The sequence below is a fragment of the Musa acuminata genome, chromosome BXJ1-8, assembly GCF_036884655.1.
Source record: "Musa acuminata AAA Group cultivar baxijiao chromosome BXJ1-8, Cavendish_Baxijiao_AAA, whole genome shotgun sequence".
Lineage (NCBI taxonomy): Eukaryota > Viridiplantae > Streptophyta > Magnoliopsida > Zingiberales > Musaceae > Musa > Musa acuminata.
The window spans coordinates 11,002,085-11,279,152 of record NC_088334.1 but is presented as its reverse complement, the minus strand read 5'-3'; the positions used below and the strand labels follow the sequence as shown (position 1 = coordinate 11,279,152).

At 38.7% G+C, this 277,068-nt stretch overlaps 28 protein-coding genes, 2 long non-coding RNA genes and 1 pseudogene across 58 annotated transcripts; 12 read left to right on the top strand and 19 right to left on the bottom strand.

The window, feature by feature from the left end:
- Positions 1–1,648: 1,648 nt before the first annotated feature.
- Positions 1,649–7,404, bottom strand: LOC135587519 (tobamovirus multiplication protein 3-like). The gene is made up of 11 exons (XM_065079042.1): positions 7,058–7,404; positions 6,629–6,719; positions 6,470–6,522; positions 6,290–6,382; positions 6,137–6,208; positions 5,522–5,594; positions 5,391–5,436; positions 3,728–3,791; positions 3,593–3,646; positions 3,404–3,481; positions 1,649–2,053 (listed from the first exon to the last, which is right to left on the bottom strand). Exons 1-11 carry the CDS (start codon positions 7,202–7,204, stop codon positions 1,961–1,963), a joined length of 864 nt encoding a protein of 287 aa, XP_064935114.1. The 5' UTR covers positions 7,205–7,404; the 3' UTR covers positions 1,649–1,960.
- A 5,997-nt stretch (positions 7,405–13,401) lies between these two features.
- LOC135587516 (uncharacterized) lies at positions 13,402–17,631 on the bottom strand. 2 transcript variants are annotated; one of them, XM_065079036.1, is made up of 6 exons: positions 17,473–17,631; positions 16,576–16,633; positions 15,998–16,096; positions 15,764–15,857; positions 15,123–15,300; positions 13,402–13,771 (listed from the first exon to the last, which is right to left on the bottom strand). In XM_065079036.1, exons 3-6 carry the CDS (start codon positions 16,079–16,081, stop codon positions 13,708–13,710), a joined length of 420 nt encoding a protein of 139 aa, XP_064935108.1. In that variant the 5' UTR covers positions 16,082–16,096; positions 16,576–16,633; positions 17,473–17,631; the 3' UTR covers positions 13,402–13,707. The 2 variants fall into 2 exon arrangements, with proteins under 2 accessions (XP_064935108.1, XP_064935109.1); XM_065079037.1 differs by lacking the exon at positions 16,576–16,633 and having other exon boundaries at positions 13,570–13,771; positions 17,473–17,613.
- A 1,338-nt stretch (positions 17,632–18,969) lies between these two features.
- Positions 18,970–22,798, bottom strand: LOC103994469 (RAN GTPase-activating protein 2-like). The gene is made up of 2 exons (XM_009414808.3): positions 22,663–22,798; positions 18,970–20,843 (listed from the first exon to the last, which is right to left on the bottom strand). The coding sequence occupies exon 2, from the start codon at positions 20,825–20,827 to the stop codon at positions 19,190–19,192; it is 1,638 nt and encodes a 545-aa protein (XP_009413083.2). The 5' UTR covers positions 20,828–20,843; positions 22,663–22,798; the 3' UTR covers positions 18,970–19,189.
- Positions 22,799–57,254: 34,456 nt separating this feature from the next.
- Positions 57,255–61,910, bottom strand: LOC135587513 (uncharacterized). Its single transcript, XM_065079025.1, has 6 exons — positions 60,589–61,910; positions 59,176–59,231; positions 58,871–59,104; positions 58,361–58,649; positions 58,077–58,273; positions 57,255–57,700 (listed from the first exon to the last, which is right to left on the bottom strand). The coding sequence occupies exons 1-6, from the start codon at positions 61,597–61,599 to the stop codon at positions 57,547–57,549; spliced, it is 1,941 nt and encodes a 646-aa protein (XP_064935097.1). The 5' UTR covers positions 61,600–61,910; the 3' UTR covers positions 57,255–57,546.
- Positions 61,911–62,472: 562 nt separating this feature from the next.
- Positions 62,473–65,099, bottom strand: LOC135587514 (uncharacterized). 3 transcript variants are annotated; one of them, XM_065079034.1, is made up of 4 exons: positions 64,245–65,099; positions 63,967–64,141; positions 63,321–63,831; positions 62,473–62,959 (listed from the first exon to the last, which is right to left on the bottom strand). In XM_065079034.1, exons 3-4 carry the CDS (start codon positions 63,801–63,803, stop codon positions 62,537–62,539), a joined length of 906 nt encoding a protein of 301 aa, XP_064935106.1. In that variant the 5' UTR covers positions 63,804–63,831; positions 63,967–64,141; positions 64,245–65,099; the 3' UTR covers positions 62,473–62,536. The 3 variants fall into 3 exon arrangements, with proteins under 3 accessions (XP_064935106.1, XP_064935105.1, XP_064935107.1); XM_065079033.1 differs by having other exon boundaries at positions 64,456–65,099; XM_065079035.1 differs by having other exon boundaries at positions 63,321–63,835; positions 63,967–65,099.
- On the top strand, positions 64,821–65,775 carry LOC135587515 (uncharacterized). Its single transcript, XR_010475894.1, has 2 exons — positions 64,821–64,952; positions 65,094–65,775. It is a non-coding gene; the product is annotated as an uncharacterized LOC135587515 (long non-coding RNA).
- Positions 65,776–66,520: 745 nt separating this feature from the next.
- Positions 66,521–75,490, bottom strand: LOC103994473 (uncharacterized). Of its 10 annotated transcripts, XM_065079030.1 has the most exons (11): positions 75,040–75,490; positions 74,816–74,902; positions 74,669–74,731; positions 74,126–74,572; positions 73,442–73,541; positions 71,241–71,309; positions 70,752–70,869; positions 69,927–70,018; positions 68,435–68,496; positions 68,216–68,312; positions 66,521–66,919 (listed from the first exon to the last, which is right to left on the bottom strand). In XM_065079030.1, the coding sequence occupies exons 4-11, from the start codon at positions 74,464–74,466 to the stop codon at positions 66,869–66,871; spliced, it is 930 nt and encodes a 309-aa protein (XP_064935102.1). In that variant the 5' UTR covers positions 74,467–74,572; positions 74,669–74,731; positions 74,816–74,902; positions 75,040–75,490; the 3' UTR covers positions 66,521–66,868. The 10 variants fall into 10 exon arrangements, 8 of the variants coding, with proteins under 8 accessions (XP_064935102.1, XP_064935099.1, XP_064935100.1 ...); XM_065079027.1 differs by having other exon boundaries at positions 74,126–74,731; positions 74,816–74,891; XM_065079028.1 differs by lacking the exon at positions 74,816–74,902 and having other exon boundaries at positions 74,126–74,488; positions 74,567–74,731.
- A 6,422-nt stretch (positions 75,491–81,912) lies between these two features.
- LOC103994475 (protein RETICULATA-RELATED 1, chloroplastic) lies at positions 81,913–88,789 on the bottom strand. The gene is made up of 8 exons (XM_009414820.3): positions 88,253–88,789; positions 88,067–88,165; positions 87,722–87,948; positions 86,809–86,878; positions 86,569–86,648; positions 84,969–85,033; positions 83,185–83,379; positions 81,913–82,327 (listed from the first exon to the last, which is right to left on the bottom strand). Exons 1-7 carry the CDS (start codon positions 88,733–88,735, stop codon positions 83,186–83,188), a joined length of 1,218 nt encoding a protein of 405 aa, XP_009413095.2. The 5' UTR covers positions 88,736–88,789; the 3' UTR covers positions 81,913–82,327; position 83,185.
- A 1,393-nt stretch (positions 88,790–90,182) lies between these two features.
- Positions 90,183–91,531, bottom strand: LOC135589004 (two-component response regulator ORR5-like). The gene is made up of 5 exons (XM_065081327.1): positions 90,966–91,531; positions 90,848–90,894; positions 90,703–90,783; positions 90,550–90,620; positions 90,183–90,475 (listed from the first exon to the last, which is right to left on the bottom strand). The coding sequence occupies exons 1-5, from the start codon at positions 91,099–91,101 to the stop codon at positions 90,388–90,390; spliced, it is 423 nt and encodes a 140-aa protein (XP_064937399.1). The 5' UTR covers positions 91,102–91,531; the 3' UTR covers positions 90,183–90,387.
- A 489-nt stretch (positions 91,532–92,020) lies between these two features.
- Positions 92,021–99,578, bottom strand: LOC135587511 (cytokinin dehydrogenase 3-like). Of its 2 annotated transcripts, XM_065079022.1 has the most exons (7): positions 98,613–99,578; positions 98,396–98,523; positions 98,054–98,314; positions 97,714–97,974; positions 97,275–97,616; positions 92,968–92,997; positions 92,021–92,820 (listed from the first exon to the last, which is right to left on the bottom strand). In XM_065079022.1, the coding sequence occupies exons 1-6, from the start codon at positions 99,190–99,192 to the stop codon at positions 92,983–92,985; spliced, it is 1,587 nt and encodes a 528-aa protein (XP_064935094.1). In that variant the 5' UTR covers positions 99,193–99,578; the 3' UTR covers positions 92,021–92,820; positions 92,968–92,982. The 2 variants fall into 2 exon arrangements, with proteins under 2 accessions (XP_064935094.1, XP_064935095.1); XM_065079023.1 differs by lacking the exons at positions 92,021–92,820; positions 92,968–92,997 and having other exon boundaries at positions 96,583–97,618.
- LOC135587512 (uncharacterized) lies at positions 95,848–96,596 on the bottom strand. The gene has a single exon (XM_065079024.1). The coding sequence runs from the start codon at positions 96,530–96,532 to the stop codon at positions 95,993–95,995; it is 540 nt and encodes a 179-aa protein (XP_064935096.1). The 5' UTR covers positions 96,533–96,596; the 3' UTR covers positions 95,848–95,992.
- A 5,535-nt stretch (positions 99,579–105,113) lies between the features above and the next one.
- LOC135587510 (uncharacterized) lies at positions 105,114–113,032 on the top strand. Of its 8 annotated transcripts, none has more exons than XM_065079017.1 (13): positions 105,114–105,320; positions 107,417–107,572; positions 107,653–107,733; positions 107,817–107,912; positions 108,079–108,162; positions 108,244–108,313; positions 108,411–108,493; positions 109,849–109,928; positions 110,082–110,180; positions 111,648–111,744; positions 112,354–112,443; positions 112,536–112,617; positions 112,807–113,032. In XM_065079017.1, exons 1-12 carry the CDS (start codon positions 105,141–105,143, stop codon positions 112,572–112,574), a joined length of 1,155 nt encoding a protein of 384 aa, XP_064935089.1. In that variant the 5' UTR covers positions 105,114–105,140; the 3' UTR covers positions 112,575–112,617; positions 112,807–113,032. The 8 variants fall into 8 exon arrangements, with proteins under 8 accessions (XP_064935089.1, XP_064935088.1, XP_064935087.1 ...); XM_065079016.1 differs by having other exon boundaries at positions 112,711–113,032; XM_065079015.1 differs by having other exon boundaries at positions 112,687–113,032.
- A 6,547-nt stretch (positions 113,033–119,579) lies between these two features.
- On the top strand, positions 119,580–140,184 carry LOC103994478 (uncharacterized). Of its 2 annotated transcripts, XM_009414824.3 has the most exons (7): positions 119,594–119,876; positions 119,957–120,037; positions 138,290–138,419; positions 138,496–138,645; positions 138,747–139,427; positions 139,503–139,708; positions 139,787–140,184. In XM_009414824.3, the coding sequence occupies exons 5-7, from the start codon at positions 139,338–139,340 to the stop codon at positions 140,040–140,042; spliced, it is 552 nt and encodes a 183-aa protein (XP_009413099.2). In that variant the 5' UTR covers positions 119,594–119,876; positions 119,957–120,037; positions 138,290–138,419; positions 138,496–138,645; positions 138,747–139,337; the 3' UTR covers positions 140,043–140,184. The 2 variants fall into 2 exon arrangements, with proteins under 2 accessions (XP_064935085.1, XP_009413099.2); XM_065079013.1 differs by lacking the exons at positions 138,290–138,419; positions 138,496–138,645; positions 138,747–139,427; positions 139,503–139,708; positions 139,787–140,184 and adding an exon at positions 120,543–137,234 and having other exon boundaries at positions 119,580–119,876.
- A 1,049-nt stretch (positions 140,185–141,233) lies between these two features.
- LOC135587509 (delta(24)-sterol reductase-like) lies at positions 141,234–143,754 on the bottom strand. 2 transcript variants are annotated; one of them, XM_065079011.1, is made up of 3 exons: positions 143,410–143,754; positions 141,915–143,168; positions 141,234–141,825 (listed from the first exon to the last, which is right to left on the bottom strand). In XM_065079011.1, exons 2-3 carry the CDS (start codon positions 143,151–143,153, stop codon positions 141,373–141,375), a joined length of 1,692 nt encoding a protein of 563 aa, XP_064935083.1. In that variant the 5' UTR covers positions 143,154–143,168; positions 143,410–143,754; the 3' UTR covers positions 141,234–141,372. The 2 variants fall into 2 exon arrangements, with proteins under 2 accessions (XP_064935083.1, XP_064935084.1); XM_065079012.1 differs by having other exon boundaries at positions 141,915–143,163; positions 143,410–143,753.
- Positions 143,755–167,423: 23,669 nt separating this feature from the next.
- On the top strand, positions 167,424–167,965 carry LOC135589003 (uncharacterized). Its single transcript, XR_010476561.1, has 3 exons — positions 167,424–167,456; positions 167,497–167,559; positions 167,631–167,965. It is a non-coding gene; the product is annotated as an uncharacterized LOC135589003 (long non-coding RNA).
- Positions 167,966–172,368: 4,403 nt separating this feature from the next.
- On the top strand, positions 172,369–172,984 carry LOC135586205 (pollen-specific protein C13-like). The gene is made up of 2 exons (XM_065081326.1): positions 172,369–172,549; positions 172,621–172,984. The coding sequence occupies exons 1-2, from the start codon at positions 172,396–172,398 to the stop codon at positions 172,947–172,949; spliced, it is 483 nt and encodes a 160-aa protein (XP_064937398.1). The 5' UTR covers positions 172,369–172,395; the 3' UTR covers positions 172,950–172,984.
- A 9,772-nt stretch (positions 172,985–182,756) lies between these two features.
- On the bottom strand, positions 182,757–185,151 carry LOC135680279 (alpha-galactosidase 1-like; annotated as a pseudogene).
- Positions 185,152–206,581: 21,430 nt separating this feature from the next.
- On the top strand, positions 206,582–211,847 carry LOC103994480 (pyruvate kinase, cytosolic isozyme). Its single transcript, XM_009414826.3, has 4 exons — positions 206,582–206,711; positions 206,828–207,128; positions 209,744–210,205; positions 210,913–211,847. The coding sequence occupies exons 2-4, from the start codon at positions 206,871–206,873 to the stop codon at positions 211,723–211,725; spliced, it is 1,533 nt and encodes a 510-aa protein (XP_009413101.1). The 5' UTR covers positions 206,582–206,711; positions 206,828–206,870; the 3' UTR covers positions 211,726–211,847.
- A 453-nt stretch (positions 211,848–212,300) lies between these two features.
- LOC103994481 (uncharacterized) lies at positions 212,301–214,590 on the bottom strand. Of its 2 annotated transcripts, none has more exons than XM_065079010.1 (6): positions 214,395–214,462; positions 214,226–214,296; positions 213,293–213,435; positions 213,111–213,217; positions 212,923–213,003; positions 212,301–212,849 (listed from the first exon to the last, which is right to left on the bottom strand). In XM_065079010.1, exons 3-6 carry the CDS (start codon positions 213,431–213,433, stop codon positions 212,522–212,524), a joined length of 657 nt encoding a protein of 218 aa, XP_064935082.1. In that variant the 5' UTR covers positions 213,434–213,435; positions 214,226–214,296; positions 214,395–214,462; the 3' UTR covers positions 212,301–212,521. The 2 variants fall into 2 exon arrangements, with proteins under 2 accessions (XP_064935082.1, XP_009413103.2); XM_009414828.3 differs by having other exon boundaries at positions 212,406–212,849; positions 212,923–213,005; positions 213,293–213,341; positions 214,395–214,590.
- Positions 214,591–214,811: 221 nt separating this feature from the next.
- Positions 214,812–222,008, top strand: LOC135587505 (uncharacterized). 2 transcript variants are annotated; one of them, XM_065079003.1, is made up of 10 exons: positions 214,812–215,303; positions 217,635–217,869; positions 218,308–218,352; positions 218,463–218,632; positions 219,170–219,312; positions 219,396–219,570; positions 219,656–220,256; positions 221,155–221,267; positions 221,339–221,582; positions 221,654–222,008. In XM_065079003.1, the coding sequence occupies exons 1-10, from the start codon at positions 215,137–215,139 to the stop codon at positions 221,903–221,905; spliced, it is 2,145 nt and encodes a 714-aa protein (XP_064935075.1). In that variant the 5' UTR covers positions 214,812–215,136; the 3' UTR covers positions 221,906–222,008. The 2 variants fall into 2 exon arrangements, with proteins under 2 accessions (XP_064935075.1, XP_064935074.1); XM_065079002.1 differs by having other exon boundaries at positions 218,308–218,394.
- Positions 221,988–225,869, bottom strand: LOC103994483 (uncharacterized). Its single transcript, XM_009414833.3, has 5 exons — positions 225,706–225,869; positions 225,511–225,564; positions 222,809–222,928; positions 222,383–222,558; positions 221,988–222,252 (listed from the first exon to the last, which is right to left on the bottom strand). Exons 1-4 carry the CDS (start codon positions 225,769–225,771, stop codon positions 222,427–222,429), a joined length of 372 nt encoding a protein of 123 aa, XP_009413108.2. The 5' UTR covers positions 225,772–225,869; the 3' UTR covers positions 221,988–222,252; positions 222,383–222,426.
- Positions 225,870–227,932: 2,063 nt separating this feature from the next.
- Positions 227,933–230,725, bottom strand: LOC135587508 (uncharacterized). The gene is made up of 2 exons (XM_065079008.1): positions 230,208–230,725; positions 227,933–229,138 (listed from the first exon to the last, which is right to left on the bottom strand). The coding sequence occupies exons 1-2, from the start codon at positions 230,578–230,580 to the stop codon at positions 228,234–228,236; spliced, it is 1,278 nt and encodes a 425-aa protein (XP_064935080.1). The 5' UTR covers positions 230,581–230,725; the 3' UTR covers positions 227,933–228,233.
- A 155-nt stretch (positions 230,726–230,880) lies between these two features.
- Positions 230,881–232,552, top strand: LOC103994485 (uncharacterized). Of its 2 annotated transcripts, none has more exons than XM_018830153.2 (3): positions 230,881–231,572; positions 231,794–231,894; positions 232,039–232,552. In XM_018830153.2, exons 1-3 carry the CDS (start codon positions 231,475–231,477, stop codon positions 232,527–232,529), a joined length of 690 nt encoding a protein of 229 aa, XP_018685698.2. In that variant the 5' UTR covers positions 230,881–231,474; the 3' UTR covers positions 232,530–232,552. The 2 variants fall into 2 exon arrangements, with proteins under 2 accessions (XP_018685698.2, XP_064935081.1); XM_065079009.1 differs by having other exon boundaries at positions 232,094–232,230.
- A 138-nt stretch (positions 232,553–232,690) lies between these two features.
- On the bottom strand, positions 232,691–235,117 carry LOC135587506 (delta(24)-sterol reductase-like). Of its 4 annotated transcripts, none has more exons than XM_065079005.1 (3): positions 234,876–235,117; positions 233,381–234,634; positions 232,691–233,291 (listed from the first exon to the last, which is right to left on the bottom strand). In XM_065079005.1, exons 2-3 carry the CDS (start codon positions 234,617–234,619, stop codon positions 232,839–232,841), a joined length of 1,692 nt encoding a protein of 563 aa, XP_064935077.1. In that variant the 5' UTR covers positions 234,620–234,634; positions 234,876–235,117; the 3' UTR covers positions 232,691–232,838. The 4 variants fall into 4 exon arrangements, with proteins under 4 accessions (XP_064935077.1, XP_064935078.1, XP_064935076.1 ...); XM_065079006.1 differs by having other exon boundaries at positions 233,381–234,629; positions 234,876–235,116; XM_065079004.1 differs by having other exon boundaries at positions 234,747–234,878.
- Positions 235,118–235,775: 658 nt separating this feature from the next.
- Positions 235,776–239,263, top strand: LOC135587504 (pentatricopeptide repeat-containing protein At5g06540-like). Its single transcript, XM_065079001.1, has 3 exons — positions 235,776–235,856; positions 238,036–238,387; positions 238,461–239,263. The coding sequence occupies exons 2-3, from the start codon at positions 238,119–238,121 to the stop codon at positions 238,609–238,611; spliced, it is 420 nt and encodes a 139-aa protein (XP_064935073.1). The 5' UTR covers positions 235,776–235,856; positions 238,036–238,118; the 3' UTR covers positions 238,612–239,263.
- On the bottom strand, positions 238,851–243,003 carry LOC103994490 (bifunctional nitrilase/nitrile hydratase NIT4A). Its single transcript, XM_009414840.3, has 5 exons — positions 242,670–243,003; positions 241,625–241,804; positions 241,094–241,387; positions 239,698–239,979; positions 238,851–239,189 (listed from the first exon to the last, which is right to left on the bottom strand). Exons 1-5 carry the CDS (start codon positions 242,986–242,988, stop codon positions 239,041–239,043), a joined length of 1,224 nt encoding a protein of 407 aa, XP_009413115.2. The 5' UTR covers positions 242,989–243,003; the 3' UTR covers positions 238,851–239,040.
- A 3,789-nt stretch (positions 243,004–246,792) lies between these two features.
- Positions 246,793–247,813, top strand: LOC135680278 (uncharacterized). The gene is made up of 2 exons (XM_065194159.1): positions 246,793–247,431; positions 247,475–247,813. The coding sequence occupies exons 1-2, from the start codon at positions 246,793–246,795 to the stop codon at positions 247,811–247,813; spliced, it is 978 nt and encodes a 325-aa protein (XP_065050231.1).
- A 1,320-nt stretch (positions 247,814–249,133) lies between these two features.
- Positions 249,134–250,477, top strand: LOC135680277 (uncharacterized). Its single transcript, XM_065194158.1, has one exon. It carries the CDS (start codon positions 249,134–249,136, stop codon positions 250,475–250,477), a length of 1,344 nt encoding a protein of 447 aa, XP_065050230.1.
- A 6,975-nt stretch (positions 250,478–257,452) lies between these two features.
- LOC135587502 (pentatricopeptide repeat-containing protein At2g22410, mitochondrial-like) lies at positions 257,453–259,961 on the top strand. Its single transcript, XM_065078997.1, has 2 exons — positions 257,453–259,076; positions 259,150–259,961. Exons 1-2 carry the CDS (start codon positions 257,596–257,598, stop codon positions 259,298–259,300), a joined length of 1,632 nt encoding a protein of 543 aa, XP_064935069.1. The 5' UTR covers positions 257,453–257,595; the 3' UTR covers positions 259,301–259,961.
- Positions 259,549–263,700, bottom strand: LOC135587503 (bifunctional nitrilase/nitrile hydratase NIT4A-like). The gene is made up of 5 exons (XM_065078999.1): positions 263,366–263,700; positions 262,321–262,500; positions 261,790–262,083; positions 260,396–260,677; positions 259,549–259,887 (listed from the first exon to the last, which is right to left on the bottom strand). The coding sequence occupies exons 1-5, from the start codon at positions 263,502–263,504 to the stop codon at positions 259,739–259,741; spliced, it is 1,044 nt and encodes a 347-aa protein (XP_064935071.1). The 5' UTR covers positions 263,505–263,700; the 3' UTR covers positions 259,549–259,738.
- Positions 263,701–264,217: 517 nt separating this feature from the next.
- Positions 264,218–276,637, bottom strand: LOC103994491 (proteasome subunit alpha type-2-A). Its single transcript, XM_065079000.1, has 11 exons — positions 276,452–276,637; positions 276,263–276,339; positions 274,602–274,666; positions 271,589–271,635; positions 269,958–270,033; positions 267,757–267,824; positions 267,216–267,285; positions 266,955–267,040; positions 265,753–265,815; positions 265,607–265,672; positions 264,218–264,590 (listed from the first exon to the last, which is right to left on the bottom strand). Exons 1-11 carry the CDS (start codon positions 276,490–276,492, stop codon positions 264,542–264,544), a joined length of 708 nt encoding a protein of 235 aa, XP_064935072.1. The 5' UTR covers positions 276,493–276,637; the 3' UTR covers positions 264,218–264,541.
- Positions 276,638–277,068: the final 431 nt, after the last annotated feature.

Below are 277,068 nucleotides of genomic sequence, written 5' to 3'. Positions count from 1 at the left end.
TACAGTTTTTATGTTCCGAAAACACCCCTAACCTTCGCGAAAATAACGAACAGGGCGACGACGCGCGCGGGCCCGGTCGATCCACGAATTATTGCGCTACCAATCACCGGACCGGTCAGGACCGGGGAGCAGCGAGTCAAGGTCCGTGCACGCCCGCTTCCCGTCACTCAGGTACGGTTACCGTACCCCCTACCTAAACAAGGAAGAAACGACCAGAGGAAAGCGGGGGAACGGTCGTACATTTTACTTCGCACATCGTTCCCATCGGAGTCGAATTAGATTCCTAGAGATGAGATGTGATGTATCACAAGAGGGTGACAGAAGTTGATAATGTTAAGATACCTTTGAAGCATTTACACAAACGCTTGGCGGGTCATTCTTTCGGTCAATTCAACTCTCTTGTTATCGACAAAAGAAGCGTCAGCGGAAGGACATCAAACGTCTTCAAGCTGTGGCAGATACATGTAAAAGATGAGTTACTCTCGCTCTCCACATCTTCACAAAACAGAAAATCATCGCATACCTTCTCCGGCATGCAATTTCAATCTGTTGTTGGCTTTGATCGAGGAGCAAAGCTATCATTTCGCCAGCTAATGGGAAAGCTTAGTCGGCAAGACATCTCCATGAAAACTTCGTCCTGTTGGCAAACTTGCCTCTTTCATCCACCTGCTGCACCGTGAGAACCACACAGGCCTTTCATTAAATGCTGGCTTTGGAGCGCAGGGGTTGGGCACGACAGCTTTTCGCAGATGGGAAGCAGACATAAAAGGAGTGCAGTTTGACTTGATGGAGCTTCAGATGCTTAAAAGGAAATCGCCATCATGTCACTCATTGACCGAACGACAACCAGACATGTCCTTTCGCTTCGTATCGGAAGTGGAATTAGTGTTTGGCCAGGTAGTCTTTTCTGTGGCAGGAGCCCAACTCATCTGCAGGATCCAGAAATCATTTCTCATTGATCATCAACCCAACTAAATGGAAGATGGGTCACTTTTTGGACCATAATGACACAACTCTGTTGAAGAATGAATGCTAATCTGCATGAGGAAATGTAAACAAACATAAGTATCGGATGCTTTTATGGATAGTGATGTGTAGCTAACAAAATGAACACACAACAGAGATAAAACTTGCCAAGTATTCATTACCATAATCTAAGCTGACAATGACCAAAGTTCTTATTGCCATAATCTAAGCATAATAAAAGCAGGAAACAGCAAGTCAAGGACATTTGTACCAAAACACCAGTCCTTCTGAGAGCTCCTTATTCTATATATATATATTCCAGTAATCAAAAGTAACTAACCTTCAACACCTTGTGAACAAGGACTGGTGGTTGTTGAGAGAGAGAGAGAGAGAGAGAGGTCTAAAAGATGATACCTTGTAGCTGCCTTCTCATCAAAGGAGCTCTCAGAATTCTCCACTGTGACATCTCAACATTTCCACCCAGAGGTATGCACCATTTCATGGATACAGTTGATCTTTCTTCCTCTTGGTCTTTGTTTACAATTATTCAGCCATAATGCATCCTTAAACAGCTCGACAAATTGGTACATAGTAGTATTCAGTATAGCAGTCCAGAGCTGATTGTGAATTCAGCACACCAGTATATATATATATATTCCAGGCAAAACGTAAACGTAGACTGTGAGCAAACATTGCATGAGATTTCAAGCATCTATGTGTGATTGATTCACTGACACAAACCAAAAACCACACCCCCCCAAACCTTAATCTGCAATTAATTTCACAAAGAGGAATATCAACTGAACTGGCATGCCACAATTTACATATCTACAGTCTCCACATGTACATAACACTCACTCCAGAAACCAGTCTCTCCACCACCATCCAACAACATTATGGCATCTTTACATCCTTCATTCTTTTTCTCCTTGAGGGAGGATACACTTGGCGATCCTATGATCTGGACTCTTCGACTAAACAACCAAAACCCTGACTAATGAATGGGATGATATTGAGTGATTCCACGTCTTGGAGGTAGCTTCCTTAGGATAAAAAGAACGAGAGATGAGGGTATAATTTCCACTAGCTGCACATCAAATAGAGGAGTCAAACACATGAATAAAGTACATAGAAAGTTCAAGCAACCCGTTGTGAATGCATGTCTCAAAAATAAAAGGATGAAAAACTAGAATGTAACCACAAAACAAACTTCAGTACAAAACTTTAAAGCTTTAATTGGTTCATGCAGGTTTTCAACAACTGAAATTTGAGGAACTGACTATTTTATTTTTAAAAATATATAGTTTATTCACTTGCAGGTTAGCCGGGTTTCACATAGCCCATTTGTTCAACTAGTGACAGACACTCCAACCAAGTTAATTTTAGCCCTTTTGTTAAACAAGCAGCCTAATCCCATCAAGCCTTGGGTCTTGTCAACTATTTTACGACTATAGTTATGTGCTTGCCACCTTTGTAAGAATTCAAATCTTGGTGCAGAAGTAATTTACATAATGGTTCGGAGCCAAGTAGGCAATAAAGACCCCGAGACCAACGAACCTCAACTCAAGTGGTTTAAGTGCCACTTTTTGTACTGCAGTGAACAATATATTATGAGGCTAAACCAAGGTGAGTAGACCATAATTTTTTTCCCTTAATATTTTCATAAATCAATGTACTAAACCTTAGGTGGATGAAGTGCGATGTCTCAAGTAGAAAGTTGGCAAATATAAAATCAGACTAAACCAAGGAGGATACACCATATTTTCATAAAATTATACAAAAAATATATTTGTTAACAAATAGAATAGTGTCGGTTATATAGGAGGAATAACAAACTGTGTGGGGCATTCTTGTGGTTAACAACAGTTCACTAATGAATAAGCACCTTTAATTCTCTACTTCGTCAGAGAATAATAAATAGTTTGAGCCTCCTTTTATTATCTAGAAACTTCTAGAACTGCAGGCTTAATAAAGTTATAGAGCATAGATCCATGTACAACTATGATTTTCATGATTATCCAGTCCTAGTTCTGGTTTTCAGTCATACCTTGCTTTTGTTGGCTATTATCATTTTTTCCCAGTTTTAGAACTTATTAGATGAGTTCTATAAAGCTCAATCACTACTCGAATGGTCAAAAGCATGAAACAGATATGTCTAAGACTTGCCAACATGAGTGATATGTTAATCTTCAACACAATAAGAAACAGTCAGTTGGATATTTAATCATATCATTATGAAGAAATGAACAGAAGGTCGATGTGACTTCTGTTCAACGGATGAAGTGTCTCAGCTTAAACCAGAGCTTTAAAATAATTTAGAAAAATAAACACTGATACGACACCTGTAAATGTAAAACAATAATCAGAATGTTACCAACCAAAGCTCATTATTTGTAGAGCCTACTTCTATAACTGCAACAAAAAGACAAGTTCATACCAGGTAGTAAAGGAAGTTCAAAATAGGATGGTTGAGAACATCAAGGTCTGCAGCTTTGTCAAATGCATTAAAGCACATCTGTGAATCAGAAAATAATTTAATGCAAACCATTATTCAAAAATCGCTTGATTCGTCGAATGGGTTAGGAACAGAGAATAGCAGTAACTGCACTACAGGAATCAAACTTACCATTATGCATCTCACTAAAAAGCAGGAGAAACATATAGTTGCTACATAACCAACCTACAAAAGCAATAAGTCAGCCAGAAGAAACTACAGACACCAAAGAGCTCTACCGTTCAATATAGACAATTTTAGATATACCTCCTGTAACTTTTTCCGTCTCCCTCTTGATTCAACAGGGAAGCGTTGCAACATCAGAAAAAGCCTATAAGTATCAACAAATAAAACTAGTTAAAAGCTGTAACCGAGTAGAAATATAAAAATGTGGAACACATGTGGTCAAATCAAACCATCAAAAGGCTAGTAGTTATAGACCCTAAGAAGCATGCTAAATTGTCAGTCATCCAAAGAGGACAGAATCCTCCTTCCTAAATGGTAAATGTGCATTAAAAAAGAATGGGTAATCCCACAGTTCGCATAAAAAAAGTCAAATTCTAGTATCTGCATTAAAATCTCATTAGACTGGTATGTACCATCTATAAGGTCTGATATGCTTTGATAGAACAATAAATAACCAAAAAATCACTTAACCCCACTGAGAGGTGCAGTTGATGCATTGGTATATCAGCTATGGTGCTCAGACAAATCAATTCACCCATCATACCCATGTCAACATGACATGACATGTGTGCCAGTGTCCGATATGCAGAACAATCAGAGAAAGTCAACCACAAAACAACTAGACTTAAAGTCCAGACTCAATTGACTGTGGTCAGTTTAAACAGAACCAGGCATATCACCAGCCATTGCTGCCATGGGAAGGCATGCTGCCCACTGTTTCTCACCAATGCAGTGCATGCAATCACCCATCATTGCTGCTGATGCTACAAGAAAGATATGGAAGGAGATAAAGCAAAGTCAGTCAAGGATTCCACGAGTCCTTAGGTTCAGTAGAAGTTTGTTGGCATCCTCGACTGTCCTGTTAATATAAAAAAAGTAAAATGTAAAACAGATGAGAGGGAGGGAAAGGAAAAAGGAGAAGAGAAGAGAAGAGAAAAAGAGAGAAGAAAGAATAAAAAGTGACGAGGAGAAAAATAAGAGACGAAAAATCATCATTATTGTAAACTGATTTAATTTTCTTAAATTTATTTCAGGCTTTATGATAATCTTAAGAATAACTAAATACATCTTTTACAAATACAAAGTTTCTTTAAGTATATTTACATGTTTAGATAATTATATGTCACCTAGTGTCATCGTACATGAATTTTATATTTGACCGCTTCTCAACCGTAACAGAATCATGTCAAAACACTAAAATTCATATTGCAACCAGCAATGATAACCGGGTTCACAGAACATAGCGTACGTATATTATGTCAAACGAGTATATTATAGTCAAATTACCATGGTATTTGAAATTATGACACAAATGCAAGGATCCATATAACTCAATTTTAGTACTATGATAGCCAGCTTCAACAGTTCTTTGGACTACATGGTTCAGACATCCAAAGCACATCCTGTAAGCTCATCGGCAGAAATGGATAGACAGTGCTCGTCTTATCTGGACTGCATCTGCAGCCAATCATTATCGCCAATAGCTTGAGAGCATACTGAGGAACTTGAAACATTCAGCAACAACAAAACTAGAAGTAACCAGTTCGCTTCTCATATTATAAAGAAGACAATAATAAAAGCTAATCATAAGCAACATACTTTAGGTTAAAGTTACACAAGTCACCAACCAGAACTCATTCATAATCCAACACGAGTATTGGCAGTGACAGAATTACAGAATGATGCTGAAAGACATTCAGACCAAATGGATGATATGATGAAGTACATGACTAAAAGCTATTACCTCCCTCCATAAAGGAGAAACCCAAGGGCAGCAAAGAATGAGACACCTGTTAATACAAATTTGCTCAGTTTTCCGCTAGCATAAGCTGCATTAACCAAAAAGATAAACCAACCCAGGTATTTAAACTGTACCTGCAAAAAACAACTTCGACAATACAAGCACAGGCTGAATGGGCTTCCACCAGAAAAGCAACCACAAAGCTATCTGTAAGAATTTTTGGTTAGGTAAGTGAAGAATTACATGTCAGACCAATTGTACAGGATTGTCTTCTTATCCAAAGAATGATGCACAGAAAAGGACATTGAAAAGACTTGTGAACTGTATAAGGTGAAAATCCCGACAAAATAAGCAGAGACAAGCCAAAGAGAAGGAACAAATGTAATAAGAAAAAGTAACTTCAGTTTACTAATAACCAGAGTTAAAAAAACAAAAAAAAAAAGGAGAAATCTAGCAGAGTTTGAATGAAGTTAATGAAGGCACGATAATCTTTCCCACTAGGTTTATCTCTCATCTTTCCATTATTCTCTCATCATTTGCTTAATAGGGAGCTTAGGAGAGAGCTTGTGGCTAACCAATTCTATAAAACATGATCTAAGAGTAGAAGAATATCTAAAATACAAAACCATGATGGCTATTTTATTCGTCCCAACTTCTATTTGTAATTCTCTTTCAACCACAGATCTACTATAATACAAGAAAAAGAGGCAGACAAGATCACCTAATCCAGGGTGCAATATCAAAATTACCTGTATGGAATAGATGACAGAGTTAATTGCATAAAAAGTTGGCCGGAGTCTATCAGTCGATACTGCACGTGCCTGTGACATTTTTATGCAGTAAAAATAAACTGATAAGCATCAGAACCATTTGAATAAGCGAGGAAAACCCTCCCAACAAACCTGATAATATATCTCAGCCCAGAAGAGCACCAAAAGTGCATAAGTTGTGAAGAACGCAAGGCTGGGAAAATCAAGAAGAACATGTTGAAGCACCTGAAAGGGAGCAACAGTGCGCTAATTGCTACAGAAGCCTGAAGCTGTACGCTCAAAACCAGCAAAAGAATGAAGTCAAACAAAAACCTCGGGCCTTATGCGTTGGACACTCCTGCGAAATGTAAAGACAGCTGATCTCACTGCAATCGAACACCAAAGCAACATGAGCAGAAGATCATAATGCGCGAAGGCTCCACTGGTGCTACCAGATGCGTGGAAATCAAATGGAGAGGGATCCGTGCATACCACCATTTACCAAGAAATTCAAGAAATGGAAGACCTTTTGCGTCGTCCAACCGTACTCTGGAACCCTACATTCGATCCTAATCAGTTGAATCTGCAAAGTTTGATCTTTTAGTCCAGTTTTCACAACTCCAACCATCTACTCTGTAAATCATAAAGAAATCAATACTTCTTCCCCCCAAAAAAGATGTAAGATTTCAAACCTTTTTCCCACCAAAAAAACCCTCAAATATTCGAACAATTTTAAGAAAACCTAATAACCTCAGAAACAAGAAAACAATCTTTTTCCCTTTCCTTGCGTCTTTTGAAACACAAAACTTTCTAGTCGAAAGAAACACCAGGGCGCGGCAATGAGATCAACGACAGAATCCAAAAAAAAAGGAAGGAATTAGACGGGGGGAGAGAGAGAGAGAGAAACGGTTGGAAGATTACGAGGGCGACGGCAGCGACGAGGCCATAGAGCAAGGCGAGGATATGGAAGATCCAGTCCTGCCACAGGGCAGAGTTGTTAACCTCGTCCCACCAGTTGGAGGCGCTGCTGACCACGACTGCCGTCACCTTCGGCACGGATGGGGCCATCGGACTCGTTCCTCGGGTCTCACCCAGGGATAGGGTTCAGAACGCCGCGAATCAAGGGTGAGGGGTCAATGGATCGGCAGCGCCCGGGGTCCGGAGATGAGAGACCGGGAGGATCTCGAAGGCGGAGCGAGATGGTAGAGACGATGCGGGCAATCTAAGAAGGACGGGAAACCGAAAGGGGAAACCGCCGAATGCTCCCAAATTAATCTCGAGACAGCGGACCCAAATTACAGGACGGGTCTACCCGCACGCATACCTCTATATCGAACGTTGTGGAGCCCACAAAGAACATCCAACCATTAGAAGGGGGGTATCAATCGAGCAACGATCCGACACCCAACGATTATGGATTCTTGGCACGTGTTGTTGCAAGGCAGGAACAGCTTGGCTTCGGTGGCCTCCGCTCCACGCTTGGAATCGCGTGCGGGCTAAAGAAATCGGAGGTCGGCATGTTACAGGTCGGGTCGTTCGGTCCATCCGACCCGTTTAAATCGGGTTCGGGTATCTCGAACAAACACAAGCAGAGAGAGACGGGAGGAGACCAAAGTAGGAGAATGCCATTCATGAAACATATATTAATTCTCCGACTTGGCATTCCATCAAGCATCATTATTCATGAACTTAGTTAGCTATTTGATCCAAAATTCTATCCACTGTCACTGTAGCAATTTTTTTTTCTGACACTGATGTTGAGATCAAATCTCAGATCTGCAAACATGCTGCAGAAGATTTCTAACTATAGAACGCCACTTCTAAGATGCCACTTTTAAGACACCACGATATATGGGATCTATTGGGTCCAGTGCTTTTGGACAATTAGGTCATTTGAATTTAAATCATTAATTAAAAGATAAAAAAAAAGGGCAGCGACCGATAGGGTGCAGCGAGAGCGCACGCAGTGAATGCTGCCGGTGCAGAACGAGAGGAAACCAGAAAGAGGAGATAAAAAAATTAGGATTTTGAGTTTTATGCTCGATGGATTAAGTTTTATCAATTTTGATCTAAATTTTATGCAGAAAATCTTTGCAACAAGCTCTATAATCCTAATGGTGTTGATATGAAGTTTACTTTCTCTAAGGTAATTTCCTGTTATACCTATTTTGTGAGACCTAAAATTCTTTTACGATGAAATCTATGTGATGAAGATATGTTATTCTTGAGCTAAGATATATGATCTTAATATTATTATAATTCTTTTGTTATTTTAGAGAAGACTTATCGTAAACCTATCATCATTACTATTGATAGTGAAAGTTTGAGGTGGACTATAGTTACATAATTTTTCCCGCATTGAGTTTTTCATGTTAAAAATTTGGTCTCACTGTGTGATTCATTTATTGCTCTACTATTTATGCGGTTGATATTTACATTTTGATATCAAGTTGGTAGAGGAACCCATTTTGATACACAAAGAGGGAAAAAAATTATTTCACTTTAACATGTTTTTTCTAACAAGTGATATCAAAGCAATAGATTATTTGGTACTAGTTTTTCTTGTGTGATTGAAATGGAGCAGTCAGATGGTATGATTAAATTACACTCATCAAATTATTCCACTTAGAAGCGTATTATGGAAGATTTACTCTATTGTAAAGATTTGTATAAGCCTATCAAGGTTAAAGATAAACATTCTACTATGGACGATGAAGAATGAGAAGTTCAACATAGAAAAGCTATTGCTAATATTAGAAGATGGATGAATATAAACTTGCATGAGCATATTTCTGATGAAATCAAAATTGATGTTGTTTGGCAAAGGTTAGAAAATCTCTTTGCAAAAAAGATAATGGGAAATAGAATTTCTCTCCTCAGAAGGCTTGTAAATTTGAAGTATAAAGATGGTGATAATATTATTGAGCACATAAACCTATTTCAGAATCTTGCAAATAAGCTAGTTGCTATGAAAATGAATATAGATGATGAGATGCAAGAATTATTATTTCTCAGCTCTTTACCAAAAAGTTAAGAAACGTATGTGGTGACAATTTGTAACTCCATGCCTAAGGGGACTCTAACTATAGATATAGTTAAAAAAAATTTGCTAAATAAAGATGTCAAAAGGAAAGAATAGGGTGAATCTTCTTCTGGGGCATTTGTTACTAAATAACAAAAAAGGCAAGGAAGAAGTCATAGTAGAAATCCACATGGTTATAGAGGAAGATCCAAGTCTAGAAGAGATATCAAATGTTTCCACTATAATAGGTCAGGTCACATGAATAAAGAGTGTAGGTTTTGAAAACGAGAACAGAATGAAAGGAAGAAAAATGAAAAAGAGACAAATACGCTAAAGATGATATCATTATTGTTTGTGATGACGGTTGTGTCAGTCTTGTAGCTCATGATAGTAATTGAGTGATTGACTCTGGTACTTCATTTTATGTCACTTTTCATGATAATTTCTTCATATCTTACACTATTGGTGATTTTGGTAATGTTAGAATGGGAAACAGTGGTACGTCGAAGATTATGGGTATTGGAGACATTTACTTGAAGACCAATATTGTGAGCAAATTGATACTCAAAGATGTTAGGCATATTTCAGATATTCGTCTTAACTTGATATCTACTAGCAAATTTGATTATAGCAAACTTGATGATGAGAGATTTATATATTATTTTAGTGAAAGTAAATGGAAACTCACTAAAGGTTCTCTAATTGTAGCAAGAAGAAAGAAGTTTAACTCTTTTTATGTCATGGAAGCTAAGCTACACAAAGGAGAGATTAATGCAATTCAGAAATGTGAAAGTATAGAAGTTTGACACAAGAGACTTGGTCATATTAGCGAAAAAGGACTTCAAACTCTTGCTAGAAAGCAATTCTTACTAGAGTTGCAAGGTACATCTCTTGAATCTTATGATCATTACTTAGCTGAAAAAACACATAGAGTTGATTTCATATATATCCATAATATAGAAAATCAGATGTTATTGATTTAGTTCATACTGATGTTTGTACTATGCAAATTAGAACGCTTGGAGATGCTCTTTATTTTGTTACTTTTATTTATGATCATTCTAGAAAAAATTGAGCTTTTGCTTTGAAATCTAAAGAATAGGTACTCAATGTTTTCAAAGAGTTTCATGTCAGTGTTGAAAGAAAAACTAGCAGAAAGCTAAAGTGTGTTCGATAAGATAATGGTAGCGAATACATGGGTTCTTTTGAGAATTATTGCAGGTTTCATGGTATTAGAATTAAGAAAATAGTTTCCAAAACTCCTTAGCAGAATAGTGTGGCAAAAAGGATGAATAGAACCATTGAAGAAATGATTAAGTGTATGCTTTCCCATACCAAGTTACCTAAGTCATTTTGAGGGGAGGTTATGAGAACTATAGTTGACCTGATAAATCTTTCTCCATCGGTTCCTCTGAAAGGTGATGTTTTAGAGAGAGTATGGAAAGGAAAATATATATCTTATAATCATTTGAGAGTCTTTGGGTGTAAAGCATTTGTTCATATTCCCAAAGATGAAAGGTTCAAGCTTGATAATAAAGCAAAAACATATATCTTCTTAGGATATGATCATGAAGAGTTTGGGTAGATTATGAGATCCAGTGAACAAGAAGATTATTAGAAGCAGAGATGTTATATTTCTTGAAGACCAATTGTTTGATGATGGTGATAATGTTGATAAGCCAAAAACTTTTGTTTATATTCCTTGGAGTTTGAGTCCAGTTCCTTCACTTGTAGTTCATGATGATCATGGGGAATATAAATAAGAAGATTATGGTAAGAATGTCAGTGATGAGACTCCTACAATTGATGATGTTGAACCAACTAAATAAGCACCTCTACCACTAGTTGAGATTTCATTGAGAAGATCCACTAGAGAGCGACAACCATCTATTAGATATCCTCCACATGAGTATGTTATGCTTATTGACGGGGGAGAGTTAGAAACTTACCAAGAAGCTATTCTATATAAGTATAAGAATGAGTGGGTTAAAGCCATGCAAGAAGAGATGAGATCTTTGCTTAAGAATCACACCTATAACTTGGTATAAAAAGAAGAAAGCTCTCAAGAATAAGTGGGTTTACAAATTGAAGATTGAAAATAATAGCTCACAACAAAGATATAAGGCATGACTAGTTGTGAAAAGATTCAATCAGAAGAAATATATTGACTTTGAAGAAATATTTTCTCCTATGGTGAAAATGTCCTCTATCCGTGTTGTTCTTGGTTTAGCTACCCGCTTAAATTTAGAAGTTAAGCAATTTGATGTGAAAACAACATTTCTTCATGGTGACTTAGAAGAAGAAATTTACATGGTGCAACTAGAAGATTTCAAAGTTAAGGGAAAAGAAAATTTGATGTGCAAGCTTAGGAAAAGCTTATATGGACTCAAAGAGGCACCTAGACAGTGGTATAAGAAGTTTAATTCTTTTATGATAAGCCAAGGGTATAATAGAACCATATCTGATCATTGTGTATTTATGAAGAAATTTTTAGATGATGATTTTATTATTCTACTATTATATGTTGATGATATGCCGATTGTTGGTCATGATGCTGGTAAAATTGAAAAGCTTAAAAGAGAGTTAAGTAAGTCTTTTGCCATAAAAACTTAGGATCAGTGAAACAAATACTTGGCATGAAAAATTTTTGTGAAAGGAAGAAAAGAAAGATTTGACTATCTTAGGAGACCTACATTGAAAAGGTTTTTGAAAGATTCAACATGAGTAAAGCTAAAGCAATTTGTTCTCCACTTGTAGGTCATTTCAAGCTTAGTTCGAAATAATGTCCTACAAGTGAAAAAGAAAAAGAAGAAATATCTAGAGTGTCTTATTCATCTGCAGTAGGTAGTTTGATGTATGTTATAGTTTATATTAGGTCAGATATAGCTCATGTAGTTAAAGTTGTTAGTCGATTTATCTCTAATTCTGGTATGGAACATTGGACAATAGTGAAATGAATATTAAGATATCTAAGAGGTACTTCCAGGTTGTGTTTATGTTTTGGCAGTGATGAACATGTGTTATATAGTAGGTGATACTAATTCCAAGAAGTCCACTTCGGGTTCTTGATGACATTTGCAGGGGAGCAGTCTCTTGGCAGTCTAAGTTACAGCATTGTGTTGCTCTATTAACCATGAAGCCTGCAAGGAAGCTTTATGGGTGAAAAAATTTCTTCAGGAATTGAGCTTGAAACATGAAGCATATACTGTTTACTGTGATAGTCAGAGCGTCATTCACCTCTCCAAGAATTCAATATATCATTCTAAATCCAAGCATATTGATGTGAGATGGCACTAGATTCGTGATATACTTGAGATAAAAGAATTACACTTGGAAGAGGTGCGTACCAATGAGAATGAATCAGATATGTTGATAAAGTCTTTGCCTAAGGAAAAACTTGAAGTATGAAGGCGAAGAGCGGGCTTAATATAGCCCATCATATGAGTTGGAGGGGAAGAATTGTTGGGTCCAACCCATATGTGGGCAGACAATTAGGTCTTTTGAGCTCAAATCATTAATTAAAAGGCAAAAGAAGAGGGCAGCGAGCTTGCGTAGCAAGTGGTGATGGCGTACAACGAGAGGAAAGAAGAGAGAGAGAGAGAGAGGAGATAGAAAAATTAGGATTTTGAGTTTTCTACTCGACAATTAAGGGTTAAGCTTTGTCAGTTTTGGCCCAAATTTTATGCAGAGAATCCTTACAGCAAGCTCTACAATATTAACGGTGTTGATATGAAATTTACCCTCTCTGAGGTACTTCTCTACTATACCCATTTTGTAAGACATCAAATTTTCTTATGATTAGATTCATCTATGTGATTAATATATGTTATTCTTGAGCCAAGATATATAATCTTGATATTATTGTGATCCTCTTGTTATTTTAGAGAAGACTTATTGTAAACCTGTTATCATTATTATTGATAGTGGAAGTTTTAGGTGGACTATGGTCCGTAGTTTTTCTTGCATTGGGTTTTTCACGTTAAAAATTTGGTCTCAGTGTATGATTCATTTATTGCTTAACTGTTTATGCTGCTCTAGTTGATATTCATATTTTGATATCAAGTTGGTACTTTGATGAAAAACTCATTTTGATACACAAAGAGAGAAAAAATTATTCCACTTTTACATGTTTTTCCTATTAGGATCTCCACAACTGCTAAGATACTGCTGACAAATTTCCAAGATAGTGAAGAAAAAAAACGGTTAAATTCCTCATAGACTCACAAAAAGGAAGATAAAGAAGTCAAAGGCATGAAGTTCTGCACAACAATTATTTGCTTCAAATTGCAAGATCTCAAAGCTGATATTTAGAAAAGAAAGCTAAACTAAAAACAGCCAGGCAGAGCTTTGCAGATTATAATGCCTCCACAACCACCTGCTCATCGATCACATACCCAGAAATCGGGTTTTATATGCGGTATTGTTGTGCTTCTCGTTTTCTGGATCCTCCACTCGTAGTATCTACGAGGGTTCTTTCCACCAAAAAAAAAGAAAGAAAAAGAAAATAATCAAAGCTGACCTTATCGGCCAACCAAATTTTAGGAAGTAATTAAGCTCCTCTCAGGTAGATAGCAAGTGTGAAATATATGAGAATGATTGTACCCATGCTAGACCTGTGAACAATACGCAAGCATTAGTCATGTTCATTATCCTAAGATGATGCTTTCAGCTCTCAAAAAATTAAGCTAGGATGAACAACAAGCATCAATCGATCAAGTTTTTAACGTGACAAAGAGTCAGAAGTACAAAAACACTTTTTTTTTCTCATGTGGGTGGACTCGACATGTCTGGTAGATGTTACAATCAACTTTTTTTTTTTTGTGCCTCATAGCAGTTATAATTTGATTTGAACTCAGCAGTTAGTTCGAGATCTCTGCAAGCATACAAGAGCTAATAAGAACAGAGGATCAATGAAAGAACCAACCATCAGGACAACCCTCCTCCGTTAGGACATATGTTATGAGAGAAAAAATAGATTTCAACTGAAAAGGAAATGCAACCATATTCTAGTATCGATTCAATTTCCAAAACAAAGGGGCAGAGTATCAATTTGCACTCATATACTTTCCTAATTTTGCCCTTCTATGAAAAATAGATGCAATGACAGAATACTGAAATGACCAAACAGGGAATATGCAGATGTCAAATATAGAATAAATATGATATGATTTGGTAATAAGACTATGAAGAAATATCTTTTATGCATGCAAAGAGTATCCTTAGCCGACATGCTTTTGAGGCATCGGTGTTCCACATATCATCAAAAGCATTTTGCATATGGTCTGCACCCCAAGATCTAATTTATGTTAAACTCCGGGCCAACCGGATAGCTCCGTGTTGAGAGAAGCTCTACAAGCTTAATGGCAGTTATGAATATGTCATGAAATACCAAGTTAATATCACCTTTCCTTGACCCGTGTTTGTTTGGCTTAACTGTAGAAAGCTCTGATGCTAATGAATAGGCAACGATCATATAATAATTTCTAATCTCTTACAAGTGCAGGAAGTTCTCAATCAGCAAGAGACAATTAAATATTAGCCATAAAGGACTAATTATACTCTTTCCTTTCTCCATCCTTTATTACACTTTCGCTTATTTCAGATCAAAATTTTTCTAGTTCTAAAAACCCAAAAATTGTTGGCCATGATACTGCAGGCAAGTCACAGTAAAACTATAGCCACATTTTAAGTGCAATTGCAGAGGTAGGCTAAAATGCAGATTCCAGACTAGAGAAACTTCCACAACTAGAGAAGCTTCCACTATCTTCACCAGTCATAAAACTTCCAACTGCGGCAGTATATGCTCAATTATGGAACAAATAACTAGCCATTAATCATGATGATGGGAATTGGAAAGAATTAAAAATCGAAGGAATGTACACGTTGAATTAGTGATGGTCTTGTGACAACTCCAAATTGACCAATTATTATCTTAGTGAAACAAGATTATTACATAACACTTACATTGATGCAAAGAGGAGAAGTATCTTTTTTGGGTTGATGGCTGTGAAGCGATTTAACTTCCTAGTCCTTCCATCTCCAGCATCTGAGAGATTAGAGACATTTGCCACAGCTGGAAGTCCTACATGAGACTTGTTGGTAATCGGTTGTTGCTTCAACTGTTCGGATTGGGAATAGAGTACTGTACGGGAGGAAATCAACAAGATCAGATCCAGGACACCATCACTCGATGTGGCAATGCATATTATCGGCTACTGTGACTACATACCAGACATGCATAAAACAAGAAGCAAATTCAAGATCAAATGCTGAAGTAAACTAAATCAGCAACTTTGGCAGACAAGATGGCATGTTCGGCACGAACTAACAATGATACAGTCAAGGTCAACTGATGCATTTCAAGATTGTCAGCAAGGTTTTAGAAGGGCTAAATTCTAGGATGCACTTGAATTTTATGACAGTGTATAATTTCTGTATCTTATAAAGTAGATGAAATACCATATGCAACACAAAAGCAAAAAAAAGAAGAGGGAGAAAGGAAGCTAAATCATCATATGGCTACACATTTATCCTAACAGCATGTGCAATATCTCCTGATCAATTACTCTCTAAAAGCAGCTTTTTCAGTCATACGCATCTTATACCTTTAACCACAAGCTTTTTGGTGGCCTCATCTGCCTCTTGCTCCTCACCATTTCGCCTGTCCATTCTGCATGAACCTTTACGAGATAGAGCTTTCTGTTTCGAAGATAAGAACCAAACATCAGATATCAAGATAACCAACAAAGGCGCTATAAAATCCTAACTATTACAGGGATGTCAAAAAATTGCTTCCACAGTAATTTGGAATTGTCAGACAAATCATATAGATGACTCACTGTCACTTTTGGACTTCCAGAGCAATTGTCTGATGGTTGAGTTAGGCTCTCAATATCTACAACCACATTTCCCACTTTATCCATAACTGTAGTTCGGCTCTGCAATTCATTAGACCGTAAAATCTTAAGAAAGATACAAACTTATAGTTAAGAAATATGACCCTTAACAATACTGAAATGACAAACTGGTGGGAACCATGATCGACAAGGATTTTTATTTTGCAAGTAACCCCTGTCAGATAAGACTCACTATTGGCTGGATCCTGCAAGAATCAATGACCCGGAAATATGTATCACATATCAGAGTAATGCTACTGTATCCTAAATCCTTTGTTCGAGTCCTCTATGAATATACCATAGTTCAGAACATATACATCACACCAAGTCCGATCAGTTTTCCTTCTCTGCTTACCTACCAACAGCATTTAACTCTAAATTACCTTCTTTCCACTTTAGCCACAAAATGGACCTAAACACCGGCTTCTCAATGCCAAATTCAACTGACTCAAAATTATGCTAAAAATGTATTTCTTTCCTATAATTTAGAATAATTGGGAAGCTGAAGCATTAAGACATACAGAGAGACACTTCACTCATCTCCATTGGGACTTGTCCTGTTTCAGCTAATACTAGTATCTGCAAACATGCATCCAGAGAGTAAATGCTCAATCAAATAGGTCTCTAAAACTATCAAAAATTAAATAGACTAATCAAAAATAATAATTACTCATGATTCTAATGCGTGGAGTATTTCTCACAGTACAGCTATAGACAAAACTAGTCTAGAAAGAGCAGGATCAAAGGGCTCAATAACGAATATAAGTAGCGAATTGTTCTTTTCTCTAAGGAATCAAGTCATGTATCTAAAAATTAACATAATATTCGGCAAAGAAAGAAATCTGCAATTACATTAAAATTTTACAATATCGTCGCAGAACTTTATTATTACTCTCATACAGTGTGTACGGCCGCAAATTCTCCAACCTCGATCTTTTTTTTTTTGTGTCAAAAGCCTACTTCAAAAACAATTTTTTATTCGATTCTTCGAAAACTAAAGCATCTCCCAAAAAGGAAAAAGGAAGAAACAAAAACGGAAGTTGTAGAAACTCATGCGTTTAATATATTTCGACAAGAGAAGGAAAAGGAAGCGAAGCGAATGTTACAATGTGTAGAGAAAGCTAAAAGAAGCATTTGCAGTAGCCTCAAAAATAGACCAAAATATCACGAAAGTAGTTCTAACTGTTCCAAGATGGAAATTTTATTAGGCAGAGGGACAAACAAATCCTGAAATTTCTTTCAAGATCAATGATGGAAGAGATCAAGAGACGACAGGAGGAAATAGAAGGGTACGTCTACAAACAGAAATGTTCGAGCCATTCTCCTACTAGTGTCAGAGGCGAGAAAAAAAAGCACACAAATTTCGGAACAAGATGCGAAAAAAGGGAGAGAGAGAGAGAGAGAAGGAAGAGTCTAACCGTTGGGGAGTGTTCCCCCTCTTTCTCTAAGAAGACTATAGCTTGTTTACGTTTCCCGATGCTCTCGTTTGGCTATAGACCTGCAAACATTTGGAAGAGACAGAGAGAGCTAACTCTGTGGATGACCAACCAGTGTCTAGCGTGTCAGCTCTCTCTCTCTCTCTCTCTCTCTCTCTCTGTGTGGATGACCAACCAGTGTTGGTGATGCTGTAAATGTTAGGGACGCTTGGCAATGGCAAGGGGCCAAAATCCCACACAATAATGCCCGAGAAGAAGAAGAGAGAAGGTAATCTTTTTACTCATCCGGAGTGAAAAGTAAAGCCAAGAAGAGCCGTCGACATGTTAGAACAATGATTCTCTCGTCCAAATGTTCCGCGATCCAATCGAGAGCAGGAAAACTATTCCTGAAAGCACTATATCTCTAAATTTCATCATCCCCACTGATCAACTACTATCTTGGTAGGAGGGAATCTGGAGTTCCTAATCTGTTTCTTTGGCCAATTTTGCCTCACCTCGTGAGTATTATTGTACGATCTCACGGGCGTCACTCGACAACAAAGATTAGTGAAACGAAACTCCATCAGCCTCGTCTGCCTATGTTTCATCCTCTTCGATTAGCTTCATAAATCTGAATAGAGTTTTGGCGTCCCGTGGGTCGTGTAATGCTGGCCACCAGCTGCATTCATGTACTACAGTAGAGTTGGGGGAAGTCTATTTCTCGATCCAATTGGATACTGCATCATTTACCCTTGGATACTGTTTCCTAATGGCTCCAACTCAATGATTCCAGATCGGATATAAATCCCTAACGCTCGATCCAATGTCTCTTTGAAAAAGGTGGGGTGTTTTTATTGGTGCTGTTTATTTATCGTCACAGACTGTGATGGACGGCCCAGAAACCCACAACGCACGATTAGTAAGTAGATTGTCGTGATTCTCGCGTACAACGTGATCCCGACAAAATCCACCGGGTGGAAATCCAGCGGTCGGTCGGTCTGCTGGATCCACGAACCCGCCGGTCAAAGTTTTCTCCAGAGGTATGTCGTTCCCCCTGGACACTGCAACCAGCCACAGTTTTGTACAAGTCATCCACCGAGTATAAGGACGATCTAAGGTAACTAAATCATACAGATAAAGATGTATCCCTACAAATTAATTTCCAGTATAAACAATTCTCGTAAATAAACATAATCAAATAAACCCTCGCCCTTTCACGTCTGGCTGTCATGGGTGACCAGACCGTCCCCAAATTCACGTGCACCGCATAAGTGTTGGACCCATCAATAGATCCTGACGTCGCCGTCCAAGGCGGATCACGTGGTCAACGATGGACCAACATCACAAATAAAGTGGATCATAGTTTGAAGAAGCTATCAGTTTTCTCAAACAACCTAATCAGAATTTGAAGAAGGCTAACACGGATCAACCACAATGTGTTCAAATTAGCTCATCTTAAGTCTTAGGAAAAGCACTGCACGGATAACAATGGGGGGGATCGACTACATGAAACATGACATAAATCATTAAGCCAGTGCAGTACAGACCATCAACTTCGGCAGTTAATACAAGACATGGAGAAGTCGAGCCAATGTTACCTGCATCGTCTACCTCGTACGAGGGAAGGTTGCTGAGCTCTAACAACAGGCCTTGCTCAAGAGGTAACATCAACAGTTAACAAGAGTGTATTTTGCACCTCATGCATCATACAGTTCGTCTCCTAGTCCTGCTCAACTTTGAGATGCTGAAGTCCTGACTCCAATTCACCTTCTTCCTCTTCGGTAGCACCTTCTCTCTCTCCTTCGTCTTCGTCCTCTTCACCTTCCCTTTCGACATCATTCTCATCCAATGGTCCAAGCACGTCCACAGAATTCTTGCCATTCTTTAGTATTTCCTTCACCTCATCGATGCCTTCATCGGAAATGGCATTGCCATTAATGTTTAGCAGCTTGAAATCAGGCTTGTTTGACACTGTCTGAGCCAAGCATCTTGCTCCTACCCTCTGTATCAGGTTGGTGCTCAGATCAAGTTCTCTGAGCTGTGTATGACCCTCTTCCAATGCTTTGCCAATGAGAACAGCACCCTGATCCTTCAGCTCATTCTCAGACAAGATCAGCATCCTGAGTGACTTCTTGATGGCAACACACCCTGCCAGTGCAGGGGCAGCTTTTGCTGTGATATCATTTCCAGTAATGTCCAAGCCTTCTAGAGAAGGAGCAGATTGTTTCAGGGCATTAGCGATGGCAATGGCCCCCTCATCTTCTAGATTTAGGTAGCTAAGGTAGATTTCTTTAACGTGAACAAGCTTTTCAAGTGTCTGGCTCAGGGCTATCCCAGCATCAACACCAAATATATTATCACGGAGATCAATCCTCTTCAAACGAGTGCAGCTCTCCAATGCCTTGGCCAACTCAATTCCACCCACAGAGCCCACCCTGGTCGATGAGCATCTGAAGTCCTCCAGCAGAGGAGAACGTTTGAGGACCTCAGAAATAGCAATAGCACCCTCATCTCCTGTCATATTGTTATGGAAATGCAGGATCTTAAGCTTGTCAGTCGATGGAATTAACTCACACACAGCTTTGGCAGCCTCCTCAGATATTCCATCATTCATTAAGTAAAGCTCCTCTAAGCTCTTCTGTGATCTTAAAAGTGCCTCGAATGCCCGGACACCCTTCTCACCTAGGGCATTGTCGGACAGGTTCAGATATCTGAGAACACTGCCTTCCAAGGCTGATGAAAATATCCTCATCACTTCAAGAGCTTCTTCCTCTGGTCTTCCTGCGATAAAATCTGATAGATTTACTTCAGCCAGCTGCTCCTTGAGAGAGGCCAGAATAGGCCCTGCAACATGAGCTGCATCGATACCGAAGCTTCTGTTGCTGAGGCATATCTTTCTGAATGAGTTTCCTTGCTCAGTTAGTGGGCTAAGAAGTTTTCTGGCCTCCTCAGCATCAATAAATGCCCTAGTACCCCCTGAAATATCAAACACAACTTCAGCAGATTTAACAGGTCTATCAACCGCTGCCATTTCACCATCTTTGGGTTTAGGGCCTTTTTTAAGCACTTCCAACATCAGCTTGCTGGTTTGTTTAGCATAGAATTGAACTGCAGAACTTCCAACACCATCAGGCTCTTTTTCAAAATGTTTACTGGCAGCAACAAAGCATTCATCCTCGATTCGCTTAGCATTCTCATGAGCCTCTTCTTTGCTCAACAGGCCGTACTTCCTGGAGAAGATCGATTCCGAGGAGAGATTCTGGGTCATATTTTCCACAAGCATCGTTCTTGTGCTTGAACTGGGCGGCCATAATTTGATCGTGAATGGATGAGGATCAAATTCTTGAGAACCATCCATATCGAAATCCGAACTTCTGTTTTACAACATGTGAAAAGAAGTGGCAAAATGGCAGATGTTTATGTCTATGAAAAAGATGTTCGATTGATAGGATGTAAAAAGGAACATTCCAGCATGAATCATCAGAACAGAAAAAGTGAATCAAAGCCAAAAAGACAAGCAACAAAGTGTCCTACACAGATAAGACAAGTAACACAAGCAACAAAGCACAGAAAGCATAGAGTTCCCATTTGAGACCATATGAACAAAACCAAACACTGCACTTGGGCATATACAAGAACGAAGGTATGCATAGTGCCACAGAATCCAAAGAGGTCTAGAATGCTGATAAATCTTCATAAATGGTACTTGTAACTACAGGTTTTGTCCACTAGATATGCTATGGCAAAAATCTTTGTTTTCTCCACAAAGATATCAGATTGTTTAAAACAAATTGAAATATGCAAAAGTAAGGAACAAAATGCTTTTTCCTAATAATTTTGACCAAAAGAAATTTAAGCCCTAGAAGTGCCCTTCATGTAGACCAAAAAGAAAAGAAATACAACAATAACAATAATAAAACCATAACGTCCCAAATGGTCTTTTACTGCCATTGAACTATGTGGAAAATCGTATCATTGATTAAATTAAAATTTCTAAATCTTTATTTTGTGTTTCTAGAAGCATCCATTTACGTCTCGTTCTATCTCTTCTCTTATCAAACCAATAGTAGTAATTGTTTCAATTCTGCTGACTACAACATCTACAAGTCTCCTTGATACATGTTTATAACATTTTAAACGATTATCTTTCATTTTTATATTATATCAAGTCTATATATAATTTTTCATTAATGAAAATATTTCTTTTATTATCATTTTTAGTAACTCCACAAATTCACAAAAAAAAAAGAAGAGATTGAACCGGTAAAACCTTTTCACAATCCCGGTACCGCTACAGTGCTACAATATTATACTGTATTATTATGATGTATCGCTCGGTCCGTCTTGCTACAGTAATATAGTGATATATTGTAATACTGTTATAGTATGAAAAAAATATAAAAATACTCGGTACATTAGAGTGTACCGTTCGATCCGCCCTGATGTATTATTCAGTACACTGGTACCATACCGTATCGAGCCCGAGTCAAAATGCTGGTACGATACGGTAAGACGAACCTTGCTACTAACTATTTCCTTTACAAAGTTAAATCCTCCCAGCGTATTCATCTCTACGTTGTCCACCAGAAGTGAACATGTCATGGATTACACTATTAAAGACCTAAAACAGCCAAATTAAGTAGAAAGTCGGCTTCTTTGCACTCCAGCAGTCGACTAATGAAAACCCACAACCCATCTATCAATACAACCATGGTAACATTGATGTTGCTCGAGAAGAGATGGATGTCGTTCTATGAAGTTCATTACTTTCACCATGTATTGGTAGATCAGTGACGCAGACTCGACAACCCTATAAAGCTTGTTTTAACAATAAACGGGGATTAAAAAGTTCATTACTTTCACCATCTATGTGCGGTGATGAGAAAAGAAAGGAACCCTTCACATGAACCAGAAAAACAGAACAAGGTCGCCGATGCAAGAATCAAGCTTCACCCATAAGTTCAAACAAAAGCAGATCATAAAAAAACCATCCAATCCAAAGGATAGCAACGGCAAACAATATTCCTAAAGCTTCCTTCTGGTCCTAATCAACGATAAGAACATGCACTGCTTATCTTTACATACAATAACCAGATACGCATCAAAGCATCCTCCGAAGAGCAGACAACGTCGATTCAAGAAACCCTACGAAGCGAAAGATCCACAAGAGACGAGGGCCACGAAGAGGCGTACCAGGGTTCAGATGCAACGCCACCGGAGAGAGAGAAAGAGAAATGAAATGGGGTTAAAATAGAGGGAAGAGGAAATATTGAAGCCCTAACCCTTGCACCCTACTAGAAAAGAAGAGGTAAACGTGGGAAAGAAAGAGCCGACCCGGCCCCCATTTTGGAATCTGGACGTTAAATGAACCGTATTCCGAACCGGGTTTATTGCTTTAACGGATGCGGAAACGGAGGATCTGGTCCACTGATCCTCCATCAATGCATTGGACCGGTCCAATTAGGCCGTTGTGATTTGCGATCCGAACCGACGGCTCTTTTTGCCCGGGAGTCGTTCTTTTGAAATGGTTTTGAATTCTGGTGTATCCATTTTGCCTCCAAGAAAGGGGTGCGGATTCAGTTTACGATGCACAGCACGCAACAGTGCGTTCCAACGATCAACGTGCAGGATACAGTGGGACCCACGATGAGTTTATGATCTAATGCTCAGGGAATGGCTGGTTTGAGTGACTCGAGTTCCGCCTGGTTCACTGAACGTACTGCAAATTAACTTGTGATCTTTAGTTCTCTAAACGTCAAAATTGAGTCTTTAGATTTTCTCCACAATCACACATTTTCATGTCACAATATTCGTTTAGACGAGTAGATGTTTGGGAGGAGACTTTATAATAGTTAAAGAGTTTTGTGCATGTTATAGTCAATGCTGAACTTAACCTAAAATGATAAAATTAAATTAATCTTTATTCGTTTTTCAAGTATAATCGCATATATATATAGGAGGGAAAGAAAGTTCAAATAGTCGAAATAGAATTTTATATAAATAAAATATTCATGTCTCATATCTCTTATTTTGTTTCTAATAGATAATTTTTCCTTGTTTTATTGCTTACGACTTTCTCTAAATAAAATAGTCGAAAAAAATCCCTCCCCAACTGTGTTTCATTGCATACGACTTTCTTAAGAAAAAAAAAGAGAAGAAAGTATGGGAATTTTGACTACTCAATTGATTCAACCACTATACTACTTATACTATACTACTTATACGAGCATTTTAGAATTAGAATTCGTGAATATTTTTTTTCTCTTGATCTCTATATCTATAGATCATTTATATTATATCTTCTATTTTTATTATATCATTTTATGCCTAATTTATTATAAATTTTTTATCAAGTCATTGATATGGATAATATCCAAATACCAAATACGTTCTCTATATGATCCATGTAAATAAAAAGAAGTTATTTTGGGGAAGATCAAAGAAAGAACTTGCTCTTCTTCCTTAAAGAATTCTTCTAATAATCCTAAACTTAATCTTTGCAAAAAAAACTACGTACTTTTATGTTTACAAGCCAAAGTTTTAGCACACGAAAGTCGAAATATATACTTCATTTGATATAAACTCTATTTTTTTAAGAATCCTGAGAAAGATTTCTATATATCCGACCAAATCGATTAATAATATCACAATATGAGAAATCGATCTAAATCGGCTTACTAATAGGATGCCCGAATACAATACAAAATTTAGCTTTAGACGATGATCAGCAAGAGGAATAATTGGGACTATGGTATCCAATTTCTTAGTAAAAATATCTATTATAAATGAATTCTCTAGCATTTGATTCCTTACCATGAAGAATTTATTAGTACACTTAGAAAGATAATCCAAAAAATAGAAATAATAGTTTGATAATTAGTTTATATGGATCATGTATGGTTGAGACAAAAAATAATAATAATATTGTCAGAAATTTAGAAAGTGGCATTTTCATTTCTTCATAGTACCCCCTTGAACCCATAATCGCTTTTCCTTGATATCAAACATAGTGCATAAAAGGATCCTTGAAGACCAATAAAGTCTTTTGAAAAAAAAATTTGACACACTACAAGATGTCTATTTTTTCATAAAAATGTTTGTTTAAGAAAGTATTAGGATCGAAAATGGTACTAAGAGGGAGGGGTGAATTAGTGCTTTCATAAAATTGCATCGATTTAAAAACTTCATTCGCTCAAACCCGTATTGAAAATATATTTAACTTAAAATGCAAGTAAGAGTAGTAAACAATTAAATTAATTAGTAATGGCAATGAAAAGTAGAACAAAAATACATACTAAATTTATAGTAGTTCGGTCGTCACAACCTATGTCCACTCCTGATTCCTCTTCTGTCGAGGCTATTGACATTCACTAACGATCTTCGTTCAATGAACGAAAATCAACTACCTTCTTTATAATTCTTTTTTATTTTTAGAAGCTCAAGAGAGAACCTTTACACCTCTCTTTTTTATACTAAGAGCTCACTCCTCCCTTAGAAAGACTTATCTATAAACACTAGGAGAAAGAGACTCTACACTTAAAAAGAGATTATAACTCTTTTTTCATAAGGATTCTTTACCCATTTTCACTCTTTTTCTACTTACCCTAGTAGGAAGTAATGAAGTATTTATAGACCCCAAATGACTTTAAAAAATAGAGCTAAAATTTAAAACCCTAGAATTTTAAGGTACTAGCGATATCACTGTCTATGTTAGGTAGTACCACCGTCTGTAACATTGACACTAGGTGGTACTACCGTCTAACATAGTCTATGAGACTATGTTAGGGCGGTATCACTGCCTAACATTGGCGATACAAATAGGAAAATTTAGGGGGCGACATCACATGCGCAACGGAAGAACATAAATCAAAATCTCTAAATTTTTCAAAAATATGTTTGTCGTCATACGAAGATTGGTGCGCAAAATCTACGAAACTTAAAACTATATATATTAAAGATTATGTTACATAGGAAGATTATATATCCTTAAATCCTATAGATCTCTAGGAGAGGATGAATAAGGTCCAAGTGTCCTCATCTCTAGCGGTGATCCATACAATAGGACTGCGACGATGCTCCTCAAAACTCTAGGCATACTATCTGAGGAGAAGGGGAGGTAAATAGGAGATGACAACCTAAAGAGGCTATAGCCTATGAATCATTGGTTTCCTCCTATTTATAGAGATCCCCTATCAACATAACATGAATGGATCCTACCTTATTCGGTATTGGATCTCCATCCAACTACCCAAAACTTTTAGATTAGTGAATCTTTATCCAATAATTTCTTATTAGCTCTTATTGGATCTTACACATAGGATTCAATAATTCATGGGCTTATTGGATATCCAATAAGATAGGAGCTCCGATGGATATCTCATATCTAAACCTCTACTCATCGTAACGCCTACCATATATGTGTGACCCTCTAGGCCCAATATCGAGCTGGCTCTAAGTCATACATGTCAAAACTCCTTTTGATTCGGTGAATTATTATCTCCATAATAATTCATTCGACTCATCGAAAGCAGACGTACTAGGCCACTATGTCGTAGTCCCCAAACGATACAGGAGAATTCAATCCATTGGACCTGCTTATACTCAATTACCATATACTTATAGTCCATCATCTATCTAATATCCCAGAGATTGTATACCGAGCATGGTACTGTCAAACCCATACGGTTTCTACTCGAATCTCACTCTAATCAGATCCTCTCGGAGAACTCTTTCTCTCTCAATCCGAATGACCCTGGCCATGGATTTGTCTGAGCAAGAACACGTGGGATATTTATCTCATGACATCGAGAGTAGATGATCCTCTATCGACACTCAATAATCTCCGTAAGGTTGACTACTACTCTCGATAACCAACTATGCTATATCTGAAACCTCTAAACTTAAAAGTCCAGTATCAAAAAGTGGAGTACTCATACAGAACATCCTTAGTATCTCAAGTCTAAGGACCAGATACACCATTGGGACTACGGAATCACTGTCTGACAATAAGGCATCATCAACCATCCAGCATTCTGTAAGCGGATCAATTAGTGAACTCATTCTCCAATGAGCACCTGTACTGTATCTCTAGTGTCCCAACATGAATAGCTATGAGACCAACTGCATTTATCATATGGATGGGTATACAACACACCAGTCTATCCGGTTATCTCAATGTCCCTCTCGAGTAACTTATGACCGAGATTATTTAGGATCTGTGTTTAAAAGCGAATCGATCTTATTATCGTGATCTCATCATAATCTAATTCTCATTGTACAGATCCATGGACATCACAATATATTCAAACAATATGCAATATAAAGTGATAAAATATCAAATAATAATAATAAGTAAAAACACTACATGTCAAGTCACATGTGTCATTACTCATATTATTGGCTTGTAGAGCACATATGACTAGCAATCTCCCACTTGACCTAAAGCCAATTACCTTTGTGTCTGATCTCTATCAGACTCCTATGACACTCAAAGATAATCTAAGACAATGGCTTTGTTAGTGGATATGCAATATTATCTTCGGATGGAATTCTTTCTACTACTACATCTCCTCGGGCCACGATCTCTCTAATGAGCTAGAACCTCCTCAGAACACTTCTGATGAGACTTGGGTTCCTTCGCTTGAGCAATCACACCGTTGTTATCACAATATAAGGGAATCAGCTCCTCGTTGCCCGGCACGACTCCTAGATTTGTGATGAACTTCTTTATCTTGACTCCCGCTTTCAATACCTCTACTGCAGTAATGTACTCCGCCTCTGTAGTAAAATCGATAGTAGTATCTTCCTTGGAACTCTTTTAGCATACTGCTCCTCCATTCAGGGTGTACACATACCTTGAATTTGACTTTCTATCATCGACATCGAATTAGAAACTCGAGTCCGTGTAGCCTTAAACCCTAAGGCTACTACCTCTATAAACCCATAAAAGATCCTCAATTAGTCTCAAATACTTAAGGATATACTTTACTGCTTTCTAGTGCTTAAAGCTTCGATCCGCCTGATACTTGCACGTGACACTCAGAGCATGTGTTATATCAGGCCTAGTACATAGTATGACATACATGATAGATCCTATCATTGAGGCATAGGATATCCTATCCATGTTCGCCCTTTATTCAAAGTCTTTAGGGACATTCTCTTACAAAGCGATATCTCATGTCTCATCGGTATGAGACATCTCTTGGAATTTTTCATGTCAAACATTTTGACAATGGTATCTATGTACCTGGACTGGGACAAGCCAAGCATCCTTTTGGATCTATCTTTATAGATCTGAATCCCTAATATATAGGATGTTTCTCCTAAGTCTTTCATGGAGAAGTGTCTAGATAATCAAGTCTTTGTTAGGAACGAGTCGGCATTAGGGGGGGGGGGTGAATTAGTGCAGTGGTAAAAATTACATCGGTTTGAAATCTCTCGTTCGATTAAAGCCGATTTCGGAAAGATACTTAAAATTAAAAGCATACGGAGGAGCAGAATAGATGTAAAGTAAGTTTGTAGTAAAGGTAAATTGCACAAATAGAAATGTAAACTGAGTTTATAGAGGTTCGGTCGTCGTGACCTACATCCACTCCGTCGATTCCTCTTCCGTCGAGGCCACTAGCATCCACTCCATCGATTCCTCTTCTGTCGAGGCCACTGGCATCCACTATCGGTCTTCCTTCAATAGGCGAAGACCAACCACCTTTTACACCCATCTTCTTCTTTTCATAGGTTTAGGAGACAACCTTTACAAGCACTCACTCCTCCTAAATAAAATTCTAAACTTAGACTAGAGGAGGGGATCTCTTAAGTGATTATAATAGTATTTCCCCCTTTTAAGCTCTCCGTGCTTATGTAAGTTAACCAGGGATGAGAGGGGTATTTATAGGCCTCAAGTTGACTCAAACTTGGAGCTTAAAAATGTCTCATCCCGGGTTTCCCGGGTCTTGGCGGTACCACCACTTTTGTTGGGCGGTACCACCGCCTGTAGTATTGTCACTAGGCGGTACCACCGCCCAGTCAATTAATACTAAGCCAATCAGATGTTGTTCAGCACATCATTGGTTCATCGATGCCTCATACGATTGTTCAGCGCATCGCCCTCTCTTGCGGCTTATTATTCAATCGGCCAGTTGACCTCCGCAACTTTGATTTTCTGGGTGCAATATCCGCTCTTCTTGGCCTGATGCCCGAACTCATGGCCCGAAGCCTTCTGTCAATACGCCGACCGATCCTTCGGCTTGATGTCCAATCTTCTAACATGTTTTTCTTCGGCCCAACATGATTCTTCCTGCTTTAATTGTCTCTTCCTGATTGAAACATCCTGCATCACTCAAAATGCAGATTAAATCATAAACACTATCAATTAGTTTCATCATCAAAATTCGAGATTCAACAATCTCCCTTTTTTTTATGATGATAACCAATTGATGACGGAGTTTAAACAAACTCCCCCTATCAATATGCCATATTGATAGAACTCTCGGATTCAAAAATCCAAGCAACATGTTATTATAAACTTATGCACAATATCATACTTCTCCCCCTTTGTCATCAACAAAAAAGAGAAGTGCAACTATCAAGTTGTTAGACATAAGCTTTACAACATTGCATAATAAACATAATCTCAAGTTTTATCATCATTACAGTTTATAAGCTAGCAAATTTAGCAAGTGTTACATCATATTAGAACATGCAAGCTAGCAGATTTTATATCACTTTACAACATGTATAATCACCAAATCATCATTAACTTTAAAGATGTGCAAGATTATAAATTTTGCAAGTTTGCATTTTTGCTTCTCTTTTGATATGAGCAAGCTAGCATATTTTTGCATTTTCTTGAATTGTGCAAGCTAGCAAATATTTCTCTTTTAAGATGTGCACACTAGCAAACCTTTCTCCCCGTTTGTCATTCGCAAAATGAGGGGAATAATAAAGCAATGGTATAATTTATTTCCCTTTATATCAATTTTCAAATTATAACAAAGATAAAGTGTCATTCTTATTACAATATATCATAATTGAGATAAACCTTGAATTCAAATTGAATTCAAGTCAAAGCAATTTTAATCATGATTCACATCATATGTAATACATCATATCATAATAAAATCATAAGTATTTCATGTATCATTCCAAATCATAAATATTTCACATTATGATAGTATCAAATATCGAGAAATCAAGATGATGATTCATATAAGAAATACCATAAGTTATAATCAAGAGAAAAATCATAATTTATTTTCAACTAATTCAACTTGTCAAATCACCAAAGTCACTTTTAAGAGATTCATAAAAATGATCAAATAGATTCATTAAAATCAATAGAGAAAAAAAAAATTCAGGAAAAATGTTTTCCTCTTTTTATTTGTTTCAATTTAAGTGATTTGATTTCCTACAAGCATGCCTAATAAAAACATGCATCAACGTTGTTTAAAACTGAAAGTGTAAGATTTATTACGATAAAGATCAATAAGGCATAAATCACAAAAATCATCATGCATCATTTCTAAATCTCATGCATAGTATATATCAAAACTTTTAATATTTTTATTACATAATTACATCATTATGCATCATTAAATCATCGAAATTGATTTCATTAAACATGAAGCATTTTTAATCATATTCGAAAATCGTCAATTTAGATACACATTCATGTTTCTTAAACACATACATAAGGTTAATCTTATTAGCTCTACAAGCATTATATTAACATTTTATTCATTTATCATAAAACATGTAATTTTTATTATCATTTTCTCAAAATAAAATAAAGCATGATATAACCTTTTTATAATTTTTATTTTTTATTTTTACTAACTAATTTAAAAATAACTCATGAAAAGCATAAGTAATTTTGAAATAAGGCAAAGGGGTTTTGGTTACCTTATTGTCGAAAGTCGTTGAGGCATAGTTTGCCACCTCGCCTTTGTTGGTTAGCTCATCGTCTTCGGATACACTCGTTTCATCCCAAGTCACTCTGAGTGCTTTCTTCTTCTTTGGCACCTTCTTTTTAAGTTTATTTTTATTTTTTAATTCTTATTTAATGAATTTTTTAAGTTTTATAATGAGAAGTTCAAGTTCATCATCACTTGAGCTTTCGCTCGAGTGGTCTTCATTTGTTCTAAGTGTCAAATCCTTCATGTTCTTTAGAATATTGTTTTCATGTTCGTTTTATGTTAGATTGGTCATTTCGTAGGTCATCAAAGACCCGATAAGTTCTTCGATCGAAAAAGTATTCAAATCTTTGGCCTCTTGAATGGTCATTACTTTAGGATCCCAAGTTTTAGAAAGAGATCGTAAAATTTTGTTCACAAGTTCAAGGTTATAAAAGCATTTGCCAAGAGCTTTTAAACCATTGACAACATCCGTAAAACAAGTACATGTCAACAACGATTTTGCTTGGCTTCATTCGAAAAAATTTAAAATCATGCATTAAAAGATTTATCTTAAAATCTTTTACTCTACTAGTGCTTTCGTGTGTGATTTTGAGAGTGTGCCATATATCGAAATCCGTTTCATAAGTAGAAACCCGATTAAACTTAGTTTTATCCAAAGCACAAAATAGAGCGTTCATAGCTCTAGCATTTAAGGAAAAAGTTTTCTTCTCCGAATCATTCCATTCTTTCATTGGAGTATAAGACTTTTGAAAACCACTTTCGATAATATTCCATAAATTCAAATCCAAAGAAAGCAAGAAAACTCTCATTCGAGTTTTCCAATATGTGTAGTCCGTCCCACTAAACATGGGAGGACAAATAAGAGAGTGACCCTCTTGAAAGCCGAAAAGAACCATTTCTCTTGGGTGTTAAACCAGATGAGAAATAATGAGGCTCTGATACCAACTGTTAGGAACGAGTTGACACTAAGAGGGGGGGTGGTGGGGGTGAATTAATGCAGCAGTAAAAATTACGTTAATTCGAAATCTCTCGTTCGATTAAAGCCAATTTCGGAAAGATACTTAAAATTAAAAACGTATGGAAGAACGTAGTGGATGTAAAGCAAGTAAGTTTACAATAAAGGTAAATTGCACAAATAGAAATGCAAATCGAGTTTATAGTGGTTCGGTCGTCGTGACTTACATTCACTCTGCTGATTCCTCTTCCGTCGAGGCCACTGGCATCCACTATTGGTCTTCCTTCAATAGGCAAAGACCAACCACATTTTACACCCCTCTTCTTATTTCATCGGTTTAGGAGACAACCTTTACAAGCACTCATTCCTCCTAAACAGAATTCTAAACTTAGACAAGAGGAGGGGATCTCTCAAGCGATTGCAACAACGTTTTCCCACTTTTAAGCTCTCTGTGCTTGTGTAAGTTAACCAAGGATGAGAGGGATATTTATAGGCCTCAAGTTGATTCAAACTTCGAGCCTAAAAATATCTCATCCTAGGTTTCCTAGGTCCTAGCAGTACCACCGCTTACAGCACTGCCATTGGGCGGTACTATCGCCTGATATTGCCATTGGGCGGTACCACCTCCTGACATAGTCTCGAAGACTATGCCACGATGGTGTCATCTGTTGGGTCAATGTTTGGGCCTTTCATTAGGCCCAACACAGTCCATACATGGGCCTAACCGGCCCCTAATTGAGTTGACCCAATTCTAATCTCAATTATGTGCTAACTACGAAATCTAAGGCAATTACTAAACTAAACAAGTATGTAAGTCTAGGTTTCTTCCGGCGAGCTTCTGACGATCTTCGGGCGAACTTTCAACGATCTCTTGGCAATGTTCCAGCGGACTCCTAGCAAGTTCCGGGACTTCACGACGATCTTCTTGGTGAGTTCCGATGAGCTTCTTTGGCAAGCTCCTAGACTTCTCGGTTAATTCCGACAAAACTTCCGACGAACTCTCGAACTCCCAACGAAATCGCGTCCTTGACTACGAGACTTTATTTTGTTTTATGCCTTGCTATTGTAGTTAATCCTGCACACATAAAACCTACTTCGATCTAGATAATTAATACTAAGTTAATCAGATGTTGTCCGGCACGTCATTGGTCCATCGACGCCTCGTCCGATTGTTCGGCGCATCGTCCTCTCTTGCGGCCTATTGCCCAATCGGCTAGTTGACCACTGCAACTCCGATTTCCTTAGCATTATATCCGCTCTTCTTGGCCTGATGCCCGAACTCATGGCTTGAAGCCTTCTGTCGATACGTCGATCGATCCTTCAGCTCGACGTCCAATCTTCTGACATGTTTTTCTCTGGCCTAATATGATTCTTCCTGCTTTAATTGTCTCTCCCTGATCGAAGCGTCCTGTGTTACTCAAAACACAGATTAAATCATAAATACTATCAATTGGTTTCATCATCAAAATTTGAGATTCAATAGTCTTTACCATGGATAGAATTCCTATATCATTCCTAATTATTAGGATGTCACTCACATATAATACTAAGAAGATGATAGCGCTCCCACTTATCTTTCTGTACACACAAGGCTCATCTTCATTCTTAACAAAGTCATAAGATCTAATTGCCTCATCAAATCTTATGTTCCAACTTCGGAAAGCTTGCTTTAATCCATAAATGGATCTAAGCAAACTATACACCTTATTTGGGCAGTCCTTGGACACGTATCCCTCATGTTATATCATATATACCTCCTCCTCGAGGTTGCCATTAAGGAACGCGGTTTTCACGTTCATTTGTCATATCTCATAATCATAGTGTATTGTAATAGTCAATAGAATTCAAATGAATTTTAGCATGGTTATAAGTGAGAATGTTTCGTCATAGTCAACATATTGCCTTTGATGATACGAGAATCGATCCCTAACTATAACGATGGAAGGCCATGTGGGTCAATCTAATTGTCTCACATTTACCGACTTAATATTATCGACAGAGGGGATTTTGATTTGGTCTCCTAATATGACATGTCATGCACATATATATTTAATATATATATATATATATATATTATATAAGTAGGTGTACAAGCAATCACACCAGATAATCATGGACCATAACCTAATGTGATTAGGCATGAGCTAGTGGGCCTAATCACTTACATCAAGATCTATATATGCAATAGTGCATCTCCTTGCCTTGTGATCGCCCATCTCGTCCTCGTCGGTTCTGTCGACATCTCGATGCATTTCCATGCATCGCGATCGTCCGTCTCGACCTCGTGGGTCCTACTATCGCTTCCACACTCCTACTATGCCTCGTCTATAATTACAACTTGATCATGGGCATACAGGCCCGATAATAAACAAGAAATAAAATGGAGGCTTGCATGCCCTAATAATAATAATAACAAGTACACACATTATCACACGGTCCATGATCATCCGTCCACATATCATACATCATATGTACACATTATCATCAAGTAAGACTACTAGATAATAATAAAAATAATAATAAATTAAACTTTTTAATTAATTACATATCACATGAGTAATCACACCAGATGATTATAGACCATAGCCTAATGTGATCAGAAGCGAGCTAGTGGGCTCAATCACTCACATCAAGATCTATGTGTGTAGCGGAGCATCTTCATGCCTTGTGATCGTCCATCTCATCCTCGTCGGTTCCATCAGCATCTCGGTGCATCTCCATACATCGCGATCATCCGTCTCGACCTAATGGGTCCCGCTATCGCTTCCACGCTCCCGTTAGCATCTCCTCGTGTGATTACAACTTAATCAAAGGCACGCAGACCCGACAATAAATGAGAAATAAAGTAGTGGCTCGTAGGCCCCAATAATAATAATAATAATCATAAGATACACATATCACATGATCCATGTTCATCCGTCCATTTTAATTAATTAATATTTAATTAAATATTTTAATTAATTATTATTTTCTGAAATTAGGAACATGTACGTAATTTTTTGAATTCTGAGGGGTATTTTTAGTAATTACTTATACCCCTTCCCTACTTTTGTTGTGTTGTGGTCGCTGCCACCTTGCCGGCATCGCTGCCTCCGCGTGCGGGGAAATCTGGGGGGCGACATCATATGTGCAGTGGAAGAACAGAAAACAAAATCCCCAATTCCCAAAGATATGTTCGTCATCGTGCGAAGATTAGTGCACAAAAATCTGCGAAACTTAAAACTACATATAGAATTGATTGTGTTACCTAGGGAGATCGTATATCCTTGAATCTCTGCAGATCTCTAGGAGAGGGTGAAGGAGGTCAAGTGCCCTCCTCTTTAGCGGTGATCCATACAGTAGGGCTACGATGACGCTCCTCAAAACTCTAGGTCTACTTTAAGGTGGAGAGGGGGAGGAGAATAGGAGAGGCAAACAAAGGCTAGATCTAGCCAATGAACTAATAAATCCTTCATATTTATAGAGGTCCCCTATCAACTTAACCATAATGGATCCTCCCCTATTGGGTATTGGATCTCCATCTAACTACCCAAGCCTCTTAGATGTAGATCTCTATCCAATAATCGCTCATATGCTTTTATTGGATCTCGTCCATGGGATCCAATAATTCAGGGGCTTATTGGATATTCAATAAGATAGGGACTCCGACGGATATCTCATATCTGAATCTCTACTCATCGCAATGCCTACCATATGTTTGTGACCCTATAGGCCCAATATCGAGTTGGCCGTGAGTCATTCCTATTAGAACTCCTTCTGGATCAGTAGATTATATTCGTCATAATAATTCACGCAACTCATCAATTGTAGACTTACTAGGCCACTACGCCGTAGTCCCCAGATGATACAAGGGAATCCAATCCATTGGACATGTCTGTCCTCAGTTACCATATACCTATATTCCCTCATCCATCTAATATCCTAAAGACTGTATACCAAGCATGGTGCTATGAGACTCCTACGGTTTCTACTCGAGTCTTGCTCTAATCGGATTCTCTTAGTGAACTCTTTTTCTCTCAATCCGAATAACCCTAACTAGGGATTTGTCTGAGCAAGAACACATTGGACATTCCTCTCATGACACTAAGAGTGGATGATTTTCTATCGACCCTCAATAGCCCTCGTAAGGTTGACTACCACTTCCGAAGACCTATTGTGCTAGATCTAGGACATCCAAACCTATAAATTCGATATCAAAGAGTGGAGCAATCATACAGGACATCATTAGTGTCTCAAGTCTAAGGACCAGATATACCACTAGGACCACGGAATCACTATCTGACAATAAGGCATCATTAACCATCCAACATTCCGTAAGCGGGTCAATCAGTGAACTCGTTCCCCAATGAGCCCCTGTATTGTATCCCTAGTGTCCCTAAATGTGTAGCTATGAGACTAGCTACATCCATCATATAGACGAGTATATAACATACCAGTCTATCCGGTTATCTCGATGTCCCTCTCGAGTAACCTATGACCAGGATTATTTAGGATCTATGTTTAAAAGCGAATCGGTCTCATTATCGTGATCTCATCATGATCCGATTCCCATTGCATAGATCTAAGGACATCACAATATATATATATATATATATATATATATATATATATATATATATATATATATATATATATATATATTGTAACAAGCAATATTAAGTGATCCTCATCAGACCCTTGTGACGCTCAAACACAATTTGAGACAACAGCTTTGTCAGTAGATCTACAATGTTATCCTCGGATAGAACTCTTTCCAATACTACATCTCCTTAGGTCACGATCTCTCGATAAGTTGGAATCTCCTCAGAACACTTCTGATGAGACCTAAGCAACATGATTGCCTCATCAAATCTTATGTTCCAACTTCGGGAAGCTTGCTATAGTCCATAAATGGATCTAAGCAACTTGCACACCTTATCTGGGCAGTCCTTGGACACGAATCCCTCGGCTTGTATCATATACACCTCCTCCTCGATGTTCCCATTGAGGAATACGGTTTTCACATCCATCTGCCAGATCTCATAATCATAGTGTGCTACAATAGCCAATATAATTCAGATATATTTTAGCATTGCTACGGCTGAGAAGGTTTCGTCATAGTTAACACTTTGCCTTTGACGATACCCCTTAGCCACTAGTCTTGCTTTATAGGTCTCTACCTTTCTATCTACTCCAATCTTTTTCTTAAAGATCTACTTGCAATCGATGGATACAATACTCTCGGGAACATCAATTAGGTTCCAAACCTTATTAGAGTACATGGAATCCATCTCAGAATTCATGGCTTCTTGCCACTTCCTGGAGTCAATACTCATAATAGCCTCCTTATAGGTTTGAGGATCAACATCCTCAACATCATATCCTTTAATATGTCCCACATATCACTAAGGAGGATGGGATACTCTGTCGGACCTACGTAAAGTTGGAACTTGTGTATTAGGTACCTGAATAAACTCGGGCTATATAGTGGTGCTTGAGCTAGGTTCTCCAACCTCACTCAACTCTATCATGCTCTCACTTTCTCCGCCAAGAATGTGTTCCTTCTCAAGGAATATCGCTCTCTTGGCTACAAAGATCTTTTGGTCCTCGAGATGATAGAAACAATACCCACGAGTTTCCTTGGGGTATCCCACAAACTTGCACCGCTCCGTCCTTTATTTCAACTTATTAGGATTATGTCTTCTAACGTGCGTAGGGCAACCCTAAATCTTAAAAACCTTAAGAGCGGGCTTCTTCTCTTTCTATATCTCATATGGTATAAACACTACCGACTTAGTTGGAACTCTGTTCAGAAGGTAAGCTACGGTCTCTAGGGCATATGCCCAGAATGAGATGGGTAGGTTAGCGAAACTCATCGTAAACCGTACCATATCTAACAACGTATGATTCCTCCTTTCAGACACATCATTAAGCTAAGGTGTATAAGTAGGTGTCCATTGGGATAAAATCCCATGGTCCTTGAGGAACTGGGTTAACTCTATACTTAAGTACTCACCTCCTCGATCTGATCGAAGAGTCTTGATACTCTTTTCAATCTGGTTCTCCACTTCATTCTTATACTCTCTGAATTTCTCAAAGGCCTCAGACTTGTACTTCATTAAGTACATATGTCCATACCTTGAGAAATCATCAGTAAAGGTAATGAAGTAGGAGTAACCACCAATGACATGAGTTGACATGGGTCCACATACATCACTATGTATAAGTTCCAACAGCTCAGTGGCTCTTTCTCCAGTTCCACTAAATGGAGAATTGGTCAATTTTTTACGAAGGCAAGACTCGCAAGTTGTATATGACTCATAGTCGAATGAATCTAGATATCCATCCTTTAGCAACTTTTGAATCCTTCCCTCATGGATGTGACCTAGCCTACAATGCCATAGATATGCACTATTTACCTCATCTCGTTTCCTCTTAGACACACTTACATTCATGATATGTTGAGTAGTATCTAGCATAAATAAACCATTACGCAATGTTCCTTTCGTGATGATCTCATCATCTAATAATATTGAACAATTATTATTCTCAAAAACTAATTTATATCCACTAACTGTCAAACATAAAATGGAGATAATGTTTTTGATAATAGAAGGAACAAAATAACATGCATCTAATGTAATACTAGTTCCATCAGGCAGATGTACGGTGACCTCACCAACAGCTACTGTAGTAACTTTTGCTCCATTGCCCATCTTGAGATCCATCTCGCTTCTCGCTAATCTCCTAGGCCTTGCCAGAACCTGCAACGAATTATAAATATGATAAGCACTACTGGTATCCAATACCCATGTGTTATCATAAGAGTCTAACAAATGAAAATTGATCATGAATGCCCATCTTTGCCATAGTGGAAGCACTGGCCTTTATCCTTTGCCGGATCTTTCTTAGCAATATTTGCTTTACCTGGTTTGCCCTTGCCCTTCTTAAGGGACTTTTCTGCTTTCCTTTTCTTTCTGATCTCACTAGTGTAGAGAACTGGCTTCTCTTTTTTTATAGTACTTTCTATCTCCCTCAAGCTTGTTTATATTAAATTCATTATAAAATGTGAAAATGAATCTAGTAGAGACTAAAGCACAATGTCTACGCACAAGTTATTCTCTAGGACCATTCCTAGACCTGTAAGTTTCTCTATCTACTCAATCATCTTTAGGACATGGTTCTGAACCGGTGTCACCTCAGTCATGCTACCACGGAAGAGACTCTTGGATATCTCATATCGCTGAGTTTTTCCCTGTTCCTCAAATAGTTTACAGAGTAGGAGAATGAATCTGGCACCCATCTTTTCATGTTGTCTCTGTAACTCAGGAGTCATGGAGCCCAACATGTAACACTGAACAAGAGTGGAGTCATTAATATACTTCATGTAGCAAGCAATCTCATCCTCGCTTGTCCCTTCTTCGGGTGTAGGCATCATTATATCGAGGATGTATGCGATTTTCTCCGTCGTGAGAACAATTCTCAAGTTGCGGAGCTAATCCGTATAATTTGGATCTGTGAGGTGGTTGACATCAAGTATGCCACGTAAGGGATTTGAAAGCGACATTTTCTAAAAATAAAGATGTAGTAGAAATAAATAACATGCAGATTTTACAGAAAATAAATAATCAAGATATAAACTTCTATCTTAATATGCTCCCACTATTTTACTAGCAAGTCACGCGACACCCTCAGCACATGAAATAGAAGTCTCCTACAGACTTCTAGTGGGGATTAGGATCCAATCAGCATCTTAGTGTAACTTCGAGGGACTCGACTAATCACACTAAGCCCGAAAGGTAGGCAACTCTTACCGATCACAACTCCTTGTGATTCTCGTCCTGTTCGGCTTTCGAATCACCATGGTCTCGAGGGACTTGACCAACAATGATGTTCGGTTAAATCAACACCATCGTTACAAGATGAGTCTAATTCGATGATATACCCTCGAGGGACTCCACCAAGCATATCATATCCTTAGGTCACCGGTGACATCCTTATGTCATAGGCAAGATAGCGAATCACGATATAAGTGAGCCCTGAGGGACTCGACTAACTCAACATATACCGAAAATTAGTCCCTACCTATAACGATGGAAGGCTACATAGGTTAATCTAATTGCCTAACGTTTACCGACTTAATATTATCAATAGAGGGGTTTCTATAATTTGATCTCCTAATATGACATGTCACACATATGCATATTTAATATATATCTACATCGCATGCAAATATATATATACATACATACATATATATATATATGTATGTATGTATATATACATGTATATATATATATATATATATATATATATACATACATATATATATATATATATATGTATATGTATATGTATATATGTATATATATAGTAGGTGTAAAAGCAATCACACCAAATGATCATGGACCGTAGCCTAATGTGATCAAGCCCGAGCCAGTGGGCCTAATCACTCTCATCAAAATTTATGTGTGTAGTGGTGCATCTCCATGATCTGTGATCATCCATCTCGTCCTCGTCGGCATCTCGACGCATCTCCATGCATCGTGATCATCCATCTCATGGGTCCCGCTATCGCTTCCACGCTCTCCCTACGTCTCCTCGTGTGATTACAACTTAATTATAGATACGCAGGCCCAACAATAAATGAGAAACAAAAAAATGGAGGCTCACAGGTCCCAATAATAATAATCATAAGTACACACATCACATGATCCATGATCATCCGTCCACATATCATACATCACATGTATAAATCATCATCAGTTAGGACTACTAGATAATAATAAAAATAATAATTAATTAAATCTTTTAATTAATTAATATTTTTTGAATTTAGGGATATATAGGGAATTTTCTGACTTCTGAGGGGTATTATCATAATTTGGATAAAAAAATAGAATTGAAATTTCTCAAATTCATAGGAGCAAAACTATTTTTTTCCCAAAACCCTAAAACACCCCATGCCCTACTGGCTGCAGCCGTCGCCACCCTGCCGGGAGCAGCCCTATGCCCGCGGGCGGTGCCTCCCTATTGTTGGGCGCACCCGCGAGCAGGAGTTGTGCCGACAGGCGGTGCTCGCGGGTGCCGCCGCCTGCGGCTGCAACTGCACGTAGCAAAAGTTGCTACGCATAGGTGGCCTGCTTATGGGTGCCACCCTTATGGACGCCGCTGTAGGCGACCTGCTTGCATGAAGATGACAGCAAGGCTTCCCTCTTCGAGCGCAGCAAGGGTAGCAATAGTTGCTACCCTTCCTCACCTATTGCGTCAACAATTTAACGTTAAAAGCATTCTCTAAAACACAACACATGTAGTTCAAAACCAATCTATTGCATGAACAACCTAGCTCTGATACCACGTGCGAGGAAATCTAGGGGGCGACATCACATACGCAACGAAAGAACAAAAAACAAAATCCCCAATTCCTAAAGATATGTTCGTTGTCATGCGAAGATTGGTACGCAAAAATCCGTGAAACTTAAAACTATGTATAAAATAAATTATTTTACCTACAGAGATCGTATATCCCTGAATCCCTATAGATCTCTAGGAGAGGGTGAAGGAGGTCAAGCGCCTCCTCTCTAGCGGTAATCCATACAGCAAGGCCGCGATTATGCTCCTCAAAACTCCAAGCCTGCTTTGAGGTGGAGAGGGCGAGGAGAATAGGAGATGAAAGCAAAGGCTAGATTTAGCCAATGAACCACTGAATCCCTCCTATTTATAAAGGTCTCATATCAAGTTAACCCTAATGGATCCTCCCCTATTGGGTATTGGATCTCCATCCAACTATCCAAACCTCTTAGATTAGTGAATCTCTATCCAATAATATATTATGGGCTTTTATTGAATCTCATCCATGAGATCTAATAATTCATGGGCTTATTGGATATCCAATAAGATAGGGGCTCTAGCGGATATCTCATATTTGAACTTCTACTCATCGCAACGCCTACCATATGTGTGTGACCTTCTAGGCCCAATATCAAACTGGCCATGAGTCATACTTGTTAGAACTCCTTCTGGCTCAGTGAATTATTATCACCATAATAATTTAAGCGACTTATCGATTACGGATGTACTAGGCCACTACACCATAGTCCCCAAATGATACAGGGGAATCCAATCCATTAGACATGTTTGTCCTTAGTTACCTTGTACCTATAGTCCCTCATCCATATAATATCCCAAAGATCGTATACCGGGCATGGTGCTGACAGACTCATATAGTTTCTACTCGAGTCTTGCTCTAATCGGATTCTTCCAAAGAAATCTTTCTCTCTCAATCCGAATGACCCTGGCTAGGGATTTGTTTGAGCAAGAACACATGAGACATTCCTCTCATGACAATGAGAATGGATGATTCTCTATCGACACTCAATAGCTTTTGTAAGGTTGACTACCACTCCCGAAGACCGGTTGTGCTAGATTTGGGGCATCCAAACCTATAAGTCTGGTATCAAAGAGTGGAGCAGTTATATAGGACATCATTGGTGTCTCAAGTCTAAGGATCAGATACACCACTGGGACCACGGAATCGCTGTTTGACAATAAGGCATCATCAACCATCCAGCATTCCGTAAGCGGATCAATCAGTGAACTCATTCCCCAATAAGCACCTATATTATATCCCTAGTGTCCCCACATGAGCAGCTATGAGACCAGCTGCATCCATCATATAGACAGGTATACAATATACAAATATATCCGGTTATCTCGATGTCCCTCTCGAGTAACCTATGACTGGGATTATTTAAGATATGTGTTTAAAGGTGAATAAGTCTCATTATCGTGATCTCATCACGATCCAATTTCATCCTTTTGGCGAATCACCTCCCACCATAAAGGGTGGCTATCGGCAGGGTGGTGGCACCCGCAGCAAGCTGGGAGAAGAGAGGGCTTAGGATTTTTTAGCAAAAGATAGTTTTGTCCCTCGAAATTTTAGAAATTCTAGATTCTATCCTTTTATCCAAATTATGAAAATACCCCTTAGAATTCAAAAAATTTCTTATATATCCCTGATTTCAAAAAATATTAATTAATTAAAAAATTTAATTGATTATTATTTTAATTTTACCTAGTAGTTCTACATGATGATGATTTATACATGTGATATATGATGTGTAGATGGATGATCATAAATTGTGTGATGTGTGTACTTGTGATTATTATTATTGGGGCCTACGAGCCTTCATTTTATTTCTTGTTTATTGTCGGGCCTACATGCCTATGATTAAGTTGTAATCACACGAGAAGGCGCAGCAGGAGCATGGAAACGATAGCGGGCCCGCGAGACGGATGATCACGATGCATGAAGATGCGTCGAGATGTCGATGGAACCGATGAGGATGAGATCGACGAATCACAGGGCATGGAGATGCACCGTTGCACATATAGATCTTGATGTAAGTGATTAGGCCCATTAGCTTGGGCCTGATCACATTAGGCTGTGGTCCATGATCATCTGGTGTGATTGCTTATACACATACTATATATATATATATATATATATATATATATATATATATATATATATATATATATATATATATATATATATATATATATGTATGTATGTATATGTATATGTATATGTATATGTATATACATATACATATATATATATGTATATATATGTATATATATATAAATATTTTCTTACGATGTAGATATATATTAAATATGTATATGTGTGACATGTCATATTATGAAACTAAATCATAGAAACCCCTCTCACGCTAATATTAAGTCGGTAAACGTTAGGCAATTAGATTGACCAACGTGGCCTTCCATTGTTATAGGTAGGGACCGATTCCCAGTGTAGGTTGAGTTGGTCGAGTCCCTCGAGGCTCACCTACATCGCGATTCGCTATCTTGCCTATGACATAGAGATATTACTGGTGGCCTAAGGACATGGTATGTTTGATCGAGTCCCTCGAGAGTATATCATCGAATTAGACTCATCTTGTAAGGATGGTGTTGACTTAACTAAGCATCATGGTTGGTCGAGTCCCTCGAGACCATCGTGATTAGGAGGTCGAACAGGACGAGAATTATAAGGAGTTATGATCGACAATAGTTGCCTATCTTTTAAGTTTAGTGTGATTGGTCAAGTCCCTCGAATTTACACTAAGACACTGATTGGATCCTGATCCCTACTAGAAGTCTGCCAAAGACTTCCATTTCATATGCTAAGGGTGCCTCGTGACTCGCCTATAAAATAGTGGGAGCATATTAAGATAGAAGTCTATATCTTGATTATTTATTTTTATAAAATCTGTATGTTATTTATTTCTACTACATCTTTATTTTCAGAAAATATCTCTTTCAAATCCCTTACATGGCATACTTGATGTCAATTGCCTCACTAAACCAAATTATACGGATTGGCTCCGTAACTTGAGAATTGTTCTCATGCGAAGAAAATCGCGTACGTCCTTGATATAGTGATGCATACGCCCGAGGAATGGGCAAGCGAGGATGAGATCGCTCACTATGCAAAGTGAATTGATAACTCCACTCTTGCTCAGAGTTACTTGTTGGGCTCTATGACTCCTCAGTTACAAAGACAACATGAAAAGATGGATGCTAGATCCATACTACTACATGTATGCAAACTGTTTCAGGAATAGGGAAGGACTCAATGATATGAGATATCCAAGAGCCTCTTCCAAGCTAGGATGACTGAGGGGACACTGGTTTAGAACCATGTCCTAAAAATAGAGTGGATAGAGAAACTCATAGGTCTAGGAATGGTCCTAGAGGATAACTTGTTTGTGGATATTGTGCTTCAATCTCTACTAGATTTCTTTTTCATATTTCATAATGAATTTTAATTTGAACAAGCTTGAGGTGACTCTCCTAGAGCTCCTCAATATGTTGAGAGAGGTAGAGAGCACTATCAAAAAGTAGAAGCTAGTTCTCTACACTAGTGAGACCAGAAAGAAAAGGAAAGCAGAAAAGTCCCTTAAGAAGGGCAAGGGCAAGAGCAGACTAGGTAAAACAATGGTTGCTAAGAAAGACTCGGCAAAGGACAAAGGCCAGTGCTTCCACTGTGGCAAAGATGGGCACTGGAAGAGGAACTACAAAGAGTACCTTGCAGAGAAGGCGAAATAGAAGCTTGGAGAAGCTTCAAGTACATTCATGATCAGTCTCCATTTGTCAAACTCTTATGATAATACATGGGTATTGGATACCGGTAGTGCTTATCATATATGTAATTCGTTGTAGGTTTTGACAAGGCCTAGGAGATTGGCGAGAGGCAATATGGACCTCAAGATGGGCAATGGAGCAAAAGTTGCTACAGTAGCAAAAGTTATTACATCTGCCTGGTGGAGCTATTATTGCATTATATGCATATTATTTTGTTCTTCTATTATCAAAAATATTATCTCCATTTCATATTTGACAGTTAGTGGATATAAATTAATTTTTGAGAATAATGGTTGTTCAATATTATTAGATAATGAGATTATCACGAAAAAAGGAACATTGCATAATGGTTTGTTTATGCTAGACACTACTCTACATATCATTAATTTAAGTGTGTTTAAGATAAAACAAAATGAGGTGAGCAATGTATACTTGTGGCATTATAGGCTAGGTCACATTTATGAGGGAATGATTCAAAAATTGCTAAAAGATGGATATATATAGATCCATTCGACTATGAGTCATATGCAACTTACGAGCCTTGCCTTCGTGGAAAAATGACCAACTCTCCATTTAGTGGAACTGGAGAGAGAGCCACTGAGCTATTGGAACTCATACATAGTGATATATGTGGACCCATGTCAACTCATACCATTAGTGGTTACTCCTACTTCATTACCTTTACTAATGATTTCTCAAGGTATGGACATATGTACTTAATGAAGTAAAAGTCCGAGGCCTTTGAGAAATTCAGAGTATAAGAATAAAGTAGAGAACCAGATTGGAAAGAGTATCAAGACTCTTCGATCAGATTGAGGAGGTTAGTACTTAAGTACAAAGTTTACCCAGTTCCTCAAGGACTATGAAATTTTATCCCAATGGACACCTCCTTATATACCTCAGCTCAATGGTGTGTTTGAAAGGAGGAATCGTACGTTGTTAGATATGGTACAGTCCATGATGAGTTTTGCTGGCCTACCCATCTCATTCTGGGGATATGCCCTAGAGACCGCAGCTTACCTTCTGAACATAGTTCCAACTAAGTCAGTAGTATCTACATCATATGAGATATGGAAAGGGAAGAAGCCCGATCTTAATGTTATTAAGATTTAGGGTTGCCCTATCTACATTAAAAGACACAACCACGATAAGTTGGAATCAAGGACGGAGTGGTGCAAGTTCATAGGATACCCCAAGGAAACTTGTGGGTATTATTTCTATCATCTCGAGGACCAAAAGGTCTTTGTAGCCAAGAGAGCGATGTTCCTTGAGAAGAAACACATTCTTGGCGGAGATAGTGGGAGCAAGATAGAGTTGAGCGAGGTTGGAGAACCTAGCTCAAGCACCACTCTATAGCCTGAGTCTGTTTAGGTACCTAATACACAAGTTCCAACTTTACGTAGGTCCAACAGAGTATCCTATTCTCCTGAGAGATATGTAGGATATTTTAGATGAGAGGATGTTGAGGATATTGATTCTCAAACCTACGAGGAGGCTACTATGAGTATAGACTCCAGGAAGTGGCAAGAAGCCATGAATTCTGAGATGGATTCTATGTACTCCAACAAGGTTTGGAACCTAGTTGATGTGCCCGAGGGTATTGTACCCATCGGTTGTAAGTTGATCTTTAAGAAAAAGATTGGAGTAGATGGAAAAGTAGAGACCTATAAAGCAAGGCTAGTGGCTAAGGGGTATCGTCAAAGGCAAAGTATTGACTATGATGAAACCTTCTCACTTGTAGCAATGCTAAAATCCATCCGAATTATATTGGCTATTGCAACACACTATGATTATGAAATCTGGCATATGGATGTGAAAACTGTATTCCTCAATAGGAACCTCGAGGAGAAGGTGTATATGATACAACCTAAGGGATTTATGTCTAAAAACTGCCCAGATAAGGTGTACAGGTTGCTTAGATCCATTTATAGACTAAAAACAAGCTTCTTGAAGTTGGAACATAAGATTTGATGAGGCAATTAGATTTTATGACTTCGTTAAGAACGAAGATGAGCCTTGTGTGTATATGAAGGTAAGTGGGAGCGCTATCAACTTTTTGGTGTTATATGTGGATGATATCCTGATCATTGGGAATGATGTAGGAATGCTATCCATAGTAAAGGCTTGGTTATCTAGACACTTCTCCATGAAGGACTTAGGGAAAGCATCCTATAACTTGGGATTCGGATTTATAAAGATAGATTCAAGAGGATGCTTGGCTTGTCCCAGTCTAGGTATATAAAAACCATTGTCAAAAGGTTTAGCATGAAAAATTCCAAGAGATGTCTCATACTGATGAGACATGGGATATCGCTTTCTAGGAGTATGTCCTCAAAGACTCTTGAAGAAAGGGCGAACATGGATAGGATACCCTATACCTCAACAATAGGGTCTATCATGTATGTCATGCTATGTACCAGGCTTGATATAGCGCATGCTTTGAGTGTCACGAGTAGGTATCAGGTGGATCCAAGCTTGAAACAATGGAAAGCAGTAAAGTGTATCCTTAAGTGCTTGAGAAGAACTAAGGATCTTTTACTAGTATATAGAGATAGTAGCCTCAGGATTAAAGGCTACACGGACTCAAGTTTTTAATCTGATGTCGATGATAGCAAGTCGAATTCGGGGTATGTGTGCACCTTGAATGGAGGAGCAGTATGCTGGAAAAGTTCCAAGCAAGACATTGCTGCTGACTTGGCCATAGAGGCGGAGTACATTGCTACAATAGAGGCAGCAAAGAAGGGAGTCTGGATGAAGAAGTTCATCACAGATCTAGGAGTCATGCCAAGTAGTGAGGAGTCAATTTCCTTATATTACGATAATAACGGGGTGATTGCTCAAGTGAAGGAACCCAGCTCTCATAAAAAATCTAAGCATGTTCTGAGGAGGTTCCACCTGATCAGTGAGATCGTGACCCGAGGAGATGTATCAGTGGAAAGAATTTTATTCGAAGATAATATTGCAGATCCACTAACAAAGTCATTGTCTCAAATTGTCTTTGAGCGTCATAGGGGTCTGATGGGGATCGGATACAAAAGTGATTGACTTTAGGTCAAGTTGAAGATTGCTAGTCATAGGTGCCTAACAAGCTAATCACGTGAGTGATGACACGTGTGTCTTGACACACAATCTTTTTGCTTATTATATTTTGATATTTATCACTTTATATTGACTATTGCATATATATACATGTATACATTGTGATGTCCTTGGATCTGTGCAATGAAAATCAGATCGTGATGAGACCATGATAATGAGATTGATTCACCTTTAAACATAAATCCTAAATAATCCCGGTCATAGGTTACTCAAGTGAGACATCGAGATAACCGGACAGACTAGTATATTGTATACCCATCTATATGATGGATGCATCTGGTCTCATAGTTGATCATGTGGGGACACTAGGGATACAATACAGGTGCTCATTAGAGAATGAGTTCACTGATTGATTCGCTTATGAAATATTGGATGGTTGATAATACCTTATTGTTAGACAATGATTTCGTAGTCTCAGTGGTATATCTGGTCCTTAGACTTGAGACACCAAGAATGTCTTGTATGAGTGCTCCATTCTTTGATATCAGACTTATAGGTTTGGATATCCTAGATCTAGTACAACCGGTCATCGAGAGTGTCAGTCAACCTTACGAGGACTATTAAGTGTCGATAGAGGATCAACCACTCTCTTTGTAATGAGAGGAATATCTCATGTGTTCTTGCTCAAACAAATCCCTGGCCATGGTCATTCGGATTGAGAGAGAAAGAGTTCTCTTGGAGAATCCAATCAGAGCAAGACTCAAGTAGAAATCGTATGGATTTGACAACACCATACCCGATATACGGTCTTTGAGATATTAGATGGATGAGGAACTATAGGTACATTAGTAACTGAGGAAAGATAGGTCCAATGGATTTGATTCCCCTGTATCGTCTAGGGACTACAACGTAGTGGCCTAGTACGTCCGTAGTCGATGAGTCGAGTGAATTATTATGGAGTTAATAATTCATTGAGCCAGAAGGAGTTCTGACGAGTATGACTCATGGTCAGCTCGATAATGGGCCTAGAAGGTCACACATATATGGTAGGCGTTGCGATGAGTAGAAGTTTAGATATGAGATATCCGCCGGAGTCCCTATCTTATTGGATATCCAATAAGCCCTTGAATTATTGGATCCCATGGACGAGATCCAATAAAAGCCCATGATAGATTATTGGATAGAGATCCACTAATCTAAGAGACTTGGATAGTTGGATGATGATCCAATACCCAATAGAGGAGGATCCATTAGGGTTAAGTTAATAGGGGACCTCTATAAATATGAGGGATTCAGTAGTTCATATGCTAGAGCCTTTGTTTGCCTCTCCTATTCTCCTCCCACTCTCCACCTCAGATCAGGCCTGGAGTTTGGAGGAGCGTCGTGGCAGCCCTGCTATGTGGATCACCGCTAGAGAGGAGGGTGCTTGACCTCCTTCACCCTCTCCTAGAGATATACGAGGATTCAGGGATATACGATCTCCCTAGGTAACACAACTTGTTCTATACGTAGTTTTAAGTTTTATGGATTTTTGCGCACTAATCTTCGCATGACGACGAACATCTCTTTAGGAATAGGGAATTTTGTATTTGTTCTTCCGTTGCACATGTGATATCCTCCCCCCCCCCCCAAAGATTTTCCAACAACTACATCCATCATATGGATAAGTATACAGTACACCAGTCTGTCCAGTTATCTCGAAGTCCCTCTTGAGTAACCTATGACCGAGATTATTTAGAATCTATGTTTAAAGGCAAATCAGTCTTATTATCATGATTTCATCACGATTTGATTCATATTGCACAAATCCATGGACATCATAATATATTCAAGCAACATGCAATATAAAGTGATAAAATATCAAATAATAATAATAAGCAAAAAGACTACGTGTCAAGTCACATGTGCCATCACTCACGTGATTGGCTTGCAGGACACATATGATTAGCAATACCATCATCGGGTCTTTCGAAAAAAGTATATTTCGTACTTTTCTAGCTTATAAGCGGTTCTACTACCTATAGCATTGACACTGGGTGATACCACTGCTTGACACAATTTGAAGACTATGTCCGGGTGGTATCATTACCTGACATTAGCGATACCACCGTCGGGTCTTCCGAAAGAAGTACCTTTCGTACTTTTCTAGCTTACAAGTGGTTCCACCGCCTATTTTGATAGTGCCATCGCCTATCCCATCTATGGGTCACTGAATGGGCCTCATAATTAGCCCAACTCAATCTCAAATCAAGCCCAATGGGCCCTTAATTGATTTGACATGATTACACCCAAAACCAACTTAATTACGACCTAACCTACTTTGATCAAGACACGATCGATTACAAACATGAATTGTATCTTGTCTGATATGTCATTGGTTCATCCAACGCTTCATTCGAACTCTCAGCGTATTGTCCTCTCCTTCAGTATATTGCCCGATCATCAGCATATTGAACTCCCGCAACATCCAATCTTCTTAGTACAATATCCGATCCTTTTGGCCCGATACCTGAACTCATGGTATGATGTCCTTCTACCGGCACATCGACTAGTCCTCCGACCTAACATCCAATCTCCTATCATGATGCTCTTTGACCTAACATCTGATTCTCTTACTTCGATCAAATTATCTTTCCATGATTGGAGTTAGTCCTGTGTCACTCAAATGGTAATTAGATCATAATTTTATCAATTGATTTCATCATCAAAATTCGAGACAACAAACTCTCCCTTTTTTATAATGACAACTAATTAATGATAGAGTTTAACTAAACTCCCTATATCTATATGCCATATTGAGAGAAACGTTGAATTCAAGTCGAAATGATTTCAATCATGAATCATAGTGATCATATGCAACATAATATATCAACATAATTATTACTTGTATCATAAGTTGAAGTATTGCATGCATAACTCCAAATCATCATGCATATTTTTAAAATATAAAATCATTATTAGTTTGGGCATAACATGTATGATACCAAAATATTAATATTTTTAAATCATCATTATTTCTCCCTCTTTCTCATCAACAAAAAGAAGAAAAGTGCAAGTAGCAAGTTTTTTTAGATGTGTAAGTTAGCAATTTTTGTGCAAGCTGGTAATTCTTGTTTCTCTTTAGAGATATGCAAGTTAGCAAGTTTTACTTCTCTTTTGAGATGTGAAAGCTAACATTTTTTGTTTCTCTTGAGATATGCAACCTAGCAATTCTTGCTTCTCTTTTGAGATATACAAGTTTAGTAATTTTTACTTCTTGAAGTGTGTAAGCTAGCAATTTTTTCTCCCCCTTTGTCACTATTAGAAAGAAGGGAATAATATAATATTGTAATTCTTTTTCCTTTACGTCAATTTTCAAATCATGACAAATATTAATAATAAAGATAATTTTATATCAAGAGTGATCAATTTGATGATGGGGTATAGATATCGTAAACACAAAGGAGTTATATGAAATAAATGAATCTTAAGTTATGAATATCGAGAGATCAAGACTTATTTTGATAAGTCTTCTCTTTAATAAAACAAAAGAATCATATGAGAACAAATAATAGAAGATCTTGATTCATAAAAAAAATCTCAAATTATAATTTTGAGAAATCAAAAGAAAAATCATGATTCATTTAGATAATTCTCCTCTTTAGTAAATAACAAAAAGAAACATGGGAGATCAAATAGTAAAAGATCTCGATTCATACATAAGAAATCTCAAGTCATCAATATCATGATTTGGATAAAACTCATTCAAATTCAAATCATCAAAATCACTTTCATAGTTCAAGAGATTCATAAAAAATAACATAAATAGATTCATTAATCTCTTATTGAAAACTCGATAGGAAAGAGAAATTTTCAAGAAAAATGCATTCTCTTTTTAGTTTCAATTTATGTGATTAATTTCATATAAGCATGCCATAGTCTTTTATACCAAATCCATGCATCATCATTTAAAATCGAAAAACGAGTTTCATTGTGACAAAGATCAATAGTATAACACATTAAAAAAAAATATCTTTAATCAAAATATTTGATTTGTTATAAATAATTCCTACGCCAATAATTTTTTTTATTATTATTATTTCAACTAGTGAGCTTTATGAAGTGTATAGGATCTCCGGTCATATAACTTGAGCATCCACTATCAAGATTTTATCTTTTGCTCCTAGCTTTCGATTATAGAGATGTCTACAAGAAAGGTGAGTTTGCTCTAGGTATTTAACTTTTGGTCCTTTATGATTATTATATATATCTATTTTATCGATTAGCATTATGTCATTTATGGTTCCTTTAGGAACCTAAACTAATTTACGTGAGTCATATTTTTTAAATAAATATTTATAAGTAAAAGGATATGTCTACCACAAAAATTACACTTAACCTTAGAGGCAACATGCAATGTGGGTCCTTTAACAAAAGTAGTTGTCTTTTATTGAGCACAAAGTTGATTCGTTCTTTTCTATGTATATGACCTCTATTAGCAAGGATCATATTTAATAATTTGCTATCAATATTAAATTTTTCTAAAGTTTGTTGTAATAACATATTTTCCTTTTTATATGAATTTAACTCTTCACATTTAGTTCAAGGTATTAACATGCAATTATCATGCTCATTTTTTATTTTTTAAATTTAATAAAGAGAGAATCATGATCCTTTTTTAGCAATTTATATTTTTTATCAACTAACTTAAATTCATTATACAAATCATTGTATGCATCAAGTAATTCATTGTAAGGTAAATACATTTCAGATGAGTTGCATACCTCGTCGTCGAAAGCCACCAAAGTATAATTCGCTACCTCACCTTCATTGGTTTGCTCTTTGTCTTTCGATACACTTGATTCGTCCTAAGTCGTCTTGAATGTTTTTTTCTTCTTTTGATGTGCTAGCATCTTCTTCTTTAGTTGTGGACATTCGCTTTTGAAATGCCTCAGCCTTTTACATTCATAACAAGTTATTGTATCATTTTTAAGTTTATTTTTGTACTTAGTTTCTTTATTTATGAATTTTTTAAATTTTCTTGTGAGAAGTTCAAAGTCATCATCGTCACTTTGAGCTTTTGCTGGAGTGATCTTCTTTTATTCTAAGTGTCATATCCTTCTTGTTCTTTGGAAGGTTGTTCTTATGTTCACCATGTATCATACAAGTCATTTCATAGGTCATTAATGACCCTATGAGCAATTCAAGTCATTTGCTTCTTGAATAGCAGTTACTTTTGGATCCCAATTTTTAGGAAGAGATTATAAAATTTTATTAACAAGTTCAAGATTAGTTAAACTTTTACCAAGTGCTTTCAAACCATTGACAATATCCGTAAAATAGGTGTACATGTCACCAATGGTTTTGCTTGGTTTCATTCGAAACAATTCAAAACTATGGATCAAAAGATTGATCTTAGATTCTTGAACTCTACTTGTACCTTCATGAGTAATTTCAAGTATGTGCCAAATGTCATGTGCAGTTTCATATATCGAAATATGATTAAACTTAATTTTGTCTAAAGCACAAAACAAAGCATTCATAGCTTTAGTATTTAATAAAAATATTTTTTTAAAAAATTATTTATTCATTCATAGGTTTAGAGAGTATTTAAAAACTAAGTTCGATTACATTCCATAAATTAAAATATACAGAAAGCAAAAAAACTCTCATTTGTGTTTTTCAATATGTATAGTTTATCTCATTGAACATAGGAGGATGAGTGATTGAGTAACCCTCTAGATTGTCAGCAAAAGATATTTAATCTCTCTCGGGTGTTAAACCAATTAAGAAAAACTTGACTTTGATACTAATAATTAGAACAAAAAATGACACTAAGAGGGTGGAGGATAAATTAGTGCTTTCGTAAAATTACGTCGATTTAAAAACTTCATTCGATCAAAACCGTATTGGAAATATGTTTAACTTAAAATGTAAGTGAGAGTAGTAGACAATTGAATCAATAAGTAATGACAATGAAAATCAGAACAAAAATGCACATCGAATTTATAGTGGTTCGATTATCGTGACCTACGTTCACTCCCGATTCCTCTTTCGTCGAGGCCACCGATGTTTACTAACAATCTTTTTTCAATAGGTGAAGATCAAATACTCTTTTTACAACTCTTTCTCCTTTTCATAAGCTTAGAAGAGAGTCCTTACACCTCTCTCTTTTACATTAAATGCTCACTCCTCCCTCAGAAAGATCTCTAAACAGTAGGAGGAAGAGACTCTACACTTCAGGAGAGATTACAACTCTTTTTTCAGAATGATTCTTTTTCTTGCTTACCCAAGTAGGAATTAGTGGGATATTTATATATCTCAAATGATTTCAAAAAATGGAGTCAAAATTTAAATCTCCGAGATTTCTGGGTACTAGCGGTACCAGCGCCTAAGATTGACGGTACCATTACCGTATCTTTTGGAAGAAGTACATTTCATGCCTTTTTAATTTACAAGCAATTCCACCACTTGTTCTGGTAGTACCATCGCCTGATACATATATGGGTCACTAAATGGGTCTCCCAATAAGCCTAACTCAACCCTATATCAGGCCCAATGGGCCCTAATTGAATTGGGATGGTTACACTCAAATCCAACTTAATTATGACCTAACCTATTTCGATTAAGACAACCGATTAAAAACATGAATATTATGTTGTTTGACATATCATTGGTTCATCTGGTGCTTTGTTCGAACCTTCGGTTCATCATCCTCTCATTCAATGTATTGCTCGATCATCGACATGTTGACCTTCTGTAACATCCAATCTTCTTGGCGTAATGTCCGATCCTTCTAGTCCGATGCCTAAACTCATGACATAATATTCTTCTATTGGCACGTCGACCAGTCCTCTGGCTCAACGTCCAATCTTCTGATATGATGTTCTCCGGCCCAACGTCTGATTCTCCTTCTTCAATCGATTTATCTTTTTATGATTGAAGTTAGTCTTGCATCATTCAAACGCTGATTAGATCATTACTTAATCAATTAATTTTATTATTAAAATCTGAGATTCAAAAGATGTTAATCGTAAATAAGAAGATTGTTTACGAAAAAAACCTAATACAAATTCACATTCAAATATATAAGAATTATATAAAAACTAAAATAGTCTCTTTTAAAAAAAAACATAAATAAATTTTTTTTGGAATAATGAGACTATTCCAATTATAATATTCGTAGAGAAAGAAAAATAATAAATGCAAAGGGGAAACATCCAGGGGATCCAGGATCAAAAGGATTTGGACTAGGATTTCTATATGGATGGGATGAGGTATTAGTATATCTGATAGATAATTTAAATGTAATAAATTATCCTTAAAAAAGGAAATATTGATTGAATAGATTGTAAATTATGAGAGTTTGGTATTTTTTTTTTCTTCAAGCGAAGATACTAATTGCAGCAAGAATGAAAAAAAAAGGAAAAAAATAATTGTTATGCCCAAGGAATCGATTTTGGTAAGAATCATTAACTAAATAAATCAAATAATTTTATTGATACATTTGAATAATTAAACGTTTCAAAAAACACTGAACTACATTTATTGCCATAACCCAAAAAATTCACCGGTTCATAAAAAATAAACTATTTAAATATATTCCTAAAAAAAAGATTGTTGTCGAGATCTATCTTTTTCTAAATATCCTTGTAATTCATCCATTTACATTTCTGCTTAGAGTAGGTAGGGGTAGGAGGCATTTCTTGGGTTATTAAATAATACATAGTGTAAAATGGTCAAAATAGGATATTTCGTATTCTATTATGTATATAGAATATAATAATAATAATAAAATATATCCTGAAAAGGAAATAGGGAGTCCAATCAATAAATGTTTTTATTCTTTTTTTTTCTATCTAATTGGTTTATCTTCGTTGTTTATATTCGTTATAATTACAAGAGGATAACAAACCCTTTATTTTTGCAACCCAATCGCTCTTTTAACTTCGGAATTTATACTCTTTATCAGTATATTGTTTCTTCTACACATCCATTTCTAATCCATAATAAAGAATAGTTAGGATTCATTAAAAAAAAAAGAAAAAGAATTAATGGTCCACTCACAGGAGAACTTACCCTTTCCCACATTAATCTATTTTTAACATCTAATTAGATCGGATAATCGTTCAATTCAAATTAAGAACATAAGCTAGTTGCTTTTTGTTTTAACAGAATTAGAACCATAGTAGGCTCTATCCATTTATTCACCATACCCAACTATAAATGTGAATTTGTTCTATCCCCTTCCCTTCCAAATTTTTTTATATTATTTTTGGAACGGTCCAGTAAGGATAAACTCAAAGTTCCATTTTTATTTTAATTTATATTTTTTTGATAAAATAAGAATTTTTTTATTATGATATGCTATTTTTTCTATTCATTACCTTTGAGAATCAATAGTGGTCTTATAGACTCTACTAATAATCTAGACGAATTTATTGCTTCATCCAAATGTGTAAAATATCATAGTCACACTTAAAAGTCTAGTACTCTACTGTTGAGTTAGCAATCCAAATAAAATAAAAAAAATAAGATATTAGATACGATCAAATTTTAAAATTAATTAAATTGTACTGCATGACCCCCATCAAAATATTGAACTAACAACAAATAAAAGAAAGATTTTATGATCAATTATACAAAATAAATAAAAATATACGAATCATATTTAAAAACACCATATTCTTAAAAGAGATGTTAAAATTGTGACAGACCTGTCGTTTTTTATCAATTTTTTTAATTATTTTTGTTAAGTTAAATTCTAAAATACTAAACCCAATAATGCAAACCTATTATTTGAGTAAAAGTTTAGTAAAAACCCAATATGGGGCCTCGATAAAGAGATTTATTTATCTATGATCAATTATATTTGTTCGAAACACCATTGTCAATATGAATTGTTGAGAAAACAAATAACAAATAAAGTAAATAAAATAAGGATTTGTGTTGGGTTGGCACAACATAAATAATAAATTTTGATGGAAAAAATAAGGAAAAGATAAAGAAAAAATCTTGGGTTTATTCAATCAATAGAGGTACAATTGGTGGATTCCTATAACAAGAAAAAAGTAAATTTATGTATGAATAGAGCGAGAAAAAGGAAAATTTTAGGAAAAACATTGTAAGTAAAAAATTATACAAAGATAGATTTTATATTAATCATCTCCCCCTTTTTATTAATTTTATTGTTCTTTTCTTTTAATTAACTCGTTTTTTTTTAATTCTACCTTATTTAAAATATCATAAACAGTTTGTATAGGTTGAGCGTCCTTTTTAAGGAAATATAGAATAGCATAAAAACTCACTTTTCTAAAATCTCTTCCTTCTCTTCGGGATCGAACATCAATTGCAACGATTTGATAGGTGGCTCATTAGGATAGACGTAGGAGGTTTTTCTCCTTATGCGGCTTGAGAAAAAAATTATTTTAATTTCAATATATCTTTCTGTATATAATATCAAATAGTAAACACAAAATTAGACCAAAAAATTATTATCTATTTTTGTCTGTTCATATAAAAGACCAAAAAATCTACTTTGCACAGTGTCAATTTTGTAACCATCAATTTAGCAAGGAAAAATCTCTTTACTTGTTATACACAGATGTAGCATATATATAGATAGTAATAGATCCTTTATCACTCACATAAGCATCGACTTTGATCCCACCATAAGTTCCTTGTCATCTTTTTACGGTATTATTTGGCATAAGAATCCCATAAGTTGGGTATCAGAACACAGATGCTACAGTAATCCAACAAATAGACGCATGTGTAGAACACCACATTGCATTCTTACAAGCACTACTACAGCTTTCATGAGCATGAGTGACACAGTGCTGGTGGCCTGTACGATCAAACACTCCAACACTACCAGTACAACTATTGGTAATTATGAGTGAGATTCATGGTTCTACATACAACATGTGTATATAACTATAGTCTGCGACCTACATATTTCAATCTCGTGTCTATCTGCCATATGCTTGGTCTTTTAGAAAACCTTCAAAAAATATTATTAGTACCTTCTCACGTCAGAAAGTGGAGTTGGGGCGTTGAGACTCTTCAGTAGTTTGGAGACCAGTCGAAGTTTTGGTAGGATATGTTGATATGACCTCCGTCATTCAGAAGATGAGTCAAAAGCCCAGCTTTAGTTGCATCGAGGTAGCTCAATATCCAGTTAAGGATATCTTTTTCTTCTCCAAAATCAGCATCGTACCTGTATCATAAACCTTGAGCGAGTCAATGAAACGTCACCTAATCATTTGAAGTTCAGTCTCCGAAGCATACAGGTAGGACTTTAGACAGCAAAAGTTACTCTTTTGGTGGACTAATGTCATATGTTACTTCGAGGGTCCATATAATTTGATGGATTTCCCTAAGGAGAATTAAGTTTACCATATACAAGCATTACTAAAATGATAAAACTGGAGAACTATGGGCACCTAATGGTCCATAAAAATGATCAGATTTGTTCTACTTAATCTCAAGGTAGTAGTCATATTATTATACTGGAAAGAGGCCTTGCTAGTTTATAGCTAACAATAAACTGCAACAATCTTAGCCATATTCCACTAAGATTAAAGAAGACTCACCATTTAATAATCCTGGTGAGATAGACAACTCTCCTCTCAAGATCCACTTCGATCCCGCCACGAAGGAAAAACTCTCTTGCAGCGTGCCTGAGTTCTACTTCAACCCCTTCGGTAGAGAAGAACCACACTGTTGGACTCGAACGGGTTCCATTGCATAGACCAAAATGGATCAAAGGGTTCACCTTTGTGGAAGCCAACTAAAAATATTACAATAGACTAGATTTTAGCTGGCATCACCAGGAAACAAATATGCATGGAGAGAGGCGGGATTGCCAAGCAAGTACCTCTAATCGCTTGTCACCAGCACTGAAAGGCTTGACCAAGGAGTAAGGCTGCCTTCTGTTGGAACGGAGGATGCCATTCTTTATGGAGGAAAGCGAAAAAGGATAGCCTCCAACTATATACTGGAAGTCGGTGTAGAAAGCCCTCCTGTCGATCACTCCAGGTTGGCCGATTCTGATAATGGCATGAATGACCATTGCATTGTATAAATTCAGGAAGAAGGCCAACTTCTCATCAGCTGACAGGCCAAAAATGTCGACCCGTTGAAGATCTTGGACCAGGTTAACATATCTGCTCAATATTCCAAAAAATAAAGGAAACATGTCATATATATAACTGTAGTTAAATCTTTGATGCTAAACTAAGTTTAGTGTAAGTATAATCTAAGGTAGATCACGCAGGATGAATAGACCACTCAACTCTAATACACTGGTTCATTGCAATATCAGATAACAGAGACCTGATTACACCCTATGTTTGATCTGTAACAGCTAAACCAAGTGTCAACGTACCTACGGAACTCCTCGCTGGCACCGATACGGCCATAGTCCAGATGACGCCTATCATCGGATGCATAGGCTTCAAGTATTGCAGTCATTAGCTTAGTTAGCCTCTGGCCGACAATGGTAGCTGGTTTGGGTTCATTGTCATTTGTTGATCCTCTAAAGTTGAAACATTTTGGAATTACTGGTTCATGCTCAAGAAAATGGTAGAAATGGTTGTTCCCGTCTTCAAAGTCATTCTCCCTGCATTAATTAATTCATCAGTCTACTGCAAAGAGCCAAAGGATCTCAGAGTGATACGGTGTAGGATTTACCGAAATACATGATGTATGAAGTGCTTCCTGGCGAGCTCTTTACCAATTTCCACAGCCTAAAGCAAGTCAAAATGCAGACAAGTTTGGTACACAATGATGATAAGAGTAGATCATAGAACAAAGATCTATAAACAGACATAATGTTCTCATGTTGACTGTAGCATACAAATGCTCCAAAGAACATCTAAAAAGAGGATCTCCATATCAAAAAACTAAACACCAGCGTAGATTATATTTCTTGAAAAAGGACATTAGTAATGTATCAAATAGATCAAGTGGTGATACTATAAAATTATAAAATTATTTCTATAAAATTAGATCAAGTGGGACATCTATCAAATCAAGCTATGAAATTAGTTCGTGTTTCTTTAATCCACTGACCAATTCTGGTTAAAAAACATGAATACCATTCTTTTTTCAGCGTCACAAGAATAAGGAGATTTAGCTGTCTCCAAAAATTAAAAGTCAAACCCAGGATTAGAAAAAGCAATAATTGGTCGATAAATCATTCTTCTGGACTGCCATATTAACTTAGCAGGAAATTACGTTAGTTCTACGTATGAGGGCAGAAATCAAATGAGATAAAAAAGATAAGATGACTCTAATGCATGCATCATGCATGGGCATTTGCATTAAGATGAGGACGAAACGTCATTTGTGCTGTAAGGCAAGATTGATTTAGTCAAAAGCTACTCAAGATGGATGACGCACAATCCGAGCAAAAGATGATATTTTCCTCTTTTTTTCTCTTCCTGACGGATGGACTTCAAATCTTAACAACTAGTCCTTCTAATTCTATGACAAACTCGTGAAAATTACTTCCATCAAATTAATCTTATAATCTCCTTCATCAGTCCTAATTCATCAAAAAAAGAATCTTAAAAGCAGAAGAAACAGACTGAATAACTACATCTACAGCTACTATTGAGCAATCTTTGAATTCGCTCGCAAGATGTTAACCCCTCGGAAGGTCAGAAGGACCCAAAAACCGCCCTGCGGACAACAGGACAAGAAACCGGTTAAGCTCGTTCTCGACGACCCCACCCGAACCCACCATGTGAATAGTGCACGAAAAATAAAGACATCTAACGGCCCCGATTTGCCCGTCGATTCAATGCGGTGGAAAAACGTTTTTTTTAAGCACCCAAAGAAAACGTCCACTCGTGCCTCGTAACCGAATCACGCTCCTCTCCCATTTCCGCCCACCCGCGCCTCACGTGTCCGGACACGGTGCCGTCATTCCCGCCGTCCGATGCGTACCGTGGGACCAACCTCCTAACGGACTCCTCCCGTGTTTCCCCCGGCCCCAACTCACCCATGTGACCGTCTCGGGACAGAATTCGTCATCTTTGGCCGTTGAATCCTCATCGAATGGACGAGAGAGTGCATCGATCACGGAGGGAGAGGCGTTACCTTCTTGCGGCCGCAGTCGAGGTGGTTGATGATGGCCTCCACCATGTCGGTCCCGGAGAAGCAGTTCCTGACAAGCTTCATCCTGGTGATCCGGTCCTGGATCGGGAGGCGGTGACGCAGAACCCGCGCCATCGCCACCATCACGTCCGGCCGCTCCCCGCGCAACTCTTCCTCGTCGTCGAAACCGTACGCCGGCACCCGCGGCGCCGCATCCGGACACCGCACCCCGGCCATATCCCGCAGCCGCCGTTCGAACTCCCCGCTGTTACGCAGCGAGTTGAGCGCCACCAGCCCCCCAAGCAGCTTCTCGTTGAAGAAGATCGCTGGCAGGGCTGAGCTCCCCGTCCGCTCCACCAGCTCCCGCTGTCGCTCCGGGAACACGTCCACGTTGATCTCCACGTACGGGAGGCCCTGCTCACGAAAGAATGATCGGACGGCGCCGCAGTCGCGGCAGCCGGAGCGCGAGAAGAAGCTGACCCGGCCCTTGATCTCGCCGCCCTCCGGCTCGGCCTCCGCCCGCTCGTTCTCGCCCTTGAGCCGTACGATCACCTTGAGTCCCGAGAGGCGGAACTCGGTTACGGACCCGTTGGGCCCGCAGTCGCCGTCGCCGGATGGGGGCACCTTGAGGGAGGAGATTCGCTTCGCGATGGCGGCGGAGAAAACGCTGCCCCGGTTGTGGAGGTACTTCCCGATCGCGGAGACGTCTACGGCAGCGGCGGTGGAGTTGAGGGAGACGGAGCGTTCGATGGGGCGGCGCTCTTCATCCGGCCCAGTGGACCGCGCCTTGGTGAGACCCGGCGGCGCCTGCGGCTGCGGCAAGTGCGACGGCGGACCTACGAGCCGCTCCTCCTTCCGGTACGCACTACTACTATCCCCTTCGATCCGATCTTCGCCGGAAGCCTCCTTCGGGTCCTCCACCGCCGGCCCATGATCCCCTGCGGCTGGTTCTCGGGGGCGATCCACGGGATGGGTATGTGGATAGGAGGAGAGAGAGGCGTCCTCTTCTCCCATGATTGGGTTCGGAGAGATGGCTTCAGAGAAGAATTAGGTTTGCTTGGCCTCGTTCGTGTCGGTATCGAAGGAGAGCGAGGTCGAGAGGTTTATAGCCGAGAGAGAGGAGGAAGTGGGGGGGCGGGGGATCGGGCAGGGCCCAAATAGAGAAGGTCAAAAGTCCAACTTTTCTAAACATTTCTTACTCGGCCTTCTCATGAATCCTTCAAAGGGTCTGACCACGTGCCGAGCACCTGATATGGACGAATTCGTAGAATGACAACGTTCGCCGTCACGTGACAGTTGTGCCTAAGCTCTCCTGTGATTCGAGGACAGGGTGGGCCCAGGGTAGCCGCAACGAAGACGATGGCGTCGAGGCCTGCAGTTGGTTCCCCAAATCCCTTGTCGGTGTCGGGCGAGATTTCGCGGGGCTTTCACTGACGTGGTTGAAGGGCTGAATTTAATTATCAGAGGTGAACGGGGGGGCCAGGATTCGTCGTAGCACAGCGAGCCGAATCTCCGTCGTGTCTAATAGGGAAAGTGTAGAGCCACGTGGCCGTCGATTCCGCCGTGCCGCAAGCCGTGACTTGGGATGGGTCTTCATCAGCCAACCGCGTGGGTCACCCCGCCCGCTGCAACCCTAGTCATGATGTCATGCTAAAAGACACGGCTATCATGGCTTCAGCGTGCACTCTGCCCTTCTTCTTCTTCTTCTTCTTCTTCTTCTTTAGCACGCAGATCTGTGGAGCTGAACAATGAGCAAGCATGCCGCCCTCGACTACACCAGTATTATTTAATGATAGGTTATATTGAACGGTATCGATCGATACGTCACTTGTTATCTTAGCATTAAATGTTCAGACCTTGTCAAAGAGCATAACACAAAGGACCAGATGAAAGAAAGGTTGGTTGACGTGATCAATGTATTGACAAGGTACCATGAATGAAAGAAGTTCACCTAGTCAAGTAACATGGCCACCTTATCCTTCAAGCTGCTCTTCCTTTTAGTCAGCAGCACCTCTTCTTTCCAGATTGCCTTGCTCGTGGTGGATGGCTCACTAGGTTTATGGGTCAAGTTCATAGTTTCTGTAGCCACTGTTCTGTTCTCATGCTCTTCGGATGTAGGTTTCTTGAGGAGAGGACCCAGAAGGAGATCCAACATATCTTGAGCAGCATCTCCTGTTCGCGGAGTAGCTTGGGGAAAATTGGGGCCTGAAGTCTTTGTGCATCTTGATAATGCTAGGCTGGGGCAGGCAGTTTGGCCAGGACCTGCTCCTCCGATGACCACAGAGGAATCTGAAGAGCATGGAGGATCCATTTCTGATCTGGGTTCCTTTGCAGTCGATCTTCCGTGTTGCTTCTGCCGGTCAGCATTTACATACTGCAATAAGATGACAGAGAAGTAATGAGCACACAAATGTTATACGATTCCAGCTAAGAACATGACAACAAAAAATAGAGAATAATTTTGAAGTATAACAAAAAAAATATGGTAGAATTCAGAAAGCAAGAGCCAAATGATACTAATACCACGCATGGTTTGTGCAGTGTGCAAGACAACAATAACACTAAAGACCCCCAACTCGAATTCTGGGATTCCAACAGGTGGTAACTCGGGATGTCGACATAGCTACTAAAAGGATTCAATGCGGCAACCGGCATTCCGCAGCTCACAAACAGATACAAACTATACAATGATGCATCAGTGCTTACAGGAAATAACTAAACATTATGACAATTACCTCTTCCGCAATCCGCACCAGGTCTTCAACCGTGAGCTCGATTTCGCTCTCGCTACTCGCTGGAGAGCAAGGAACCACACTGGTTTTGGACCTTTTTTTAGACTTCCTGCTTTCGATCTTTACGGAATTAGCCGCATTATTGACTGTTGTTTCGCCTTGCTCAGTTTCTTCTGTTGTAGGTTTTGTCTCGCCTATTCCATTGCTACTCAAGGAACTGTCCTGGCCGACATTTCTTCTACTTGCTTTTCTCTTTCTTTGTCTAGCAATGGTCCTTCGAGTCGCTTCAAACTCATCCAAATGGTCGACAGGCTGAGCTGGCTTTCTTTTCTGCGTTCTGGCGGTGGACCTTGGCTCGGAACCAGCATCTTGCAATCCATCTCCTGCCCCATAATTCCTTTTCTCACCGGAGTAGCTTGCCCTCGCCATCCAAATGGGCAAACGTCTTCTCTTTCCGGCATCAGTGTCATCGACTACTTCAGTCATATGCTTTCTTCCAAGTCAAATATCAACACTGCCTAAGACCAACAAGGTAGAGAAAAGGCAGTTAAATTCGCATGCTGGATCGAATCTAAGCAATCGTTTATCCAAATTGGAAGTGTAAGACATCAATTAGCGAGATAGTACAGAACACGTTTATTCAACTTACATCAGGAGATGATCATTTACTGAGATTTTATTGCTCGACCAACTTCAACCAGAGATCTCATGGTCAGATCCTTTTTCTGGAGCCATAGACTGGCTGGCACAAAAGAAGCTATGACTCGTGAGTACCCTTCCCTTTGACGGTCTCCTTGCTTCTGAGAGTACTACCTTCATTCACTCTGCCATGATTGATACCAAGTTGGCAGCGCAATCACCGAAGAGCTCGAAAGCACAGATCCAAGAAAATAACATCGAAAGATCAAACAAGAAAAGCTATTTTACTTCGTCGAGATGGGTCTCGAAAGTAGCACAGTTACCACATGAAATCGCAGAGGACGACCCTAGGAACCGGGTGTCATCCGAAGCCGTAGAGGGAGGTCCAAAGGAACCCAGAACGATAAACCCTAACCCTGATTCCAGATTCCAAGAGCGGCGAAAAGGAAGAAAAATCACGAAATCTCAAGAAAGGTGGAAACGTTTGTCCTAAATTTACCTGGAAATCAGTTCGCTTCTCAAGAATCGAGCCGCAGGAAACAGACGACGAGTCGAAAGCAGAAGGGGGAAAAAGCAAGCGAAAGGTTGTCGTCCTATTGCGGGGGCAGAGATCGAGCCCATTTTTATTGGGCTCGAGCCCATCTTGCATCGGGCTGGGAACCGGATCGAGCGTCGTGTCCTCTTCCTCTTCCACATCTGCGAAGGTCCGTCTCCTCTTTCTTTCTCCGCGTCCTCTGCAGCAGCTACTAGATACAATCCCCAGCGCACTGGTTCACCGTGGCATCAAGATGACGAGACACGTCGCTCCTTACGCTGTTCATCCAAAAGAAAAAGGTCTTTTGTTGCTTTGCAGAGCAGAGGCTTGGAGCGGCCAAAGCATAGATCGTGCGTCACTATACGCACAGCTTCATACGATCACCAGGAGTTGGGTAGCCCCGACATCAGATATAGAGTGAGAGACACATGTACGCTGGCTACAAGAACACGACAAGCCAGGTAGGGCCAACATCTTCCTCTCCTTGTGCTCTGATCTATGTTTCCATGATTGGTTTCAGGTCAGGATTTCTACTGCAAATCTGACTCTTTCTTGCGTTATTGTCTGTGCTTGTGATGCTGAAATCTATTCCTCCATTAAAGGGGCAACCTTGTCCTGTTCTGCAAAAAGCATAGCCACCTCCTAGTATTCCCATCTCGTTCTTCCTTCTCTTAACCTCAAACCCCAACCCACTCCTCAATGTGCAGCTCTTGTGTTACCACTTTCTAGTTTGATCGTGCCCAGCAAACAACTCAATTCTTCTCTTCATCGTCTCTGCGACAGTAGGTGACATCCTCCTTGCTATAAGAGTCTGTGTGTGTGCAGCATTTGGTACGATGAGTGGTCCGTTGCCATGGTGATGCAGTGAGTGACCGCTCGCATTGTGTCTTCATCCTGCGGTGTGCATGAGCAGGCAAGGAGGAAGAGCAGTCGATGGAAGGCATGCAAAGGAAGGGATGTGTGCACAGGATCAGGAAGTGCGCGGTCGATCTGCTGTCGATGGAGGACGATCTGATCGATGCCGAGGAGAAGGATGGGTGGGAGCTGACGGGCAGCGAGCTTCGCCTCAAGTCCACATTCTTGTACTGTGATCTCCACCAGGTGATCGCCAGTGCCGGAGAAGAGCGCAAGAAGGCTCTCACCCTCCTCGCCAACAAGCTCTTCTACCGCCTGGAACAGGAAACTCCTCTTCACCTTTTCTCTCTGTGACAACCCCTGCTACTTTGTTGTTAGTGTCTGGAGGAAGAAGACGAAAGTGGTCGGTGTGTGTGTACAGGTTTCTCATCTGATCTCTTTTCCTGTTTCTGCAAATGGCAGCTGGATGAAGCTCTCAAGAGCAGAAGCACCTCTTGGACACACGTCTGCTACCGCGACGCAACCCATGTGTTGCAGGAACTGATGGCAGCTCTCATGCCCCTTCCTTTGAACGAGCATCTTGAGTTCCTTCTTAAAAAGAAGTGAAGCTGCTCTCCATCATTCACATGGTCACTGTGAAGAAGAGGTAGATATCCGGCAGTTGTTCAGAAGAAAACGAGGAACAATTACTCAAGCAGACTTGGATGATATCCAACATAGTGCAGAACAGGCTGCTGCAAATAAGAGATGTTACAGATCCAACTTGAAGGAGACGAGCTCAGGCTGCAAGAAGGATCTCTTCCCTACAATGAAACACATGGAAGACACACATGAATCAAAATTAGAACTTGATGGCAATAAATAGTGCAGAACAGGCTGCTGCAAATAAGAGATGTTACAGATCCAACTTGAAGGAGACGAGCTCAGGCTGCAAGAAGGATCTCTTCCCTACACTGAAACACATAGAAGACACACATGAATCAAAATTAGAACTTGATGGCAATAAGTTAGAATAATGTTGTTGCAATGTAACAGACAAAGGCAAGAATAATGTTGTTGGAACTCTGACGAGAATTGTGCTAGGATCAATAAACAGGGAGCTTCAAGATCCTCAAGAAAAAGTGGAACAGGAAGATAAGTAAAAGAATCATATTACTTGCATGACACCCATAGATGTCCAACTGTATTCATTGGTGATAAAACACTAGTACTTGAATATCCGTTCAGCTTATTACACTATGAAGATAAATATTTATTCTCTAGAACTAAGAATTTGTTGAACTGCAAGCACCTAATAGTGTTAGTGTTACAAAAGCATTTACAAAGAAGTTCTATATCTAAATCTTGATATGTACGAGTGTCAGGTCCTTGAGATTCTTATTGACTGGCTCTTCAGTCTCCTCTGGTGTGGGCATGTGATCTTTATGCTCTTATCGAAAGGCAGGTGCATCAAAGAGAGTTTTGATCACCTTCATAAGAAGGTCGTGTACTTACAGTAACCCGGTCACTTGGTGGCACCAGGTCACCAGCAGCTTGGTTCTTCCTGGAGATAACTGTTGCCATGTCCATGTGCCTATCAAAAGAGAAAATCACAGAAAGACAAAAGATTCGAGGATAATGTACATTTTGATATATTATATTACTAGTTGAGCAAGTTTACACAGTTTAGACCAAGCACCAAGCAATAGGAGTTCATGATCAGAATCCTGTGTATCAAAATGGCTCATTACTGAAGCAGCTTATTCATTACTCGATTGCACACATATCACAAACAGCCATTTCGGAGTATCAGATACAATGCTAGAGAGTCAAGGTGGAAACAAACATTTTTATTTACAGATGTAACTTCTAATTTTGAGGCTTGTTAAAAGTAACAACAGAAAGCAAAAGAGAGAACTATGGATGGTAGAGAAAATCTCCTCTAAAAAAAAATTTTGATTCGTGACGGACTAGACGGTGGATAATAGAATGGCATTTGGATCAAATGGCACAAGTAGAGAAACAAGCATATAAAGGCTGAAATGCTACCTTGAACAAGTTTAAAAGATGCATATATAGATACTACTTTTTTCCAACCTTTTCATTCCCATTTACAAACATTTGCCCAGCCAAATCCCAATTAGATCATGACCTAATAATACTTGTCATCAACCAAAAATCATCAGAATCGGCAAAATGACCATCAAATAAGTCAAGGAACCTTGATTGGCTTCATGGACACGATGTATTGGTCAATCTCATCCTGTATACAGACCAGAATTGAGGTGCCACAAACTATACACTGACATTAAACCATCAAAAATCATAATTATATCATGAGTTCCTGCTATGCCATATCTCGACACATTTTGTGTTTGTTTCTTGTTCAGCAGCATGACATGTAGCACACTTGCATTTCATGCCTGAAAGTTTCCCAACTGTGGTACGTGGTACAGTATAAATCAGCTGGTTCCCAAAGAACATAGGGTGATACCTCGATCCATCACCTGGCCCCAACAGTGATAGCCTATAATTTTGACAACAATCGACCTACCAGATTCCAGCTTTCCTAGTTTCTTACAATGTTAGATCTGAGAATTGGAAACTAAAGTTAAAAAAGAATCGTTTGTTGTTCTTTCTGTATGATAAGAAGCACCATGCATGTTCATCTGCAGTTATGTTTACTGACAAGATCTGAGTTGATCTCTTTCTGATCTTCAGAGTACTTCACAAATTATTTTGGATAAACCAAATGGCAATGTGGTCAAAATTAAATCTGAACCAACAACAACAACAAAAGAAAATTATGGTTTATCAACATTTAAGCAGCTATGATAACATATACTAGACTTCAAAAAGGTGGCGACAAATTAATTAAGTGGAAGCTTACCTGACTAGTAGAGCGCAATATGGAAAGCAGAAGATTCTCATTGGCATACACAGGCAGTGGAGGCATCTGACTCATAATACCAGGCATTTCAAGCATGCTGTTGAAAGAGAAAAATCTTGTTCAGAAGATCAAACTAACATTAAAAAGCATGAAATATCCACTGGGATGACTATCAGATAGACGATTTGGTTTCAAGTTCTTTAATGATGAAGTTCGTACCTATTTAAAATGGCTGTTATGTTGTTGTTTGTGCAATACAAGAGATCGATGTTATTTTGTATCTGCAGACAAATTAAAAGGCATAAATAACAAAGAACCATATCCATGCTTCTGAATGAAGATGATAACAAAGAGACAATGATACACGCTGAAAGGATAGCACAATCTACCTATTTGCCAAACTAACCAATATGTAACTTACTGTTTAGCAAAATCTTGATCATAGTAAATCAAAATAATGGAGGAACCTATGATAGACAATTGATTATATTTTCTAGTTTACAGTTTCAACATGTAATATACGTTAATAGAGTAACATTGTCTCAATCCTCATCACACTTTAGGTATTCACTAATAAGTATATAAAGTAGCAAGAAATAGTATAAAAATCAAAATACACATCACCAGTCCAGATGGATTTATAATGATAGGAAACCACAGAAATGAATAGGACACAAATATACAAAGTCAATAATTGACAGACAGTGAAGTAAGAAATATCTGTATAGTATAGGCTTGTGTTATAAAAGATGGATCGTAGTTGCTAAATGCTCATGCTGGATAAATTCATATGTCGACAAATGAGTTATGTGCCTCATGCCACACTTATACTGCTCTAGTTCCACATCTCTTTGGTCAATAATTTTTCTGGTCTCATGCATCAATGTATATAAATCCAAGCAACTTCACCCAACAAGGGAAGTTTATTTTATTAATGAGCATCTAAAAGTTCTCTTAATATGCACATTTTCCTGGGTCAAAAATGAATTCCAGATTCCATAACATTTAATCTGCAGGCAAAAAAGTGATTAAATACTTACAGAAAATTAGAGAAATTTAGTGTATCCTAATTAAGAGCATTGATGGTGTTGCACTGATCACTGTGATTCAACATATCCCTCAATGAAAAGCCAAAGAAGTCATGATATATAAAAAAGAATGGTAAATAAGGTTAATTGCTACAATGAATGTACAACTGACCAATGATCGATATGCTTGGACATGTTAAAAGAAGCTTGGATAAATAGATAAATGCATGCACTAAAACTTCCCCAAAAACTAACTAGTTATAAAAGATTATTAGCAATCTGTGATACATGAATCTTGGAAACAATCAGTGAAAATTGAAATTTTACAATGCCATAAGAGTCTTAAGCATCTGATCATATGATTCAACAACACATATGATAAAAGCACCAATGCACTTTTTAATAATGCTTAGCGGATAAATTGTGCTGTATTGAATAAGGAAACAAAGAACAAACCAGTGCAGATAAGTTACTGCATACACCCAAAGGAAATGAATGACAAATTCTGCACTAGTTCAAAGGATAAGACTGCAATCACTTTGCTCCCTACAGCAGAGTAATATATCCAATTCTTCCATCTAGCACAATACAAATGGCATAACCCGATCCTCAGACCCAGCATTCTATGAAAATAAAATATATAACCATTACAGCTCATAGCAAACAAGATTTAAAATAGCTACCTCATTATTTTCACTGTTAACTGCAATCTGGTGAAGAAGTTTTGCATTGTCTTCCAGAAGATTCATTGTTCTGCTGTCAATCACTGGGAATGCTGAAGAAACATGGTTAGAATTGAGATTATAAGAAAAGTTAAAATAAAATTGGACCAAACTATCATTTACTAAGGAAAAGTCACAAAAAGAAACATGTGTATGCTCCACTGATGGAATAAGTGGTGCTATCTATCACAAAAAGTACATGCAAATACATACTACGCAAGTCTAAACTTCCAAACCATATAAAGACTTGTTCCATTATAACAAAAGATCAACACATGACTTATATACCAATACCGCTCTTTCCTTTCTGATTATGTACCAAAATGTAAAGGGAAACTGGTAATAATTTGGAACTCACGAATGCCTTTCATGTTGATAAGAACTTGGGGCAAGAGAATCACATTCTTATTTGGTTTGGCCAAGCCCAAGTAGGGAATCCTAGCTCACTAAGAGCCTCCTCCACATTAATTTTTATTTCCATTCCCATGCATATGCTAAACCTCTACAAATATTCATCCTTATCTAATAGCACTGATGGATAGTCGAAAGATAACACATATTTGTATCTTAATTGCAAAAAATAAGCTTAGAGGGAACTATATGAACATAAAGAAGTGCATGCAAAAAACTATCTCATATAGTTTTCATTCTCTGTTAAAGAAACCCATATGCTGAGATTTTGACTAATGACATAGGTTAATGTCACATAAGCATTTCAGACATGTTAAACTATCAACAAAAATTAACTATCAGCTAAGATCAAGTGTCTTAGTAATAGCAACTAACCTTCAGATGAGAACTGATTCATATGGTTCCCATTACACATCATGACAGAACAGGCAGCTTCACAGTCCGGTTGATTATAGTGCATATTGACCATTGAAGAACAACCTATCATCTTCTCCTGAACACAATTTTGATACGAGACATCAAAACCACAGCATTAAATTCCTGTACTTTGGATCATTCAATTAAAAAAGAGAAAACTGCATGTCCAAACTACAAAAGTTCAATATACTTCTTTCTCTTTTGACTAACAGATAATGCTGTCTTTTCATTATGATTGTATCTTCAGACTAATAAAAACTAGAAAACTGAAAATGTTCAGATTTAGTTGAATTTACAGAGCCATATGGGGTACTAGCACAAAATTATTAGAATATCACAAAAATTATTAGAAGAACCTGACATTCTTACTCTCTAGCTAAAGCCTTTGACATATAGTATCAATGTTAATCATGAGTTGTCAATAAGTTGAAGCATGTGAAAATTTACCTTTCTGTCTTTGATTTTCTTTCCAGCATAAAAGTCTTCAGATTTATGTTGTTTACCATTCTCCTTCCTCTATAAATAGGTCAAAAATATTAGCATAATTAGGAAATCCCTAGGACAAGTAGTAAATCTTCTGAGATAATTATACAGTTCAAAGCAAATAACCTCTATAATAAAAATGTCATAAAGATATAAATTATCATAGAACTTAACATCCAGGTATTTCATGGATCTGCCAAAAAAAATAGAAGGGCAGTTTAGAAATTTCCATAACTATCTGATAAGAATCCCAGGTCCTTTCAAATGCATGGTAAGAAAATTAACCAATTACATGTCAGCAGACATCAGCACTGGCACTCATCTTAATGTTCTGAACTCAATCAGAACCAAAAATCACAAGTGCCATGATACCAATATGTTAAACAATGAGCCTCCCTTAATAATAGGCCATGCAAATGCCTTTTTCTCCTCCTGTCTGCTTCTGAGAAAACACAAAATTGATTTTACCCTAAACACAGTCTATGCCCTTCATGGTCACGACATACGATGTAACAAAAATAACATTAAAACTGATGACTATAAGATTTTCCAACTCAGTCAACATGTAAATAGGGAGAGGGGCGCAATCTGACCCCACATAACTGCAATAAACTATCTCGTCACTCAAAACTTAGGGCTAATTACATATTACCCTCTGTAATTAGACCTCTTTAGCATCTCGATCCCTAAATTTAAAAAATTTATATTGGAATCCCTATAGTTATGAAAGTGAAACATCTAGCTCAATTTACCCTAATTCCATCGGTTTTACCAACAAAAGTGCAAAAACAATGAACAAAAAGATAATTTCAATATTCCAATTACATTTTCTATGGTGACGGACGACGACACCGCTGGAGCACGTGGGTGGCTGTTGTGGATGAGGAAGAGCGACAACAAAAGGTGAGGCAAAGAGAGATGAGGAAGAGGATGACGCAGATGTCAACGCTCTCTGCATCTACGTCGGCGTCGCTCAGTAGCTGCGTCGACGTCGACACAAATGCAGAGCACCGAAAGAGCCGCTTAACATGTGCATCGGCTCTGACACAGATGTAGATGCAGATGTAGAGCGTCGCTTGGCATCTGCATCGATGCTAACGTAGATGTAGATACAGAGCAACGCCACTCTGCATCTGCGTTGGCACCGACAACAACGCGAGGAAGGGTGATGTCACTCTGCATCTGCGTCGGCGCCGATGCAGATATCGAATGGCCCTTTCGCCACTCAGCATCTGTGTCGGCGTCGACGCGGTTGCCGAGCAACACCAATGCAGATGTAGAGCGTTGGTATTTGCATTGTCCTCTTTCTTCTCTCCCTTTGTCTCACCTTTCGGCGTCGCTCTCCTCATCTACAACAACCACCTGCGGCCTCTAGCGATGCCGTCATCCACCACCATCGAAAACATAACTGGAATATTGAAATTACCTTTTTGCCTATTGTTTTCATGCTTTTGTCGGTAAAACCAACAACATTATGGTAAATGGAACTAGATGTTTCACTTTCATAACTATATGGATATTGAAATTATCTTTTTGCCCATCATTTTCGTGCTTTCATCGATAAAACCAACGACATTATGGTAAATGGAGCTAGATGTTTTACTTTCATAACTATATGGATATTACAATTACGTTTTTGCCCATCATTTTCGTGCTTTCATCGATAAAACCAACGGCATTATGGTAAATGGAGCTAGATGTTTCACTTTCATAACTATAGAGATTCCAATAAAAAATTTTGAAGTTCTAAGAACTGGGATGCTAAAGAGGTCTAAATACAGGAGGACAATCTGTAATTAGCCCCAAAACTAATGACTTTAAGACTTTCCAACTCAATCGACATGCAAACAGAAATAAGAGAGTGATGTCACCCTACATAACTGCAATAAACTTCCAATCACTCAAATTTTCAAAGAAAAGGTAGGAAAACAACCATATGCCTACATAAACATTGCCATATCCAAACTTAATAAACTGTTTTAAAATAAATATGCATGTTCTCTTTTCTGAACTGCTCATGCACAAAAACTAGGAAACAAACAACTACAAGAATCATATATACAAATAACCAACTATACTAATGGTCATGCACTACAACTTTCTAATAGGATATGTTGTAAAAAAATGTTTTCTGCATTGATGATTAAACTTGTAGAAATACTCACTGTCATCCATCGGCACCTTATCGCAACATCTCTCACAGTCTTCTCGGAAAGTCTAGCTGCTATCTTGATATACTTCATGATATTAGGTTCACTAGCAAACCTGAAATTTTGAGATGTAACAACAAGTCAGAGCAAAAAAGTAGTCGCAGACTATGACCGATGCTTACAACAGATTGAGGACAACCTTCACACTTTATAGTATTCTAAAAGGAGAAATGAAAACAATGAAATGGAAAATCTCTATTAGAATAGCATTTCAGTTATTTTATCTTACGGAAAATAGAACATCATAATTTAGTTTGAACTAATCCAGTGATGATAAATGTATTTTAAATGAAATATGAGTTCAAGAATAAATAAATATATCTGCAGTGGTGCAAACAGAAATTTTGTTACTCTACCTACAAGTTTAAGATATACTGCTTCTCATGTGGATGAAATAACAAAAAGCATAAATCTCTCAGATGGCATGTTATGGATCAATAGAAGCCAAGAATCTGTTTTATAAAATGCTAAGAACAATTAAATAGTAATAAGATGCACTGAAATTAGTATTAGCCAACATCGTGCAGCTATGAATGTTTACTGATGTCTATCCAAGTATACTAGTTATATAAGATATAGCCCATAGGACCTACAAAAGTAAGAAATAATTCTAAGACAAAATTGCAACATGTAACTTACATGACAAGTCCACGTTTCAACGCTTCCAATTCCTCACAGGACCAATCAACAGCAAACGCTGCGAGATGCTCAAGTCCAGGTAATGGATCGAGAAGGATATTGCTTGGCAGATTACCTGTCAAAATCATGGAAGAAATATTGTTTGGAGTGCTGGCATTCCCAGTCAATATCATCCCTGTCGTTGCAATTATTCCACCTGAAGTGTTCATGTCACCAAGAAAAACATTGGTTGTGCTCTTTACATCCTTTGGTTGAAAAGAAACTACATGTTGATTGCAAAAAGACTGCAGAAAAACTCCTCCATGAGGAAAATTGATGCCATGATCCATCACTATCCTCATAACACTAACAGTCCTGAAAGCACTAATTTAAAGAGACTTATGCAGAGCCAAAATCTTTCAATCTTCTCGGAAGCCACTTTGAATATTTAACGCCCTCTACCTGTTTCTGTGTGTAAAATATATGATAGGGAAAAAACCCCTTGAATAATTAGCCAACGCTTCAGAAGCACCCTTTTTCGATCTCAAGAACAGATACAACTACCTCGGAACGCCCAATTTCCACCATCCTAAAAGGATCCACGACCAAGATTTCATTTCTCCGTACCTGATTGGGACGAACAAAAGTTACATCATACGCAATTGTATTCTACACGGAATCAAAAACAACAAACTCAAAGCACATAGAGACCTTATCACTCAGTCACCTACAGCCCTTGAAAACCAGTGCCCAGATAAAGAACAATCTCTTTCGGTTCGAAGAAACCCTAACAAGAATCTAATAAACAATCGCAAACCCAAATAGCCATATCATAACTGTTTTCAGGGAAAAAACACAAGCTTCTGATAACAGAACCCTAAAACAGAGAGAGAGAGAGAGAGAGAGAGAGAGAGAGAGAGAGAGAGAGAGAGAACCTGTTATCGACCGCCGCAATCTTCTTCCTAAACTTCTCTAACAAGATTAATTACGAGGGAGGGAGGGAAACCCTAACAAGATTCAACCTTTTCTCTCTCGTATGGCCTCCGGTGCTCCTCTCTCCAATGGGAAATCAAGCGAAATCGAAAAAACCTGCCCCCTTTCCAATATAAATCGAGCGATGACACCAGCAACAGAGCAACCGCTTGGGATTCAAGCAAAGCAGCAGTGCGCGGGCCGGTGCGGGCATCGAATTGGATGCACGCGATGCCAATTACCGTGTTGCCATCCTTTCTCCCCCGCTTCTCCGCCGCTCTCTCTCTCTCTCTCTCTCGCCCTTTCCTTGAGCCACCAAAACCTTGTTTGTCTTCTTTGTTGCGGCTCTCTTGTGCTCTTCCTCTTCTAAGTTTACCCTCTTTCGTTCTGTTCTACACATTGCATGGCTCTCTCGCTCTCGACATATTGCATATTGCTTATATGTTATCGTAACTATCACCTCTCTTCCTACTCGAAGCCAAATTCCATTTATACCCTCAAAAATAAATAAATAAATAATAATAATAATAATAATAATAATAATAATAATAATAATAATAATAATAATAATAATAATAATAATAATAATAGTAAAACCATACATCTCAGAAATCAACTAAATGAATTTTTATTACCATAAATATATATATATAATTTTATAAATTTAATTAAATTTAAAATATTGAAGTTTTATTAATATTTGTTTTTTTATTTTTTTTTAAAGATCTCTTAAACACGTACCCATATCATTACAAGTGTAAAGAACACTGTATGATTAAGAATGAAAGGTCAATTACTCCATCATTTCCCAAAAGGTGAGTTCAAGTTGATCCAAAAATTGACTCTATTTTGATGTTAGAGAATATCTTTTCTGATTTTGAAGAATTTTATATGAACTTCACAAGCAAGACAGTGACTCGAAGATCATCATTATCAATATGTTTTCATGTGGGATTCTTCATCACGTTTCTAAGCTCTGAAAGAACTCACTAAAACATAATAATAATAATAATAATAATAATAATAATAATAATAATAATAATAATAATAAAAGTATTGGACCGATGGGTGATCGGATCATTATTTTTAGTGTCTATCTTTTCATAAATATTAAATGTGAGCACGATTGACAACAAAGTGGTAATTACTGCTAATGAGAAGGGCATAAAAGGAAAATAAAGTTGCCCGAGGCGACATCAGCATGCGGGTGCTTACCGCGACCAGTGGTGGGTGTGATCCACATCGGTACAGCTTGCCTTGGAGCAGATCCCGCAGTTGCGTAAGATCGATGCAAGCTGCCGTGATGTTTATTTTTTAGTTGGTTACGTGTCGACTGAACAGATATCCACGTCACTGCCTCGAAGTTTGTACTGGATCCGAAATAAGTGAGAGGCCGGTGAGTGGACGCCACGTTCTTAATGGCAATTGGTCAACAACGGCGGCGGAGAAAGCACGCGTAGGCTGATGCGTAAAATAAGTTACAGCTCAGCGCTCCACCAAATGGGTCTAATTGCACCAAATTCATCAGCTTGACGTATTACCCGCTCTTATTACTGGTATAGTGATTCGAAAGATTACTATACGCCCATTGCTGTCTCGGTGGTAACTAAGCGGGTACGATTGCTCGCTCTCTCTCGCCCTCTCTCTCACAATGGAGGCCATGCACCATTGCTGTCATGAGAGCGATAAATCTTACTCATGGCACAATCGAAAGCTCCCGTGATCATCTACACAGATTCCACCGTGCCAACGGAGTAGCCAAGTGAACTTAGTCAGTTCGTTGATTGTTGCTTCTGCAAAAGAAGTCATCGTCGGCATCCATCACCATCTTCTTCTTCTCCATTCTTCTGATAATGTGACGTAGGTGCTTGATAAGACCCTAAAGTCTTATCGTAGGCTCTGATACCAAATGATAAGACCCTAAAGTCTTATCATCGAAGAAAGGAAAGAAATGGGGATGATAATGATCACTTCGAGTGGATCGGTCCTCCTTGATCACTTCGAGGGGATCGACCTCCTAGGGTTTGTCCAAAGACAGAATAGTATTTTTCATATATTATTGAAAAGAAGCAATTACATCCCTATTTATAGAGTTCCACCCAAAGTCCATCAGGATTTGAACTCTAATAATAAATAAATATTAAATAAACCTCTACTTGACTCTAACTGAACCAAATCGACTCAATAAACAATTGGACTAAACAGACTCAACAAATATTATTCAAAAGCTTAGAAAAAGGGTCATAACAGTTCCTCCCTCTTCAAATCAGCCTTGTCCTCAAGGCTAAGCAGCATCAATCTTAGGGAGCTTCGCTTCAGCACTTTAGCCATAGACTATCTGCAACGCATCACAACCCGTTGATCAAGTAAGTATGGTCTCCACTTTTTTAGAGTGTAAGCAACAGGTTCATTTTTCAGTGTAGTAATCGTTGCATGAAACTTCTGACCCTGTATAATCAATTTTATCTTTGAACCTTTGCTATCACAAGTGAAAATTCATCCATCAATGATCTTTACTTTGAATCTGTCACAGTCTTCAATGTGATGGGCCAATCGATCAACAATCTCACTGTCCATAGAATTGTTAGTGCTACCAGTATCAATCAAAACTATAACAGGCTGATGTTCCAGAGTTTCGCCAACTTCCATAGTTTACGGGTTAGAGTAGTCGGCTAATGCATTCATTGTATATATGGTAGGTCCAACATCTTCATTAGAATTTATACCTTCATAATCGGAGTCCACATTCTTAGCTTTTGATTCCTCTGCAATTGGTTCAATCATCAGAAGTTGCCCCTGTTTACATCGGTGCTCCATACTCCATTTTTCATCATAATACAAACTCTTTGATAATCTTTCATTGAGTTCTTCTTGGGTTAGTCTTCGGGTGTCAAGGCTTTGGTTGGGAATAGATGGGGCCAGTGGCTTACTAATCATCTAGTTGTTGTCACTTCTGTTTCCATGATTTTCTCTGCTGATTTTTTTCTCATATAGATATGCGAATGAAATCGTAGCTATCATAGTGTGGGGTTGACGAGCCTTAACTTCACACCGAATCTCTGGAATAAGACCTTCAATAAATGTATCCAGTAGTTGTCGTTCCGACCAATCTCTAGCTTGATTTGATAATCTTTCAAACATACTCTGATATTCCAACACTGTAGAAGTCTGACAAATTTTTGAGAGCTGTCCATCCACCTTCATGTCTGAGTAGATTGTGTCACAATCTTGAGGCATTTTTCTTGTATTTTCAGATCTGTGCAACATAGAACTTGAGCTCCCACTTTGTTGAAATTTACTAAGGCACTCCAGTAGACTCTTTTTGAAATCATTAAGTGTTTCTTGCAGTCGGTTCTCAATTCTAATTTCCAATGCTTCCATTTGTGCTTTCACTGAGTTATCGGTGGCCATTTCGTAAGACTGTAAATCTGTAATCTCAACTCCTATTTTTGGTGCTGGTCAAGGGCATCAATCACTGTCCTATTCGATGTTGCTGTTGTGACGCAGTCGGTGGCAACACTATGAGAATGAAGGATTGCTGCGAGGATGCGGGGATATAGCTGCGGTCGTCGCGTGGTTGGCAACGATGCTTGTCACGGTCGCTGCGTAGAGGGATCACTGTTGCTAAGGGCTTGGAGGCAGCGATGGTTGTGACTGCTGTGACCCAAGGAAGCAATCGCCGAGCAGCCGTGTTGAGGCTGCGGTGCACCGACAACTGCAGCAGCGGAGGCAGAACAAGAGAGAGGTGGTGTTGAAGCGGCCGGGTTTGAGAAGAGGACTCGATGTTGCGTGCGCTGCTGGAGTTGAGGCAAGGCAGCGTACTTGCTGTTGTTGTTGCGTTCGCTGTTGGAGGGCGACTGCTGTAGAACGAGGGGTTGGTCGTTGGCCGGGAGCGACGACGGTGGTTACAATCGACGGCTACGGCAGTAGAGGGTGCCACTGTTTTTGTTGCACCACCGAAGGAGTTGGCCGGAAGGATCACGAGCGGTTGAGGAGAAGACTGCGGTGGCTGGCAGCATCGGTGGTCACTGACCGGAGCGCAGCGTTGGCAGTGGAGAAAAAGGCAGCGAGCGTCGTCGCTGGCCGGGAAGTTGCGATGCTGGAGATGGGAAACAGGGTGCTCTGTTTCTATCGCACCACAGCCGGAGCCGCTGGCGATGCTGGCAACGGCGGCGCGACGGTGATCGTGCGGTCGAGAAGCAGCGGCAGCGGTGGAGAAGGAGGAGTCGGCGGTGTCACGGTTGGGAACAAGGGCAACCGGTGAGTTGCCCTGTTTCTGGCACTACGGATGCAGAGCAAGGAGGATCGGCTGCTGGGAGGCGTGCGACGGTCGTCGCACGGTGGCCCGCAGCGGTGATGGGTTGGCTGGTCGGCGATGGCGCTAGAGGGGAAGAGGAATGCTGGAGGCGGCGCGGCTGGTGGAGGCGCGGCTGCGATCGACGAGGGCTGCGGCAACAGAGGAACTCTGTTTCTGCAACCGTTGCAACGAGGGGCTGCGGCAACAGGCGGCTGCGCTGCGACGCAAGGGGAGGCGGGCGGCGGCAGTAGGGCTGGGATGGACGCTGGCAGCGTCGTCTCCTGGCCGGGGAACAGCGGCGGTGGTGGTCGCCGGCCGGGAACCGGGGCGATGGTGGGCGCTGGCCGGAGAGAAGCGACGACCGGCGGGTGGGCTGGCCGGACGCAAGGGAAGCAGGGGTGCTTCTTCTTCTCTCTTTCTTTCTTTCTTTCTTTCTTTCTTTCTTCGTATTTTTTTTTTTTTTTTTTATAGCTTTGTTGCAACGAGAACACGAAGGATCGCTGCTCTGATACCAAATGATAAGACCCTAAAGTCTTATCGTAGGCTCTGATACCAAATGGTAATAAGATCCTAAAGTCTTATCGTAGGCTCTGATACCAAATGGTAAGACCCTAAACCAAATGGTAAGACCCTAAAGTCTTATCGTAGGCTCTGATACTAAATGATAAGACCCTAAAAGTCTTATCGTAGGCTCTGATACCAAATGATAAGACCCTAAAGTTTTATCGTAGGCTCTGATACCAAATGATAAGACCCTAAAGTCTTATCATCGAAGAAATGGAAGAAATGAGAATGATAATGATCACTTCGAGGGGATCGGCCCTCCTTGATCTCTTTGAGGAGATCGGCCCTCCTTGATCTCTTTGAGGGGATCGGCCCTCTTTGATCACTTCGAGGGGATCGACATCCTAGGGTTTGTCCAAAGACAGAATAGTATTTTTCATAGATTATTGAAAAAAAATAATTAATCTCTATTTATAGAGTTCCACCCAGAATCCATCAGGACTTGAACTCTAATAATAAATAAATATTAAATAAATCTCTACTTGACTCTAACTGAACTAAATCGACTCAATAAACAAACATTATTCAAAAGCTTAGAAAAAAGATCCTAACAGTGCTGCTCAAAGTAATGACAGAGATGGAGAAGCAAATGCATCACAGTTGCACTGTTCAGTGCACAAGATGGAGAAGGAGATGGTGGATTCGCCCAAGCCACAGGAAAGAAAAAGAGAGCAGCACAAGAAAAAGGTTGAAATGTGGAAAGCCCATTAGGGAAACAAGCTGCCTGAAAGAAAGTGTCCCATAACGAGGAAGAACCCCACCACTATAACGAGAGAAAGCTTCGAGCGAGACTCTTCTGTCTCACAAGGGGAAGGAGAAATAAGACCGGTGAGGCACATATCAGGCACCGGCACAGCATAATACCCTTTGGGATGACACCAAGGGTCATGACCCTGTGCCGGGGTTGAAGGGGATAAACTGTGTATGTGGAGCAGCACCTGTCATCTTTGTTTTGGTGGTCTTCACCAAAAGCTGCAGTGCTGGTGGTCACTAGCAGCCTCTGGTCTACCATGGTATGAGCATCACACCAATTACATTCAAGACCAACTCATCTGTATGTATATATATAGATACTGACCCATCAAAGTAGATACTTTGTTCATATTAACATGGGCCATGATTAGACAATCACCATCATGAGTCAACACTGCATGCAAATGCTGCTCCATGGTACTAAGAATGCACCAGCAGAAAAGCAGCTATCCATATGACGGATATAGTCAACAATGTCACCAACTGGTATTCTCTCCTCTCAGGCATCAATTGTTGAGTTGGAATAAGACTGGAAGAATTCATCAAGCTTGATAGTCCATTTGCATTAGACTGTCCAAGTAAACATGATGAAAGGATGGTATGAACAGCATATGTTTAGACCAGCAGGTGAAGGAGGAAAGAATCAGCTGCTTAGCAAAGAGGTATGTACAAGTTCTGAGTGCATTTGTGCACTTGGTACCAGCATTGGAATCCATCATATGCACATAAATCTTCCAACTTGCCAAGAGGGGAAGGCACTTCTTTAAGGTTACTTTGTAAACATGTCAATGGTAACCAATCAATAGTTTCTATTCATTGTGTGCTGCAAGGTAGGACAAAGCTGTGTGCCTCTGTGCATCAACATAGATGCTATAATTGCAGTGAGGATCACCACAAGGAGGGGAGAATCTGTCAAAAGAGTCAGATAAATCCTGCAAAATCTAAAAATAGTTAGGAGCAAAAGTTGAGAGTAAGGTCTGAGAGTGAATCAGTCATTTGTCCCATGGTGAGATTTTGCTCCTTATGACAGTGAACTGAGACAACCAAGATATGATTGAAGATAATAAATCAGCAAATGATCATAGAGGAACACAGTCTAAAATAAGAGCATATGGAATCAGAGTTACTTGAGTTCAGGCATGGCAACACAGCCTAAAGATTCAGACACTGCAATTAGACTTCTAGCAGGGGGAGAGTCCTAGTTATATCTGCAATCAGATGATAAAAAACCAATCTAGCCTCGTGTTCTTCATGGATGAGGTGTCTGTGTGATTCTACAGGAACAAGTTATATAATTTACATCCTGTTTGCTGATGTCCTGTGAGCGGCTCCAATGAAAATTTTGAATTCAAGAAAAATCTAACATCCTAGAACCTGGTTGAAAGAATAATCTTACAATAAGATAATATTAATGGGACATCAGCCATCCAATGATTGAAATGCAAGAACAAGATGATAAAGAAGCAGCAATTTCTCAGTTCCCTCACTCAGATAACAAACTTCTCTTTGTTGAACTACCCTGTGACCTGATGCCAATCGCTGCATGGCACTGGAAAACATCATCAACAAAAGCAATGTGATAATATCGCTTTAGTAATAACACTGCAGGGTTTCCAATAATAGAGTCTTTCTATACCCTGCAAAAGTTAGGTCATAAAGAGAGTATAATGAGAACACGGTTAAAGAAACTGTATCTAGCTAACCTACATAATTCAGAAAGGGCTGAAAAAAGATTGAAAGAGGAAAACCAGATGCATCTTCTCTAAAGTCTAAAGCAACAAAATTAGCTCTGTAAGTTCCCCAGTCTGCCATGTATTGGGATGATACTGCACAAGATTTGCAAGACTGCCAATGGTCAACCATCAAACAAAGAGCAGTAACCATCAAACTACCCCCATATTGTTACCATGGTTTAAAATCTGAGACACTGGCCACACCAGACACTGGCATACTAACACATGATATAATGGTACATAGTGCGATGCCATTAAGGAAAGGAGGAGAGGGGGAGAGGAGGGGAAGGAGAAGAGGAAGAGAAGCAGACGAAGAAAAGAGGAGGAAGAGGAAGAGGAATACCAAGGCCATCAGCTGTAGGAGGCAGGCAGGCCAGCATCAAGATTTTTTGGGGGAGGAGATAGATAGATAGATAGATAGATAGATAGATAGATAGATAGATTTTTAGATATATATATATATATATATATATATATATATATATATATATATATATATATATATATATATATATATATATATATAGAGAGAGAGAGAGAGAGAGAGAGAGAGAGAGAGAGAGAGAGAGGGTTTCAACCCTAGATCACTTGACGAGGGCTGGTCCATGTAAATACTGCCTGGAGAAATAGAAACTAAACTACCACTAGAAATAAACAGTTTTGATCTTTTTTTTTTAAGCTAATATAAGTCAGGTAAATTCTTAAGACAAGTTGAGTTTTCCTATTTGCAGAATATAAAGAAGCTAAAGTTCTAATAATACCTCATTGAACGCCACTCCATCGAGCCCAGTCCACAAACTGCATACCCCCATAGATGTTGTTGGCAAAACGAACTCCAACTGTGAAAGCCATAGCAACAGGTGGGATGCGTTTGGCAAATGGTGATGCCTCAACCACACACTCTAGGCCATTAATAATCTGATAGCGAGTATTAGAAGATACTGCTAGAAAGACACCTGAATTTCAAGCAGACTCATCAGGTATAAGCTCTACTCATGAAAGATTCATCAATAGTGCCGATATGTGCAAAAAAAACAGCTACATATAGATCAATTTGTGCTAGCACAATGAAACATATGGCAAAAATTTATGTCTTCTATAGATAAAATGTACAAAATGTTTCACCATGAACTTCAAATGAAGAATTATCCAAGTCCATGTTAAAAAAACTTTTAAAATGATTTCAAATTCTTAAGGTAACTTAACTAGAAATCTAATTTCATATTTACTTCAGAACACATTTATGTTTATATAATACAGAGAATATCTTAATGGCACCTAAAAAATCGGTGTCAGATTAGTCCATTCAACATGTCTGACCTACCATATGTCATCCAATTGAATTTTAGAATGAAAAGGTTTATGCCCTTCCCTAAGATAAAGCAACATTACTTGGACCAGTGCTTGTGAGTTAGACTGATTTATGTCAGGATTGATCAGACCCCACACAAATTGTCTTTTCAAGGGATACAAGGAATTGTCGGGAACCAATGAGGATCAGTCATAATGGTGGAAAAAGGCAGATATTTTGTTGAACTTGCTAACTCCTGTTTTCCAATTCATTCCTGACGAATTCTGGCTTGCTCAATCACTCTCAAACAGTTCCACTACATTTCATGAATTCCCATCGGTCGGTCCAATTCCAACCAAGTTTCTGACAGCTTCTAACCACAGCCCATCAAGACTGATCATGACAATACCAGACCTTCTAGCCAATCTCCGAAGGCCTTACATATACTAGGGGAGTTTTTCCCCTTTTTTATCTTTCACATTCAATCTGCAACCAAAACTATGTACCGATCCCCAAACCCACCCCAGCCCAATTCCCTTGGTTGATACTGGCATCAATTCCAAAATTATGTTATCCTTGACATGGACTTTAGTCTCCATCCCATGAATTGGATTGAACACACATATCCACGAGTTGGGTGTATACTGAACTCTGTGGTTACTAACCTTATATATCATACAATGGCTACTGGAGGTGGACCATTTTGGTTGTTGAGGCTTCTAATTAACAAGTAGTAATTTACATTCTCCCAACAATAAAACAAATATGTCATAATTATTCGATAAGAATAAACTTTATTCCTTTTCTCCCTTCAATCAATTGATCATTTGAAATATATGATCAAAGCAAACTTTCTACAAGTATTGTCCTAATTAAGACACAATTGAGAGGAAAATGGCTCAGTTGGATGGGATTTTAATGGCCAGTTCAGGAAAAAATGGTGGCAAAATAACAAAAATTAGACCGAGGATTGTATATAATGATGTCTATAGACCAATGACGTCAGCTAAATGTATTGTCCTAATGGTGTCAGATTAGCATTAAAAGCATGGCTAGGTTCATTTGCATATAAGCTTAACAAAAATAAATCAAATAACAAAGAAATTAAGCTCCATGTTATGATTTCGGAACATTGAGATGAGAAAAATCCAAATGCTAAGTTGATAACACAAGTGATGCAGCAACTCATTGTAGCAAATTCAACATAAGGCAAACTTTTGACAAGGCTATCATGCTTAACATTAATCCGCATACCCCAAAGAACAGCACTTTTAACAAGTGGTGGAACAGGTATATCTTCATCAGATTTCCTTACACTCCTGGACATGATAAAAAGGAATTCAGAAAAACAAGATACAGCAGTATACTCTGTGCATGCAAAACATACAAAGGTCTATTTCAGAAGACAATACACAGGAACCTAAAATCATGAAATATCTAAAACTTTTTACTTACTACTTGTGAAGTTAATCCAGCAAACTATGGCAACACCAAGGAATATATTTCAAAAGCCACATTATGAACACAGACATAAATAACTCAAATTTATAATGAATGAGACCTACTTCTTTGATCTTTCAAACTGCATTGAGCAGAGTCTCAAATTTAACATGGAGTATGTCCAACATCAGTTTAACAGCAATTAACAAAGTCTCAAACTTAAGAAGCAAAATAATAATTAGGAGGATTTTATGGATATTTAGAGTTATGATATAAGTATTTCACTATTGTCCTCCATATCCATTTGGAAATTTGCATCTATAATATGCCACATGTCACATTGCTTTCTTCCAAAGTTAATACAACTTACTTTAGAGTTTAGATATATTACATATTAGTTATTCATATTTAGAAGGTGGAGAATTCTGCAAATTAGCATAATGTGGGCAAAACAAGATATCCGCTGTAACAGGAAAATTAGTAGATAATATGAGTTTATGCAACTTCTTATTTTAATCCTCAAGAGATAAGCCAGAGAATAAAAGATAGAAGATTGTTGTCAAATGCACCTTAAACACTATTCACCTATAATAGCGAAATAAATCAAGCAGTATATTTAAAATCTTGGTCCAGAAAACTAACAACTTGAGGACTCCTTCCTTGGTCCAGAATATTCCATTAATGTCAAGGTCAAACATGGTTTACCTTACCAATCCGTACCGATGTACCAACCAGCTGTCAGTATGATATATACCAAATCATACCGAACCATACCGAGCATACCAACATAAGATACATGAAGATGTACCGATGTACCACGCATACCAATCCCTTGTTCAATCGGTACATACCACCCATACCGAATGGTACGCTGCAGTACACCGAACCTGAGGTCAAGTAACCAAATTGGATCACTATGGACCCTTACTAGTCCCCACAACACTTGGGTGGGTGAGTCCACTGATGAACCCTAACATCGAGTAAGTAGTTCACATTGAGACCCATCCAAATCAAGATTATTGGAAATTTGATCTAATTCAACCCAAAATCAAATCAAAACTGAGTTTCAAAGAGAAATCCCAGTCGTCCTACTTACAATAGGATCCAGAGTACACAACTTCTAGCTTTGTAACACCCAATAATAATGCAACTGTTGGGTTTGTTCAACTAAAGAATCATGGATAGCATGTCTCTAAGTAAGCAGCATGCAACTGTAAGAGGAAACATATAAACTTGTTCTGAATAAGATGATAGACTCCTGTTTTGATGGCCCATTGTAAACACTGAATTCACCAAATCATATAAGACATTCTAGCAAAACAAAAAAAAAGACCAAAAGAGATTGAGTAATGAAGATATTATATTCAGATGCATCTGAATTTAAATGATATATATGAAGAGTATAAGTTTGTACCGCTTAGCAGTCATTATTAGGTTGGCAATGCCTTGGCCTACAATACCACAAACAAATCCAACTGATCCATATAGAACTCCCTGCATCCAGAACAATGTACAATAACCAATTACGCTTAATAAGTCCCTACAAGGATTTCTTGAGGCAAACTATGATCCTTAACTAGGAATAAGGCACACTGAAGAGATGTCTAACAGTCCTAGAAAGATAATTACTTAGCAACGAAATTTAGGTACCTACCTTGTAAAAGTATGTCCCAATCCGTTGCCGAATAGTAAATTTGCAGCCTGGTCTTTCAGCTTCAAAAACACTGTCAAAAACAGGAAAAGTGAGCTTTAGTTAAGAAAATTTAGTTTGACATTTCAAGGACAAAGATATGTCTTTTTCATGACCACACTTATGGCAAAAGATTCATGTAGCCGACCCCAGATAATTAAGACTTTCGACTTTTTTGTTGTTGTTGTTGTTCTTTAAGTACAATACTATCAAGGCCAATATCATTCACGTGTGAACAATATCAACGATACCATTCAAATGTTTGAATTCCTAAGATATCTGGTTTCAAATGTTTGCTGTAGGCAGTGACCAAAATATTTCAATTCCTAACAGCTTAAGTTTGAAAAGCCCTTGACCAAGGTCATGTAGTTTCTGGCATCTTGTGTGTCTTACTGTAACCTATCAAGTGTAAGAACATAATAGAATATCCAGGTACCAAGAATCTTGATCAAGTTTGAAAGAAGCAAGTCATAAGATATCTTGGACTAATGTACAACGGCTAGTGAGCAAGTATCAATTATAAAAAAAAGTATCAGCTGATACAGAAAATGAACGACTGATATTAACATAGAAACATCATAGCATACCAGATAAACACGAAGAACCTGGAAATGCTATTGTCAGTTCAAATGGCACTCAAACAAAATATAAGGAACCCGGAAAACATTAAGAAGAAAGTTCAACTAACTTCCAAACAGAAATGAAAGTCGTAACACAGGATTGGAAGATGACAAAAGAAAAAAAGGAAGAGAAAAAAGATAAATAAGAACAGAAGAAAAGGAGAGGAAAACACAGATAATAAAAGAAATAATGGAGAAAATAATTTCACTATTGCTCAGAAATTTTCAACAGGAAGGGAACGCATAAAAGCACTCACCTACTAGGCAAAGCTTCAAAACCACGCTTGAGGCTTCCCCAAAACCCAGTAGATGCTGACACAGATGGCCGTCCAATTCTTACATAGGGAGCCAATAAACCCACTAGAGCAATGTCGACAACTATCCCGACCAGAAGATCTGCAGCGTACAATTCAAACTCCGTCCAAAAATCCTTTCCCCTCTTTTGAACCTCCGCGAACGTCGCACAACAAGAATCAATAACTATCTGCGCTGATCGAAATAAAGAGGAAAAAATGGATATTCAACTTGTAAAAAGTGAATTCTTGATGGTACTCGTAAATTCCAATATCAACAGTATCCAATGTAATAGAGTTCGATCAGACCTCCGTTGCCACTTTAAAAAGGAACGATGGGTCGGCAAGCATCCGATTCCGAAGCAACGAACAATGCCTGATGGCAACACCAAGCGGCCACCATGACACCTTGAAGCGGCAAAACAAAACCAAAGAAAAGGTAAGATCTTTCCAAGAAAGCAACCATCTTGCAAGCAAGTATCCAAACCAAATTACCTGCAAATCCAAATATCTCGAGAGAAGAACCCTGCGAATCCCAATGCTCTTGGCCGCCTCCAACAGATCAGGTGGCAGGCTCGCGCCACGCGCCTCCGTCTCCCGGATCACCTCCTCGAACTTCATCACCGGGCCGAACTCGGCCTCGTCGCTACCGTCCTCACCGTCGCCTTCGTCTCCGCCACCTCCGCCGCCAGCTCGATCGCCGGATCCTCCGTCATCGCCGGCACCATTATCACCATCAAGGCCCGCAAAGCAACTCCATTTCCTCGTCTGGGCGAAACCCCCATCGCCTCGAGCTAAAAAAGCGGCCAAAAAGGCGGCTTCTTTCGGGGAAGAAGCGAGAGCGGGGTTGGGGTTGGATCGGAACGCTAAAGCCCTGACCTCGACGGAGCCGATGCGGGGGGTGCCAAGAGATGCGGGAAGGGAGGAGGGGTCGTGGTAGAAGGCTCCCGAGGGGGCGAAGGAGGAGGAGAACGCCATCGCCGTCTCGTGCTGTCTCGAGCGGGGAGAAGCGGATTACGGAACCCTTGGCGGCGCTTCAGTTTGGAGAAACGAGAAATATGAAATAAAGATTAAATAAACCAATGACATCACATCACGTGCCATTCACGTGAGTACAGATGAGACTACTTGGTTAAGGATTTTGAAACGACGTATTTACCCTTTCCAATTTAAATTTTGATATTTTATATGTATCTCCGAATATTAAAATTCTTCACGTAAGTAACCAAATATTATTATGATATATATATATATATATATATGTATATATGTAAATACGTCGTTTACATGGCTAATCGAAATATTTCCTTTGTATTAGTTTCAAGTAAAATTCAATCAACATCGTAATTGTTTGATTCGGTAGTATTAAATCTTATAAAATTATGTCAGTAACATTTTCTAAAATGATCCTTTGATGCTTAAATTAACTTTGGGATCAGATGTTCGACTAATGTTTTGTATTATATTGAAAGAAATATCCAAGGGTATCTATGGGAATTCTTAGTACCGTAGACCTATAGTATTATTATTTTAATGATTGACGTCGATTATGGGATGGATTGTATATTTTTTTTGGACTTACTTATGAGTGCAACGTGTTGAACCGAAGATATGATAACGTTTGATCAATTTAATCTTGTTTTGAGTTATCAACCATGTTATGTTGATGTGTTGGTCGCGTTGTGCTAATGTATCGACCAAAGTGTAATTGAACTAACTCAAAACTTATTTTGACAACTCGTTGATATACAATCGACTTAATATAGGGAGAGAAAAAAATGACCTACATAATCAATGTCAATCACTAGAGTAACGATCATAATAGTCTATTATAAAAGAATCCCTAAATATATCCTTCCAAACTTCTATCAATACAATATAAAGCACAAGCCAAACCATCTAACCCTAAAGCTAACTCAGCATCAAAAGAGCATCGTCGGAAACACCTTCAACTTAAATGTCTTTAAGGCTCGGAAGTTGAATAAGTGCGCTGTCGATTGAAAATATTATGAAACCAATGCAGATGAGGAACTGTGGTTCTCTATATCGATATCTAGTTTGGACAATTAAATTTGGATTTAATAGTATTTTCTTATAATCATAATAATTTTTTGAGAATATAAATATCATTTCAGATTTTACTCAATAATGAATTAGTATTTAAATCCAATTTCAGATGGATTTGGATACTAAGAGAATTTGACCCACGAAGGGTTTAAATATATTGTTATCCAAAATTGTGACTAATGAGGTTGACATATACCTATAATCTAATGAAGCGGTCCCCCTAAATCTATGCAATGTGTCATTGGAGATTCGATTGTCACGTTCAATTAGGACACAGTATGCGATCACGTCATCTCGAAATAAAGGGAATCAAATCAAGCTTAATGTTGATGCAGGTTTGGTGGCAGTCCAAAAGATATGCAAAGATATTATCGATAATGATGTCAAATTGGTGCGATAATTCAATCGACAAAGGAAGATTCCGATCGATCGATCGATTGGAGTCATTTAGGGATCAAATTCAGCCCACAAATCATGTGGTGCACGAAATTTGATGGAGGAGGAGTCGCACATGGCATCGTATTATTCTAACTATGAGAAGCCAACTGTTGATCCGACGGTCCTCATTTGAGGACACGGCTACAGACCCGCGACACATCGGACGGCCTGATGGGCTTCAGCAGGAACTCTTCTGCTCCCTCCTCCAGACACCTGCAAGCAAGCAAGCAAGAGATGAATGAGAACGACGACGGGCATCGAAGCAGGAGATGAGTGAGAAGAGGCACCTGGTGATCCTGTTGGGGACGTTCTCGGAGGACATGATGACCACCGGAATCTCCTTCAGCTCGGAGGACTCCTGAGATGACGGTACATGGTAGCAACACTCGGTCTATTGTCTCGAGACAGGGATGATAAAACGGTAAGAGGGTTGGTCTCACCTTCACTCTCTTGAGTAGTTCGAATCCTGTCATCTCCGGCATCCAGTAGTCGGTGATGATCATGCTCACGTCCTTCTTCTCCTGCAGTTAGCAACACACAAGGTTTACGGTGGTGATGGAGAAGAAGAGGAAGATTTCGACGTACCAAGCCGAGCAACTCCAGAGCTCTCTTCCCGCTGTCCACGGCGGTGACTGCAAGCAAGCTTTTCAGGGTTAAGCAGATTCAAGCCGAAGGAAATCGAAAGAGACGATCTACGAACGACCTCGGAGTTTGGAGCTTCTGAGGATGCCAGCGATGACGGCGCGGTCGACGGAGCTGTCGTCCACTGCCAGCACGTGCCGTTGCCCTCCGTCGCTTCCGCCGGCGCAGCAGCCGTCGCCATTACCAACTGAAGACATCAGCTCCGACTCCGACGAAGCGACTCGCCAGAGGGCACGAGAGGGACGAAGAAGGATATATACACACGCGGGCAGTACGATAGGATCGGTGCAGGGGATACGCTTGGGGGATGCTATCCTCGTCTTCCCCAGCGGGAATCCGAGGGTTTATATGGTTCCTCCCAAAGAGTTCCTCCGCCTTGGAGATGACATGTTGACATGTCTCTCTCTCTCTCGGTCGCTTCCTCTTCTCATCAGCATCCTCTCCATGATTTGGTGCATTCCCGAATCTGCCACGGATCCGGTGCGACCAAGCGGATCCCGCCCCCTCCTATTCCCACTGACACACGACCGACGGCTGAGTCGGTCCTCCTTATTAATGTTGGATGCGGTGGCGCCTTCACGTTTCCTGGCTACGTAAATGGCGATTGACCTGATTTCATGTAGAGGCCACCAACGTCAACGCACAAGACTGGGTCGGGTCCGACCGAGCCGGTGATTAAACTAAGCCATGAGAAGGGGTTTGTTTAATCCGTACACATGCATGTCGCTCGCATGTACGCATGTACGTATCGTCGTGCGCAGATGAGGAGACACAAGCCGATGGGATCCTTTGCAGGATCCGTCCGTACGTTACAGGGGTGTGGATCTATTACCAACCTGTGAGGGCCGAAGAGGACGGCACCGCGCTTGTCGGGCTACCACGTGGCGTGTCTCCTCTTTCTAAACAAGGGACATTAAATCCCTTTTTATCTCATCCCATTAAAAAGTGGAGGAAAGAACAGTTAAAATAGGATCAAATCAGACATGATTGAGATGCATAATGTTGAACTAATCAAACAAATTACACTATTCTTTTTATCCAATCATGAAGATTTCTTGCAGAAGGCATACAAAAGCATATGTTTGCAGACGGATGAAATGATTTCATCGATATAGAACCAAATTAATATATGGAATTTGTGCATGAAATTTGATAGAAAATCCTATTAATGTGGTGCCTCCAAGAGATTGTTACAGTTCATCAGAACATGAATGATCACATCTTAATAGTACCTACATGTTTAACAAGATATGCCAGGAGATTGTGCTGACTCTGTCCACCAATCTGCCGGTGATTCTTACAAATTATTTGGACATCCACCGACCACTGGAAAACGGAAGGGCAGGACAGCATTTAATTATAGCAGGAAGGTGGTGCATCAAGGAATGCAGCACCAAATGATCCATCTTAATGAGTTCAACGAACAAACAGATTACTCATTAGTGAAGTCCATCTCCAACACAAATCAAATGCCATAAATTTTATAGATAAAAGAAGCAATGAATGATCTATAGAGATGAATAGGGGAAAGGAAGCCAGATGATTACCTCCTCTGTTGGGCAGCATATCTGTGATCCACCAAATAAATACAGAAGAACAGGAGAAATTGGAGAGGGGTCGGTCTGTTACTCTTCTTTGGGCAAGTATATCTGCAATCCAACAAAGGAAAATAACAAAAAGAACAGAATACTTTGGAGAATGATTTGTTACTCATCTTTGGGTAACCAGAAATAATGGTAGTGTATCTGCAATCCAACAAAGGAAAATAAAAAAAAGAACAGAATACTTTGGAGAATGGTTTGTTACTCATCTTTGGGTAACCAGAAATAATGGTAGTGTATCTGCAATCCACCAAAGCAAGATACAGAAAGGAGAGAAGGATTCGGAGGGGGATTTGCTCCTCTTCTTTGGGCAACCTGAAAGAAACCCGTATCAAATGATACTGGCTGCATCATAGAGATAATGACAGCTCCTGTGGTTATTGCATCAGAGAGCGAATCTTACACCAAGACAAAATGCTGGAAGTTAAAAATGGCAAGTGAAGAATCTGATTATGATCATACCTCTTGCGAAGACTGCTATTGCAACAGGCTCTGCGAGATGCAAATGAAAAATTAATTAGGATGTTCTTATCAGTATACCAAGACACATTACAAACTAACAATATTTGCGTCCGCCGCTAATTTTGCCACTCATCAGAATCTTGGAAATGTCTATTCAGCATCCTCAAGCACGCTTTCACACACACACACAAATAATTATTTCAAAATTTGACCTACCAGTAGTTTAAAACTTGCAACCGTTGGACAAGTTTAATAGATCAAAGACCAACTGAACATTGTCGCAATAAGTAGCCAAGAATTTGATAGAGAGAATCTCAGATGCACCATTACATGCTTCATAGTAACGAAAAACCACATAAAATATAAAAGAGAACACATTATTATGGTTTCTCATTATCATCATGAAACAACCTTTCTCTATAAGACTGCATATAGACCCTTCATAAACTCTACATCGGTAATGTCTCCTGCATTAAACACACCCCTTCTTAGTTGTTATTCTAAGTGAAGAGATAGAGGAAGAAAGTTCCGTTCGAAACTTCAAATGAAGTAGAGAAGTGCACCATGTGTGATATATAAATCATTGTTAAATAACCTGTCGATTGGGTAAAAGAAATCCTACAGGCAAGCAATAAAATAGCAACATGCAATAAGTCAGAAATTTGACCAATTAAGAGAAAAAATATCTGCGAGTTGGGGACGCTGCTACTTAGCTGGCCTGAAAACATGTACATAAGAAGCAGGATAAAATGATGGATTGTTATTCTGAGAAAAGACAGGGATAAACATGTTAGTGTCCATCGTAAGTTGGAGGTTGCTACAAATGAACAAAGGGCACAGAAAAATATAAAACCATCTGAAAATTTTAAATGTCCAAAACTACCTTGAACTGCAACAATATTAAAACCGACTCTCAAATTAGGAGTTCTGAACTAATATATCAATATGATTAGGTGAATGCACAGAATTTGAACGAATTCATTACATGCTGCAGGCATCTTATTGGTCTTCGTAATAGTCGCTAGTTATCATCTTCCACATTCCTACTCGAGTATCCCTGAAAAGTTCCAGTATTATCTCCTGAAAACTAGAAAAGGGACTCCAAAACAAGCAGTTCGAAGCTTAAGATTTACCTCTAAACATGCTTATCAAGAGACAACAAAAAGCAGCCAACAAAATTGTATATCGATTTTTATGAAGTGCCATCGAAGATCATTAGCTGAGCACTAAGATAAGCAATCACATGGAACATGTTAAAAAACTGCAGACAGGAGTCCTAGAGGATCTGCACAATCTAGAAACACAGAAAGACTCGAGTTCCAAACATATTACAGTGAGTCAGCATACTAGTAAATCAACACACTAAAATGTTCTTACACAACATTTACAAGATCCATATGCAATGTAGTCAGAAGGTAGGAAATATAACCTTAGTGAAACAATGAGTAGGTTCAGGCTCTACCCCAACTAAAATTCCAGAGATTTATACATGTATGATCAAACCATCCACCAGTTTGGTCCAACAGAAAATAAAAATATGCAAGCATAATAAAACTGTAGTAAAACCAGAACCATATACATTTTTCAAAGAAATCCATATATAATTGTCAACTCCAGGCCAACCATTTCAATTTTAGGTAAAAATCAAGACGAGAATTATCAAATACATGAGACTTTGATAGTATATCGCAAGGTCCTGGGCTCGAATCCTGCCTTCGTCATTGACCCATTGCAAAAAAGATACATGAGAACATTAACAATTGTATTTATCATCTGACACAAATTGAACAAGAAAGCGACAATCAAATTCTTGACTACCGCAGTTTGCAAAATAAAAAGAAGTTGGCTGTAAACCAATGGTAATGCACGGAATTCTGAGATCTCAATCAAGGTCTATTTCAACATTATGTGCTTGGATACTAAATACAGAAACTTCATATGAGAGAGACCCTCATGAAGAAAATCTAGAAAGCCCAGTTGGATGCAGAAAAAAAATATTTATTGATCAGACAATCTTAGATCATCTGGTTAAGGAACAAAAGTAATTCAATCATGATAGATGTTTAACTAAAGCTATCACATATCAATGACCACTAAGCAAAGATTTGTATCAAGAGAAAACATTGAGGCAAGGCATTGACAATTCTAACCGGCAAGAAGTTCAGTAGCAGTGCCTTCTTATAACCTACCAACATCATAAACCACCCAATAGATACTGACAAAAACTGTGAAGATGGAACATGCCAAAAGCATCACTATAAACATAGGCAACCTACCTAATCAGTCTTTTCATCCAAAATTGGAAATTCCATAAAAATTCTAAAGTCCAAAAACTAACAGAACCAAAAATACAAATGAACACAACAGTAACCCTCTCCTTTATTGCTCAATACCCCATAGCTGTATACAATGTATGTTTTCCAAAGCATGAACCCAAATACAACATGAGGACTCGTTCGGGAACTTTCCCACTTGTGTCTACAAGAAAACAACATGACATGGTGAAGGGGTAGATCAGTCCTTCAATTCCATCATACCGACAAAAAAACTGTCCAACCAAAAAATAGTAGCACATAGCATGATTTTCTTAATATAAATTGAACATATTTGCAACAAACCAACTAAACAAAGATCGCAATGCCATAATATGAACAAACAACTTGAATCTGCTAGAGTTCTTGCAATTGCTAATAACATGTCTGCAATGACCCATCGAAGAAAAATCACAATGCCATGATACTAACAAATAATAACTTGAATCTTATAGTGGTCTTGTAATTGCAAACAACACATTAGCGATGACTAATTAAAGAAAAATCACAATGCCATAAATCGAACAAGCAATATCTTAAGCCATAAATCGAACAAGAAACAATAACATCGAGGTAAGCCCAATGTAAATAGATTCCAACATCGTCAATTCGACAGACGGGATTAGAGCCAAACTAACATCAAATATTCACAGAAGCACATGTCCGCTAATATATATACGAATCCCTCGCCCGCGGTTCATAAAGCGCTAACCCTAATTGACGGAGACCGGGTCGGCTGCCGGGACCCTGACGTAGCCCGCCTTGGGGCTCTCGTCGGCACCCTCCTCCTCGTCGCTGTACTCATCGGAGCCGCAGATCTCGTGCCGGTGGGTGACGAGGGACCAAGCCAGGCACATGGTGGCGGCGGTGATGGCGCCGCACCCGACCCCGAAAAGGAGGCCGATGACAACCACGAGGACGTCCTTAGCGCGGTCATGGAGGGAGCTGAACCCGAGGGCGGCGGGCTCGGCGGGGACGACCTCGCGGCGAGGGAGGAGAGCCGGCCGGGCGATCCTCGTGGGGCGGGAATCGGGGTGGAAGTTGCGGATGGGGGCGATGATGCGGTACACGGAGACGAACACGGAGGTTTGGTGGAGGCCGGGGAGGGCGTCGTCGGACGAGGCAGTTGTAGTGATAGTGTAGCTGACGAATACGGTGTTGAACGGGATGCCGGGACGCGCGGAGGCGTAGGCGGAGAGGAGGGAGAGCACGGCGAGGAAGAGGACAACGGTGGCAGGGGCGGAGGAAGCCATTGCGGGTTCAGAGAAGGGAAAGGCACCGCGAGAGAGAGAGAGAGAGAGAGAGAGAGAGAAGGAGCACGAGTTGGCCCATTTATAGACGGGGCTTCGACTTGGTTCGGTCCTTTTCGCCGTTTGGCTGTAAATTGGGCCGGATGAACCGGCTGACAGAGCCGGTTTAATTGGGCCCAGGCGGTCGACAAGCCATTAAAATAGTGACAACATGTGAGCTTGCAATGTTGGCGTGCATTAACCATATGCTAGACCAATGGGTTTCACCACATATTGTCCCTTTCCTGATATGAAATCTGAATCTGTCGAGTGCTGATGCAACTTTGCATGTACGAATTTTTCGATCATTGCAGGTGTCAGATTCTGGACTAGATTTGTGTCTTCAAGAGCAAGCAGTCTCGCATACCCTCATGCCTTTTGCCTCCCGACATCATGCACATTCCCCGGAGCAGTTCCCTGAATCCTCTGTTGACAACTAGCTCTGTTGCCGTCTCTTTCGACCTCTCACTTCCCACTGCATGATCTCGAATCTACTTCGAGAGCCACGCCCACGAATCCCAGATTCATAAACTAATCCAACTTGTGATCAATTCGCTGAGCGACATTCCAAAATCATCCCTCTCCAAACGAATCACGGAAGAAAGAAGAAGAAATCAGAGAAGAAAAGAAAAAGGAAGGGAGGCAGAATCATGGAATAGTGCATGCGGTGGATTTGATGCGAGGTGTAGAGAGATAGATGTGGTACCATGAGGAAGAGGCATATGTCCGGGGAAATATGCCTTGGCCGGGGGCGAGGATGCTGAGGGGGTCGAACTGTGCCTTGCGGGCCACAAACCGGTCCCAGTGCCGGCCGAAGTGATCCTGCCAGTGGCCCTGGGAGGGGTGACGCGCCAGGTACTGCTTCGCTCCGATGCGGGGGGCCGTGGCGGCCTGCGCCACGCGACGGTGGCGGCGGAGGAGGTCTTGCAGGCACTGGGCTGCGCAGGTGGCCGGGTTGGCTGACCGGAGCACTCCGACGATGTACATCACCTGCTCCTCCGCTCTGCCTCCGCCGTCCGGCAGCACAGCCGAGCTGTTCGCGTCCCACCTGCAATCCGAACTCCATCGATAGCTTGAATCAGTGAATGCCGTGAGACCATGTGGCAAATAATTCAGGAAAACAAGAGAGGAGAGCCCTTTCTTACTTCTCTTAGAAGCGGGTAAATGAGAACGAGGCCTTCAAAGACAATAGGTGAGATGTTATCCAGCAGCAAGTCTTTGAACTCTCCGATCCCAGACTTGGGCACAAACATGTTGAGCCATGGGTGAGGCACCTCCCACAGCGCTCTGCTCCTGAGCATGGTCTCCTCCATCCTCACCCTGTTGAGGAAGTCGAAGTAGGAGACTTCCACACTGTAGAAATGGGAAGGTATATGGCTCATCTTCCTCAAAAGCTGTGTCTCAACCTGAAAGGAAAGAAGCACATCAGCCCTTCTCCATCACGAGGCTTTGAGCTCACTGGAGGAGTTGTTGAGAACTACCGACCTGCTCCACATCTGTGCTCTCGACTTGGTAGTCATGGATGGCGAACTCGATGCAGTAGTACACTCTGTAGCTGCCCTTGCTGTGGAACTCCGGGGTGAACCTCAGATGAGATGGGAAGGCAACGGATGAGCTGTGTAGGGAGTGCTCGTCGAGGACGATGAATCCCTCGACATAGTCCACTGCATCTGGCTTTGAAACCAACAGTTCTTGGTCCTCGGTGAAGGTCTCGAAGTCATCATAAAAGGCTCTGACCCACTTCACCTAACCAGGCCAAACCAGCGGGATCGATCAGTGAACACTAGGATCAGAGAAAGGGAAAAGCTACGAGCTTTTCGGATTTACCCTCTGCGGAGCATCCTGGAGCAGGATCCTTGCCCTCGTTATGATACCGAACTGGCCCAACCCACCCAGAGCCGCGAAGAACAGCTCTGAGCTTTCGGTGGACGAGCATGTTACTTGCTCTCCATCACCTTAAACATAGAACAAGAAATCAAAATCTACATTCTATCATCACCGGGGGGGGGGGGTGCGGGGGGACGAGAGATTGCTTTGTTGTTACCTGTCACCACGTCGAGTTGCAAGACATTGCTGATCTGGGGTCCGTGCTTGAAGGTCTGGCCGCTGATGCCGCCATTAGAGAGAGTCCCACCGACGCTGAGGTAGAGGTAATCGGTCCAAGACCTTGGAGCCAGCCCAAACTTCAAGCTCTCACGTAGCAGCTCGATCCAAAGAGCCCCACCACTGACATCAGCGTAAGAGGAACCGGACTCTCCTCCACGGTGGATGCTAATGGCGGAGGGCAGCGAGTCCATCTCGATGACAATGCCATCGAGGGCTTGAGCTTGGCCATGGATCGAGTGGCCCACTCCTCTTGCTGCAACCGTGACTTTATCGAAGGATGATGAAGCAGAGAGAGATCTGAGGAGGAGTGAGATCTCTTTCGGGGAGCGGGGTCGAAGGACTGCAGAAGGGGAGTCGAACACGATCCTTCCGAAGTCCAGAGATGAGGTGTTTGTGGTCTGGTGGAAGTTCAAGGGGCCAAAGTCCATGGGGCTCTGGATGAACTTGCATGGTGAACAGAGAGATATAAGAAGAAGAAGAAGGATATCGACTCTGGTACAGAACAGAGCAAAGTCCATCGAGGGAAGAGCTGAATATTGTTTCAATTTCTCCTAGTTCAGAGAGGGGAACATGAGAAGAAAGAATTGAACCCACTGCGACTAAGAAGGTAGTAAATGACCAAACAAAATGGAATTTGAATAGGATTTCACCTATAAGAATGCAAAGAAAGGAAGCTCACTCAACAAACAAAGCCATCAAATGAAAGAAAAGTACACATGCAGAGAAATACGATTAACAAGGGAAAACAAAAGGAGAGCCAAAATGATTGGGGAAGAATGAGGAGCTGCACTAGGTGGGCGTAAGAAGGAACCTAGAGGCATCTTAGCTGGGCTTTGAGGAGGGGGTTGGTTCTCTGGACAGGAAGAAACAAAGGAGCAGCAGCACCAAATGATCAGAGAGAGAAGCTGTCACATACCTGTGAGGGGCTGGTACACACCCTCTATAAGAGGAGCTGGAAAAGCAGATGGGAACAGAAGTCTCCTGGTGGTGAAAAGGGCAGACGGAGAGGGTGTGTACATTTATAGGAAGGCTGCGGGGGGCAGGACAACTGCAGGTCCTGGCTGCGAATCTAATGGGACCATAAGTCCTGACAAAACGGGTTGCATGCGAGACTCATCTCACCTCTCTCTCTCTCTAGCTTGCACACAGTCAAGTGGCCGTCATCAACAAGCCCCTGCTGATGCGAGGAAATCTTACTGCTGGGATGCACACGCAGCCTCTCTCCTGTTCCACTGGATGGAGACACTCCAAAGGGAAGACTCCCTTCCGATCCACCATCAATCTTATCTTGTGCGCCATCCTTCTGTATGGTCATGCTCTAAATCACACTGATCAGATATCTCGGATGGTGATGGAGGAGCCGCCTGCATGATAATCCACTCCCAGGGAATGTGGTGTCACTGCTGAGACTGTTGGTGGCCCCTGAAGCTGTGATTCCACTTGTTACTCCGGTTGACCAAAGCCCTTGCTCGGGTGGCTCGGATGCCCGGTAAAGGAGGCAGGAAGGAGAGGCCCAGGAATCATATCTTTTGCAGTGGACTGCGGTGGAGAGCTGTGGCGACGTCCTCGGAGCCAGTGATGATGCTCGGCCACCACACCCCCCAAGGAGGTGCCTATAGATCGCGTGGTGCAGTCCGTGAGCCCTGCGCAAATGGCAAGCGTCACCGGCCACCTTTTTGTGGGACTCCTCCATGGTTCAGCGCCACGCTGCCCAATCTACTGTAACTTGCCATCATCTCCGGGCTCAAAAGTTTCGTAGCCATTCCTTTTATTGTGTTCTATTGTGCTGCGTCCCTCCACATGCAGCAGCCATGAGATAAAGAATCTTTGCAGGACAGCAGCAGGGAAGAAGACGAAGGATGATTTAGTGGCCATACTATTTGAACAAGAAAGAAAAAGGAGGAGAAAAGTTCGGATAACATACTCCCTTCTCGCAAGAAAAGCAGCTTGTCTCTTCACTGCGGCAGGATTCAACCGGCTGGTGTTCAACCATAGCTTGCTTGAAGTATGTTCCTCCTAATTTCTATCTGGGAAAAGAAGACTCCACCTGATAGATTGATGAACATTCTCCAAGTTCTGTTATAACATCAATTCAGGATTGCCTCCTAAAAGAATGAATCGGGCATTATTATGATCCTCTCTCCTTGAAAGGGCCAAAATTACTCGAGTGGATATCCTCACTGTCATAGTAGAAAGAGCAGGCTTATACTTTCACGGTCCCTTCAGCTTTGGAGACCTTCACTGGGCCCAAAGAGATTGAGGCTTTTAATGGATAACCGTGAATAGCCACTCAATTGGTGGTCCTCAGCGTACTTGCTTTCACCAGCCATTACAGATGTCCATGATCTAATTAACTATGTGATACTATCCAAAAGATCATCCTTGTCTGCTTTATAAGCTCAAGCAAAACTAGTAGTAGTCAGAAGGCATGAATCGGAACATTGTCTAATGTTTTGTGCTTCAATCAATCTGAACCAACCTTTAGCATGTCTTTTCCACTTGATGTGCACGAGGGAAATATTGCATTAGCTTCGATCAATCGGCTTCCACTTTCTCATCCTCTGTTTCTTTCTCATAGCAAATTGTTTTCTTCTTTCAAATCACATACAAGTCCATTTTGCAAGTCCTCAAATCATCTCCCTATCACGCTCTCTCATTGTTGCTCCAAGTAGAGCAATTTACGGAGCTGGCTGAATCCTTCCTGATATTAAACTGAGATTTTATAAGGAGACGCAGAAGCAACACTTGGAAGCCATCACTCAAATCCTTGGAAGGTGAGCGCACAGAAAACAGAGAAGAGCAGGGCACCCCAAAACTTTCTTTGGGCAATGAAACAGTCCTCCATGCTTTTGTTTTCTCTCTTAAGGAATATTCCACTGCAAGTGAGGTGCAAGTCTGCATGAGCTCCACCAGCAACAGTGGAAAGACCCTCCCCAACTTGTTCTATAGAAAATTTGAGTGCAGCATGGCGTCGTGTATCAACCTTCATCTCCTCCGGTATCCTTTCTTTTATATCGTCTCTCTCTCTCCTGGACTCCTCTTGTAGGACAGATTGCCCATGCTTTCCTCAGTTATCCAGGGATAGAACTTGTGAGGCCTTTTCTTATCACCAGCTCAATAGCAAACCTACTCCTTGATCTGAACCCATCCAGACCTTTAAAGCGAGTGAACCGTGCAAGGGTTATGCTCTGTGGACATTCCCAAACTGGACCTGTCAGTAGTCCTGCTAAATCTAGCCATCACATGTGCCCTGTTCTTGTTCATATGCAGATGTGCGTACTCAAGTTCCCACCATCCTCGGGCACGACAAATAATGGAAATCTCTACACTATTTGATGAGAAAGATCTACTGACAGTCCCCTGTTTGGGACGATCTTGTTGATAACTCCTCACCAGTACAAACCTGAACAAGATAAGAGCTCTGATTCAGCTAATTTATTCAATTAGATGTTAAGGTTGAACTACTAAAAGATACTCCTGCATGGTGCTGCACACTACAAGACAAGAAATAACAACCATTTCATTGGGTCAAAATTGAGTTTACCTTTCAATTCTTTGGTGAAAATGAAGCTTGATTGTACACTGCTTGAATCCAGATTTTGCTGAAGCTAGATTGCTTATCAGAAAATGCAGTCACTTCTCCAGCAAAGTCAAATCTCTTTGTAGGGCTTAAAGAAATGATCTTGTCAAAAAGATATATACTCTGACATCTACATATGAAATAAATCTAAGTAACATAAATGACAAAGATTTGTCTTCACGGCACCATCAAAACAAACATTTTGCCTATAAAACTTGGTAACCATATATTGTTCAAGGTAAAGAATCCTGAAGCAACCAACTTTGACATTACCAACCTGATAAACTCATGTTGGACTAGTGGATGATGTTGCATATTATATTCTTCCAAAAGGATTGCAATCAAACTGATCAACTAATGAAAACCCCATTTATCGATGAAGAATTTGGATTTGAGATCAGATTAGGTAATTTGTCAACATCAAAGCAATCCTTTTTAATTTCTGAAAGATGAAAATGACAACAATATATATTGATGAAGGCAACATATTGACCACAATATATTGTCAACACCAAGGCAATCCTCCTAGCCTCGATGCTTGCTGCAAGTCAACTTGTTCTATGCAATAAATAGAGGAATATCACGATCCGACATAAGGTCACAGCAAATATTATAAACTCTATGATAGAGATTCTCATTCATTGCTAAGACAATCAAAATTTATGATTAGAACAGTCAAAATAAATCCCAACTAATTGGAGTGATAGAGACTATTGTCATTTAATACTGCATCCAAACTAAAAGAAATGAATAAAGACTTCATCGATCCTCAATCTTCGTCAATATTAATAATAAACAAAGTAATAAGAAAAGAATGCCATATTATTAAATGGCATAAGCCGCCGAAGAAATCTCGGAAATGGTCTTATCTTCATTAGAAACCAGGCTTTGTTCAACGGCTTAATGAGCATGGTAAGATGAATTGTGAAATCTAATCTCAATTGTTCACAAGAATACTTTCCATGACATGATATTGCACTGAAACCTATTCATTCATGTCCAACAATAAATTTCCTGAAGTTGGGCACTGCAGATTAGTGTTATGTGTAGTTGCTCTAGCCTGTAATTAGTGTTGTACTGAAGGAATATCTTGTAAGACAGTGCCAATTTAGATAAAACAAGAAAACATAGCTAGACTGAATAACTCACAAGTTCTTATAAACCATCATATAAATTCACTTCTTTGCTCTTCTATACTGGTCAAGGATGAGATGTTAGTAGAAAAGTATAACGCTTTTGAAGAAAGAATAAATCCACAAAAGCAGACCATTTCATCCTAGTAAGTTGTTCCCAAGAGGTAAAATGACTATCAGCCAACTTAGTAGAAGCAGATTATAACTCGTCAAAATCTACCACTCATGAAGAGAAGCAAGTATAACCAGATTCAGTAGCGTCCATCGGCCAGCTAGGGCCAACTGAAGGTAGCACATAAATGCCAAAGTGTGTCTAGCTCAATTCCTCCTGTCAATGTTCTTGATAAACTAAGATGTAAAAAAAGGAGGAATTTGAGTTAAGCCTGAATATAACCAAGTCATGTACATAAGAGTCAATCCAGACCAGAAAATTGTATTGGCCTAGCTCAAGTGGTGTTTAAAACAAAAGAAAAGTGATTTTACTGCTCCAAAGAAGCACCAAGAAGAATCAAATTGCAATTCATAATATTTAAAGAAAAAGATATCTCTATACAAAGAGTGAAGTTCTAAACTTGCTTCTCCATCTAGTTCTAGTAATAAGCAGCGAATCAGGTTTCATCACAGCTTACCTAATTAGTTGGTCGCCACAATCATTGAGGGGTATGTTCATGGTAGTGGGTTATACCAAATTACCAGAAAAAAGCAGCATAGATTCAGGTGCTCTCTTTCTCACGGAGAAATCATGCACTCCATGGATCAAAATGCCCTGCCACATGAGATGCATCAAAAGTGATTAAACTGTGTCAACCTTAATCTTTGGATGATACCAGCTACTATATTCACACAGATAATCTATTAGTTTTCTCTGTGATTGCCACATGTATCTCTTCCTGTTGGAATGGCTCCATCATATCTCTATCATCATAAGCTGCAGCCTCGGCCTCCCAGTTCTAGCATCAGCATCAGCTTCTCCTTCAGTTTCCAGACTGCCCAGCCTCATAGGAAGAGTCTGATCATGGTGCTGCTTCTGGCCTTGTACCTTCTTCTCAACTGCTGCCGATGCAGAGCCAAGAGAAAATTTTACAAGTCTCTCTTTAGGTATGAGGAACAAGCTTCAGATATTTTGAAGAAAGCAAGTTGTGTTGATCGTCCCAAGCTTAAGTTTATGCTCTAATAGTTAAATTTGCATGCATCTCACATAATTAGACCAAACATGAAAAACAAATAGTAATTTATTCCTATCAAGTACTTGAATCATATACTATTATATCAGACATGTTCATTTTCTTTTCCCTTAATTCTATTCTCATATCACATGTCATGTAATATATTCTTCTTTATTCATATAGGAAAATATAATATATATGCAATTCATGTATGTGTTACACCTAAGGGAATTGACCTCTATTTGTAGATAACATCATCAGTGGAGTGACTGGAGTCAAATGTTATCACATGTTTTGGGTCATGAATTTACCACTCAAGAATACAAGTCTCACGGGATGATTAGCATATCAACCTTATTCATATAATATCATGAGCCAATCTAGGTCTTCTCTCGTCGCAGTCGGGAATCTTCTTAAATCCACGACCTAACTAACGGAGCTGTTCGTGGATCGGATCTATCTCGTGGATCCGAAATCAAAACTGGTCCGATCACCAACCGATTCGGACTCAAAGTAAAGCCACCTAAAAATTCCCCCGCTTCTCGTTCTTCGTCGATCCATCGCCGCGAATCCTAAGAGAGAAGGCCATGGGGGAGGAGGAGGAGAGGGATCCGCAGCGGCTGAAGAGGATCGCGGCGGCGGCGTACGACTACGACAACGATCCCCGATGGGCGGAGTACTGGTCCAACGTCCTGATCCCGCCCCACATGGCCGCTCGATCCGACGTCGTCGACCACTTCAAGCGCAAGTTCTACCAGCGCTTAATCGTACGCCTTCGATCACTCTTCCTTTCCTTTCTTGGTTTCTCATCGGATTGATTTGATCCATTCTTGCTCCTTCGTCGTTTCTTGATGGCTAAGCCGAGGCGAAGATCGCGGAGAGGTAGTCCTTTTGTGGGATCTGTCAGTTCATTTTCGGTTGTCGTTGGAAAAGTAATGTGTTCGTTGGCTAAGGTTTAGTCGTTGGCAAATTTTTTGGTGGTTTTCAGTTGCTTTGGTTAATATGATGAAAATTTACGTTTTTAGTTATGATATGCTTTTAAGCATTTTTTTGATGTTGAGATCCGCAGCTTTTTGCTTCTATAAGTGAAAGGTTCGTTTCTTGTTCTCCATATGAAGCCAGCAAGTTGTTAATTTCTGGTTTAGCTTTTGTGGTGACACCTAAGGGCTTCATCTTTTACTGTCTAATACTTGTACTTCTCTCTTGGAGTTTGATGTTTTTATATGGTTTTGAACTTAATTCTATGATGCTTAGTTTTGGCTTTCGCTTATTTATAATTAACATTCTTTTCTCATGAGTCCATGAATCCGTTGACTTGTCAATTTTGTTCAACACTCTCCCCGACTGGTGTTAATATTCTTTGATGGAATGTATGCTTGGAAGATGAGTATGACATGATAAATAATCAATTACTATGGATACTGTTAAAGCTTCAAGTCAATGTTTGTCGTCTGCTAGTGGGATTCTAAGAAGCAAATGAGCCGGACTCTTTCATACTCCTCGTAAACATAGCAAAAATTCCAACTCCAACTAGATCAAATAGGTCCTGGTGTTGGTGGTTTTACTTTTAAGCTATGCTGAAATCTGAAATTATCATCTAGCTTAAATTTTTTTTATTTGATGAGATTATTTATTGTCATGTTTAATGTCTAGGCTACGATATTTATGTTCTTGAAGATACAAGATTTTGAGTTCCAGTCAAATGATTATCATATATCAGCCTCATGGGATGTTTATGGTTATACCTATTGATGAACCATATCCTGACCAAGGACTGGTTTGGCCCTGATTCAGATGGGTGTCAGATGGGTGTGAATCAAAATTAGGGCCCCCCACATACAGTGACAACCTTAAACCTAATTGAGTTATGGTTTATAACATTTCAGTTATTTTGATTTGATCGACATAATTTTCAATTCAAATTCTAAAGTTGCTGATACATTGCATCCCTCATTTTCTGCCCCCCCTCTCTTTCTCTCTCTCTCTCTCTTTGCCTCTTCCTGTTCCTCACCTACATATAATGATTAGAACTCTTCCTTCTCTTTTCCTTTTCCCTCTCTCATGCAGAGCCTGCACACAGTGATTCATAGATGTCGGATCTAAAGCAGATGGTGGTAACATCTATTCTTTTCCTGCTTGCCTATTAGGCTATGGGGCTAGTACTTCTTGAATTTTTTATATTCCATAGACTTGAACTTGATTTTGTGGATTTGATGGAAAAATTTATCATTCTTGACCCTGAAATTCTGGCTGCCCAATCCGAAAAGGATGTCATGCACACAGTCCACACAGACACACCTGTACAGCAGTGGGTAAGGTCCACCTCAAGATATTTGAACCACTCACATCATATTTGTTGACCATTCAGTTGTGATGTCTTCTGTTACCTTCATTAAGCTAACACTGGCAGTGCACATATCTCTTCACATGCCTGCCTAGTCCACCCTTTCTGGCCTTCATCCTTCTCTGCTCCACTACCTGATTGTTCTACTTGTCATGCTTCATTTTTCAATTTGGTTATTTCTACTGTTAACATAAAGAATGGACAGTCTGGGCGAGGTTTTTAACTGCTTTTCAGATTCTTATACTGGTTATTATCTTGATTGTCTGTTAGTAATCATAATGGTTTAGAATTTTTTAAAGCTAAATTGGACATTGGTCGAACCCTTCATTTCAAATCTGGTATCTTCGTTATATAATGCATACAGGTTTCTTGGGAATTGAAGAACTTTCTTTTGGTCAAACAACTAAAATTCTCCAAAATGGACAGTCTGCTTGTATAAATTGATGATCTTCCATAATCTGACTTGTATAATATGAACATATGGGTAATCTTGGCATAACTGAAGCTACTTATCCACAGACGAAGAAGGGGACGACGCTTCCCTCGATGATCAAGAACAAGGAGAAGAGGAGTGTCATCCATGCCAAGCTCAAGCGCGAGAAGAAGATCGAGAAGCGGAAGCAGGCCAAGGCACGAGAGGCCGCCATCAAGCGAGCCCTTGACCTCGGCGAGGAGGCAAGTTCTTTCCCCTTTGATCTCCACCTTTTGCTTGGCTTTCGCTTTTCGGGTTATGAATCTTGTTTCTTGATCGATAGCCTCCGGAGAAGAAGGTGCCGCGGACGATCGAGAACACTAGGGAGGTCGATGAGACGGTCTGTCGACCTGATGATGAAGAGGTGAGCATGCTATTCGGTTTATGTTTTCTTCTCTTGCTTTCTACTAGATGTTGGTTAGTTATTCCTGATAATGGCTAGTCCAGTTATTTGCAGGGAATGATGCCGATGAATTTAGCCAAGTCCTGAAACAAGAAGTGACACCAAAGATATTAATCACCACAAATCGTTTCAATTCCACAGTACGTTTTTAGTGTTCGTCTTTCCATCACTTTTACCTTTTCTTTTGTTGTTTATTTGTGTGTCCTTCTTGTCCTATCTTTAAATATTTTTTAGGATTCGTGGAATCCATATTTACTAGGAACTAAGGCCACCACTGAATTCTTACTTTTTTGAAAATGCATGCAGAGAGGTCCTGCCTTCATTCAAGAGTTATTGTCTGTGATTCCAAATGCTCATTACCATAAGAGAGGAACCTATGAACTGAAGAAGGTGAAGCATTTGTGATGAACCAAAATTATGGTTTCTTATTTTGCTGAGCCTTTATTATGATGATTGTTTCTCTTATTGCAGATTGTTGAATATGCAAAGAACAAAGACTTCACTTCAGTTGTAGTGGTCCATTCAAATCGAAGGGAACCAGGTTAGAAGCAACATGGGAGATAGTGACTCTTGTTTTGTCATTGATTGTTGTTTGTTTTTACATCTGTAATTCTGTCTTTAAATACCTGTTTTTATAGATGCTCTGTTGATCATAAACTTGCCTGATGGACCTACGGCACATTTCAAACTATCTAAATTAGTCTTGCGGAAGGAAATTAAGGTACATTCACTTGCACTTGAAAAATGCATGAAAAATAGTTGAGTTCCATCATACTTTGGAGTTTCTCTTCTTGCTTCCATACAGTCATTTAGTAACTATAGTATGTACAAGTTGGCATGGTTTATTTCACTAGCAATGTGAACTCAAATTTTCACTTGAGCTTTTGAAACATGGGGACATCTTAGAAATGCATCCTGGATTATTATAGAGTACAATGTTGTCAAGTACTCACAGATCATTTAAGTTTTTTATTTCTTAAATAATTACTGAAGTTTATGATATTGTATGATTACTTGTCTTGGAGAGGATAAATAAATCATAACGTCATCCTTATAGCTTCACACAAAATCTTAGCTTCTGAACCTGATAAGCATTACTTGTATCATAATATCCCAGCTGCATAGTAGTTCAAAAAATTGAAAAATGCATTAAAAAAAGTTTAAGATCCTTTGGAATAAAGCAATAATAAAAAAATCATTAATAAACTTAATAAATAGTAATCCAAACTAGATATAGTATGGTGCCTTTGAGCCCCTTGGAGATCCTTAAACTGTCTCAAAAATCTCCTGAATATTGATTTGAGTTTCAAGTCAAGCTGTTCGTAAAATGAGGTTCATACCATGCTGATGGCGTACCTGCATTGTTTTGGCTTGGCATGGATCCCTCTTTGATATATACTGCTTAGCAGTATCATTCTAGGACATTACTAGAATGCCTTCGCAAGTAAGGCAAATCAGTAGTATAATAGTAAATTTTGCTTGACCTTGTTCCTCTTTGTCATTGTTCATGTATGTCAATTTGGAAATATAGCTCTTGTTCTGCATTTTACTGCAAATCAGTTACAATATATGACTATTGCCACATCTCTAAGTTGTACTTTTGATATAGTTGTTATAGTACTACGGTCGGAGGAATGATTTTTTGTCGATTTGAATTGTGGCAATTTTATATTATGTATGGACCAATAATATGAAAGTTGCATCTGTGATTTTTTTGCCCTTGTGATGCTTATAAAATGTCTTGATGATTGCCGCATCTGTGACATGCTGATGCTCTAGCTTGTTCATTGTCTTGATCACCTACCAACCCTAAGCTTCCACAGAAGGCTCTAACAAATATTCTCAATCGAATGACTTTTAATGCAGATTAGCCCATACCATAATTTGATTTCTTATTAATTTATCAGTATATGTGCAAGCATTACATAATAGATGTCTAATTTATAAATATCTGGAAGTTTAATGCTTTGTAAACATTCATTTTCAACTGTTTTGCTACATCATTTAAAATATTGGTTTTTAGTTTCATATACATCATACACATCCCTTTAACTATGGGTTTATTTTGGCAACCAGAATCATGGAAATCCTACAGACCATAAGCCGGAGTTAGTACTGAACAATTTCACCACACGTCTTGGTCATCGTGTTGGAAGGTTAAAGTTTTACTTAATTCAAGATGTCAAATGATACTCTCATTTCTCCTTTTATAGTATAAGGATTTGTTTTCCTCTTCTTGTTTTTTTCCTTCTTTATCAAACTTATATTTCTGCTACCTCTATTGATTATTTGAATTTGACTCTTTTTAGGATGATACAATCACTATTCCCTCAAGACCCCAACTTTCGTGGTCGTCGAGTTGTAACATTCCATAACCAGCGAGACTTCATTTTTTTTAGACATCACAGGTATATCTATTTTGTTGACTACTTATATTTGTTATTACAAAATATGTTGAGGATCTTATGCAGAACCTGGAAGTTTTCTCAAGCCATATCAATAGTAGCTCTTCTATGTCTCATCATTGAACCTTTTTTTGCTTTCACGGACTTGCTTTGACCACTGGCAGTATATTCTTAGTAACTGTTTGAATTTCTTCAAGTGCCTCTAGACATACTTTGTTTAAATGTCCTTTGCAATTTTTGCTCAGGTTCTTATTGTCTAGTGTATTCTTTGTGCTGGTAGAGTGAAATAATGGGCCTATTTAGAGGTCTTGGACCGTTAAAGGTCATTTGGTGCTAGCTTAAGAATTAATTTGAGCTACTATTGTTCAAGGTGTTGGTCGAGGAAAGCATGGACATGTTTAGGAAACCAGAGATGGTCACCTAGATTGAGTTGGGAACAGTGGAGAATATTGGTCCAGATGTCTGTGGCTGGTCTCTTAGATGGGTAGCAAATATCAGTATGTCTGAAATATCTGTGCTATTTGAGGAAAGCTGTTTGTCATCTTTAAAATTAAGAGCTATCAGATCTCGAGTCTGATTCCAATGTGGCTCCAACAACTGTTAGATCTATTGCTGGAACACCTGTGGTGATCTATATCGCCAACTAATTATTTATCGTAATGAAAACTACTTTTTCCGAACAATATGAAAACTGAGATTTCTGTAAAGCTTCCTGTGGGAAGCTAAACAGAGTTCTAGTGGTCAGAAATATCACTGAATTATGATGTATATGCTCTAATCAGTAATATCTAGAAACTCACTATAAAAATGATCCTGAAAACAAAGAAAAAAGTAGTAACCATTGTGGTTTTCCCAAGTTTCATAGAAACTGAAATAAATAACGTAGATGTTGAAATTGCTGATGGAATTATGGATGTAACAAATTGTATAACATTGTGTAAAGATGGCTCCGAAGTAGGATGAAACACTTCTAATATTGGAGAAGATAAGGGCTTCATCTTATCATGAATGTTCTTCTTGGATGGGAGATCCTCCCTCCTGTAGAATTGTCTCTAGTTTGTACTGCTGTGCGATGTGAATTCTACTAGTCAAATGAACATCAAGGAGGAATGCTAAATAGTCTTTTAAAAGTTTAGATTCTCTTCCTTTTTTTCCATTATGTTTTTTAAGGTTCTTTACACAGGCACATACTTAATGTTGGTACCATGAACTGATCTCAACATATACTTAGTGTTTCTTCTTTTGTTTGGGTAGACTTGTACGAAAACCCTTGGCTCTAATTCCAGGAATCTTTATTTTAATTACATTACCTGCATCTGATTCACTTTGATATGTATGCTATTGCCTATTAATGTGTAAATTATCCAATTCTTGATCCTAGTATTGTATACCATGCATCTGTGCCTGTTTCCCAAGTGTCATTTATTTATGCCATCTGGAATTATGTCTCATTTTCTCTGCAATTATTAGGTATATATTTGAAGCCAAAGAGAAAAAAGATGAATCCATGGCCAAGGCTGCCAAGAGCAAGAATATAACTCAAGAGAAAGTGATTGTACGGCTTCAGGTACTGTTTAACATGAGTGTCGCACTTTGTCATTTGATGATATGCTATACAATATTTATTACTTGGACCAGACACACATACCATGATGTTTTCTCACCCAATTTTTAAATATTTGAAGCAAGGTTCGCAATACCGTACCGTACCGGAGTTTCGACATGGGCTCGGTACTGGTACGGTACGGTATACCGCTCAGTACACCCAGGTGTACCGAGTGGTATATTCAGGCGTGCCGAGCACTGTAGTAGTGCTACAGTGCTACAGTACTGCTACAGTGTCGGAACGGTAACATATGGTCCGCGTACCGGAAGTTTGGCGGACCGATATGTACCGCCCGTACCAGGCGGTACGGACCGGTACTGCAAACCATGGTTTGAAGACTGTTTTATGTTATGGTCTGATCTTTATTCCCCTTTTTGTTACACTAGCAACGCAATTTCTCTGTACCTGGAGTATTCCTGTAAACTTTACTGCTTAGTTATCTGACCACACTCAACAGCTGTTGAATTGTGACCTGGGAGATGGATTATTTGATTTGACAATCTGACATGGTATTTTGTCATGTATTGGCCATGACATTTTGTTCACATTTTATTCTTTTTGAAAATGCAGGAGTGTGGCCCTCGCTTTACACTTAAATTGAGGAACCTGCAACATGGAACATTTGATTCAAAGGGTGGAGAGTATGAGTGGGTCCACAAGGTACTCTTTCGTGATCTTGGTATAGAATTTACCATGTTCTGGGATTTTTTGCTTTTTCCATCAAATTTACCATGCGTTGCATTTGATTCTAGCCGGAGATGGACACGAGCCGCAGGAGGTTTTTCTTGTAAGCCAGAGATTTTGCTTCAGAAGAAGACCTCCCATTTTATTATGGTAATTGAGCTTTTTTACTCTTCTACAAACATGCCAAACCACATTTGTTATTGATTTTAATTTCAGTAGTTTCTTTCCCCACTGTATGTGGAGGTTCGATCAAGTGTGGGCAGGATTTCTCTGCATCAAGAAACAAGTTAATTAGCTCGTAGTCCAATGACAATGGTTTCTGGGGCTTTTGTTTCGTAGAGCATTTGGCTAAGATTGGTCAAAAGCCTCTTTGAGAAAGAGTGGCTGTCCGTTTGCTGGAAGGGAAGGACATGACCTCTCTCTTAATCTGCTTAAGATCAAAGTCCTGCTTGGGAGTTGGAGAATGTCAAATTGAGCTAAAAGGATATGCATACTGCAATCAGATTAGAACAAAATTGTTGATGTTATATGCATGTTTTAATACCATTGTTAAATGCTTTAATGATATGCTTTTCCATGGGACATGATATTACAAGCAAGAGTGCACTGTGTCATCACGCATGACCACTGTCTGCAGTTTAATGCGTAAATGGCATATACAGGTTGCATTTATTTTTCTAAAACAAAAAAATTAAAGCAATATTTTTCCTACAAGGAATGCCATTTTTCAATTAAGATGAGATGATCCCCTTGGATCAAAGAATAACGCTGCCAATGTGTATTACACTTCTGACCAAAAATGTCCGTGATGGGAAGAGACAGGCGCAGGCTTTTTTTAGGAATAAAATGATTAAAAAAATATATCAGGACCAAATTACGTACAAATAAAATGAATGTACGCCAATTGAATAAATCTATCTTTATTTTTATACATAAATCTTTATTAATCGCAATGTATTCGAAATCAATCAGACGTGATTTTGTACATCGAGTGTGGTTGAGGAGGTCGATATTATTATTTACACGAATATCAAGATCAAAAAATATTTTTTAAATTCATCCTTTTTGATGTTCAAATTAATAATTCGAAATAGATGAGTGATATAGTGGATGGTAAAAAAAGTGAAGAAATAGACTTTAATCGCTTCTAATAATCTCATCTAGGTCTTTTATCCACGTAGACGATTAAAGACGAATATATTTATAACCGTCTATCTTGGATAGATGTCTACGGGGATAGACCGATGGGGGATAACTTTTATCTCCTAATTTAAATATCACTTGAAAAACATTTATCGAATGGTGATTGATCGATAATATCTTCCCTATCACTTCGTCAATTCGACGTTCAAAAGCACATCATCGTATCTTCCCTATCACTTCGTCAATTCGACAATCAAAAGCATATCATCAACATCAAACACTAAAAAAAAAAAAAAAAAAAAAAAAAAAAAAAAAAAAAAAAAAAAGAAGTAGAGAATGGTTAAATAAATGATCGGACTCCGTTCTTCACATATGATTGGAATTTGATATAATCCACTAGAGCATTGTGTTGGATTGATATAATCCACTGTGCATCTGGTTGTTTGTGAGCTCATCACCATGTCACCTCTCTCAATCACTTGTACATCCACGTATTGTTGATGATCTGAGGGAGTAGATTATTGTCTTGGCTGGTGCAATGTTACTTATTTCTCTATCTAATATTGTGCGCAAAGCCCTCATATCATGCAGAGGCTAAAACACATTGCTGAGAGAGTGACTTAATCTTCACTGGTACCTTAAGTGTACCACAGTAAAGTCTTGCAAGACTTAGGGGGGGGGGGGGGGGGGAGGGGCAGTGTTGGGGAAATACCAACTTTATATCTAAATACAAATATCAACTAGCACAACATAAATAATATAACAAAAAATTAATCACACAGTGAGATCAAATCTTTTAATATGGAAAACCCAATGTGAAAAAAATCACGGGACCATAATCCATCTCAAACTTCAACTATCAATAGCATTGATAACAAGTTTACAGTAAAACTTCTCTAGAACAACCAGAGGATCATAATAACATCAAGAACATAAATCTTGGCTCAAGAATAGCATATCATCATCACATAGGATGGATCTCCTCAAAAGAGAATTCTAGGTCTCACAAAGTAGATATAACAGGAAAGTACCTTAGAGAGGGTAAACTGTAGATTAACACCATTAGAATTATAGAATTTTTTACAAGGATTCTTCACATAAAATTTGGGCCAAAACTGATAATGTTTGGCCACCGATCGTAAAGCAGAAAACTCATAAACCTAATCTTTCTCTCTCCTTCTTTCTTTCCGCACGCTGCTCTCTCACTTGCACCAACGTAGCCCTATCTCTCTCTCTTTTTTAATTTGTTTGATTTGGGCTCAAAAGACCCAACTTATCCAAGCCCACATATGGGCTGGACCCAACAATTCTCCCCCTCTAGCTCATTTGGTGGGCTATACCAAGGACTTTGTCAACATATCTGAACCATTCTAATTGGTATGTACTTTTTCCAACTGTAATTCTTTCATCTCAAGCACATCACGAATTCAGTGATATCTCACATCAATATGCTTGGATCTAGAATGTTATATTGAATTCTTGGAGAGGTGAATGACACTCTGACTATCACAGTAAATATTATATCCTTAAGAAACACAACATCTCTGCTTCTAATAATCTTCTTATTCACTGGATCCCATAATTTGTACTCAAACTCTCTATGACTATATCCCAAGAAGATACATGCTTTTACCTTATTATCAAGCTTGGACCTTTCATCTTTAGGAATAGGAACAAATGCTTTACACCCAAAGACTCTCAAATAATTATAAGATATATCTTTTCCTTTCCATACTCTCTCTAGAACATTATATTTCAGAGGAACTGATGGAGAAAGATTTATCAGGTCAATTGTAGTTCTCATAGCCTCCCCCCAAAATGACTTCGGTAACTTGGCATGAGAAAATATACACCTAATCCTTTTTTCAATGACTCTGTTCATCCTTTCTGCCACACCGTCATGTTGAGGAGTTTTAGGAACTGTTTTCTCAAGCTTGATACCATGGAATCTACAATAATTCTCAAAAGGATTCTTGTACTCACCACCATTATCTGATCGAACACACTTTAGCTTTCTACCAGTTTCTCTTTCAACACTGACATGAAACTCTTTGAAAACATTGAGTACCTGGTCTTTAGATTTCAAAGCAAAAGCCCACACTTTTCTAGAATGGTTATCAATAAAAGTAACAAAATAAAGAGCACCTCCAAGAGTTCTAGTTTGCATAGTACATACATCAGTATGAACTAAATCAATAACATCTGATCTTCTAGATGATGGATATGTTTGAAATGTAACTCTATGTGTTTTTTCAGCTAAGAAATGATCATAATGTTTAAGAGATGTACCTTGCAACTCTGGTAAGAACTATTTTCTAGCAAGAGTTTGAAGTCCTTTCTCGCTGATATGACCAAGCCTCTTGTGCCAAAGATATATACTTTTACCTTTTTGAATTGCATTAATCTCTCCTTTGTGTAGCTTAGCTTCCATGACATAAAAAGAGTTAAGCTTCTTTCCTCTTGCCACAATTAGAGAACATTTAGTGAATTTCCATTTACTTTCATCAAAATAATATGCAAAGCCCTCATCATCAAGTTTGCCTGTAGATATCAAGTTAAGACGAATATCTGGAACATGCCATACATCTTTGAGTATCAATTTGCTCCCAATACTGGTCTCTAAGCAAATATCTCCAATACCCATAATCTTAGATGTACCACTGTTTCCCATTCTGACATTACCAAAATCACCAGCAGTGTAAGATATAAAGAAATCACCATGAGAAGTGACATGAAATGAAGCACCAAAGTCAATTACCCAATTACTGTCCTGAGCTATAAGACTGACACAACCGTCATCACAAACAATAGTGATATTACCTTTAGCAGCAAGCAATTGTATTGGTCTCTTTCTCATTTTTCTTCATTTCATTCTGTTCTCGCTTCCAAAACTACATTCTTTCTTCATGTGACTTGGTCTGTTATAGTGAAAACATTTGATGTCTCTTCTAAACTTGGATTTTCCTCTATAACCATGTGAATTTCTGCTATGACTTCTTCCACGTCTTTCTTGTTTTTCAGTAACAAATGCACTAGAAGAAGATTCACCATGTTCTTTCCTTCTAGCATCTTCATTTAACAAACTGTCTTTAACCATATCTATAGTTAAAGTCCCATCCAGCGTGGAGTTATAAATTGTCACTACATACGTTTCCCAACTTTCTGGTAAAGAGCTGAGAAGTAATAATCCTTGCATCTCATCATCTATATTCATTTTCAGAGGAACCAACTTGTTTGCAAGACTCTAAAATAGGCTTATGTGCTCAACAATGTTACCACCATCTTTATACTTCAAATTTACAAGCTTTTTGAGGAGAGAAATTCTATTTCTCATTGTCTTTTTCGCAAAAAAAGTTTTCTAACTTTTGATAAACAACATCAGCTCTGGTTTCATCAGAAATATGCTCATGCAAGTTTATATCCATCCATCTTCTAATATAGGCAATAGCTTTTCTATGTTAAACTTCCCATTCTTCATCGTCCATAGTAGAAGGTTTATCTTTAACCTTAGCCTGCTTCCGCTTCTCGATCTTCTTCTCGCGCTTGAGCTTGGCATGGACGACGCCCCTCTTCTCCTTATTCTTGATCATCGAGCGAAGCGCCGTCCCCTTTTTTGTCTTCTTCTTCCTCTTCCCCCCGACACCGCCCATTCTAGTACTTCAATCACATAATGAGAAGAATCGAAGGAGACGAACATGCGGAGTGACAGGGAAGAGGATCGGAAGAAGAGGGGTATAGGTTTTTTTCCTTAAACAAGAACCAGATCCAGAATCCGCTTTACGGTTCGATCGAACTAAATTTATGATAACGGCCCATTCGGCCCGAAGCCCGACGGATCGTTAGCGGCTCTACTTATTCTTCTGCATCAGTGGAGAAGATCTATCCTTTGTTAGTAATGGTGTTTGATCTGTCGTCTTTGGAAATCATCAGTCATTGGTCGGAGGAAGACAATGACCTCCTTTGTCTTAATTAGACTCGAGTATTTGTAAAACTATTATATTAACATACTCTTAATGACTGATGAGCAATTAAATTCATGGAAACAATTTATATCACCTTAATTTCGATTACAGGCAAACCAGGTCTTATTGCCTCCATAAGCTAGATTTTAGGCCACAAATCATTTCAAATTCGATATTATTTGGATTCATATTAAAGTTATTTATAATTTCAGATTAATACAGAGTAGCATAAAATATCTAAAAATAAGTAACAAAGAAAATATCATCTTTCTCATCTATCCTATGAGATTCTATTTAATTAAATAAGATATATTAAAATTAAGATTAGATTTGGTTAACAACTAATAAAAAGTTCATTTATGGTATGATTATTTAAGTGATACATTGATCGAAGGGACTTTCAAAATTACTTATCATAGATCCTCTATTCTCACTTATAAATAAACAAGATATTAATTGGACTCAATATGATATTATATGATACAATACGATGCAATATTATAAATCTATTATCGACTTCATTCGATCATTATTCTATCACTCATAGTAGCCTTATGAAAGATAGGAAAAGAGGAGTTAACGAGTATTACTTTTTTTCCTATATCGATGTTAGTATGTTCTATGAATCGAATTATAAAGTGCATTCTACGAATCAAACAAATAAATGCATTTTGAATTGCAACGAAATGTACACACATCCAATTTTTTATCTCTAGATATTTGATTTCAGATTCTGGTATTAAATTTATTTTATATAATTATCACACACATTTTATATAAGAGCGAGATATCGTCAACAACAATCCACGTTACCACCTACAACTCCCTATAATGTCCTGTCCTATGATCTCAATGATAGAATGAACGAGATAGAAAAATATATCAATAGCACCAAACAAAGGATGTTGATACTAATTATAAGCATAAAATTATAATTATACCATTTATACTAAATAATTTTAATATGAAATCAAATATCTAGAGAAATAAAATTAGATGTATGTAAATTTTGTTGCTATTCAAAATACATTTATTTGTTTGATTCGTAGAATGCACTTCATAGTTTGATTTATAGAACATAACAACATCGATCTACGAAAAAAGTCATTCGTTAACTCATCTTTTCCTATTCTTCACAAGGTCACTACGAGCGATAGAATAATGATTGAAGAAAAGACGATAATAGATTTGTAATATAGCATCATATTGTATTATGTAATATCATATTGAATCCTATTGATGTCTTATTTATTTATAAACGAGAATAGAGGATCTATGATAAGTAATTTAGAGAGTCCATTCGATTAATATATCACTTAAATAATATCATCATAAATAAATTTTTTTTATTAGTCGATAACCAAATTTAATCATAACTTTAATATATCTTATTCAATTAAATAGTATCACATAATAAGAAAGATGAGGAAGATGAGATTTTTTGTTGCTTATTTTTGGATATTTTATGCTGCTCAAGTTTTGTGTATTAATATGAAATTACAATTAACTTTAATATGAATCCAAATAATATCGAATTTGGAATGATTTGTGGCCTAAAATCTAGCTTAGGGAGGCAAAAAGACTTGGTTTGCCTGTGATCGGAATTAAGATGATATAATTTATTTTCATTAATTTAATTACTTATCAGTCATTAAGTCAAGATATAAGGATGGAGAGTTTGTTAATATAATAGTTCTGTAAATACTTGAGCCAAATTAAGACCAAGGATGTCATTATTTTCCTCCGACCAGCGATTGTTGATTTACAAAGGTGGCGGATCAAACACCATTACTAACGGAGGATAGATCCTCTCCCCTGATGTAGAAGAATTAGCAGGACTACCGACGATCCGTCGACGGAAAAAGCAGCATACTAATGGGCTTCGGGCCGAATGGGCCGCTATCATAAATTTGGTTCGACTAAACCGTGATTCGGATTATGGATCTGGTACTTGTTTAAGGAAACCCATGTCGCTATCATAAAAACCCTATACCCCCTCCTCCTCTTCTGATCCTCTTTCCTATCGTCCCGCATGTGCGTCTTTTCTCCCTCCGTGTTTGAAGGATAAGGATGGGCAACGACGGGGTGAAGAGGAAGAAAGCGGAAGGGAGCGACGTGGACGAGCAAGAAACATGGGATAATAAGAAGACAAAGAAGGGGATGACGCTTCCCTTGATGATCAAGAATAAGGAGAAGAGGAGTACCGTCCATGCCAAGCTCAAGCATAAGAAAAAGATCGAGAAGCGGAAGCAAGCTAAGGCACGAGAGGCCACCATCAACCGAGCCCTTGACCTCGACGAGGAGGCAAGTTCTTTCCCCTTTGATCTCCACATTTTGCTTGGCTTTCGCTTTTCAGATTATGAATCTTGTTTCTTGATGCATAGCCTCTGGAGAAGAAGGTGCCACAGACGATCGAGAACACCAGGGAGGTCGATGAGACGGTTTGTCGACCTGATGATGAAGAGGTGAGCGTGCTATTCAGTTTCTGTTTTCTTCTCTTGCTTTCTACTAGATGTTGGTCAGTTATTCCTAATAATGGCTAGTCCAATTATTTACAAGGGATGATGCCGATGAATTTAGGCAAGTCCTAAAACAAGATGTGACGCCAAAGATATTAATTATCATAAATCGTTTCAATTCCATAGTACGTTTTTTATGTTCGTCTTTCCATCACTTTTACCTTTTTTTTCGTTGTTTATTTGTGTGTCCTTCTTGCCCTATCATTAAATATTTTTTAGGATTCGTGGAATCCATATTTACTAGGAACTAAAGCCACCACTGAATTCTTACTTTTTTGAAAATGCATGTAGAAAGGTCCTCCCTTCCGCCTTCTTCCTCTTCCCCTCGACGTCGCCCATCCTAGTACTTCAAACATGTAGGGAGAAAAATCGAAGGAGACTATACGCGCGGTGGCAGGTAAGAGTACCGGAAGAAGTGGGGTATTAGGTTTTTACCATAAACAAGGACCAGATCCAAATATGCATCACGGTTCCGTTGAACCAAATTTATGATAGCGGCCTATTCGGCTCGAAGCCCGACGGATCGTTGGTGGCCCTTCTGATTCTTCTGCATCAGTGGAGAGGATCTATCCTCCGTTAGTAATGGTGTTTGATCTACCGTCTTTGGAAATCATCAATCGCTGGTCAGAGGAAGACAATGACGTCCTTAGTCTTAATTTATCTCAAATATTTGCAAAACTATTGTATTAACATAATCTCCATCCTTATATCTTGACTTAATGACTGATGAGCAATTAAATTCATGGAAACAAGTTATATCATCTTAATTTCGATCTTAATTTCGATCACAGGCAAACTAGGTCTTATTGCCTCCCGATGCTAGATTTTAGGCCACAAATCATTCTAAATTCGATATTATTTGGATTAATATTAAAGTTAATTATAATTTCAGATTAATACACAAGATTAGAGTAGCATAAAATATCTAAAAATAAGTAACAAAGAACCACCCGGGTGGCACAAGACTGGATGAGGTTTCGGTATGGTGTCGGGCGTTGAACAATCTTTCACAAGTTCACACGTTACCTTGACGAGAACTTGTTGTCACGCACGACACTCAGTGAGCAGCTGTTCGTTCAACCTTCTAAAGTCCTTATTTTCCCCCTCTCCCTCTTTTCTCTTGTGCATGCAAGGTGCTCGTTGAATTGCTTGTAAAGCTTCCCCTTTTCGCAAGACGTCGGGACTTGTCTGTCGATCGTTCTTCGAACTAATCAATTTTCTCTTTTTATAGGTCCTTCGGGACCTGTGAGAGGTTACAAGTGGGTTGATCTTTGCGGACGCAAATCATAAGGGCGAAGCGCGACTTAGGCAACGCAAGCTAAGTTCGCGTCTTTGCTGCAATGTTGCCTCGCGACTTAGGCAACGCAAGCTAAGTTTGCGTCTTTGCCGCAACGGTGCCTCACGCCTTAGGCAATTCCAACTAAGGCCATGATAATGTGGTATCAGAGCGGGCAAGCACTTCGAGCGAGCAACGAAGGAACTTCGCAACTTCGCCATGGCAAAGCATCATGGCGAATCAAGCAAGACGGGGCAAGCCAAACCCTTGCCCCAAGCAACCGCAGGTGGGCTGCATATGCACACTCGCTCTCATGCTGTTGGAGCTGCTCAAGAGGAACGCGGTAGTGAACATGATGAGCGAGAAGTTGGCTAAATTGTGCGAGCGAAGGAGGTGCAATTTGGAGCGCCAATTGGGAAAAAGAATCACAAGGAGATATTCACAACGGCGGAAACCTGCTTGGATGTTCTTGAAGCGAGCTTGGAGGAACTCTACCATGGCCAACAAAGGCTTGTTGGGGTAGAAAGATCGCAAGAAGAAGCAAAGTCCAGGATCGATAATGTTGAGGCCCTAGTCGACAGATTGTCTGATGACACCAAAGACTCCGTACAACACTTGCAAGAAGTTATGGCGGAACTCACTTCGAGAGTGACCATGCTCATAAAAGCGCTAAATGTTGGGAAATCATTGGGGGCGATATCATATGCGCAGCGGAAGAACAAGAAAAACAAAATCCCCGATTCCCAAAAAGATGTTCGTCGTCGTGTGAAGATTGGTGCGCAAAAATCCGCAAAACACAAAACTGCGTATAGAGATTGTGTTACCTAGGGAGATCGTATATCCCTGTTTTCTTACAGATCCTTAGGAGAGGGTGAAGGAGGTCAAGCGTCCTCCTCTCTAGCGGTGATCCACACAGCAGGGTTGCGACGACGCTCCTCAAAACTCCAGGCATACTCTGAGGTGGAGAGGGAGAGGAGAATAGGAAAGGCAAGCAAAGACTCTAGCTTATGAGGCTGTGAATCCCTCCTATTTATAGAGATCCCGTGTCAAACCCTAATGGGTCCTTCCCTAGTGGGTATTGGATCTGCATCCAATAAGACAAGGGCTCCGTCGGATATCTCATATCCGAACCTCTACTCATCGCAATGCCTACTATATGTGTGTGACCCTCTAGGCCCAATATCAAGCTGGCCGTGAGTCATACCTGTCAGAACTCCTTCTAACTCAGTGAATTATTATCTCTGTAATAATTCACTTGACTCATCGACTACGGACGTACTAGGCCACTACGCCGTAGTCCCCAGACGATACAGGAGAATCCAATCCATTGGACCTGTCTGTCCTCAGTTACCATGTACCTATAGTCCCTCATCCATCTAATATCCCAGAGACCGTATATCAAGCATGGTGTTGTCAGACCCATACGGTTTCTACTCGAGTCTCGCTCTAATCGGATTCTCCCGAAGAACTCTTTCTCTCTCAACCCGAATGACCCTGGCCAGGGATTTGTCTGAGCAAGAACACATAGGATATTCCTCTCATGACGCCGAGAGTGGATGATCCTCTATTGACACTCAATAGCCCTCGTAAGGTTGACTACCACTCCCAATGACCAACTGTACTAGATCTGGGGACAGCCAAACCTATAAGTCTGGTATCAAAGAGTGGAGCACTCATACAGGACATCCTTGGTGTCTCAAGTCTAAGGACCAAATACACCACTAGGACTACGGAATCGCTGTCTGACAATAAGGCATCATCAACCATCCAACATTCCGTAAGCGGATCAATCAGTGAACTCATTCTCCAATGAGCACCTGTACTGTATCCCTAGTGTCCCTACACGAGCAGCTATGAGACCAGCTGCATCCATCATATGGACGGGTATACAGCACACCAGTCTATCCGGTTATCACGATGTCCCTCTCGAGTAACCTATGACCGGGATTATTTAGGATATGCGTTTAAAGGTGAATCGATCTCATTATCGTGATCTCATCACGATCCGATTCCCATTGCATAAATCCAAGGACATCACAATATATATATGCACATATGCAATTGTTATAAAGTGATATACGCCAAAATATAATAAGCAAAAAGATTATGTATCAAGTCACACGTGCCATCACTCACGTGATTGGCTTGCTGGGCACCTATGATTAGCAATCTCCCACTTGACCTGAAGCCAATCACCTATGTGTCTGATCCCCATCAGACTCCTATGACGCTCATAGACAATCTGAGATAACGGCTTTGTCAGTGGATCTGCAATGTTATCTTCGGATGGAACTCTTTCCACTACTACATCTCCTCGGGTTACGATCTCTCTTATAAGCTGGAACCTCCTCAGAACACTTCTGATGAGACCCGGGTTCCCTTATTTGAGTAATCACCCCATAGTTGTCGCAATATAAGGAAGTCGACTTATCGTTATCTGTATCGACTCCCAAATCTGTGATGAACTTCTTCACCCAGACTCCCTCCTTTGCTGCATCTGATGCAGCAATGAACTCCGCCTCTGTGGTCGAGTCAGCAGTGGTATCTTGCTTGGAACTCTTCCAGCACACTACTCCTCCATTCAAGGTGTACACATACCCTGAATTCGACTTGCTATCATCGACATCAGACTGAAAACTTGAGTCAGTGAAGCCTTCAACCTTAAGGCTATTACCTCCATATACTAGTAAAAGATCCTTAGTCCTTCTCAAGTACTTAAGGATACACTTTACTGCTTTCCAGTGCTCCAAGCCTGGATCCGCCTGATACCTGCTCGTGACACTCAGAGCATGCGCTATATCAGGCCTAGTACATAGCATGGCATACATGATAGACCCTATTGCTGAGGCATAAGGTATCATATTCATGTTTGCCCTTTGGAATTTTCCATGCCAAACCTTTTGACAAAGGTTTCTATGTACCTGGACTGGGACAAGCCAAGCATCCTCTTGGATCTATCTCTATAGATTCTAATCCCCAAGATATAGGATGCTTCCCCTAAGTCATTTATGGAGAAGTGTCTAGATAACCAAGTCTTTAGTGTGGATAGCATTCCTACATCATTCCCAATGATGAGGATGCCATCCACATATAACACCAAAAAGGTGATAGCGCTCCCACTTACCTTCCTGTACACACAAGGATCATCTTCGTTCTTAACGAAGTCATAAGATCTGATTGACTCATCAAATCTTATGTTCCAACTTCGGGAAGCTTGCTTTAGTCCATAAATGGATCTAAGCAACCTACACACTTTATCTAGGCAGTTCTTGGAACGAATCCCTCAGGTTGCATCATATACACTTCCTCCTCAAGGTTCCCATTAAGGAATGCGGTTTTCACATCCATCTGCCAGATCTCATAATTATAGTGTGCTGCAATAGCCAATAGAATTCTGATGGATTTTAGCATTGCTACGGGTGAGAAGGTTTCGTCGTAGTCAACACCTTGCCTTTGACGATACCCCTTAGCCACTAGCCTTGCTTTATAGGTCTCTACCTTTCCATCTACTCCGATCTTTTTCTTAAAGATCCACTTGCAACCGATGGGTACAATACCTTCGGGCGCATCAACTAGGTTCCAAACCTTATTGGAGTACATAGAATCCATCTCAGAATTCATGGCTTCTTGCCACTTCCCGGAGTCTATACTCATAATAGCCTCCTCGTAGGTCTGAGGATCAATATCCTCTACATCCTCTGCTCTAATATGTCCCACATATCTCTCAGGAGGATGAGATACTCTATCAGACCTGCGTAAAGTTGAAACTTGTGTATTAGGTACCTGAACAGACTCAGGCTGTAGAGTGGTGCTTGAGCTTGGTTCTCTAACTTCGCTCAACTCTATCATTCTCCCACTGTCTCCGCCAAGAATGTGTTCCTTCTCAAGGAACACTGCTCTCTTAGCTACAAAGACCTTTTGGTCCTCGAGATGATAGAAGTAATACCCACAAGTTTCCTTGGTGTATCCCACAAATATGCATCGCTCTGTCCTTGATTCTAACTTATCGGGGTTGTGTCTTTTAACGTGGGCTGGGCAGCCCCAAATCTTAACAACCTTAAGATCAGGCTTCTTCCGTTTCCATATCTCATATGGTGTAGACACTACCGACTTAGTTGGAACTCTGTTCAGAATGTAAGCTGCGATTTCTAGGGCATATCCCTAGAATGAGATGGGTAGGTCAGCGAAACTCATCATGGACCGTACCATATCTAATAAAGTACGATTTCTCCTTTCAGAGACACCATTGAGCTGAGGTGTGTAAGGAGGTGTCCATTGGGATAATATCCCATGGTCTTTGAGGAACTGAGTAAACTCTGTACTTAAGTACTCACCTCCTCGATCTGATCGAAGAGTTTTGATACTCTTTCTAGTCTGGTTCTCCACCTCATTCTTATACTTTCTGAATTTCTCAAAGGCCTCGGACTTGTACTTCATTAAGTACACATATCCATACCTTGAGAAATCATCAGTAAATGTAATGAAGTAGGAGTAACCTCCAATGGCATGAGTTGACATGGGTCCACATACATTACTATGTATGAGTTCCAACAACTCAGTGGCTCTCTCTCCAGTTCTACTAAATGGAGATTTGGTCAGTTTTCCACGAATGCAAGGCTCACAAGTTGCATATGACACATAGTCGAATGGATCTAGATATCCATCATTTAGCAACTTTTGAATCATTCTTTCATGGATGTGACCTAGCCTACAATGCCACAGGTATGCACTGTTCACCTCATCTCATTTCCTTTTGGACACATTTACATTCATGATATGTGGAGTGGTGTCTAACATAAATAAACCATTATGCAATGTTTCTTTCGTGATGATCTTATCATCTAATAATATCGAACAACCATTGTTCTCAAAAACAAATTTATATCCACTAACTGTTAAACATGAAATGGAGATAATGTTTTTGATAATAGAAGGAACAAAATAACATGCATCTAATGCAATAAAAGCTCCACTAGGCAGATGTAGGGCGACCTCGCCAACAGCTAATACAGCAACTTTTGCTCCATTACCCATCTTGAGGTCCATCTCGCCTCTCTCTAGTCTCCTAGGCCTTGCCAGAACCTGCAACGAATTGCATATATGATAAGCACTACCGGTATCCAATACCCATGTGTTATCATAAGAGTCTGACAAATGGAGACTGATCATGAATGTACCTGAAGCTTCATCAAGCTTTTGTTTCGCCCTTTCTGCAAGGTACTCTTTGCAGTTTCTCTTCCAGTGCCCATCTTTACCACAGTGGAAGCACTGGCCTTTGTCCTTTGTTGGGTCTTTCTTAGCAACCTTTGCTTTACCTTGTTTGCCCTTGCCCTTTCCCTTCTTAAGGGACCTTTCTGCTTTCCTTTTCTTTTTGGTCTCACCATTGTAGAGAACTGGCTTCTCTTTCTTAATAGTACTCTCTGCTTCCCTCAACATATTGAGGAGCTATGAGAGAGTCACCTCAAGCTTGTTCATATTAAAATCCATTATGAACTATGAAAAGGAATCTGGTAGGGACTGAAGCACAATGTCCACACACAAGTTATCCTCTAGGACCATTCCTAGACCTGTGAGTTTCTCTATCCACTCAATCATCTTTAGGACATGGTTCTGAACTGGTGTCCCCTCAGTCATCCTAGCGCGGAAAAGGCTCTTGGATATCTCATATCGTTGAGTCCTTCCCTGTTCCTCAAACAATTTGCGGACATGTAGGAGAATGGATCTGGCATCCATCTTTTCATGTTGTCTCTGTAACTCTGGAATCATAGAGCCCAACATATAGCACTGAGCAAGAGTGGAGTCATCAATGTACTTCACGTAGCGAGCGATCTCATCCTCGCTTGCCCCTTCTTCGGGCGTAGGCATCACTGTATCAAGGATGTACACGATTTTCTCCGCTGTGAGAACAATTCTCAAGTTACGGAACCAATCAGTATAATTTGGACCAGTGAGGCGGTTGACATCAAGTATGCCACGTAAGGGATTTGAAAGCGACATTTTCTGAAAATAAAGATGTAGCAGAAATGTATAACATGTAGATTTTGCAAGAAATAAACTATCAAGATATGGACTTCTATCTTAATATGCTCCCACTATTTTACTATCGAGTCACGCGACACCCTCAGCACGTTAAACGGAAGTCTCCGGCAGACTTCTAGTGGGGATCAGGATCCAATCAGCGTCTTAGTGTAACCTTGAGGGACTCGACCAATCACACTAAGCCTAAAAGGTAGGCAACTCTTGCCGATCACAATTACTTGTGATTCCCGTCCTGTTCGGCCTCCGAATCACCATGGCCTCGAGGGACTCGACCAACCATGATGCTCGGTTAAGTCAACACCTTCGTTACAAGATGAGTCTGATTTGATGATATACCCTCGAGGGACTCGACCAAGCATACCATGCCCTCAGGTCACCGGTGAGATCTCTATGTCGTAAGCAAGATAGCGAATCGCGATATAGGTGAGTCTTGAGGGACTCGACCAACTCAACCTACACCGGGAATCGGTTCCTACTCATAACGATGGAAGGCCACGTGGGTCAATCTAATTGCCTCACGTTTACCGACTTAATATTATCGAGAGATGTTTCTATAATTTGGTCTCCTAATATGACATGTCACACATATACATATTTAATATATATCTACATCGCATGCAAATATATATGCATATCTAGTATGTGTATAATCAATCACATCAGATGATCATGGACCATAACCTAATATGATTAGGCCCGAGCCAGTAGGCCTAATCACTCACATCAAGACTATGTGTGCAACGATACATCTTCATGCCCTGTGATCGTCCATCTCGTCCTCGTCGGTTCCGTCGACATCTTGATGCATCTCCATGCATCACGATCGTCCGTCTCGTGGGTCCCGCTATCGCATCCACGCTCCCGTTGCGCCTCCTCATGTGATTACAACTTAATCATAGGCACGCAGGCCCGACAATAAACGAGAAATATAATGGAGGCTCGCAGACCTCAATAATATAATCACAAGTACACACATCACACGGTCCATGATCATCCGTCCACACATCATACATCACATGTATAAATAATCATCATCATGTATGACTACTAGATAATAATAAAAATAATAATCAACTAAACCTTTTAATTAATTAATATTTTCTGAAATCAGGGATATATAGGGAATTTCTCAATTCCTAAGGGTATTTTCGTAATTTTGACAAAAGACAAAAATTGGAATTTCTCAAATTCACAAGGGTAAAACTGTCTTTTTGCCCAAAACCCTAATGCCCTTTCCCCTTTTCGCTGCTGCCGCCGCCGCCACCCTGCCGGCGGCGGCCTGTGCGGCGGGGCAAGGGCGCTGCCCTCGCTTGCAAGCGGCACGCCCGCTGGCGGCGCTGCCGCTGCAGGTGGGCTCCCCCTTCGGGCGTCGCTGCCTCCGCAGGCGGTGCTGTCCCGCCGGGCGGCCGCCCCTGTGGGGGGGGGGGTTTCGCCCGCGGGAGCAGCGGCGACAGGCGCCGCTGCCCGTGGGTTGCCAGCCCCGCCAGCAGCAAGCTTGCTGCAAGCAGACCGCCGGCCGGTTGCTGCAGGCACAGTGCTTGCGCATGCGCCGGCGCTGTGCTGCCTGGCTGCGGCTGCCGCTGCAGGTGGCTGCAGGCATGTAGATCGAAGGCAGCAACTGTTGCTGCCCTTCCTCGCTTTTGCGTCAACGATTTTGACGTCAAAATTCTTCCTAAACACAATACACGCAGTTCAAAACCAATCATTCGCACGAACAACCTGGCTCTGATACCACTGTTGGGAAATCATTGGGGGTGACATCATATGCGCAGCGGAAGAACAAGAAAAACAAAATCCCCGATTCCCAAAAAGATGTTCGTCGTCGTGCGAAGATTGGTGCGCAAAAATCCGCAAAACACAAAACTGCGTATAGAGATTGTGTTACCTAGGGAGATCGTATATCCCTATTTCCTTACAGATCCTTAGGAGAGGGTGAAGGAGATCAAGCGTCCTCCTCTCTAGCGGTGATCCACACAGCAGGGTTGCGACGACGCTCCTCAAAACTCCAAGCATACTCTGAGGTGGAGAGGGAGAGGAGAATAGGAAAGGCAAGCAAAGACTCTAGCCTATGAGGCTGTGAATCCCTCCTATTTATAGAGATCCCGTGTCAAACCCTAATGGGTCCTTCCCTAGTGGGTATTGGATCTGCATCCAATAAGACAAGGGCTCCGTCGGATATCTCATATCCGAACCTCTACTCATCGCAATGCCTACCATATGTGTGTGACCCTCTAGGCCCAATATCGAGCTGGCCGTGAGTCATACCTGTCAGAACTCCTTCTAACTCAGTGAATTATTATCTCTGTAATAATTCACTTGACTCATCGACTACGGACGTACTAGGCCACTACGCCGTAGTCCCCAGACGATACAGGGGAATCCAATCCATTGGACCTGTCTGTCCTCAGTTACCATGTACCTATAGTCCCTCATCCATCTAATATCCCAGAGACCGTATATCGAGCATGGTGTTGTCAGACCCATACGGTTTCTACTCGAGTCTCGCTCTAATCGGATTCTCCCGGAGAACTCTTTCTCTCTCAACCCGAATGACCCTGGCCAGGGATTTGTCTAAGCAAGAACACATAGGATATTCCTCTCATGACGCCGAGAGTGGATGATCCTCTATTGACACTCAATAGCCCTCGTAAGGTCGACTACCACTCCCAATGACCAGCTGTACTAGATCTGGGGACAGCCAAATCTATAAGTCTGGTATCAAAGAGTGGAGCACTCATACAAGACATCCTTGGTGTCTCAAGTCTAAGGACCAAATACACCACTAGGACTACGGAATCGCTGTCTGACAATAAGGCATCATCAACCATCCAGCATTCCGTAAGCGGATCAATTAGTGAACTCATTCTCCAATGAGCACCTGTACTGTATCCCTAGTGTCCCTACACGAGCAGCTATGAGACCAGCTGCATCCATCATATGGACGGGTATACAACACACCAGTCTATCCGGTTATCACGATGTCCCTCTCGAGTAACCTATGACTGGGATTATTTAGGATATGTGTTTAAAGGTGAATCGATCTCATTATCGTGATCTCATCACGATCCAATTCCCATTGCACATATGCAATTGTTATAAAGTGATATACGCCAAAATATAATAAGCAAAAAGATTATGTATCAAGTCACACGTGCCATCACTCACGTGATTGGCTTGCTGGGCACCTATGACTAGCACTAAATGCGGGAAAAAGCAACACCCACGTTGCGCCGCCATAAAACTTGAGGGCACCGAGCCTCATGGTTATGGAGGGGCCAAAGATGCCAAAGAGCTCGAGAATTTTCTATTCGACATGGAGCAATACTTTTGAGCTACGAGGCCTGATTATAAAGAAACCAAAGTTTCCATAGCAACCATGTATCTGAACGGAGATGCAAAACTTGTTGGGAAATATCGGGGCCGACATCACATACGCAGCGGAAGAACAAGAAAACAAAATCCCTGATTCTTAAATAGATGTTCGTCGTCGTGTGAAGATTAGTGCGCAAAATCCGCGAAACTTAAAACTGCGTATAGAGTAGATTGTGTTACCTAGGGAGATTGTATATCCTTGTTTCCTTACAGATCCTTAGGAGAGGGTGAAGGAGGTCAAGCGTCCTCCTCTCTAGCGGTGATCCACACAGCAGGGCTGCGACGACGCTCCTCAAATCTCTAGGCCTACTCTGAGGTGGAGAGGGGGAGGAGAATAAGAGAGGCAAGCAAAGACTCTAGTCTATGAGGCTCTGAATCCCTCCTATTTATAGAGGTCCCCTGTCAAACCCTAATGGATCCTCCCCTAGTGGGTATTGGATCTGCATCCAATAACCCAAGCCTTTTAGATTAGTGGATCTCTATCTAATAATCTCTCATGGGCTCTTATTGAATCTCGTCCATGGGATCCAATTATTCATGGGCTTATTGGATATCCAATAAGACAAGGGCTCCGTCGGATATCTCATATCCGAACCTCTACTCATCGCAATGCCTACTATATGTGTGTGACCCTCTAGGCCCAATATCGAGCTGGCCGTGAGTTATACATGTCAGAACTCCTTCTAACTTAGTGAATTATTATCTTTGTAATAATTCACTCGACTCATCGACTACGGACGTATTAGGCCACTACGTCGTAGTCCCCATACGATACAGGGGAATCTAATCCATTAGACTTGTCTATCATCAATTACCGTGTACCTATAGTCCCTCATCCATCTAATATCCCAGAGACCGTATATCGAGCATGGTGCTGTCAGACCCATACGGTTTCTACTCGAGTCTTGCTCTATTCAGATTCTTCCGGAGAACTCTTTCTCTCTCAATCCGAATGACCCTGGCCAAGGATTTGTTTGAGCAAGAACACATGGGATATTCCTCTCATGACGCCGAGAGTGGATGATCCTCTATCGACACTCAATAGCCCTCGTAAGGTCGACTACCACTCCCATTGACCAACTGTACTAGATCTGGGACAACCAAACCTATAAGTCTGGTATCAAAAAGTGGAGCACTCATACAGGACATCCTTGGTGTCTCAAGTCTAAGGACCAGATAGACCACTAGGACTACGGAATTGCTGTCTGACAATAAGGCATCATCAACCATCCAGCATTCCGTAAGCGAATCAATCAATGAACTCATTCTCCAATAAGCACCTGTATTGTATCCCTAGTGCCCCTACACGAGCAACTATGAGACCAACTGCATCCATCATATGGACGGGTATACAGAACACCAGTTTGTCCGGTTATCACGATGTCCCTCTCGAGTAACCTATGATCGGGATTATTTAGGATCTGTGTTAAAGGTGAATCGATCTCATTATCGTGATCTCATCACGATCCGATTCCCATTGCACAAATCCAAGGACATCTCAATATATATATGCATATATACAATAGTTATAAAGTGATATATGCCAAAATATAATAAGTAAAAAGATTTTGTATCAAGTCACACGTGCCATCACTCGCGTGATTGGCTTGCTGGGCACCTATGACTAGCAATCTCTCACTTGACCTAAAGCCAATCACCTATGTGTCTGATCCCCATCAGACCCCTGTGATGCTCAAAGACAATCTGAGACAACGACTTTGTCAGCGGATCTGCAATGTTATTTTCGGATGGAACTCTTTCCACTGCTACATCTCCTCGGGTTACGATTTCTCTGATAAGGTGGAACTTCCTCAGAACATGCTTAGATTTCTGATGAGACATGGGTTCCTTTGCTTGAGCAATCGCCTCGTTGTTGTCGCAATATAAGGAGATCGACTCCTCGCTACCCGGTACGACTCCCAAATCTGTGATGAACTTCTTCACTCAGACTCCCTCCTTTGCTGCATCTGATGCAACAATGTACTCCGCCTTTGTGGTCGAGTCTGCAGTAGTATCTTGCTTTGAACTCTTCCAGCACACTGCCCCTCCATTCAAGGTGTACACGTACCCCGAATTTGACTTGTTATCATCGACATCAAACTGAAAACTTGAGTCTGTGTAGCCTTCAACCTTAAGGCTACTACCTTCATATACTAGTAAAAGATCCTTAGTCCTTCTCAAGTACTTAAGGATACACTTTACTGCTTTGTAGTGCTCCAAGCCTGGATCTGCTTGATACCTGCTCGTGACACTCAGAGCATGCGCTATATCAGGCCTAGTACATAGCATGACATACATGATAGACCCTATTGCTGAGGCATAAGGTATCATATCCATATTTGCCCTTTCTTCTGGAGTCTTGGGGGGACATACTCGTAGAAAGCGATATCCCATGTCTCATCGGTATGAGACCTCTCTTGGAATTTTCCATGCCAAACCTTTTGACAATGGTTTCTATGTACCTAGATTGGGACAAGCCAAGCATCCTCTTGGATTTATCTCTATAGATCCGAATCCCCAAGATATAGGATGTTTCCCCTAAGTCCTTCATGGAGAAGTGTCTAGATAACTAAGTCTTTACTGTGGATAACATTCTTATGTCAAATCCGATGATCTGGATGTCATCCACATATAACACCAAAAAGGTGATAGCGCTCCCACTTACCTTCCTGTACACACAAGGCTCATCTTCGTTCTTAACGAAGTCATAAGATCTGATTGCCTCATCAAATCTTATGTTCCAACTTCGGGAAGCTTGCTTTAGTCCATAAATGGATCTAAGCAACCTACACACCTTATTTGGGCAGTTCTTGGACACGAATCCCTCAGGTTATATCATATACACCTCCTCCTCAAGGTTCCCATTGAGGAATGCGGTTTTCACATCCATCTACTAGATCTCATAATCATAGTGTGCTGCAATAGCCAATAGAATTCTGATGGATTTTAGCATTGCTACGGGTGAGAATGTTTCGTCATAGTCAACACCTTGCCTTTGACGATACCCCTTAGCCATTAGCCTTGTTTTATAGGTCTCTACCTTTCCATCTACTCCGATCTTTTTCTTAAAGATCCACTTGCAACCGATGGGTACAATACCTTCGTGCGCATCAACTAGGTTCCAAACCTTGTTGGAGTACATAGAATCCATCTCAGAATTCATGGCTTCTTGCCACTTCTCGGAGTCTATACTTATAATAGCCTCCTCGTAGGTCTGAGGATCAATATCCTCAGCATCCTCTCCTCTAATATGTCCCACATATCTCTCAGGAGGATGGGATACCTTGCCAGATCTACGTAAAGTTGAAACTTGTGTATTAGGTACCTGAACAGACTCGGGTTGTAGAGTGGTGCCTGAGCTTGGTTCTCCAACCTCGCTCAACTCTATCATGCTCCCACTATCTCCGCTAAGAATATGTTCCTTCTCAAGGAACACTGCTCTCTTAGCTACAAAGACCTTTTGGTCCTCGAGGTGATAGAAATAATACCCACAAGTTTCCTTGGGGTATCCCACAAATTTGCATCGCTCTGTTCTCGATTCTAACTTATCGGGGTTGTGTCTTTTAACGTGGGCAGGGCAGCCCCAAATCTTAACAATCTTAAGATCAGGCTTCTTCCCTTTCCATATCTCATATGGTGTAGACACTACCGACTTAGTTGGAACTCTGTTCAGAAGGTAAGCTACGGTTTCTAGGGCATATCCCCAGAATGAAATGGGTAGGTCAGCGAAACTCATCATAAACCGTACCATGTCTAATAGCGTACGATTTCTCCTTTCAGAGACACCATTGAGCTGAGGTGTATAAGGAGGTTTCCATTGAGATAATATCTCATGGTCCTTAAGGAACTGAGTAAACTCTATACTTAAGTACTCACCTCATCGATCTGATCGAAGAGTTTTGATACTCTTTCCAGTCTGGTTCTCCACCTCATTCTTATACTCTCTGAATTTCTCAAAGGCCTCGGACTTGTACTTCATTAAGTACACATATCCATACCTTGAGAAATCATCAGTAAAGGTAATGAAGTAGGAGTAACCACCAATGGCATGAGTTGACATGGGTCCACATACATCACTATGTATAAGTTCCAATAGCTTAGTGGCTCTCTCTCCAGTTTCATTAAATGGATAGTTGGTCAGTTTTCCACGAAGGTAAGGCTCGCAAGTTGCATATGACACATAGTCGAACGGATCTAGATATCTATCATTTAGCAACTTTCGAATCCTTCCTTCATGGATGTGACCTAGTCTACAATGTCACAGGTATGCACTGTTCATCTCATCTCTTTTCCTCTTGGACACATTTACATTCATGATATGTGGAGTAGTGTCTAGCATAAATAAACCATTATGCAATGTTCCTTTCGTGATGATCTTATCATCTAATAATATCGAACAACCATTGTTCTCAAAAACTAATTTATATCCACTAACTGTTAAACATGAAATGGAGATAATGTTTTTGATAATAGAAGGAACAAAATAACATGCATCTAATGCAATAAAAGCTCCACCAAGCAGATGTAGGGCGACCTCGCCAACAACTACTACAGCAACTTTTGCTCCATTACCCATCTTGAGGTCTATCTCGCCTCTTTCTAGTCTTCTAGGCCTTGCCAGAACCTACAACGAATTGCATATATGATAAGCACTACCGGTATCCAATACACATGTGTTATCATAAGAGTCTGACAAAAGGAGACTGATCATGAATGTACCTGAAGCTTCACCAAGCTTTTGTTTCGCCCTTTCTGCAAGGTACTCTTTGCAGTTCCTCTTCCAGTGCCCATCTTTGCCACAGTGGAAGCACTGGCCTTTGTCCTTTGCTTTACTTGGTCTGCCCTTGCCCTTTCCCTTCTTAAGGGACCTTTTTGCTTTTCTTTTTTTTCTGGTCTCACCGGTGTAGAGAACTGGCTTCTCTTTCTTAATAGTACTCTCTGCCTCCCTCAACATATTGAGGAGCTTTGGGAGAGTCACCTCAAGCTTGTTCATATTAAAATTTATTATGAATTGTGAAAAGGAATTTGGTAGGGACTGAAGCACAATGTCCACACACAAGTTATCCTCTAGAACCATTCTTAGACCTGTGAGTTTTTCTATCCACTCAATCATCTTTAGGACATGGTTCTGAACCGATGTCCCCTCAGTCATCCTAGCGCGGAAGAGGCTCTTGGATATTTCATATCGTTGAGTCCTTCCCTGTTCCTCAAATAATTTGCGGACATGTAGTAGAATGGATCTAGCATCCATCTTTTCATGTTGTCTCTGTAACTCAAGAGTCATAGAGCCCAACATATAGCACTGAGTAAGAGTGGAGTCATCAATGTACTTCACGTAGCGAGCGATCTCATCCTCGCTTGCCCCTTGTTCGGGCATAGGCATCACTGTATCAAGGACGTACACAATTTTCTCCGCCGTGAGAACAATTCTCAAGTTACGGAGCCAATCTGTATAATTTGGACCAGTGAGGCGGTTGACAACAAGTATGCCACGTAAGGGATTTGAAAGCGACATTTTCTGAAATAAAGATGCAACAAAAATGAATAACATGCAGATTTTACAAGAAATAAACTATGGACTTCTATCTTAATATGCTCCCACTATTTTACTAGCGAGTCACGCGACACCCTCAGCACGTGAAACGGAAGTCTCCGGCAAACTTCTAGTGGGGATCATATTCAATCAGTGTCTTAGTGTAACCTCGAGGGACTCGACCAATCACACTAAGCCTAAAAGGTAGGCAACTCTTACCGATCACAACTCCTTGTGATTCCCGTCCTGTTCGGCCTCCGAATCACCATGGTCTCGAGAGACTCGACCAACCATGATGCTCGGTTAAGTCAACACCTTCGTTACAAGATGAGTCTGATTTGATGATATACCCTTGAGGGACTTGACCAAGCATACCATGTCCTCAGGTCACCGGTGACATCTCTATGTCGTAAGCAAGATAACGAATGACGATATAGGTGAGTCTCGAGGGACTCGACCAACTCAATCTACACCGGGAATCGGTTCCTACTTATAACGATGGAAGGCCACGTGGGTCAATCTAATTACCTCACGTTTACCGACTTAATATTATCGAGAGATGTTTCTATGATTTGGTCTCCGAATATGACATGTCACACATATACATATTTAATATATATCTACATCGCATGCAAATATATATACATATCTAGTATGTGCAGTAGCAATCACATTAGATGATCATGAACTACAACCTAATGTGATTAGGCCCGAGCCAATGGGCCTAATCACTCACATCAAGATCTATGTATGCAACGGTGCATCTTCATACCCTGTGATTGTCCATCTCGTCCTCGTCGGCTCCATCGACATCTCGATGCATCTTCATGCATCACGATCGTCCGTCTCATGGGTTTCGCTATCGCATCCACGCTCTCGCTACGCCTCCTCATGTGATTACAACTTAATCATAGACACGCAGGCCCGACAATAAACGAGAAATATAATGGAGGCTCGCAGACCCCAATAATAATAATCACAAGTACACACATCACACGGTCCATGATCATTCGTCCACACATCATACATCGCATATATAAATAATCATCATTATGTAGGACTACTAGATAATAATAAAAATAGTAATCAACTAAACCTTTTAATTAATTAATATTTTCTGAAATTAGGGACATGTAGGGAATTTCTGAATTCCTAAGGGTATTTTCATAGATAAAAGATAGAAAATAGAATTTCCGAAATTCACAAGGGCAAAATTGTCTTTTTGCCCAAAACCCTAACCCCTTCACCCATGCTGTTCTTGCCGCCGCCGCCACCCTGCCGCCGGCAGGCTGTGCGGGGGAGGGCGGGGCGCTGTCCTCGCCTACAGGCAGCGTGCCCGCGGGCGGCGCCGCCGTTGCAGTTGGGCGCACCTACAGGCGGGCGCCCTTACTGTCACCGCCACCCCTACGGGCGACTCGCCCGCTGGTGGCGTCGCCCCTACAGGTGGGCGCCCCCGTGGGTGGCGGACATCCCTGTTGGCGCCGCCCCTTCCGCGGGCGGTTCTGCCCGCGAGGCAGCGCCCGCAGGCGGTGCTACCTCACCGGGCGGCCACCCCTGCGGGGGGTTTTTGCCAGCGGGAGCAACGGCCACAAGCGCCGCTGTAGGGGGCTGCCTACACGAGGGCGGCCTTGCGGCTGCGCTGCTGCCTGCACGCAGATGGCAGCGTTGCCTCTATTTGATGTCCTTTCCACCCATTATGCCTATTGCATCCATTTTCTCCACCCCTCTACTCCCCATAAATCACGCTCACCTTTGTGTGCTCGTGAGATTAGTGAGAGAGAAGAGATGATATTCATAGAATTAAAAAAAACATAAAGATACTATATGAAATCAACAGAAATAGGAGCATAGAAAAATAAATGAAAAAGTAATTTTTTTAAAAAAGAAAAATCGTCCTAAAATAAAAACCACAATATTTTTTTTCATAAATATAAAAGCCCAACGGGGGAGATTTTTTGGTGTCTTCCGGAAACGGCAGGTAAAAAACTCTTCCTGCCACACCTGAATTGGGTCGATAGATAAGAGGAGAGAGCAGCAGCAGTAAGATCCATCGAAGTGGCCTGGAAGCGATGGCTCTCCTCCTCAACTCATCCTTGATTCCCGTGAAGGTGAGAGCGCTTAATCTTCAAATTTCATCTGTTCCCCTTTGTGTTTCTATATGAAGTTCGGAATCTCTCTTGGCAGTGGGAGAAGAAGTTCATTTCCAACCCTCTCATCCCATCTTCTTCCTCTTCTGATAACAACAAGAGCAAGCGGAAGTCTGCAGTCGCTGTCAAGCGAATCCAAGCCTGCCTTAACCCATTCGAGGATCCCATCCTCAAAGATGCCCTCAAGGTATTCGACATTTTATTCCCTTTGCCGTTGGTTGGGAAGAAGAAAGGGGGAGTTGGTGTGCAAGGACAAGATTGACCCCTTGGTTGCTCCTTATCTTCCAGGAACCGGTGGCCTTCATGGGCGGGGTGTTTGCTGGCTTTCTGAGGCTCGATCTGAACGAGGACCCGCTCAGGGACTGGATCTCGAAGACGGTCGAAGCTTCCGGAATCGCCGCCGACGGTGAGATCGATGCGGAAGGGGCCGAGGTGGAAGCCGAGGATGATGCTCCTCGGCAGATCGAGATCGAATAAGGTCTCCGGTTTCTTGATTCCATGTTCTTAATGGAGTATTGGTTATATTATTACCTTTCCGTGAACTTATCGATGGTCTAGAAATGAGATCGAACCTATTTCAGTGATAGGGGAAATACTGATACCGCTGTGGTCAGATATTTGTTTGTTGAGAAGACGGGCCGGAGTATAAGATCCGGATCCGTTCCGATAACAGAACCGACTTCTTTATTATTATTTACTATTATTGATTTTTCTGGAATAAATTAAGTGTTTCCATGGCCGTAAATACTCCGTCTTTACACGAAGGACCCCGACGCGTTTGCTTACACGAAAAGTCGCCCCTCTTCCCTTTCCGTTCGCCGCTCTGTTCCTCGCACCGTCTCCTCCCCCGATCCATCGATCTCCTCCTCTTCCTCATCCATGGACTCCAAGGTAGTCATCGCTTTCGTCCTCGTCTTCGACGTTGTCGCCTTCGCCCTCGCCATCGCCGCCGAGCAGCGCAGGAACACGGTGGGACATCCCGACGATCCGATCCCAATCTGCCTCCCGATGCTAACTTCTGAACCCCCAATTACCTTTCCGCAGGCCCAGGTGGTGCCGGACTCCGAGAAGGAGTACACCTACTGCGTCTACGACTCCGACATCGCGACGGGGTTCGGCGTCGGATCCCTTCTCCTCCTTCTGCTGAGCCAGCTCATCATCACGGCCGTCACCAGGTGCTACTGCGGCGGCCCCTCGCTCCGCCGTGGCGGATCCCGCTTTTGCGTCTTCCTCCTCCTTCTCTCTTGCTGGTAATCAACGTTCCCTACTCCTCACGATCGTAATGCTGACGCGGTAAACGCTAATTGCTGGCTCCATCTGCGATCAAGGTTGACGTTTCTGGTGGCGGAGGCGTGCCTGCTTGCGGGATCGGTGCAGAACGCGCGGCACACGCGGTATCGGGGCTTCTACTTCATGAACGACCCGTCGTGCGAGGTGCTGCGGAAGGGCGTGTTCGCCGCCGGCGCGGCCTTCGTCGTCCTCACCGCGATCCTCTCCGTGTTCTACTACCTCTTGTACGCCAAGGGCCGGGACTCCAGCTACCGCATCGCCGAGTCGGCCATCGGGATGAGCTCCTTTAGCTAGAGATTTTTCTTGCTTATTTTTCCCCTTTTTTTTTTCCTAGGAGAAAAAAGAAAACGGCGTGTTTACTACGGGGCTTGGCGTTAGTTGTCGCGTTTGTTGATTTCGTTACTGAATACATATGAGATAGCGATGATTATTTTTATTATTATTCGAAAGATAATTCATCATCAGATTGTCCACTGTTGCCGGGGAAAACGTGATGATTTATAGAGAATTGGGGGGGGATAGTGAACATTCATCGCCGCCAATTGGTGAGGACTTTACTACCAACAATCGCCTTCACATCTTGGATTACAAACTAATGTGCGGAGATCCATTCGAACAAGAAATTAGTTGTCGTGGTATTAGTATTCGAACAACCAAAGATGAGTCAGCATTAACTATAGTCAACTAACGTGAGTTTGTGACTGTTGCAAAATAATGCATTTTCGTAATTATCAAGAATAATCGGTTTGTGACCTGCTTAAAATGAACGGCGTGGATCTGTTTCCACTCGTAACAAACTCGATAGAGAGCCGTCTCTCTCGCGCTGTCATTTGTTGCCGTGGGTTTGGAGAAACAGAGAGCGGTCGAAGAAGGTCGATCCGGTGGAGCAAAAAGCCTATCCCCAGTCTCTCTAGTCTCCCTTCTCAAGAACGATCCATCCCCCTTCGCCAGTCCCCTGCAACATTCATCGCCTCCGGATCTTGCAAACGACGCTTCCCCATCAATCTATGGGTTCGAAACCATTCTCCAGGTTCGGTCTGCCTTCCTCCGATGCCTTGCAAATTCTTGATCGTACTATTCTACGGGTTCAGAATGGAATACAATTTTCGATAGGCTGGAATGATTCCTATTCCATTATTCGGCGTAAAAATTTCATTATCCGATCATGGTTGATTTCATTAGAGCATGGCTCAAGAATTCTTGATCCCATCGCATAATTTTCTTTGTTATCGATCGATCGTGTTCGACGATGTTTTTCTTATATGAATTTACTAGTGGGAAACTTTTACGGCTTGAGAGATTTTTTGTCGCTGTGTTCTGTCTCTTTTTGCCGGTAAACAGTGATCCATCTTAAAACCCTGCATTGCACTATGAACGTTGTCATCTACTCCCTTACTACCTAATTATTGTGGATTGCAGGAGCTTCGATTGCTTCAAATGGTAAACTAAGATTTGGCATCACAAGATAACCTCAAGTCCAGAAGAGAGCTCCAACACGATTTACACTACTTGAAAGCATCAAAGAGCACATGAAGATTTGGCAGGCAGATACTGCCCTACTCGAGTTCCATCCATCATGGGAAATCCCAATCTTATTGGCGTGCTGGAGGCGGCTCGCTCGGTTCTAGTTCTCCTTCTCGGCTACGGCGTACTCGGTCTCTGCGATCGCGGCCTCCGCCTCCAGCACCTCCTTCTCGGTCTTCTTCCCCTTCTTGGACTTGTAGTAGACGTCCATGAAAGTCCCGATCGCCTTGTACTTCCTGCGGCAGTGGTGGTACAGCTCTCGATCGAACATCCTCCAGAAGTTGTCCTCGCTGAGCTCCGACACCGAGTACTGCGGTTGGAAACCATGGTTCTGGATCAGCCATTCCTCGAGCCTGTGCACGGCCTCGGCGCCGTCGAACTCCTCACCTCTCAGCACAGGCCCGGGGGCGTAGTAGACGCCGATGTCCGCAAACATCTGCGCGAAGCTGGTGTCTCCCTGTTTCGGATCCAGCTCGAATCCAGGTTCTGGGTATACCATGGTCTTCACCGGGAGCTTGAAGAGGCGATGTGGGCAAAGCCAGATCGGATAGACCTGAATCAAAACCCCAGCATGACATGCGTCACGGTGTGTAGTACTAGCAATTCAAGCAGGGGGAGCAGGAAGTAAAGACGGAAACCTACCTCCATTTCGCGGTGGAGGAACTCCAGGGCGTCGGCGACCTTGTGCATGGGCAGCAGCATGTCCTGTATCACATGCATGTCGTGGTAGTACTTCCTGATCGCCTCCCCCTGAGTAATCTTCATCAGGGAGATCTTGGGAGGCATCATCCACCCCATCAGCCACCGGAAACACCACTGGTCGCCGAACGGCAGGATGAGCTTCATCTCCCAGAACAAGCTCCTGGTGTGCCGGTGGTAGTACTCCCGCGTCGGGATGTACTCCACGAACTCGCCCCTCTTCAACGCCGTCTCGGCGTGCTGATAGAACCACGGTTTGAACCACCACCCCACCCGGTTGATCACGTTCCCCTTCCTCTTCGCTTCTTCCTCGGAAGCGTAGGCCCCGGTCATGAACACCCCCTCCGTGGGCGTAAAGATCAAGGACTCGACGAAATCCGGCATCTTCTTCGGGTCGCCACCTTTGGGTGCAAACGAGTCGGCGTAAGCCTGCGCCAGTTCCGCCAGGCTCCCCCTCACCGGCTTGTAGGTCAGCCTCATGTACTCCTTTACCGGTATGAGCTTGATTTCGGCTGACACCAACAGACCCAGCGTTCCCTGAGACCAAGGAATGGCGTAGAAGAGGTCGGAGTGCTCGTTGTCCTTGGTGGCTCTGACGACTTTTCCGTCGGCCAGGACGACCTCCAGGGAGACCAGAGTGTCGGAGAAGAGGCCGTATATGTGGGAGCTGCCCTCGATGCCGTAGCCATTGATGAGGCCTCCGACGGTGAGGTCGTTGAGTTCCGAGACCACCGGGAGCGCCAGATTCATGGGAACGGTGATCCGGCTAAGCTGACCCATCGTCACCAGGGGCTCCACCTTGACGACCATTCTTTCCCTGTCGACGTCGAGGACGTTGTTGAATGGGGAAAGGTCGACCTCGAAGTGGCGAGCGCGCTTGTAGTCCACGTGGCGCATGCCGACGACGATGTAGGGCTTCCGAGCCGTGCACACGAGGCCGTCTTTGAATGGATTCCGCTGCTGGAGGCGTTTCACCACCTTGTGGACGTTCTCCTCGTGCTCCTTCTGCCGCTGCTTGTACGGCTTCTTCTCGGTCTTCCGCTCCTCCAGGTAGGACAGGAAGTAGATGAAGCAGGAGAGGGGCAGGACGACGAAGACGATGATGATCCATCGGAACTGGACCAGATAGTCCACCCAAATCTTCTTCCTTTTGGGGCGGGGAGGTGCTGGCAGAGTAGACATCGCTTCGCTCCTGAGCTAAGAGAAGAAGACGAGAGAGCAACTAAAAGACTGCATCGTAAAACCAGCTCGTAAACAAACGTCAATGCCGTAAGCAGCAACGGTTTCCTCATCGATAGACAACAAGTACCGTTACTCCGCGAAGCATTAATAGGGTACTGATTGGGTCTAAAAGTAGATAAGCAGAAAGCATTTTGTTGAGAGCAATGGATGCAGCAAGCAAGGTTCCGAGAGGAGGAATTAGGTAGCTCATGGTTACCTCGTAAACAAAACTAGCAGGAGAGCCCAGCGTGACTCGACGGCGAGAGGAAGCCACGGAAGCCTTCCTCCGCTCCGCTTTACTTCAATGCGAGGGAGATTGATGCCAGGAGAAGGCTAGTGCCGTCTTAAATAAATAACACAGGGTACCCTAAAACCGAGGCAATCGAGAGGGAGAAAGAGACGAGGAGGCATCCGCCATTTGGAATCACCGGAACGAAACGTGGACCACGCTCTGGCCATCTCATCACGTTCTCTCTCTCTCTCTCTCTGTTTCTCGACGGCTCAGGCTACTGTGACGGTGTCTCGATGGTTCTCGGGAAAAGAGAAGTTGCAGAAGATGCCGGAGGGGGTTAGTAGGACACGGTGGAAGTCGACGTGATGGCGGCACCACGTGACGGAGGGGAAAACCAAAACCCGCCCACCGCCCCCGCTCCTCTCTCTTCCTACCAACCCCCGAGTGATCCCCACCTCTCTTCCTACCAACCCCCGAGTGATCCCCTCCTCTCTTCCTACCAACCCCCGAGTGATCTGAGGAGGACATCTACTGCATATTCATGGCAACCCGTCAACAAAGTGACCCTGTCAAGTGGTCGACGATAGATAGTAATATAACGCAGCATAATGGGGCCACCCACGTGGAAGTGGAACCACATCATAATGCAAATTTATTTATCAGTTCTTAATGCCTATATATTCGTACATAAATATTATAATGACACTAGCACATTTTGTATTTAAGCCCCCACAAGTTCCCATGTTTTCTGTTAAATATCATTCGCATGCCCCATCTGCCACCAATTTGACTTGTCCTAATTTGATTCCGTGATTATATTATAATATACCAAATCTTGTCCCCAAAAATTGTCACCAATTTGGTTCCGAAGAATAATCGCAATCTTCTCGCGCCACATCTACCTCTAATTAGTCTTAAATTATGAGCGGATTAGTTTTATATGGACCCAATCGATTCGACTGATTTGACTTCTTCTTGTGCCATAATACATCGAGTTAATTAGATCAAAACGAAGCGGATTTTAATACTCCACTACACTTGTAATCTAAGCTATTTTAAATTCGATTAGGTAAAAATAGGTTGATTATGATAATCTAAGCTAATTTTAATTCTCCCTAACTTTGATGCAAAAGTGTTAAATTATCGTAATTCTTCCCATTAAAGATGAAAGGATTTGATATACGTAAGATTGTTTTTATTAACTAACTATTTTAATTATATGTTTAGAAAAATATAATTCAATTGACATGTAATTCACAATAACTCTACACAAAACTCAAGCAAGACTCAATCAAATTTCTATTAGATTATATAATCATATTTAATTATATAAAATATATTATAAATTTGATTAAGGGTATCGATTAATGGAAAGAAAATCTAATTATGGTAGCATGAGCATCAAATTTGATTGGAGAGACTCACTTAATTATGGTGGCGTATGTATAAGGATTGTTAATAGTGTTTAAGGGTACATTAAGAGCGAGATCAATATTATTTCACTTATTTGTTAGGTACCTAAATTTTATATCAATGCAACCTATATCTCTCCCACCATCGAAAAGCTTTCCAGCATTCTATATTGAATCTCGAATTTTGACGATGAAACCAATTGATAGTATTTATAATTTGATATGCATTTTGAATGACGTAAGATGCTTCGATCAGGGAGAGACAATTAAAGTAGGAAAAATTATGTTAGGCAGGAGGAAAACATGTCAGAAGATTGGACGTCGCGCCGAAAGACCGGTCGACATATCGGCATAAGGCTTCGGTCCATGGATTTGGGCATTGGGCAAAAAAGAGCAAATATTACGCCAAGGATATCGGAGTTGTTGATGTCAACCGGTCGATTGGGCAATAGGCCACAAGAGAGGACGATGCGTCGAAGAATCGAACGAAGCGTCAATTGACCAATGACATGCCAGACAACATGATTCATGCTTAGTAATAATTGTCTAGATCGAAGTATATTTTATGTGTGCAGGATTAACTACGATAGCAAGACATAAAGCAAAATGAAGTTCCGGAGTCAAGAACGTGATTTCGTTGGGAGTTCGAGAGTTCGTTGGAAGTTCTACCGGAACTAACCGAGAAGTCCAGGAGCTTGCCAAAGAAGATCATCGGAACACGCCAAGAAGATCGTTGTGAAGTACAGGAGCTTGCTAGGAGTCCGTTGGAACATTGCCGAGAGATCGTCGGAAGTTCGCTGGAAGTTCGTCGGAAGCTCGTAGGAAGAAACCAAGACTAACCGGACTTGATTTGCTTAGAATATATCTTAAGAATCGTAGTTAGTATATAATTAGAGTGTGATTTGGGAGGTAATCCTATAAACTCTGTTAAGGGCTAATTGGGCTCGAAGTTAGGCTGGTTTGAGCCGGATTCAAGGACCAACTAGGATGTTGGACCATGTTTGGCAGTGGCATTGCCAGATTGAGGTGGTGGCACCAATTGGGACTCAGTCTCCCAGGAGCTCTGGGTGGTGGTACTGCCCAGTGCAGTGTCAGACTGACACTGGCGGTGGTACCGCCCGTACCTAGGAAACCCAGGTTGAGATATTTTTAGGCTTCAAGTTTAAATCAACTTGAAGCCTATAAATACCCATTTCATCACTGGTTAACGTATACAAGCATAGAGAGTTTTAAAGTGAGAAACGCTATTACAATTACTTAAGAAATCCCCTCCTATAGACCTAAATTTATAATTCTGTTTAGAGAGGAGTGAGTGCTTGCAAAGGTTATCTCCTAAACCTGTGAAAAGGAGAAGAGGGGTGTAAAAGGTGGTTGGTCTTCGCTTATTGAAGGAATACCGATAGTGGATGTCGGTGGCCTCGATGGAAGAGGAATCGGTGGAATAGATGTAGGTCACGACGACCGAACTACTATAACTCGGTTTGCATTTACTTCTTACAATTTACATTTCTTGCAAACTGCCCTTCCCTACTTTACTTGCCTACTACTTTCACTATATATATAAACATGTTTCAAGTTAAGATCTTTACGAAATAGTTTTCGTCGGAATCGGTTTTAATCGAAACGAAAGGATTTGAATCGATAATTTTACCACTGCACTAATTCACCCCCCACTCTTAGTGTTGACTCATTCCTAACAGTTGGTATCAGAGCCTCGTAATTTCTCATTTGGTTTAACACCCAAGAGAAATGGCTCTTTTCGATTTTCAAGAGGGTCACTCTCTCATTCATCATCCCTTATTCAATGGGACAGACTACACATATTGAAAAACTGAAATAAGAGTTTTCTTGCTTTCGTTGGATTTGAATTTATGGAATATTGTCGAAAGCGATTTTTGAAGGTCTTCTCTTCCAATGAACCATTGGAATGATTTGGAGAAGAAGACTTTTTTTTTTAAATGCTAGAGCTATGAATGCTCTATTTTGCGCTTTAGACAAAAAAAAGAATTCAATCGAATTTTATGTGCGAAATGACTTTCGATATTTGGTACACTCTTGAAATCACACACGAAGACACTACTAGAGTTAAAGATTCTAAAGTCAATCTTTTAATACACAATTTTAAACTATTTTGAATGAAGCCGAGCGAAATCATTATTAACATGTATACCCGTTTTACGAATGTCGTCAATGGTTTAAAAGCTTTTGGTAAAACTTTTTCAAATTTTGAACTTATTAGTAAAGTTTTATGATCACTTTCTAAAAATTAGAATTCGAAAGTAACGGCTATTCAAGAATAAAAAAAATTGATTTTTTTATCAAAGAAGTTATAGGGTCTCTAATAACATACGAAATGACCAATGTGGCACAAAACGAACTTGAGGACAACCTTCCAAAAAACAGAAAGTATTTCAGACTTAGAATAATTGAAGACCACTCGAGCATAAGCTCAAGTGATGGTGAACTTGAACTCCTCACTATGAAATTTAAAAAGTTCATGAAACAAAAATTAAAGAACAAAAAGAACGCAACTACTCGCTATGAATGTAAGAAGAGAGAAGCACTTTGGAATGAATCAAGCTCATCTGATGACAAGGAGGAAACCGATGAAAAACAAACCAACAAAGGTGAGGCGGCAACGCCTTAATGACTTTCAACGACTAGGTAATCAAAACCCCTTAATTTATTTTGAAATTACTTGATGCATTTCATATGTTGTTTTTAAATTAGTATATAAAATATAAAATAAATAAATAAATAAAAGGGGATCATGCTTTTTTTTTCTAGCTAATTTTGAAAATGATTATGAAAATTACATGTTTAATGATGTAATAAAAATATTAAATGTTTTGATACCATAATTGATTATTTTATTTTATACATAATAATCATGCTTAATAAATTTATATTTCAAAATTATGCATGATGATTTTTGTGATTTTTGCTTATCGGTTTGTACTGTAATGAAAGTTATTTTTTCGGTTTTAAAAATGATGCATGTTTTTTTATTTGACATAAATGAAAAAGGCATGCTTCTATGAAACAAAAAGGGTCTGCATTTTGAAAATAAATGTTTGTTTCATATTTGATGATTTTATATTTTTTAAACTATGTATGATGAGTTGAAGTAGTAATGGTTTGAATGCATGAATCAATAATTTTTTTGTCATACGAATCATGACTCCATCACTTGATACTCTAAATTTTTTTTTTACGATTCATGAAAAATTGAGACATTATACATAAATCAAGTTCTCGTCTGAATCTATCTATGTTGTCTTCATTGAATTTTTTGAAAAATAATTTTGATGATCATTTTGATTATTTAAAAAGAGAATTATCGAAATGATTCATGAAATTTTGGATTCATGTCTTGATCTTTCATTTGTTTATGAGATGGTTGAAATCTTTGTACCTTCGAATTCTTTCCTTCTCCTTTCAATTTTTAGAAATTATGCATGTTATATGTTGAAAATTTGAAACTATGTTTTGGTATCATGCATACCCAAGAAATGTTGATTTGACAAATTGAATGAGTTGAAAATTAATGATGATTTTTTCTCTCGATTATAACTTGTGATATTTCTTATATGAATCATCATCTTGATTTCTTGATATTTGATACCATTATAATGTGAAGTATTTATGATTTGGAATGATGCATGCAATACTTATGATTTTATTATGATGATATGATGTATTGCATATGATGTGAATCATATTTAAAATTGCTTTGACTTGAATTTAACTTGAATTCAAGGTTTATCTTAATTATGGCATATTGCAATAATAATGATACTTTATCTTTCTTATAATTTAAAAATTGATGAATTACACCATTGTATTTTTATTCCCCTCTTTTTGCCAATGACAAAGGGAGAGAAAGAATTACTAGTGTGCACATCTCAAAAGAAAAAAATTTGCTAGCTTGCGCAATTCAAGAAGATGCAAAAACATGTTAGCCTGCTCATCTCAAAAGAGGAGTAAAGATTGCTAACTTGCTCATTTCAAGAAGCAAAAGTTGCTTTCTTGAACATCTCAAATATTGCTAGCTTATATTTTTTAAAATAATATTAAAAAAAAATTATGCTAGCTTGCATGATGAAAAGCTTGTTAGAATTGCTAATTTGAACATTGCAAAGGAAGAAAAAATTCCTAGCTTACACTTCTCAAAAGAGAAGAAAGAGTGATGCTATCTTATGAATTTTGTTAAGTTACACATTTCAAGAAAATACAAAAATGATGCTATTTTTTATATTTCAAAAACTTGTTAGTTTGAACATCATAAGGAAAAGTAAATATGCTAACTAGCACATATTTAAATTTGCTAGCTTGTATGTTCTAGAACTTGCATATATCTAAAAACTGATAGTTGCACTTCTCCCTTTTGTTGATGACAAAGGGGGAGAAGTTATGATGATAACCATGCATGCAATGATGTACTTAGATATTTTGATTATGCATGATTTTATGATGGTTGCAATGATGTGATAACTTAGTTATTTCAATACTCATGTTGCATGCAATGTTGAAATACTATGATTTCAAAGTTTCTATCAATATGACATATTGATAGGGGGAGTTTATTTAAACTCTGGGAGTTAAGGTTAACTCCATCAATCAATTTGTTGTCATCATCAAAAAGGGAGAGATGATTTAATCTTAGATTTTGATGATGAAACCAATTGATAGTATTTATGATTTGATCTGCGTTTTGAGTGACGTAGGATGCTTCGATCAGGGAGAGACAATTAAAGCAGAAAAAATCATGTTGGGCTAGAGAAAATTATGTCAAAAGATTGGACGTCACGCCGAAGGATCGGTTTGTTGGGCTGATAGCCCATGTTCAACCTATTGTGGGCTTTATAAGCTCACAACCCACACCCCCTCTTAACCTAACCCTATATCAATATAAGGGGGGGGGGGGGTGGAGGCTGCGTTTTAGAGGCAGAAAAAGGCAGCAATGTGGGAGAAGGCTGCAGCCACGGGATTCCAAAGAAAAGAAGGAGAACAAGGCAGAAAAGTAAGAGAAAGAAAGGAAATAAGACAAGGACAACATAGAGAGACTGTTCTCAATCATCTAGCAGTGTTCTAATCTCATGTTAGATCAAATCTACAGTAGACTCTTGTTGTGATTACTTGGGGAGGTTTTAGATATTGTGGGCAGTAACGTGATCCTTGTATCCCAATTATTCTCTTATTATTGTTGTTATGGTTTAGGGCAAGAGATTGAGATTTGTATATTCATTATTCTCATAGTGGATTATCTCTAGTTTGCCCCGTGGTTTTTTACCCTTCACATTGAAGGGGTTTTCCATGTATATCTTGGTGTTTTATTTGATTATGCTTTCATTTAATTCCGCTGCATGTTATGGCCTGCTAGTATTTGTTCATATACAAAGGTTATTCCTGGTTGACTTGAGGCTGAATTTAATTTCAATTGGAAGGCTTGATGATGAAGACTATGATAGCAGATTTCATAGAGGGCAATGGAAGCTCAGTAAGGGTTCTCTTATTATAGCTAGTGGAAAGAAATGTCATACTTTGTACAGGTTGTAGGTTAAAGCTTGTTGCGAGCAGTTAAATGCTACATAAAAAGACTTCAGCATGGAGTTGTGGCATAGGCGACTAGGACACATGAGCGAGAAGGGGCTGCAATCTCTTTCCAAGAGAGAGATATTACCAGATCTCAGTGGTATACATTTGAACCCTTGTATTGATTGTTTGGCTGGTAAATAACATAGAGTTTCATTTGCTAGTCCTGCTTTATCTAGAAAAATGCATGCCTTAGACCGTGTTTATACATATGTATATTGTCCTTTGAGGACAAAAACTCCTGGTGGATCTATTGATGTTCTTGGTATAAATGGTGCACTTTATTTTGTCACTTTTATAGATGATTTTTCAGGGAAAGTTTGGGCCTATGTTTTGAATACCAAAGATCATGTGATTAATGTCTTCAAAGAGTTTCATGTCAGGGTTGAAAGGGAGACAAAAAGGTAATTGAAATACATAAGATCAGATAATGGTGGTGCGTATACATGATTGTTTAATGATTATTGCAGGTCATATGTAATCCAACATGAGATGACAGTTCCTGGTACACCTCAGCATAATACAATTGTAGAGAGGATGAACCACACAATCGTGGAAAAGATCAGATGTATGCTTTCACATGCCAAGCTACCCAAAAGGTTTTGGGATGAGGCTTTGAGGACTGCAGTCGATGTGATTAACTTATCACCATGTACAACCCTAGATTGTGATGTTGCAGAGTATGTATGGTCAGGAAAAGATGTTTCATATAGGCATTTGAGAGTGTTTCGTTGTCGTGCATTTGCACATGTTCTAGATAATGAGAGGTCCAAATTGGATGGTAAGACTAAAGAATGTATTTTTCTTGGTTACTCACATGATCATTTTGGTTACAGGCTTTGGGATCCAGAAAAGCAAAAGGTGTTTAGAAGTAGAGATGTGGTCTTCTTTGAGGATCAAACCTTTGAGGATTTGAAGAAGAAGGTACCAGCCAAGACTTCTATAGAAGGATTAGCATATTGTGACCCAATTATTCCTCCAGTATATCAGGGTGATGGGGGAGATATATACGAAGATGGTGTAGAACCTGATGTTGATCTACTTGTAGGACATGTTGAGCAAGAAGAAGTAGGAGAGCAAGTTCCAATAGAACCTCAGTTGAGAAGATCTTCTAGACAACGTCAACCTTCCAAAAGATACTCTACAGATGAGTATGTGATGCTTACTAATGCAGGTGAACCAGAGAGTTACCAGGAAGCAAATGATAATGTAGCAAACATGTTGACAAAGACTTTACCAAAAGAAAGACAAGAGATATGTCGATAGCTGGTCGGCATAACTTCACATTGAGGAGTCATGAGACAACCTCCCTTATGGGCTGAAGGGGCAGGTTGTTGGGCTGATAGCCCATGTTCATCCCAATGTGGGCTTTATAAGCCCACAACCCACACCCCTTCTTAACCTAGCCCTAGATCAATATAAGGGGGGGGTGGAGGCTGCGTTTTAGAGGTAGAAAAAGGCAGCAACATGGGAGAAGGCTGCAGCCACGGGATTCCAAAGAAAAGAAGGAGAACAAGGCAGAAAAGTAAGAGAAAGAAAGAGAAGAAGACAAGGATAACGCAGAGAGACTATTCTCAATCATCTAGCAGTGTTCTTATCTTAGGTTAGATCAAATCTATAGTAGACTCTTGCTGTGATTACTTGGGGAGGTTTTAGATATTATGGGCAGTGACGTGATCCTTGTATCACAGTTATTCTCTTGTGATTGTTGCTAGGGTTTAAGGCAAGAGATTGAGATTTGTATATTCATTATTCTCATAGTGGATTATCTCTAGTTTTCCCCGTGATTTTTTACCCTTCACATTGAAGGAGTTTTCCACGTATATCTTGGTGTTTTATTTGATTGTGCATCCATTTAATTCCGCTGCATGTTATGGCCTACTAGTATTTGTTCATATACAAAGGTTATTCTTGTTTATATCCCTTTCACGGTTGATATATCAGTAGAAGACTTCAGACCATGGATTCGAGCATCGGGCCAAGAAGAGCAGATATTGCACCAAGGATATCGGAGTTGCGAAGGTCAACTGGTCGATTGGGCAATAGACCACAAGAAAGGACAATGCGCCGAAGAATCAAACAAAGCATCGATGGACCAATGACATGCTGGACAACATGATTCATGCTTAGTAATAATTGTCTAGATCGAAGTGTGTTTTATGTGTGCATGATTAACTATGATAACAAGGCATAAAATAAAATGAAGTCCCGGAGTCAAGAACATGATTTCGTTGGGAGTTTGAGAGTTCGTCGGAAGTCTAGACGTTCATCGAAAGTTCTACCGGAACTAACCGAGAAGTCCAGGAGCTTGCAAAAGAAGCTCGTTGGAACACGCCAAGAAGATCGTTGTGAAGTCCAAGAGCTTACCGGGAGTCCGCTGGAGCATTGCCAAGAGATCGTCGGAAGTTCGCCGGAAGAAACCAAGACTAACTAGACTTGATTCGCTTAAAATATGTCTTAAGAATCATAGTTAGTATATAATTAGAGTGTAATTTGGGAGGTAATCTCATAAACTCTGTTAAGGGCCAACTGAGCCCGAAGTTAGGCTGGTTTAGGCCGGATTCAAGGCCCAACGAGGATGCTGGACCCTGTTTGGCGGTGGCACCGCCAGACTAGGGTGGTGGCACCGCCTGAGACTCAGTCTCCCAGGAGCTCTGGGCGGTGGTACCGCCTAGTGCAAGGTGTCAAGCGATGGTACCACCCAGTGCAATGTCAGTGTCAAACTGACATTGGCGATGGTACCGCCCGTACCCAGGAAACCCAGTATAAGACATTTTTAGGCTCCAAGTTTGAATCAACTTGAAGCCTATAAATACCCCTCTCATCCCTGGTTAACATATATAAGCACAGAGAGTTTTAAAGTGAAAAAATGATATTGTAATCACTTGAGAAATCTCCTCCTCTAGACCTAAGTTTAGAATTCTATTTAGAGAGGAGTGAGTGCTTGTAAAGGTTGTCTCCTAAACCTGTGAAAAGGAGAAGAGTGATGTAAAAGATGGTTGGTCTTCGCCTATTAAAGGAAGACTGATAGTGGATGCTGGTGGCCTCGACGGAAGAGGAATCGATGGAGTGGATGTAGATCATGACGACCGAACCATTATAACTCGGTTTGCATTTACTTCTTACAATTTACATTTACTGCAAACAACATTTTCCTACTTTACTTGCCTACTGCTTTTACTATATATACGAATGTGTTTTAAGTTAAGATATTTACGAAATGATTTTTGTCAGAAATGATTTTCGTCGGAATCGGTTTTAATCCAAATGAAAGGATTTGAATCGAAATGGGATTGTCGTTCTGCTAGTTTAACGATGCCATTGGGGGAATCGGTTAACACCAAAGCAAAACTAAAAGTACGGAATGTTAGGTTTAGGTCTTGAGATAGATGTTCTTGAAGAGACAAAAAAAAGTACGGATAGTGCTGGCATTCACGAATTTTTATTCAGGGACAAAAAAGTTTATTTTGAAAGGGCCATTTCATATATGCTCTCTGAAGGAATAAATAGAAATCCCACTAAACAAATATAACCATAAGATATAAAATGGAAACTGAAATACGTTATTAGAAACAAAATCCATTAGTGATGGATTTATCATCAGAGAGCAGTAGACCGAAATTAAAAAAAAAAAAAAAAACTTCTTATAAGAATTTGTTGTATTTCTTATTGATCAAGATTTGATTGACTAATTATGTCAATAAATTATAGCTTGGATTTGAGGCAAGTGGCTTGTCTGCCTGAATGAAAAACCTTAAAATTTTGTTATGCAATTTGGTATGAAGTTTCAATATATTGGATATCAAAACTTTGGATAAGCATGTATGTTGATATATTATTTCAATATGCTTAAATATTATATGTTTTACATATCAGCCATATTTTATTATTCCTGTATATATTACTTGTGGCATGACATGTTCTCATGAACCTATATGTGATTGTTTTATAGTCTTCATTCTCGCATAACTATTTTAAATTATGAATCAGTGTTTTATAAAAATATATAAGTATGTAGCAATTGACGAGAAAGTATATGATTGATTACTAGATGCTTATTTTTATACTACAAATTAAGTTCTTGATAATTCTCTTCCTATAGGCATGTACCTCATTACAGAGTTTAACGGTGGTGAACCTTTGGACCGCAAAGCATGATGTTTAAGTTCACCAAAATGAAATTAATGTTTGTACTTCGTAGTAGCTTTCATGAGCAATTAAAAAGAAGATTTATCAATAAAAATTGTGAGTGATAATCATTAATACCTTTAATTCATGATGTCTTAGGGTGAGTTTTATATCCATTATCAAAAATCTTTCTAGAATGAGTCAGTGTAACAATAAATCGATATAATGACTAAGGGATTTTAAATCATGATAAACCATGATATGATTTATCATGATCTCCTTAAAATTTTAATATTATATTATCATAATCTTAAATTATAAATTTATAATAATATATTATCATGATTCTATCAATAATAAAGAACATGTTTTTCTAAATTATGAAATAATATATATATCATTGAGATAAGATTATCATGATCTTAATTCTATTAATAATAAAGATTAGATCACAAAATGATTTATGAAAATATGAAATAATTTAATAATTTTTTTTATAATTATTTTTTAAATAAAATATATATTTATTATATTTTTATAATTTTTATTTGTGCATATAAATTTATAATCATTATTAATAAAAATTTAGTGAGTTATACTCATTGGTACTGTTAATTCATAATAGTGAGCTTTATATCTATACCAAAAATCTGTCTAAAATGAGTTAGTGTAAAAAAGAATCGAGATCATGATTAAGGTATTCTAAATCATGATCAATGTATTCTAAATCATGATATGATTTATCACGATCTTCTTAATATTTAAATATTATATTACCATTATCTTAAATTATAAAATTTATAATAATAATTAATAATGATTCTATCAATAATGAATAACATGTTTTTCTAAATTATAAAATAATATAGATATCATTGATATAAGATTATCACGATCTCAAAGATATTTTAAGAATATATTATTATAATTTTAAATTATAAAATATTATCTTGATTTTATCAATAATAAAGATTAGATCTCAAAATGATTTTCGAAATTATGAAATAATTTAATAAATATTTTTATAATTATTTTTAAAATAAAACATATAATTATTATATTTTTAAAATGTTTATTTATGCATATAAATTTATAATCATTATCAATAAAAAAATAATGAATCATATACCGTTAATTCATGATATCTTAGGATAAGTTTTATATCCATAACAGTTAGTGTAATAAAAAATAGAGATTAGGGATTCTAAATCATGATAAACTATGATATGATTTATCACTATATCCTTAATATTTTAATATTATATTATTATTATCTTAAATTATAAAATTTATAATAATATATTATTATGATTTTATCAATAATAAAAAACATGTTTTTCTAAATTATAAATTAATATTGATATTATTGAGATAAGATTATCACAATCTCAAATAAGTCATGGAAGGCATTTAATAATTCATCGAAAGATAAATCTATATCTAATAAATTTGTTACCTCCTCTCCGATGGCCATTAAGGCATAATGAGCAACTTGCTCGGTGTTAGACTCCTCTTCTTCGGACGCGTTCGAATCATCCCATGTTGCTTTGAGCACCTTCTTCTTTGTTGTTCTCTTTTTGGCTTGGGGACAATCACTCTTGTAGTGTCCCGACTTTTTGCACTCATAGCAAATAACTTGGTCCTTCTTGGGTTCAAGTTTATTTTTAGTGTCAATCTTAATCTTGTTTTTTTTAATGAATTTTTTAAATTTTCTTGTTAGAAGGGCCAAGTCATCGTCATAGTCCTCATCACTTGAGTTTTCTTTCAAGCGGTCTTCCAAAGTTCTAAGTGCCATATCCTTCCTGTTCTTTGGAAGGATGTCTTCTTGCTCTTCATGAGCTTTGCAAGTCATCTCGTAGGTCATTAATGACCCAATTAGTTCTTCAAGAGGGAAGTTATTTAGATCTTTCGCCTCTCGAATAGCAGTGACTTTAGGATCCCAACTCTTAGGAAGGGATCTTAGAATCTTATTTATGAGCTCAACATCCGAAAAACTTTTTCCGAGTCCTTTTAGACCGTTGACGACATCCGTGAAACGGGCAAACATGTCGCCAATAGTCTCACTCGGTTTCATCCGGAAAAGTTCGAAAGAGTGTAACAAAAGATTGATTTTTGACTCTTTCACTCTACTTGTGCCTTCATGAGTCACTTCGAGTGTGTGCCAAATATCAAATGTGGTTTCACAAATCGAAACACGATTAAACTCGTTTTTATCAAGTGCACAAAATAAGGCATTCATAGCCTTTGCATTAAGAGCGAAAGCCTTCTTCTCCAAATCATTCCAATCGATCATTGGAAGAGAAGACTTCGAAAAATCATTCTCGACAAGATTCCAAAGTTCAAAGTCCATATAAATAAGAAAGATCCTCATTCGGGTCTTCCAATAGGTGTAGTCCGTCCCATTAAACATGGGTGGACGTGTAATAGAATGACCCTCTTGGTTTCCGGCGTAAGCTATCTCTCTTGGGTTTTAATCCGTTTGAGAGTTAACTGAGCTCTGATACCAATTGTTAGGATCAAGAGCACTAAGAGGGGGGGGGGGGGGGGGGGGGGGGGGTGAATTAGTGCAGCGGAAATTTTTCAGCGATTAAAACGAAAGCTGCGTTCGTTCGATAAAAACGATTTCGATGTGAAAGCCGATTCTAAAATTACTTTAACTTGAGATTAAGCGAGATAACGTTAAAGTAGATCTATGAAGGCAGTTTACAGTTTATGATGGAAAGCAAAATACAAGCGCAAACTGAAATACGACGTTCGTACGATAAAAATCGATTTACGTCTAAACGTAGATTTAGAAAGTTCTGAACTTAGAAACTTATTCGTAAGATCGCAAAAGGCAGTAAACAATTATGATTGAAATCAAAACATAAACGTAAAATGAAATATGATGATCGTACGAAAAAAGCCGATTTACGTCTAAACGTAGGTTCGGAAAGTTCTGAACTTAGAAACTCGTTCGTAAAATGGCAGAAGGCAGTAAGCTATTGAGAAGTTTGCAGTGAAGGTAAAATGCTCAAAGGAAATGCAAACCGAGATTTAGAGTGGTTCGGTCAATCTTGACCTACTCCACTTTTGGCTTCCTCCACTGACGAGGTCACCGACGTCAACTAGAGGCCTTCCTTCAATAGGCGAAGGCCAACCACCCTTTTACAGATTCACTCCTTTTGATTGGCTTAGGAGACAACCCTTACAGAAGTTTTCTCTCCTCTCTTTACAACTCAAACTTTGAAGAACAGAAGGAGGAGAACTTTTGGTCTTTACAACAGTTTTGAGCTCTAAGAATCACAAAAAGATATCAAGATTTCGAGTGTAAGTTGCTACCTTTCAGTGCTGAATGGGTTGGGTATTTATAGGCCCCAACCCAGTTCAAATTTGGAGCTCAAAATTGTCAATTCTCGGAATTCCGGGATCAGGCGGTTGCACCTCCTGACTGGGGCTGTTGCACCGCCTGGTAGAGCTCGAAGACTGAGCCTCTAGGCGGTGCCACCTCTGTCAGGGGCGGTTGCACCTCTCTGCCAGAGCTCGAAGACCGAGCTCAAGCGGTTGCACCTCCTGACTGGGGCGGTTGCACCGCCTGGCAGAGCTCGAAACTTGAGCTCAGGCGGTGCCACCTCTTGTCAGGAGAGGTTGCACCGCCTAGTCTCGCTCGGAGATTGAGCCCAGGCGGTTGCACCTCCTGGCTGGGGCAGTTACACCGCCCAGTCTCCCTGGGAGACTTAGCCCAGGCGGTGCTACCTCCTGGCTTGGGCGGTTGCACCTCCCACAGCAACCAGGGTCCGAATGGGTTGATCCATTCGGCCCAATTTGGGTTTTTCAGGGGCCCAATTGCCCCAAGATTAAGCTAATGGGATCACCTCCCATTTTCAACTTAATCATTAGTGCTAACTACGATAAATCCTAAGACAATTTCTGCAGCTTGCTCCGGTGCGTCAATTGCTTCTTCCGGCGAGTTTCCGGCGAACTTCCGTCGATCATCCGATGAACCCTCGGTGATGCTCCTGCGGACTTCCGGCAAACTCCTGGACTTGCGACGATCCACTTGGCAAGTTCCGACGAGCTTCTTTGGCAAGCTTCTGGACTTCTCGGATTTGTTCCCGCAGAACCTCCGACGACTGTCCGAACTTCCGTCGAGCTCTCGAACTCCCAACGTGATCATTGTCATGACTCCGGCGCAACTCCTGCTGCATGTCTTACTTTCATCGTAGTTAATCCTGCACACTTATCTCAACACATAGATTAGACAACAAATGACAATTGACTTCGTCATCAAAATCCGAGATTCAACAATCTCCCCCTTTTTGATGATGACAATCAATTGATAATGGAGTTAACTTTAACTCCCCCTGTCTATATACCATACTTGAGATAAGTCATTCTTGAATTTAAAACATTATAAATTCAAGAGACATATTCCCATCATGATTCGTATCATGATGTATCTCTTTGAAGATGATGTCGAGGCTTGACATTCATTTTCAAATTTTACATTACAAGTTTGAATGATGGTAATAGTAGCAATTCATCATATTGTAAGATATCAACATGTAAAGCTGTGAAGTAAGATTTTGATATCATTACATGATGCACACATTTCTAATATTTTAGCAAGTGTTGCATTTCTATATATGGCATCTTTTCATATATCTCTTGATGATGCAGGCATGGCATAATCATAGCATCAGTGTTTATAGCATCAAATCAATTCATATATTTCTCCCCCTTTGTCATCAACAAAAAGCATGGTAGATGTGATACCAGGAGAACAATATAAGCAAGTTATCAAGCATATAAAGGAAGGCATGATAAGCATATAAAGGAAGGCATTGAATACTTCTTCTCCTTGTATGTTATAATTCTTTGTGCATGAAGGAGGAAAGTCATTTTATCAAATCCATTTCGAAAAATATTTTTCATAAGAGTGTGTTTGATTTTTGTCATTCCAGCTGTTAAGCGAGTCCGAAAATGAGATGAATTCTTTCATGCATTCGGACCAGATTATGCTACAAAAACATTTCAACACATGGCAATAAAGTGATTTGATCATTCAATAAAGTTCGAAAAGTAATTTTAACTAGTTTAAGTATTCGGACACATCAACATTCCTAATTCTCTTCTTATAAAATCAAATTGTTCTTCACTTAGAGGTTTTGTAAAAATATCGGCTAGTTGATGTTTAGTATTAATGATAATGACTTATCAACTGCATCATTTTTTCAAACTATATTTATCAAAGCACAAGGTTTTCAAAACTTTTAGTTTCAATATAAAATCTGAGATAACCATTTAGTTTATATTTATCACAAGGCACAGGGCATATATTCACCACGATAGATGTTTACAACTCTACATATGCTCAAAATATATCAGGTAACCATATCAAGGATCAAGTCAAAGCACATCATGGTGAGTAACATAAGGAGTTTACAATAACAACAGATGATTGTGTTCGTACAAGCTCATTCATGAGGTGGAAAATTAAAGTGCCTAAACAAGGAGTCAAATTGACGATGAATTTGCTGCAGCTCAGATAGGATTTGATCTTGTCATTGTTCAAGCCGTTCTTGTCTTTGTTCGAATCGGTCCATCCGAATCCCAATATCTTCGACAGATGATGTATGAGTTTGCTCAAATGGATGTGTTTCCTTAAAGGGACAGATCGGAGGAGATTGGGTACCCCTAAATACTGGTGTTTCCGGTTCTGGTTCAGGTTGAGGAGGATCAGTTCTTCTTGGCATTCTAACCCAGTTACCGTTTCTATAAAAACATCTTAATCGGTGAAGTAGATTTTTATTAATTATGCTAAATCTATATACTTTTATTACTTCTTCTTCCGGTGGTATTAGAATATCGTAGGCTTTCATTATTCTAGTTATTATACCATCATATGGGAGCATCATGTCTTTCTTAGATAGTTCTAACATGTTTTGTTGGATAAGATAACCAAGACAGATGTCATGTCCTTTCATGATCAAATACATAGTTCCTAATTCTAATTGGCTTACTTCATCATGATGGTATTGTTTAGGGAGAATGATGCTAGTTAGGATATGATGAAGTACCTTAGTGTTTAGAGGCAGTAGATGTTCACAACTTTTAGGAACAAATGCTAAATTGGGATTGGCAAAAATTGTTCCTAGGGCATCAACGTATGTTGTTCCAACAGTTTCATCATCCCATGATCCTCTAAAGTAAAGTCTTCTACTTTTCATGGGAATGCCTATCATGTCGCAAATGAATCTATCCGTAATTGAGATGTGTTGTCCTAAAAGATAGGTGGACATTCTTTCTTCTTCATCTACTTGTATGTTGTTGTAAAACAATCTAACAAGTCTTGGATAGATGGGTTCGTTAATTTGCAAAATTGGAAGTAGATCTAAGTTTGCAAACCATTGGATTGTTTCTAAGTCTCTTAGTTCATTTAAGTCTACGTATTTTCCCTTATTGACACTCCTAAGTTCGAAAGAGGAAAAATTTTCATCATGGTATTTTGAATCGAAAAGGGTGAGATCAAAATCTTCTACTAATCTCCTCTTTCCTTTATCCCTTGAGGATCTTCTAGATCCCATAACTACTGCTGTTTAGAACAATAGTGATGAGCAAGAGTAAATCAATAAAAAAACAGAGTTTAAGGGCTTCTTAGAGAGTACCTTAGTGAGATCTTCAAGAGAGGGAAGGATTGTTGATGCTTTGCTTCGAAATGAGGGGTTTTTGGGATGCTAAGATGGGAGAAATGGGGATGGAGGAGGCTTGGAAGAGCAGAGGAGGGAAGGGAGTGAGTTGGGGTCGGTTTCACCGCCGGCCCTAGCTTGGGTTAAAAAGGGGCAGAGTTGCGGGCGGTTGCACCTCTGGCTGGAGCGGTGCAACCGCTCGCAACACATGACAGCTGGAGGTGCTACCTCCAGCTGGGGTGGTGCCACCGCCTACAGGCGGTGAGCACTTGTTCTGATCAATGTGATCTGATCTGAGAGTTTTTCTGTCTTGAGGAGAATTTTCATTCAAAGCAATCAACTTTACTTACGTAATTACGTAAGAATTTTTTATTTTAAGATAAGGACTTTTGCACGATTAAGATAGATTTTTAACGTGCATACTCTCAATGTCGTACACGTGTTTGTGATAGTTTCTTCAAGTTGGTAAGTCTTGCAAGTTCATGACAGACTTGGTCACTTCTTGATACGGAGTTAGATTCGAAGGTTATGAACGGATGAAATTGATGGGTTCAAAAATCCAGGGGATATGTGAATTTGGGAATCATATGTTTCTAATTCTGAAAAGTTAAATAAGGTTGTATCTAAGTCGCATTTGTGATTTTAAATTTATAATCTCCGTTTGTAATTAAGGCTAGAGAGCATTGCGAGTTCCTTTTTGGATCTTGGGTTATGAATATCGAGAATCAAGGAGCAGAATATTATTTCTTGCTCCAGCCTAAAATTTTTATGTTTTTAATATTTTTACAGCAAGGGATAATTTTTAGGTACCCATTTGCTTTTGGGTGCCTCACAAATAGATCTACATTGTTTATCATGTTGCATAGCATTTATCATGGTTCCTTTAGAAACCCAAATCAATTTGTTTGGACTAATTTTCTTGAATGGACAATAATGCGTCTTGTGTCCAAATTTGTAACAAAAGTTGCATTTGTTTTGGTGTTGAACATGTAGGATGGGGCCTTTTATGAAGGTGGTTGGATTTTGGTGAGAACTTCTCATAAATCCAATTCCACTCTTTTTTGGAAAGTGACCCTTGTTTGCAAGGATCATGTTTAATGACTTGCTACCAACCTCGAATTTCTTCGAGGTGTCTTTAAGTAGCAAGTTTTCTTTTTGGAGAGTTTCTAGATCATGGCATTTGATGCATGGATCTAAACTATCATTATATTCAGTTTTTAACTTATCAAAATCACAAATAAGACTATCATGCTCCTTTTTTAGTAATTTATATTTTCTATTGATAATCTTGCATTCATCAAATAAGTCATGGAAGGCATTTAATAATTCATCGAAAGATAAATCTGCATCTAATAAATTTGTTACCTCCTCTCCGATGGCCATTAAGGCATAATGAGCAACTTGCTCAGTGTTGGACTCCTCTTCTTCGGACGCGCTCGAATCATCCCATGTTGCTTTGAGCGCCTTCTTCTTTGTTGTTCTCTTTTTGGCTTGGGGACAATCACTCTTGTAGTGTCCCGACTTTTTGCACTCATAGCAAATAACTTGGTCCTTCTTGGGTTCAAGTTTATTTTTAGTGTCATTTTTAATCTTGTTTCTTTTAATGAATTTTTTAAATTTTTTTGTTAGAAGTGCCAAGTCATCGTCACAGTCCTCATCACTTGAGTTTTCTTTCAAGTGGTCTTCCAAAGTTCTAAGTGTCATATCCTTCCTGTTCTTTGGAAGGATATCTTATTGCTCTTCATTAGCTTTGCAAGTCATCTCGTAGGTCATTAATGACCCAATTAGTTCTTCAAGAGGGAAGTTGTTTAGATCTTTCGCCTCTTGAATAGCAGTGACTTTAGGATCCCAACTCTTAGGAAGGGATCTTAGAATCTTATTTACGAGCTCAAAATCCGAAAAACTTTTTCCTAGTCCTTTTAGACCGTTGACGACATCCGTGAAACGGGTAAACATGTCGCCAATAGTCTCACTCGGTTTCATCCGGAAAAGTTCGAAAGAGTGTAACAAAAGATTGATTTTTGACTCTTTCACTCTACTTGTGCCTTCATGAGTCACTTCGAGTGTGTGCCAAATATCAAATGCGGTTTCACAAATCGAAACACGATTAAACTCGTTTTTATCAAGTGCACAAAATAAGGCATTCATAGCCTTTGCATTAAGAGCGAAAGCCTTCTTCTCTAAATCATTCCAATCGATCATTGGAAGAGAAGACTTCGAAAAACCATTCTCGACAAGATTCCAAAGTTCAAAGTCCATAGAAATAAGAAAGATCCTCATTCGGGTCTTCCAATAGGTGTAGTCCGTCCCATTAAACATGGGTGGACGTGTAATAGAATGGCCCTCTTGGTTTCCGGCGTAAGCCATCTCTCTTGGGTTTTAATCCGTTTGAGAGTTAACCGAGCTCTGATACCAATTGTTAGGATCAAGAGCACTAAGAGGGGGGGGGGGGGGGGGGGGGGTGAATTAGTGCAGCGGAAATTTTTCAGCGATTAAAACGAAAGCTGCGTTCGTTCGATAAAAATGATTTCGATGTGAAAGCCGATTCTAAGATTACTTTAACTTGAGATTAAGCGAGATAACGTTAAGGTAGATCTATGAAGGCAGTTTGCAGTTTATGATGGAAAGCAGAATACAAGCGTAAACTGAAATGCGACGTTCGTACGATAAAAACCGATTTACGTCTAAACGCAGATTTAGAAAGTTCTGAACTTAGAAACTTATTCGTAAGATCGCAGAAGGCAATAAACAATTATGATTGAAATCAAAACGTAAACGTAAACTGAAATATGATGAACGTACGAAAAAAGCCGATTTACGTCTAAACGCAGATTCGGAAAGTTCTGAACTTAGAAACTCGTTCGTAAAATAGCAGAAGGCAGTAAGCTATTGAGAAGTTTGCAGTGAAGGTAAAATGCTCAAAGGAAATGCAAACCGAGATTTAGAGTGGTTCGGTCAATCTTGACCTACTCCACTTTTGGCTTCCTCCACCGACGAGGTCACCGACGTCAACTAGAGGCCTTCCTTCAATAGGCGAAGGCCAACCACCCTTTTACAGATTTACTCCTTTTGACGGGCTTAGGAGACAACCCTTACAGAAGTTTTCTCTCCTCTCTTTACAACTCAAACTTTGAAGAACAGAAGGAGGAGGACTTTTGGTCTTTACAACAGTTTTGAGCTCTAAAAATCACAGAAAGATATCAAGATTTCGAGTGTAAGTTGCTACCTTTCAGTGCTGAATGGGTGGGGTATTTATAGGCTCCAACCCAGTTCAAATTTGGAGCTCAAAATTGTCAATTCCCGGAATTCTGGGATCAGGCGGTTGCACCTCCTGACTGGGGCGGTTGCACCGCCTGGCAGAGCTCGAAGACTGAGCCTCTGGGCGGTGCCACCTCTGTCACGGGCGGTTGCACCTCTCTGCCAGAGCTCGAAGACCGAGCTCAGGCGGTTGCACCTCCTGACTAGGGCAGTTGCACCGCCTGGTAGAGCTCGAAACTTGAGCTCAGGTAGTGCCACCTCTTGTCAGGAGAGGTTGTACCGCCCAGTCTCGCTCGGAGACTGAGCCCAGGCGGTTGCACCTCCTGGCTGGGGCAGTTGCACCGCCCAATCTCCCTGGGAGACTTAGCCCAGGCGGTGCTACCTCCTGGTTTGGGCGGTTGCACCTCCCACAGCAACCAGGGTCCGAATGGGTTGATTCATTCGTCCCAATTTGGGTTTTTCAGGGGCCCAATTGCCCCAAGATTAAGCTAATGGGATCACCTCCCATTTTCAACTTAATCATTAGTGCTAACTACGATAAATCCTAAGACAATTTCTGCAGCTTGCTCCGGTGCGTCAATCGCTTCTTCCGGCGAGTTTCCGGCGAACTTCCGACAAACTCCTGGACTTGCGATGATCCACTTGGCAAGTTCCGACGAGCTTCTTTGGTAAGCTTCTGGACTTATGATCTCAATATAATTTCATAAGTTCCGACGAGCTTTTTATATATTTTATTATTAATTAAAAAAATATAATAATTTAGTTAGTTAGTTTTTATCACTTTTAGGTCTCTTTTGTGGTCTAAGAAAATTAATAAAAATTTATACTCATCGATACCATTAATTCATGACATCTATACCGAAAATCTATCTAGAATAACTTAGTGTAACAAAGAACCAATATAACAATCAATGGATTCTAAATCATGATAAACCATGATTTGATTTATCATAATCACTTTTATATTTTAATATTATATTATCATGATCATAAATTATAGAATTTATAATAATATATTATCATGATTCTATCGATCATGAAGATAATGATTTTATAAATTATAAAATAATATATATATTATTGAGATAAGATTATCATGATTTCATCAATATTTTGAGAATATATTATTATAATTTTAAATTATAAAATATTATCATGATTTTATCAATAAGAAAGATTATGATCTTAATATGATATCCTAAAGTAAGAAATAATTTAATAAATATTTTTATATTTTTTATTATTATTTTAAAAACATATAATTACCACATTTTATTATCTCTCTTTGTATATATAAATTCATACTTATTATTAATAAAAAATTAGTGAATAATTTCTTCTTTCTTTCTTGTTACACTTTTGGTTTCTCAAGAAAATCAATAAAATTAATACTCATCAGCACCATTAATGTATGATGTCTTGGTGTGATCTTTATAGCCATACCAAATCTCTCCTAACCCAATGCAACAAGGAAACCGAGATCATGATCGAATGAATCTAAATCAAAATAAGATTTATCATGATTCCCTTAATATTTTAATATAATATTTCATGATCCTAAATCATAGAATTTATAATAATATATTATCATGATTCTATCAATAAAAAATCATGATCTCAACATGATTTTCTAATAAATTTAAATTTGTCTCTTGAGCTGATAAAGCTATTTCTGTCTTGCCATTCTAGCTAAAGTAATATGGTCTTATGCATTGGTTGAAAATTGAATCAATATTTTGTCTCAACTTGTTTAAATGTTTTCTTTCATCTCATATGAGGTATTATTATATTCTGTAGACATTGTAAAACCATGTAGAAGGCGAGTCTTTGTATCATGGCAAGGTTGCAACTTGAGTGACCAACTACTGAATCACATGAAGATGTCCTCCATTTTGGGGAGAGCCCTTCTTTGTGAATGTCGTGTAGTATTTGCTAGCTGTATACATTTCGGTGTTTCCTGCATTGGAATCTGCGATGGAAGTGAAACTGTTTCCGTAAGGAATTTCCTAGAAACTGAGGTTTATCTCTCTTTGCAGGGATCATACACACTTACAATGTGGATGACTGGAGAAGATGGGCAGCAACTGACTTGCATCACCTTCGGTTTCAGCATTGGATTCGTACCTGTTGTCGACAACTAGAAAAAGTCATGTATTATCGACTGTAATAATATGAACTTACTTATCACAAGCCATCTATGCTTCCTTTGTGAGATCATATCGTAAAACCTCTGCGTGTTATCGCCACGTTACATCGACGAGGATCATATATGCTGTATGTTTTCTGTAGACTAATATATGGAATGGTTTGGTTAGTTTAATTTCTTGGCAAGAAGGAAAGTTATTAGTCCAAAGCAGATTACAGCATCATGATTCTTCTGTTTGCTTCTATCTGTCAGTACTTTGAGATGATATGGACATGAATTGGCCATGCAATTGTGGTCTCTGTCTCCATTTTCCAGAAGCAGCACTGATCCTCCACAGCAATCATTCTCAATATACTTGTGATATATTGAAAACACCTCATGTTCTCAATTCGTGATTCACTCTCAGCTTATTTGTCTCTCAAATGAACACTTTGTTCCTGCCATAATGGTCAACCTGAGGTCAATAAATATACCTTTCTTATTGGTCAATTAAAAGATTTTTTTTGTGAGTAAAAAGAAAAGAAGTGAGAATTGGGAAAAATGAATCCTAAAATCTTAAGAAACCAACAGATAATCCGAATGACTTGGTCCTCCTAATATAATTCGAAATGAAGCGGTTTCCCTCACCGCAAAACAAGGTCAACCCAACACCTCTTCACCCCCAACACGGTCAACTCACACCTGCAATCTCCGCCGCATGCATCTCGCTCCAAGAATAGCTCACTCCCCTAGCTATTAAAGCCAAGTCGGTCCTCCCACAACTCACTCGCCATTCTCGCTCCCTCTCCTGCTCTCCCCGCCCTCGTTGCCCTCTGCCTTTCCCTCGCCGGCGTCGCGCTTGCCGCTCCCAAGTTCGTCATCGAAGGCCGCGTCTACTGCGACACCTGCCGTGCCGGCTTCCAGACCGCCGTCAGCCAGTACATTGCAGGTGATCCCATCTCATCTACCTCATCTGCATGCGTTCATGCAGGAGTACTGACAGGTGAGATCGGCTTGCAGGTGCCAAGGTCAAGCTGCAATGCAGAAACTACGAGACCGACGCGGTGGAGCACCTGGTCGAGGGCGTGACGGACAACACCGGCACGTACCACATCGAGGTGGAGGACAGCCACGAGGAGGAGATCTGCGAGGTGTCGCTGCTGCAGAGTCCGCAACCAGGCTGCACAGAGGTGGCGCAAAGCAGGAACCGTGCCCGCATCCTGGTCACCGGCAGGAGCGGCTTGGCCTCCGACATCCGTTATGCGAACTCCCTGGGCTTCCTCAAGGACGAGCCGCTGCAACAGTGTGGGCTGTTACTGCAGCAGTATGCTTTGGGCGTCGATGACTAAGACAAGAAGGCACCTAACATTTAAGTATATGTATCAGCTAGCTTTCCATGAACCATGGATGGATGACCTTGGTTTCGGATCCATGGAACTTAGATGTGCTAACAAAGCTTGGTGAAGTATTCTCCTATAATATTAGATGTGCTAATATTATATTATCATAATCTTAAATTATAAATTTATAATAATATATTATCCTGATTCTATCAATAATAAAGAACATGTTATTCTAATTTCATGATGTCTTAGAGTGAGCTTTATATCCATACAAAAATCTCTCTAGAATGACTTAGTGTAACAAAGAATCGAGATCATGATTAAGGGATTCTAAATCATGATAAACCATGATATGATTTATCAAGATCTTCTTAATATATTAATATTATATTATCATAATCCTAAATCATAGAATTTATAATAATATATTATCATGATTCTATCAATAATAAAGAACATGTTTTTCTAAATTATGAAATAATATATATATCATTGAGATAAGATTATCATGATCTTAATTCTATTAATAATAAAGATTATATCTCAAAATAATATATATCATTGGTACCGTTAATTCATAACGGTGAGCTTTATATCCATGATAAACTTATCACAATCTCCTTAATATTTTAATATTATATTATTATAATCTTAAATTATAAAATTTATAATAATATATTATCATGATTCTATTATTAATAAAGAATATGTTTTTTTAAATTATGAAATAAAATAGATATCATTGAGATAAGATTATCACGATCTCATAGATATTTTTAGAATATATTATTATAATTTAAAATTTTAAAATATTATGTTAATTCTATCAATAATAAAGATTAGATCTCAAAATGATTTCCGAAATTATAAAATAATTTAATAAATATTTATTATTATTATTATTATTATTTATTTTTAAAATAAAATATATAATTATTATATTTTTATAATATTTATTTGTGTATATAAATTTATAATAATTATCAATAAAAATTTAGTGAGTGATAATCATCAGTACCGTTAATTCATGACGTCATAAGGTTAGTTTTATATCCATTACGAAAAAAAGTTAGTGTAACAAAGAATAGAGATCATGATTAAGAGATTCTAAATCATGATAAACCATGATATGTTTTATCATGATCTTTTTAATATTTTAATATTATATTATCAGAATCTTAAATTATAGAATTTATAATAATAGAATTTATAATAATATATTATCATGATTCTATCATTAATAAAAAACATGTTTTTCTAAATTATGAAATAACAAAGAAGCGAGATCACAATCGATTGATTCTAAATCATGATAAACATGATATGATTTATCATGGTCTCCTTAATTTTTTAATATTATATTATCATGATCCTAAATTATTGAATTTATAATAATATATTATCATGATTCTATCAATAATAAAGAACTTGATTTTCTGAATTATATAATAATATAGATATATTTGAGATAAAATTATGAAGATCTTATTGATACTTTGAGAATATATTGTTATAATTTTAAATTTTAAATTATTATCATGACTCTATTAATAATAAAGATTATGATTTCATAAATTATTAAATAATTTAAAAAATATTTTATATCTATTTATTAATTTAAAATATATATAATTATTATATTTTATAATTTTTATTTATGCATATAAATTTATAGTTATTATCAATAAAAAATTAACGAGTCATGCTCATCGATACCATTAATTTATGACATATTCGGATGCGATTTATTAACATATCGAAAATCTCTCTAGAATAACTTAGTGTAACAAATAACAGAGATCAAGATCGATTGATTCTAAATCATGATAAACTATGATATGATTTATCATGATTCTAAATTATAAAATTTAATATTAATATTTTTATATTATATTATTATGATTCTAAATTATAAAATTTATAATAATATATTATTATGATAATAAATTATAAATTTTATAATAATATATTATCAAGATTCTATTAATAATAAAGAACATGATTTTCTAAATTATGAAATAATATAGATATTATTGAGATAATATTATTCCGATCTTATTGATATTTTGAGAATATATTATTATAATTTTAAATTATAAAATATTATCATAATTCTATCAATAATAAAGATTATGATCTCAATATTATTTTCGAAATTATGAACTAATTTAATAATTTTTTTATATTTTATTATTAATTAAAAAATATAATAATTTAGTTAGTAAGTTTTTATCACTTTTAGGTCTTTTTTGTGGTCTAAGAAAATTAATAAAAATTTATACTCATCGATACCATTAATTCATGACATCTATACCGAAAATCTCTCTAGAATAACTTAGTGTAACAAAGAACAAATATAACAATCAATGGATTCTAAATCATGATAAACCATGATTTGATTTATCATAATCACTTTTATATTTTAATATTATATTATCATGATCATAAATTATAGAATTTATAATAATATATTATCATGATTCTATCGATCATGAAGATAATGATTTTATAAATTATAAAATAATATAGATATTATTGAGATAAGATTATCATGATTTCATCAATATTTTGAGAATATATTATTATAATTTTAAATTATAAAATATTATCATGATTTTATCAATAAGAAAGATTATGATCTTAATATGATATCCTAAAGTAAGAAATAATTTAATAAATATTTTTATATTTTTTTATTATTATTTTAAAAACATATAATTACCACATTTTATTATCTCTCTTTGTATATATAAATTCATACTTATTATTAATAAAAAATTAGTGAATAATTTCTTCTTTCTTTCTTGTTACACTTTTGGTTTCTCAAGAAAATCAATAAAATTAATACTCATCAGCACCATTAATGTATGATGTCTTGGTGTGATCTTTATAGCCATACCAAATCTCTCCTAACCCAATGCAACAAGGAAACCGAGATCATGATCGAATGAATCTAAATCAAAATAAGATTTATCATGATTCCCTTAATATTTTAATATAATATTTCATGATCTTAAATCATAGAATTTATAATAATATATTATCATGATTCTATCAATAATAAATCATGATCTCAACATGATTTTCTAATAATAATTTAAATTTGTCTCTTGAGCTGATAAAGCTATTTCTGTCTTGCCATTCTAGCTAAAGTAATATGGTCTTATGCATTGGTTGAAAATTGAATCAATATTTTGTCTCAACTTGTTTAAATGTTTTCTTTCATCTCATATGAGGTATTATTATATTATGTAGACATTGTAAAACCATGTAGAAGGCGAGTCTTTGTATCATGGCAAGGTTGCAACTTGAGTGACCAACTACTGAATCACATGAAGATGTCCTCCATTTTGGGGAGAGCCCTTCTTTGTGAATGTCGTGTAGTATTTGCTAGCTGTATACATTTCGGTGTTTCCTGCACTGGAATCTGCGATGGAAGTGAAACTGTTTCCGCAAGGAATTTCCTAGAAACTGAGGTTTATCTCTCTTTGCAGGGATCATACACACTTACAATGCGGATGACCGGAGAAGATGGGCAGCAACTGACTTGCATCACCTTCGGTTTCAGCATTGGATTCGTACCTGTTGCCGACAACTAGAAAAAGTCATGTATTATCGCCTGTAATAATATGAACTTACTTATCACAAGCCATCTGTGCTTCCTTTGTGAGATCATATCATAAAACCTCTGCGTGTTATCGCCACGTTACAATGACGAGGATCATATATGCTGTATGTTTTCTGTAGACTAATATATGGAATGGTTTGGTCAGTTTAATTTCTTAGCAAGAAGGAAAGTTATTAGTCCAAAGCAGATTACAGCATCATGATTCTTCTGTTTGCTTTTTTCTGTCAGTACTTTGAGATGATATGGACATGAATTGGCCATGCAATTGTGGTCTCTGTCTCCATTTTCCTGAAGCAGCACTTCGTGATCCTCCATAGCAATCATTCTCAATATACTTGTGATATATTGAGAACACATCATGTTCTCAATTCGTGATTCACTCTCAGCTTATTTGTCTCTCAAATGAACACTTTGTTCCTGCCATAATGGTCAACCTGAGGTCAATAAATATACCTTTCTTTTTGGTCAATTAAAAAGATTTTTTTTGTGAGTAAAAAGAAAAGAAGTGATAATTGGGAAAAATGAATCCTAAAATCTTAAGAAACCAACAGATAATCCGAATGACTTGGTCCTCCTAATATAATTCGAAATGAAGCGGTTTCCCTCACCGCAAAACAAGGTCAACCCAACACCTCTTCACCCCCAACACGGTCAACTCACACATGCAATCTCTGCCGCATGCATCTCGCTCCAAGAATAGCTCACTCCCCAAGCTATTAAAGCCAAGCCGGTCCTCCCACAACTCGCTCGCCCTTCTCGCTCCCTCTCTTGCTCTCCACTTCTCCCACACATACTAAGAGGGGAAAGATATCCAATGGCGAAGGTCCAGCTCCTCCCCACCCTCGTTGCCCTCTGCCTTGCCCTCGCCGGCGTTGCGCTTGCCGCTCCCAAGTTCGTCATCGAAGGCCGCGTCTACTGCGACACCTGCCGTGCCGGCTTCCAGACCGCCGTCAGCCAGTACATTGCAGGTGATCCCATCTCATCTACCTCATCTGCATGCATTCATGCAGGAGTACTGACAGGTGAGATCGGCTTGCAGGTGCCAAGGTCAAGCTGCAATGCAGAAACTACGAGACCGACGCGGTGGAGCACCTGGTCGAGGGCGTGACGGACAACACCGGCACGTACCACATCGAGGTGGAGGACAGCCACGAGGAGGAGATCTGCGAGGTGTCGCTGCTGCAGAGTCCGCAACCAGGCTGCACAGAGGTGGCGCAAAGCAGGAACCGTGCCCGCATCCTGGTCACCGGCAGGAGCGGCTTGGCCTCCGACATCCGTTATGCGAACTCCCTAGGCTTCCTCAAGGACGAGCCGCTGCAACAGTGTGGGCTGTTGCTGCAGCAGTATGCTTTGGGCGTCGATGACTAAGACAAGAAGGCAAGGCATCTAACATTAAGTATATGTATCACCTAGCTTTCCATGAACCATGGATGGATGACCTTGGTTTCGGATCCATGGAACTTAGATGTGCTAACAAAGCTTGGTGAAGTATTCTCCTATAATATTAGATGTGCTAATATTATATTATCATAATCTTAAATTATAAATTTATAATAATATATTATCCTGATTCTATCAATAATAAAGAACATGTTATTCTAAATTCATGATGTCTTAGGGTGAACTTTATATCCATATAAAAATCTCTCTAGAATGACTTAGTGTAACAAAGAATCGAGATTATGAGTAAGGGATTCTAAATCATGATAAACCATGATATGATTTATCAAGATCTTCTTAATATATTAATATTATATTATCATAATCCTAAATCATAGAATTTATAATAATATATTATCATTATTCTATCAATAATAAAGAACATGTTTTTCTAAATTATGAAATAATATATATATCATTGAGATAAGATTATCATGATCTTAATTCTATTAATAATAAAGATTATATCTCAAAATAATATATATCATTGGTACCGTTAATTCATAACGGTGAGCTTTATATCCATACCAAAAATCTATCTAAAATGAGTTAGTGTAAAAAAGAATCGAGATCATGATTAAGGTATTCTAAATCGTGATATGATTTATCATGATCTCCTTAATATTTTAATATTATATTATCATTATCTTAAATTATAAAATTTATAATAATAATTAATAATGGAACGTGACCCTTGTTTGCAAGGATCATGTTCAATGACTTGCTACCAACCTCGAATTTCTTCATGGTGTCCTTAAGTAGCAAGTTTTCCTTTCGGAGAGTTTCTAGATCATGGCATTTTATGCATGAGCCTAAACTATCATGATATTCAGTTTTTAACTTATCGAAATTACAAGTAAGACTATCATGCTCCTTTTTTAGCAATTTGTATTTTCTACTAATAATCTTGCATTCATCAAATAAGTCATGGAAGGCATTTAATAATTCATCGAAAGATAAATCTGCATCTATTAAATTCGTTACCTCCTCTCCGATGGCCATTAAGGCGTAATGAGCAACTTGCACGGTGTTGGACTCCTCTTCTTCGAACACGCTCGAATCATCCCATGTTTCTTTGAGCGCATTCTTCTTTGATGTTCTCTTTTTGACTTGGGGACAATCACTCTTGTAGTGTCCTGGCTTTTTGCACTCATAGCAAATAACTTGGTCCGTCTTGGGTTCAAGTTTGTTTTTTGTGTCATTCTTAAACTTGTTTCTTTTAATGAACTTTTTAAAATTTCTTGTTAGAAGTGTCATGTCATCATCACAGTCCTCATCACTTGAGTTTTCTCTCAAGTGGTCTTCTGAAGTTTTAAGTGTCATATCCTTCCTGTTTTTTGGAAGGATGTCTTCTTGCTCTTCATGAGCTTTGCAAGTCATCTCGTAGGTCATTAATGACCCAATTAGTTCTTCAAGAGGGAAGTTGTTTAGATCTTTTGCCTCTTGAATAGCAGTGACTTTAGGATCCAAACTCTTAGGAAGGGATCTTAGAATCTTATTTATGAGCTCAACATCCGAAAAACTTTTTCGAGTCCTTTTAGACCGTTGACGACATCCATGAAACGGGTAAACATGTCGCCAATAGTCTCACTCGGTTTCATCCAGAAAAGTTCAAAAGAGTGTAACAAAAGATTGATTTTTGACTCTTTCACTCTACTTGTGCTTTCATGAGTCACTTCGAGTATGTGCCAAATATCAAATGCGGTTTCACAGATCGAAACACGATTAAACTCGTTTTTATCAAGTGCACAAAATAAGGCATTCATAGCCTTTGCATTAAGAGCGAAAGCCTTCTTCTACAAGTCATTCCAATCGATCATTGGAAGAGAAGACTTCGAAAATCCGTTTCTGACAAGATTCCAAAGTTCAAAATCTATAGAAATAAGAAAGATTCTCATTCGGGTCTTCCAATAGGTGTAGTCCGTCCCATTGAACATGGGTGGACGTGTAATAGAATGGCCCTCTTGGTTTCCGGCGTATGCCATCTCTCTTGGGTTTTAATCCGTTTGAGAGTTAACCGAGCTCTGATACCAATTGTTAGGATCAAGAGCACTAAGAGGGGGGGGTGAATTAGTGCAGCGAAAATCTTTCAACTATTAAAACTTCGTTCGTTGATAAAAGCAATTTCGATGTAAAAGCCAATTCTAAGATTACTTTAACTTAAGATTAAGCGAGATGACTTTAAAGTAAATCTATGAAGGCAGTTTGCAGTTTATGATGGAAATCAGAATGCAAGCGCAAACTGAAATACGACGTTCGTACGATAAAACCGGTTTACGTCTAAATGCCGATTCTGAAAATACTGAACTTTGAGATACGTTTTGTAAATGCGCAGAAAGCAGTTTGCAGTTATGATTGAAATCAAAACGTAAACGTAAACTGAAATATGATGATCGTACGAAAAAGCCGATTTACGTCTAAACGCAGATTCAGAAAGCTCTGAACTTAGAAACTCATTCGTAAAAGCGTAGAAGGCAGTAAGCTATTGAGGAGGTTTGCAGTAAAGATAAAATGCTCAATGTAAATACAAACCGAGATTTAGAGTGGTTTGGTCAATCTTGACCTACTCCACTTTTGGCTTCCTCCACCGACGTCAACTAGAGGCCTTCCTTCAATAGGCGAAGGCCAACCACCCTTTTACAATTTCACTCCTTTTGACGGGCTTAGGAGACAATCCTTACAAAAATTTTCTCTCCTCTCTTTACAACTCAGAACTTGGAAGAACAGAGGGAGGAGAACTTTTGGCCTTTACAACAATTTTGAGCTCTAAGAATCACAGGGAAAGATCAAGATTTCGAGTGTAAGTTCTTGTCTTTCAGTGCTGAATGGGTGGGGTATTTATAGGCCCCAACCCAGTTCAAATTTGGAGCTCAAACCTATCAATTCCTGGAATTCCGGGATCAGGCGGTTGCACCTCCTGGCAAAGCTCAAAGATTGAGCCTCTAGGCGGTGCCACCTCTGTCAGGGGCGGTTGCACCTCTCTGCCAGAGCTCGAAGACTGAGCTCAGGCGGTTGCACCTCCTGACTGAGGCGGTTGCACTGCCTGGCAAAGCTCGAAGACTGAGCTCAAGCGGTGCCACCTCCTGTCAGGAGAGGTTGCACCGCCTAGTCTCGCTTGGAGACTAAGCCCAGGCGGTGCCACCTCCTGGCTAGGGCAGGTGCACCGCCCAGTCTCGCTGGGACACTTAGCCCAAGCGTTGCCACCTCCTGGCTTGGGCGGTTGCACCTCCCACAGTAATCAGGGTCCGAATGGGTTAATCCATTCGGCCCAATTTGGGTTTTTTTAGGAGCCCAATTGCCCCAAGATTAAGTTAATGGGATCACCTCCCATTTCCAACTTAATCATTGTGCTAACTACGATAATTCCTAAGACAATTTCTGTAGCTTGCTCCGGTGCGTCAATCGCTTCTTCCGGCGAGTTTCCGGCGAACTTCCGTCGATCATCCAATGAACCCTCAGTGATGCTCCTGCGGACTTCCGGCAAACTCCTGGACTTGCGACGATCCACTTGGCGAGTTCCGACGAGCTTCTTTGGCAAACTTATGGACTTCTCGGATTTGTTCCCGCAGAACCTCCGACGACTGTCCAAACTTCCGTCGAACTCTCGAACTCCCAACGTGATCATTGTCTTGACTCCGGCGCAACTCCTGCTGCATGTCTAACTTTCATCGTAGTTAATCCTGCACACTTATCTCAACACATAGATTAGATAACAAATGACAATTGACTTCATCATCAAAATCTGAAATTCAACATGAAGAACATATTTTTCTAAATTATAAAATAATATAGATATCATTGAGATAAGATTATCACGATCTCATAGATATTTTAAGAATATATTATTAAAATTTAAATTATAAAATATTATCTTGATTATATCAATAATAAAGATTAGATCTCAAAATGATTTCCGAAATTATGAAATAATTTAATAAATATTTTTATAATTTTTATTTTTGCATATAAATTTATAATTATTATCAATAAAAATTTAGTAAGTCATACTGTACCATTAATTCATGATGTCTTAGGGTGAGTTTTATATCAATACAAAAAATCTCTCTAGAATAAAAGTGTAACAAAGAATCGAGATCATGATTAAGGGATTCTAAATCATGATAAACCATGATATCATTTATCAAGATCTCCTTAATATATTAATATTATATTATCATAATCCTAAATCATAGAATTTATAATAATATATTATCATGATTCTATCAATAATGAAGAATATGTTTTTCTAAATTATGAAATAATATAGATATTATTGAGATAAGATTATCACGATCTCAAAGATATTTTGAGAATATAATATTATAATTTTAAATTATAAAATATTATCTTGATTTTATCAATAATAAAGATTAGATCTTAAAATTATTTCCAAAATTATGAAATAATTTAATAATTAGTTTTATAATTATTATTTTTATAATAAAATATATAATTATTAAATATTTTTATAATTTTTATTTGTGTATAAAAATTTATAATCATTATCAATAAAAATTTAGTGAGTGATAATCATCAATACCAATAATTTATGATGTCTCAGGGTGAGTTTTATATCCATTACCAAAAATCTTTATGGAATGAGTTAGAATAACAATAAATCGAGATAATGATTAAGAGATTTTAAATCATGATAAACCATGATATGATTTAACATGATCTTCTTAATATTTTAATATTATATTATTATAATCTTCAATTATAAATTTATAATAATATATTATCATGATTATATCAATAATAAAGAATATGTTTTTCTAAATTTATAATAATAATTAATAATGATTTTATCAATAAAGAAGAACATATTTTGCTAAATTATAAAATAATATAGATATCATTGAGATAAGATTATCACGATCTCATAGATATTTTAAGAATATATTATTAAAATTTAAAATTATAAAATTTTATCTTGATTATATCAATAATAAAGATTAGGTCTCAAAATGATTTTCGAAATTATGAAATAATTTAATAAATATTTTTATAATTTTTATTTATACATATAAATTTATAATTATTATCAATAAAAATTTAGTGAGTCATACTCATCGGTACCGTTAATTCATGATGTCTTAGGGTGAGCTTTATATCCATACAAAAAATCTCCCTAGAATGACTTAGTATAACAAAAAATCGAGGTCATGATTAAGGGATTCTAAATAATGATAAACCTTGATATGATTTATCAAGATCTCATTAATATATTAATATTATATTATCATAATCCTAAATCATAGAATTTATAATAATATATTATCATGATTCTATCAATAATAAAAAATATGTTTTTATAAATTATGAAATAATATATATAAATATATAAATATATATATATATATATATATATATATATATATTATTGAGATAAGATTATCACGATCTCATAGATATTTTTAGAATATATTATTATAATTTTAAATTATAAAATATTATCTTAATTCTATCAATAATAAATATTAGAAATCAAAATGATTTCCGAAATTATGATATAATTTAATAATTATTTTTATAATTATTTTTTACAATAAATTATTTATTATTATATTATTATAATTTGTATTTATGCTTATAAATTTATATACATTATCAATAAAAAATTAGTGAGTGATAATCATTAATACCGTTAATTCATGACGTCTTACGGTGAGTTTTTTATCCATTACCAAAAATATCTTTAGAATGAGTTAGTGTAACAAAGAATCGAGATCATAATTAAGGGATTCTAAATCATGATAAACTTATCACGATCTCCTTAATATTTTAATATTATATTATTATAATCTTAAATTATAAAATTTATAATAATATATTATCATGATTCTATCAATAATAAAGTATATGTTTTTCTAAATTATGAAATAAAATAGATATCATTGAGATAAGATTATCACGATCTCATAGATATTTTTAGAATATATTATTATAATTTAAAATTATAAAATATTATCTTAATTCTATCAATAATAAAGATTAGATCTCAAAATGATTTCCAAAATTATGAAATAATTAAATAAATATTATTATTATTATTATTATTATTATTATTATTGTTATTATTATTATTATTATTTAAATAAAATATATAATTATTATAATATTTATAATATTTATTTGTGTATATAAATTTATAATAATTATCAATAAAAATTTAGTGAGTGATAATCATCGGTACCGTTAACTTATGACGTCATAGGGTGAGTTTTATATCAATTATGAAAAATCTCTCAAGGATAAGTTAGTTTAACAAAGAATAGAGATCATGATTAAGAGATTCTAAATCATGATAAACCATGATATGATTTATCAAGATCTCTTTAATATTTTAATATTATATTATCAGAATCCTAAATTATAGAATTTATAATAATATATTATCATGATTCTATCATTAATAAAGAACATATTTTTCTAAATTATGAAATAATATAAATATCATTGAGATAAGATTATCACGATCTCATCGATATTTTGAGAATATATTATTATAATTTTAAATTATAAAATATTATCTTATTATATCAATAATAAAAATTAGATCTCAAAAAGGTTTCTGAAATTATGAAATAATTTAATAAATATTTTTTATAATTATTATTTTTAATAAAATATATAATTTTTATATTTTTATAATTTTTATTTATGTATATAAATTTATAATTATTATCGATAAAAATTTAGTGTGTCGATACCATTAATTCATAACGGTGAGCTTTATCTCAATAACAAAAATCTATCTAGAATAAGTTAGTGTAACAAAGAATCGAGATCATGATCAAGGTATTCTAAATCATGATACACCATGATATAATTTATCACGATCTCTTTAATATTTTAATATTATATTACCATAATCTTAAATTATAAATTTTATAATAATATATTATAATGATTATATTAATAATGAACATGTTTTTCTAAATTATGAAATAATATAGATATTATTGATATAAGATTATCACGATCTCAAAGATATGTGGAGAATATATTATTATAATTTTAAATTATAAAATATTATCTTGATTTTATCAATAATAAAGATTAGATCTCAAAATGATTTCCGAAATTATTAAATAATTTAATAAATATTTGTCGCCCCTTGCTGTGAACATAATCCGCGAGAGCTTTGATTCCTAATGGAAATGTCAACCTTTTTGGCACCATATAATCCTGGAAGCATCTATGAATGACCATGAGAGTTGATGAAACACTAAAATGAATGCCTTAAAGTATTTATGAGCAATGCACTTGATGCATCATATCATAAATAGGTCAATAAAAACCCATCTACAAATCGTTGAATCGCGATCATGCTCAACCCAGCAATCATCTACATATCCATTCCATCGACAATTCATCAGATTTAATCTCTCTAAATCTAAAGAAAATGTAATTGTGAGTGAGGCTATAAAAAGCATACCTATGTTGACATATTGATATCCAAGTTTGGCAAGCCCGGTAGACACCAATGCATCCGCTATAACATCGAAACAGAGCATCACTAGTATGTTTTAAACTAATCTACTAATCGTTACTCATCGTTACTCATACCACCATTTCCAACTTCGAGCATATCTGGGTCTATAGACGTAAACCAATATGTCAAATATCTTGCACAGAAAACGATGAGATCAGCTAATTATGCAGGCACTTACCATTCCAACCACCGGGTCTTGCATACTCAGCATAAACTTCATTCTGATCTGCCCTCGAGACCATACTACAACATAAAGAAACAACACACATTATGCCACACAAGAACAAAGATGAACGACCGTACCTTTCCCATATCATTTATGTCAAACGTTGTTGTCGATCAATGAAGAAGCAAGGATTGTTTACTCTTCTATTCTCTAGTATTTTTTTTATTTTTTACCATTCACATAAACAGGTCAATAAAAACCCATTTACAAACCGTTGAATCGCGATCATGCTCAGCCCAGCAATCATCTGCATGTCCATGCCATAGATAATTCATCAGATTTAATCTCTCTAAATCTAAAGAAAATGAAATTGTGAGTGAGGCTATGAGAAGCATACCTATGTTGACATATCGATATCCAAGTTTGGCAAGCCCGGTAGACACCAATGCATCTGCTATAACACCAAAATAAAGCATCACTAGCATGTCATAAACTGATCTACTTATTTTTTGTCTCAATTATTATTATCTTAAATTATAAAATTTATAATAATATATTATTATGATTTTATCAATAATAAAGAACATGTTTTTCTAAATTATGAATTAATATCGATATTATTGAGATAAGATTATCACGATCTCAAAGATATTAGGAGAATATATTATTATAATTTTAAATTAGAAAATATTAAATTGGTTTTATCAATAATAAAGATTAGATCTTAAAATAATTTCTGAAATTATGAAATAATTTAATAAATATTTTTTTATTTTTAAATTAAATATATAATTATTATATTATTATAATTTTTATTTGAGCATATAAATTTTTAATCATTATTAATAAAAATTTGTAGCCATACCGAAAATCTCTCTAAAAGACTTAGTATAACAAAGAAACGAGATCACAAACCATTAATTCTAAATCATGATAAACATAATATGATTTATCATCATCTCCTTAATTTTTTTAATATTACATTATCATGATCCTAAATTATTGAAAATATAATAATATATTATCATGATTTTATCAAAAATAAAGAACTTGATTTTCTAAATTATGAAATAATATAGATATCTTTGAGATAAGATTATCAAGATATTATCGATATTTTAAGAATACATTGTTATAATTTTAAATTATAAATTATTATCATGACTCTATCAATAATAAAGATTATGATCTCAATATGAATTCATAAATTATGAAATAATTTTAAAAATATTTTATATCTATTATTAATTAAAATATATATAATTATTATATTTTATAATTTTTATTTATGCATATAAATTTATAATTATTATCAATAAAAATTTAATGAGTCATACTCATCGATACCATTAATTTATGATGTCTTAAGGTGAGATTTATTAACATACCAAAAATTTCTCTAAAATAACTTAGTGTAGCAAAGAAAAGAGATCACGATCTCTAGAATTTGTACATGAATTTATTCATCATATGAGCCCTCTACTTCATTAAAATACTAGCAAATTCAAGCATCGAATTTGTACATGCATTTATTCATTCTTCAAGTAGTGACTAGACTTTCGGTTCATCCACATCTGATAATGTAAGAGGCGTCAACAGGAACATCTTGCAGGCATGGTGGTGCACGTCGGCTCACAATTCATTCATGTACCTCTTCTCCAGTGTCACATACTGTAGCAACCAAGAATGTACAATCATGTTAACTACAACTGTCAGTCGATGATTGCAAGATGTAAAAGAAGCTGACGAAGCAATTGGAGTACCTTCTAAAGATTTCTGACTTCTACAACCATGTTTGGTGGACTTTTTTTTACTTTATTATGATAGAATCATATTATTATTTTTTAAATAATGAGATTTTTTTTTTGTCTGTGCCTATGACTACCTTTGACTACCTTTGAGGGAAACAAGTCATGAATAAAAAAAGATCATGTTTCTCAATTACATTAAAATACCAATAAATTCAAGCATCGAATTTGTACATGAATTTATTCGCCCTCTACTTCATTAAAATACCAGCAAATTCAAGCATCGAATTTGTACATGCATTTATTCATCTTACGAGCAGTGACTAGACTTTTGGTTTATCCTCGTCTGATAGTGTTAGTGGCATCAACAAGAACATCTTGTAGGCATGGTGGTGCACGTCGACAATCAATTCGTTCACGAACCTCTTCTCCAATGTCGCATGCTGCAACAAACAAGAATGTACAACCATGTTAACTACAACTGTCAGTCGATAACTGCAAGGTGTAGAAGAAGATGGTGAAGCATTTGGAGTACCTTCCAAAGATCTCTAACTTCCACAACCGTGTTTGGTGGGAGACCGATGTCATCCCGTTGGACTGTGATGGTTCTAAATTCAGGGGAGCGATTCAACAGAACAACTACTATTTTGTATCCAGAGAGAGGTCCTGCCCAAACCTGCATCCAAACTTCCATGATCTCAAGACTTGCGTGCTTCACCATATGACAGAATATGAGAACAATTTGCAGTGTCAATTACTAACCTCGTGATCTCCGTCCATTCGCACCTTCTTCGCTTGAACACCGAGAGGATCTATTCATCAGAAAACAAACCATATGTGAAAGCCATAGTCATGAGAGCCCCATCGAACTTGTCGCATATGCCTACCTTGGTTTACAACAATCACTTCCTCGTTGCCAAGGATAGCCAAGGTTTCCTTAGTCATGCTCCTTACATCACAACCGATAATAAGAGGAGCCTGCAAGGATGGATTGGATTGGAGTGGAGCAATCTGTAAATAGAATATTCACAAATGATGAGAGAGAAAGAGAGAGTTATGCTACCTTGGAAGCGGCCCAGAGGCTGAAGTGCACGATGTACTCATCGTTACTCATACCACCATTTCCAACTTCGAGCATGTCTGGGTCTATAGACGTAAGCCAACATGTCAAACGTCTTGCACAGAAAACGATAAGATCAGCTAATTATGCAGGCACTTACCATTCCAACCACTGGGTCTTGCATTCTCAGCATAAACTTCATTCTGATCTGCCCTCAAGACCATACTACAAGATAAAGAAACAACACACATTATGCCACACAAGAACATCAAGAAGAAACAAAGACGAACGACCGTACCTTTCCCATGAATCATTTATGTCAAAAGTTGTTCTCTAGCTATTTCCCAACTTGTCAGCCCAAAGAGCCGGGTGCATGTCTCCCCTGAATCAGAGAGAACAAGAACAAAGTCGATCAACGAAGAAACAAGGATTGTTTACTTTTCTATTCTCTGGTATTCTTTTCATTTTTTACCATTCACAGAGAGAGACAAAAATTGGTTTGCCTATTCTCATCAGAGCTCGAGTCATCTCAGGATACCTACATCAACAATTCTTCCTTGTTTCAGTGGCACACACGAAATCTCACCAAGACGAAAAAAAAGAAAACCTTACCGCTTCATCGGTTTCAAATCATCATTGTTACAGTTGTCGTACTTGAGGTAATCAATACCCTAGTACAAGAATAATAATAATCAACAAGCTAATTCGTATCAGAGAAGCTTCAGCAATTCGACCACGCATGCTTACCCATGAAGCAAAAGTTTCAGCATCTTTCTGCTCATGCCCAAGTGAACCTGGCATCATCTGGCTGCATGTTCGGTGCCTACAATGCCCGACAAGTCTTGTTTCAAGAACTCACAGATCAAAACAATCATGAAGAGATGATCAGGATTCATTGTTTAGCCAGACTTACCCTGCATCCGAGTAAATACCAAGTTTAAGCCCCTTGCTGTGAACATAATCCGCGAGAGCTTTGATTCCTGATGGAAATGTCAATCTTTTTGGCACCATATAACCCTGGAAGCATCTATGAATGACCATGAGAGTTGATGAAACACTAAAATGGATGCCTTGAAGTATTTATGAGCAATGCACTTGATGCATCATATCATAAACAGGTCAATAAAAACCCATTTACAAACCGTTGAATCGTGATCATGCTCAGCCCAGCAATCATCTGCATGTCCATTCCATCGACAATTCATCAGATTTAATCTCTCTAAATCTAAAGCAAATGTAATTGTGAGTGAGGCTATAAGAAGCATACCTATGTTGACATATCGATATCCAAGTTTGGCAAGCCCGATAGACACCAATGCATCTGCTATAACATCGAAACAGAGCATCACTAGTATGTCATAAATTAATCTACTTATTTTTTGTTGGAGAAAACACATCAATATATTTGTACCTGATTCTCTAATTATAGTCTCGTTGATATCGCAATAAAAGTGATTCCAAGTGTTCCAACTGCTCTTAAAGTAATCTTATGATAAAAAAAAATTACATGAATCTATCAAAAATAAGAGAAAAAAGAAAACATACCCCATGGGAGGAGTCATCCCAAGCCCATTCGCAAGCAAGTTCCGACGCTCGATTACCGGTCTTGCTTCGACACTAATCAAATGTTGGCGACAAATCATCACCACCACGATCATCACCAAACCAATTATGAAATATTTTAATAAATATTTTTATAATTTATTTTTAAAATAAAATATATACTTATTATATTTTTATGATTTTTATTTGTGCATATAAATTTATAATCATGATCAATAAAAATTTAGTTGTCATACTTATCGATACCGTTAAATCGTGATGTCTCGATGAGCTTTATATCCATACCAAAAATCTCTCTAGAATGAGTTAGTTTAACAAAGAATCGAGATCACGATCGAGAGATTCTAAATCATGATAAACCATGATATTATTTATCACGATCTCCATAATATTTTAATATTATATTATCATAAACCTAAATTTTACAATTGTTAACAATATATTATCATGATTCTATCAATAATAAAGAACATGTTTTTCTAAATTATGAAATAATATAGATATTATTGAGATAAGATTATCACGATCTCAAAGATATTTTGAGAATATATTATTATAAATTTAAATTATAAAATATTATCTTGATTTTATCAATAATAAAGATTAGATCTTAAAATGATTTCCAAAATTATGAAATAATTTAATAATTATTTTTTAAATAAAATATATAATTATTATATTTTTATAATTTTTATTTGTGTATAAAAATTTATAATCATTATCATTAAAAATTTAGTGATGATAATCATCAATACCATTAATTCATAATGTCTTAGGGTGAGTTTTGTATCCATTACCAAAAATCTTTCTAGAATGAGTTAGTGTAACAATGAATCGAGATCATGATTAAGGGATTTTAAATCATGATAAACCATGATATGATTTATCATGATCTCCTTAATATTTTAATATTATATTATCATAATATTAAATTATAAATTTATAATAATATATTATCATGATTCTATCAATAATAGAGAACATGTTTTTCTAAATTTATAATAATAATTAATAATGATTCTATCAATAATAAAGAACATGTTTTTCTAAATTATAAAATAATATAGATATCATTGAGATAAGATTATCACGATCTCATAGATATTTTAAGAATATATTATTAAAATTTTAAATTATAAAATATTATCTTGATTATATCAATAATAAAGATTAGATCTCAAAATGATTTCCGAAATTATGAAATAATTTAATAAATATTTTTATAATTTTTATTTTTGCATATAAATTTATAATTATTATCAATAAAAATTTAGTAAGTCATACTGTACCGTTAATTCATGATGTCTTAGGGTGAGTTTTATATCCATACAAAAAATCTCTCTAGAATAACAGTGTAATAAAGAATCGAGATCATGATTAAGGGATTCTAAATCATGATATGATTTATCAAGATCTCCTTAATATAATAATATTATATTATCATAATCCTAAATCATAGAATTTATAATAATATTTTATCATGATTCTATCAATAATAAAAAATATATTTTTTAAATTATGAAATAATATAGATATTATTGAGATAAGATTATCACGATCTCAAAGATATTTTGAGAATATATTATTATAATTTTAAATTATAAAATATTATCTTGATTTTATTAATAATAAAGATTAGATCTTAAAATTATTTCAAAAATTATAAAATAATTTAATAATTAGTTTTATAATTATTTTTTTAAAATAAAATATATAATTATCATATATTTTTATAATTTTTATTTGTGTATAAAAATTTATAATCATTATCAATAAAAATTTAGTGAGTGATAGTCATCAATACCATTAATTTATGATGTCTCAGGGTGAGTTTTATATCCATTACCAAAAATCTTTCTAGAATGAGTTAGTGTAACAATGAATCGAGATAATGATTAAGGGATTTTAAATCATGATAAACCATGATATGATTTATCATGATCTTCTTAATATTTTAATATTATATTATCATAATCTTCAATTATAAATTTATAATAATATATTATCATGATTCTATCAATAATAAAGAACATGTTTTTCTAAATTTATAATAATAATTAATAATAATTTTATCAATAAAGAAAATATATTTTTCTAAATTATAAAATAATATAGATATCAGATAAGATTATCATGATCTCATAGATATTTTAAGAATATATTATTAAAATTTTAAATTATAAAATTTTATCTTGATTATATCAATAATAAAGATTAAGTCTCAAAATGATTTTCGAAATTATGAAATAATTTAATAAATATTTTTATAATTTTTATTTATACATATAAATTTATAATTATTATCAATAAAAATTTAGTGAGTCAAACTCATCGGTACCGTTAATTCATGATGTCTTAGTGAGCTTTATATCCATACAAAAAATCTCCCTAGAATGACTTAGTATAACAAAGAATCGATGTCATGATTAAAGGATTCTAAATCATGATAAACCTTGATATGATTTATCAAGATCTCCTTAATATATTAATATTATATTATCATAATCCTAAATCATAGAATTTATAATAATATATTATCATGATTCTATCAATAATAAAGAATATGCTTTTCTAAATTATGAAATAATATAGATATTATTGAGATAAGATTATCACGATCTCAAAGATATTTTGATAATATATTATTATAATTTTAAATTATAAAATATTATCTTGATTTTATCAATAATAAAGATGAGATCTTAAAATAATTTCCAAAATTATGAAATAATTTAATAAATATTTTTATATAATTATTATATTTTTATAATTTTTTATTTGTGTATAAAAATTTATAATCATTATCAATAAAAATTGTGAGTGATAATCATTAATACCATTAATTCATGATGTCTTAGGGTGAGTTTTATATTCATTACCAAAAATCTTTCTAGAATGAGTTAGTGTAACAATGAATTGATATAATGGCTAGGGATTTTAAATCATGATAAACCATGATATGATTTATCATGGTCTCCTTAATATTTTAATATTATATTATCATAATATTAAATTATAAATTTATAATAATATTTTATCATGATTCTATCAATAATAAAGAACATGTTTTTCTAAATTATGAAATAATATATATATCATTGAGATAAGATTATCATAATCTTAATTCTATTAATAATAAAGATTAGATCTCAAAATTATTTATGAAAATATGAAATAATTTAATAAATATTTTTATAATTATTTTTAAATAAAATATATAATTATTATATTTTTATAATTTTTATTTGTGCATATAAATTTATAATCATTATTAATAAAAATTTAGTAAGTTATACTCATTGGTACTGTTAATTCATAATAGTGAGCTTTATATTTATACCAAAAATCTGCCTAAAATAAGTTAGTGTAAAAAAGAATTAAGATCATGATTAAGGTATAATCAAGGTATTATAAATCGTGATATAATTTATCACGATCTACTTAATATTTTAATATTATATTATCATTATCTTAAATTATAAAATTTATAATAATAATTAATAATGATTCTATCAATAATGAAGAACATGTTTTTCTAAATTATAAAATAATATAGATATCATTGATATAAGATTATCACGATATCAAAGATATTTAGAGAATATATTATTACAATTTTAAATTATAAAATATTATCTTGATTTTATCAATAATAAAGATTAGATCTTAAAATGATTTCTGAAATTATGAAATAATTTAATAAATATTTTTATAATTATTTTTGAAATAAAACATATAATTATTTTATTTTTATAATATTTATTTATGCATATAAATTTATAATCATTATCAATAAAAAATTAATGAATCATACTCGGTACCGTTAATTCATGATATCTTAGGATAAGTTTTATATCCATAATAGTGTAATAAAAAATCAAGATTAGGGATTATAAATCATGATAAACCATGATATGATTTATCATTATATCCTTAATATTTTAATATTATATTATTATTATCTTAAATTATAAAATTATAATAATATATTATTATGATTTTATCAATAATAAAGAACATGATTTTCTAAATTATGAATTAATATCGATATTATTGAGATAAGATTATCACGATCTCAAAAATATTTGTAGAATATATTATTATAATTTTAAATTAGAAAATATTAAATTAGTTTTATCAATAATAAAGATTAGATCTCAAAATAATTTCCGAAATTATGAAATAATTTATTAAATATTTTTTTTATTTTTAAATTAAATATATAATTATTATATTATTATAATTTTTATTTGAGCATATAAATTTATAATCATTATTAATAAAAATTTGTTGCCATACCGAAAATCCCTCTAAAAGACTTAGTATAACAAAGAAACGAGATCACAAACCATTAATTCTAAATCATGATAAACATAATATGATTTATCATGATCTCATTAATTTTTTAATATTATATTATCATGATTCTAAATTATTGAATATATAATAATATATTATCATGATTTTATCAATAATAAATAACTAGATTTTCTAAATTATGAAATAATATAGATATCTTTGAGATAAAATTAGATCTTATCGTTATTTTAAGAATATATTGTTATAATTTTAAATTATAAATTATTATCATGACTCTATCAATAATAAAGATTATGATCTCAATATGATTTCATAAATTATGAAATAATTTTAAAATATTATATATATATATATTATTAATTAAAAAATATATAATTATTATATTTTATAATTTTTATTTATGTATATAAATTTATAATTATTATCAATAAAAATTTAATGAGTCATACTCATCGATACCATTAATTTATGATGTCTTAGGGTAAGATTTATTAACATACCAAAAATTTCTCTAAAATAACTTAGTGTAGCAAAGAAAAGAGATCACGATCTCTAGAATTTGTACATGAATTTATTATCCTATGAGCCCTCTACTTCATTAAAATACTAGCAAATTCAAGCCCTCTACCATTCTGTATCCAGAAAGAGATCCTGACCAAACCTGCATCCAAACTTCCATGATCTCAGGACTTGCGCTTCACTGGATGACATAATGTGAGAACAACTTGTAGTGCTAATTACCAACCTCGTGATCTCCGTCCATTCGCACCTTCTTCGCTTGAAAATCGAGAGGATCTGTTCATCAAAAAACAAACCATGTGAAAGCCATACTCATGAGATCAAAAAACAAACCATATGTGAAAGCCATACTCATGAGAGCCCCATCGAACTCGTCGCATATGCCTACCTTGGTTTATAGCAATCACTTCCTCGTTGCCAAGGATAGCCAAAGTTTCCTTAGTCATGCTCTTTACATCACAACCGATAATAAGATGAGCCTACAAGGATGGATTGGATTGGAGTGGAGCAATCTATAAATAGAATATTCACAAATGATGAGAGAGAGAGAGTTATGAAGCGGCCTAGAGGCTGAAGTGCACGATGTACTCATCATTACTTATACCACCATTTCCAACTTCGAGCATATCTGGGTCCATAGACGTAAGCCAATATGTCAAATATCTTGCACAGAAAACGATGAGATCAACTAATTATGCAGGCACTTACCATTCCAACCACCGGGTCTTGCATGCTCAACATAAACTTCATTCTGATCTGCCCTCAAGACCATACTACAAGATAAAGAAACAACACACATTATGCCACACAAGAACATCAAGAAGAAACAAAGATAAACGACCGTACCTTTCCCATATCATTTATGTCAAAAGTTGTTGTCGATCAATGAAAAAACAAGGATTGTTTACTCTTCTATTCTCTAGTATTCTTTTCATTTTTTACCATTCACATAAACAGGTCAATAAAAACCCATTTACAAACCGTTGAATCGCGATCATGCTCAGCCCAGCAATCATCTGCATATCCATGCCATAGACAATTCATCAGATTTAATCTCTCTAAATCTAAAGAAAATGAAATTGTGAGTGAGGCTATGAGAAGCATACCTATGTTGACATATCGATATCCAAGTTTGGCAAGCCCGATAGACACCAATGCAACTGCTATAACACCAAAATAAAGCATCACTAGCATGTCATAAACTGATCTACTCATTTTTTGTTGGAGAAAACACATCAATATATTTGTACCTAATTCTCTAATTATAGTCTCATTGATATCACAATAAAAGTGATTCCAAGTTTTCCAACCTCTCTTAAAGTACATCATATGATCAAAAAAATTTACATGAATCTATCAAAAATAAGAGAGAAAAGAAAACATACCCCATGAGAGGAGTATCCCAAGCCCAAGTTCAACTCTCAAAGTTCTGGTCTTGCTTCGACACTAATCAAATGATGACTACAAAACATCACCACCACGATCATCACCAAATCGATTTGCTTCTCCATCTTATTCTTCTCATACCTTCCAACAAAACACCCTATTCCGTTAGTATTTATAGGGATTTTTTGTTAAGAAAGATATCGATAAGATTATCTTGATCTCATAGATATTTTGAGAATATATTATTATAATTTTAAATTATAAAATATTATCTTTATTCTATCAATAATAAAGATTAGATCTCAAAAAGATTTCCAAAATTATGAAATATTTTTATAATTTATTTTTAAAATAAAATATATACTTATTATATTTTTATGATTTTTATTTGTGCATATAAATTTATAATCATGATCAATAAAAATTTAGTAGTCATAATTATCGATACCGTTAAATCGTGATGTCTCGATGAGCTTTATATCCATACCAAAAATCTCTCTAGAATGAGTTAGTTTAATAAAGAATCGAGATCACGATCGAGAGATTCTAAATCATGATAAACCTATTAGGATCGGAGCGGCACTAAGAGGGGGGGGGTGAATTAGTGCAGCGGATTAAAACGTTGGTTTTGGAAAATCTTTCGTACGATAAAAACTGAACTCGGAAGTGCTTAACTTGAAAGTGTGTTCGTAAAGGTATGCAGCAAAAGTAATGAGGAAGTAAAGCACGTATGAAGGTTTGCAGTAAGGTAAATAGCAATAAGTAAATGCAAACCAGAGAACACGCCAATTTTATAGTGGTTCGGTCAAATGACCTACATCCACTTACGAAGCCTTCTTCGATAAGGCTCCCAACTTACACTAGCAAATCACTTTGAAGGGGAAGGACAAATACCCCTCTTACAACCTTTCACAAGTGGTTCACACTCTTACAAATCTTCAACGAAAAGGAAGGAGGTGAACACTCAAGCAATTGAAAACAAGGCTTGCTAAAAACTTTACAAAGGCTTTTGTCTCAATCTAATGCTTCTCAAAAAGTTGTATTCTCAGCTGAGAATTGAGGGGTATTTATAGGCCCCAAGAGGATTCAAATTTGGGCACCAAATTTTGAATTCCTTTAGGTTCCCGATGTTGGCGGTGCCACCGTCTATCAGTATCTGACATTGATAGTGTACTGGCGGTGTCACTGCCTGTCAACGGTGCCACCGCTCGACCTTTCGGGTTTTGGGCGGTGCCACTGCCTAGTCCGGCGGTTCCACCGCCCAACCTTTCGTGTTCTTGGTGGTGCCACCGCCTAGACTATTTTAGCTCACTGGTTGGTCTCCAAACTTGGCCCAAACTAGTTCAAACTCGGGCTCAATTGGCCCTTACTTGGGTTATAGGATTAACACATAATCCTAACCCTAATTAACATGATAACTACGAATTTAAAGATATTTCCTAAGCTATTACAAAGTCCGCAAGTCAAGACTTCTTCCAGCGAGCTTCCGACGAACTTTCGGCGGTCTTCCGATAAACTCTCGGAAACCATTCTGCGGACTCCCGATTGTCGGTGGGTTCCCGATGCTGGCGATGCCACCGCCTATCAGTATCTGACACTAATAGTGTACTGGCGGTGTCACCGCCTGTCGGTGGCTGTGCCATCGCCTGATCTCGGGTGCTGGGCAGTGCCACCGCCCAGTCTGGCGGTGCCACTGCCCGACCTTTTGGGTTTTGGGCGGTGCCACTACCTAGTTCAACGGTTCCACCGCCCAACCTTTCGGGTTCTGGGCGGTGCCACCGCCTAGACTATTTCAGCTCACTAGTTGGTCTCCAAACTTGGTCCAAACTAGTTCAAACTCGAGCTCAATTGGCCCTTACTTGGGTTATAGGATTAACACCTAATCCTAACCCTAATTAACATGCTAACTATGAATTTAAAGACATTTCCTAAGCTATTACAAAGTCCGCAAGTCAAGACTTCTTCCAGCGAGCTTCCGGCGAACTTTCGGCGGTCTTCCGATAAACTCTCGAAAACCATTCTACGGACTCCCGGCAAGCTACTAGACTTCACGATTTGATCTTGGTGAGTTCCGATGAGCTTCTTCGGTAAGCTACGATCTTTCTCGGTGAGCTCCGCGAACTTCCGATGTACCTTTCGGCGAGCTTCCGAAAACCCTTTGGCAAGCTCCCTACTCATTCTCGACTATTTCCGGCAGCATTCCCGACGAACCTACGGACTTTCGTCGAACTCTCGAACTTCCAACGAATCCTTCGTGCTTGACTCTGGCACTTTGTTTCACTTTATGTCTTCATCGTTATCGTAGTTAATCCTGCACACACACCCCTAAACTCTACTCCGATCTAGACAATTATTACAACGCGAATTGACTTTCTGTTGCCCAGCACATCATTGGTTGGCGCTTCATCTGATTCTTCAGCGCATCATCCTCTCTTGCGGCTTGTTGCCCAATCGGCGGTTGACCTCCATAACCCCGATATCCTTAGCGCAATTCCGCTTTCCTTGGCCCGATGCCCAACGTTTGAAGCCTTCTGCCGTCCAATATCTTGACGTGATCTCCTCCGGCGCAACGTTAATTCCTCCTGCGTCAACTGTCTAATCCTGATCGAGTAGACCTGCATCACTCAAAATGTAGTTAAACATCTAAACATAATCAATTAGTTTTATCATCAAAATCCGAGATTCAACAATCTCCCCATTTTTGATGATGACAACTAATTGATGACTAACGGAGTTAACCTTAACTCCCCGGAGTTTAACCAAACTCCCCCTATCAATATGCCATTGATAGAACACTTGGATTATCCTAAATCCAAGTAACATTCATCACATGTTATGAAAAACATTCAAACCATCATGCAAATATATATAAAATATTCAATTCAATGCATGAAGTCATCCATATATGCAAGTTTTTGCAACATGAAGCTAGATTTTTATCACAACATATAAGCACAAAAGCATAACAAGATTCTTAAGTTCAATCATGGCAATTCAACACTTGCTTCTTGTGCAAGATTGCACTTTGCTTTTATTTGCAAGTAACAATATTTATGATGTTTGATATAGCAAATTTCTTTATTACAATGATCGAGCTAGCAAATTCTTTATTCAATTATCAATAACTTTCTCCCCCTTTGTCAATGTCAAAAAGAAGGAGAGGAACCAATGATTTAGACTTTTACATCAATTTTGCATCAATCAATATTTCAATTATCACATGATGCATACAAGACAATAATGCAAAGAAATCATTTCATGAAGGATATCAATGTGAAAATTCACCAAGGATCACATGATACAATCGCAAATCATGATATCATTATGCAATACATCATGAGATGATAATTTATCATATCAATGAAAGATATCAATTGTTAAACATGATATGATAATAGTCTCAAAATTTTCAATTTGCGATACATGTGATATATTGCGATACACTAAAAAATTTAATGAGATGCTTTTAAGGATATCAACCTATTTTTTATACAAAGCATGACAAGAGCAATTTTGTTGCAAGTTTTCTAAGTTTTGCACTTTTTGCTTCTTTCGATAGGGAAGATCTTTCTTCTCTTTTTGAGAAGTGCAAGCTTGCAAATTTTACTTCCTTAGCATGCTAGGAAGTTTACTTTCATTTTCAATGCACAAGCTAGCAAAACCTTCTCCCCCTTTATCAAAGTCAAAAAGAAAGGGAGGACTCAATGGCTAAAAATTTCAACCATTCAACAAGCTAAATATGCAAAGAATTCATCAAATATATCAATAAGGATCAATTCATGAATACCAAAGATATTATTCATGGTTCATTAAAATTCTTCTTAACAAGTTCATGATCAAGATTCATATAATTCATAATAAAGTAAATTGATGTACAATCATCACATAAGGCATACAAGGCAAAGAAATCTTGTTATTTATATATTATGAAATATATGATATCAAGGCTCATGATTCATTTGAAAAGATATAGCACAAAGAACAACTTGAAACATTCTTATCAAGATCATATTTTAAAATATTCCAAGTATCAAGTGTTTAGAGATAAAAAGTTAAATACGCAAGTTTAGCATTTTTGCTTTTCTTGAGATAGGAATTGTTTGCTTCTCTACAAGCTAGCAATTTTTACGATATGCAAGTTTTACTACATACAAGCTAGCAAATTTAAAGATGTGTAAGTTAGCATATTTGCTTTTCTTTGTGATGTGCATGATAGCATTTCTTTGTAATGTTCAAGATAGCAAATTGTACATTATGCTAGCTAGCAAATTAAAGATGTTCAAGAAAGCAAGCTCTTTCTTCTCTTTTGAGAAGTGTCATTTCTGCTTCCTTAGCAAAATGCCAACCTAGCAAGGGACAATGTTTTACATGAGGCAAGCAAACAATTTGGCAAGTGTTACATTTGCATCTTCTCTTTAGATGTGTAAGAAAGTAAGTTTTTGCATTTTCTTGACTTGTGCAAGCTAGCTAATTTCTTTTTGAGATGACCCTTTACATCAATTCAAGATAGCACATTAGCAACTCTTCCTCCCACTTTGTCATTGACAAAAGGAAAGGAAGATTCAAGTCATGAATATCAAAATAATAATTTTATCATGAATATTTCATCATTACGTGCATCATTATCAAACGTTAAAGTATTGCATGCATAATACCAATAAATTAATCACTATGGGCATATCATACATGATATATCATTTTGGTAACAAATCATAGCATTTATCAATATTTTGATCATGATGCCAAATATTCATCATTTAGAGCATTCATGATACCAAACATTAAATCAACATTTATGATACATCATTTTAGCAACAATTCATAGCATTTTAAATCATGATTCACATCATATGTAATACATCACATCATAATTAAAAAGCACAAGTATTGCATACATCATTGCAAATCATAAATGTTTCATATCATGATGGTATCAATTTTATCAAATTATATCCTACCATGCATGATCAAAACTTCTCCCCATTTTATCATTGTAAACAAAAAAAGAAGTAGGGAAGAGCATAAAAGTGTAAAACATTTCAATCATTTTAAGGCATTTGTATCATAAATACAAAGAAATCATATCATCAAAGATAAGATCATTTGAATACCAAAAGACATGATTTATTTCAACAAATCTCCTTTATTTTTATAGATGTCAAAAAGAAATGTAGGAGATCAAATGTTATAGTACCTTGATTCTTGCATAAGAAATCTTAAGTTATAAATTTCGAAAAATCAAGATAAGTCTTATTCAAATTCAAATCATCAAATGAAAATTATTTTCAAGAGATTCATAAAAAGAAAAACATATATAGGTTTATTAATCTCTCAATTCTTTATGAATCATAAAAATTATAATTTAAAAAAAATCATGATTCATTTCAAAAATTTTCTTCTTTAGTAAACAATAAGAAGAAACATGGAAGTTCAAAGAACAAGATCTTGATTCACAATAAAATTTCATGTATCGAATATCGAGAAATCAAGATGATGATTCATAAAGAATACCATAAGTTACATTCAAGAGAAAAATCATCATTCATTTTTAATTCATTCAATTTGTCAAATCAACTTTTCTTGGGTATGCATGATATTAAAACATGGTTTCAAATCTTCAACATATAACATGCATGAATTCAAAAATTGAAAGGAGAATGGAAGAATTCAAAGGTACAATGATTTCAACCATCTCATAAACAAATGAAGGATCAAGTCATGAATCCAAAATTCATAAATCATTTCGACAAATCTTTTTTTAAATAATCAAAATGATCATCAAAGGAAATCTCATGTTATTCCAAAAAATCAAGATCATGATTTTGATAAAACTCATTTAAATCAAATCTTTAACTTGAAACTCATAATCAAGTCATCAAAATCAATTTCGAGATTCACAAAATATCATGAAATCATTAATCTCGATCAGATGGGAAAAGCATTTTTTAAGTGATTCTTTTTCATCTCAGCATGCCTTATATGTCATGAGTAAGTTAAGCATGCCTTAAACATCTATTTTCACGCCATATAAAGAGTAAGTTAAGGATTCAATTATCTCATGTCATGAATTCCAACAAGCATCTCAAATTATCAACATCACATTAAAAAGATATTTCAAAAAGATATATCGATAAGTGATTCATTTGTATCATTTCATTCATTCGGAAGATTCTCCTCTTTGGTAAATAAATCTAGGAGAACAAGATAAATTAAGGGAGATATAACATGATTGAAGCATTGAACATGATTCATATTTAAAATGTGTCTCATGTCATAAGTATGAATCAAACATTTGTGAAATCCGAAATCATCCTCAAAGTCACATTCAATAAATTCATACATGACAAGCATAGATTTATTGAAAAGTTGATAAGATAGAGGATCACATTTCGTTTTTATAAATTTCTATTCATGTGATTTTCTTCTTATAAGCATGCCTTTACCTTTAATAAAACAAGTGTCAACATTTAAGACGGAAAGGTAAATTTCATAAAACAAATCATCAAGCATTATTTCATGATAACATCCTTTTAATATCTTGATATTTATCATCAAGTATGATTTCAAAAAAGAAGTTCAATAGAAATCATTAAGACCAAATGCAAGATACACTCATTTATTTTCAAAATATTCATCATGTTTATTTTCGTGAGATTCACAAGATTGGTCAAATAAATTCATTAATCTCAATAGGATAGAAAATTCATTTCCATTTCATACAATTGATTTCATGTGAGGGTATTCGAGTCTTTTGTGAAAACATGTATCATCATTTAAAATCGAAACATAAGTTTCGTCATGAAGTCGTCAAGACCAAACACATCATGATATCACATCTATCATCAAAAGACTATCAAGAAATTCATACATAGATGTACACGCACTATGTCATCTTAATATGTCATGAGAATGCCATCTTAATTCGTTATAAAAACGATTAGACCAAAAACATGTTAATCTAAAATGAGAGTTTCAAATCAATATTTACTTCAAAAACTCATGCATGACATAAAATCATCAAGATACACATGCATGGATTAATCCTAAGCATTATCACATATCATATAATTATCATCCCTGATGTTGCATACATCATTCAACATTTCAAAACATAACATGCATGAAACCTTAGCAATATACTTTTCATGATCAAATTTTTAATTTTTCAAAGATGCTAAAAAGAAAAACATGATATAATTTTTGAAAAATAATTTTTTATTTCCTATTCCTACTATCTAAATTAAGCACTCATGAAAAACTTTAAGTAATTTCAAAATAATTCAAGAGAGTTGAGTTACTTACGTTGTAGTCGAAGCCCGTCAAAGCCCATTTCGCCGTTTCACCTTTGGAAGTTCTTGATTCATCCTTGATTGCCTTCCTCTTCTTTGGCCTCTTCCTTCGTTCAAGTTCATTATTTATTTTATATTTTTGTTTAATGAACTTATTAGGATTTAGTGTTCGAAGTTTAAGTTCATCATTGTCCTCATCACTTGAGTCATCACTCAAGTGGTATTCATTTGTCCGGAGTTCGAAATCCTTCCTATTCTTTGGAAGGTGGTTCAAGTGCTCATCGGGTTCAAAATGTTCCAAAAGTATTATTTCATAGATCATTAATGACCCGATTAATTCTTCTAATGGAAAATCATTTAAATTTTTTATCTCTTGTATTGCGGTTATTTTAGGATCCCACCTTTTTGGAAGGGATCTTAAGATCTTCCTTACGAGATCAAAATTCGAAAAAGATTTACCAAAAACTCTTAGATTATTGACGACATCCGTGAAACGGGTGTACATATCGCATATAGTCTCGCTTGGTTGCATTCGAAAAAGCTCAAAATCATGCAATAAAATGTTAACTTTCGAGTCTTTGACTCTACTAGTTCCCTCATGCGTGATTTCAAGTATTCACCAAATATCAAAAGCTGTTTCGCACGTAGAAATCCGATTGAACTCATTTTTGTCCAAAGCGCAAAATAAGGCATTCATAGCCTTTGCGTTTAAAGAAAAATACTTCTTCTCCAAATCCGACCATTCGATCATAGGTTTAGAGGGAAGTTGAAAATTATTTTCAATAATATTCCATAAATCCAAATTCATAGAAATCAAGAAAACTCTCATTTGAGTTTTCCAATAAGTGTAGTCCAATCCGTTAAACAATGGTGGACGAACAACCGAAAAGCCCTTTTGAAAGCCATGAAGAGCCATTTCTCTCATGTGTAAATCCGAAATGAGAAATACCGTGCTCTGATACCAATTGTTAGGATCAGAGTGGCACTAAGAGGGGGGGGGGGGTGAATTAGTTCAGCGGATTAAAACATTGGTTTTAGAAAATCTTTCATACAACTTGAAAGTGTGTTCGTAAAGGTGTGCAGCAAAAGTAATGAGGAAGTAAAGCACGTATGAAGGTTTACAGTAAGGTAAATAGCAATAAGTAAATGCAAACCAGAGAACACGCCAATTTTATAGTAGTTCGGTCAAATGACCTACATCTATTTGCGAAGCCTTCTTCGATGAGGCTCCCAACTTCCACTAGCAAATCACTTTGAAGGGAAAGGACAAATAACCCTCTTACAACCTTTTACAAGTGGTTCATACAATTACAAAACTTCAACGAAAAGGAAGGAGGTGAACACTCAAGCAATTGAAAACAAGGCTTGCTAAAAACTTTACAAAAGCTTTTGTCTCAATCTAATGCTTCTCAAAAAGTTGTATTCTCAGCTGAGAATTGAAGGGTATTTATAAGCCCCAAGAGGATTCAAATTTGGACTCCAAATTTTGAATTCCTTTGGGTTCTCGATGCTGGCAGTGCTACCGCCTGTCAGTATCTGACACTGATAGTGTACTGGCGGTGTCACCGTCTGTCGGTGGCTGTGCCACCGCCTGATCTCGGGTGTTGGGCAGTGCCACCGCCCGACCTTTCGGGTTCTGGGTGGTGGCACTGCCCAGTCCGGCGGTTCCACCGCCCAACCTTTCGGGTTATGGGCGGTGCCACCGCCTAGACTATTTTAGCTCACTGGTTGGGCTCCAAACTTAGCCCAAACCAGTTCAAACTCGAGCCCAATTGGCCCTTACTTGGGTTATAGGATTAACACCTAATCCTAACCCTAATTAACATGCTAATTACGAATTTAAAGACATTTCCTAAGCTATTACAAAGTCCGCAAGTCAAGACTTCTTCCAGCAAGCTTCCGGCGAACTTCCGGCGGTCTTCCGATAAACTCTCGGAAACCATTCTACGGACTCCCGGCAAGCTCCTAGACTTCACAATTTGATCTTGGCGAGTTCCGATGAGCTTCTTCGGCAAGTTACGATCTTTCTCGGCGAGCTCCGTGAACTTCTTACGTACCTTTCGGTGAGCTTCCGAAAACCCTTCGGGAAGCTCCCTACTCATTCTCGGCTAGTTCCGGCAGTATTCCCGATGAACCTTCGTACTTCCGTCGAACTCTCGAACTTCTAACGAATCCTTCGTGCTTTACTCTAGCACTTTGTTTCACTTTATGTCTTCATCGTTATCATAGTTAATCCTGCACACACAGCCTAAACTCTACTCCGATCTAGACAATTATTACAATGCAAATTGACTTTCTATTGCCCGGCACGTCATTGGTTGGCGCTTCATCTGATTCTTCAGCACATCATCCTCTCTTGCGGCTTGTTGCCCAATCGACGGTTGACCTCCATAACCCCAATATCCTTGGCACAATTCTGCTTTCCTTGGCCCGATGCCCGAGGTCCGAAGCCTTCTGCCGTCCAATATCTTGACGTGATCTCCTCCGGCGCAACGTCAATTCCTCCTACGTTAACTGTCTAATCCTGATCGAGTAGACCTGCATAACTCAAAATGCAATTAAACATCTAAACACAATCAATTAGTTTCATTATCAAAATCCGAGATTCAACAAAACCATGATATAATTTATCATGATCTCCTTAATATTTTAATATTATATTATCATAAACCTAAATTTTACAATTGTTAACAATATATTATCATGATTCTATCAATAATAAAGAACATGTTTTTCTAAATTATGAAATAATATAGATATCATTGAGATAAGATTATCACGATCTCATAGATATTTTAAGAATATATTATTAACATTTTAAATTATAAAATATTATCTTGCTTATAAAAATAATAAAGATTAGATCTCAAAATGATTTCCAAAATTATAAAATCTTTATATCGATACCAAAAATCGCTCTAGAAGACTTAGTGTAATAAAGAACCGAGATCACAATCTGATTGATTCTAAATCATGATAAACATGATATGATTTATAATGGTCTCTTTAATTTTTTAATATTATATTATCATGATCCTAAATTATTGAATTTATAGTAATATATTATCATGATTCTATCAAAATAAAGAACTTGATTTTCTAAATTATGAAATAATATAGATATCTTTGAGATAAGATTATCAAGATCTTATCGAATACCCTATTCCGTTAGTATTGATAGGGATTTTCTGTTAGGAAAGATAACGATATTATCACGTTCTCATAGATATTTTGAGAATATATTATTATAATTTTAAATTATAAAATATTATCTTGATTATATCAATAATAAAGATTAGATCTCAAAAAGATTTTCGAAATTATGAAATAATTTAATAAATATTTTTATAATTTATTTTTTAAATAAAATATATACTTATTATATTTTTATGATTTTATTTGTGCATATAAATTTATAATCATTATCAATAAAAAATTAGTAGTTATACTCATCGATACCGTTAATTCAAGATGTCTTTATATCAATACCAAAAATCTCTCTAGAATGAGTTAGTGTAAAAAAAAATCGAGATCACGATTGAGGGATTCTAAATAATGATAAACCATGATATTATTTATCACGATCTCCTTAATATTTTAATATTATATTATCATAATCTTAAATTATAAAATTGATAATAATATATTATCATGATTCTATCAATAATAAAGAACAAGTTTTTCTAAATTATGAAATAATATAGATATCATTGAGATAAGATTATCACGATCACCTAGATTTTTAAAAATATATTATTAAAATTTTAAATTATAAAATATTATCTTGATTATATCAATAATAAAGATTAGATCTCAAAATGATTTTCGAAATTATGAAATAATTTAATAAATATTTTTATAATTTTTATTTGTGCATATAAATTTATAATTATTATTAATAAAAATTTAGTGAGTCATACTCATCGGTACCGTTAATTCATAATGTCTTAGGGTGAGCTTTATATCCATACCAAAAAACTCTTTAGAATGAGTTCGTATAACAAAGAATCGAGATCACGATAAAGAGATTCTAAATCATGATAAACCATGATATGCTTTATCACGATCTCCTTAATATTTTCATATTATATTATCATAATCTTAAATTATAAAATTTATAATAATATATTATCATGATTATATCAATAATAAAGAATATGTTTTTCTAAATTATGAAATAAAATAGATATCATTTAGAGAAGGTTATCACGAACTCATAGATATTTTAAGAATATATTATTATAATTTAAAATTATAAAATATTATCTTAATTCTATCAATAATAAAGATTTGATCCCAAAATGATTTTCGAAATTATGAAATAATTTAATAAATAATTTATTATTATTTAAATAAAATATATATTTATTATATTTTTATAATATTTATTTGTGTATATAAATTTATAATAATTATCAATAAAAATGTAGTGAGTGATAATCATCGGTACCGTTAATTCATGACGTCATATGGTGAGTTTTATCTCCATAACAAAAATCTATCTAAAATAAGTTAGTGTAACAAAGAATCGAGATCATGATCAAGGTATTCTAAATCATGATACACCATGATATGATTTATCACGATCTCTTTAATATTTTAATATTATATTACCATATAAATTTATAGTTATTATCAATAAAAAAAATTAATGAGTCATACTCATCGATACCATTAATTTATGACATCTTAGGGTGAGATTTATTAACATACCGAAAGTCTCTCTAAAATAACTTAGTGTAATAAAGAACAAAGATCAGGATCGATGGATTCTAAATCATGATAAACTATGATATGATTTATCATGATTCTAAATTATAATAATATATTATCATGATTCTATCAATAATAAATCATGATTTCAACATGATTTTTATATTATATTATTAAAATTCTAAATTATAAAATTTATAAATAATATATTATTATGATTATAAATTATAAAATTTATAATAATATATTATCAAGATTCTATTAATAATAAAGAACATGATTTTCTAAATTATGAAATAATATAGATATCATTGAGATAATATTATCACGATCTCATAGATATTTTGAGAATATATTATTATAATTTTAAATTATAAAATATTATCATAATTCTATCAATAATAAAGATTATGATCTCAATATTTATTTTCAAAATTATGAAATAATTTAATAAATATATTTTCATATTTTTATTATTAATTAAAAATATATATTTATTTTATTTTATAATTTTTATTTGTACATATAAATTTATAATCATTATAAATAAAAATTTAGTTAGTTAGTTTTTATCACTCTTGGGTCTCTTTTATGGTCTAAGAAAATTAATAAAAATTTATACTCATCGATACCATTAATTCATGACATTTATACCGAAAATCTCTCTAGAATAACTCAGTGTAACAAAGAACTAATATAACGATCAATGAATTCTAAATCATGATAAACCATGATTTGATTTATCATAATCACTTTTATAATTTAATATTATATTATCATGATCATAAATTATAGAATTTATAATAATATATTATCATGATTCTATCGATCATAAAGAACATGATTTTATAAATTATAAAATAATATAAATATTATTGAGATAAGATTATCATGATTTCATCAATATTTTGAGAATATATTATTATAATTTTAAATTATAAAATATTATCATGATTTTATCAATAATAAAGATTATGATCTTAATATGATATCCTAAAGTAAGAAATAATTTAATAAATATTTTTATATTTTTATTATTATTTAAAAATATATAATTACCACATTTTATTATCTCTATTTGTATATATAAATTCATACTCACTATTAATAAAAATTAGTGAATCATTTCTTCTCGCTTTCTTGTTACTCTTTTGGTTTCTCAAGAAAATCAATAAAATTAATACTCATCAGCACCGTTAATGTATGATGTCTTGATGTGAGCTTTATAGCCATACCAAATCTATCGTGACCCAATGCAACAAGGAAACCGAGATCATGATCGAATAAATCTAAATAGAGATGAGATTTATCATGATCCCCTTAATATTTTAATATAATATTCCATTATCCTAAATCATAGAATTTATAATAATATATTATCATGATTCTATCAATAATAAATCATGATCTCAACATGATTTTCTAAATTACCAAATAATTTAATTAATATTTTATATTTATTATTAATTAATAAATTATATTATTATCACATTTTATAATCTCTCTTTGTGTATATAAATTTGTAATCACTATCACTATAAATTTTATAATCTTTTCAGAATGACCTGGTGCCACAAAGAAATCAAGATCCAGGGATTCTAAATCATAATCCCTTTAATATTCTAATACTATATTATTATGATTCTAAATAATAGAATTTATAATAACATATTATCATGATTCTATCAATAATAAAGATCATGATATTAACTAGATCTCTTAAATTATGAAATGATTTAGTAAATATTTTATATTCATTATTGATTAAAAATATATAATTATCTTATTATATATATATATATATATATATATATATATATTTATACTCACTATAATAAAAAATTAGTGACTCATTTCTTCTCACCCTCTTGGGTCTCTTTTGGTGGGTGTTGCAATCCTCTAGATATCATTGCTTTATTGCAATATATTATGCCATAATGCAGTGATTATTTTGTATGGAGATTTGGAAGTTTGATGTTGGAAATCTAATTCAAGAAGATTCCCAATCCCCAATCAATGTAGATTAGACTGAGGGTGACAGAGTAAAAAACACACACATTATATATATATATATATATATATATATATATATATATATATATATATATATATATATATATAGCATTAGGCCATCAAATTAATAATTCATAAATTTTATAATTAAATACTTATCGTATAAATCAATAAGGTAAATTTCTAGTAAATCTTGCAAGATTTTTATCATAGTATTAGAGTGGTAAAAAAAAAAATTTGAGCCTTAAGATAAAAAGAGATATATTCTAAGATACGGTCTTGTTGATTGAAAAAGTTAGACTATATATATTAAGTTTGACTCTTAACTTAGAAGCTTAAGCTTTTAGGTTGAGTATCTGATTTAATATATGTTAATCTTGATTAGTTTAGTTCATACTCATCATTATAATATTTCGAATAGATTATTCCTTTTTATTTTATTTTGATGTAATCATATTATTATTTTTTAAATAATAAAATTTTTTCTTGTCATCCTCCTCGCTAGTCGTTGCGTTTGCCTCATGGTTTTATCATGATTACCTCTACCCTCTCACCATGCCTATGATTACCTTTGCCTCGTCATGAAATTAGCTATTGCCACATCCTCCTCTAGATGGACATTAGTGATTATTGTCTTAGTTCCATCGTGGCCACCTCCATCCCACTATGTTGTTACCTCACACTCCTCTTCGCATTCACATGACCTTCGGTGCCCTTACATGGGACTTGACCAAAGGAAAAAATTCTCTCTTTTATCTTTCTACGAAGGCTCCATACCTTCTGTCTATTATGAGTTGTATGGTATTGAGGTAAAAGAGGACAACATATGAAGTAGGGATGAAAAAAGGAGCATCATCATTTAAAGAAATCTCCAGTTAGGTGACAAGGATGTAATGGAGAGAATGAGAAAAGGGGTCCAATCAAGTGGAGATAGATGAGGTTTAGGCTGGGGCCAAATAGGAGGATGTGGTGGGGCTCTGATAGGACGAGGGTGATAAAAAAAGAAAGAATATTTTTAGAAAATAAGAATTGCTTTGCATGAATAAATAAATAAAAGAATGTCATATGAGAAAAAAATTTAATATTTAAAATAAAAAAACTCTAATCAATTATATATATATATATATATATATATAGATATATATATATATATATATATATATATATATATATATATATATATATATATATATATATATATATATATGGGGGGCGAGATAAATAACAGGAATTAAGGGACTTAAGCGTAAATATTAAAACATATTGGTAACGCTTTGCCACCTCACTCCGATCTCCACTCCCTAAACCCCATCTTATCGGCTCTTGTCGGTGGCAGCCACCACCTCCTCGCTTGAGCACCGAAGGGAAAGTGTTCGACACTTCGGAGGCGGACGAGAAAGAGAAGCTATTTTTAGGTATCGATCGATCAACCGGATAGCTTGCTCTTGTTCTTCTCCGTTGAAGTATCCAGATCTCTTTTCCTTTCGCGTTTATCGTTGCTTCTTTTTATGGTGTTATGGTTTATTTGTAGGAGGCAGCTAGGGTTTTCGCTGCTGGAGGGGAGGAGAGAAGGGATGGCGAACATCGACATCGAGGGGTTGCTGAGGGAGCTGCCCAACGACGGGCGGGTGCCCAAGACGAAGATCGTGTGCACTCTGGGACCCGCGTCGCGGTCGGTGCCGATGCTGGAGAAGCTGCTTCGGGCGGGGATGAACGTCGCCCGCTTCAATTTCTCCCATGGCACCCACGAGTACCACCAGGAGACCCTCGACAATCTCGGCGTCGCCATGCACAACACCCAGATCCTCTGTGCCGTCATGCTCGACACCAAGGTGCTTCTTTATTGCTTTCCCCTCCTACCCTTCTTTATTGCTTTCGATTGGCTCTTCTTGTGTGATTAGTGTCGTGGCTATGCCTTGCTTGTGAGTTTGGTGTGGAGGGATACTGTAAATTTTGTATCTTTTAAAAAACATCCCTATTTTTAGCCTCTGTCTGCTCCGAATGGTTGCTAGTTCTTTATGATATACCTGTGGGGCTTTTTCTTTTTCTTTTGAGGGTATTAAAGCTTATAAATATATCAGGTACTTTCCTACAACTTCAAATTTTGGGGTTGTTGGTAAACTATCGAGATCTTTTTCATGGTATTAAAGCTGGTCATGAGATTTTGAATCTTACATGTGCCCTTCTTTATTTCGGTTGGTGTTTGATCAATACTTGTGCTATGCCCTTTTCATTAATTGTCTTGCACCATGTCAAGCCAACTCTATAAATACAAAGAAGAAAGCAAGTTATGAACCTTGAGCCTTTTGCTTTTCATGATTTATATTGAACAGGACCCCTGGAACAACTTTAGCATCTATGTATAGTGTTGCTGCCTGTTTTATTGGCCATACACCAATTAGCACCTACGTTGATTTATGTTGAGCCCCGTACGTAATGCATCATTATGCTGTCAGTATAGGATACCACAAGTCATCCCATCACTTCCTGTGTACCTTCAGTGGCCACCCTGAGGCATTCAACTTTGATCGTCTACTGTACTTTCCATGTGAACCTTAGTATGCATTGCCAAAATCTGAGAACTGTTGCTTCTTTTGTATACCAGACATCAAGTTCTTGTTATACTATGTTTCTCTTTCTTTCTTTCTTCTCATTTGCACAGGTCAAACAGAAGGTTTTATCACTTATTAAGTGGCATCTTGTTGTTGTTGTCAATCATAATTCCATTGTCAATCAGACAGAAGTCCAGTATAACATTGTATCTTTTCTAAGAAAAATTAAGTTTAAGCTTCCTGTTAAAACCTACTGTGCTTGTTCTGTGAAGCAACATGTTATCTTTTTTTCTTGATTATCTTGCTCTTGTTCTTTTGTCATGCTGTTTGAGATTGCCTTGGACTTGAGGTTGCTTACCTTCCATTATTCAGTTATGATCACTATCAGTATTTGGAAGATCCTGATATGGTTATTTGGTTAAGGTTTTATGACTAATAATATCATGCTTACCTCAAACATCCTGGTAATCTCATCAAGCCTAGGCTAGACAAGATCATAAGATCAGAAGTTGCATTTTTTTGTATTTTGAATGGCAACATTAGATTTAATTTTGTTTTGTCATTAATGTCTCTGCACAAATTATAGTCAATTTGGCAGTTTACTTGACCTGTTGGCTTAGAACAGTCAGTCTGTTCATGGTAAACCTTCAATCAGTTCCCTCTACCATGGTAAAACCTAGGCATTCCAGTCCATTTAAGTTCTACCAATCATGATTTGATTGTACATCGAGGTATGGAAGCACATGTTATGGTGTAATATGGTCTCTAATTGCAAGTAAAAATAAATTCTTGTTCCTCCAATCGTAAAATGGAGATCATTTTCCAGCAAGATTCTACTAGGTTGATGTCGATGGTTACAGGGTGGAAATACTATATTCTTTTATTTCATTTTACGGGGGTATGTTTGCCCGTCTCACATGCTGTCATTTATTCTCGTACATTATATATCATATGCTAAAATGATGTTTGTGACATAATTAACTTTTTTTCTGGTTTTGTTATATTTTTGGTACTGCCCTATGTTGGCTTATGTTGGTAGAGGCAACATCTCTGTACTAATCAATTACCCTTTGCCTCTGTATGCATGCTCATATATATGTATATAAAGTGACACACACTACCTCTATTCACGTGCAGATGGCATTCTTGTATGCACATGTATTTACGTATGTATATCAATGCATGTAGAGAGAGATCAACTAGGGATATGATCATAAACCCATGAGGCATAAGAAAAATCTTCTTACATGCTTTCAATTTGAAGAACAATCGGAACTTAACATTAGATACTTGTTTGATATACTTGTCTGTTCCATATGTGCATGTTGAGTAGGTACTCGAAATTGATGCTTGTTTCATGTTTGTGGATCCAGACAAAATAGATGAAACGGAAGAGATGCGTGAGATGATACATTTCCAATTTCAATTACTGTTTTTCATCTCCTCATCTTTCTACACTTTCCATATTTTTCTGGAACTTATAAAGAATTGAGAAGAAATCATAAGAAATTTGAAATAGATGATATTTTCCCAATTGCAATTTAGCGCCAGTCCTACTATTTAAATTGTGATCCCAAACCTTGTAGATGTTGTTATTAATGGTTCCTGATTGATTTCTTGCTTTTTTTTTTGTCAGAGTAATTCGATTATCGACATTAAATATATGTCTTGACAAGTATTGGTTGTTTTGAGGACCGTTGAACTTATGCTCTTGAGAAAATTACTGAGCAGATAAAACAGTAGGTTGCTTTGCTAAATATTTGAACATCCACCATATCTTTGTATACTGTTGAGTGTTGACATATGTTTATGTGATCACCAACTTTGCCTCCTGTTGACATATGTCTTTGTTGCCCGTGCCTTCTTTGCTCACACTGTTCCTTGTAATTTGCTAGGGGCCTGAGATTCGAACTGGTTTTCTGAAGGATGGGAAGCCTATCAAACTGACAGAGGGTCAAGAAATTACCATTAACACCGATTACAACTTAAAGGGTGACGAGAACATGATTACTATGAGCTACAAGAAACTTCCTGTCGATCTAAAACCTGGAAACACCATACTGTGTGCTGATGGTACCATAACCTTGACTGTCCTGTCATGTGACCCAGAGGGTGGAACAGTGAGATGCCGTTGCGAAAATACTGCAGTTTTAGGTGAGAGAAAGAATGTCAATCTCCCGGGTGTCATTGTGGATCTCCCCACGTTGACAGAAAAGGATATGGAAGACATTCTGGGGTGGGGTGTGCCAAATGAAATTGATATGATTGCCCTCTCTTTCGTCCGCAAAGGATCTGATCTTGTTCATGTACGGAAGGTTCTTGGCCCTCATGCAAAACGTATACAGCTGATGTCAAAGGTTGGTTATTCTTTTTGCTAGCATAACACATTTATATAGCTTTACATGTGTTTTTACACTCACAGTTAATAGTCAATCATGCTTGCTATGATGGAACTGTCATAATCTGTTATAACGAGTATAATGGACATGTTTAAAACCATAACAAGTCATTATAATGGTTAGTTATAACAGATTCATGCGAGCCCTCCTTTCAATGTGATTTTGCTACTTTTTTTTTTAACCAAAAAAGAGAAAACTTATATTAAAACACTAGAACACTTATTATGACTTTGCTACTAATGGTTGCATTATTCAGGTAATCACAGGTTTATACCATGTTATAATGAGATATGATGATTGTTCTTTTTTATTTATTTCTTTTAAGAGGTGTGATGACTTTTACTAGCCAAACACCATGATTATAATTGAAGAATTTTAAAACAACGGTTGTCCATCTGATTAAAAGTTCTACATTGTATAGATGAACAACAATGAAATTCAACAATCTATGATATGATGGCTTTTATAAATATCAGGTCATGACAGTTGTTTGCCCTTTTATTATATAGCATGAGTCCCCATCTTCAAGATAATGATATCTATCTTCTGAAAAAAAAAATATTTCACCTTGCTTGTGATGCAATTGACTTGTTTTGACTTTTATTTGTGAATATGTTTATCGTTTCATATGTTGTTTGTTTGAACTTTTGATGTTGGTCATGAAGATCGAGAACCAGGAGGGTGTGATAAACTTTGACGAAGTCCTCAAGGAAACTGATTCTTTCATGGTTGCCCGAGGTGATCTTGGAATGGAGATCCCAGTTGAGAAGATTTTTCTTGCTCAAAAGATGATGATCTACAAGTGCAACCTTTTGGGCAAACCTGTTGTTACAGCCACCCAGATGCTCGAATCCATGATCAAGTCTCCTCGCCCAACACGTGCAGAGGCAACCGATGTGGCCAATGCTGTTCTCGATGGAACTGACTGTGTCATGCTCAGTGGCGAGAGTGCTGCCGGAGCATACCCTGAGCTTGCAGTGAAGATTATGGCTCGAATTTGTATCGAAGCAGAGTCATCCCTTGATTATGGTGCCATCTTCAAGGAGATGATAAGGACTACTCCTCTGCCAATGAGCCCATTGGAGAGCCTTGCATCCTCAGCTGTTCGCATAGCAAACAAGGCGAATGCAGTGCTCATAGTGGTCTTGACACGTGGTGGAACCACTGCTAAGCTGGTTGCCAAATACCGGCCAGCAGTCCCGATCCTCTCTGTGGTTGTTCCGGTGCTGACAACTGATTCATTTGATTGGACAATCAGTGATGAGAGACCTGCAAGGCACAATCTGGTATACCGAGGGTTGATCCCTGTGCTCGCTGAGGGCTCAGCCAAAGCAACGGATGCTGAGTCGACGGAGGTGATCCTGGAGGCCGCAATGAAGTCGGCAGTTCGAAAAGGGCTATGCAAGCCAGGAGATGCCGTCGTAGTACTGCACCGCATTGGCATCGGATCTGTCGTAAAGATCTGTATGGTGAAGTGAGTTAATAAGCATGTAAGTTTACTGCTTTATCTCGTGGGATCTACTTCTTGGTATAATTATCTACCGACTGTGTAGTAAGTGTTTGATCAGTATATGATTAAACTGTCTAGTCGTGACCATAATTTTGCTCTGATTTAGAATTTTTGTGCTTAGGTTAATCTTCCGAATCTGTTGGGTTGTTCCGTATTCTTAAACGGAGGAGGCTCTGAACTGATTAATCTAATCATCATTTATTATTTATTAGTTTTAATTTAAACATATAAAAATATTATTTTTGGTTTATCTTTTAAGTTAAGTTTCATCCAACTTTTTAGAGGTATTGCTCTCTAATGCGTTAGAGATGTGATGGGGCACGGCCGTACCAATTAACTCACTCGCTCAAGCATAATTATTAGATGCTATTGAAATCATGGCCGGCATTGGGGGTTTAAAGAGCAAGTAATGTTAGAAATTACTGATATATAGCAAAATAAATGCCCATTATCAAACAAAAATCATCCATGATGATGTGATTTTGGTCACAACTTGGAAGAGGAAGCAAAGAGCAAATAAATAATGATAGAATTACTAATATATGGGAAAAGAATTGGCCATGTATAGAGCCATAACTTTTTGTTCATCAAATAAAATATGATGTTTGGGGAAAAGAGGAATAATTTTTTGAGAAAAGCAGTCTCCTATTTACCACCAACATTCCTCACATTACATAAATAGGTCAACAAGGTTTAAAACTGAAAAACAAACAGCCTAAAATTTTATGAGATGCAACAAAATTGCATGCATATTTTTTCTCTGGTCATTCGTCATCGGAACTTTCATAAGCTAAACCTAGCAAACTTTTAACTGCATCCTCTGCACCCTTTGATTTCATGGAAGGATCTTTACCCTCCTGCTCTTCCTGTTTCTTGTGCACCCCAACGGCAGCCACCAAGCATGAACTTTTCTGTGTTTCGCATGGCCTCGTGGGAGATAGATTCTTCCCAAGCTTTCCTTCACTGTCTGCAGGTGACGCAACTCTTCCAGGGAAAGATTGGGTGGAATGCTCAGGTTGCAAAGAACCAGGGCTCGAAACCTTCTGCCGCTTAGGTTTGATTCCAATGATGTTTTTCAAGAGATCTTGCTGCCTGCCCATCAAAGAAATAACAAATCATGTTTCTTGTATAGTAATAATAAGCCTGTAACTAAATCCAACATTACCTTATGCCACTCTTTGGCTTCGGTTCAACCCGAAGTGGCAGGGGCAAAGGTGCAGGTGAGGAGTCCGCCAAACTTGCAGCTTTGTAGTCAGAGTCATGGAAATTAAAATATACAAATGAGAAAAAAGACAAAAAATGATGCAGAAATAGCTATATGTCAACACATGCAACTCGTTCCCATGAGGATATCTTAAATGCAGCAAATGCCCGTTTTTCAGTGCGCCGTAGAAGACGCTCGGCATCTTCCTCGGCTTCCATTTGTTCTTTAAGATATAGCAAGTCATCGCTGTCCAAAGCTGAGAGTGAACCACCACAAAGTTAACCATATCATGAAAGTATATAACATTGCTGCGAAAAAGAAAATCAAGTACCGCCTCGCCCATGAAGGTAGCCTCCACGTTCACCGGCAACTTCCTGCATCTGCTAGCATCAACCGCCCAACAGGAGAAGCCAATATCCCTGCCGGGGCACGTTATCAGAACACTAACAAAGAAAATGTTTCCAACACGCATGCCTGAATGAATGAATGAATAGTTAACCTCAATGAAGTCACATCAGTTCACAAGAAAATGGTCAGCTATGCCATATTATCAAGTTATAAGCAAAATACTTTCAATCAGCCATACAGACATGTACTCCTTCTAAACATCAGTAGATCAGCATCTGCAGGGCATCATTGAAGCTGAATTACGTTCAGCCAGTGCAAGTTTTTCTCAAATAGTCACTGCTCTTTTTGTGGTTGCAAGGGAATAATTTTCAGCATATAAAGTAATTCGATGTGTTGAAAAAAAAAAGAGAATAAATGCTAAACTAGAAAATTATAGTGTTTCACACTAAAAAGGTGAAACACTCCAAAAAGTTTTGCATCATTAATCTAATATGCGTAATTGAGTGATATTATGTCGTACACATGAATTCGAACAAGAAATGAGTGAACTTTTCTAGCTCATATGCAATTCAAATTATAGTTGTCTTTATTACTAAGATTGATGAATCAGAAAACCTTGGATGTAAATCATATTCTATTCCCCATGAGATCACATCTAAAATTACAGCACCAGTATGGCACAGGCTAATCTCCATGCCCTGTTTATCTGATTCAATCAGTTGAACTTTGCAATGGCAACCAACGCCAGCCAGTTAAGAGTCCAAGAAATCTTGCATTCCATAATTCTAACGACCAACATATATTACTCGAAACTCAGAAAATGAAAGATTAAAAGACTTCTTTTTTTTTCTATGAAATAAAGCTACTTGGAACAAATCACAGGAGCAATGACCCATAGAAGGGCCGATCGGCTAACCTTAGCCACCATCCGTTGGAAGGTGACGTCCTCGTCGTCGATCTTGTCTTTCCCTTTCCCCCATTTCCGATCTGCGAATCATTACTAGGATTGCAGTTATCGCGTCTCACGACGAAAACAGCAGCAACAGCCGCAACGAGAAGGTCAAGGAGTTCGCCTGCAGCAATACCTTTGGGGTCCCTGAGGTTGGTGTACTCCCGCACTTCCTTTCCCGCCATGGCTTTCGATCACCGGCGAAGAGAAACCCTAGATTTCCAAAGCCTCCGCCTCCGGCGAAACAACAAAACGATCGAGGGAACGGAGAAAGCCCTAGAAGACGAACGGAAACTGGTGCGGGCTAAACGTGGTCTCTTCTCGGCCCAACTTGATCTCCCCCTTCCGTTTTGTCAACGACTCGGTCAAACCTGATCAGTATACTTTCATTATTCTCTCACTAAGCATCAGCCAGTCCCCATCATGCCTACCTGTCTGCTGATTGGAAATCAATCTCACTCCACTCATCCCACGTGATTCGTGCGTGCACCACCTTTGAATGGTACATCATTGTCACGCCGATGATACCAACGACCTGCGCGTGCGTTTCCGACCGTAGTGCGCGGACGAAGCGTTCTTCGTATCGAAACGCCGTAGCACTCGGAGAGGGTTGCGGTTTCCTCCTCTTCTTGACGAAGAAACGCGAGATCAAGAAGCTGAGGCAATCCCTAACGCAATAGAAGTAGAAGAAGAGAGAGAGAGAGAGAGAGAGGATTGCGGTTTCCTCCTCTTCTTGACGAAGAGCGGGAGATTAAGAAACGGAGGTAAACCCCAATGCAATAAAAGAAGAAGAAGAAGAAGAAAAAGAAGAAGAAGAAGAAGAAGAAGAAGAGAGAGAGAGAGAGAGAGATTCCGCTGGATTATAGATCGGAGGCCACATGGCGAAGGGAAAGGACATCTTCTTCGAAAGCATCTTGCGGGAGAACACCCTCAAGTCCATCTTCAGCGGCCGGCGTCGGAAGCGCACCGGGGTAGCGGAGGACGTCGGCAACCCCATCCCCCAGCTCTCCTCCTTCGCTAACTGCGTCGTCGCCCGCTGTTCCAGGTAAGAATCGAGAGCTTGCTTTCTTTGACGGAAGAATCAAGAACACTCTGGTTTATCCTCGTTGCTTGCGCGACGAAGGATCTCCGTCCTCACCATCTCGATCGAACTCCCTTTCTTGCAAGGGAAGAATCGAGAACTCGCTCGTTTTCCTCGTCCCGCTGAACTTGCTTTCTTGAAGGGAACAATCAAGAAATTTCTTGTTTCGGCAAATTTTACCAAATCTTGTGATGATCTCCTCCCCTCCCTCTCTGTAGAACTTGATTTCTTTCAGGGTAAGGATAAAAAACTTGCTTGTTTTGACAAGTATTGTATGTATATGATTTCGATTCTTCTTGCATTGTCAGAATGGCGACGGGAAAAAATTGAGAAGAAGTTCAGAAACTGTTGTCTCGAACCATTACTTGTGTACGATGAATAGCATTATACAGTTCCCTCTTCTTACGATGCTCTCGTCCATATCCCTAAATTTGGCCATTATATTCCTCATAGCAGGCATGCATCGTTGCGATAAATTAATCAAATAATATGATCTTTGAATGCAAGATCTGAAGCAATCTTGTGTGCTCTGTCTAGTTGTAATAAACTTTCTTCCAACATGTCCTAGTGAAATCTTGAACTTCTTTGGCCTGTAAGTAGATGTGGTTTGATTTCGATTCTTCTAGCATTGTCAGAATGGCGACGGGAAAAAATTGAGAAGTTCAGAAACTGTTGTCTCGAACCATTACTTGTGTACGATGAATAGCACTATACAGTTCCCTCTTCTTATGATGCTCTCATCCATCTCCCTAAATCTGGCCATTATATTCCTCATAGCAGGCATGCATCATTGCGATAAATTAGTCAAATAATATGATCTTTGAACGCAAGATCTGAAGCAATCTTGTGTGCTCTGTCTCGTTGTAATTAACTTTCTTCCAACATGTCCTAGTGAAATCTTGAACTTCTTTGGCCTGTAAGTAGATGTGTCATTATCTATATCACATTTGTGGTTTGCTTTTTGTAAGGCAGACCGCTAAACTTGTCCATCATCATTTCCAGTATCATCTGAAATAATAGGCGCTATAAACATACATCCACTCAAAGACTTCCATCTCCACTATGCTATGAGAACTTATTCCCCTTCTACTGAATGAAGGTTGTCATTTCCAGAAGGTGAAGTACTCATGACATCCGTTCTTTGTTTCAGGACAATTAGGCTTCACAATTTTATGAATGTGATTATCCTATGAATGTAATTATCTTCAAGTTACATGCACCTGAGTACCTTTCACAGGAGCGTAGATGTGATTGGACTGATTCCTTTGACCATAAAAAGAGGAAGTTCTCATTGAATCGCCATTGATTACATTTCTTTCAGATTGAGGGTTGTGTTGACTTGTATCTTTCAATTATGTGTGCCCTCCTTGGGATAGACACTGTTTGCCACACCACAGTTTGTCATCTCCCCCTAATTTTAGACTTCCCACGATAACCTATCATCCGGAGTCTACTTAGTGTTGAACTGTGCCCCAAAGTGGATATCTGTGGGAAACTTTCGGATGAAAAGGTGTGGCCCAGTGCATGTGGCCTCCTTTTACTGTCTGGCAAATGTGGTGAGGATTTTCCTACATGCTTATCTAAGTTCTCATGCCTGAAAGAAGTTTTAGTCATATGAAGAATATTATTTGTTATGGCTCTAATCCACCTTAAATGGTGCATTTGAGTAGGAAATGTGGAAGAATACATGGTTAAATTCCAGTTGATTGGAAGTCTGTTTTTGGTGGATGTCTCTTGATCATTGTGCATGTCCCTGTGTTGGATCAGTTTCTACTTACCTTTTGTTGTAGACCCAGCAATCTTGACTAGAATCCTTCAAGTAAACCTGATCAATTTAAGATGATGCATGGGTTTCATGGATTGAGCTCTGAGTCAAGTATTCTTTATTCGTTAGGTTGGGATCAGGTCAAGCATATATTTCTCTAATAATATGGAGCAACATGGCTTGACCTGGCTCATGCTTTTTTTAGACAGGAAAGAATAGCTTACCTTACACTGCCATCCCTATTCAACCGTGATCAGCTCAGGTGACCCGAGCTGACCTATTAGCTATATTGGTTGAACAGGGGCCAACATTTCTTAATCTGTCGGAGGTTGGTTCAGCATAGCCCTTAATTCCTGCACCATCCATTGCAACTATATCGGATCTGACTCATTGGCAGCATTAACTTATGGGTCATATGACTCACTGTGGGATGTCGGTCTTGTTGTATTAGTTATTGTGTAAATCAATATCGTTGATCTGTTGCTTGGATGTAAACAACAGCAAGCACCTAATGGTCCTTGCAACTGCAGGATTCTTCACATTTCAAGGGACAAATTGCAACAATCTTTTGAGACCGAATTTCCTGATCGTGTCAAACTTCCTACTACATATGCAAGAGACCTATTTGAATATTGCTGTTTCAGAACTTTTCATGCGGTGATCAAGAATCCAGATTATTTGGCCGATAAGGAGTTCCGCCAGTTAACTTTTGACATGATGCTGGCTTGGGAGTCCCCTGGAGCATGCAGCGAATCCATACCCAAAGTGAGACATATGAGATCTTTAAGTTTACATTTGTAAGAACTTGAGTTGTTGATGTATCATTTTCTTTTTTCTCTTAAGGTTATGTCAGTCGTATTGTGATGTTTCATTGTAATGTCCTGTTGTTATTTGTCCTAGTATTGCATTTGCTGGCAGCCACACATTAGTGTGTGACTAGGGCAAATTGACAAATTAGTTGACTGGAAAATGCATGTGCCCCCCTTTGCTGCCTTGTGTTGATTATCACATGATGTGCTGGCATGAACCAGCAAGAAACTCACCAATTGACTTAAATTCTCGATTTATATTGTCTTTTAGAAAACCATACTATTTCAAAATGCTATTTAGCCACTCTAAGACAAACGTCCAAAGTTATGTGTATGGTTTTTAGTTAATATTTTCATATTTTGTACTCAATTGCTAATCTCATTCTTGTAACAGGAATCTAATACTTGTGACCATCTGGTAGTTGAAGAAGAGCATGGGGTATCATTTTTTTACATTAGTTCTTCATGTCTGGCTGCTCAGGTGTGTTACCATTGATTATGTTTTCTTATACTCCATAGTGCTTTAGTTTTTTTTCTTGTGTAAGTCAGGTAGATGAAAGGAAGACTGTTGGATTGAAAGCTTTTGCACGAATAGCTCCTGCCTGTCCTGCCATTGCTGACTCAATAACTGTGCACAACTTGTTTGACGCATTGACTTGCTCATCAGGGGGCCAAATGCATTTTTTCATATATGACAAATACCTCAAAAGTCTATACAAGTATGTGATCTAGTTTTAAGCATGTTATTCATGACTATCAATTCTTTTTCATGGATGTACTACCTAAGAATAACTTAGCGCACTAGAAAATTTGTAATATGTAACCTACTTAGTCAAGGGATTGTAATTTAAAATTTGAAAATATAAAGGAGCTATTATTTTAGTATTTGAAAGCAAGATCAGGTAATTGAAGTTAGTTCCTTGTCGGCATGTGGATGCTTCTTGTCTTCTTTTAAAGATGTCATCTTGTAGGACACATAAGATTGAATAGCGGACTTGAGAAGAAATTTTCATGAGCATTATGGTAGCTACAGAAAAAAAAGTACTGTAAAAAATTTATATAAGTTGTTATCTAATCTCAGATTCTCCAGCGTATGGGTTGCTTCTTTTATTATTGATCATAAATAAGTTAATTGTAAGTAGCATCAGATCATTTTTCATATTTTCTTTCATTTTTTGTAACCCTGAACTGCTGTGGTTGGATTCGACCATTAGGTGAAATTTAGATTTAACTTATATAGTGTAATTCTGTTATAGGGAAATTAAATCTTTAAAAAATATTATGGGCTCATTGATTGCTTCAAACCTTCACCTTTCTGATGGAGAAGTTATTTTAGAAGTTGATGGTGTAATGCCCACTCAACCTGTTCTACAACACATTGGAACATCTGCATGGCCAGGTTAAGCATGTTCTTTTGTAATATTTACATGCATATAAATTTTGTTTGAATAGGCCTTTGAGTGATTTCTTTCCTTTTGGCAGGACGATTGACGTTGACAACCCATGCTCTCTACTTTGAATCATTAGGAGTGGGTTATGATAAAGCTGTCAGATATGATCTGGCAACAGACCTAAAGCAAGTGATAAAGGGTGATCTGACTGGACCTCTGGGTGCTCGCCTCTTTGATAAAGCTGTGATGTACAAGTCAATATCTCTGTAAGTGTTGTCATTGGCAATTTTATTGCATCTGTTCTTCCAACTGGAATCTATAAAATCTGATAATAACTTTACCTCATCACAGAGCAGAACCCATTTATTTTGCATTTCCTGAATTTAAAGGCCATTCACGGAGAGACTACTGGCTGGCAGTTGTTGGTGAAGTGTTGCAGGTGCACAAATTTATTAGGAAGTACGATCTTGATGAAATTCAGCAGATGGAAGCTCTTTCAAAGGCCATTTTAGGCATCTTCAGATATCGAGCTTTAAAAGAAGCATTCCATATCCATCCTCCTCGTTTTAGGTCTATACTTGCTTTTTACTTAGCTGAGAAACTCCCAAAAGGAGATAAGATCTTGGAGGCTTTATATGATTATTTAAAACTGCCAGCTGATGGAATCCAGAGCATTATTGTCAATTCATCATCTGATACGAATTTACATGTTTGTCCTTTACCATTTTCATTATACACAGTCACCAAAATGGGCTTCACACTGAAAATGGAAGTGGTAGATGGTATCGAGGAAAAATACATCCTTGTTGGTGATGTTTGTGTTGGTTCGACAAGTTCTCTGGAAACTGCTGTAAAGGAATCGTTCTGTTACTCTGAAATAGCTGAAGCGGCACGTGCAACGGTGGACCAGATGAAAGTCGACGGCATCGATACAAACCTAGCTGTAATGAAGGTATGCGATTCTAGTGATGTTTTTATTTTTATTTTTACTTATTTTCTTGCAATTCTCATCACACACTAATTTGAATCGATCCACCTCACATAACTGGTGCATCTTTTCTAGGTACCTATTAGAATTAGGTACTTTTATAACTTCCGCATGTCTTTTCTCTGTAGTTTGATCTATTATGATTCTCCAAAATCTATCTTAAGACAAGATATGAATAGTTGACTTAGTTGGCTTTTGTCATTTTTAATATACTGACCTAGTTATAAGTTATTAATTGAAAATCAATCTCTCATTGTCCCATCATTGATATGTGGTTTTTGATGCTTGATTGAATAAATTTGGATGTGCTTTCCAAACAAATAAAGATCACATCTGATTTCACCAGAACTATGGAGAATCTGTTGTGATGTACATTGGATCATGATCCACATGAAAAAATTTGCGTCCAAATGTATTTTGTTTGAAATATTAGAGACCCATATTATTATGTATGAAACTGATGTTTAACTATGAAAATTACATCTGGAAACTATATGCAATTTCAGCTTATTATGTTGTTCAGCATTCAAAATTATTATGCTCCTACATCAGTAATTATCTAAATTGCTATGACCTATATATATATATATATATATATATATATATATATATATATATATATATATATATATATATATATATATATATATATATATATATATATATATATATATATATATATATATATATATATATATATATATATATAGGTATCCAAAATGATACATCTAAAGTTTGCATCAAGTACATCGTTTTTACATTGAATAGTTTATTTTCTTCACCTTCAAACTTGTAATAATGAGCATGATTTAAGTTAGTGTTTTGCGGGCATCTCTGATGACTCTCTCTGTCTCTCTTGCAGGAGTTGCTGTTCCCAGTTCTCGAGTCTACCAAGTTGCTTCAGCTTTTAGTTAAATGGGAAAATCCTTTTAAATCAACTTCGTTCTTGGTTGTGAACCTTTACGTTGTTTACAGGTAACTTTCACCTTCTAGTGGTCATAGGAAACTACTTTTTAATATATTGACATTAATATTATGGATGCCAGGGGTTGGGTCAGATACGTTTTATCTTGCATATCCTTATCTCTGGCTCTTCTCATGACGTGGCACAAGTTCCGCAGAAAACGGAAACCTGTGCAGGTGTTTCACATCACGCCTCCCCCTTCCAAGAATGCTGTTGAGCAGCTCTTAGTTTTGCAGGATGCCATCGCCCGGTTGGAAACTATGGTTCAGGCAGGAAACATCGGACTTCTTAAGCTAAGAGCTCTCCTATTCGCGGCAATTCCAAAGGTGGTCGGCCTGTCTTTTGTTGAATCATCCACGGAAGATCCAATTAATTAAGCACTTGATTGTTGTTTCAGGCAACCGACGAGACGGCGCTCACCCTGATCGTGGCGGCGACATTGGTTGCAATTGTGCCTTTTGTGCATTTGATGGTGTTATTGGCGGTGGAGGCCTTCACCAGGGAGATGCCGCTGAGGAAAAAGAGTAGTGAGAAGCTGAGGAGGAGACTGAGGGAGTGGTGGGCTCGTATTCCGGCGGCCCCTGTTGAGCTTGTCAGGCACCAGATGGAAAAACCACACAATTTTTCTTCGCAGGAGAAAGCTTCATGATGATATATATTTATTTCTACATGAGCTTGTGTTGGATTCTAAATTATATATAAGTCTGATAAAAATAATGTGTATGGAGGACTCGAAAAGTTCAAATATGCGTTTGACCAAAATGTAAATGTGAACATCAAAAGTAATTATATGGAGGAAACATCCGAAATGTAAGAAGCACAAGACGAAACCTTGGCTGGCAGACGTAGTAGCAAAAGCTCCACCAAGCATCCTTGTTATTTTGGCAACTTGTATCATGCATGGTCTAACCACCTTTTCCGGTTACCACGTCAGACTTGGAATCTCTCCGAGTCAGTCAAAGGTCCTTTCCATTCTGTGCGGAGCCATTTCCTGAACTGCATTCACATGGTATGATGATAACAATGATTAAATCAAAATTAATCACCTTTGAATTTTAACTAAGCCAATATTATTTGATAATAAATATACACCAGAATGTGTTGCGTACACACCAGGTTTTTTTACCTTTTTTTTATATATATAGAGGAGCATCATCTGACCAATTGCATCTATACATTGTCCGGCCAGAACTCCCTGAAGAAGGCTCGTTCAAATTCCTTCTCTTTCATCCTCTCCTCTTCTTCCCGCATCTTCCTTATTCTTTTAGAGACTTGTTTGTTCTTTTTCTTAGATTGCATGTCCTGAACATTTGGATAAACGGTAGCACAATTTAGTACACAAGCCTATTTCTCTGATCCCCTATCATTAAACTACCAGAGGAATTCAATAGTTGCATGCCCAAAGAGAATAATAATAATATGTATACCAGAAAACACATTCAAGCATGGAAAAAAATTGGAAAATTAGAGGTCTAAATAAACTAAAGAAAACAATGTCATGAAGAAAACAAAACCAAAATGTTGTTGGTCATCTGAGTGCTCAGTTACTTACATGATTATTTTGCATCTTGGCATCAAGATCTTTCGGGACTTCAACCTTTTTCTTGGTTTTATCAGCACCTATACCACGCTTGTTCTTCTTAACAAATGTCGGGATAGGCTCCAACATGCCCTGTTCAATCCAATCAATGACACTAATAAAGGATTTTATAGAATGAAAAGATAAACAGTAACTGACTGACATGAGGAGAAGAATTACATAATAACAAAGCCTCAAAACTGCTTGCCATGTCGTGAGAAAAATAAAAAAATCAAAATCAAAAGATTTTAAATAATTAGACGAAATAGGAGGTAAAACTGTAACTAACATGAGAAAAAATTATATAAACAAGCCTCACGATTACTTGCCAAGACATGATAAAATGATTAACAAAGATACATTAACAAAATCTTTAAAAGAATCAGAGAGTTCTAAATAATAGTCTTCTATCTCTACTTCATCACAGTTGTCCAATATGATCAAGCTCGATCAAATTTCATGTGCTCGATGATCCAACCTTCCATATCCCTCCTGCAGTTAGCATGGCTCATGATAAATTTTAAGAATGACAATAAACATCGCTCTGTTGCAAACATAAGTTTGGACCCGACACATAATTATCCATGCATAAAACAAGATACGACTTGACTACTATGATCAATCAATTTATCTTGTTACATGATAAAAATAAGATTATGAAAGAAGATGTTGAACAAAGACAATTAGAAAAAACTTATTTGCTTAAGGGATATGACCCTAAATAACACTTTCCTGTAAAAGGTTCGCACAGAAAATCTAGAGTTTGCCAATTGTTGTAATAATGACCTATGGCAGCACCCAAATAGACTTGTGATTTACATGACAGTGCAAAAGAGATACAACAATATTCCAGCTACCATACTGTAGTTGAGTAGAATTAATGAACTCAAATCTCCCTTAGTGGAAACCAGAAGAATGAACAGAATTTAAACTCCAATTACAGAAAACAATTAACTCTGATAAGGACTTTGTTTCATTATTTCGGAAATCCTTTTCAATCCTTACTGATCCTGCATAGAAGTAAGAAGTTCTAAGTGGACAAGGTGGACAGCTTAATTTATAAAGCTAAAATGGACAATTTCAGTTGATCATCAAGAAGAAACAAGAAATAGAGAGAGAGAGAGAGAGAGAGAGAGAGAAAGATGGACTGGATGTTCTCTGGACCACTATCCTCCTCTCTCTCCATTCTTACCCACTACAAATACACAAACATTTATTCATATTTACTTTCTGTTAAACTCTACGAGATCATACTATTTCTTAGGATGCTACCGCTCTTTCATGCTTCTATGTAGCTTATTTACATACCACACACTGATATTTTCGATCAAAAGAACCAGGATTGAGATTCATATCAACACGAAAATTTGAATCCCGGGATGGCCAACTGCAGAAAAATCCTACTAATTGCCTAAGATTTCTGGTAGCCCAGAATTGTTATATCCTCCATGCTATTTGCATTTTTATTTCTTCAGTAGAATTATTTAAAGTAGAAACTTCAATGCCGATTTCTCTATGCAGCAGCCAGAAAGTTCCCCAACTTACTGTATTACATTTGGACTATAAAGCCTTATACATGATTAACACTAAAAATCTAGATCCTACAGCTTTAATTACTACAATACTTTGTCAAAGCGTTATAGGTGTTTATGATGTAGCACAATGCAATTTCGATGCAAAATATTATTGTGCTTCATGGTGCACCTTGGTGCAGTAGTGAGGTAGAAACCTGAGCTCATGGGTGCAAACTCTGGAATCAGACTCCATGGATACAGCAAAAAGACCAAATAGTTTGATCATCCTCAGCCCCTGCAACCGCAGGTGGCTCGTACACTGGGATGCCCTTTCAAGGAATATTGTGATTTCTTGAGAGATGCCTAGCATCTCATACTTCTTTCAGTTTTTCTGGAAAAATATGAAGAAAAGAACAATAAAATATGGTCATCTCCAGCCTCTGCAATCTTATGGAGACTAATGCCCTGGACTGCCCTCTTGATGCTTATCAGTTCATACTTGACCATCCCCGCCCCGTGGATGGCATGATTTCTTGAGAGATGTGGTTCATACTTCTTTTACTTTCTTGAGAAGAATATAAATAACAGTTAAACTTGTGCCCCTGCAACTACAGGTGGCTGGTACACTGGGCTGCCCCTTCAAGTATCTCGTGATCTCTCGAGAAATGCTTAATAGTTTATACTTCTTTCACCTTCTTGTAAAAAAATATAAAGAATAGTCAAGTTTCTTACATCCCAAGCCCCGCAGTTGCAGGTGGCTGCTACGCTGGTCAGCCTACACAGAATCTGCCTAGTAGCTTGTACTTGTTTCGCGTTCTTGGATAAAATAATAAAGAAAAGAACAAATATCCAACCCTAATTGTTCTAGCAGCAAAGAAATAAATCCGAAACTATGAGGTTCTGCTCGAGGAAACTACAAAATAGGAATCGAGAAACATTGAAAGAAGACAAAGGGCAACGACCACAATTGAACGGAGAGATGCTCATGCTCGGGAACAAGGAAAAGAACCCTAATCAATAGAAATTTTACCGACGAATTGCAAGAACACAAATACAGATAAAGATTTGTTAGTTACACAATACCGATCCATAGCAGAAGAGAAAAGCAAGTGCAAGAGCAAACCAAAAGGAAGATAAAGGACCGTCGAGGCGAGCTCTCACCTGCTCGGAGGCGCCGAGGCCGGTGCCCTCCTTCCATCCGCACTTCTTCAGCAACTGCAGGTAGGAGAAGAGATCTCATCTTAGAACAAAAACGGAAACGCTTTCGAGAACGAATGGATGAAACCCTAAAAGAGAAACAAGAGGGAAGGAAGGAAGGAAGGAAGAAGAGCGAAGGGAGTGAAGGAGAGAGCAGACCTTGAACCCAACGTTCGAGGAATCGATGGCTGTGTGACCGGCAGAGCCCAATTCACCGTCCCCCATCTCTCTTCGTCTCTTCCCTCTACCGATTTCGCCGAGTTCGCTGATCTGGGAAAGCTTCGATGACCCTATTTATCGGAGACGACGACGGCCGACTTTTTGCCAGAAATATAGGCGCTTATATATATATATAATATATATATATAATATTTAATTATGATTTTTTTATTTTGACACTAATGCTCTTATTTTTGTGAGTTAGCCATCAATAACAAAGAAAATTTGAATATTTCCATTGGCAATCCTTTTGCTATTTATGATATTATTTGAATAATTTTTAATATTTTTTAAAATATTTTATTTATAAATAAACATAAATATTTTTAAGTTATTACTTAATTCTAACAAGCTCTTCCAACTCCTTTCATACAATCATTTTTTATTTCCCTTCTTCTCCATCTTCCTATTATTATTTTTCTTCTACTATTAATCGTTAGATCATTTTTCATCTATGTAAAGTGATAAAAAAAATATTCAAATTGAACTATTCGATTATAAAGACGAGAAGGTGAGAAATATATTTTTACTTTTGCTAGACCGATTTAGCATTTTTTAGATTTATAAGACATCAGGTTACAAACCCGAAAATTAACATTATGGGAGTTTCTACAATAATATAAAAAATATATTTTTTTTTGGGGGTTAAGTCTGTATCACTCTAGAAAATGTAATATTTGGATTCAAAATATGATAATTATGGAATTGTGAGAAATAAAAGTATGATTAATAATTATAAGATTGTATATAGTAAAATTATAATTTTTTTATGCGTTTGTAGGAAGTAAGGAGGTTGCCAATAGCCAAAAAGAAAAAAAAAAAAAAAGCAATATTGTTAAATATAATTTCTCAATTATTAATCATACTCTTATTTCATACGCAACAGTAATGCTGCGTCACGTCCGACCATCTCTGATGAGTTAGAATATGCTACAAAAATAAAAAGAAATTATATAGAAGGAGTTGAATGATGATTGAAATTAAGTGATAAGTTAATGATATGTATGTGCATTTGTAAAGGATAATGTTATGAATATTAAAAAAAATAAAATACGATTGAAAATAAAAACAAGGGATTTGTGAATATTCTAACCTTTGAGGTTGACTGACAAAGATTCCCCCAAGCTAAGCTTGTTGTAGGACAGGTTGATGGTCTTCAGAGTAGGAAGGCCTTCCTGAAGCTGCCCGGCAATGGACTTGAAAGCTGGTAACTCGAAAGATCCAAAGACTGAAGCCTCTCTAGGTCGGCCATAGACTCCGGTATGGTCCCAGTGAGAAGGTTGTCGCTGAGAGACAGATTGCTCAGAGACACCAGTTCGCCGATCTGGGATGGGATGTGCCCGGCGACCTTGTCACGACTCGAGTCCATGAGGCTCGTCTTTGCCAAACTGCTCAAGGGAATGGTCCTGCTTCAAGATTGGCCGACGAAGTCAGGAGACCAAGCCGGACATGCTAGTTGTGGTCGAGATCAAAGACGGTCAGGCGATGAAGGTCTCTGTAAGCTGACGGAACAGAGCCTGTTATGCCATCGCGTGCCAAGGATAAAGATGGCAGGGTTCTAAGCTTCTGGGCAACTGCCCCGTGAGTCTGTTCAGTTACAGAGACAAGTTCCGCAGAGAGGGCAGCCTGTGCAGTACCGTGGGGATGCCGCCTTCAAGCTTGTTGTCGTGGAGGACCAGATGGCGAAGCTTGGACAGTTTCCACGGGAACGTTACGTAGGGTCGGGGAAACTCCAGCGCCATTAAACTCTCCAAACAAATTAAAAGAACTACTGCCTGACCCTATCGAAACTGATACCAGGGTTTGTTCATCGGTTGAAGTCTCTGTGAACGGGCTACATATCTGCAGACTTTGGTGGATGGATGAACACGTTCTTATTTCAGTCGACTTGAATGCTGTTGAGAAAGAAGGATGAGCCTTTTAATGTGGACCTGTGTAGACTTGCCTGGAAAATCCATGAACAAGGGAGTCATTTTCTATCAGGTTCTTAATTTCAAGTGTAAGAAAATAAGAACAGTTTAATCCTACAGAGAGCAACGAGACATGAATGGGAGAGTCTGGGATCAAAGATCTTCTCATTACCATGATACAACTGCATAACAGTTTTATTTCATTGTCATAATAAAATTGTGTCACAAGGAGTCATTTAGATCTAAGAAAAATGGTATACAGAAGAAAATAATTTATTCAATCACCAAGAGTCTTTTACATGGAACTCCCCATTTACAGAAGCAATCTACAAGTTCTGGTTTCTAAATGAAAACCATTTGAGACTTTACAGCCAAATATGTGTGGCTATATGAACACAAAGCTGCATTGAGACAACTCCAAGTCCTAAGCTCAAGATACAGACATACTTTAGACACAATAACTTTGGTGAAGACTTTAAACGAAAGGTGCGTTCACGCACTAGAACTTGCCCATAAGCACCTGTCATTAAGTGTTGTCACATTGTCGTGGTCTATGTTTCAGAAGAAGAAATCAACCATACCTTCACTTTCACCTAAGCTGCCATCAAAATTTGTTCTACAGCATTCAGGAAACTGCAAACCAGCTTGCTGGCAACCCAGCCTTGTAATATGAGGGCACGAACGCAGGTCAAGGTACTCCAGATACTTGCAGAACTGCAATATGGAACCCACACCAGAAATTGTGATCTTCAAGCAGTTACTCATCTTTAGAACTTTCAGTTGGGACTCAAATCCTCCCATTTCCAGCGAATGGAAAGCTGAATCTGAAATCTTGTCACAGCAACCGATGTCAAGAGCCACAAGATGTCTACAGTTTGACAGCATGCATTTCAAGGACGAGTCAGTGATGTTTAAACACCAGTCCATCCTAAAACTCCTTAAGCTGTGGCAACAAACAAGTGACAGAGATTTTATGGATTCATCTGAAACATCACGGCATCCACCAACAACGACAGTCTCAAGGTTATGGCAGAAGTGAGCCAATGAAAATATGGATTTATCACCAACTCTGAAACAGTCCAACATCTTGAGAACCTTCAATGATGATGGTGCAACCTCAGCAACTCTTGAGACTCCGACATCACTGATTTTAGTGCATTTACTAACATCTAAAGACTTAATATGTCGACAACCATCAGCAAGAGTTGAGAGACCAATGTCGGTTATGTTGTTGCATCCTGCCAATCCTAGATCTTCTAGGCAAGGACAGCTCTTAGAAAGAGATTTTAATAATTCATCTGTTATAGATTTGGATCCAGTTACATGCAACCTTTTTAAATAAGAACAACCCGAGGCGACAGCCACCAATCCTTTGTCGGTAACTTTTTTACACTGGGAAACATCAAGGGACTGAAGGGACGGGAGGCCATTTCCCAGAGTAGTCATCCCGACATCAGTAACACCTTTGGAACAGAAAGGAGATAATCTATATTAGACTACTTAAGTCTGAAGGCAAAACAACCTATTTTCTACTGATGAGGGAAAGGTGATAGCGGGATTAAGTGAAAAAAAAAAAAGACAAACTTGCATATAGTGACAGATTTCATTATAAAATATGACTTACCAAAATTTGCATGTCTCTGTAAATAAGAAGATAACCATAGTGTTTCATCACGGATACAAAATATACAAGACACCATTAAGAAACAACAGTAATCACAGATATCTAAAATCAGCTACACAGTATCTTAACCACTGTTGCAGTGGAATTATGAAGTTCCAGGAAGAAACTAAAAGAAGAAAACCCCACTAGAAAAGTGAATAGTATGATGAAATTTGCATTTAAATTACATCTGGTGAAATGACACAAGAGTAGTTGAAAATACATTCACAGTAAATAAGCAGTAATAAACTATGAGAATGTGCACTTGAGTTAACCAGAAGGAGATGAATGCCCAAGTCGATCTCAGCAATCTTTTCCAAATGTTTTGCTAATCAATAATACGAAGTCAGAAGAAAGACATTTTTACACCAAATGATACCTCCTTTCTGTCCAAACAATTTTATCTATTGAGTTCCAGAACATTGAAAAGACATACTACCATATGGGCAGATCATTTAAATGGAAAAAAAATGACATATCTACTAAATTAATCACCAACAACCAGTACCTAACATCAAGGCCCGATCAGCGAAAGCACTACATCCAAGCAAAGTTCAAATAGTTAAAGAAGAAGTTGTGCCTACCAAGTGATTAAATAATACCAGTACTTGTATTTTCTTTTACAAGTGCATAACCTAATAATCAATTAATTCATTGCAAAGACTCATCTAATATCATTTCCGCCATCACCGGTGGAACCTAACAAACACTCAGGGATAACCATCCTGGGAAACAAAGTCGTGTCTTTAAGATAAAGATCTAACCTTAACTACTCAAATTTAATAGAGACGATCAACAACCAAACAAAAGTCTATACCAAACGATTAAACCACAGACCATAACCTTCACGTGAGGCCAAAATGTCTCACCTTTACAGTTCTGAAGATCGAGAACGCGCAAATTCCGGAATCCAGCAGCGATGACAGCGAGATCCGAGTCGGTAACTCCAGGGTAGAACGATCTCGAGGTGGACTGGGAGAGGTCGAGCTCCACGAGTCCCGGGAACCGGTCAGCCATCCGGCGGAGCATGGCGGGGCCGGCCCGGGCCCGGAGGCGGCGGCGTTCGGTGCTCTGAAGGCGGAGCCAGCGCTTGCATACGAGCCCGAACAGGTCCCGTTCCTCCTCCTTCTCCAGCTGCCTGAGCACCGCCCGGAGCTCGTCGTCGGTGAGGGCGTCGTTGATGCAGACCCTAGCCCCCTCCTCCTTCGGCCGGTCGCAGTCCTCCAACTTCGCCGGGGCCATGGGAGATCGCGACGAAGCAGGGGGAATCGGCTCGTACTGGAACGAGCACGACGAGGAGGCTTAGGGTTTCGATGTGGAGGCACTCATCCTAATGGGCGCCCATTAAAGGCGTCCTCTTTCGTCTCCATTCCACATGGCTAGCCCAAATAAGAAAATAGTTCACCTACGCGTCAGCTGCGTGCCTCCGGACTACCTATTACATGATTAAAGAAGCTGATGGGGACCACTCATATGCCGTCGCATTCTCAGATATAAGATGCCACGTCACGCTTCGTAACTCGCCCCGGGTTATAACCAGTCACGTGTTTCTTTGTCCGAGCCGAGAGCGGTCTATAACTCACCTTCGTTCTCCAAAAGAGGAGGATGTCAACCGTTGGATCTCTTCTCCAAACGCCCTTTGCGGGAAGTGGGAACCGTTTCTTTCTTCCGCCGTTCCTCTCTTCTCTCTCTCTCTCTGTTTCTCTGTTTTCTTGAAGCCATTTCTTCTCGCTGCATTTGAAGTCGCATGTACGCTTCTTCCCTTTTCCCTATCTATTAATGGCAGCAATTACAGCTCTCCGTACACGAAAGGAAAGAAGAAAGCAATTAGAATTCCTCATACTCCGCATTGCATGTTTGTCTGTACTAATTTAAATCATTTCTTTCTTTTCTTTTCTTATGTAATCTTTACTTTTATTTTAATGAATTTTTTGATAAGTTTCTTCCTCAGAGAAGGTATTTGTACACTGCCATCAGACAAAGCTTCTGTGTTGGTCTCTCAGAGATTAATTTCTGTTGACCTCTTACCATAATTCACTACTGCATCCCTGTAAAACATGAATAAGAAATCAGTAATGTTCTGGATCAGGTTTTGGTGTTCTACATGAGGAAGTAGATGGATGATTACTTCCGGTGATGGGATCTGTTATCAGTAAAGCTGCAAATGGTGTTGGAACTGCACTTGGGAATGCTTTTGTTGCTCCAGTTAAGACCATATTTGGTGCTTCATGCGAGTAAGTAGAATCAACAGCCTTGTTTTGCTGCTACAAACAACTCTTTACTGTCTTAACATACCCAAAAATCTTCTTTTGCCTCTTCTTTTGATGCTTTAATCCTTGAAGATAAATCCAGAGCTCTCAGCTTTATGTTCATACAACAGACCCATGCAATGGTGCAATGGATTTGTGATGTGATCATACTAATTTTTGTCCTCGTTTGTTTTGTGTCTCTGTAGGGGTATTTGCTCAGGAACATGGGACATTACCTGCTTTATTGAGCATTTGTGCATCTCCAATCTTTTGAGGCTGTTGATGGTATCTGTGCTGGCTTATATAAGTAAGACTCCTTCACCCATTTCTGTGAAGCCTGAATAGATTAGCCACTGATATAGATATTAATACACTTGCAAATTTACAAATGTATAATAATATTTGTTGTGAGAGAAAAAACACTTCGACTTTGATAATTTGTTCTTTGCAGCTTTGCTCTTCATCTACCTGCTATTTAAAGTGGGAATACTCCAATGTGTATGCAGAAGTATCTGTAAGATGTCATGGGCAGCATGTAAGACATACTGGACCGCACTCAAAGAGATTACCTGTTTTCTGTGGCACAAGCTGAAGAACACCAAACGTACGTATCGTCGTCGATTCGAAAACGTGGAAGAAGGATACAGTTCAAGCGAGGATGATTCCTCATTAGAGGATTACTTGGATCATCACAGAGGTGTTAGGAGGAGATCAGTGAGAGAGAGGAGGAAGGAACACATACTGAGGTCTCTGTATCCCACGAGGCAGAGCTCGAAAGGGAGAGGATATGCGAGGGGTAGTCGTCGCCATGTGAGATTGAAGACGAGGGAGGTCTCTGTGCATGTGAAACCAGGAAGGAGTAGGAACTCCAGTTTGCTCCAGCTTACCGGCAGAGCACACAAAAGCAGGAGGCGACTCATCAGGAAACCAAGAATCTGGTGATCTTTCAAGAAAAATAGAACAAAAATGTCTTGCAATTTTGCTGCAGCATTCTAAAAATGTCTTGCGATTTCAAACATTACAAACCTAAGTATTGTGGATTGCAGGAGCTTCAATTGCTTCAAATGGTAAACTAAGATTTGACATCACGAGATAACCTCAAGTCTAAAAGAGAGCTCCAACACGATTTACACTACTTGAAAGCATAAAAAAGCACATGAAGATTTGGCAGGCAGATACTGCCCTGCTTGAGTTCCATCCATCATGTGAAATCCCAATCTTATTGGCGTGCCGGAGGCGGCTCGCTCGGTTCTAGTTCTCCTTCTCGGCTACGGCGTACTCGGTCTCTGCGATGGCTGCCTCCGCCTCCAGCACCTCCTTCTCTGTCTTCTTCCCCTTCTTGGACTTGTAGTAGACGTCCATGAACGTCCCGATCGCCTTGTACTTCCTGCGGCAGTGGTCGTACAGCTCTCGATCGAACATCCTCCAGAAGTTGTCCTCGCTGAGCTCCGACACCGAGTACTGCGGTTGGAAACCATGGTTCTGGATCAGCCATTCCTCCAGCCTGTGCACGGCTTCGGCGCCGTCGAACTCCTCGCCTCTCAGCACGGGCCCGGGGGCGTAGTAGACGCCGATGTCCGCAAACATCTGCGCGAAGCTGGTGTCTCCCTGTTTCGGATCCAGCTCGAATCCAGGTTCTGGGTATACCATGGTCTTCACCGGGAGCTTGAAGAGGCGGTGTGGGCAAAGCCAGATCGGATAGACCTGAATCAAAACCCCAGCATGACATGCGTCGCGGTGTGTAGCACTAGCAATTCAAGCAAGGGCAGCAGGAAGTAAAGACGGAAACCTACCTCCATTTCGTGGTGGAGGAACTCCAGGGCGTCGGCGACCTTGTGCATGGGCAGCAGCATGTCCTGGATCACATGCATGTCGTGGTAGTACTTCCTGATCGCCTCCCCCTGCGTAATCTTCATCAGAGAGATCTTGGGAGGCATCATCCACCCCATCAACCACCGGAACCACCACTGGTCGCCGAACGGCAGGATGAGCTTCATCTCCCAGAACAAGCTCCTGGTGTGCCGGTGGTAGTACTCCCGCGTCGGGATGTACTCCACGAACTCGCCCCTCTTCAATGCCGTCTCGGCGTGCTGATAGAACCACGGTTTGAACCACCACCCCACCCGGTTGATCACGTTCCCCTTCCTCTTCGCTTCTTCCTCGGAAGCGTAGGCCCCGGTCATGAACACCCCCTCCGTGGGCGTAAAGATCAAGGACTCGACGAAATCCGGCATCTTCTTCGGGTCGCCACCTTTGGGTGCAAACGAGTCGGCGTAAGCCTGCGCCAGTTCCCCCAGGCTCCCCCTCACCGGCTTGTAGGTCAGCCTCATGTACTCCTTTACCGGTATGAGCTTGATTTCGGCTGACACCAACAGGCCCAGCGTTCCCTGAGACCAAGGAATGGCGTAGAAGAGGTCGGAGTGCTCGTTGTCCTTGGTGGCTCTGACGACTTTTCCGTCGGCCAGGACGACCTCCAGGGAGACCAGAGTGTCGGAGAAGAGGCCGTATATGTGGGAGCTGCCCTCGATGCCGTAGCCATTGATGAGGCCTCCGACAGTGAGGTCGTTGAGCTCCGAGACCACCGGGAGCGCCAGATTCAAGGGAACGGTGATCCGGCTAAGCTGGCCCATCGTCACCAGAGGCTCGACCTTGACGACCATTCTTTCCCTGTCGACGTCGAGGACGTTGTTGAATGGGGAAAGGTCGACCTCGAAGTGGCGAGCGCGCTTGTAGTCCACGTGGCGCATGCCGACGACGATGTAGGGCTTCCGAGCCGTGCACACGAGGCCGTCTTTGAAGGGATTCCGCTGCTGGAGGCGTTTCACCACCTTGTGGACGTTCTCCTCGTGCTCCTTCTGCCGCTGCTTGTACGGCTTCTTCTCGGTCTTCCGCTCCTCCAGGTAGGACAGGAAGTAGATGAAGCAGGAGAGGGGCAGGACGACGAAGACGATGATGATCCATCGGAACTGGACCAGATAGTCCACCCAAATCTTCTTCCTTTTGGGGCGGGGAGGTGCTGGCAGAGTAGACATCGCTTCGCCCCTGAGCTAAGAGAAGAAGACGAGAGAGCAACTAAAAGACTGCATCGTAAAACCAGCTCGTAAACAAACGTCAATGCCGTAAGCAGCAACGGTTTCCTCATCGATAAACAACAAGTACCTTTACTCCGCGAAGCATTAATAGGGTACTGATTGGGTCTAAAAGTAGATAAGCAGAAAGCATTTTGTTGAGAGCAATGGATGCAGCAAGCAAGGTTCCGAGAGGAGGAAGTAGGTAGCTCATGGTTACCTCGTAAACAAAACTAGCAGGAGAACCCAGCGTGACTCGACGGCGAGAGGAAGCCACGGAAGCCTTCCTCCGCTCCGCTTTACTTCCTTCAATGCGAGGGAGATTGATGCCAGGAGAAGCCTAGTGCCGTCTTAAATAAATAACACAGGGTGCCCTAAAACCGAGGCGATCGAGAGGGAGAAAGAGACGAGGAGGCATCCGCCATTTGGAATCACCGGAAGGAAACGTGGACCACGCTCAGGCCATCTCATCACGTGACACGTTACACCTCTCTCTCTCTCTCTCTCTCTCTCTCTCTCTGTGTTTCTCGAGGGCTCAGGCTACCGTGACCGTATTTTAATGGCCGCGCGCGAGAGAGAGAGAGACAGTAACGATTCGTTTGTGGTCTTCAATGGTTCTCGGGCAGAGAAAAGTTGCAGGACTCCTTAGAACGTGGAGGAGAAGATGCCGGGGGGGGTTGGTGGGAGACGGAGGAAGACGATAAAGGTCTGGGCAGGTTGGTAAGCCATGGACTCCATCCTCATGGCGAAAGGCCCCTTCTTCCTACCAACCACCGAGTGACCTGAAGAGAGAGGAGATCCACTGCAGATTCATGGCAACCCGTGCGGCAGGAATGCATGTAAAGGGACGCATCTCCTTTTGTGTGTCCAAGAAACAGTATCATCGTCATCATCACCATCACTCGATCAATCCTTTACACTTAAAGGACATATTTTCTATATCAAAATGTACAACAGTAAAATATCTTATTTCCAAACTGGACGGAAATAGACATGTCATCCCCAAAAGTACATCAAAAATATACAGACTAGAATGGGGAAGTCGATAGGGGTATATATGTAAAAGGACATTTGTTACTATAAAAGTCCGGCCCCATTCCTGGTCCCCGCTCCTTTGCCCGTCTCTCTCTCGGTTGCTACTCTTGCAATCGCGTTCTGGTCGGCCGCCCTAGATGCCGCCGCGCCACCCCCCGTTGCTTACGTAAGTATTAACCCTAACGAGGCGACCGGCGTCGCACTAGGACAGTTCAACAGTGAAATCTTTTGTATATCACCTATAAGAAACTCAATTATCTGTTGTATATCACCTGTTCGATGAAAGTTCACAGTGAAATCTTTTTTAGATGATATGTTTTTTCTGATCTCTTATTTAATGTAGTAACAGTGTTAAGGTGTTGCGTGTTCTTTGTGTAATATGTTGGGCTAGTCTTAGCTTCTTTGGACGGCATCATCTCTAGGTGCTAATTTAATCGAATGGCGAATAGCAAGTATGAGTATGTCAAGAAATTTGAAACCGATGACAGACTGTCTCCCTCCAGTTGGATTGTTGTCAGAATTGATGGATGCCATTTTCACCGGTGAGGCAACTTTTTCAGAGTACATTTTTATCTTAGTATGGGTGTAGCTAATCTTTGTGCCTATTAAGTCTTCTTTATAGCTTTTGTCTCTTATCTCAAAATTATGGCTTTTATAGTTGCACCCAGATTCTCTGCCAAATTAGTTTATTAAAATGTTAGATTTTGAGTCATGGATATGTATATTTTGAGTTGTGGATTTGTAGAGTTGAATCAATTTGAGAAAAATGAGATGTGAAAGTTTGTCAAATGATCATTTAGTTATTGGTACTAAATGCATCTTTATAAACAAGTAAAATGAATTTGGTATCATGGTTAAAAATAAGACTAGATTAATGGCCAAAGGTTTCAATCAAAAAGAATGTATCGATTATGAAGAAACCTTCGCTCCTGTGGCACGATTAAAAGTCATAAGGATGTTCCTTGCCTATGCTAATAGTAATAATTTTAAGTTATTTCAAATGAATATTAAAATTACTTTTCTTAATAGCTTTATTTTCGAAAAAGTTTATGTTGAACAACCCTCCGGATTTGAGAATGATAAGTTCCCCAATCATGTGTGTAAGTTGACTAAATCTCTATATGGTTTAAAACAAGCCCCAAGGGCTTGGTACGAGAGACTTAGTTCTTTTCTTATTCAAAATAATTTCTTTAAAGGCAAGGTCGATACCATATTGTTTATCAAAAATTTTGAAAATGAATATCTTATTGTTCAAATTTATGTTGATGACATTATTTTTGGCTCTACAAATGAATCATCATGTGAATCGTTTGCCAAAAGCATGAGTCTAGAGTTTGAAATGAACCTAATGGGGAACTAACATTCTTTTTAGGCTTATAAATCAAACAACTTAAGGATGATATTTTTATTAATCAAACAAAATATGCATTAAACTTGCTAAAACGATTTAATATTAATAGTTCAAATGATATCAATACTCCTATGAGTACCTCCACTAAATTAGACATTGACGAAGGTGGAGAAAGCTTTGATCAAAAAGCTTATAGGGGTATGATAAGTGGTTTGCTAAACCTTCACTGTAACTCCTTGGATGCATCTTCTTCCGAAACGTCCTTACCTAAGGAATGAAAGTATATAGATGTTCATCCCAATGATCGGTAATAATGGTGAAGGCCACTTCACACATTGTCCTTTAGAATAACTAGCCTTAAACTGCAGCATTGCACTTTATTACCGATCCTTTAGAATAATTAGCCATAGTAACATGCGTTGGACAGCTTTGACATACAATTCTCAGTTAGAATTACAAATCTAATGAGTTAAGAATAATAGAATGGATAGAGGAGGGAACATGCTCAAATAACAAAAAGAGTTCCATATTGAAAAATTGATTTCATGATTATGTTATTTTTTGTAGCAAATACCTAAATAAGGGTAGCCTGATGCACAAGGCCCCAGCTAATAAGGTAGCCTGCTACATTCTTCAAGCAGAGTCTCTACATTCCATATTCCTGATTCCTAAAACCCAACTTTTGTATTTGCCATGGTTTGAAGGCACTCCTTCTCTGTTTAACCAGGTTATTTTTCCCATGACCAGATGCCTTTATATGTAGAACAAAAAAGTTAATAGGTTATCCTTTCATTGTGTACAGGTAAATAAATATTCTTGATATTTGATTGTTGTGATATTCAATCTGGTGTTTTTTGTCCATTTTGTTATATACTCATGATGGTAGGTTTAAAATGTCTATGGAGTATTTGGTCAAAGTTCGCTAGATTTTTCTTGTTCTTTTCCTCGGTAGTTCCTCTTATTCCATGTTTGGTTCTGATAATCTCTTGATCAGATTTATGCAGAACATGCATTTGCAAAGCCCAATGATGAGAATGCTTTGAATTTGATGAACTCACCGCCTGTAGTCACGCGGGAATGGTGAAAGAAGGCAGGCGGATGCTGAGCTGCATGAAGGATAGCCATGGAATCGATCCGAAGCTGGAGCACTATGGATGCGTCATCGATCTCTTGGCACGCGCGGGCTTGTTCGAGGAGGCAGCGGAGCTTACAAGAGCGATGCCGATGGAGCCCAGCGCGCCTGCCTTGGGGGCTCTGCTTGGTGGGTGCAGGATTCACAGGAACAGCGAGGTTGCAGATGGTGTTGGCAGACACCTTCTTCACCTTCAACCGGGGCACAGCGGCCGGTAACTCCACATATATTGTGATGTGGATTCTCATAATGCTGGTTTAGATGATCCTATCAATTTTGTTCGACAGGTACGTCCTGCTATCCAACATCTACGCGACAGCCGGTCGCTGGGATGATGCCAAGGAAGTCAGAGGCAGGATGCTGATAAATGGAGTAGCCAAGACGCCTGGTATGAGCATGATAGAACCCAATGGCACACCAAGTTCTGCCTCAAGCTGATGGAGATAAAACAAAGGAAGAGGAGCAAGCGGTGTCTGTGTATGGTGAGAAGTTGACCATTGCTTTCGGGGCTCTTGAAAACGAGCTCCGAGGCTGCCATTACCGTCATCAAGAAGCAGCTCAGAGTATGCAGTGATTGCCATGGTGTTGGCAAGCTGATCATAAAGGTTCAAGGAAGAGGGGCTGGAGCATACTTGAAGCTCAATCCAAGATGCAGTGGTAGTAAAACATCGATCGGCTGACAGAAGAAAAGTCTGCTTCAAATTTAAATGTACACAACATTGGGTCAACAGAACGTTCAGAGCTAAATAGTCTTCTGCACAAAAGACGATATGAATCGGTTGCCACTATAAAATACACAATCTGAAAGGATAAAGATTGCAACCACTTACAGTGGTGGTCTGCAGATTACAGAAAACATAAGTGGTGTCATTTCTGTGTGCTTTCAGTCTTCTCAGCAGATGTGAAGGAGACCGGGTTCTGTGGATCTTCTTTCACAGTCAGGCTCAGCACCTCAGGCCTCGAGTAGTGTCCAACCACATCGAAAACAAACTTGGCTCGCACGATTTCTCCAAGATCTACATATCATGTGGTAAGAGACTTATCTTTTGTTTAGATGCAAGGTAATGAAAATATGGAGTACAGAATTCAACTGTTGAGTTTTCACAGGTAAAGGACCATTCCTAACTATCCCCATTTCATTGCATCATTCATCCTGCGCAAGATGTGGAATATAGATTGCTGATGTTATAAGCTATATTTTTCCACATGAATTAATATGCAGATCTAGGTTGTGAAGGTTGATTTTCATATACTTACATGTCTTTCACATTTTACTTCTGTTTGCAACTGCAAAGTTTCATTTTCCTTGTCTGAACAAATCAAATGTTATATATGCTATTTTTTTCTGCATGAATTAATATGCAGATCTAGGTCTGAAAGTTTGCTTTTCGTATACCTTCATGTTTTCACGATCTACTTCATCTGAACAAATCCAGGTCAAAATGTGCAAATATCTTTTAATTCATGGCCTCATTCCAGATGACAAAATGTTCAAGTGTTATCTTTAAGCAGTAATTTTCATACCTAGATCCGCTGAGATGAGGGCCTCTCCTTCGTAGTTGGGACCAGCCAAGACTGCGCCTGATGGTGAAACGATGACGCTTCCTCCAGCACACACAACAGAATCCATCGATGGTTCTTCCTCTGCACCTGCAAAGACATAGTCAGGTGGTGGAGGATAGTCCTTTCTCCTGCAAAACTGGTTTGCGGACAGCACAAAGCAGCCACCCTCAAGAGCAATATGCACCATGGAAGCTTGCCAAACATCCCTGGCATCTGCTGTGGGAGCACAATATATTTCGACGCCTGCAGAACAATGGTACAGGCAACAGTAAAGGATTTGTTTCTTCTTTCTTTTCTTTTTTCCTTCTACAAAAGCACACCATCTGATTGATGGATTATTAATAAAATAAAATCGTTTATCAATGTTAAACGCAGTATAAGCATATCCCATCAACAAATGCAAAAAATGACCACCAAATGACACTACGTCAAGACAAATGAAATGCATGCTGAAAATGTTTAACAATCATAAGAAAGATCTTCGAAGAGATTCTTTTCCACACTAAAATCTATATTGCAAAAGCATCAAGCCTTGTCCCCCTTTTGTGAACTCATATTTGATAAACAATCATAAGCAAGCCACAAATATCTACATTTTACAGACCCCTACCAGCCAAAAGCCAACATACTGGAAGGCAACACAGCATTCAAATATATATGAGTTGAAAGCATTCTCATGGCTCCTTCATTCTTTGATGTCTATCACAACAAATAAAGATAATTTACCTATCATCCTCAATCAGTCAACTTCATTGTACATCTTCTAGCTTCATTGTACATATAAGCAAAACACTTTGTTTGTTTATTTTCGTCTTTTCTTCTACCTTCATTGTACATCTAGTCATGATATTGACCTAGAGCCATCTAAAACTCCCTTTATATTTCACATTACAAAAGGGTCACAACTTTTATTGGGTATGAACATCACAATTTTATTTTATTTTTTATGTTTAGTTGAATATTTAATGATTCTGGCAATGTATAAGTGTCTAATCTAATAACTTTACCATTAGTTGAAGCTCTTGCTTAAGTTTGTTAGACAAGTTTCATATATCAGTTCGAGCAAAATTGAAGATAGATTTCCTTGCCTAAATTACATCAGTTCAAGTTTGTGCCCTTACACTGGTTTAAAATAACCTAAAAAACACAATAGAATCCAACTCCTTTCTTGGCCAAATGGATAGGAACTAGAGCTTTACAGATATTCCAGTATATGGCCGATCATCCAAATAAGTAAAACATGCCAGAGAAATAAAACATTCAACACATCTTGGAGGATATTCAGCAAAATAAAAAAAGAAATGGCATTCAGGATAGTCATTCCATTGGAATATAGAACATATCTGGAGAAACTTACCTTTACCGTACAATGCCGTTCTCAGAAGTGGCATTCTATTTTCCCAGCATATAAGTGCACCTATCTTTCCCATAGGTGTTTCAAAAACTGGAATAGTTGATCCATCTCCAAAGCCCCATATTATACGTTCTAGTACTGAAGGCATGAGTTTGCGGTGTTTTCCGAGGTATTGACCGTGAGGATCAAAGAAAAGGACCGTACAATAAAGTGTATATCCAGCCCTCTCAATGACACCCATGACCAGAAAGATCTTATACTTCCCGGCCAATGCTGCCAAGCGATCAACCTCAGGGCCTGCATACTTAACATTGTCAGAATCAGACAACCATATGGCTAAAAGCTTTCATGAAAATCCATCCTACGAATTCGCAAATGACAATGGCTAGAAAAAGGCCATCATCCGTTCACATGATCTACATCTTGTAAACCATGATCTACATGCCAAAAGTATATCAAATATTAACATGTCAACGATCTCTAGTCGTTTTTATTTCATATATCAAATGGCATCCTCATAGTAATACATGATACCAGGCACATCAATTGCAGCAGCATGATACTTCCGAAATTCCTCCTGTCCCTTGGCTGAACGGCTACCTATAGCGACACCATATGTAGAACCACGAGGATATCCGCCAATGAATGCTTCAGGGAAAACAACTAACTGTGACCCATATGAAGCAGCTTCTGCAACCAGCCTCTCTGCCTTATCTGCAAGAGATTATGCCAGAATCAGCAACAGGAACTCAAGAAGGGCAAAAGAAAAAAAAAATTGCTTCCATTTGATGGATACAAAATCAAAGTTAGGATTGGCATAATCATCTATTAAATCATACAGGCTAAGCAATGTAGCACAGAGACATTCTCAAGATCATGTGTAGCCAGCCCTTAATAGAGATTTTCAGCACATGAACTGATACTAATCCAAAATTATACATTCCTCTATGATTTCACTTGGTGCTTAATGCGCTGTGCTATACGCCTAATGACTGATTTTACAAGACAAATGTGAAAACAACGAATCTGGCTAATTTAAAATTAAATTTTGGAAGTAGAAGTTGGTTAAAGAAATCCTGTCGATCCCTCCTTGTCTGTCCTCCTTTCTCAAATGACCTCAAGAAATTTCTGCAGTCCTACGAAAAAGGCAACAGTTGGCAAATCAGTCAGCGTGCTCTATAGAAGAGGACTTGGCTCCACATCCACACTGCAGAACTGTTTTGCAACCCTATAATAGAGATGAAAATGCTATAAAACCCTCTAATCTCACAGTCCCCTTACAAGCATATCTATGGTTCAAGATCTCACATCCTCTTCACCACGCTTTGATTTGTACCTTGTATTATGTTTACATCCAATTTCGAGAATTCATGTATCACACGGAGCAAAGGGGAACATCAACAATAACGATTGGGGTTCGATCATTGCAACGATTTGTACCCGCGGAGTTCACGACGAAATGCAAAGCGCTCCATAAACAGCTAAAAGCAGCGGACAAGAAATCAAGAACCGCTTCATCTCAAAATCAAAAGCGCCACAGAAGACCGAAAAGAATCACGAGATGCAGCATAAAAGTTACCGAGGGTGGCGGGGGTGTCGTAGAAGACGGTGGAGGCCTGCACGACGGTGGCGCGGACGGTGGAGGAGGGATCGGAGCCTCCCATGTCGACCTCCGCGATCAGAGGGGATCCGACGGCGGAGGACGGGACCAAAGCCATCTGGGAAGAGGGGGATGAGCTACTTGCCATAGCCGTGCTTCTTGCGGAGGTAGTCCACGACGAACTCGTCGCGGGCGAGCTGGGGTCAACGTTGGCGCACGAGAGGTGGGCTCCAGCGGCGAAGACGGAAACGCTGGTGGCGGCGAACTGCTTCGGAGTGGAGAGCAAACACCAACCCATCCAAGCATACCACAACCGTCGTTTCAACACGTAGGCACCAACCAGATGCTTCTTCTCAACTACGTGCGGACCACGTGGTGTTTCAACGTGTTGTGGGTTAGGCGCCGGCGTCCAACAACTTCGACGATCAGCGCTTGAATTCCATCTTGTCGTTTACGCTGCTCAAACCGTCCACTTTTCTTTTCTTCGTGGGAACGACGAATTCTTCACACCATTATCTTCGTCGAGGACTGTTTCGAGAATTTGGTCAGATTTAGGGTGGTACATATCGACATTTGTGCTCCCATCGGGCGAAGATTGCAGACCAGTGTTTCGTCTGCAATATCTGCTAATACCATCTGGTTCTACCAGATTTTGAAGGAGATTTTTCATCCAAATGCCTCTGTGTCTGTGTCTCTAAAATGAGGTTAGAGGTCATCAATGATGAGTACCACTCGTACTCGGACAAATAGTTAAGATAAGCAGAAATTTATAAGATATAAGATTTTATCAGGAAAACAATGACTAATCACGACTTCACTGCAGTGACCAGCGATGATGTTAAACATGTTTTAATTAGCTATATGAAATTTATCAAAGCCAAAATCACAAGATCTACTCTCACGACATCTATATAGAAATAAATTGAAATTTTTGCACATGCCGGAGCTAAAATTTCGAGCACATTGAGGCACACGGCACGACATTTGAATCGGATCATAACACTCAGATTCTGCCAAATTAGTTTATTAAAATGTTAGATTTTGAGTTGTGGATATGTATATTTTGAGTTGTGGACCTGTATATTATCGCAATGCAAGAAGAGTTGAATCAATTTGAGAGAAATGAGGTGTGAAAGTTTATTCCAAAGCCGAATGACTATTTAGTTATCGGTACTAAATGAATCTTTAGAAACAAACAAGATGAATTTGGTATCATGATTCAAAATAAGGCTAGATTACTGGCCAAAGGTTTCAACCAAAAAGAAGGTATCGATTATGAAAAAACCTTCGCTCTTGTGGCACGATTAGAAGTCATAAGGATGCTCCTTGCCTATGCTAGTAGTAATAATTTTAAGTTGTTTCAAATGAATGTTAAAATTACTTTTCTTAATGGCTTTATTTTCGAAGAAGTTTATATTGAACAACCCTCGGATTTGAGAATGATAAGTTCCCCAATGTGTGTAAATTGATTAAAGCTCTCTATGGTTTAAAACAAGCCTCAAGGGCTTGATACGAGAGACTTAGCTCTTTTCTTATTCAAAATAATTTCTCTAAATGCAAGGTCGATACCACATTGTTTATCAAAAATTTTAAAAATGATTTTCTTATTGTTCAAATTTATGTTGATGACATTATTTTTGGCTCTACAAATGAATCCTAGTGTGAATCGTTTGCCAAAAGCATGAGTCTAAAGTTTGAAATGAACCTAATGAGAGAACTAATCTTCTTTTTAGGCTTACAAATCAAACAACTTAAGGATGATATTTTTATTAGTCAAACAAAATATGCATTAGACTTGCTAAAACGATTTAATATTGATAGTTCAAACGATATCAATACTCCTATGAATACCTCCACTAAGTTAGACATTGACGAAGGTGGAGAAAGCATTGATCAAAAAGCTTATAGGGTATGATAAGTAGTTTGCTAAACCTCACTGCAACTAGATCGGATATCATGTTTAATGTAAGACTTTGTGCTAGATTTCAATCTAACCCCAAGCAATCTCATTTAAAAGCTGTCAAAAGGATTTTTAGATATCTAAAAGAAATTCCTTGGATGCATCTTCTTCCGAAACGTCTTTACCTAAGGAATGAAAGTATATAGATGCTCATCCCAAGGGTCGATAATAATGGTGAAGGCCACTTCACGCATTGTCCTTTAAAATAACTAGCCTTAAACTGCATTGCGGTACAGAATAATTAGCCATAGTAACATGCGTTGGACAACTTTGACGTACAATTCTCGGTTAGCATTACAAATCTAATGAGTTAAGAATAATATTATGGATAGAAGAGGGAACATGCTGAAATAACAAAAAGAGTTCCATATTGAAATATTGATTTCATGATTATGTTATTTTTGTGTAGCAAATACCTAAATAAGGGTAGCCTGATGCACAAGGCCCCAACTAATAAGGTAGCTTGCTACATTCTTCAAGCAGAGTCTCTGCTTCCATATTCCTGATTCCTAAAACCCAACTTTTGTATTTGCCATGGTTTGAAGGCACTCCTTCTCTGTTTAACCAGGTTATTTTTCCCATGACCAGATGCCTTTATACGTAGAACAAAAAAGTTAATAGGTTATCCTTTCATTGTGTACAGGTAAATAAATATTCTTGATATTTGATTGTTGTGATATTCAATCTGGTGTTTGTTGTCCATTTTGTTATATACTCATGATGGTAGGTTTAAAATGTCTATGGAGTATTTGGTCAAAGTTGGTTAGATTTTTCTTTTTCTTTTCCTCTGTAGTTCCTCTTATTCCATAATTATTCCATGTTTGGTTCTGATATTCTCTTGATTATATTTTCTGACGTCGGCCTCACCTGGGCGTCACTCTGTCCGAGGAGGAGGGCAATAATGCTGACTCGACATGCGCTGACGTCGCTCGCTATCAAACGACGACTCCATCGTCGTCTGACCCCGCGCGCTTGACCGAGGTAGAGGAGGACGACGACCGAAGCTCGCCCATACCCTGCGGCAGTTCGGTTCTCCACGCAACGTCAATGGCAATGTCAGACGCCATCAGAGGTACGATCCTGCCTCCCGCAGGCAGGCACATCAGGTAACACTAAACTACCCTATAAATACCCCCGAGTTCTAAACGAAGGGGGAGGACACTTCTTTACTAAAAAACCCCCTCCACATCATCTAACTTGATCGTCGGAGGGGTCGGGCCGAGCTTCCGACCCGACCTGTGTGTAGGAATGAAGGCGAGGTCGTACCATCCCGGCGCCGCGGCGAGGCTTCACTCCCACGCTACATCCCATCCGGACCATCGTGACCGGCCACTCCAACTGCCCCGAGGAGCGCCGCGCCGGATCCCCGCGCATTCGGACCCGAACCAAGCCGCGTCGGCCCCGAGGCCACGGCTCAAAGTTGTTTCCCACAACAGATTGGCGCTAGAGGAAGGGCCCCGAATGTCGAACGATCAGCAAATCCACTCTGGCGAACCCGCAGCCATGGGGTCGTGTCCGGTCAGCACCCCAGAAGATGATCCCCCGCGTGATGAACTCCGAGACAAATGCCCCGCCACAACGTCGGAGCGCTACTGGCGACTGTTCAACGACCCGGGTTTGTCGCCACCCGACGCCCCCGTCGGCCCGCCGCCTGTTTCGCCCGAAACCTTCCACGATCTCGTTCACCAAGTCCGAGCACTGGCGGGCGTGGTGCTGACTATCATCCCGCTCGTCTCCCAGTCGATGCCCCCACATGTAACCCAGCCTTTGCAACAGCGTGAGCCCCTCGCCCGGATGCACGCGCCACTCCCCGAGCGCCCTATTTCACCTCGAAACCAAATAGCCTAGCTTAGGGACCGAGAGGCGGAAGGCACGTCGAGTCGCCCGGAGCCTGAGGTGCCATCCGCGGACTCGACGAACGCCCTGCGAGCCCAGTTACGCCTCTTCAATCAACGCCTCAACGAAGTACAACAGGAGGTTCGCAGGTCAAAGGGGGAGCTCGGAGCGGACGGATACCAAGGGTCCCCGTTCGCACCCGAAATACAAGAACAAGTGATTCCACCACACTTCCGGCTCCCATCCCTGGACGCCTATGACGGCGCCACTGACCCCACGGATCACGTAGCCACGTTTTGTGCCCAAATGGCGCTATATGGGACTTCTGACGCCTTGATGTGCAGGGCGTTCCCAACGACCTTTAGGGGACCGGCCCGCACATGGTACAGCGGCCTGAAGACCGGGACCATCTCTTCCTTCGATCAGCTCACCCGAGACTTCGAGCTCAACTTCCTCGCCTACGCCAGTCCGAAGCCGTCTGTGGCGTTGCTCCTCGGACTCAACCAAAGGGAGGACGAGCCCCTCTCCCACTTCGTGAACCATTTTACGACGCAGATCCGAGGGCTCTTGGACGCTCACTCTTCTCTATTGATGCAGGCATTCATGATAGGCCTGCGGCCCTCCAAGTTCTTCTGGTCTCTTGTAGAGCGACCTCCCACGACGGTACCCGAGATGCTCCAACGGGCGAGCCAGTTCGTCGCCGCGGAGACATGGATGGCCGGGAGACGCGAGGAGCACAAGAGGATCAAGCCGGAGTCGCCCCGGCAGCAGCAACCCGCTGCGTCTCGGCGTAGGTTGGACAGATCCGACCCGCCGGCATCGAGGCCCCCTCTCCCAGCCTTGAACTCGTCCCGAACGGAAATATTCCTCCACATAAGGGAAAAGGGACTGCTCAAAGAGCCTTTACCCGATGAGGAGTCTGCGGGCGTTGGCGGACCAATCGAAGTATTGCCACTTCCACTGGCAACATGGGCATGACACTGAACAGTGTCGGGAGCTAAAGAGGCAGATCGAGGAGCTCATTCGTAGGGGACACCTCGGCCAGTACCTCCGACCGGACAAGGAACTTTCACCGCGCCCGGAGGGTCCCATCGAACGACACATCGACGTAATAGCTAGCGGCCCCGCGTCTGGTGGGGATTCCATGACCAGAAGAAAGGCGTACGCCAGAGCCACTCCGACCGATGCTCCCAAGCACGGGCCCGAGCCTAATGTCACCTTCCCGGCCGGGACATCCGAACAAACCGAGCACGATGATGCGCTCGTGATATTGGCCAGAATAGCCAATGCACAAGTAAGAAGGATCATGGTCGATATCGAGAGCTAGGCCGACATACTCTACTTCGATGCCTTCCAAAAGCCCGGCTTATCCGGAGATAACATGAAGCCGATATTCTCGGTGCTCACCGGATTCACCGGTGATTCAATCTCGCCGCTAGGGGCGATCACTTTACCCTTGACCCTGGGAGCCCCACCGAGGTCGAAGACAGTGATGACCACCTTCTTGGTAATCGACCTCCCCGCTGCATACAATGCCATTCTCGGCCGGCCGACCCTCAACAAAATCAGAGCCGTCGTCTCAACCTACTACCAAACTGTGAAGTTCCCGACCCATGCCGGGACCGGAGAGGTCGTAGGAAATCCTCGAGAATCCAGGCGCTGCTACCTGATCGCCATTTCGTTACACAAGAGGGCCAGGGTCGAACCACCATTGGCGGACCCTCGGGAGACGAAGAAGCCAGCCCCCCATCCTGAGCCGAGGGGGTCCACCATCGACGTGCCGTTGCTAGAGGATCGGCCGGAGCAGACGGTTAAGATCGGGTCGGAGCTACCCGAGCAAGAACGAAGACAGCTCGTCGGCCTCCTACAGAAGAATGCCGACGTCTTCGCTTGGTAGCCATCTGACATGACGGGCGTCGACCCAAAGGTTGCCCAGCATCACCTCAGTATTTCACCCGACGCTCGCCCGGTAAAACAAAAACCCAAACGGCAGGCCCCTGATCGGCAGTTGGCCATACGAGAAGAAGTGGGTCGACTCTTAGAGGCAGGCTTCATAGAAGAAGCCAGATACCCGCGATGGCTATCCAATGTAGTCCTCGTCAAGAAAGCTAATGAAAGCTGGAGGATGTGCGTTGATTACACCAGTCTCAACAATGCATGCCCAAAGGACTGCTATCCCCTTCCAAAGGTCGACCAGTTGGTTGACGCTACGATCGGACACGCCCGCCTCTCATTTATGGACGCCTTCTCAGGATATAACCAGATCAGAATGGCACCCGAAGATCAAGAGCATACGACCTTCCTCACCGATCAAGGGGTTTACTTTTATAAGGTCATGCCCTTCGGATTGAAGAACGCCGGGGCTACATACCAGAGAACGGTGAACAAGATGTTCGCCCACCAGATCGGGCGGAACATGGAAGTTTACGTCGACGACATGATTGTGAAAAGCCAAGAAGCAGGAGCTCACCTTGCTGATCTGGCCGAGGCATTCGCCACGCTACGCAAGTTCGGCATGCGACTCAACCCCGCGAAGTGTGCCTTCGGCATCACCTCGGGGAAGTTCCTCGGGTTCATTATACACGAAAGAGGAATTGACGCCAACCCGGAGAAAGTCCAGGCGATCATCAATATGTAGTCACCTTAGATGATCAAAGACCTACAACGCCTTAATGGGAGGCTCGTCGCTATGTCCCGTTTCCTTGCCCGATCAAGTGATCGCCGCCTCCCCTTCTTCAGAGCATTGAAGAACCAGAAAAATTTTCAATGGACCGCAAAATGCGAGGAAGCCCTTAAGCAAATGAAGCAACACTTGGCCAACCTCCCCCGACTTGCCTCGGTCTCTCTTGGGGAGAAGCTAGGCCTCTACTTGGCTGCCTCCCAGCAAACGGTCAGTTCCGTCCTGGTCAAGGAAAATTCCGGCGAACAACTTCTGGTCTACTATGTCAGCCATGTCTTGAACGGGCCTGAGGAACGATACCCACCGATCGAGAAGCTGGCACTTGCACTCGTGCTGTCAACCCGGAAGCTACACCCCTACTTCCAGGCTCACCCGGTGGAGGTCATTACTGACCAGCCGCTTCGACAGATCTTGTCTAAATTTGATGTTACAGGACATCTTCTCAAATGGGCAGTGGAGCTCGACGAGCATGACATACAATACGTGCCCAGGACCGCTATCAAAGCCCAGTCCGTGGCCGACTTCATCGCAGAATTAACCCAGATCGGGGATGAGGGCCCCGAACAACCTCACGAAGCCTGTGTCCTACACGTCGACGGATCGGCCAACTCAAAAGGCGCCGGCGTGGGGCTGGTGTTGCAAGCTCCCGACGGGCGGTCGTTCGAACGTTCCCTTCGCTTCGGGTTCCAAGCCACTAACAACAAGGCGGAATACGAGGCATTCCTAGCAGGACTCAGGTTGGCCCTCAAGATGCAGGTGGTCACCATCCGCGTCCTCACCGACTCGCAGTTGGTAGCCGAGCAACTCAGCGGGGGATATGAGGCTCGGGACTCGATCATGGCCAAGTACCTAGCACAGGTAAAGAACCTAACTGCCAAATTCCCTCATTTTACATTGTCTAGTATCCCGAGGGGAGAAAACAAGCGAGCCGACATGCTAGCTAAGCTGGCATCAAAGCCAGCCCCCGAAGCCGGGCCCGAAGTCGAGGAGCTTCCCGCCCGTGCCATCGAAGTCGCGACGGCAACCTCGGGCGGCGCGCCTACCACCTGGGTACAAGAATTGCTGCGCTTCAAACGGGACGGGACTCTTTCGCCCGACGAAGCAACGGCTCGGCGCTTGCGTCGCACACATGCGTGGTATACCGAGGTGGGTGGACGGCTCTACAAGCGGTCCTTCACATACCCCCTCCTACGGTGCTTGGAGCCCAACGAAGCTCAGACGGTTCTGGCTGAGGTCCACGAGGGAGTCTGCGGGGAACACATCGGCGGGCGAACCCTGGCACACAAAATACTTCGCCGAGGCTACTACTGACTGACCATGTGCCGGGACGTGAAGGCCCACGTGCAACGGTGTAGTTCGTGCAAAGAACACGCCTGCACATCCCGGCAGCCCGCGGTCCCACTCACCCCCATCGACTGCGCATGGCCATTCGCGCAATGGGGTCTGGACCTGCTCGGCCCTTTTCCCCCATCCTCAGGACAGCGAAAGTACATCGTCGTGGGCGTGGATTACTTACAAAGTGGGTCAAGGCCGAACCGCTGGCGATGATCACGGAGCGACAAATAGAAAAGTTCGTATGGAAGAGCCTGGTGACTCGGTTTGGCTTGCCCAAAACCATCATCACGAATAACGGGCCCCAGTTCATCGGTAGAAGGTTCTGGGAGTTCTGCGCGAACCACGGGATACAACTAAGGTTCAGCTCGGTGGCTTATCCTCAGACGAACAGGCTAGCAGAGGTAACCAATCGATCCATACTAGACGGGCTCAAGAGAAGAGTGTCCACAGCCCGATCGGCCTGGACGGACGAACTCCCGAGCGTCTTGTGGGCGCTACACACCACCCCCAAGACCGCGATTGGAGAGTCCCCTTATAGCCTTGCGTTCGGAACCGAAGCTATTCTGCCACCCGAGGTAGCCATTGCCACCATTCGGACGAGAAGCTATGACGAGAAAGTCTCGAATGAGGGACTTCGAGCCAGCCTCGATGTGCTCGAGGAACGACGCGTTGACGCGCACTTGAAGGCCCTCTCTTACAAGAGAGCCATCGCAAGGGTCTACCACAAGAAGGTACGCCCCCGACCGATTAAGTTAGGCGACCTAGTCCTGCGCAAGACTGAGGTCAGCGACCCGACCCGAGCGAGGGGGAAGCTAGCCCCCAAATGGGAGGGGCCTTATCGGGTCGTCAAGATAACACGACCGGGTACATACCGGGTCGCTACAATGGATGGTTCTCCTTTGCCGAGAACGTGGAACGTCCAGAACCTTAAGAAGTTTTTCGTTTAAATGAAGAAGCCGTTCGAAGAAGTTCTTCGCCCGAGGAGCAAGAAGCTTTTTTGCCGTGGCTTGAAGAAGGCGATACAAGAGAGAAGTAAAAGTTTTCTTTTATTCAAGAAAAAACCAACTTACAGGACTCAACTTACAGGACTCGACTCCGACTTACAGAATTGACTAGCACCTTAGAAAACAAAAAAATACAGGACTCTTCCTTATTACAATGGAGCGTCCAGGCAGTCGTTAAAGGGGACGTCCTCGGGCATGTCAACCTCCAGATCCTCGGGGTGGGAAGTAAAGGGATCCTCCTCCATCTCGAGGCCAGGGTGATGAGCGCGAAAGCGGGACGTGGTGATTCGGTATCCGTATTCGAAGGACACCCGCCCCATCCGCATTAGCCCGAGTTCGAACCCCTCAGACTTTTTATACGCCTCGAGGAGCTCCCTCTCCTTGACGGATCGGAGACATGCCTCCTCCGCCAGCCCTTCCGAGGCCGCTTTCGCCTCGGCCTTCGCTTCCTCCAGCTTCTGGCTGAGGGCGCCCGCCTCTGTCTTTGACAAGCGGAGCTCGGCCCGCTCCACCCTTATTGTTTTCTGGAGCTCCTCGTTTGACTTCTTAGAAGCCTCGAGCTCCGACCTGAGGCGAGCCGCCTCCGCCTCAGATTCTGTCGTGCGCTTCTCGGTAGCCGCCACAGCCTCCGGACCGGCCCCGGCTCGGACCTCCTCTACTTGGCGGTGGAGCTCGGCGTTACGGCTAACAAGGCCCCCGATGACTCGGCCGACGTCACGCACCCTGTCCATCAGGGCCGTCGCATAATAAAGGCCCTGTAAAGAGAAGACGGGTCAGCGGAAGACAAACAGCCCTGAACGGAAAGAGAAGAGTACTTACCCAGGTCAAAGATTGGGTCGACTTGCTGAGCAGAGCCTCCGAGGGCAAAGTGTACAAATCCCGAGCCATGTCGGGATGAAGTGCGCCTCAGAGGAATGCTGCGGAGGCGTCCCCTCCAGCCCATACTCTGTCCCCCCGGGACAGGCCTCCCCAGTGGGCTACCAGAGGGTCGCTGGCTTCCCCGAGTGGGATCTCGCCCACCAGCCGCGTCAGGAATGGCTCCTCGTCCCCGGCTAGCAGGCGGCACAGGTCATGAACGGAGGGAGGGCGTGGACCCTTCCCAGCCACCCGCCGACTAGGCCCGGCCTCGCCCCGACGAGGGCCCGCCTCAACCCTCTTTGAAGGTGCTGCCTTCGCTTTCTTCCGAGGGCACCCGACCTCAATCTCTAGGGGGGCGTCCTTCGTGCCGGGCCGCAAGTCGGCTGGCGGTGCTGGGGGAGGAGCTTGCGACGCATTGCCCCCGCGGAGTGACCGGAGATTCACCATTTCTACAAGAGACAAGAAAAGTGTTAGTACCAGGGGTGAACCACGCGAACACCCGAACCAAACATTACTGACGTACCCAATGGCATCGGGCTGAGACTCGCCTCAACTAGCCACTGCTCGGTCATGCTCCGAAGGGCCTGGGAGCTGGGGAGAATCTCCCTGAGCCTCCCCAGGTCTTGGCGCTTTGCTTCACTCAAGCTTGGGGTGGTGTTGTCGATCGCCCTCGCGGACCACCGAACCCCAAAACCCCAGTCCTTTGCGCGACTAATGTAAAAAAACCTCCCCTTCCATCCTTTATTATTGGAAGGAGCCCCCTCGACTCGAAAGCCTGTCCGGGCAGATAGGAAGTAACCCCCCGAACCTTTGGAGAGGCGATAGCAGGAGAGGAATAGGTTGAGGGTAGGGGTGATGTTGGCATGGTAGCATTCCCCCAGTAATACCACTAGGTAACGCCAGTGTTAGGATCGGAGCAGCACTAAGAGGGGGGGGGTGAATTAGTGCAGCGGATTAAAACTTCGGTTTTGATAAATCTTTCATACGATGAAACGCAATATCAATGAAAACTGATTTTAGAAACTTGATAACTTAGAAACGTATGGAAGCGTAGTAACTAAGTAGAGAAGTTTGCAGTATGTAAATGGCAAGAGAAGGATGCAAACCAGATAACGCAGATTTTACAGTGGTTCGGTCAAATGACCTACATCCACTTGCGAGGCCCCTCTTTGATGAGGCTCCCACCTTCCACTAGCAAATCTCTTGAAATGGAAGGCCTTTACTCCATGTCTATGATATATCCGAATCCTATTAAAGGATTTTACTCAGAATATGTACCACATAGGGCTCATGTGTTTCTTGTAATCACATGTCTGATAAATTTCTTTCAGGTAACATTATTGCATGAGCTTGATTTGGCTATTCAAAATGATCAAAGGATGATATTTCTTCTCCTAGCTACAGTTCCATCTTTAGGTCCATGACTTCATTATGCAGTAAAACCAAAGGCATTGCATACAATATGCACTGTGCGTTTTCTTTGCCAATAAGGAGACAGTAACTAGAATGAATTAGCATAATGACCTCTTATTTGAGATCGTATTAGTTTGTGGCCATAATGGATCAAAAAGTAAACATTTCAACTGATTATCCTATTACAAGACTTAGATTAATCGAGTATGATTTTCTTTAATCACCTAAGGCATGCATCCTTTTGCAGTTTTATATGGAAGGAAACTACTCAGTTTTACCAAAGACGGGCAAGGCAAGGTTACTTTTACATTCCTTTTGCTTTCGTATACAGCATTATACACGTTCACATAACTCTTTTATGTTTTGTTGTAACCTAATTCATAGAGAAAAAGGTTCTAAGGTTCTAAATTAAATGTTTTCGTGCATTTGCAATATATTATACTTTCACTCAGTGACCAGTTGCTTTAGATAATCTCAATGCAGCAAATTACTTTCACTTAGTGTATCCTATTTCACATCTGTCTATGTGATGAAGTGGCAAGAATTTTTTCCTCACGAGGAACTGAAAGTACCTCATTTTGATGGACGAGTTGTATGCTACCCAAGAGCAAAACTTGTTCAGTATTATCTGGCATGGAGGCAGGTGGACTGTAAGTGCACTAACGAAAGAATTATATCACTTTAAGGATTTATGGGAAAACGTGTTGGAATTTACTGCATAAATCAAGCATGCCAAGCCACATTCACTTCCACGCATAAATCAAGCATGCCAAGCATAAACAATCAATATAATACATTTTTCTGGATGTTAGTTAAGTCAGGAAAGACCGAGAGGGAAGCACAGGAATTTTTAAAGGTATGCATTGGTTCCTTTGCAGCTAATTTAACTAAATATATAGCTTTTTACATATCACAATAGCGGTAAAAGAACCATGTAGCCGATCTCAAATAGTTAAAACTTACGATATGCATTGGTTCATTTGCCTCGAACTGGTTTGGAAAACCTTTTACTTTCACGTTGTAAGTTAGCTGCACAAACTTTTATGCTATGGGAACGGCATAATAAGTGTTTAATTAAATAAGATTTTTGAAGAGTTTACCTTTTAGGTAAATGGATTAAACAATTCTGCTTATTGTAGCCACATTATCTATAGAACTGCCAGATGCTTCTGTTACCTGTTCTTTTGGGGCCATAAAATTTTGTAACTAAAAGGTCTTGGATCTATTTAGTACATATCATTAATCATGATATATGCAAAACTCATTGACGAAACGATTTGTAATCAGTCAAAATTTAAGCATGTGGACTTTGGGCTAAGGATTACATTCATGCCATCCTTACTGAGATCTCCATCATATATTTTTCACCCAGTGCATAGGAAATCTTTATCATGTGGTTACTTCTTGAGCTACTGATCATGACTGGCTTGAGTTAATCTCAAGAGATGTATCTTTATTTAAAATATCATTGTGGCCCATGAACAGGATCCTAATGTTAATTTCTTTAGTGCACAACCTTTCTAACTGCACTCTCAAACAGGTTCATTATGTTATGTGAATAATATGATATGTTTTCTAACAACATTAGTCATCCAATTTTGAGCAATGCTTTTGTTCGTGGACTTCATGTTGATAAGCATTCCAAGAGATGTCACACTATTAGGTAGTTGGAATCTGTAAATTTCATGTGGATGCCTTAAGACAATGTCAACAATTCCAATGGTCAGGATTAGGCTTCTTGTATTGGGTTTTGATGACCCTGATGATGCTTATACAAGTTCTGTAAAAGCTGGAGTAAAGTATTAGCTTAAGCATGTGATATTGTAAATATCATTTGTTACTCTATTTTGGATATTTGAATGCTGATGACAATCATTACTAATATAAGTTTGTCCTTCTGGAACAGGAAATATTTAAAATATTCCACAAACATGAAAGAGTATGATTGTTCTTTTTTTTTTCTTTTTTCGCATTTTAATTACTAATACAATTTTAGCATATCATGGAGTTGGAACCTTTTTTTTTTTTTTGTTCTAAAACTTCAAAGTTGTCAGTCCCTTTTTTTGTTCATATTTCTCATACAATTATCTTTGTAATTTAGGAATGATTTATTTATGCTCAAAATTTTCTACATGGTTTCAGAATTCATATTGTCGTGGTTTTACAGGGCACACAAGCAAAAGATAAGAATGAGCTGCTTTTTCAACAGTTCAATGTTAATTATGATAAGCTACCTCAAATGTTCCGAAAAGGATCTTGTATTTACATAAAAAAGGTAAATCAAATCTTGCTTTTCTTTTGTCATGTTGGTCATTCAGAAAAATTATCACTGTGTATGTTTCGCTGGTTAGATAAAGGAATACCCTCTTGTTGTGAGGGATGCATGTGCTTCTCAAGAGATTCTTCTAAATGTTTCTGTGATGGATATTGCATATGTTAGCCTTCCAAAGTAGTTTGGTGATGCCATTTGTCTGGAGTTGTCCTTTCTGAGTTTAAAGGAAAAAGGATCTGAGTGACCTGTCCTATTGAACATTTTGTTGTAGCAGTTCACCATTAGGACGATGTTACAGGCAGGAGAACGTATGCTTATCAAGTCATTATCGACTTCACGAATCATGCTGCTGCTGCACCTCCATAGATGGCTGCTGCCATGTTTTATTTATGGAGTTGTTAGATCTTTAGTATGTTGAGCTCCTAAGCTGGCTCCTGGAGGTTTTTGGTGTCATTAGGATCCGTATTTAAAGGTCCCCTACTTTCTTTTTTCTTTTTCAACAAAAGGAATTGGCATGCATGTCATGTTTTGTCTCTTTACTATCACAAACATTACAATGTTTCTGTAAGTAAATTTTGCCGCAGCATTCTTCTTTTCCTTTTCCATTTCCATTGCTCTACTGGTATTGCATCTCTGCTGACCCTTCTGTTATGTGCAGTCTGATTCTTGCAGGTGGAAGAAGTGATGAAGTTGGATGATACTGGAAATCCTGTCACGAGAACTCGAAGCAAGGCGGTTGTGGAACACATGGATGTAATAGGCCCCAAGTTTTGGAGCAAGCACTCTTGCATCCTCAAAGAAGAGTGACTGGAATGACCACATATTTGAACTATCGATCAGCAATTTGCAAGCAGCAGCGTAGTATACATACAGTCAGGTCGGTCGCGGTATGATGTTTTCACATCTTATGCATTCCATGGCACAAACATCTGCTGCTACCATATATGGTAGTTCAGGAAGAGACCTGTTTTGTAGTCTCTGAATCAAAGGGATCTCTGTAGCTCAAATATCAAAGTGTTAGATGAATGAATCATTGTCGTTTTTATGAAATCTGAACTCGCTCTTTGCAGGACATTTTAAATCTATTTTTCTTGATGAGTTACCTCTTGCTTCTGTGTGCATTTGCTGGTAAGCTGGATCAAACTGGAGCTCCTACTCCTTCCTGGTTTGACATGCACGGCGATCTCCCTTGTCGTCTTCAATCTCACGTTGCGACGACGACTCCTCGCGTATCCTCTGCCTTTTCAATCGACGAGATAAGTACGTTTGGTGTTCTTCAGCTTTGTGCCACAGAAAACAGGTGATCTCTGAGTGCAGTCCAATATGTGTCACATGCCGCCCATGACATCTTACAGTTGCTTCTCATATTCCAGTAGGAGATCACCGATTCGGAGGGATGGAAGATTGATGTGTTGGCTCGGTTGATTCCATAAATCGAACAGGCTCCATCAAATCACAAGGGCCAGAATCCAGATCGACGGTGATAAGTCGTTCGTTCCAACCCACTAAGGAATTCTCAGCCGTCGGCTCCCTAAGCCAGCCGCCTCATGCATCTCCGCTCCCCCAGTCTCCGACACCTCGAGCGAGCCCACGCTCGCCTCCTCAAGCTCGACCCGTCCCTCTCCTCCTCCACCGCCGGCACTCTCCTCTCCCATTACCCCCTCGCCGCTCATGGCGGCGCCTCCTACGCCAAATCCCTCTTCTCTCAATTCCTTCGAACCTCGGTTCTCCACTGGAACACCGTTATTCGAGGCCTCTCCTCTGGCGAGAACCCTCACGAAGCCATCCGTGTCTTCCGTTCCATGCTCCGCGGAGGCTTTCTACCCAACAACTTCACGTACCCGTTCCTTCTCAAGGCATGCGCAGCGTGCGCGTCGGAATCGTACGGTTGCGCCGCGCATGCGCGAATCGTGAAGACCGGGCTGGAGCTCGATCCTTACATACAGAGTGCCTTGATTCATGCGTACTCCGAGAGTAAGGATCTTGGCGCCGCTCGCCGGGTGTTCGACCAGTGCGACGACCGGGAGACCGTCTGCCGGAATGCGATGATCGACGGGTACGTCAAAGCCGGAGAGTTGGCCCTCGCGCGGGGCGTCTTCGATAGGATGGAGCGCAAGGATGTTGTCTCGTGGAACACGATGATTAATGGTTGTGCGATTCTGGGGGACTTGAGCGAGGCGCGAAAGCTGTTCGCCGGAATGCCCCAGAGGAATGTGGCTTCCTGGAATTCCATGCTCGCCGCTCACGCGAAATGCGGGGATGTCGAGGGGGCTCGCAGGGTGTTCGCCGAGATGCCGAAGCGCGACATCATCTCGTGGAACACGATGTTGGCGTGTCTAGCGCAAAGCGGGTGCTCCGAAGAAGCTCTTGCGCTATTCGATGAGATGAGGCGCACCGACGAGAAGCCGACCGACGCGACGATGGTGAGCTTGTTATCAGCCTGCACGCACTCGGGAGCTTTGGATCAAGGGGAGCAACTCCACGCATCCATGGAAGAGCACAAGATAAAGCTCAATACCATCCTGAGCACCGCTTTGGTAGACATGTACGCCAAGTGCGGAAGCATATCACGCGCAGCGGAGATCTTCTACGCCATCGAGCAAAAGGATCTGCTTGCATGGAACGCAATCATCGGCGGAATGGCCATCCACGGACGTGCTGATGAAGCGCTTCAGATGTTTGATGAAATGACCAAGAGCGGCGTGAGGCCGGACGACATCACGTTCGTGATGGTTCTCACCGCCTGTAGTCACGCGGGAATGGTGAAAGAAGGCAGGCGGATGCTGAGCTGCATGAAGGATAGCCATGGAATCGATCCGAAGCTGGAGCACTATGGATGCGTCATCGATCTCTTGGCACGCGCGGGCTTGTTCGAGGAGGCAGCGGAGCTTACAAGAGCGATGCCGATGGAGCCCAGCGCGCCTGCCTTGGGGGCTCTGCTTGGTGGGTGCAGGATTCACAGGAACAGCGAGGTTGCAGATGGTGTTGGCAGACACCTTCTTCACCTTCAACCGGGGCACAGCGGCCGGTAACTCCACATATATTGTGATGTGGATTCTCATAATGCTGGTTTAGATGATCCTATCAATTTTGTTCGACAGGTACGTCCTGCTATCCAACATCTACGCGACAGCCGGTCGCTGGGATGATGCCAAGGAAGTCAGAGGCAGGATGCTGATAAATGGAGTAGCCAAGACGCCTGGTATGAGCATGATAGAACCCAATGGCACACCAAGTTCTGCCTCAAGCTGATGGAGATAAAACAAAGGAAGACGAGGAGGAGGAGCAAGCGGTGTCTGTGCATGGTGAGAAGTTGACCATTGCTTTCGGGGCTCTTGAAAACGAGCTCCGAGGCTGCCATTACCGTCATCAAGAAGCAGCTCAGAGTATGCAGTGATTGCCATGGTGTTGGCAAGCTGATCTCAAAGGTTCAAGGAAGAGGGGCAGGAGCATACTTGAAGCTCAATCCAAGATGCAGTGGTAGTAAAACATCGATCGGCTGACAGAAGAAAAGTCTGCTTCAAATTTAAATGTACACAACATTGGGTCAACAGAACGTTCAGAGCTAAATAGTCTTCTGCACAAAAGACGATATGAATCGGTTGCCACTATAAAATACACAATCTGAAAGGATAAAGATTGCAACCACTTACAGTGGTGGTCTGCAGATTACAGAAAACATAAGTGGTGTCATTTCTGTGTGCTTTCAGTCTTCTCAGCAGATGTGAAGGAGACCGGGTTCTGTGGATCTTCTTTCACAGTCAGGCTCAGCACCTCAGGCCTCGAGTAGTGTCCAACCACATCGAAAACAAACTTGGCTCGCACGATTTCTCCAAGATCTACATATCATGTGGTAAGAGACTTATCTTTTGTTTAGATGCAAGGTAATGAAAATATGGAGTACAGAATTCAACTGTTGAGTTTTCACAGGTAAAGGACCATTCCTAACTATCCCCATTTCATTGCATCATTCATCCTGCGCAAGATGTGGAATATAGATTGCGGATGTTATAAGCTATATTTTTCCACATGAATTAATATGCAGATCTAGGTTGTGAAGGTTGATTTTCATATACTTACATGTCTTTCACATTTTACTTCTGTTTGCAACTGCAAAGTTTCATTTTCCTTGTCTGAACAAATCAAATGTTATATATGCTATTTTTTTCTGCATGAATTAATATGCAGATCTAGGTCTGAAAGTTTGCTTTTCGTATACCTTCATGTTTTCACGATCTACTTCATCTGAACAAATCCAGGTCAAAATGTGCAAATATCTTTTAATTCATGGCCTCATTCCAGATGACAAAATGTTCAAGTGTTATCTTTAAGCAGTAATTTTCATACCTAGATCCGCTGAGATGAGGGCCTCTCCTTCGTAGTTGGGACCAGCCAAGACTGCACCTGATGGTGAAACGATGACGCTTCCTCCAGCACACACAACAGAATCCATCGATGGTTCTTCCTCTGCACCTGCAAAGACATAGTCAGGTGGTGGAGGATAGTCCTTTCTCCTGCAAAACTGGTTTGCGGACAGCACAAAGCAGCCACCCTCAAGAGCAATATGCACCATGGAAGCTTGCCAAACATCCCTGGCATCTGCTGTGGGAGCACAATATATTTCGACGCCTGCAGAACAATGGTACAGGCAACAGTAAAGGATTTGTTTCTTCTTTCTTTTCTTTTTTCCTTCTACAAAAGCACACCATCTGATTGATGGATTATTAATAAAATAAAATCGTTTATCAATGTTAAACGCAGTATAAGCATATCCCATCAACAAATGCAAAAAATGACCACCAAATGACACTACGTCAAGACAAATGAAATGCATGCTGAAAATGTTTAACAATCATAAGAAAGATCTTCGAAGAGATTCTTTTCCACACTAAAATCTATATTGCAAAAGCATCAAGCCTTGTCCCCCTTTTGTGAACTCATATTTGATAAACAATCATAAGCAAGCCACAAATATCTACATTTTACAGACCCCTGCCAGCCAAAAGCCAACATACTGGAAGGCAACACAGCATTCAAATATATATGAGTTGAAAGCATTCTCATGGCTCCTTCATTCTTTGATGTCTATCACAACAAATAAAGATAATTTACCTATCATCCTCAATCAGTCAACTTCATTGTACATCTTCTAGCTTCATTGTACATATAAGCAAAACACTTTGTTTGTTTATTTTCGTCTTTTCTTCTACCTTCATTGTACATCTAGTCATGATATTGACCTAGAGCCATCTAAAACTCCCTTTATATTTCACATTACAAAAGGGTCACAACTTTTATTGGGTATGAACATCACAATTTTATTTTATTTTTTATGTTTAGTTGAATATTTAATGATTCTGGCAATGTATAAGTGTCTAATCTAATAACTTTACCATTAGTTGAAGCTCTTGCTTAAGTTTGTTAGACAAGTTTCATATATCAGTTCGAGCAAAAATGAAGATAGATTCCTTGCCTAAATTACATCAGTTCAAGTTTGTGCCCTTACACTGGTTTAAAATAACCTAAAAAACACAATAGAATCCAACTCCTTTCTTGGCCAAATGGGAAGGAACTAGAGCTTTACAGATATTCCAGTATATGGCCGATCATCCAAATAAGTAAAACATGCCAGAGAAATAAAACATTCAACACATCTTGGAGGATATTCAGCAAAATAAAAATGAAATGGCATTCAGGATAGTCATTCCATTGGAATATAAAACATATCTGGAGAAACTTACCTTTACCATACAATGCCGTTCTCAGAAGTGGCATTCTATTTTCCCAGCATATAAGTGCACCTATCTTTCCCATAGGCGTTTCAAAAACTGGAATAGTTGATCCATCTCCAAAGCCCCATATTATACGTTCTAGTGCTGTAGGCATGAGTTTGCGGTGTTTTCCGAGGTATTGACCCTGAGGATCAAAGAAAAGGACCGTACAATAAAGTGTATATCCAGCCCTCTCAATGACACCCATGACCAGAAAGATCTTATACTTCCCGGCCAATGCTGCCAAGCGATCAACCTCAGGGCCTGCATACTTCACATTGTCAGAATCAGACAACCATATGGCTAAAAGCTTTCATGAAAATCCATCCTACGAATTCGCAAAAAACAATGGCTAGAAAAAGGCCATCATCCGTTCACATGATCTACATCTTGTAAACCATGATCTACATGCCAAAAGTATATCAAATATTAACATGTCAACAATCTCTAGTCGTTTTTATTTCATATATCAAATGGCATCCACATAGTAATAGATGATACCAGGCACATCAATTGCAGCAGCATGATACTTCCGAAATTCCTCCTGTCCCTTGGCTGAACGGCTACCTATAGCGACACCATATGTAGAACCACGAGGATATCCGCCAATGAATGCTTCAGGGAAAACAACCAACTGTGACCCATATGAAGCAGCTTCTGCAACCAGCCTCTCTGCCTTATCTGCAAGAGATTATGCCAGAATCAGCAACAGGAACTCAAGAAGGGCAAAAGAAAAAAAAAATTGCTTCCATTTGATGGATACAAAATCAAAGTTAGGATTGGCATAATCATCTATTAAATCATACAGGCTAAGCAATGTAGCACAGAGACATTCTCAAGATCATGTGTAGCCAGCCCTTAATAGAGATTTTCAGCACATAAACTGATACTAATCCAAAATTATACATTCCTCTATGATTTCACTTGGTGCTTAATGCGCTGTGCTATACACCTAATGACTGATCTTACAAGACAAATGTGAAAACAACGAATCTGGCTAATTTAAAATTAAATTTTGGAAGTAGAAGTTGGTAAAAGAAATCCTGTCGATCCCTCCTTGTCTGTCCTCCTTTTTCAAATGACCTCAAGAAATTTCTGCAGTCCTACGAAAAAGGCAACAGTTGGCAAATCAGTCAGCGTGCTCTATAGAAGAGGACTTGGCTCCACATCCACACTGCAGAACTGTTTTGCAACCCTATAATAGAGATGAAAATGCTATAAAACCCTCTAATCTCACAGTCCCCTTACAAGCATATCTATGGTTCAAGATCTCACATCCTCTTCACCACGCTTTGATTTGTACCTTGTATTATGTTTACATCCAATTTCGAGAATTCATGTATCACACGGAGCAAAGGGGAACATCAACAATAACGATTGGGGTTCGATCATTGCAACGATTTGTACCCGCGGAGTTCACGACGAAATGCAAAGCGCTCCATAAACAGCTAAAAGCAGCGGACAAGAAATCAAGAACCGCTTCATCTCCAAGTCAAAAGCGCCACAGAAGACCAAAAAGAATCACGAGATGCAGCATAAAAGTTACCAAGGGTGGCGGGGGTGTCGTAGAAGACGGTGGAGGCCTGCACGACGGTGGCGCGGACGGTGGAGGAGGGATCGGAGCCTCCCATGTCGACCTCCGCGATCAGAGGGGATCCGACGGCGGAGGACGGGACCAAAGCCATCTGGGAAGAGGGGGATGACCTACTTGCCGTAGCCGTGCTTCTTGCGGAGGTAGTCCACGACGAACTCGTCGCGGGCGAGCTGGGGGTCGACGTTGGCGTACGAGAGGTGGGCTCCAGCGGCGAAGACGGAAACGCTGGTGGCGGCTATCTGCTTCGGAGTGGAGAGCTAACACCAACCCATCCAAGCACACCGCAACCGTCGTTTCAACACGTAGGCACCAACCAGATGCTTCTTCTCAACCACGTGCGGACCACGTGGTGCTTCAACGTGTTGTGGGTTAGGCGCCGTCGTCCAACAACTTCGACGATCAGCGCTTGAATTCCATCTTGTCGTTTACGCTGCTCAAACCGTCCACTTTTCTTTTCTTCGTGGGAACGACGAATTCTTCACATCATTATCTTCCTCGAGGACTGTTTCGAGAATTTGGTCAGACTTAGGCTGGTACATATCGACATTTGTGCTCCCATCGGGCGACGATTGCATACCAGTGTTTCGTCTGCAATATCTGCTAATACATCTGGTTCTACCAGATTTTGAAGGAGATTTTTCATCCAAATGCCTCTGTGTCTGTCTCTAAAATGAGGTTAGAGGTCATCAATGATGAGTACCACTCGTACTCGGACAAATAGTTAAGATAAGAAGAAATTTATAAGATTTAAGATTTTATCTAGAAAACAATGAATAATCACGAGTTCACTGCAGTGACCAGCGATGATGTTAAACATGTTTTAATTAGCTATATGAAATTTATCAAAGCCAAAATTACAAGATCTACTCTCACGCGTAACCCACATCTATATAGAAATAAATTGAAATTTTTGCACATGACGGAGCTAAAAATTCCGAGCACATTGAGGCACACGGCACGACATTTGAATCGGATCATAACAAATAACTGCTGTCTCACATCAAATGACGATCACGGTTAAATTCGGGAACATCTCAAGACAAGAGCATCGACAGGCATTAAAATCCTAGCGGCTGGGAAAGGGAGCAACTGCATATTATGTGGGTGGGCAATATGAAACAAAGACAACTACTCCACCTCCGCCAAATAATCATCAATTTCAGCTGGTGTAAGTACTCTGCAACACAGAAGATATCAGATCATATACATGACACGTAACAAGGAGGCCCAAGGGAGTTATCCTTTGACAGATGTGACGCATTATCCCTTTTTATGAAATCACATAATAACATACTATTTTTAAGAAAAAAAATTTCAATGATGCTTTGTACGTAAGTTGTTTCTTGAATCTGTAACGCATCTCATAAGAACAATCACCATGATAAATTAACCCTAGAGGTAAAATTCAAACGGTTAATGCTAAAAGACTTGACCCATCCAATGGTGTTTATAATCTTGGCTACGGTCAACAAACTTGGTGTCTATATAGATGTCAGGCTAGGAAAATTGGATGTGACAAGTATCCATAAATTTGTTAGAAGATGCAAAACAAGTAGGTTAGGGGAATAATGTCAAGGACAATTTTACTGATTGAATGGCAAGGATGCACTTTGCAGTGTCTGCAGATCAAGCAATAGGAATCAACAAAACTAACAGGGAAAGAAAACCTTTAACCCATACAGCATTATATTCTTGCAAGTGAGCAAAAATGGGCAGATTTGGGAGTGGAACATGAATTGATTCAAAATTTGACTAAGATCACCAGCCCTAAATATGTAATTGCCCCAAGTAATTAAATCTTTTTAGCTTCTTAACTAAGATATCATTATTAACTTCATAAACCATTCATCCTAATCAGCAATTAGTTAGTAATTCCTATAATAAAACAATAATATCTTATTTGAGGATATTAAGATAGAAAACATTAATTAATTGTTGACTAAAACTTCTAATAAGGGTAGATGGTTTAGGAAATAAATAAAAATATCTTAGTTAACAAAAAAGAATTAATTAATTAGGAAGATTGAAAAGAGACCAGTATCACCATAACCATCTGGATTTTTCAATGCAACAAAGTAAAAAGTATGAAAATAACACTTATAAGCAATTAGTTTTTCATATTAAAAAAGTTTAATTCTATAATTGAGGAGCTAATTTAACCATAATACATATGCTACAGCTTCAATGTAGTACCTGAACTTTCGGTCAGCACCCACTATTCCAATTTCAATGTTCTTGCCAGAGATCTGCCCTTGAAATCTACAAGGGTTACAAGAAATATATTATATGATGATCAAGGTATGCATGAGCTTCAGAGTAAGATTACAATGAAATGATACCCTTCTTTTAGAGTCAAGATGGCAGTGTGGACAGCATCATCAAGCTCCATATCATCAGTGTACCTGAAAAAGACAAGATAAGATATTTAATCAGCTAGAGAAAAGTATGTTCAAAGGGAAAAATCCCACCCCCAAGGAAAGAGACAAACTCAAGGATTGATTATCGCACAGCTATCATCCATCATAAACCAGTGAAATGTGTATATCAAGTAGTCTCAGAATCTCTGCCAAATTCATCCTTTGGGATAAGAGCCAATGTCTATCCAGCATGTTTGTCTTAGCATCCTATATGGAAACTTGTTATATATTGAATCATACATTACCTTTCCAAGTCTTAACAAGCACTAGAGAGTATTCCTCAATCACATGAGTCTAAAGTGCAAAATAATTAGGTAGGATATTCTTACCGGCCAAACTAACCTTTTGGCCTCATAGCAAATTCTTTTAGAACCTGAATTTGCACTGATTAAAAGATCTCCACTGATTACAAAATATCAAGTTAGGCAAACAGCCCACCATCAAATTCTGCTAAAACATGGTCACATTTACTTGACTTATGAATTATGTTTTATATGGACGAGAGAGGTTCTGATGATATTTAAAAATATTGAAAAATAAATGTAGGTGTTTTGCTGAGAAAACAGCAATTAATAGATAGATTTGGAGAATCAAGTAAAGAACCTAAGAGATACAGTACAAGGCCAATATAAAATGATTAAATTTAATTCAAATGCATCTCTAATTATAAATGAAAAATCTCTTTGGTTATATAGGCTTAATCACGACTATAGCCTTAACAAAACAAGGACCCTAAAAAGGAAAAACTTATGGAGCAAAGACTTCTGTTTCAAGGAAGTTGGAATTTCACAAAATTCCAGCTAAAAACAAGTGTCTTCCATATGGATGTCTATTTATCAAGTGACTTCCATTCCAAGGGTCACATCAAGAGTTACATAGAAATTACAAGAGGTGGTGCAAACAGTGGTCTCCAATCTCACAGTCAAGTGCCAACGTAGAAGTGGAATGGTAAAGACCATGCCATTTATGGAAGGCAATCAAAAACTTCAAAAGAAGTACTATCTAGCAGCACTAAGACCAAATAAAAATCGAAGCAAAAAAATATTTATCAGCAAGAGGCACAAACTAATTGACCAGAATCATCAAAATTCAAGAAGTTGTGACTAATAAAATATCATAGGTACCTCTTCTCAAGAAATGTTTTAGCATTAGAGACATTCTTCCCCATTGCTGAAGCCTTCCATGAAAAGTATGAACCAGATGGATCGACCTGTCAAAAGATAGTTGAAAAAACCAAAATTCTATGACCCTCTGAAACCTCATATATAAAATTAAATTAATCATTAGCAGTACAGAAGCTGACAATTAGAAGTTGCACAATCACATAATATTATACCAAAATAAACAATATAGAATAGAAACAATTCAGAAATGCTAATGCATACCTGATACAGTTGTGGACCATTGTCATCATATCCAGCAACCAGCAGAGAAACTCCAAATGGTCTTACACCACTATAATCAACAAAAGATTGGAAAGAGGAAGCAAAATGAAAATAATACCTTAGCTAAATTAGAAATGAGCCATTAAATGATATGAATCCCACATTAATTATTACTTAATGTACTTTATATTTTGGCATATACTATGTTATTTGCCTTTTAGCAAAGGTTGCTAAGAAATAAGAAAGGTTAGAGAACGAGAAAAGTGGAGCTGCTAGTGGAACTCAAAGAAAGAATGAGAAGGTGCATGATCCTACAATTCTCCTAGAAACATAAGCATGTAGCAATAACCTTCCTAAATTAGCCAGTGAACTAAAAAGAAGAGAGCAATATCTACCTAATGCTCAGTAGCATTACAAATCAATTTTGTAATCAATTGAAATTTGCCAAATCTCAGTTGTGTCCTAATCTAAGCATCAAAATCAATTTATATTTTATAATGCTTGTTTTTTCAATCAAGAACAAGTAAGTCTGAAACAATACCCAGATTGTGTAAACTCCTGCATAACAGCTGCAGTTTCTCTTACAAGTTGAGTTACGGGAATAGGCTCCTGCGATCACAAAAAATATGTAATCACTTCCTAAGTGGGCAATAGACCACATGAACATATATGGCATCTAAAGTAGACAAGAAGAACAGAATGACAGATTTAAATTAAAAAACAATCTTTCAGATGCATCAGACCTTAATAAGAACACAATACCATAATAAAGCATTAAAATATTGTATGGTTGAAGGATGGTCACCTTCAGGAGCTACACTAAGCAAGAATTTTTAGATAATAGGATAACAGTATTTCTAGAATGCATGAGCAACTAGAAATCACAAAAAACAACCCCTCTGAGGAAAGCTACCTGATAATCATCTTCGGATTCTTTAAGAAAAAAGTCAAACCATTTTGTAAATATGAACACCAATGAAAGTCTGGCAGTGGACGTGGAGAGGAAGAGGAGGAGAAAGAATATGAGGAGGTCCGGAGGCAACAGGCAGAGGTGGGTGAGGCAGACTGGACTGCCTTAAAAGCAGTTGATACCCTAATAGACACCAGTTGGAATGAATCGGTTCAGGCAAAATTTGCATTCTTTGATAATTGCTTATGCACATCTTAAGCTAACATTTAAATATATAAAGGAGAATCAGAAAAGAATTTAGACAGGCGAAATTGAGATCCCTCCAACTGCTTAAAATAAGTTCAAGTGATATCTCGTGTGATCCCTCCAATACTTAAAATAAGTCCAAGTGAGAAGTCATCCTAGGAAAGGTGGTAGCTCATATTGTAAAGACAAACTACCAGCTACCTAATTATTTAATGGATCCCTCTACCAACATCTTGTATCATGACACCATCAAGGAACTGATATCCCATACTTCATTAGTTGCAGCTGTTTATTTCAAAATTGTCCATAGACTGAGACCGATCACTGCTGGTGCAAATATATGGTATCAGGTCAAGATGGGTTCAGGTGCCACATACTCAAAGAGATATCAGATAGGGGAATTGGGTAATGAAACAAGACCGGACCTTATAAATTTTACTTTTGGGTCAGGTACAATTATGGGTGGTTAGAACGTATCAGACTTAAAGCACGTGTGGCCCAACAGTAGATTAAAAAGCAAGAAGAAAATTAATACAAATTCTAGCATGATATGCAATTTTGTAAATAGCAAAAGTCCAAAAGACTGAATAAATTTGTTACACATTAAATTAAATTATTTGATCTTTAATGACAAAATGCCTAAATAAAGCAATCAGAAATAAAGTGAAAAGCAAATATGGTCCAATAATAGAACTAAAAAGCATGGCATGAAACAATTTTGATATACAACCAAAAATTTCTAGGAATGTCACTATGTATATATAACGGACTAGGATTTAGCAGAGACACATATAGAAATTTTATATAAAGTTAAAATAGACAGTATGCATACTTTGTTATTGGTAAATTAAATGAGGTCCAAAATGGGTCCATGTTTGAGCACCAAATCACACCCATGACTGGCCCTATTTCCCTAATAGGTCCATATGTTATCCATATGACCCGTATGTTGTCCATATGAGCAACAAATACACCTATACCCGTGTGTTATTCATACCACCAAAAAGTTCAGGTAGGATCTAATGAAGGTAACAGTACCACCACTGCTGATTCGCCCCCTCATCCACCAGGCATTTACTAAATTTGGGATACCACAGATAGTTCAGATAGCATGGATCCAACTTTAATAGAAAACTCAGATCAGACACATCAATCACCCGTCAGATGATAGAATATAACTATTTAGGGCCACTGATTGGATCTCCACCCACATTATCTCAATCAGAGGTCATGCCGTCAGATCCAACAAAAACTAGTATAACATCAGGTGAAGGGGCTACCAAAGTTAGGTAACAAAAAGGACTTCCGTTAACATCTGGATAACAAAAAGCACTTTCTTAACTTTAGAGAAGATAGATGTGGACCAAAAATGGATTTGATAAATGACTAGCATACATTTCTTGTTAAAAAATAAACTACCAAATGTCGCATCTATAGATATTGCAGTTCTAATTGGATCCATGAAGGACCAAAATATCCTTAGTCAATCAGTAAAAGATAAAATTACGTCCAGAAGCATCTTGTAATTGTAGAAAATAATCAAAAACATCTCTGAAGAATGAAGGTGAAAGGCTTAAACAAGATACCTTATAAAGTCGAAAATATTGTTGTGCTTGTTTTCTGCTTTTTCTCACTAGAACACGAGAATCTGGGCCCATTCCACTGTAACAAAAGAAGCAAAACATAAGTGGCATTGAAGTTAAAAATGGATGAACAAAAATTCAGCATATGGGGACAATAGCTTGTTAGCTTTTTGTCTTAGTGAAAAACCAAAGAGGAGATAAATGCAAGCAGTAGCATATACAAGAATCGACTTCATTTCTTCTACAAGCTACACACTAATTTTACATAAGTGAGCAATAAGATTATTTTACTATTTTAAGCATCTGGTGCAGCTCAGTTTCTCAAATGGTACATCTGGCAGAGACATATTACAAGTGCTAACTAACTTTTCCAGTACTACAACTTGCTAGATGTGCAGCATATTCCAATATGTGGTAGTAAATTACATTTTACATGGTTCAGCATCGTAATGTGCTTAATCAGGCGTGACATTATAAATACCGCATGTTCATTTTCTAGTTTGGTTGAAGATAACAAGGCAAAGTCTACCCATCGACCACCAGTCACCAATTTTACTAATGTCTAATTTAACTAAACTTGATAACAATGACAATTAGTCTTTGCTTCAAATAAGAACCACAACAAAGAAGCCCCTGTGAAAGATGGGTGATAGATGAGGCAATCTCATTATGTGTTCCTATCAAGGTATGCAATTTCGAATAATACCGCCCGGTGTGGGCGGTACATACCGGTCCGTCAGCTTATCGATACATGAACGACCCGTTATAGTGCAGAACGAAAAAAAAAATTTATATATATATAAACTATATATATATATAGTTTATATATCAGCGACGTCGCTTTTTTCAGCAACGTCGCCTTATATATAAAGAATATATATATATATATATATATATATATATATATATATATATATATATATATATATATATATATATATATATATATAAACTCGACGACGTCGCGTCGCATGGGAGAAGGAAAAGGTGACATCGCCAAGGCGATGCGACGTCGGCTTTATAATATTATATATATATATATATATATATATATATATATATATATATATATATATATATACCGAGCGATATATCGAACGGTATACCGCTCGGTATACAGTTTCGTACAATACCGAGCGAACGTCAAAACTCCGGTACGGTACGAAATTGCATACCTTGGTTCCTATAAAATCCATTGATCATTGACAATTAAAAAGATAAACAATGATAAAATATAGATTAGACAAACACGTAGAATTACATTACATATTTTACTTTCATATTCATGAAAATATTAGATACACATGATAAAATGACCCACAGGGAAATGTTTAAAATTGACATAATATTTAAATATTCCATTATTTCCAAGAACAAAACACTTTTAGAGAGTCAACTGGAAATCATTTATCCATGAAAACAGGTCTTTAAAAAAAAAAATAGCATGCTACAATCTGATAGCCACAAGTAAAAAAAAATACAGAAGTCACTTCAGCATAGACAAACTTATTTACATGCTAAGAACATTATGCATAAAAAAACAAAGACCAAATTTTAATTCACAAGTAACTGCAAAAACATCTGAGATCATATCAGAACAAAGCTTCAAAAGAATGGCAAAACATATTGCTCACCTGTAGACAACTCCAATATTTGTTGTCATAAGCTGAATCTTCTGGACCTACAATTTGAAAAAAAAAACCGAATGAACTATCTTCATATCTAAATGTATGAAAAGATACAACAAAAATGGTAATCTATGCAAAGAATAAAAAATATTATGAAAGAACATGTTGAAAAGAAATTAAGTAAAGAATAGATACATAAAAATAATTTAAGAATAAATGGAGTTTCAACTTAAAAATATCCAAATATCAGAATGTATGCTCATTTACAACCGCTAGCATGCTAAAACTGATTTTTAAAAAAACCAAAGAGCATGAATGAAGTTTGGCAATGCCAACTAACCTGGACATCGAATATTTAAACATAACAACCATTAAATAATACAGCAAACAGTTTAAACAGTGTTTGTGATGGAAATATGTGTAAATCTAACACATACAAAATTCATGGAGCATACGAGCTTTAGGGATATTTTGCAATTAGAGGAAATCTCCAAAGTTCCACGAGAGCCCAAAATAAAGAGAGTTCAATACAGGTGTCAATAAAAAAAAAACACTCCATTGCATTCAAGCTTGCATCTAGTAGTTACAAAAAGAAAAAAATTGTATGCTTAACTCTCTGGTATTTATGCCTGAGATGATAATTGCTCACTATAGCAAGGCTTATTTTTTTAGTCTTTTCTAGAATTGTTACATGTCTGGGAGAATTCTATGGACATGCTACTTGGAGGAATGAGCTCAAAATGCAACAAAATGGTAGCTTCCCTACACATTGGTTAGGGTACCAGATATTATGAATTTGCACAGCTAGGAATTTAGTAACACATTTAGAGAGACAATTATAAAGCTTTGTTGAATCTTCCATGAAACCTAAGTTTTGATGTGAGCATTAAAGTTCACCCACCAATCTTAGGAAATGGCTTAGCTATTGATGATGATCTAAATACTATGACATAGATAATTATTTTTTAGGAAAATAATGTCTAGCTACAAATTACAAAAACAATTAAACAAATTCAAGAAGAATCATCAATTCAATATATATTAGAAGTCCTATTAGTCAAAATCATGCATAGCAACTAGATATAAGACAGATGCCTTTGAACAGCATTCCAAAATGTTGATGCAATGAAAACGTATCAGTTAGGGCTGCTGTGTAGAAACAAGACTGGTAAGTAAAAGGTGAAGGAAAATATTGAAAGCTGCATGAGAGGAAAACAAAGAGACAAGGAATGGTAAACAATTGTTTAAGAAGGGCAATCAAAATTATATATCATCACCAGATCCAAGACAGATCTGTCTTCATGCAGTACTCCAGAGTTTTAATTACAGGAAAGCCAACAAGAGGGGAAGAACTGATCAGAATCATGAGGCCATGATCAAACAAGCTGACATAACTATGCAATTCTCAATTCATGTTTCTTTTTATAACATAAGCATACAACTGGATGGATGCACCACAAGTTTACTTCAACTAGAACCACACTTGGTTTCCAAAAAGGAAACCTGTTGCTAAAAGTATATCCATCTTATCTTATGTCATCCAAACAAATCTGCATATTAACCTCTAATTAAGGAATTATGACATCCAATAGAATATCAATGAATTGGACTCCACATTAAATCTAAAGTCTTATTACTAATAAAAAATATGATGAATCTTGAGCCTAAATCAGTGATTTAAAAAACGCTAGGCGCCAAGGTCCAAAAACGCCCGAGGCGCTAGGCGCTCGCCCGAGCGAAGCGAGGCGTTAAAATATAAAAATATATAATATAATTAATAAATATAATTATTTAAAAATATTAAAATATAAAAATATATAATATAATTAATAAAAATTAATAACATTAAAATCAAAATAATATATTATTAATCTATTAACAGTATTGAAAATTAATCATTTCAAAATTCAAATAAACTTAATATTAAGAGTATAGTGTATACTAAGCTTGACGGAGAAACGAGGAAGCAGCGGCGAGCGGTGGCAGCGGCAACGGCAGCGGCAGCGGGGAAGGGAAAGGGAGCGGGAGGCGCGAGCAGCGGGAGGGCTCGCGGGAGTCGCGAGTAGCGGGAAGGCTCGCGAGAGGGCTCGCGGGAGGCGCGAGCAGCGGTAGGGCTCGCGGGAGGGCTCGCGGGAGGCGCGAGCAGCGGGAGGGCTCGCGGGAGTCGCGAGCAGCGGGAAGGCGCACGGGAGGGCTCGCGGGAGGTGCGAGCAGCTGGAGGGCTCGCGGGAGGCGCGAGCAGCGGGTGGCATGAGCAGCGACGGCGACGAGCAGCGGCAGCGGGAGCAGGAGCGACGAGCAGCGAGATCGGGAGCGGCAGCGGGTTAGGGTTGGGTAAGGGTTATATCGGTTTAGTTGGTTTGATTGAACCAACTAACAACCGAACCAGACCTAAAATCCTGGTTCGATCACTTGGTTTACCCAGGCGCTCGCCCGAAGCGCCCAGCGCCTGGGCTCGGGTGAGCGCCCAGGCGGCGCCTGTTTGAAGCGCGCTACCTGGGACATTAGCGAGGCGCTCGGGCCTCGCCTCACCTCGCCCGAGCGCCTAGGCGAGCGCCCGAGCGCCTAGGCGAGTGCCCGAGCGCCTCTTTCAATCACTGGCCTAAATACAATAAAAATGGAAAATCCAATCTAGATTGACTTATGTGACAATCCAAAAACCTAAACAAAACTCAAATTAAGACCACCATTACCATGCCGCATCACCTTCTGCCCATGCATGGATGCAGTGTCAGCATAAAAACCCTCACCTGACCATAATTGCACTAACTCGATCTGACACGCAATGTTTGTATTGAAGACATTAGAACCCACAGATAAATTACATTAATCTCCAGTTTCATCCTTGACTAGTTTATCAACTAGCCAAAATAGTCACAACTAGGATTGCTAAACAGAGAACATCTGTCCACATTATAATATCAAAAACCAACAGCAAATGCAACTTTCAAAGTGAAGTGTTATGTTCAAAAACGCAATATCTTAGGAGAAGAATAATGAGCTACTGATAGAGGTTTACTGATGTCTCATCCACCAAAATGGAAGGAAGCTTCTTCTCAGTAGCAATAACAACACCATTGGCCGCTGCAGTCATTAGAAAACAAATATCAAGAATTGTTCTATTCAAGTGTATTCCAAAAGACAAGCTTGCATGACTGTTGCACAATAGCCGGTAACTAAGTGCATTGACGACCATTTTGTGATGGAAACAATGTAGATATTGATTGTTTGAGGTTTAATATTGTGAGGTCCAACAAGGGTAGAATAAAAAAAATTGAGTTTACAGATAACTCAAATGGTTCAGTACTGATAACTTGGCCTTGAGCATTTTTAATCATATGGCAAGGTCCATTGCATATCATAGGAGCAATGATTTTCTGAAATTGTAAAAATGATATTAGAGCAACTTTGCATAGCCCTCTCAGTTGACTCAACAAAGGATAACAACTAAGCATACCTACAACAACATGGTGAGGAGACGTTTAAGTTTACCTGGGCTACATGTGATCTCCTAACAAGGATGTCCTGGGTTAAGTGGGAGAGGGTGAGACATTGCTAACCCCACATCGGTAAAGAAGAAAAACATGGACAATAACTTAAATGGTCTAATGCTACAACTCAAGCTAAAACAATTTTATAAGTGAGGGTACTCTGGCCATATAAACTATTAGACTATTTTACTCATGACAAGAACAATGGTTAAAATGATCTTCATCAGATAGCTGACACTAAGAATTATACTACATAAACAGATGAAAAAGGAACGGTTTAAAAATGAAAGTGTGTTCTTCATGCGAATGATGAGAATAAACATGACCTAAAAAATAAACGTATTATGAAGGTGAAGCATGACAAAAGTTGTATACTAAAGAAATGATAAGTTTTTTGCATCTTTTATATTGAATCTACATCTAAGACAAGTCCTAAAGGTAAAACATTACTTTTAAAAGGAGAAGGCAAAGAAGTGTCAATTCTTTCCAATCGCTCCATACAAAAAAAAAAAATCTTCTCATAGAGTGCATCAGATTTTTATTTACTAATCCAAAAATTTGAGATCACATCCAACTAAATGTCATATCAAAATTGATCACCCAACTTAACTGTAATTACCCCATTTAAGCAGCATACTGCTGCCAGAAACACTGGACAAATCAGTTTTTTATTGAGCCTGGTAGTCTAAAGATGTAAAATCATTTCCAACTTCATGTCAGAGAGTAGTTATCACAAAATCATCACATGTGACCACTAATTAAGGCCATCAAGCATCTCTGTACGTACCAATATAGATTATCTGTATATGCCAAAAGTTCTTCATGATAAATCCTATAATGTCACTGACAAAAGCAGCAAGTTTTTCCAAATTCTTAATACTTGTAAGATTTTCACAACTTTCAATCACATGCATACCAGCTAACAAGGTTTCCATCAATCAGATAATTTCTGCAATCAATGTCTTGCCATAAACACAGAAATTTTTGTGTTCTTTAAATTTGTAATTTCAACCAAGGGCACTCTTGAACAGACTCAATACTCATTCGGCAAATTATTCATGAAACGGTTACTCATCAGTCCAACCATGTGTGAGATAGCCCTAGGTTCTAATCTTGAACCGTTGATTCAAATCGGACAGTGCCCATAACGTAGAGAAAAGAATAGAGAGGTACATATCAGATTGCATACCTTTGATCCCAAGGGAGGTCTGACCAGATCCGACCGCCGTTAAGGCGTGCTCGATTTGAACCAGTTTCCCCGTAGGGCTGCATGCCGGCGGATCGAACAAGAGGGGTGAATAAAAGAATTCAAGAAGATGGAGGCGTAAGGGTTTTGGAGCATGTAGGGGCTCGAGAAAGGAAGAATCGGCAAGACTACCTGAAGGTGGTGAGGGAGAAGGAGTACTGGCTGTCGCCCATCTCCGGCGTTCCGATTGCGGGCTGCAGGAGCGATACAGCGAGGGAAGCGACGAGCGAGCGATCTGTTTTGAGGAAAAGAGAAGCGGCTTCAAAAAGAAGACTGAACCCTTGCGCAAGCAAACAGGAGGGCTGTTGGGGAAAATGCAAAACGTTTGTCGCTTAATAAGTTCCAATTACACATTATTATCATATTTAGAGCTTCTTAACATTTCGATCTTTTGATTTAAAAAATTTATATTATAATTTTTATAATTATAAAAATAAATTATTTAATTTTATTTATTTTAACGTCATCGATTTTACTGATAAAAGATATAATGACAACATATACAAAAATAATATAAAAACTATTGATAACAATATAATTTTGACATCTCAATTACGTTTTCTTTTATTATGCTCTAATTAAAACTTCCTAGTCGATTGTTGCGGTGATGGTGGATGACGATGTCGTTGAGAGTCACGAGTGGCTATTGTAGTAATGGTTGATAAGAATAACCTGGTTGACGTTACCCGATGTTGATATGAACATTGACGATCGAGGCAGGGGTGATGGCCATTGATGGTAGTGGAGCT

Bases quoted from the DNA above. Each gene is read 5' to 3' on its own strand.
- LOC135589004 (XM_065081327.1), bottom strand. From the start codon at position 91,101: ATGTCTTCAGTTGGTAATGGCGACGGCTGCTGCGCCGGCGGAAGCGAC. The intron at 90,895-90,965 runs GTCGTTCGTAGA...GCTTGCTTGCAG, and splicing joins CAGAAGCTCCAAACTCCGAG to TCACCGCCGTGGACAGCGGG. The intron at 90,621-90,702 runs GTGAGACCAACC...CCGTCATCTCAG, and splicing joins AACTACTCAAGAGAGTGAAG to GAGTCCTCCGAGCTGAAGGA.
- LOC135587505 (XM_065079002.1), top strand. From the start codon at position 215,137: ATGGCGAAGGGAAAGGACATCTTCTTCGAAAGCATCTTGCGGGAGAAC. The intron at 215,304-217,634 runs GTAAGAATCGAG...TTGCAACTGCAG, and splicing joins GTCGTCGCCCGCTGTTCCAG to GATTCTTCACATTTCAAGGG. The intron at 218,633-219,169 runs GTATGTGATCTA...ATTCTGTTATAG, and splicing joins TACCTCAAAAGTCTATACAA to GGAAATTAAATCTTTAAAAA.
- LOC135587519 (XM_065079042.1), bottom strand. From the start codon at position 7,204: ATGGCCCCATCCGTGCCGAAGGTGACGGCAGTCGTGGTCAGCAGCGCC. The intron at 6,209-6,289 runs GTTTGTTGGGAG...AAAATGTCACAG, and splicing joins GGGCTGAGATATATTATCAG to GCACGTGCAGTATCGACTGA. The intron at 5,437-5,521 runs GTACAGTTTAAA...TTGTATTAACAG, and splicing joins GTCGAAGTTGTTTTTTGCAG to GTGTCTCATTCTTTGCTGCC.
- LOC103994469 (XM_009414808.3), bottom strand. From the start codon at position 20,827: ATGGATGGTTCTCAAGAATTTGATCCTCATCCATTCACGATCAAATTA.
- LOC135587503 (XM_065078999.1), bottom strand. From the start codon at position 263,504: ATGGCTTTGGTCCCGTCCTCCGCCGTCGGATCCCCTCTGATCGCGGAG. The intron at 262,084-262,320 runs GTATCATCTATT...TGAAGTATGCAG, and splicing joins TGCTGCAATTGATGTGCCTG to GCCCTGAGGTTGATCGCTTG. The intron at 260,678-261,789 runs GTAAGTTTCTCC...ATTGTTCTGCAG, and splicing joins AACGGCATTGTATGGTAAAG to GCGTCGAAATATATTGTGCT.
- LOC135587510 (XM_065079017.1), top strand. From the start codon at position 105,141: ATGGGGGAGGAGGAGGAGAGGGATCCGCAGCGGCTGAAGAGGATCGCG. The intron at 107,573-107,652 runs GCAAGTTCTTTC...CTTGATCGATAG, and splicing joins CCCTTGACCTCGGCGAGGAG to CCTCCGGAGAAGAAGGTGCC. The intron at 107,913-108,078 runs GTACGTTTTTAG...AAATGCATGCAG, and splicing joins CAAATCGTTTCAATTCCACA to AGAGGTCCTGCCTTCATTCA.
- LOC135587513 (XM_065079025.1), bottom strand. From the start codon at position 61,599: ATGGGAGAAGAGGACGCCTCTCTCTCCTCCTATCCACATACCCATCCC. The intron at 59,232-60,588 runs GTAACGCCTCTC...GACTTGCTTTAG, and splicing joins TCGACTGCGGCCGCAAGAAG to GCTGTGGAAATTGGTAAAGA. The intron at 58,274-58,360 runs GTACTTGCTTGG...TAATATTTTTAG, and splicing joins CTGGTGACAAGCGATTAGAG to TTGGCTTCCACAAAGGTGAA.
- LOC135587516 (XM_065079036.1), bottom strand. From the start codon at position 16,081: ATGGATAAAGTGGGAAATGTGGTTGTAGATATTGAGAGCCTAACTCAA. The intron at 15,858-15,997 runs GTGAGTCATCTA...TCTTCGAAACAG, and splicing joins CTGGAAGTCCAAAAGTGACA to AAAGCTCTATCTCGTAAAGG. The intron at 13,772-15,122 runs GTAAGTGTTATG...TATTGTTCACAG, and splicing joins CTTCTCCTCTTTGCATCAAT to GTCTAGCATGGGTACAATCA.
- LOC135680278 (XM_065194159.1), top strand. From the start codon at position 246,793: ATGGCGCTATATGGGACTTCTGACGCCTTGATGTGCAGGGCGTTCCCA. The intron at 247,432-247,474 runs GTATTGCCACTT...GACACTGAACAG, and splicing joins GCGTTGGCGGACCAATCGAA to TGTCGGGAGCTAAAGAGGCA.
- LOC135587502 (XM_065078997.1), top strand. From the start codon at position 257,596: ATGCATCTCCGCTCCCCCAGTCTCCGACACCTCGAGCGAGCCCACGCT. The intron at 259,077-259,149 runs GTAACTCCACAT...TTTGTTCGACAG, and splicing joins CAACCGGGGCACAGCGGCCG to GTACGTCCTGCTATCCAACA.
- LOC135587511 (XM_065079023.1), bottom strand. From the start codon at position 99,192: ATGGACTTTGCTCTGTTCTGTACCAGAGTCGATATCCTTCTTCTTCTT. The intron at 98,524-98,612 runs GTAACAACAAAG...TCTATGTTTAAG, and splicing joins GCAACTCGACGTGGTGACAG to GTGATGGAGAGCAAGTAACA. The intron at 97,975-98,053 runs GTCGGTAGTTCT...CTTTCCTTTCAG, and splicing joins AGAGCACAGATGTGGAGCAG to GTTGAGACACAGCTTTTGAG.
- LOC135587506 (XM_065079004.1), bottom strand. From the start codon at position 234,869: ATGAGCTACCTACTTCCTCCTCTCGGAACCTTGCTTGCTGCATCCATT. The intron at 234,635-234,746 runs GTACTTGTTGTT...TTCTTCTCTTAG, and splicing joins TAATGCTTCGCGGAGTAAAG to CTCAGGGGCGAAGCGATGTC. The intron at 233,292-233,380 runs GTAGGTTTCCGT...GTTTTGATTCAG, and splicing joins TCCTCCACCACGAAATGGAG to GTCTATCCGATCTGGCTTTG.
- LOC135680277 (XM_065194158.1), top strand. From the start codon at position 249,134: ATGATCAAAGACCTACAACGCCTTAATGGGAGGCTCGTCGCTATGTCC.
- LOC103994483 (XM_009414833.3), bottom strand. From the start codon at position 225,771: ATGGGGGACGGTGAATTGGGCTCTGCCGGTCACACAGCCATCGATTCC. The intron at 225,565-225,705 runs GTCTGCTCTCTC...TCCTACCTGCAG, and splicing joins CCTCGAACGTTGGGTTCAAG to TTGCTGAAGAAGTGCGGATG. The intron at 222,929-225,510 runs GTGAGAGCTCGC...TGGATTGAACAG, and splicing joins GCCTCGGCGCCTCCGAGCAG to GGCATGTTGGAGCCTATCCC.
- LOC135587508 (XM_065079008.1), bottom strand. From the start codon at position 230,580: ATGGCCCCGGCGAAGTTGGAGGACTGCGACCGGCCGAAGGAGGAGGGG. The intron at 229,139-230,207 runs GTGAGACATTTT...TCTGTTCCAAAG, and splicing joins CGATCTTCAGAACTGTAAAG to GTGTTACTGATGTCGGGATG.
- LOC135586205 (XM_065081326.1), top strand. From the start codon at position 172,396: ATGGCGAAGGTCCAGCTCCTCCCCACCCTCGTTGCCCTCTGCCTTGCC. The intron at 172,550-172,620 runs GTGATCCCATCT...ATCGGCTTGCAG, and splicing joins CGTCAGCCAGTACATTGCAG to GTGCCAAGGTCAAGCTGCAA.
- LOC103994491 (XM_065079000.1), bottom strand. From the start codon at position 276,492: ATGGGCGACAGCCAGTACTCCTTCTCCCTCACCACCTTCAG. The intron at 274,667-276,262 runs GTATGCAATCTG...TAATGACTGCAG, and splicing joins GACCTCCCTTGGGATCAAAG to CGGCCAATGGTGTTGTTATT. The intron at 270,034-271,588 runs GTGAGCAATATG...CTTTTGTTACAG, and splicing joins AATATTGGAGTTGTCTACAG to TGGAATGGGCCCAGATTCTC.
- LOC103994475 (XM_009414820.3), bottom strand. From the start codon at position 88,735: ATGGCGTTCTCCTCCTCCTTCGCCCCCTCGGGAGCCTTCTACCACGAC. The intron at 86,879-87,721 runs GTGAGTGCTTTT...TGTTTTTGACAG, and splicing joins TTTGAAGCTTTGCCTAGTAG to TGTTTTTGAAGCTGAAAGAC. The intron at 83,380-84,968 runs GTATGCGGATTA...CTTGAAATTCAG, and splicing joins TAAAAGTGCTGTTCTTTGGG to GTGTCTTTCTAGCAGTATCT.
- LOC135587514 (XM_065079035.1), bottom strand. From the start codon at position 63,803: ATGACTGAAGTAGTCGATGACACTGATGCCGGAAAGAGAAGACGTTTG. The intron at 62,960-63,320 runs GTAATTGTCATA...ATCTTATTGCAG, and splicing joins TGGTGCGGATTGCGGAAGAG to TATGTAAATGCTGACCGGCA.
- LOC135587509 (XM_065079011.1), bottom strand. From the start codon at position 143,153: ATGTCTACTCTGCCAGCACCTCCCCGCCCCAAAAGGAAGAAGATTTGG. The intron at 141,826-141,914 runs GTAGGTTTCCGT...GTTTTGATTCAG, and splicing joins TCCTCCACCGCGAAATGGAG to GTCTATCCGATCTGGCTTTG.
- LOC135587504 (XM_065079001.1), top strand. From the start codon at position 238,119: ATGGTGAAAGAAGGCAGGCGGATGCTGAGCTGCATGAAGGATAGCCAT. The intron at 238,388-238,460 runs GTAACTCCACAT...TTTGTTCGACAG, and splicing joins CAACCGGGGCACAGCGGCCG to GTACGTCCTGCTATCCAACA.
- LOC103994481 (XM_009414828.3), bottom strand. From the start codon at position 214,443: ATGGCGGGAAAGGAAGTGCGGGAGTACACCAACCTCAGGGACCCCAAA. The intron at 214,297-214,394 runs GTATTGCTGCAG...AATGATTCGCAG, and splicing joins CAACCTCAGGGACCCCAAAG to ATCGGAAATGGGGGAAAGGG. The intron at 212,850-212,922 runs GTAATGTTGGAT...TTTGATGGGCAG, and splicing joins AAGCCAAAGAGTGGCATAAG to GCAGCAAGATCTCTTGAAAA.
- LOC103994478 (XM_009414824.3), top strand. From the start codon at position 139,338: ATGGACTCCAAGGTAGTCATCGCTTTCGTCCTCGTCTTCGACGTTGTC. The intron at 139,428-139,502 runs GTGGGACATCCC...ACCTTTCCGCAG, and splicing joins CCGAGCAGCGCAGGAACACG to GCCCAGGTGGTGCCGGACTC. The intron at 139,709-139,786 runs GTAATCAACGTT...TCTGCGATCAAG, and splicing joins CTCCTCCTTCTCTCTTGCTG to GTTGACGTTTCTGGTGGCGG.
- LOC103994473 (XM_065079030.1), bottom strand. From the start codon at position 74,466: ATGAGGATAGTGATGGATCATGGCATCAATTTTCCTCATGGAGGAGTT. The intron at 70,019-70,751 runs GTTAGTTGCTAT...ATGTTTCTTCAG, and splicing joins GAATCAGTTCTCATCTGAAG to CATTCCCAGTGATTGACAGC. The intron at 68,497-69,926 runs GTAGCTATTTTA...ATTTGTCTGCAG, and splicing joins TTAACAGTGAAAATAATGAG to ATACAAAATAACATCGATCT.
- LOC135587512 (XM_065079024.1), bottom strand. From the start codon at position 96,532: ATGGCTTCCTCCGCCCCTGCCACCGTTGTCCTCTTCCTCGCCGTGCTC.
- LOC103994485 (XM_018830153.2), top strand. From the start codon at position 231,475: ATGGGATCTGTTATCAGTAAAGCTGCAAATGGTGTTGGAACTGCACTT. The intron at 231,573-231,793 runs GTAAGTAGAATC...GTGTCTCTGTAG, and splicing joins ATATTTGGTGCTTCATGCGA to GGGTATTTGCTCAGGAACAT. The intron at 231,895-232,038 runs GTAAGACTCCTT...TGTTCTTTGCAG, and splicing joins ATCTGTGCTGGCTTATATAA to CTTTGCTCTTCATCTACCTG.
- LOC103994490 (XM_009414840.3), bottom strand. From the start codon at position 242,988: ATGGGTTGGTGTTTGCTCTCCACTCCGAAGCAGTTCGCCGCCACCAGC. The intron at 241,388-241,624 runs GTATCATGTATT...TTAAGTATGCAG, and splicing joins TGCTGCAATTGATGTGCCTG to GCCCTGAGGTTGATCGCTTG. The intron at 239,980-241,093 runs GTAAGTTTCTCC...ATTGTTCTGCAG, and splicing joins AACGGCATTGTACGGTAAAG to GCGTCGAAATATATTGTGCT.
- LOC103994480 (XM_009414826.3), top strand. From the start codon at position 206,871: ATGGCGAACATCGACATCGAGGGGTTGCTGAGGGAGCTGCCCAACGAC. The intron at 207,129-209,743 runs GTGCTTCTTTAT...GTAATTTGCTAG, and splicing joins CCGTCATGCTCGACACCAAG to GGGCCTGAGATTCGAACTGG. The intron at 210,206-210,912 runs GTTGGTTATTCT...TTGGTCATGAAG, and splicing joins GTATACAGCTGATGTCAAAG to ATCGAGAACCAGGAGGGTGT.